The sequence below is a fragment of the Pezoporus wallicus genome, unplaced genomic scaffold (genome assembly GCF_028554395.1).
Source record: "Pezoporus wallicus isolate ANWC-B61680 ecotype Strahan unplaced genomic scaffold, APGP_CSIRO_Pwel_v1 scaffold_2584, whole genome shotgun sequence".
Lineage (NCBI taxonomy): Eukaryota > Metazoa > Chordata > Aves > Psittaciformes > Psittacidae > Pezoporus > Pezoporus wallicus.
The window spans coordinates 2,155,940-2,444,297 of NW_026642851.1; the positions used below are offsets into that span (position 1 = coordinate 2,155,940).

General features: G+C 40.0%; 4 protein-coding genes and 1 long non-coding RNA gene across 7 annotated transcripts; 2 read left to right on the top strand and 3 right to left on the bottom strand.

The window, feature by feature from the left end:
• Window positions 1–72,439: 72,439 nt before the first annotated feature.
• Window positions 72,440–74,895, bottom strand: LOC130611682 (uncharacterized). The gene is made up of 3 exons (XR_008975284.1): window positions 74,528–74,895; window positions 73,991–74,368; window positions 72,440–73,662 (listed from the first exon to the last, which is right to left on the bottom strand). It is a non-coding gene; the product is annotated as an uncharacterized LOC130611682 (long non-coding RNA).
• A 31,800-nt stretch (window positions 74,896–106,695) lies between these two features.
• Window positions 106,696–113,026, top strand: BET1 (Bet1 golgi vesicular membrane trafficking protein). The gene is made up of 4 exons (XM_057432749.1): window positions 106,696–106,799; window positions 109,783–109,898; window positions 112,242–112,298; window positions 112,805–113,026. Exons 1-4 carry the CDS (start codon window positions 106,781–106,783, stop codon window positions 112,958–112,960), a joined length of 348 nt encoding a protein of 115 aa, XP_057288732.1. The 5' UTR covers window positions 106,696–106,780; the 3' UTR covers window positions 112,961–113,026.
• A 3,539-nt stretch (window positions 113,027–116,565) lies between these two features.
• Window positions 116,566–196,179, bottom strand: LOC130611663 (probable acyl-CoA dehydrogenase 6). Its single transcript, XM_057432635.1, is given in 13 exon segments — window positions 116,566–116,742; window positions 122,978–123,118; window positions 123,286–123,421; window positions 123,423–123,463; window positions 129,336–129,422; window positions 129,425–129,508; window positions 133,885–133,906; window positions 133,908–134,053; window positions 139,245–139,316; window positions 139,319–139,344; window positions 147,514–147,643; window positions 191,100–191,220; window positions 196,087–196,179. Coding segments are annotated over 13 exon segments (1,206 nt in total). The 3' UTR covers window positions 116,566–116,635.
• Window positions 196,180–205,146: 8,967 nt separating this feature from the next.
• On the bottom strand, window positions 205,147–209,113 carry LOC130611610 (guanine nucleotide-binding protein G(I)/G(S)/G(O) subunit gamma-11). Of its 2 annotated transcripts, none has more exons than XM_057432498.1 (3): window positions 208,991–209,113; window positions 208,362–208,465; window positions 205,147–205,293 (listed from the first exon to the last, which is right to left on the bottom strand). In XM_057432498.1, exons 2-3 carry the CDS (start codon window positions 208,455–208,457, stop codon window positions 205,168–205,170), a joined length of 222 nt encoding a protein of 73 aa, XP_057288481.1. In that variant the 5' UTR covers window positions 208,458–208,465; window positions 208,991–209,113; the 3' UTR covers window positions 205,147–205,167. The 2 variants fall into 2 exon arrangements, with proteins under 2 accessions (XP_057288481.1, XP_057288480.1); XM_057432497.1 differs by lacking the exon at window positions 208,991–209,113 and adding an exon at window positions 208,601–208,839.
• Window positions 209,114–212,179: 3,066 nt separating this feature from the next.
• TFPI2 (tissue factor pathway inhibitor 2) lies at window positions 212,180–218,058 on the top strand. Of its 2 annotated transcripts, none has more exons than XM_057432494.1 (5): window positions 212,180–212,301; window positions 212,404–212,583; window positions 212,983–213,162; window positions 214,378–214,551; window positions 217,010–218,058. In XM_057432494.1, exons 1-5 carry the CDS (start codon window positions 212,220–212,222, stop codon window positions 217,111–217,113), a joined length of 720 nt encoding a protein of 239 aa, XP_057288477.1. In that variant the 5' UTR covers window positions 212,180–212,219; the 3' UTR covers window positions 217,114–218,058. The 2 variants fall into 2 exon arrangements, with proteins under 2 accessions (XP_057288477.1, XP_057288478.1); XM_057432495.1 differs by having other exon boundaries at window positions 217,013–218,058.
• Window positions 218,059–288,358: the final 70,300 nt, after the last annotated feature.

Below are 288,358 nucleotides of genomic sequence, written 5' to 3' on the forward strand. Positions count from 1 at the left end.
CTATTCACGTCACTTTTTGCTGATTTTACGTGCTAAACCCAAAATAGATGTAATTAGTCAGGCCTTACTTTTTGGCACATTTCCTGGTAGACTAGGTTAAAAGCATCCACTTAGTACAGCCTAATTCAGAAAACTTGAAGTGTTGCAGGCAGTGATCTCATGGTATCTTCCGTTTCCATATCTCAATCTATATAACTAATGCCTATTGAACAGATTAGAAAAGAGAAAGAATTTGTATGAGATGACTCTTGTTTGCTTTAATTTATAGAATTCTATTTTTATTTTTTGTCATAGTACATTAGATCCATTTGGTTGTCAGAGAGATTATTTAAAGACAAACCTTTATTAAGAACAATAATAATGTTAAAAAGATTTGATTTGCTATAGTTGCCAACTATGAAGTAACTCACAAGCCATTTTGTCTCTTGAGATCAAAAGGTAATTAAATAAAAAGGGTGTTCCAGAATGAGATCTTTCCTATACTCAGCCTATGAGTGAAGCAAGTAGAAATACATAAACTGACAAGAACTCAGTTAACCCACTGAATTTTTAAATATGTCCTAGGGGAAGAATTGATTCAGTCAGGAGCTCTACATTCGAAGGAGCTCTGCAGTCAAAGTCTGTTTTAGAGCTATTCGCTTAACTTACCACTTAGTATGAGTAGCTACATTTGCTGAAGTCTGAGGCTGCAAGCTGTGGACCTTCACCTAGATATATTACTTTTGGCTGGAAAAGAGTTTTCTTAGTGATTTTCCTAGAAGATGGTACAGTGCTGTGTTTTGTCTTTAGCGTGAGAAGGATATTGATAACACACTGATGTTTTAGCTGTTGCTAAGTAATGTTTATCTTAGATCCAGGACATTTTTAGTGTCCTATGCTCTGCTGATAAGCTACTGTACAAAAAGCACAAACCAGAAGATGAGGAGACTACTACCATCAGCAGAAGCTGCAACTCCACAAGGTAAGAACAGTTAAATGCCTCCCTGCATGGAGATGGAGAAAGAATTCAATGAGCTGTTAGAAGACCCCAGACCAAAAAATCACCATTGGACCAAAAAGACACGTGAGGGGCAGGTGCATAAATCATAAGGATATAATGGCTCAGAGATTTCTTTCTTTGGGGTCCCTCTGTGGAGTCACCCAGCTTGAGCTGTCCCTTTTGCTGTACCACTCAATTTTTTTTTTTTTTTTTTTTCCTCCTGGAATCAAAGGCCTGAGACTTGGAGGAAGCACACCTGGGAGTGTGTGTTTGAGTGAGGATTTGAAAGGGGCACCCATCAGCTCATTGGAGCTGCCTACTGCAAAGGGACTTTGGTCCTAGCAGTTCAAGTTTTGGGTCGTGTGCATGTGACTCCAGAATGGTGTGTGAAAAAATAAATGCAAGACCTTAAGAAGGAATGAACATAACGAACCAGTGTACTCATGCTGACATAGAATCCTAGAATAGTTAAGGTTGGAAAGGACCTTAAGATCATCAAGTTCCAACCCCCCCTGCCATGGGCAGGGACACCTCACACTAAACCATATCACCCAAGGCTTCGTCCAACATGGTCTTGAACACTGCCAGGGATGGAGCATTCAGTAGAGGACGAATTAACCCAGAATGGAACAGTATAGATAGCAACAGTAAGTGCACAACAATCCTCAGAAAATGTGGGGTTTTTTTGACAGGATTGTGATAGCAATGGCTGGAAAACTGGTAACAAGAAGAGGACATCTTCTAGATGGGAGGTCTTGGAAAGTAGTATAGGAGCCTTTACACAGTATCACTTTAAAACATCAGTGAGTGTGAGACTGCAACATAGAGACAGCCCCCATGAGTATGAAAATAGGTAAAGCAAGCAGGCTGCCACTAAGAAGCTAATTCTAAGCATGAGCTTTATCAAGGGGTACTGATCTTTGCAAACCTCTGTAATATTTAGCAGATTTGTCCACCTGAAGTTGTTAATCAATGAATACTGAGCTACAGTTTAGCTGGAAAGCTGAAACAGAAATGTTAATTGTAAGATATGTAAATTTAGTTCTCCTTTGTCTGTCTCCTTTCTCCCAAAGTGATAGTTTTATGCAAAATTTTCAGTAAACCTATCCATTTCCGTCTGTAGGGGAGAGCTCAGCTGAATTCTTCTGTTCAGTCCCTCCTATTTTATCTTTATTACTATGTTGATTCAACCATGTTGTTCTGCTTAGTTTTTCCCTTTTCTGTCCTAAAAGTTTTGTTCTCCTCCTCCTTAGGCCCACTAGCCATTTTCTTCTTAGCTTAGTGTTGCTGTGCCCAAGACCATTTAAACCTCACTCCATTTCCCTGTTTTTTTCATGTCCTATAAAAATCTTTTCTATTTATACATCACTTGTATGAGACAAGATTTCTCCAAGCCTGCTCTGAGTCTGAAAATATCAAAAGGGCAATATAAAAAAAAAAAAGCAATTTTAAAAGGATAAATGAAATATTACCCACCTTTTTACTCTTGTAGTTTGGATGGCTGAAAGATCTGTCAGATTCACCCAAAGTCCTTTGGCAGGAATCCCAAAGAACAGCCTCCCAGTCTGAAGTCTTGTGGCTTTTGTGGGAAAGAATCAGTGAAACCAAAATAGGACTCTTGGTATCAGTGCCGTAAGTACACAGCAGTAATGTGCATGTACTGAACACTGGGCATGCCAACCCTTGATGTCTTAAATCTGAACTTGCTAGCAGTGCACTGTGGGGAAGTTATGGATAGTTCCTCTTACAAAGCAAAGGTAGGGTTGGGAGCATTCCTCTGAGAAAGTTGATCTGTGAGGCTTCTGCAGTATTTTTAAGCAGTGAATGGCTTATCTTCAGAAAGAACCAGGTTCTCTCAGGTGGCAGAGATTAAAAAAATAGTATTCTCCTAGGTAACAGAGGCTAGCATAAATCTTGCAGGCAGCAAAGATGTGTTTTCCCACCTGGAAAGGCCCAAATCTTCCCCCTCTAGAAGCCAGCACCGAGGGTCCTTAACATTTGTTCTCTAAATTGGCCAAATCGCTTCAAAGCCCAGTTTCTCTACAAACATTACAACTTTGCACAGACTTAAAGAGCATTTATGGCTTGGCCAGTAATGAGTTTGACTGAATGTATATATGCAGTGTTCATCTACAGATTTTCCTCCAAATGCTGATGCTATGAAATTCCAAATACTGGTAAGTCCTATTAGCAGAATTTATTACCTTCTAATAAAAAAAAAAAAATCTCAAAAGTGCTTGCTTGGCAATCTTGGGGCATTTTTTTTCTGGAGAAAATGAATGTCTTTGGACACAAGACTGAATTCTGATAAGTAGAGACAGAACAGTCTTGGGAAATAAGAATTATATCCATAAATGAAACATTAGAGCATTGTGAATGAGAATGATGCCTCACTTTGATGAGTGATCTTGTGGCTTTTATAGGTAGTCAGTTTTCCTACCTTTCCACCAATTCCATTTCTTTGAATTCAAACCAGGACTGAAGCTTTTTCTGTCTCAATTTCTCTGCTCAGCAAGCAGGAAAAATACAAGAAGCAGTGATCTGCTCTTCTGGAGTGTGAGCTCGCCAGCGTTCAGATTAGCTGAGGAATGAAACAGCCAACATGTGCAACACTAAAGGCCTTTAGCTGACTTTAATTGCCAGGTAAGTGTTAATTCTTTAAGAGAAAGCATACTCAGAATAATGAGTGACATAGCTTGGCTATGTGAATGGATCCTTTCCTCCCTCATCCTTTTCAGTTTCATAGGAATTGGCATACTTTATAAAAAGACAAGGCTGGGAACTGCATTACTAATATGTTAACGATAAAGAAGGCAGCCCTTTATCTGTTAACTTATGTCTTTCAGTTGTACCTGTGCTGATTTTGGCTAGTGGAGAGTTGATTTTCTTCCCTGTAGTTAGTATGGGGCTGTGTTTTGGATTTGTGCTGAAGATACTGTTGACGAATGAGGAATATTTTATTTATTGCTGAGCAGTCCTTACACAGAGTCAAGGCCTTTTATGCTCCTCATATCAGTGTGTATGCTGGGAGTGCACAAGAAGTTGGAGGGGACACAGCCAGGATAGCTGACACCAGCTGATGCAAAGGATATGCCACACAGCGTCATGCTCAGCATATAAAACTGGAGGAAGAAGGAGGAAGGGGGCATGTTCGGAATTACGGCACTTGCCTTCCCAGGTAACCATTACATGTGATGGAGCCCTGTTTTCCTAAAGATGGCTGAACACCTGCCTGCCTATAGGAGGTAATGAATGAATTCCTTGTTTTGCTTTGCTTGGATGTGCAGCTTTTGCTTTACCTTCAGCTTGTATGTGCAGCTTTTACTTCACAACTGTCTTTATCTCAACCCACAAGTTTTCTCACTTTTACCCTTCTTATTCTCTTCCCTATTCCAACGGGGACTGAGGAAGCAGCTGTGTGAGGCTTAGTTGCCAGCTGGGATTAAATCACTATAGTATCTCTACCGTTATGGAAGTGATGGCCTAGTTTTTCTTCATACTCAAGACGCTAATAATGAATAGAAGTCTCTTGATATGAGGAGTTCACAATCAAAATAGGTAAGAGAGACTGACAAAACAAATGCTATTATTTTCTCCATTTCATCAGAAGGATGTAAAGTGTCTCCTGAAAAATGGCACCCACATCATTTGCAGCCTGTGTTGGGATCAGCTAAATCTGCAGCTCTCCATCTTCCAGCGGATGCAAGCTACAGCCTCTCCCCAGTGTCAGGTGCCAGTTATGTCACCACAATATGGAAAAACAAAGAAGCTTTTTCAGACGAAATTACAAGAACTTATATTTTTCTAAATCAGGTATCTGAAACCAAGATGCCAATACCACAAATAGTTCAGAAATATGTCTGTAATGAGTATATTACATATTTGAAAAATAGATGAAGCTAAAATTTTTCTTGATACGTATCTCTGTTACATTATTACTTCCAGTTCTGAATGTTTTTAATGGACTTCTTTCCAATACACAAGCTGTCAAGAAGCCAAAACCATACTTATCAATAAGTGACAACATTCTGTGCCATGTTTCTTCCTAATTTAATGTCTCCTTGACTCCACAAGCTCTATCCAGTTTATATGAGCTCTTGCATAACTTCACAAAACACGCATTCCTTGCTTTGTTCTCTTGGTCTGCCAGTTTTCTTATTTTTCAGTAATTGAGGCTAAATTATGACAGCTTGTTTGGTTTATTTTAGGTTAGTGTTTTTTTCATTGTATTTGTTTGCTCGTTTTTCTCTTCAGTGGTCAGACCTTGCCACTTTATTGTAAAGGAAATAGGAAAATACACATATTTCTCCCTCCTTCCTAGAAACTTGATTACAGCTACTTTGTAATTATGAAGTCTTTTGTTAGGAAGATGCCAGAAATACTGTAAGTTATTAACAGTGGAAAGACATGACCTTCAGATAACAGATATGGATATATCACAGTATTCTTTGAAATGAAAATACTGAGTATTGAATGGGAAACTGCAATGCTCAGATTCCTACCGAAAACTAATGTGACCATTTCCAGATTGATTTTCAGTCCACTACCAAACAACTGTCATATCATGTACTGCATCCTGTTAAATTTATATTTAAGACCATAAACAGCAATTTCACATTTGGAATACCTTGGGTATTAGATGAACTTTAGATTAAATGGCAGCAGCAGCAATATTTAAGGTAAGATTGGAGACATAGTGCAAGCTTATTGGACTGGCGCGCTGGGAATTCTTTCCCCAGGATGCTCCCATCAGCCCAGTGCAATCATATCTCAGAGGTCAGTTAATAAAAGCCTTCAGTCTTAATTAAAGGGGGGCAGGTTTTGTTTCCTTCAGTCTTATAAATGTAGACTTTGATGAACTCTCTTGGAGGAATGAATACGCTTCTGAGAACACTTTGCCTTCAGTGTGTAAGGAAGGATATTCTGAGGCACTACATGACAGGTGAGAAAGTTACAATAATTGCACTGATGAGAGCTACACGGCATAATAATTACCCATCTGAAAATAAGCAGCACATTCTCAGTAGCTGAGAAGAGATCCACTAAATGTGCCCTACTCTAATTTTTATTAGCATACTCTGAGAAAGGTTTATTTTGAATCTTGCTTCAAGAGGCTTATAGGTGAAAATGAGTGCCTGGAATCACACGGGGAATATAATGTAACACAGAATCAAGTTAGATACCAAGTTTAGTACTACTCAAAGCTCCCAAGCTACATTTTTGAGTGTAACATAAGACTGATGAAGCTTGACTACTGGTGTTCTGTGATATGCAGCCTATCCTTCAATCTGCCAGATATAGGCAAATTAGTCCTGCAAACCCCTGTTTTTATTTGTATCTAAGATGAAAACAGTCAGAAGGAGGAAGTTCTGTCCCTCTTACACAGCTGCCTTTGTTTAGCCATTTCTTGGTTTAGCGATTAACACTGCTGTTCTTTTATCTCCCATGTTCCCTGCTATTGATCAGTTCTTGTGAAGCTTTGGGGTTGAAAATTAGGCACTGGCAGTGAAACAGCTCCTCAACTAATTCAGATTTTCCTGTTTATTCTCAGAAGCTATGAGTGATGTCTGATGGTGGGTAACATTGACTAATCTGAGCCTATACAGGCTCAGCCTTAGACCATCGCCAACCATCACGTCTGTATTACAGTATTTGCTGTGCACAAGGAAAGATTAGAGACTGGAATTCCTCATCACTGTTAAGAGACACTTAGGATGACACGATACATATCTACAAGCCATACATAGTGTATATGAATATGACTAGGGAACACTTGTGTTTTGTCCATCATAATATATGAGCTAAGTAGCCTCAAATGAAAATACCAGGTGTCAGGCACAAAACAGTTTTTCACAAAAGATATAACTGGATCACTTTGTGAATTCCACACATTGACTGAATTAAAATCAAGACATATTCATGGAGGACCAACCTGCCAATGACAGTTAAATTCAATGATATAATTTCTTCTTTGGAAATCACAGTTGCTGGGAGGCTATATCAGTGAAGTATCACTGCAGGGTTGCTTTGTTTTTACTGTCTTCCTTGGATATCAAATTCGATTACATTCCAAGTTTTTATTACATTCATTTGTTTTCATTTCTACATGGAAATATTTTGAGGAGTAAGTTTTAAAAAAGTCATTATCAATGACTTTATCATAACTATTAAGAAGAACTAAAGTTGCAGAACACCCTTCAAGTAAGCTCTTCAGTCACCTTTCCTTTCATTATAGGATTTAGACAAGGAATTTGTGAAAAAATGGGTATTTTAGTTTGAAAAGATGGTCAATTATCATGTCAATGGCTATGTTGTAATATGATGTTCAGGGAATATCAAAATTATTTAACTGTAATTCTTATTATGTATTTGAATAAAAAAGAAAATTAGTTTATTCTAAGTGTGCAGTTATCTATTAATGGTAATGTCTTTGATTCTTTAGTGGATGTAACAATAAACAAGGCAGATTTTTCTGTAGTTTTTGATTCTGATCTGTTATTCATGGTTTACATTCAGGCAGCAGAAGTCAGAAATTACCCTCTATTTTATTATTTTGCTCATATTATTAAGCACAATGCAAAGATCAACAGCCAGCTTTTTTTGATTGAATGATTCAGGAGTCTAAATATTATAAGCAGATGTTACCTTTTGTTCAAGACAAAAGGTAAAGGCCTCTTTTAACATATTGAGATAATGTAGAGTGACTTAATGTCTTTCTGAAGTGTGGGGATTTTATTCTTGAGTTATCCTTATAAGCTAATTTAATTGAACTTTACATCTCTTCACCTCTAGGAGAAACTTACTCTTTAAGCATTTCCAGTAATGGCTGGAATTGCTTGCTCCAAAACCGCCATCTAAAATGGGTACAGGTAAAAGGACCGAAACTTTAAAAGAAAGATTTGAATTCTCTTAAGATGGCTCTGTTTCAGATTTTCTGTCTTTCACAGAATCCCAAGGGTTGGAAGGGGCCTCAAAAGATCATCTAGTCCAACCCCCCTGCAAGAGCAGGGTAACCTAGAGTACATCACATAGGAACTTGTCCAGGCGAGCCTTGAATATCTCCAATGTAGGAGACTCCACAACCCCCCTGGGCAACCTGTTCCAGTGCTCTGTCACTCTCACAGTAAAGAAATTTTTCCTGATGTTCACATGGAACCTCCTATGCTCCAGTTTACACCCATTGCCCCTTGTCCTACCACTGGACATCACTGAAAAAACCTAGCTCCATCATCCTGACACTCACCCTTTACATATTTGTAAACATTGATGAGGTCACCCCTCAGTCTCCTCTTCTCCAAGCTGAAGAGTCCCAGCTCCCTCAGCCTCTCCTCATAAGGGAGATGTTCCACTCCCTTAATCATCTTTGTGTCTCTGTGCTGGACTCTTTCAAGCAATTCCTTGTCCTTCTTGAACTGAGGGGCCCAGAACTGGACACAATAATCCAGATGCGGCCTCATCAAGGCAGAGTAGATGGGGAGAAGAACCTCTCTTGACCTACTAACCACACCCTTTCTAATGCACCCTAGGATGCCATTGGCCTTCTTGGCCACAAGGGCACATTGCTGGCTCATGGTCATCCTCCTATCCACCAGGACCCCCAGGTCCCTTTCCCCTTCACTACTGTCCAGCAGGTCAGCCCCCAACCTGTACTGGTACATGGGGTTGTTCTTCCCCAGATGCAAAACTCTACACTTGCCCTTGTTGAATTTCATCAAGTTTCTCCCCGCCCAACTCTCCAGCCTGTCCAGGTCTCACTGAATGGCAACACAGCCCTCTGGTGTGTCAGCCGCTCCTCCCAGTTTAGTATCATCAGCGAACTTGTGGGGGGTACACTCAGTTCCCTCATCCAGGGCGTTGATGAAAATATTAAACAGCACTGGTCCCAGCACCGACCCCTGAGGGACTCCACTAGTCACAGACCTCCAGCTAGATTCTGCCCCATTGACCACAACTCTCTGCCTTCTTCCTTTCAACCAGTTCTTGATCCACCTCACTACCTGATCATCAAGCCCACTTCCTTAGCTTATCTATGAGGATGCTGTGGGAGGCAGTATCAAATGCCTTACTGAAATCAAGAAAAACCACATCTACTGCTCTACCATCATCCAGCCACCTAGTTACTTCCTCATAGAAGGCTATAAGGTTGGTCAAACATGACTTCCCCTTGGTAAAGCCATGTTGGCTGCCCTTAATGACCCCCTCATCCTTGATATGTCTAGAGGTGATGTCGAGAATAAGTTGTTCCATCACCTTTCCAGGGATGGAGGTAAGGCTGACCGGTCTATAATTACCCGGGTCCTCCTTCTTGCCCTTCTTATAGACCGGCGTAACATTTGCCATCCTCCAATCCTCAGGCACCTCTCCTGTTTCCCACGACTTACCAAAGATGATGGAGAGTGGTCCAGCAATGACCTCCACCAGCTCCCTCAGCACCCGCGGGTGTATTCCATCAGGACCCATTGATTTATAGATGTCCAGATTGCTTAACTGATCCCTAACTCAATCCTCATCCACCAAAACAAACTCCTCCTTTATCCTGACTCCTTCTGGGGCTATAGGAATCTGGGTCCCCCGGGGAGAGTCTGCAGGAGTAAAGACAGAGGCAATGAAGACATTCAACACCTCTGCCTTCTTTATATCTCCGTCTCCAGGGCACCCACCTCATCCAGCAGCGGGCCTATATTGCCTCTTGTGTTAGTTTTATTCGCTATGTATTTGAAGAAGCCCTTTCCATTGTCCTTGACCCAACTTGCAAGATTAAGTTCCAAGGAGGCCTTAGCTGTCCTAATTGCCTCCCTACATTCTCTAACAACTGTCCTATATTCATCCCAAGTGGCCAGCCCCTCCTTCCATAATCCATAGATTCTCTTTTTCCACATAAGTTTGCCCAGCAGCTCCTTGTTTAACCATGCTGGTCTCCTGGCTCCCCTACTTGACTTCCTACTCACTGGGACACTCTGATCCTGAGTTTTGAAGAGGTGGTCCTTGAATGCTGACCAACTATCTTGAGCCCCTTTACCACCTAGTACCCTTTGCCATGATGCTTCCCTTAGCAATTGATTGAAGAGGCCAAAGTTTGCCCTTCAGGAATCCAGAATTGTGGTCTTGCTAGGTATTCTATTCCTCCCACACAGCATCCTAAACTCCACCATCTCATGGTCACTGCAGCCAAGGCTGCCACTGATCATCACCGCTTCAACCAGACCCTCCTTGTTGGTGAGTACTAGATCCAGCAGCGCTCCTCTCCTAGTTGGTTTGTCCACCATTTGCATTAAGAAGTTATCATCAATGCACTGGAGGAACCCCCTAGACTGTGAATGACTGGCTGTGTAAGTCTTCCAGCAAATATCAGGGTAGTTAAAATCCCCCATGAAGACCAAAGCATGTAGTTGTGAGGCTGCTTTCAGTTGCCTGTAGAAAGCCTCATCAATTCCTTTGTCCTGATCAGGAGGTCTATAGTAGACCCCCACAACTGTATCACCCGTACCAGCCTGTCCCTTAATTCGTACCCACAGACTTTGCACTTGCTCCTCATCTGCCCCTGGACAGAACTCAATACATTCTAGTCTCTCTCTCACATAAAGAGCAACTCCACCACCTCGCTTTGCTGACCTGTCTTTCCTAAAAAGGACATAGCCATCCATGACCACATTCCAGTCATGTGAGCTGTCCCACCATGTCTCTGTAATTGCCACCAGATCATAACCTTTAGACCGCACACAGACTTCTAACTCCTCCTGTTTATTCCCCATGCTGCGTGCATTGGTGTACAGGCATTTCAGGGAGCAAGCAGAGCACGCTAGTGGCACCCTTGGGAGGTGGGAGGCCTTCTGGTCTTCATTAATACTAGAACAATGCCCCACTAGTTCAAACCCAGCTACAACCCCCTCGCACTTTGAATCTAACCTAAAGCTCTGTGAGTGAGCTCTATTAACTCTTGCCCAGGTACCCTTTTTCCCCTGCGGGACAGGGTCTAAACAACTACCCTTTCCCTCAAATGAAACAATAGATTGAGAGTCCTCCCTAGTCCACCATCATTCAAGCTCTAGCATGTTTCTCTTGGGCTTGTCCCTAACAGGCCCAGTTATCTCCCCTTCCCCCTTCCTCCCTAGTTTAAAGCCCTGTCAATGAGCCCTGCTAACTCCTGCCCCAAAAACCTTCTCCCCCTCTGGGACTGATGTATCCCACCTGCCACCAGCAAACCAGGTGTCTCATATAGCAGCCTATGATTGAAAAACCCAAAACTCTCCCTTTGGCACCAGTCCCGTAGCCATACATTAATCTGCAGACTCTTCCTATTTATCTCTTCACCCTTGCTTGTAACAGGTATGGAGGCAAACACCATCTGCGCTCCAGACCCTCTAACCAGCCGTCCCAGGGCCCTGAAGTCTCTCTTCATTGCCCTTGACCTCCTTGTAATAATTTCATCACTGCCAACCTGAAAAACCAGCAGCGGATAGTAGTCAGAGGGCTGCACCAGATCAGAGAGTTTCCTTTTAACATCTCTAATCTGAGCCCCAGGTAGGCAGCAGACTTCCCTGTAGGATGGTTTTTAATAATGTTTTAGTGGCACTAGGTTGTCTAGCTGTGTTAGACTTTATACAAGAGTCATGTCAATAAAGTAAAAATTGCAAGCTATTTTTCATTAATAGTATTTCCTCAAATTCTATTTCTGTAGTACAGGAATATGCACAATATAAACAAAATATGATCTGCTATTTTGTTTGCTGAATGACAGTTAATTATACTAACATATTTTTGCAGATGCTACACATTTCTGTAGATTGCCTTTCACATTAATGTTCAGAAAACCCTTTTTGAGGCTCAGCAACATGGGGCTGTCCATGTGCTCTAAAAGCCTTATCTGAACTCTATCACAATCTCCAGGTGCATCTCCACCTGCTGGTAGACGTCTCTTCTCTATCCAAATCACTTCCATCAGATTTTACTCACAGGTGATGCCTTGTACACCTGCAGCATCCAATTGTCTTCAGTGTCTCCAGTTTTGGTCTACTTTCCTGTTGCTTTAGGCACAATCACTGTCCAATTCTTCTTGCTTCTAGGAACTCTTTTCTCAAAATTCTCTACAAATGGATGTTTTACTTATCTCTGTTGCCTCCGCTGTCAAGAGATGAATTTTTACTCACCACCTGGGTATTGGATCTGTTTGTCTTAGGTACGCTAAGATGGAGGACTATGTATTGTCTGCTCACCAATTCCTATCTGAATCTCCCTTATGACCCTTAAATATGATGGATTAAATCTGATGGTTTTCGTACACTGGCTGTTTTTTTTTCAGTGGTGTCAGCAGATGCTTGATTTATAGTTGATGTTATTCACAGAAAGAGCATTTCATTCGCATTTAGTAGAGCAGAAACTGATGTTCTTTTTCCCTTAGCTGCATTAAGACAGCTATGAAAATAGCTTTGTTGTATCTCTATCAAGGCATAAGTGTAAAAAGACAAAATTTAGGCATTAATGATACCATTATGTAAAACAGAAACATGGAAACGGCATTAACCAATTTTCATCATGAAAGTCTACCTTCTGAGAGGAAAGCTTTTTAATGTTGAATAAGCAAAGCTGTGATTGGCAGACTACGGGATCTTGTGGTCAACTATAAAAATATTCTTCCTGTTATTTTACCAATAGAAAGAGCTCTTGAAAAAGGAGTGAGTATGTATGGTCTTTCTTGCTCATTTTCACTGTGGACTCTCCACATTAATCACGCATGAATTTTATGCCTTCAGCACCAACTGGCAGAGTAATTTCAAAAGTGTTGTTGCTGTTATACTTCAGAGACACTGTCCTTTCCAAACAGCTGGTCATATTTATATAGATGATTAATGGTGACCAACGTACCCTGTATGCTACATAACACTGTGTATATCTGTGCCCTGATACCCTCCACATGGGGTGATGAGCTAGCACTTGGTTTCTCAGAGCCAAATCAAAATCAGAAGTCCAATGTACTTGAAGAACTCAAAGTAAGGATCTTCTAGTGTGGCCTACAACATACAAGCTGACCAATGACTGAAAGTCAGTCTTTTTGTCATAAGTTTTGAGGACATATGCCTACTTTCCAACAAAATATTTGTTGTCTTTCTACTACTTCTTTTGAAGAAAAAGCAACCAGAAGGAACTGGTAGACTAGGGGATCTTGTGGTCAACTATAAAAGTATTCTTCCTGTTATTTTACCAATAGAAAAAGCTATTGGTAAATATCAGAACATAAAAGGAAAACATTGTTGCTCCAGGCAATGGGCAATATTCCCATTGCTTTCTGTATGATTCAAAGAGAAGGGTGCATGACAAAGACTGCAAGCCATATTCATATCTCCAGCTGTTAATGGATTTTGGGGGCACATTGGTCTCTGGGATAATTTAGGGTACTTTAAGAAGAGAGTTTCAAAAAGAAACCTTACCTGCTGCATTAAGCCATTTCTTCTATATGGTTGTACGTGAAACTTGACTGACTATTCCATACCTCAGGTGAAACAACACACCTTTAGTAAGGAAATTAAATTTAGATAGAAAGGACTGGCTTCTGCTATCATGGAAAGCATATAATTCCCACAAAGCCAGAGGGGTAGCCCTGGGAAAAAAACTCACAAAAAGAAATGAGACACTAAAGAAGAAAAGAATTTGTCAAAATACTACTGGGTATATTTGAAACAGTTGCTGGAAAGCACTTATCATGTATATATTATTGAAGTAAGTAGATAGATAGGTTTGATTCAGAGTAATAATACTTTTGAACATGATACCTAACTTTCCTGAAAAAAACAGAGAGAGGTTTCAATTTTCACATTGCAGTACAATTTTATTTTTTGCTCTTGAAGATTTATGATTCGTGTCTGAATTTTATCTAACTTCCTTGAATGCATGACTTACCCTAAGAATGAGCTTGAAATTAAATGACTAAAAAAAGAAAAGAGAGAAAGAGAATATTTTAGCTATCAAGTATTCACTTACTTGTATTTAGAGCTCCTATTTTACAGCTATTTTTTTTCCAGAGGGTGTGTGACTCTCCAGCGTAATTACAACTTTTGGTCACTTGTGAACTTAACAAAAACCCCTTGACCTCAAAGGGTATTGGAATTTCTTGATTTTCTGAAGAAAAAAACTCCACTTACATTTTATGTCAGTATAAGACCAGCCCACTGTTTGCTATTTTATATAAAGTTTTTATAAGATACAGCTGGATTTAAACTGAAGGAATATTGCTGTGGTCTTCCTAGTATCTCCAAGAAACTGCGATGTCTTTTTATGTTGATACCTTAAGTACTGCGACCTCTTTTCCGTTCTTCATTGTAATATATTGCTTAATGACTTGAGTGAAAGTGGAAAAACAAATCTTTGAAAATCATTTTATACACCTAGCGAAACATGCATTGAGCATAATTTGACTTTAATTGTAGACAGTCTTTGCTCAAGAAAGCAAGATACATATATCACAAGAGTTCTCTGAAGAAATAATGTACAATGGTATGCCAATACAGATATCTGATAAGATCTCATAGTCCAGAAAACATAGGTGTTTATATAATGGTATCTGTAATTAACATAGTGCCTATCTTAAATTTGTGACCAGGTTACAAAGGCACTTGCTTTTCAATGTCATGATCCAAGATGTTCTCCAAAATCATTAGGCTTCACAGTACATGTAGTAAAAAATTTATTAAATCGCTGCTGTAATGATAAAGAACCATTCCTGCTGCCTTTGTTAACTACCCTTACATAAACCATGTATGACTTTCCCAAAATGGCCATTAATACTGAATATTGTATGTGGGAGCTGTTTACTGATGCCATGCATGTCACATACTATGAGATACCAGCCGAAGACATTTCAACAGGGCATGCACTTCCAAATCACAGTTTTCCCCCTTATTCTACACACATAAAAAAAGTACCTTGTTCATTTTTGGTGCTTCCAATGCAAGTGAATTAATATTCCATTAATGAAGAGAGGTACACATGGGACCAAGTCAGATAGTCAGAAATCAGTGATAAGAAACTTTTACAATAATATCTAATCTGTGTTAAGTTTAATTCAGAAATTGTATGTGAACAGGTAGAAACCTGCAGATTCATAGAGATCATCCTAAATGGGCCACAGAACACTAGAGATAAAAGAGAATGATTCATTCCCCATCACAGAGAAGGCTCTTCCTGAACCTTATTTTGACATTCATCTTCTATAACAATCTCTTACCTTTTCAGAGATCAGAAGCCTCAAGTCCTGCCTGAAACTTTTAACGCTGTTTTGTTATATAATACATAACAATAAATTCGTGTTTGAATTGTTTACCAAGGAAAAAAACAGATGCATTTAGCAATTCTATAGTTTACAGATAAGACTAACTGCAAATTCTATTACATTTAGTTATTTTGAGCAAAAGACACCAGTATTTCCCTGAGTATATATAAAATCATATGGAGCACGAATGTTTAAGAGATTTACCTATCCGCTCATTTGTAGAATCTCCACAGTATGTATCTCAGCTAATTCTTAGGTGTTCCTGCATTGTTTTACAACGTTCTGCATAAGGAGTATGTGGAGCAGTGGAAATGGTTGCCTAGAGACACATATGGGCCTTCTGCAGTAACTGGAGGTGAAGAGAAGCCTCTTCTTTTGGGTGACAACAGCACATGCCACCTTTAATAGTATTAATATGTGGGAGGGTGATGTTGCTGTAGCTTCTCTTCCCAGCATGGGTTTCTTTCTGACATTTTTACAAGGACAGTTTGTGGCTGGATCATTGCTGGCTGAGCTGCCCTGGCCCTGCTGTGTCGACTCTGGTCGATTATGTACCCCTGCAGAGAGACTTCCCTGCCTCAGCAGAGGGCACAATGCTATCTCATAGCCTTCAAACATCCAAAGCTGCCAGGTTTTAGAATTGGCATTTCCATTCCTCTAACAGACAGAGAACTAACAGACTGGAAAATAACCATGTTTCCTTTAAAGGCCTGATAATATTATAGTCATAGATTTGCATTTTAAAATTGCCTTCAAAGCCTAAAGCCTACATCTATTTTTTGTGCCTAAGAGGCACTTTTGCAGAGGTATTGAGCACAAAGTCCCAGTGAATGACCGAGTACAATGATAGGAATCCTGCCAGTATGTATGTGCCAGCACTATTCTTTTATCTGCGTTAATAAGCAGAATAAAGTAGCCTAATCTTTTTCAGACTTAAACACAAATGTCTCTTTTTAAACAAACTTCTTAACAATCGGAAGAGACTGACTATAATGATACTAAATATTTCAGAACCTACTTTAAAATAAATAGAAAAAAAACCTCACACTGAGGTTGTACTTTTGTTGAGGCAGCAAAATTAAGCATTTTTAAAGTAAATTGTGAATGTGTTAAGTCATCCTCCTTCCCTGGGCATAAAAAGAGTAACACAATCACGGTGTCAATGTTAGTGCATTGAGTTTTGGCCTGCTTTTGGTGAACAAACATCAGATTAGATTTAAAAGCACAAACGGCATTATATTCTTCAGTGCTCAGACATGTGCTGCACATTATCAGTCTCTAATAAATTTTTTCAAATTAACTTTTATATTAAAGTATGACAAGATATTTCATGTATTTAACACATGTTCTGCTCAGTACAACTAAATATTGCAGATGGGAAACATTTTCCAAAGAAAATTCTAAACTATAAAGGTTCAAAACGTCAAATCAAATTACTCATAATAATTGGTATTGTCATTTCTCAGTTTACATACCTGTTAATCTGTTGCATATTCCCCCTAATTTTCTTGGTGAGTAGCTAGTCAGACTTATCTGTGATGAATTTGAGACATTAATTATTTTGCAGGGTAATTGTAATTTGATTCTTACAGTATTTGTTAAGGCTACATTGATATAAGGTGGCAAAGGTGCAAATAAAATTGCAAATTAGTGTATAAATTATTCTCTGATACCAAAGCCTGCAGAAAAGTTGACTGCAAATAGTTAGCTGCAGACTAGCCATACTAATCTTTATAACTTTTCTGAAGCAAATCACTGCTATTAGCAAGGTACTAAGATGTAATTTGTTAGATAGTTTGTATTCTGAAATCACCGTACATTAACAGCTACAATAATCCTTTCAGTTAGTCATTCAGAATTTGCTAATAAGCCTGTAGTAGTCTGTTGGTTCAGTTCAATAGTACTCTACTGATCTAATTCAGACATCCTGGGAGCTGTTCCCTGCTCTAGAAATGTCAAGAAATATTTGCTAATTTGATATTTAATCAGATACTTGCTAAATGTCTCCATAATGTAACTCTTTCATTGTTTCTATTTAGAAAAATGAAAGGGACTGATAATGAGAAGACCTAGTCAATTATAATAATGAAGTGAAATGGTCTTTTGCCTTCTGTCTTTCCTTTGCAATGGAATGGAAGAACAGCAGTTTGGCGTTCAGAAAAGCAGTAGGATATCACTTATGAACCTCTGGTAAATTAAAAGCAACTTGTTAAATATCTTGCTCAGACATTATAACTCACTGCGGTTTTCACAAGAAGCTAGCTTTACAGTCATATTTTCTGTTTTATACCATGCTATTCTTTTTCCTTTTCACTTTAAGTTTGCACCTTAAAGCTCCTTTAAAATGTCATAAACATGCACAGACTGTAACTACCACAGACTGCTATTAAGCTTCATCATTTTGCTGAAAAAGTGTTTAGAGCAGAGTTTATAAGATGTACAGTGACAAGTGTGAGCCATGTCTAGACCGATCTGGCATGCTAATTGCCATGCAGGTCTGCATTACCACATCTTCATCATTACACCAGTGGTGGACAATAACTGGTATATATTCTGTTGTAAATATACTAATGTCTATCATTTCTTTTTATTGTTCTCACTTCACAACTTATTTGTAGGTATCCTCAATATGATACCTTCCAGTGGCATCATTTTATCCTCTTTGTCCATAAATCTACAGACATGTGTGTCTAACCTTTTTCTTGAGGCCCTAATGTTTAACTATATGCAGCACCAACAAATTGTTGCAAGGGATGCCCAGGTTCTTGTATTTCGTGACTTTGGATTTAAACAACTTGATGGTGTTTATTTTCTAATAACAAAATAAGTTGTATGTGAAGAAAACAAAAAAATATGAGGGAAAATTAACTTTATTTAAAGCATATTTTGGTAGGAGGAGCTGCAAGAAAACTGTAGGAAGCAGCTAATCTAAGAAAACCACTTCTCCAGTGGTGTTGGAGGGTCATTGAGAACTTGGGTCTCTGCCTATAAACTCGCCTCTTAATGTGCCTAATTTTTAAAAAAATTTCCTCCTGTTTGCGCTATTCTCTCTGTTTTTCTGCTGTTTCTTGTAGAAAGGTTCACTAGGAGGCATTGTTTAAACACTGGATTTAGAAAGTGTTTTCTGCTGTTAGCATCTTCTGAAATTCAGATATGCTTCACAATTTGCCTGCACAACTTTTATCCAACTCCACAGCTAAGGAAAAGCTCATAAAGATCACTTGAATATATGAAGAAAATATAAGTTCTTTAAAGCAATCATTAATAAAGTCTTTGTTGGATAGAACAGGATGAGAAATTAATGAGTTTGTAATCACTCTGTCACTCCTCCATTTACATATTAACTGCCAGAACTGGAAATTTTGGATTTCTCTTGTCTGGGTTCATCCTTTCTTCCCATAAGGCAAGTGGCAAGAGGGCACTGTGTCCCTCTCACCACTCTCCATACCTCATCTTCTCAGATATCTCATAGCTCTAGAGCATGGTGCTATGAAGACAACACCAAATAGCCTGTGGGATTTGTGACCATGGTGGGGACTAAATTTATCATTAAATCTTAATAATATTTTGAAAGTTAGACTGTGCCCATGAAATGAATGGTTTCATGATTTTTTTTCATCTCTCTTCCTAATACGTTTGCAATTTTAGTGTGCTCCTGTGCACTGACTAAAAAATGAAAGAGTTGAATGAGCCCTGGCCTTAACAAGCTATCTGGGGATGTTCCTACACAGCAAGACCTCAGCTCGTTATTTACTCTGGAGTTTCCCTCAGCCCCCATCACCTCCCACATCAGTGAGTGGAGTGGGCTGGGACACTGACTTTTGGCAGTTCCCCCAGGAGGTCTCAAAATTTTGGTGGAGGCTTTCTCTTTGTGCTTATCCTCCTGAGCATCAAGGACTGAGCACAGCTGTCAGGGGAGCTCCTCACCAGCCCAGTCTGCACTCACTGGGGATGCAGCAACGTTCGCATGAGTGCAACATTTGCTTACACTGCTCCTCCCTGAATTTCTTTATCTCTGTTTTCTCATTGTTTCAATAGTGGCAGGCTTTGAGGCATGGTTCTCTCAGTATACTGTCCAATAAATGCTACAAAGCATATGAACTGTTTGAAGTTATTATGTATGAAAGAGTACATCAGACTTTCTGAAAAGGGGAGAATTAAATCACCTTATTCTGAATTGCAACAAGATTTTACAGTAGTATAATCACTTGATTTTTGTGTTCTTTATGGACCCTTTCTGTTTACTATATTCAATGCATTATAAAATGTAAAAGCTGTTTACACATAAACTATGCTACTGACACTATTCAAACCAAGCACAATATCATTATTGTTACTAAGGGACCAAATACATCTTTGATCATTTCAGATGGCTCTCCTGGAAATTAATATTATAAAGCTACTTGGTAATGGCATGAAAAGAAGGATAATTATTCTTTATGCAAATATATGCAAAATTGTGGTTTGAACTGGAAATGTTATAGTAGATTTAAAGTAGAATGTCTGGGTGCTGCTGAGAGTATTCCTGGCTAATGAGAAGAATTACAAGTGCCAAAACAGGTGATGTTTTAAATATTGATAGCAAATGTAGGGAGGGAAAATGATGTCTATTTTTGTTTTGTGGATCTGAAGGACTGATATTTTTAGAGGGAAATGGCTGTGTACATCTTTGTGGTAGGGTGTATGCCCATCTATCCTTTCACCAGTGGGAAGGCTTGGCTTGCTCAAGTGTTTTGGTGGACCTCTGTGCTGAGTGCACAGGGAGACCTTTTCTGTTTTGATTAGATAGCTTTTTTTACACCTCATCTGAAAGATGCACTAAGCTAATATACACCTACAATAAAAATCTTGGGACAAAATCAAGTATCAACTAAGCGATAAAATATTTGTGAATTTTCATAATATGTGGACAGAATTGAGAGGACACAGAAAGTCTCTCAATTCACTTTTTAGAGGGATTGACTTACCCAAAGCATAGACATGTCCAGTAGCAACCTACAGCAACAGGTGCTGTCTTTCAACAGTAAGGAGCAAGTCTTTCTACATAGTCTAGATAAAGTTGGGCATGCCCAACCCTATTTCATAGAATCATAGAATAGTTAGGGTTGGAAAGGACCTTAAGATCATCCAGTTCCAACCCCCCTGCCATGGACAAGGAGGAACACCTCACACTTCATCATGTCACCCAAGGCTCTGTCCAACCTGGCCTTGAACACTACCAGGGATGGAGCATTCACAACTTCCCTGGGAAGCCCTTTCCAGTGCCTCACCACCCTCACGGTAAAGAACTTCCTTATATCCAATCTAAATTTCACCTGTTTAAGTTTTAACCCATTACCCCTTGTCCTGTCACTACAGTCTCTAATGAAAAGTCCCTCCCCAGCATCCTTATAGGCCCCTGTCCTGGGTTCAGCAGTAGCAGTCACTTTTCTCCTTCTTACTAGCAGGTGCAGCGCTGTGTTTTGACTTTCGGCCTGGGAACAGAGCTGATAACAATGATGTTTTGGTTTGGCCAAGGACTTTGTGAGCCTCATGCTCTGCCAGGGAGGAGGGGAAGCCGGGAGGAAGCAGAGACAGGACACCTGACCCAAACTGACCAAAAGAAGTATTCCATACCACGGCACATCATGCCCAGGATGTAACAGAGTTACCCAGAAGGGCTACTTCGCTGGTGGTTTGGACTAGGTATCAGAGGTATCGGTTGGTGCTTGGTCAGGCTGGGGTGGGGGGGGAGTTATTGGTCAGCTGATCGTGAGGTGTTGTGTTCTCTTCCCTTGTTATTTCCTTTATCATTATTATCATTGGTGGTAGCAGTAGTGATTTGTGTTATACCTGAGTTACTAAACTGTTCTGATCTCAACCAGTGGGAGTTGCATTCTTTTCAATTCTCCTCTCCATCCCTCCGGGAGTAGGGGGAGGGCAAGAAGCGGGGGAGCGAGTGAACAAGCTGTCTGGCTGGGTTTAAACCACAACAGCCCCCTTCAGACACTGGAAGGCTGCTATGAGGTCTCCACGCAGCCTTCTCTTCTGCAGGCTGAACAGCTCCATCTTTCTCAGCCCATCTTCATACAGGAGGTGCTCCAGTCCCCTGACTGTCCTCGTGGCCCTCCTCTGGACTTGTTCCAACAGTCCCATGTCCTTTTTGTGTTGAGGACACCAGAACTGCACACAATACTCCAAGTGAGGTCTCAGGAGAGCAGAGTAGAGGGGCAGGATCACCTCCTTCGATCACGCTCCTTTTGATGCAGCCCAGGATTTCCTACTCTGTTCTATTCAGTTCTTATATTATTCTATGTTTCCAGTTTTGCCCCCAGGAAGACCACACAATATAAAAAATGAAGAAGAATTGTAGAAATCCTGACTCAGGTGTGAAGCTTTAGAATCTGGTCAGGGAATACTTAAGCAAACTGCACATACAGAAGTCCAGTCTTTCCATTTAAATTAGCAGATAATGAGAGGGTTATTTCCCTCCCCAAGAATTTACAATCAGTACCCTAACAGGCTGCTACAGCAGCTTCAGAAGCTTCCTTTGCTTCTAGGATGTTCATCTCCAGCTTTTGTGCTGAGGTTAGAATCATTATGAAACTCTGGCATAAGACAAACTAGTTACATCACTGCGTGGTGCAAACACTTGATATTTGCTTCTTTTAATGGTGGGAAAACATACTGCTTATAATCCAACTTTAGGCATATGTTCTGTGATTTGAGCCTCGCTGCTTTCAGGTGAAGTGGAAATAAAGGTAAACTTTGTTCTATCTCCCTGTACACCTCCTGATACTGCTGCAAAATGTAGCTGATTAAGCTGGGAATAAAAATAATTGCAGAAAACATGAGAAAATAACATTACTATAATTTGTGTTATCTCTGTTTCAATTTCTCTGTTGGTAATGGTTGTCACTCTGCTGTGTGAAAGCTTCAGGCCGTTTTTTCAAAATGAGCTGAAATTCTATTCCAGGCACTGGAATGCATTTTAAGGTAATTCTTCTGACTGAATGAAGCTACATTTTAGAATGGATAGGTAATAAAGTGCCCTTTGGCAGTACCTGAAATCAATATCTTTATCTAGTGTCCTTACAGTATTTTTACTGTAGGTTTCTCATCTGTTGCCATTTACTTGTTAAGGTTTTAGCTATCAGTTTTCCATCTATTCAAGAAATTTTAACAATAATTGGCACTGTTTGATTCTGCAGTCTCTCAGCACTTAGAAACAGTTTTTTCCATCAGAGACTCCATCTTTCATGAGATGGCTATTTGGCCTTGCCAGAACAGAGGTAAATATCTCAACTGCCTTCCTACTAAAACCAGTCCGCTTATCCCATGAATCTCTTAAGTTATGACTGCAAAGGTTTATTACTGATTTCACTGCTAACTGGCTTTAAGGTTTGTACTGCAAACTTTAATGAAATACAGTAATTAAGAGTTAGAAAATTCTTTACCTCCATGCTTGCTTGTACTCTGGAAGTCTTACGGTCACCAGGCCTTCTGGATCACAAAGGAACAGAAATCTTTCCTTGAGTTGCTATTCTGAGGTTAAACATAAATCCAAAATGCGACAATATGTCTTAGTACTGCTTTCTTTTATCAGCCTTAGTAAAGGAAATTTACAGAACTGTGCCAAAATACTTGAAGGTAAGACCATGACAGTCAGATTCTCGCAGTAAAAGAAAAAAGCTACAAGGTCTTTGTTATGCCCTAGCTCATTAAAATGCGCCTTTGTCCATCTTCAACAGACTTTGGCTCTTATTTGCCAGCTGTGGTCACAAAAAGTCTCTGGCAAAACCAAGTCTCAAAAAAAAACCCATCTAGTGTTTCAGGTGCAAAACCTCTCTTTAAAGTAGTTTACAAGAAGCCTGTGTGCAGTGATGTTAAATGCTAAAAGGACAACAATAAAACAGGAAGAACCACTTTTCTAAAAGGTAAAGCTTTGTTTTTCATGTGTTCTGATGAAACAGTCAGTTCAAACTGTATTTGACTACAGGAAAAGAGGTAATTCACTGAGTCACAGAATCACAGAATTGTTAGGGTTGGAAGGGATTCCTGGAGATGATCTAGTCCAACCCCTGTAACAAATTGTTTTATACAATATGGTTATCTTTTATCAAGGATTTGTATATCTTTGCCTTCTGTAGCAGAGACCAGACAGCCCTATCACTGAAATGAGCCAGATGGTTTCTGCTTGATTAGTGATTATATCTCCATGGCAAAATGCCAAGAAGCAAATACATGGGTTTTATTTCAAGAAAGCTCTCACCAATGCCAGTAGGAGTTTTGCCAGATGAAGTATCATATTTTGGCTACACACACACATACATGCATGTAGACACACACTACATAATCTGACTGAAAGCCCACTCAGATGAGAAAAGCTTTTACTGGTGTCACTGGCCTGTGTTCCCGCCTCTCCCAGAACAGTCTTGTGTTTCGTAATTAAATGCTACGAACTGAAAGACTTCAATTAAGCATTTGATTTCATCCATCACCAAGCAGAAATAGTCAATAAACTTCTTGTCGCTTACAGAGACTGCACTTGATACCTTCTATGAAATTCTGTAGAAAATCTAACTTACATAATAAGGCATTTTGTAAGTAATCGATATTGCTTCTGAGGCTAAAATTCTATGAACAGAGTAGTTTTCAATTAATTTCAATCTCTGCCCCAGTTTTCAATTTTATATATTAATTTAGTTTAGAATTGCTGAAACAAGACGCTTCAGCAGCTTCTGAAAGTCAGTCCAAACAGTCCTTAGTCTCCCTGTTCAAACTGGCAACACATCAGGCGGCAAAAAGTTCGTTTTTAAAATTAAATAAAGCCACAAATTCATTTTATGGATGACTATTACCTCCTAACTGTAACAGACTTAACCACCATTTTAGCTGTGACCTGAAGGGTATTAGTCTCTTTGGTGCTGTATATATTTCTGAACTGCTACTGTGTGTGCCTTAAAAAGGCTGAACATTTATCCAGTGCTGCTGCATAATGACCTTCACTCCTCTGCTATCAAAAGAGCAAGATCTTCTGCAATCTCCAGCTGCTGGAGAACAGGTTTCTACATCAAACCTTCTTGGTGGTTGCTGATAATAATAGTGCCCTGGATATGCTATGTTTCACAGAGATGGCACTTTTCAGACCTTTGTCAGAAGTACTACTTCTAAGAATTCAATAGTTTGTGTGTCCTGGTGACTCCTAGCTCTCCTGGTCACACTGTTAAGCAAACTGCTTACACTGAACGCGTTTGAAGACCATGACCACAATGCCCTTTTCACAGCCAACTGTGATCTACATTATTTCGTTGTAGTGGTGTGACTTTGGCTATAATTAAACACATTTGACAGTGCTCTGTTTACTAAATGATCCACAGCATTATTTACCACTCTATCCATCTGTATCATCTGTAAACTCTTCCAGCAACAATTTCATAGTGTTTTCATGGTCACTGAGAAAATCTGATTAGCATTTGGCTGGGAAGAAGGTCACAGTAGTATGCTCATAGCAATAGGTCATCTGAAAGCTGCCCACAGGCAGGAGAACTTTGATACAGGCAAGAAAAGAGAATAGGACACAAAAAGGCTTCCCAAAACATACCTGGTTGTGTTTGTTAAGAAATGATAGTATGTAGTGTCTGAAGAAACAAACGTTCATGGTCAGAGCTCTAAGTGAAAAGCGGCATGACTAACATAACATAATTGCAGAAAATAACAATATTTGACGAAAATCACCCTTGCCAAAGCTCTCTCAGAAACCACTCGACAATCTGCCAAAGTATTTCCTGACTACTGTGCCTTTCTGGGTGTAGTAATCAACACTGTGAAACTCAAACTTCGTGACATTTCCTCGTGCCTACGTGCTGATTCCATCCTGTTGGTGTTGTTAGATTACATTAGGTGGTTGCCCTCATAACCAGGTGATAGAGATCCTGCCTTAGGAAACAAGATGCTCTGCCATGGTGTATCAATATACAAAATCATGGATGTGTTATTTATTTTTAGTGCTTCATAAATCAGCCAGGACCTGTCAGCTCAGATATTTCTGCTTTCCATGTTTTATTGTAGCCATACCTTTTGAGCGTTGAAAGACTTGCACTGCACAGATGTGGTAACAGAACATAGCCCGAGCTTAGCACATAAAAACCTATTTTTGCCATCACCCAATTACATTTTATACACAGATTTTTTTTTTTAATTAAAATCACATCTAATTCTGTTTTTTCTCTTCAGCTGTTGTCTTTGGCCTCTTTATTTGTCATTCACCATGGAAACAACTTGCTTCAAAGAGTAGTGATAGCTTTGCAAGAGATACTGACATTTTAAGTTCATGACATTGCAACCCTTTACTTACAAAATATGACGAACATGCAAGGAAACAACAAAAGATATACGATGACAAAAAAAAACCCCAAATCTACAGAAACATTTTCCGGTAAATAATTATATATTGGAGCTTTCTTTGAAAAGAAGATTTGAAGTCAAGGTTTGTTACTGCACTCTTTAATAGAGCCATTTTATCATGGCAATATTCTGATGTTATGATTCTAATATTGAGATAATCCATCTGTAACAGGACAAAGCCAATAATTGCCTTTTTCAGCCCATAGCAGCTCAAATCAAAAGAATTTTTGCTTAGCCAGAACTAGGTTTGAATATTTTGGTCTCTCACCATATTAAAATTTGCCAAGAATTATATCTATGTTGTGAAATAAATCTTTCTTTTCTACTCAAAACAAATATTACACTTCAAAGGACAGGAATGAAATGCAACTGGATTTGAAGTCTAGGCTGACAAAGTCTGAATACATGGGATGGCAAGATGCAGTTATTTCTTACCCTTTTTAGAACAATTCAGCAGAAAATGTATTTACTTACAGTGTAAAATGTGAGAAGGATGTCACAAGATACACAAAATACAGCACTCCTAAGGCACTGTAGCCACATTTCTAAATGGAAATATTTGGGGGTTTTGACAAATAAAGATTTTATTTTTTTTTTAGTAATTTCTTTGTTGAAACAATTGTTAGGACTGCAGAGCTCAAGTACTATTCTTGAGAATATACTAATACCAAGGTGCCCTCCTGTCCCTTCTCTAGAGGTAATAAAGCCAGAGCCTGTTTCAGACTTGCTTAGTTTGAAGACAGGCATAATGTCATATCCACCACCATCCTGTGTTCAGCTGTTGTGACAACCTTTGAGTATGCCTTCTGCTTCCCATGGTGTAAAGCCATTGTCTGCCCATGTGTCTCCATGACAGCCGACTAACCTTTCTTCTACTCGGGGACTGCTAGGTCTTACATAGGAAGGTGGTTTGCATTCCAGTGCATCCACATCTCCTAGGTATTTCACACACATATATTTAAGCAGGATTTCTCATAGTTATAACTTTAATAAATGTTAGAATATTCTCTCTTAGTTTTTTTATGCTTTTTTCATCATCCAACTGCAAGAGCTTGGTTTCCCACTCATGGTATCATGGGAAAAATTATGTCGCTCTATTCCTCAGCATACTGCCTATTGGTTTGTCGCAGCGTTACAACATTAGTGCAGGATGTGAACTTATTCTTGAATACATGACCATGGAAGCAAGAACACCAGAAGTAGTAATGCTTCTGTGTCCTTTTGGCAATTATTTCTGTTGTCAATATTTGAAATTCAAATGCTTCTTTTTATTGCAACTGATGATGCATCTGCTGAAAAGACACTTATAAACTGTGAGTAGCTGGATTAGCTTTTATCCTGTGCTTCCTCTATACAAATGTCCAAAGCTGTAGCAACCAAGGTGGAACAAGTTAGCTTTAGAAAAACAGTTGGATTCTCCCCTGCAGTATTTTATGAAACTGTGATAAGACTGAAACAGGGGTAAAAGAGAACCATTCTGAAGTAGTCGCAGTTTGTAAATGAAAGTGTTGCCTCTCAAAATGGCATCCACAACGGAGAGAGCTGAGAATGAACATCCTGTCACGAACCCCCCAGAAAACTCTCAGGTTTGTATCTTAAAAGATAATTAGGTCAGGAGTTTCCATTGATTTCTCATTTATACACTCTAAAACCCTCTGTGCTTAATTTGCTACAAGGAAACATCAGCATGCTGAGGAGTCTGCAAGAAATGACTCTAATTAGAGTTTTGAAGAAATGTCAGAACAGTGCTGAGATCCTGGGTTTGTGCAGTAACCACAACAGTACATTCAAAATAACCATATTTGCTTTGGCAAATATTTCTAAGCAATTAAAATATATCAATGCTAATACCTACTAGAAGTATATCAGTTCAATCTAAATGTAAACATTGCAGTAACAGACAAGTACCGAATATGACAAATTGTATAACAGATATAATGGGTAATTTTTTTTGAAGTTTCTTTGAAGATTATTGACCTAATTTTTATGATGTAGGGGTAGTTTGTTTATGATTTCTAGATAAGTTGTATTCCTTACAGAGTTCCACAACCTTAGATTTAAAAATCCTTTTCTCTATTTGGAAAAAAGAAATGAAGAAAGCATAATGGATCATAGCAATGCTCATACGTGCCCTGAATCAGTTGTATGGCATCAAAAAAGATATTCTTCATGGTAGAAGATGTTTCTTTTGTGACACTTTTGGTACTGTTTTCTAACATGTTACTATCCAAGTCTAAGATTTTAAGTTTAAAAAATCCTTCCAGTGCCTTTTGGTTTAAACAAATATTTATATTGTTCATTCATAATTTTCTAATTAAAGAAATAATAGATAATTTTTTAAAATCTACTAAATTATCCAGAGTGCCTAATGTTGCCATGAGAAAAGAACGACTGTTTTATGAAAAATACACTTATTTACACTACCGTTTATCAATTTGTAATGGCACACTCTATACCTTACACACTTTTGCTGCCATAAACCAATTAATTTTCCAACACTTATTTTCGTATCTTAATGATAAAAATTAAAAAGAGCCCCCAAAATGTGAAATAGCTTTACCAGAATTAGCACCTTTAGAATACTTATACCTCAGAACAGTCAAGACTTGCAATGCTGCTGAACTCATATGCCCATGTACATCTACACATCTGCGTTTGCATCCCAATTTCGTTTTTAAAACAAAAACTTCTGGAATTGGATCCTCGGTCTTACTGACTGAAACTATGTTAAACTATCAGGAAATAGAGTCATGAACATTGTTCCTTCCACGGTATCCTTTCTAAAAGATCTTTCCAGCCATCTGTTTGGCCACATGAACAATTCAAACCATCTGGAAGGCACCAGTTTGCAAGCCTTTGAGATGGCTTCTAGATCATATTAGCTTGACATGATTCATGAAAGCATCTTTTCAGTCACTCATACCCTGACATAAAATTAACTTAATTTCTGAAGATGAGACTGAGCTTATGGGTAGCAAAATGCATTCACAACCCATGTGAACAGCAAGGATTAGGGAAGGGCATGGTAGTGGTGCAAACAAAGCACATGGGTGTGATGGATACCCAAGTGCACAGAGTCAAACCTGAAAGGACATGGATCACTCCCCTTCTAGCCTGCAAACTTTCTCTGAGCACAGTTGCTACAGCAGATGCACCATTGACTTTTGTATATTTTACTGAACTTCTACTGAATTCACTGACAACTTTTCCATCTAAACAATCTCACTCAGATGTTGTATTCCAAATCCAAACCCCTATCTGAAACAATTTTTCCTCCTAGCGTTTTTCATGCCGTGAGGGCATCTTTGTCAGCTATACTCTCCTCTACCAGTACACAGATCTCTGTGGCCTCAGACTCCTCCATCCACATGACATATGCCTCCAAATGCTCTTTCCCTGGATCAGCCTCCACCACCTGAACTCTCAGCTGACAGTTTTGAATGTGGCATCTCAGCATACCCATGGGAAAAGTGTTCCCAGGAGGTTGCTCTCTGGCTCTAATCAACATGAAAGCTTTGGAAGATAAATCCTCTGACAAAATTCTGAGGCAGAAAGGTTGTAGCACTTGCCTCATTTCCTAGAAGGCTGGATACCTGGAGATGCTGAAACACCGAATAAATCTAACATTTAGTTATTTAGTTTAAATAATAAAAAATGCCAAGTAGCTGATGATTTTTTTATTTTTTTTTCTTTCCCAAGGTAGCTATAGTGGGTTCTTTTTGAACTCTTCACAGCTGCAAGTACAATGCTAACTTAAGACGTTCAGGCGTTTCCCTTATGTTCAGATTGGACGTACGAAATATCTGGGACTGATACACCACAGCCTGTATATGCAGTACGTAACACACTGCATTTTTAAGAACTTTATTAAGATTATATATTTATGAACTTTTGAAATGTGTAAACTTCCTTAAGTTTGGTGTTAATCATTTTTCTATTTTTTATTTAAATGCAGATTTCCCAAATTGATACTTGCACCCTTGACTGTAAACAGGTCATGGTGAATGCCTTTGAGAAAGACTTCAGTTTCACTCAAGACTTTGCAAGGAAGAACTGCACAGAGTATAACAGTAAGAAGCATTCAACAGATAATCTAAAAGGAAGTAAATCTTCTTGAATTTGTCAAGCTCTCTTATCAAAAGAGGAAAGAATAACAACAGAGAGATCAGTCTAGTTCTAATCAATCTCTCATTGCATCCAAAGAATATGTGACTGGGAAACCCATTGCACTGAACAGAAAACCACTCCACATTTTTATTTTTGGAGCATGCTAAGTAATGTGTTTTTGCAAAATATCTATAAAATTCCTCTAAGAAATGTGCCTGAAGGAAATGCTCTTGAGTTTTAAGCGCACTTAAAATCTGTCCTACAATGAAAAAAAAAGTTAAATCCATGGAGGGAAGTGCAACGTGGGAAGACTGAAACATGGAAAGTGTGGGAGGAAAGGTCAGAGATCAGGCTGTGCACGTTGTAAAGCAGCAGCAGAAAATCTCTTCATAAATGGTCAGACTACCTCAAAATATGTGTGATTATTTTATGTTCATTCCAACCCAGGAAGAAGTTTTGCTCTGTATTTTGTATTAGAACACTAGATTTTTACCTGCAGGTCCTGGTTCATAAATGCTGAGAAGCAGAAATTTGAAAAGAGCTTTTTATTTCTATTCAAAGAAAGGGTATTACATGGAGCACAAAAGACGTGTTTACACTGCAGATGTGTGTCTTGGCAGAGACCCACACGTCAGAAGCAGCTAACTGGCCTCACATGATATCCTTACCCAGAGAAGCTCTTTGGAATGGGACATGTCTCTGCTGCAGCCCTTCACCATCTGCACAGCTCCAGTCAGATATGTAAACAGATGATTTGATGTGAAGTAGTTTTAAAAGTCTTCATTGAACTTTAGCTTCAAGGAGGAAGTTTAGGCTACATAGCTCTAAGATTAGATAATTACTAAGTTTTGAGAGCCAAGCTGCTTTGTTTTCTTCCAATTTAGGATGCAGTTGATATTGATGAACTTGAAATGTATAATTAAATAGGTGGTGACATTTTTAGAATATATCAGCTGATTGTTCTAATGATTACTGAATGATTCAGCTACAGTTGATACTTAAATTGCAGGACCAAGACTACTTGGTTAATCTGATGGTCTCAAATGGATATTAAATCAATGATCTAAAGCCTTCAGCAAAGCCTAATACTGTTATATGGATCTGCAGTCCTTTTCACATATTACTTATGAGAAGTAATATGTGAAAGAAGATAAATTCTCTGTGGAATAGCCAAATGTTCTCAACCCACACAGTGGGCATTAATGTACAGAGATAGTTGTTATTTACAGGGCACTGAGCAAAAAATTCTGGCAATAAGGATTTTCTGTTGTTTTCAGTACCGGTTCTGCTATTGATTCCTCCTGTGTCTACCTCATGAATACCACTATCACTTTTCTGTCAGAAGGCTTAGAGGGGCTCATTTAAACTGGGAATGACAGTTGTAATTAGCCTGCATTTATATGAATAGACACTTGACCAAACCAGGAGTAGCTCCATACTAAGCTCTTCCCTTTGCTCATCTTCTTTCTGTTCTCCTACAGCCAAAACTTCCAGCAGTATTTCCACAGTTGTCCTGCCAGTGGATTCTTTCTGCCTTTACAAATACCTGCTGAAACAATGTTTTTGCCCTTTTTAGCTTTGTTTTAAATTAGTGCACCATATGTCCTGTTTGGCTTTCCTTGAAGTCTTATTTCTTTCTTTTGGGATGTTCTGCTTTTGCTGTTCAGCTGGGAGATTGAGTTTCTGTGCCTTTTTTCCTCCCTCTAATCTTTACCCAATATACACACAACAGTGTTTTTCATGACCACAGTAACATTCTTACCAAAAGCATTAGCATCTTCACTGATGTATCCATAAATTTTTATAATGGAAACCACTCCCTGTATTACTTACATTTTAAATTAATTCTTTTGTATAGAAATTCTAATCTTTTTCAAAGTGTTCCGCCTGGACTACTTTGTCACCTTGCATTATTTTCTAGCTACCAACCTATCACCCCCAAAACCAGAACAAACTGTTTTTTCACTGCAATGGTTTAAAGACGCTTTTGATAGAACAACAATATTATTGAGTCGTGATGGCTGAAGGCAAGCCTAGCATCGCATAAAAATTTCAGAATAAATTAATTTTTTGCTAAATGACATTCCTGTGATGAGATACACATTTTCCCAGCACTTATAAAATTGAAAATCATTATCCAAGATGGCAAAAAGTATCTGTGGAAGAGACTCAAAATCTTTTCCTCTCACGCTCATATACCCATAAGGCATCACCAGCTCCCACAGTTGATTAATTATATTTTAAAAGCAGTGGTTTATACTCGAGCAGCCTGCAAAGACAAGAAGAAAAATATTCAACTGAGCTGAGTTCTGAAATATTTCTGAGAGCAAGAAGTGGCTATTTTACATGTATGGCAATGAATGCATGTCTACACTTTTTACTCAGAAAAGGAGCAGAATTTACTGAGAGCACACCCAATGGACTACTTCCTTTTTCTTATTTATGCAGTTTACTCAGGGACTGCAGTCTTTATAACAATTAACTAAGCACTGTAATATTCCCTGGATATTATCAGTGAGCTGCCTTCGAAAGGCAAAATAGCCCTTGTGAACTACTGGTTGTACAACCTTGTAGAACTTGAACACCCACTGATTTTAGCTTTACAAGTCTTTGGAGAAAATTCAAAACTTTTGTGAAAGCAGAGATGAAATCTAAGCATCTCCATTCTTACTTAGTGCTCTAACTAGAGTTAAGGTACTTTTGTTCTGGCTTCCTGTTCTTTGCCAACCATAAAGCATATCTCCAATAAAGGTCTCATCTTCAGCTTCTGTTAACTTTTAAAGTGCACCTGCACTGCAAAAGTTAGATAAGGAAGAAATCACATAACTAAGTCAATTCTGGCAGCAGGTCTTTACTGAAGACAGGCTGTCAGGAAACAGAAGGAGACGGCAGGGTACATCAGAGCCAAAGCAAGGAACTACAGACACCTAGTGATTCTGTCCTCACCCCCACCTAGATAACCAAAAAGCTGTTATTTTTAAGATGCCGTCTGCATTTCAGCAACATACTGACCTCTCATAATCTGGCTTACCAGAAACTCAGGATAAAAGTCTGCTGTATTGTATACCAGTTCAAGAGATTTGACATGAATTAACAAATAACAGTACTTTCTTCATGTGCTATAACCCTTCAGTCCAAAATTGTGTAAAATTCTCCATTGGCTGTAATTTATGTGGCTTCAGGTGTGATCATTCTTTCTGTGGAACAACAATATAAAGAGACCAGCTCTGAGTATTTTTTCAGGAGCTCTTTAAATAATAGAAAGCAGGAACAGACACTGAAGAGTGATCAATTTGCAAAGGCATTTCTGTATATAGAAAATAGGTAAAAGAATTTCAGGTTCTCATTGCTACCGTTTATAGAAACGAACAGGTTGCACCTGTATCACATGCAGAAATAATGTAAATGTTATTTTTAATAAGGAAGCTAACCAGAATGCCAACATTCAGCTGAATTAACGTCAGCTAATTACAGTTATATAGTTTTTCAGTCAGTAATATTTGAGCACTCAGGCGATCCCATTAAAACTCAGCTCATTCAATGATAGATTAATACTTCCTTCAATTTGGAGCATGAGTAGAGGTTCCAAGAAGTCATAAAGGGAAAATAATTACAATTACAATACAGGGGTGATGATATTTATTAGATGACGCTAACCACTAGATTCTCACTTGAGCAGACCAAGGGTAATGATGCATTTTGGCACAAATATGTACACTGAGCTCATGAATTAGTGCTGCAAGACATCTATGAATATTTGCACATGTGGAGGCATTCTCAAGAAGAGCTCGATGGGTTGACTCCACCTGATTAGGAAGAATATTTTTCTGACCTCATGACTGACATAACTCACCTAATGCATTTTGTCTTTGAGGACAAGAGGAACGCAAAAGTCAGATGATATCTGAGACCATTTTTACAGTACAGAAAATATCTCCAATGAAAGTGGATAAAGGAAAAATAAAGGAATTCTTACAAGATGAAAAAAATGAGAAAGAAACCAATAGCAGAAAAAACAGTCAAATATACTATACTTACAGAGATGGGACTGTACCACAATACGGACAGGGAGCTGTATGAGATCAGTAAGAATCAGCTGAGAAATTCATACATAAATTTGAAGAACATAGATAAAGCTAGAGGACTGAAGAACATGAAAATGGATATTGTAAAGGCTAAAAGACATGGAAGAATAATAATAATGATAGGAATAGTTATTACAGAAGGCAAACTTCAGAAACTAAAGACGGATTAACGTTGTATATTATTGCTATGACAGACTATATTTAGAAAAAAGTGTTACATAGATAAAACAAGTTTTTAATATGCAAAAATACATTTAGGGAAGGGTTATTAAAAAAGGGTCTCTTCGAGACATACGAGGTATATGGTTTTGAACACAGATAGACCCATCTATGATGCGAATAAAAAGATAATTGGCACTGCAAAGTGTTTCATTATAGGAATCTCTAAACTTTCAGACACAAATTGGAGAAAAAAGTAGAACAGCAACAGTAAGTTCCAGATATAACCTGAACACTATAACCAATGGATTTAATTTTCTGTTACTGAGTCAATGTTCAGTGGTATTATTTTAAGCTATGTTTTATTAAGTGAGGAAAATAATAAACAGTCATAGAAGTATATGGATACAGGGAAAGCTGCCAAATATCAAGTTATACTAGATTTGTGAATGGAATTAGAACAAGCAGCAAGAGGTTCTTTAGCAAGTTAGATTTAAAAAAAAGTGAAAGAAAAGATGAATTCTCTGTATGTAGGATGGTATAGGATAAACAGTAGTCTAAATATGAACCTAGAATGAGTGAATGCTTTGCGTCAGTTTCAGTGGACAGAAGGGCAAAGGATGGGATGTAGGCTTGGAGTAAGAAAGGGAACAAGCACTTACAGGATGCAAGAACAAGTCTAGGAATTTACTATGCCTATGCCGGTGTGACTGGATGAACTCCAGCCTACAGTTTGGAAGATGAGTAAAAAACATAGCTTTGACAGCAAAGATTTTAAAGAAAACTACCAAGTCAGAGCTGTAGCACTAATCTGGTGAAGAACAAATGCAATAGCTGTTTCCAAAGAGAAAAGGATAAAGTGATTGAGGCACCTTTATCTAGCTCCAATATCATACAATTCTTTAAAACACAGTTTGGAACAAGTTTAATTGAAGACATGGAGTTAGAGTGAAAAAGCATTAAAATCCAAGATAATGACATCACTGATATGGCAACTTACATTATAGATACATATTGGCATCTTGTCTGAGGGAATTTTTTGTTAAGGTGTTCAGATATAACACGTCGGGTAAACTGAAGAAGATAGGTGTTGACACAAGAAAATGGGAAACAGGAAGGAACTGGGTGTTAGATGCCAAACTGGTTGCAAGTACTTTTCCCATGGAGAATTTTCTCCATTAAGGAATTTCATTCAGCTCTTCACTTAATGTCGGATTTTCTGCAAACTTAATGGCGGTAGAACTGAATGCTCCAGGCATAATTTTATCTAGGATGGTGAACTGAAAAAGTCCAGACTTAGGGAGCAGTGGCAGCAATAAACAGCAACAAGACATTTCCTCACTGTATTTTTCATATATTTCTCTTAAGTATATACGTTCTTGTACTCCTTTGTTCAGCCTGACAAACTGCAGCAGAATGCCATAATCTCATTAACAAGTTAACCTCTATTATAAAAATGGTTGCATTACATATAGATGAGGTCAGGACTATCTGTTCCAGATAGTCATGTCCTAATTCTGCCTATATGCCCAGATAGATGCTCAAGAATCAGTTAGACCCAGATCCAAAGTGAGCTGGACAGGTTTTTGCATGCTTACGGTCATCTACTAAGTTGTGTCTTTCAGATCGACTTGATCACACAGATGCAGTCTGAAATGTATATAGGCACACGGTTTCCAAGCCAAAGCTTGCTCATGCCGCATGTCTGTCCATGCCTGAGCATGTGAATAGGCCCAAGGCTGTTGACTGATCACAGGGATCTTTGGCTTCCAGAGCAGCTATGCTGAAAATCACAGGTGAGGAAGGCCAGCTTTAAATCTGCTGTGGGTATTCAGCACTTCTCCTTACAATTAATAAAGAAAGAAGCAAGCAAATTGCTGCAAGTGGGATGTTACTGCTTTAACTTAGCTGTTACCTTTGTTTATGGTTACAAAAGACTTTCACTTTTCTGAAGCTGATAAACAATGTGTAGGAGAAGTTTCAGCATCCCAAACAAGGTTCCAACACCATTTTGGCTGTTTGTAATCAGCACATTTATGACTCATTACCTCAGCCACACAATTTCATTTTGTCTCAGGCTGAATAATTTTTCTTCCACCCCCAAACTCCCAAGAACTTTCAAGATAGACACATATACACATATGAATATTCATAAACCCTTTGAGAAACATTTATGCAAATAGATATCCACTGGTATGAATGTTTTTGAAAGCAAGAACAGAGAGTTCACAGTGTGAAAGAAAATCTGCATTTTGGTTTCAGTAAATAGGGGTGGATTTCTTTTTCTGAATATTCAACCCATTTGGAAAACTGGGACTAAGTAAAGCCCTATTGCCTAAATACTGTATAGGTAGAGATTTGCATATTTTAGTTCATGGCTTGCTGGTAGACTGTAGTGAAGGTAAATGGTGAATTGCAAAATCATCATTACATTGAAGTGACTTCAGTCAAAAGGGCTAAAAAGGGTTCATAGAGGTTAGTGAGGAAATTTGGAGGGTTAACAGCCATCCACTAAGGAGCAATGGTTAGAATCCCCCGGCATGATAGAAACTGGGAAAGGGAAACCTGGAGTGTTTAAAAATGAAAAAACCTTCTAGTACCCGCTTTGTGATTCCTGAGGCCTGAAGAGACTGATTAAGGTTAGACAATGCAGATTTCATACCTGGCCCTCACAGGTTAACTCAGCTTTTTGTACAGCTGCCTTTATGAAAAGTCATTAGACTTTCTCCTCTAAGGCTGTTCAGATTCAAGGCCAGTGACATTGACACGCATATCCCTGGTGCCTGTTGCCCTTTATCCCCCTTCTGGCTAGGTAATTCTGACTTCAGCTTCTATCTTCTATCATCTCTCAGTAGGCAGCTGAGAACATCAATAAGATCCTCTTGTAGCCTTTTCCTTTTAATGCTTAAGGAAACTAGTTCTCTCAGCCTCTTCTCATACATCATATGAACCAGCTAATACAGTGATGTCCCTCCCTTGAACTTGCTAAAATAGATTCATGTCTCTCTTTTACTGGGGAGCCCAAAACTGGACACAGCAAACTGGTCTCATCTGTGCTGAATAGATGGAAAAATCAACTCCTTCAACTTGTTTGTTACAGCCTTGCTTATTGTGATTTAACCACATCTGTGAACTAAGCCCCACACAGCTGCTTGCTGAATCGCTGTGGTGGGATGGGGAAGAAGACTGAAAGAGTAAAAGTGAGAAAACTCATAGGCTGAGATAGAGACAGTTTAAAAAGTAAAGCAAAAGCTATGCACAAAAACAAAACAAAACAAGGAATTCATTCACCACCTCCCATAGGCAGGCAGGTGTTCAGACATCTCTAGGAAAGCAGGGCTCCATCACATGCAACAGTTACTTGGAAGGACAAGCACCATCACCCTGAACGTCCCCACCTTCCTATGTCCTCCAGCTTTATATGCTGAGCATGACATCATATGTGATGGAATACCCCTTGTGTCAGTTGAGGTCAGATGTTCTGGCTGTGTCCTCTGCCAACTTCTTGTTCACCCCCAGCCTCCTTACTGGTGGGATATGAGGAGCAGAAAAGACCTTGATTCTGTGCAAGCACTGCTCAGCAATAGCTAAGACATCCCTGTATTATCAGCACTGTTTTCAGCACAAATCCAAAACATAGCCCCCTACTAGCTACTGTGAAGAAAATTAACTCTATCCCAGCCAAAATCAGCAGACCTATGCAGTCATGCAGTATGCAGTCATTTTTCAGTGCCTCCTCTAATCTACACTTTAAAACACCTTTTGTATCACTGGGTATAAAAAGTAAACTCAAATTTATGCCTCCTAAATAACTCTGAGGTAACTCTTTAATATAAGACCTATGAAGCGTTTGCACAGCAATGGACGTATAACGTCTTTATTTAGAGAGAAAAATCCATGGATTTGAGAGAAATGTTATCTCACCTAATCAAAGCTTAACCATTACCTGATTGAAACCATTCCACTTTCCAAAGAAAACATCAAATAAACAAATAAACGAACAGAAACCCTTTTAATTAACTGCATTTCCATTAAAAATTAATTTTCAGGGAAAAATAAAGAATCTTTATATCCCCTTCATAGTTTTTTTTTAATTATGTTCTGCTTTTTCACACTTTGAACCATTGAAAAAAAAACAAGAAGAATGGTATTCAAAAACTCCAAGCACAACAAAATACAATCACTCACTTCCTAACTGGAAGAGAATTTAGTTAAAGGATTTTTTAACAACTGCTTTACAATTCATACAATCAATTTTGTTTGCTACTGTGTCATGAGAACACTGATTACAATTTTACTTTTCCTTTTTACTCTGTTTTAATTAGAGCTTATTCACTGCTTACACACTTCTTCATTAGCTCCTCCATCATAACCATATTCAGGCATAGTCAGTCTTCAGAAGTGCAACCTCAAAGGTACCCCTGGAAATAGCATTGCTATCTAGTTGATGGATTTCCTTGACATTAGTAAAAATACTCAAGTTTTTTGGGTGGGAAGCAGGCACATGCATTATTCTGAACTTCCTTTTTCTGCCTCTAGGCAGCTGCAGAACACAGGAAAGATATATGCCAGTTGACTACGGTTTTATTATGTGGGGAAAAAAAAGGGAAAGAGTTAAATTGTGGCCTTCAATTGGTAAAATGTCTTCCATCCATGTACCTTAATGAATTCAATTATTAAAAATTGCTTTAAAAGCACTTATATTAAATATTCATGATTAAGAGCTCATGCTAACTTTTGACTCTTTTGCTGTAAATACCACTCTAGAGCCCAGACTTTCCTGGAAATCTCATTAATTTGACAGAGGAGGATAAAATTATTGTGAAGATGTCAGATCTTCTAAAATGTGACTGAATTTAAGCCATACTTGGCACTTAATAAAAGTCAGCAGAAATACAAACTATTGTGGGAGGGGTTTAGCGCCATGCTAATGTGAGAATTACCTTTCTTTATGATGATGAAGGGGACTATATGATTTCCCTCTGATTCACTTACATGAAAAGGTTTACTTCAGTCTAGAACTGATTTCATACCAGCAAGCTGCAGTTCCCTATTAACATCATCTCATGCAGCAAAAGCAGAATTCAGTATGATTCAGTCAGTATATTGACTTCACACCCTTCATGTAAATTGACACTGAACCAAATCTTTCTTTTACATACAGACTAAGCCACAGGGATGCAGCAGAGGTGCTAAGGTGTTCTATTTTGGAAGATATATGTCTTTGCATGTGAATTTTCAAAGAGAAGTGGAGAAGGCAAGAGCTCTTGTCTTGACATAAGATGCCAGGATGTGAAGACACACATCTATGTTGCAGAATAAGCCATAGGTGTATAGTACCAAATTTGGACCTGTTCATGGCAGAAACAGAAACCTCTTTCAGGAAAAAGTAACTCAGGCATGATTCCATAAAAACAAGGCTAAACTGCTTTGAATACTGAAGCCACTATTTTTAGCTTCACTAAGCCATAACTATATTGGAGATTGGATATCATTTAGTCAGCAAAAGCTAATATTCTCCATCTCAGACCTCAAAAGTTTGGCCAGAAGAACTTCTACCTTGGAATATGTGATCTTCAAAAAAAGAATACTACTAGATATATTCTGAATAATTCTACATTTAATGATACAGATTTTATAATATGGTTAATCTTGGTCTACATCAGTGAAAGACAGAAGATAATTAATGATGGTGCACTAAAAATTAACCACTCTATTAATACCTTTTAAATTGGAATAGGAACAGTTTTGCTTCTTTGATAAGAGCTGTACATGTGTTTGAAGGCCTTTACCAAACAGACAAATCCACTTGCAAGTAGTTGATGCCAGTTGTGTCCTGCAGAGCTTTACTTCACCTGATCTTTGCCATGATATTTTCTGCTGGGTTGTTGTAAAAAATCTAAGGAGACAAAATAAAGCTTATTATTAGCTTTAGTATAGAAAGCCACAGCTGACTTGATCTATTTTACAGCAGTCTTTCTCTAAGTAGAAGGTTGGATTATAGACCTCCAGAGGTCATTTCTATGATTCACACTGCTTTTTCACTTTGAATAAAAAATGCAATGATTCTTCTTGAATATTTGCGTTATTAAAGCCTTTACTATCTACTCATTAAAATTAACTTGAATGCATCTGAAGCATTGGTGCATAGGAAGAAAGTATTTCAGGGACCTGTGTTTTCAAGAATATAACAACTACAGACAGTTTCCCTTCTGATGTTATTTCCTTAGATTCAGGACATTTTTAAAAGAATCTATTTATCCCTTTTTCCATTTCAGTATCAGCTGGGAAAAACTGGGCTGTTCCGATACTGCTAATCCTTCCCAGATAAAGTCATAAAGTATGTGTCATAAAATAGATTTAAGCAAGATATTATTTTCCAATTATTGCAGTTTTAAGATCAGTAAATGTTAACTGATGTAGTTTGACTGGATGGAATAAATTGGGTAGTATTCCAGTTTGCCACTAAGACATAAAAAGAAAGGGGTGGTCAAACTGCATCATATTAATATCTTTTAGTGATCAGTTAGAAACAGGCAAGTAGGATCACCAAAATGAAGCCTTAAACATTCACCATAAACAGCCATCCACATGCTAAAGCAGTGTATTCAAGCAGGTATTGATAAATACAGGTAAAGAAATAGAACTCTTTCCTGTTGTTATTACTGGTCTGCTCCATAGTTTTTGCAGCATTCTTCAAAACCAGAGTGGTGTGGTGACCATTTGTGCTTTCAGCGTAGTGTCTGTTATTTTGCACACAACCTGTCACATTGCCAGTTCAGAAGGACAATATTTCTTTCTGTGTTTACACACTGAACAGCAGTCCTTTATTTCTTATTAATATGGCTCCTGGCCTTGCTCTTATTTACAGTTCTTCCATGGCAGCTGACAGTTTCTTCAGCTTCTTCATTTGAAATGCTACTGTAGTGAATGTGGATGATACACGTCAGTAGAAACTGCCTATGCTTTAAATAAACCTGTCTAGAGATCAACTGCCTCGCCTTGTAGAGGGTTTGTGCAAATAATCCCTTTGGATTTATTTTGGAAGGGTTAGGCCCTTCCCCTGAGTCCTGCCATCAGGAGTGTTGGAAAGTCCATAAGTCCTAAATCAAAATGGTGAGTTGAACTTGAAAAAATCACTCTGAGGCACCAGCATCTTCTGTGACTACAGGAAACTGCTTGTACACCTTTTGTGGAAGTTGCCCTTAGCTTGACTTCAAGGCTTATATAGACTTAAGAAGTTGCTGTCTTTATTGCTGTACTTGGTCCTCACTTGGAAACCACTGCTGCTTTTATCCTGGGGTAGAGATAATAATGACTTAACTGCATAAAAGATTACAATTGAGACCTGTCAGGTTGTTTAGATCCTGTCTAGCTGTCTATGTGGAAAGCTTCTTGCAGATAATTTTTTGCTTCTTTTTCTATGTAAAAACCATTTAGGGATCCTTCAGAACTGCAGTCCTATCCAAAAAATCTTTTTTGCCCAAACAGCTATATCTTGAATTTTTTTAGTCCCACAGACTTATTTTTGGCTTTGGCATAAAATAACTCTTTCTCATGTGAAAACTTTCAAACTGTTGTTGTAAAAATCAAACTTGCATTACATGGCTACCTCTGACTTCCTGAAGTGGTCTTCTGTTTTCCATTCCTCCCTTGGAGACTTTTCTTCTCTGGCCTGTCATCTTGGAGTAAATAATCTCTTCCCCAGACCACTTCATTTTGCAAAGATTCAGAACTTAATTGCCTTGTATTCAAATTTTACCACAAAGCAACTTTGAGCTTTTTTCCTGCAAAGTCTTTTATGACCAGGAGGGCTCTTCCACAAAAGTGTATGCTTCCCCTTCAACTCATAACAAAATGCTTGAGGGAAAAAAGTAGAACAAAACAAAACAAAACTCAAACACCACCACCACCAAAAATCAACCAACCAACCAACCAACCAAACTCGAGAGGTTTTGGCCACAGTTCATCCTGCTTGCCTTTGGATAACTATTATTTAAATTAGGTGACTAGTACACTGGGTTGTCTTTATCTGTCAATGTGATCACCATAGAGGGGTATTTGCTTTAATATCACCATAGGCAATAACAGCATGAGCCTTGGGCAATGAAAATGGGTATCTCACTTCGATTCCTTGATAATTCCACACCTTGGTAAGCAGCTGGTGTGTGGTGGCTACTGCATATTCATTACCGTGACCATTCCACTTCATCTTGTCCTAACTCCATCTCTCTGAATCACATTCGGTGACTGTCCTTATTGGGTCTTGTCTGGGCTTGCCTTTGGGACTCCTTTGCAGAAGTGGCTGGGAGCTGCTCTTGAAGTAGTCTACGTGCCTGACATCTTTAGTAAAGTTTTGGCTCAGGATGTACATTTTAAATGGCCTTTATTTTCTCATTTCCAATCTTAATGCCTTTAAACATGTTAAAACACAACATTTAAGTCCTTCCCATGTTCCATGAAAAGATAGCAAAAGCCTAATAAATGCATGTTTTGTATTCTTGCATAACTCAGAAGTGACTGACCCTATGAAAGACAACATGGGCTGTTGAAGGAATTATTTTTCATCTTGTGGAAATATCAAACTTTTGCTCAATTGTGGAAAGAAAAAGGATATGAAGATGGATCCAAGTCTCCAATATGTTTTCAAGTTTCTATTAGTTCCAGATCTTTTATGCCTTGGATATTTGTATGAGATCTTTCCCTGGAATTTATACTGACTAGACAGAACTAAATTAGTATTCCTTTTTATTTGAGCTTTATATGGAAATGTAGTTAAATCTTTCATACTATTTTGCTGAGATACAGAATAAAAGAATGTGGTTCTCAGACAGGGACATTAAATATGTGTTTCTGTGAGAATTTTATCATGCCTGGAATTTGGGAAGGAGTGGATAGTTATGGGAGAAATGCCATGGTAACACTTGGGGTTACAACTATGTAAATGTGTAGCTACATCACCACACTACTGGAAAAAGCCTTTCTGATCAGTTTTTAAATCCTCATCCTCTATATTGTCACGGTTTAAACCCAGCTGGCAACTGAGTACCATATGGCCACTTGCTCACTCTCCCCCTGATGGGATGGGGAGAGAATTAAAAAAAAATGGGTTGAGGAAAGAACAGACTAATCATTGACATAAAGTAAAATATACTACCACTACCGAAAAGGGAGATAACAGAAAGATGAATAAAACTCAAGAAAAAAAACAAGTGGTGCACAATACAATTGCTCACCACCCACTGGCTGATGCCCAGTCTGTCCCCACCCCTGTTGCCACCTGCCCCAGTTTATATACTAATCATGACGTCATGGTATGGAATATCCCTTTGGCCACTTCTGGTCAGCTGTCCTGACTGTTTCCCCTCCCAACTTCTTCTCCCCTCCAGCCTTCTGACGGGCATGAGAAGGTGAAAAGTGGATGACTTAGTATAAACACTACTTATCAACAACTAAAACATCCCTGTGTTATCGACATTATTCTTATACTAAATCCAAGCCATACCACTATACCAGTAACTAGGAAGACAAATAACTCTATCCCAGCCAAAATCAGGCCAACATTTATTTGCTGTCCTTAATTTTCAATTTGTTACTAACAGATTAATTTGAGGCACAATTATAATCTATAGAAAAGCCAGGGCTGCTGGCTTTTTATTATTATTTTGATAATTTATTATTTTATATTTTATTTTTCTTCTTGTCTTAAATTTTCTCCCCTTTTCAGTCTTTTTAGGGGAAATTTGCTTGACTACTAAATATCACAATAACTTGAAGATCAAACTTCAAAATTCAGAAATCATTCCACAGTGGGAGATTTAACACAAGATAGATGGGGTTCTGAAGAACAAAGATGAATTTTCCACCAAGTCAAGGACTGTTTTTTTCTTTTTATTTGTTTTTTTTCTTTGTCATGGACAGGTGAATCAAGATTTCTCATCAAGTTTATGGTAAAATATGACAGCAGACTGGGGTTTCCCCCATTAACCAGACATTAAAGTATTTAGCTAGACTGTAGTGGCATGAGAGGAATATCTGCTGTCAGTAAGTTTTTGAGATGTGATGCACACGGTGCATTGGAAATGCCTATGCTTGTGCATACTTTTATGATCCTGATTATGCACTTGGCTCTCCAGCAAATGAAATGGTTTTGATGTCAGTCAGCTCTTCCACTAGATGGCAATAGTCACCGCAGGCCTTCAGTCAGTATTGTTCCACAGTACAGAAGTCACTTGATTTCTGACATACCTACTTGCTGCAGTTTTATAACCACTTGTGTTTTTTTGGCCATTGGTCTCATTTGGCTCAGTCAGCCAAAAGGAAAGTCCCACACTGTAAAAACAACCTATTAGTTTTAAACCTACTTGTTTTTTCTAGATAGCAAATAAATTATGTGCAGACAGGACTAATGCAGACATCAACTGCTCTTATGCTCACAGAATTTTCATTTTTGGCACTAAGTTTTAAAGCTAAATGAGTTGAGCAACAGCTTCAACTTCTACCCCTGTCTTATTCCTATGTTTTTACTTTGTGATCTGTTGTCTGAGCAAGGTCTCTTTCTGTGAGGCTTTTGCCTGTTTTCTTCTGTGTGCTCTTGTGAGGTTGTTACTAGTGAGATGCATTACTTCAGGGGGTTTCTCCATTTTGATGACCACAGTCTCCTTTTCTGAGGCTGAGAACAAGATAAACAGTGTCTGAATGTCTGAATCATGTCATCCCTGTAAGCACAGCAGCCACTATACATCACAAGATAGATGCCAACTTCTCCTGGTCCATGATAAGCAAGCTAGGTAACTGGCTGTAAATGTTTTAATTTAAACTGTGTAATGCAAGTGGCTTTCATGATAGACCTGGAACAGCCATGACCACATGTTGCTGTGGTAAAGTACCATTTTATGTGTGTGTGCTCAACGCACATGACTATGTGAATAATGAACTTAAAACATGCAAATCAACATCCTGTTCACCAATCTGAAACTGGAAAGGAAGTAGGATATGAAACAGACTTATGAAGTTGGGCTAAAAAAGCCTTACAACTTACAGTCCAAAAATAATTGATTTATGAGACCGCATTCTTTCCTCTACGCTGAGGAAAAATCTCCAGGAAATATACTTCTTGAGAGATCTTCCCTGATTCTGTCTGTGTCAGAAAAGCAACAGAAATAACCTTCCTGGTGCCTTTGTCCCAGCCTCAAACTCTGCAGACAAAATAATTTAATGATGTCTACACTCACTGTCCCTTTTGTAGCTGGAGAAATTCTAGTGCTGTTTTTTTTACTTCTTCTGAACGTTACAAGGAGTTCAGTGTCCTGAGCCGTCTATTACAGGTGAAGATGTGCACAACTTTTTTTTTTTTAATCTGATCTGTTTCCTGTATTTCTGAACATGCAATGAACTTTTTATAAATTCTGGGTGAAGGTGAAAATACTGCAAAAACATTGGAGCCTTGATGTTGCATCCTGTCTTTACCCAAAGGAAGCACAAATGAGGAATTCAGGAAAGATCATTTTAATTATTTTTGCTACATGGAGCCTGGTTAAGTATGTAACAGTGGTGATCTTATTGCTATTATTTTAGACCTCTTGCTTTCCCATGAAAAATATCACTTTGCAATTTGCTTCAACGCATTTATTTCATAATGCAGGTAATAATGTTGATCAGGCCCTAGAAGGGAGCGGGAGAATAGCTGGTCCTGCATCAAATGGTAATATACAAGAATACTGCTTCTCTCTACTGAGAAATCCACCCCACTTCCAAAACAAAGGTATCTTCATCTTATCCATTTTTCTGAGGCTACTGTAATTAGAATGAACATTTCCATTGTTTTAAGAACATGGAAAAGGCAATAACAAAAATTTGAGCTCAATGAGCTTTGAATAACCAAAGTTCATAAAGCGAACTGGCATAAATCTCAAAGGATTCAGCACACACTTTGAATGTTTACAAAATTAAATCCATTAATTAATTTAACTTGAATTAGGAAGTTGTGCTGCAGCAATACAATTTCCAAAATGAACACAATTTAGTGGGATTGCTTAGTTTAATTAGATGCTACTCTATAGCATTGCATTTATAGTAATGATGTTGGATAGCTTGGTTGCAACAACAGTTTGTTTATATGGAAGATAAGACTTCTGTTCCTTTCAGGATGATCTTTTCCCAGAAAAGTTCTTAAAAGAAATTCCCCTTGTCCCTAAAATGGGCATTAAAAATAGATATGAAATGACACAGCCCCACTAGACTTTTCTCTCCTTGAGTTTAGGCCCTTTAGTGAGACAAAAAGAACCAACAAAAACAGTTGAAAAAAGCTTTTATTGCACTTTATTGATATAACATCAAATTTTTAAAATGGTAATTACAGATGAATGAAAAAGCATGAACTATTTTAAATGGTGATTAGCAGCATTTATATGCTAGTGAAAAAAACACAATATGCCAAAAAAAAAATTAAGCTTATCCAGCCTTTCCACTTGTCTTACAAATCAGCTACAAATTAATAACTACTGACAACTTCATGAAACAGTGCCAATCTTCATGATGACTGGCTGCTGTTAAAAGAAAAATGAGGAATGAGGAGATAAAATGTTTTATAGGAATTATCTTTTCAAAAGCAAGCACAGAGGGAGGGGAAGGTGAGACAAAACAATGGAAAACACACCAGCTTTTAGTTAATCGACAAAACTGTTATTTAGCTTATACCACCAAAGGAATTTGGCCACATCAAAATGAAAATCAGTGTAATAGGAAGCACTTTACCATATGAAATGGGAACTGGTTAATGTAAAATATGGTGGGTTTCCTTAACAGTATCACCGAATCCCAGCAGTCAGAAATAACTGCTATGGTTTAAAAGTTTCTGTGAAATCAAATTAGATATTTCCTTCCCATCACTTTCCGTCCAAAGAACATTGAAACTTTGGGAGCTATCATCTCCTCTAAGTCTTAAAATTTACTCATACTAAGAGCTTTTTAAAGTATCAGTGTTTATAAATTGAGGTGATGATATCTCAAGATATTTTGGCTAGAATAAACATTGGAAAGATTCCTCCTTTTTCATCAATGCATCAACAAGTCAATTACAATGGGGAGGCAACTTCTGGCACTTGATACAGATTTTAGGAGAGGGCTACTTATATGGACAACACAGTAATTATCTCAGTGCTTTCCACCATGTTGACTTCTGTACCTTTATCTTCATAATCCCAGCTATTTATTCTTTTCCCTAAATTGCATTCTAACAGGTCTTCAGTACATTTAACCTGAGACTATTGGGAACCATTTCCAGTACAGTCACCATTATCTTAATGAGGACCTAGAAAAAAACACTCATTGTTGAAAAGGGAATGTTTGACAACAAATCTTTCTTGCATAATGATTTGTTATGCTAAACTTAACCACTCCCTCAGAGCATTCCTGTTTCAAATAGCTCTGTGACAGAACTGCAGAAAGTGTTCAGATTTTGAAATTGCACTATTGTAATATATTGCATGTTACTGCAATAAAGACTGGAATTTCCCAGCAATTCTAGCCATCCAGCATGTATGAAAATGTCGATTTAGATGTTGTTTACCAAAATGATGTAGTGCCCTCCTTGATAGTGGCTTTATAATGATGTGTTTGTGTTGGCTTGAAAGCCTATGTTTAGAAACCATGTTTAATGATTCTAAACTATTTTCATTTAAACACTTGCTCCAGTTATGACAAAATATTCTACTGGCTAATCCTGAAAATTCCAGTTGAGTTCTGATCCTCTCATAGCTAAACAGGTCTGCCTGGCTAGGATTTATGCAACCTAACCTCAAGTATCTACATCTGAACAAATTACCTTGGAATTCTTTTCGAGGCAGCGCAGACTAAACTGATCTCATCGGAGTCAAGTGTAGAGTGCTCCTCACCCTAGAGGGCATATCAAATCAGGTCAGATTAATCAAGTCTTTAACCATTTTCTAATTCAGCCAGAAACACCCACATGGTGAGCCCCTAAAGAAGGTGAAATTAATTCAGGCTCTGAACTTTCAATTCTACTTATACATGGTCAAGCTTGTATAATCCTAATGCTCCTATATTGTGCCTATGGAAATGCTTGGCACTTGCGAAACTGCTGTTGGCATATAGGAAGTGACAACTTCTGCTCATTCACCATTGCAAGAAGTGACTAAGAAGGAAGTAACTTTGAACTTATTAATGATCAAATCTGTTGAGTAACAAATTTGGCATTTACATAATCACTTTACATGAGACTTTGAACCGAAAGAAGAGCAAAAGAAAAAAATTACTGGAAAGAGACAGTGAATACTTTTTTTTATTATTCTTTTCCTTCATTTTTTTTCTTTGCAGCAATTATCAGGCTGACACAGTGAATAAGTGAATAAGAATTGCCATTCCAACAACTATAGCAAAAAGAAATTAGCACCAGATAAGATGTTTGACTTAGATTTTCACACAGTGTCTGCCAAGACTGAGCAAACTAAATATTGGAAGGATATCTGAACACAGGCTATAACCTCATTCTTCACAGAGAACAAGCATTTCACAGAATCACAGAATCACAGAATGCCAAGGGTTGGAAGGGACCTCAAAAAATCATCTAGTCCAACCCCCCTGCAAGAGCAGGGTAACCTAGAGTACATCACACAGAAACTTGTCCAGGCGGGCCTTGAATATCTCCAATGTAGGAGACTCCACAACCCCCCTGGGCAACCTGTTCTAGTGTTCTGTCACTCTCACAGTAAAGAATTTTTTCCTGATGTTCACATGGAACCTCCTGCGTTCCAGTTTACACCCATTGCCCCTTATCCTATCACTGGACATCACTGAAAAACATTTCATTGTTTCTTCCTTCATCTGGAGGTGTACCAAATGCTGTACACACATGTGCATCCACAATTTAAGCATCAGCCTCTTTTAACACTGGCCAGCACTTAGCCAGTCTGAGTAGCCAGCTGAGCAGGTTGCTTGGGCAGAATTTTCCTGATTTCAGAGGATCAGCAAAGACCCATGCATCTGGTTCTGACATTTGCTGATTTTCATTAGTGTTTTGTTTCTCAGTACAGTACTTCACATATATCTGTGTTGAATTTCATCTAGCTTTTGAGCCATGTCTTGTCATGTGGATTTTGAGCCTGTTCTCCGAGCCCTTCTCAGGGCTCAGTGTCAACTAAAACCTTAATAAATCATACTCTATATTCCATTATTCAAGTTGCTGATGAAATTATCAACCACTTGAGACTCCAGCTTGGACCTTTGTGGAGCTTCACATGACACAGTCTTCCAGCTTGACATCAAACTCTGCTAGGAAGTCCTCTCTCTCTTCATCTGTTTTTATGACTGTTCAATTCAGATCCCTTTACTGCAATACCAGCACTTCTTCTTGGGTCCAAATGTATAATGTCTGTTATTGCCACCCTTTCTGCTAAGATATTCACCCTGTAAAGAAAGAACCTGGTTTGACAGTGTTTGTTTTCAACAAACACATTTAACCTCTAGATCTACCACCTTATTATCCTCTAGTGCTAGTAATTTGAGTTTCTAATAACTCCATTTAATCAGATGACTAGGTGGCACAGAATAATTTGCTCTCTAAGGTTGTCAAGGTGGCAGTTAATTACACCCACAAAACAGTATTGTAATTACACCACTGTCTGCATGGATTGAAACACTGGGGTCCCCTGGGTCATGCTGGAACTAGACCAACTACTACTAAGCTGCTCTAGAAGTGGTCCCAGTACAGTGCTACACAATAACATGGCAATTCTGACCTCAGGGCAGCTGCTGGTAGCTCTGATGGATGCCTAACAAGGCATCATCATACAGATATACCTGATTTCTGGTAACTAGTTAAGGGATCTCTGGCATGGTTGTTGCACACTGGAGAATCTGTCCCCCTGAGTCCAGCAAGAGCACTGGTCCACAGTCCTGACCGTGCAAGGAGGCCGCATCAAGAAGCACACATGTACAAGTAAGAAAATGAAAGATGGAATAGTGTAGAGAGGAGCTGGGCAATGCAAGAGCAGCCACAGCAGCTGCTCCTTAGGTGTGGTCTTTGTGAGCAGAAATAGTTTCAAACAGCTGAATGCCACAGAAAGCTTGAATCCACACCTAGACTATTTTTCTAAAGGATGTACTCACAGCTCAGCATAGATTCCAGAACACCATACACCATGCAGCAAGACCAATTTAGTGACAAAAATACTCTCTTGTGGTCAAGAAATCTATAGAAACCAGAGGAACCAAGAAAAATAACCAAATTAACCCTGAAAGCTTTTCAAGTCATTCAGTTTATTTAGTTGATGGTGGTACTGATAGCTGATGATGTACCACACCAAACAAAGAAACATACATCTGAAATTTAGCCTTGTTATTTGCTAAGGCCTGAAAGTATTTTCTCAGGCACGGTGACACACTTCCTAGCGAGGTTAACAAGGGAAATCCCAGGGCTGACAGATTTTTAGTGGAAAACATCTGGCTCTGAATACAGCTAATTTCAGCATCACAGAGAAATGATACAAAACATCTGCCTGTTTTCCCTTGCAGACAGAGTATTCTTACTAGTATCTTATTGCAAGCCTTTATGATGTATGTCTTATAGAGCATTTTCTGGTTTTCTTGCTGCCAAGGAACTGATATAGCTTCGCAGGTACGCAACGGGGAGGTTGATCAGCACGGACATAGTAGACACCTAAATTTTCCTTTTGCACATACGTTTTGCTTGTATTTCTGAATGCTATTTAAATAAAAAGGATATGGTTTTATATGTTTTAGAGGATCAACAAATTTTAGTGATAGCTGTAGAATTCCTAAAGTATTGTTTGCTGTGTATTGCAGATCCTTGTGCTCCTGTGACAGTCTTGAGACTGGATCTCATGTGAACCTCTCAGTGTCATTAGGTGGCACTGTAAAGTTCTGACAGTTTTACTACTCCCTACAGCTCAAAAGGGACCTTGCTGATTATTTAAGCTGACTTCCTACATACAGTAGGCTATAGGAATCCAACAAGGAGTGCATGCCTTACTCCAAAACTGTGCTTCAGCAAAAGCATATTTTTAGCATAAGGTTTTGACCTCCAGGAAAATTAAAACAAACATATAGTACTGCAAGTCCCTAAATTCCTTTTCTGATTGCACAGTTTGTGCCCTAGATCTTAATCTCTCTGTTAAATAATTTGGACCATTCAAACATAACTAAGATGAAACAACAGTTTAAATTTGGAGTAAGCAAAAGGATGCATGTTCCTAGCATTGCAGTAAAGCAGACTAGCACTGAATTCAGCATGATGGTGAATTTTCATGAAATATCTCCCTATGACACCACCAGTCTCAGAAAGAAGCGTTTGCCTTCTATTTGTGCTGTTACTATGGTACCACTACACCGCAATGCCATTTAAACCATTTTTACTTTTGACTGACTTTATCATCTCCAGCCTGTCCTTTCTGCTAACAGCCTATTTTCTACTGGCTGAGTAGAAGGTTGCGGCATGTCAAGTTTTTAATTTAACTCCTCCAAGTTTGACTGTACACAGCTTCCACTGTTCACAGTGGCATCAGGCAGTGACTGTGCTTTCCATCAAGAGCTCTGAAGCTTCATACTAAAGAGCAGGTGAAGTTGTGTATATGCTTTTATCTATTGCTGTTTAGTAGCAGGACCTGGACTGCATTACAAGAGGGAAGGGTGCAGGCTAACCCCTCTTCAGTTTTGTGATAAATTCAGACCTTTCTGTCTTTACTGTCACTCTCCAACAAACACTTCTTGCAGAAGCAGGTTAGGAGTGCTTATGGATACAGTTATAGTAGGAGATCAAAAGAGTTGGTTCCTTGGGTAGCAGATGACAAGCCAGTGGGAGACCACAGCCTCAGAAACTCAGTAGCAGTTGAAACTGCCTCCAGCACCAGCCTCAGGTGACTGCCGCAGCCAGCCTTGGTGTCCAGACCTCAGAAAAGCGTCAGAAAACGGCTTTTGGGTGGAATGATGACCAAAAGGTATTTGGTGGTGTGAGCAGAAAAGACCCTACTTCAACAGTTCCTTCTGTACACATTTGGTATGTATCTATAGATAAACATCTGACAGTGAAATCTGATTCCATCATGTCAGTTCTACCTAAATTGGGATGAGCTGTGAACCCACTAAAATGATATTTTAAAACATACGTGTTTTTTTTTCTTAAAAAATCCCCCAAATAAATAAATTAAAAAAAACCCCACAGAAACAACTAACAGAATTAAAAAAAAAAAAAAAAAAAAAAAAAGAAAAAAAGAATCATGCTGTTTCAAAGTGGAAAGATCAGGGTTCTGGAATGGTAAACCCCAGAATATTTCAAGAGCATTATTTCTTTTTTTAAAACCAGAAATTAATTTTGTCGAAACTGACATGTTTCAAAATATAATTAGGATTTCCATTTTGAAGTGCTTCATTATGTCTCCCGCCCGGTCTGTTTGGTTTTTTTTCCCTAAATATTTCAGAGCTTTCAGGCTGGGTTAATCAGCACTTATGACCTTCTCACATACAAAGTGAAGAATTGTCTTTGACTGTCTATCCAGAAGAGATGAGAGGAGTTCCTCCCCCTGGGGATTAGCAAGTGAATTCAAAGGACCTTGAGTTAGAATTTTAATTTCTTCCTGAGCAATTTCCAGAGCCACGGTCTATTTTTGCATGAAATCCACGCGGGTATCTGTGAGCTAAGCAAATACACATTCAGAGCTTGCTTATCATCAGTAATGAAGTAAAGGTCAATCTTTACATGAAGTCAATGCTTGTGACTGTCAGAAAGGAAGAAGGCTTGTATCATTTAGCATCAAAAGTAAGGGATGGTAAAAAAAAGGGATGCTAGGAACGAACACTTTCTTTCACTTGAGTTAAAAATATAGAACTTCACAGAACCAAAACTCTCTGGTTTGTCTTCATGATATCTAGTTCTGGTAAAGCGCCAACCAAGACTCTGGTACCTTCTGGCCAGTTCAACTCACAAAAAGAAAATGCACCTGGTAGACTAGAGGAAGTAGCTGTCAGTATTCCTCAAGGAATTAAGGCTGACAGTATAGCAGGAAAAAAAAATCAAGACTGGCAAATAAGGGCTCATCTAGAGCATCCTTGTGATACAGAATCCTACAGAGACACAGTATATTTACTGTTTTCATTAATGACCCTGGACCCATAAGAGACAAGGGCATAAAACTGGCTACTGACACAAGGTGGAAGATACTGGGAATATAAATGAGCGTCATAGTATCCTGATGCAGGACCTAGATGACCCAGGGGGGCAAAAGTAATAGCAATGTAACAATGCTACATGCTATGCCATGAATATAAGAAAAAGAGCTTTTGCTGTAAGTGGGAGAAGCTCATTACCTAAAAACAACAAACCAAGAAAGATAAAGATACATGAGTTTATCACAAGATAGTCAACAGTACTAAATGTGATGTAGTATGAAAAAAAGAAGACATGATATTAGGATTCATCAAGAGAGAGCTTTCTAGTAGAGTCAGAGAAGTGATGGCACATACAATTTCAAAAGCAGAAGGATGGATGGGAAAAATGAAAGGGCAGCAAAAATGTGAATATTGAAAATTATAAGCTCAAAATAATGAAATCAAGTCTTCAAGGAACATAGAGTCAAAACCCACTGATGTAGATGGGAGTCATCCTATTGAACTCAGTGGATGATGGGTGGATCTACAGACCTGGATGTGGCCTGGAAAGAAAAATCTCCATCTCATGTGTTTTAATGAAAACCATCTCTTTCTGTTATTTTAATCCAAAGGCCACCTAAGTCAATAGGACTTAGGACATACAGGCTGTTTCACTTAGACTTTCTGTTAATCTGACCCCAAAAGTATGAAAATTATGTCCTGGAATGCACCATAATATTTATAATGGCTCCTGTTCTTTGTTTTAGCACAAGTCAAGCAATAGAAAATTGTAGAACAAAAGATCACTGATACTTTCCCAACATATTGCTTGACCTTTATGCCTACTTTTGCCATTTATACTGGTAGTGAAGTATGCAGAACAAAAGTAGGTAGGAAAACTTCCGATTTTTAGGAAAACCCTTTTAAAAACTGACTCTTACCTTAGCTTTTAAAATTTACCTAGCAATTTTCCATTTGTAAAGGTAGAAGTTCTTTGGTTGTTGTGTGGCTGTTGCTTTGTTACATATTGCTGTATTGGTCAGCTAAACAGTTGCCAGGATGAAATAGAAAATCATTGGCAGTCTTCCTTTCCTGGTCCAGAACAGAGGACAGCGCATTCTTTTCAAGCAAAGAGTAATCCATGAAAGTGCAAAGAAATTCAAAACTGTTATTCCATGTTGCTATGCTCTACTTGCCCTCTACAAAGATATAAAGCAGAAGGTAAAAAATCAGAAAAATCAGAAAGTCAGAAAGTTCATTACTCCGCTCATACTAATTATTAGCTACCAGTATCACTAAACATTTTAATTAATTTCTAGGTGACAAAGGCCATCATGACTGTTATCTAAATATCATGTGTTTAAGTGTAAGTTTCAGCCAGTGATGCTAAGTAGCGACCATGGTTTCATTAAAGAGAAATATCAGAGTGAACATCACCACAAATTTCATTTCCCCTTTTTGCTATTTTAATAAGTATCCCATCATTTAAGCTGTTGGTATTTGCCTTTGAAAAGTGAGTTAGGTGGTACATATCTTTTTTCACTTCCAACTTCTTCCCCATCAGATCAGGCTTTCCATTGCAGAAAGCAATCTGAGCACTGCAGTTATGAAGCTGAGCCCTCTTAACTGCTCCTGCACTTTCTGACTTTGGCTATGAGGTGAGTGTTGACGGCAGGCTTGAAAGCAGGTAAGCAAGGAAGAGGCTCACCAAAAACCAGAGCAAAGGATGACTGAAATACTTTGAGAAACATCCAGAGCAATAGGGAGTAATCCAATAGGCTATAGGGATGGATGAGGAGGAAAGGAAGAGCAAAGGGAAATTTTATCGCTTTATCTAGCCTTATGTCAAACTACTGTAGATTTTACAGGGCTGGATAGAGAAAAGGCCCCTACGCAGTCACACAGGAGAGTATGTTACACACAGAACAATCAGCTTTATGCTGTAGCCTATGTGATGAGAAACTCTGAAGCAAAACTTGTTGCACTCTCAGCAAGACAGTCTGTTCTTACTCCTACAGGGTGTTAATATTTAGCCTTGAAGTGTGTCTGAGTGGCTTATACTTTAATTGCTCTAATTTGCACATTTAATTCTGAAAGAATTATTCCTACCAAATCTCTCTCTAGGGCTATCAGTCCTGCCCTTCCATTTGATGAATATACTATATTAATATAGCTGTAACTTTCCCTGCTCTCACAAGATTTCAACAGATTATGTAAGTATTTTGGTGTGAATTTTGTTTTATAAGCCGTTCTAAACCACTCTTTAGATCTAATTGAATAATATGCAGTAAGTCATTTACAGTGGAATTTTATCCCCTTCTATACAAAGTGGTAGTAGGCTGCAATTTTCTCAAGCATTCACTATCAAAAATAGTCATGCAGTAGTTGAATGTGTATATTCTGGCCACTATCAGATGATAGCCAAAATGCTGGCTTATGTTTAAGCTACAAGCCATTCAAGTTTCTATTTCGTTTTGTATGTATGTCAAGTTGCCAGTATGAATGTTTATAGGTTTGAAGCTGATTTCCATTGTATGTGCTTGAGCCAGACCTTGTCAGTCGAATCCCTAAGCAATATTGCAGACAGGAGGTTATATCGGTGTTTTCAGAAAGAGTGCATGAAAGTAGTCAGAACACAACAGAAAGCACAGTCCTTAACCCACCCACAGTCATTCTCGCAGCTCCTGCTTTTACCCCTTTTGCTTTGATCAACAGCCAGACCATACACTGTGCAAAAGTTTAGAAGCTTAAGGCTTTTGATTTTTCTTTCCTGAATTCTTCTCTAATTTACAGCTCTGGAAGACCAAAAAGAATTTCAAAAGTTGCAGCACAGTTTTTTCATACCCACATCTGTGTAATACCTAGAAGCCAGAGATTCTTGTCTCTACGTGAGAAATGTCATGAGCTTGCATGTAACGAAGGGAACCCCAAAAACTATTGTAGCCATTAATAAATATGACCTTGCCTAAAAATAACTTATTCTTCAAATTGTCAATGCATGCTGTCACTAAAGCTGAATATTTAGAAAGGATTTTAAAACAAATAAACAAACAAGAACAAAAACAGCAACCCAGCATTCACTACATAATGAATATATTATTCAAGTTATTTTTCTCCACATTGATATGTCTGTCATAATAAGATATTTTCATTGCATTCATATGCTCACACCATCATCTCTCAGAAATTTACAGTATACAGATTTTATATGAGACAGCCTACAAAGAACTTGAAAAGCCTCGTTCAGATGCTGAGTATCTGACTTCAGGACTAGATTCTGCCTGTGTTTTAGCAGTCTTTTAAACATACTTTGTCACTTTGAAACAGGTTCTTTCCATTTTGTATCTATAGATAGAATAGATTTGGCAGCTAGTGAAAAACTCAATGTGTCTTAAAAAGAAGCAACTAGAATAAGCCAGATTTAAAACTATTCGCATTGTACTGTTGGGATGTTTAGTGTGTCCCCAGCTTCTCTAGTGGAAGGTGTCCCTGCCCTTGGTAGGAGGGTTGGAACTAGATGAACTTTAAGGTCCCTTCCAACCCTAACTGTTTCTATTATTCTGTGATGCTATGAATATGTACAATCAGGCAATTTTGTTGAAATGAAAAAAAAAACCAAAACAAAATAAACACCAACAAGCCAGAGCTGAAGTCTCTTTTCAGCTGTTCGTAAGATGAAACACATAAAATTTAACCAACATTGTTGCCATTCTGTGGAATGTTTCCATTCTTACTCCAAGATCCCAGATGGGAATGTAGAAAACACAGCCTGCCTGCCCTGTATCTAATTCCTTGTATCTCGTCGTGTCATTGCTTAAGGGCCTGGACATTTCCCAGCTGTGTTAGCATGGTGTTTACAAGGCTGCATATAACAACATCGTGCTCTTGGGGCTACATCTAAGCTGCCACAGAGATCCCTTTTCATTATACTGTTAAAGTAGTATAATACTTTGATAACAAGAAATTTCACAAGCTATCTCCTTCGTAATACACTTGTCCAAATTTTTGTACTGCTGTTCTGAAACTTAATGTCATTCATACCAGGCATCATGAAGAATCTATCTCATTCTTTGTTGTTTATTTTTTTAGGAAAAAGAAAAAGAATCTTCTTCTGGGACTGGTGTCAAAATAGAGCAGTATAGCTAAAAATCAGCACTTTAACGCAGAGGGAATGTAGAGATGTTTTCAGGTTAAGTGACTACAGTGATTTCTTATACTGAGTCCTCAGTCATCTTGTATCAACAAAGATATACCACAGAAATGCTTTATAATTTGAGTCTTTTGCATTCTTCCAAACAAATAATTTTGCTACAGCAGACCAAATAATATCTGCCAAAGGACATGGTGTGATTCATGTTGGCTCAACTGAATACTGAGGGGGTGGATTTTTAGTGATGAGAATGAAATAGAGGCAGCATATAAACCCATCCACGGGTGATGTTGAAAGGACTGAATGATATAGATTGGATTAGCAGAGAGAGTAAAGTACAACAAATTCCTCAAACTGTGAAAGGTGGCATAAAACATTGTTCTCTAATAAATCTGTTCTACAGCATCCAACTACAGTACCAGAGAAATGCTTCACCAGCAGGCTCGTCTGACCCTCTGGGTTTGGCCCCAGCTCCCGTATTTCCTTCCAGCTCACCTTGTGGGGTCCCTGGGTTTCAGGCCTCTGCCAAAAAAACTTCTCACCTCTTTAGCCTCCTCCATGCTGCAACCTAGAGACTGGAACATGGCCTTGCTCTTGGGATACTTTGGCTCATGTTTGCTGCCTTTTCTATTCTCTTTCACTCCTAATATTGAGAAGCTACCTGTGAGGCTGTTAACATTTAGCCAGCACCAAAATTTTTCCAGCCCACTTCATTTTCTGCCCACCTAAACCTCCTGGAGCTAGCACTGGTTATCTCATTGTGCTGAGGCATGGTCATGCAGTGCAGGAGCAGGGGAGGTGTACACAAAGCTGTGGTCTGAACTAAAGCCTGCTAAGGGAGTTGATGGAAATAGGGATAAAACCAGCAGAGCAAATGGAGTATCTTGTGCACAAAGCTACACAGGACAGCTAAGAAAGCAGCCTCTAGTGTTCCTGTAGTGGGGCAGGGCATTAGGATGGGGCAGATGAGTGTAAGAGAGAGGATTTCTGGTTCAGATTGTACAGGTGCAGGCAGGCAGTTAATGCCATTTCATGTCCTCACCTCCTTGCAAGCTCCACCCAAAATCTGGACCATGAGTGGAAGACTTATGTGAACAAGAATGAGTTGCGTTTTCAAACTTGAACTGATGACTAAGGAAAAGAAGAAGGAGACAGTCAGGACTATATTTTAGCAAAGAGACGTACATGCCTTGGAAAACACCGTGCTTTGCAGCTGTGCATTGAAGGGCACTGAGGAAGGGTGCATATATTTGCATTCTGGCATTTCCCCAGAAGTTTCTCCAAAAAATCCTGTAGCTGAACGTCGCCATCACCTGGGTGGTGATGTTCAGCATCTTGACAGCACGCTCTTGGCACTATTGTGCAAGTAGCACCTTTTACTGTGAGAATGCTCAGTTTCCCTGAAGCCTCACTTGCTGAGGGTCTTACAACTGTCCCCCCTCTCCTACTGGCTGCTGGGACTTCAATAACAAACATGGTGGTCAAGTTCCTGGAAGGAGCTACATCCCCATCCAGCTCATTGCCAAGCATTACAGCCAAACTGATCCCTGCAAGTCCTTTTTGGTTGTTTGAAGGTGCACTGAACCCTAAAGCCTTCCTTTATTTATTTATTTTAAACAAGCTAAACAAGAGATCCCTCCTATGCTGGCTGGCTGTGACAAGTGGATTAATACTGTCAACTCTGCCACAGGCCATTGGTCAGAAATGAAACTGAACTACAACAAATGTCACTTGGTGACCTGGTTATGACAGGAAGACATGGAATGGAAAGTTGGGTTTTATTTTTCACACAAACTATAATATGCTTTTCCTTTCTATGAGCTGTTCTTCTGTTGGAATTAGATCCTAAAGGGCTGCATCCCAACAAGGGGGCTGTGAGGAAAGGAACATGTGAGAAGAAAATACTGTCTAAGGCTCACTCACTTCAGCTTTAGATTTACAGCCTAAGGGGACTAGAAAAAAATAAGAGCAATTGAATAGGGAGAAAGCTATGGAATACGAAGTAATCGTAATTTGACAAATGAAAAATTAACGTCTCCATTTCTACTCCAAATTGAATTCAAATGGTGACAAATTTGCCTTTAATAATAAAAATAAACTGGCATGACAAGAAGTGAAATCTTCCACTGCTGAATAAAGCATCCTGTTTATCAGTTGTCATCACAGACTCTTGAACACTAAGGCACTAAGAAAACACTTATGTTTGAGACCTAATGTTTAAAAGCTACATTAGTGCGTTATTGGAATCAATGAAGAAAAATAAGGGTATGTTTATTATTTCTGTTGCTGTGTCCTCCCCAGTCATCCTGTCCACAGCCGAAGTGCACCCTTCCAAAATTCAGGTTTCTCTGAAGCAACTGGGGGTTGTGTTCCCCTCTTCTTGTTCCATTGCTGTTGATGAGTATCATTCGCAAACTGTTGGCAAAGCGTATATGAATAGAGAATATGAAACTTTAGCCAGATGCTGCACTTCCAGATCAGCTGAGTATTCCAACATTTCACTAAGGCCAACTAGCTTGCACAGCACCATGCATACAAAAGGAAGTCTGAACACATTCCCTGAGACATCTCTGCAATGTGCTGGAGGCTTGGAAAGTTAAGTTGTAAAAGGCAAAACCAGTAAGCATCATGGTGCAAGTTCTGGACAGAGAAAGCAAGGACCAAGCTGTACACACAGCAGCGCACCAAGAGGCTGTTCCTGCACTGTGCTGCAAGGATGCAGCTGAGTAGTGGCAGAGGCAGCAGCAGCTTTGCCATCTCTCGAGTTTGCTCCTATGCCACGGTGGCAGGATCCACATGGGGAGAGAGCTGGGGAGCTCTGGGACAGTAGTTCCCTGTGGGATCAATATGGCATATTGCATGCATCAAATGCCCTTGGCTCCAGGTCTGCCTTAAGCAAAGTCTGTAGCAGGCAGAGCAGCACCACCACTGCTTGATTCACTAGATTTATACTACAGGTGCTATCTTGGGCACTTTTTAACTGTTGGAGATCATACCAGAGTTTTTAAAACAGTTTTCCTAAAGAGTTTTCCAGTTCTTTATACAATGCCTGTTAAAAAGAACTGTGGGTACAACATCTTCTGCATTGCTGATTTTTGTTGGATGTTCATTTTCTGTTTGCAGTAAAGGTATGCCCACCTGTTGTGCTGAACTGAACATCCCCTAAATGTACTGTCAGATTGAGCATTACAAGCATTGAAGTCATCTTAGCTATGTATATTAACCAAGTATTAGGCAAAGCACTATACTCCTTGTAGCACTTAAAGGTGTCCCACTTAAAAGCAGATTAGGCACTTCTATGCTGTTATGCCACATAGACAATATGTCAGTGCTAATGAAAGTCTTGAAGAATTTTATCTATGAAACACAGGCACTTCTTATGTTTGTCTCTCTTTAGGGGTGACAAGGGCCCACAGCTAACTGTGTCATTAAATACAGAGATAGGAAAGTAGTTATTTTGTCATTCATAATAATAATTACGTTATTCACTGTGGCTCCACAGAAGCCAGGCTGGCTGGGCAATCACTGTACTGTGATGATAGCTGGTTGCATGTGGTAGGCTGGAACAATGAAAGCTGTAAGGCAGAAATGCTAATTGATAACGTAAATGGGAACTGCACTCAGCTCTTCCGAAAGTGAAATTAATTAGGAGCTATGAGACTTTTGGCAGAAGATGAAGATTCTTTGCAACTGAATTTTCACAAAAATCGATTCAGTTCACTGACATTCCATGGAATCACAGAATCACAGAATGGTTTGGGTTGGAAGGAACCTTTAAAGGTCATCTATTTCAATCCCCCTGCAATAAGCAGGGACATTTTCAAGTAGTTCAGGTTGCTCAGAGCCATGTCCAGCCTGACCTTCAATGTTTCCAGAGATGGGGCATCCACAACCTCTCTGGACAATCTGTTCCAGTGCTTCACCACACACATCAGAAAAACTGTCTTCCTCATATCTAGTCTAAACCTACCCTCTTTCAGACTGCCCTATCACTATAGGCCCTACTGTTGGTCCCCACCTTTCTCCTATGCCCTCTTTAAGTAACGAAAGGCTGCAGTAAGGTCTCCCCTGAGCCTTCTCTTCCCCAGCTCAAACAAGCCCATCTGTCTCAGCCTGTTTTCAATGAGAAGTGTTCCAGTCCTCAGAGCATCTTCCTAGCCTTCTTCTGGACCCTCTTCAACAGCTCCACATCCCTCCTGTGTTGGGGGCCCCAGAGCTGACCACAGTACTGCAGCTGAGGTCTCATGAGAGCAGAGTAGAGGGGCAGGATCATCTCCCTCAGTCTGCTGGTCACACTTTTTTTGATGCAGCCCAGGATATGATTGGCTTCCTGGGCTGCAAGTGCACATTGACAGGTCATGTCCAGCTTTAATTTACCTTTTAATATAGATTTGAATACTATCATTTAATTCACCATAAAAGGGTTTCTCAGTTCTAGGATAAGGTTTGTAGGATAAGACAGATACATATGGCTAAAAATAGGCAGGATATTGAGGCTCCTCTGCCCATAGCACACACCGATCCAAAGCAGCAATTTGAAATGGGGCCCCTTGCAAATGAGTGCACCAACCACTCCTGACTTGAGTAGGCTTGCTCCAATTCTTGCAGTTCCTGAAAGATCTGACTTGAGATCTAATGCAAAGGGAATTTGATCTTGTGTGCTTTAGATCCTGACTTTTTCATTAGAGGAATTTCTTGACCAGACAATATATAAGAAATGCGATATGGAAAATTTGAAAAGATTCTCTAAGGTTTTCCTGCCATCAAAGGTTCAGAATTGTGCATGATTGTGTAATATCATGAGAACGTCATTTCAGGATCACAGGTTCATTTCAGAAGACTAGATCAGGTCCTTAGGTCTTAACTATGTCTTATGAGACAGTGTTTATTTTTAACAAAAGCATTTCCAAGAACTGTTTCTTCACAACAGCTTTTTTTTCCTGCACTTTCATTCCTTCCAGTATCTGCAGTCTATCTCCAGAAAAAAACACAAAAAAAAACAGAAGTAAACCCCTCAGATTGATTGTTAAGCTCTGGTAATCAGAGATGGCAGATGACAAATTTAATTGTGTTGCAGTATTACTAGCATAGTTTTCTGTGTGCGACACCGTGTACATAGTGAAGCACACAAAGAAAGAAGGTCACTAAGCAAAATGAGACAAGAGCTAATCTTGCCCCATTGAAATTAATAGAATTGCTGCTACAGGCTAGCAGAGGTGAAGAGTCTGTCCTGATCTAAGTAAAAGGAAGTAAAAACATTTTCCCTAAGAGCACACGAGACTTCATGGAACATTTACCACCTATGTGGTGATCATACAGACCCTCTCTCAATACACTGACATGCTGTGATTTTTTTTAAGAGATGCATAAACATTTTCATTAGGGGTTAAAAAGCAAAACTAGGTGGTAGCAGAATAACATGAGTCAGAAGACAGCTAGCTTTGCAGGCATATCAGTGTGTTGATAGAGCCTGGTCATCATGACAAGTGACCTTTCTGGCAAAAGCTTTACTTGTACTTTCTGCTGCATCTTGTCTCTTGCCCTCCTTATGCATCAAAGAAACCCCAGCATTTTTATCACTGTTTGCTGATGTTATTTAAACCTGAAGTCTTTGCCCTTCCCAGTCTTTGTATGGAAGGACTGGTGTTCCCTTTCTGCCCTTGCAGTACAGCCACACACTGACTCAGCAGCGGAGCTCCCAGCCTAGTCTCTCACTGCTGGAGATCTAGCCAGTCCCACTGATGCCTGCAAGACTGGCCACTTTGCTGTGCTTGTAACTGGCCTATAACTGTACAGCCTGCTGTCCCCAACAGACAGGGCAAGACATATGTGCAAATGGTATTCATTTTCACCTGAGATCTGAACATACGTCACCTCCAAGAGCAAAGCTGTGATGCAGAAAGAAAAAGAAATCAGGTTTTTCATTCAAGGTGTTGCGCAAAATGAATTTTAAGGGAGCACTAAATCCTAGTTCCCGGAGACATACTTACCTGCATTGGTTAGTGTATAGCTACCTTTCTGTCCAAAAGCCAGCATTTATCTCATCATTCAGCAAAGAACTCATCCTATCACAGGAAGCTATTACCCTTGGTAACTCTCAGGACCATATCAGCACTCCTATAATTACATTTGCACTCATTGTTATGGAAGAAAGGAGCTATTTATTCTCAAAAAGGAGAAATACGTTTGGGCACGTCCAGTGAAAATTGAAGTTACATAATTTGTTACAATGCAGAAGTGAGACTGCCTTCAGGCACCAGTAAAACATGACCAGTAAATGTACAGTGAACATGCTGATAAGACTATCTGTCATGGTCAGGTACGCAGAAGCTGAAAAGGGAATACATACCACATTTACTTCTGTTTTATTTTACTGTAGCCAGCTAATCTTAATATTCTGTAGCATCTTTCACAAAAGCATAAATATTTCATTGAGCTTGTTAGCCAGTTTTAAACGGAAGGGTAGAGGTCTCAGTGATAACTAAGTGCCCACAAAATTTATAAAAGGGAGCAGAGGAAAGAACGCTGTGCAAATATCTGAAAATTCACTCCACCACTTCTTTAGGTTTTAACACTGTTATTCTGCTGGCCTGTCTCTTGTAACTGCAGCAGCCTGTACTCTAGAGGAAGATGCTACAGGAATACAGGGTACAACCAAGAGCCTCTGGTCAATGCTCCCACCAGATTTTACATTAAGGGACAAGCAACAGGGAGGCTTATCCAGGCTTCTGGTGCTTGGGGAGCTTGTTGTTTCCAGACACATTTCTTCTTACTTCAGAGCCCTAGAAGAAGGAAAGGGCTGAAAATGAACTTCGACAAAAAGGGTCCAGCTACTGGATGAAGAGTTCCCATAGCTGCTGGCTGTTGCCTTGCTTTCACTGTCTCACAAAGGTCCTTTGGACCACTTCAAAATGTATTTAATCAGAGATAACTATCCTATTTACCCCAAAGTACCCTTTCCTAATGACTACTTTTCATGTCCTTACAGATAATTTCCTATTTTGGTAGGATGGTCCTCTTATTAACCAGGTTTTAGTACTTTGAATATACTTGAAACATTTGGTAAACAAAACTTGCAAATAATCGGTCACTGTACAGTTACTAAAGGTCTTCTATTAAAAATATTTAAACAACTAGGAAGAGCAAAAAAGATATTTGTAAGTGTTTGCCATCTTCAGGTGAAAATAAAATGTATTTATTATTATTATTGCATCTATGAAAAGGCAGCCCTTACTAGAAACAGAAAAAAGCAAACTCCTTTAATAGTTTACAATGACAGAAAACTGTGTCATTTTTTAATTTAAATACGTATTTTGTATTATTATCCTTGCCCATTCCCTACTCTGGGCTTATTTTTCACCCTTTTCCCACCACTGTTGCACAAAATGAGCATTTTTATAATTTCTTAGGTATTTGGATATTTCTACCATTAAATGAGTAAGGAAGTGCAGCTTGCTAAGATAAACTGTCACTTGCTTGGAATCACAGATGCAAAACAAATTACATCTTTTGCAATTCATAGAACTTGAATATTTCCAGAACGCCTGAGGTTTTAGTGTTCTCCTCAAAGTTCACTGAATTTATGGAGACAGTTCTGTTCTCTTCAGACAATATCTGCAACAAATATGAAAGCTTGATGATGTTCACAAAACTGCATAAAGAACAAGGAAGAAAAATCTGATGACTGCAAAAAAAAAAGAAAAATCTGATGACTACAAAACAGCAGGTCCTAAGATAACCCTGTCATACTTTTTCTTTGTTTTCTTTAAAGGGGGGAAATATTAATTTCTGAAAGAATGAAGTGTTTCCATGGAAAGGCAGATATCATTTTTGACTATTTAAATATTGTTAGTTTGTTTTGCAAAACTAACAAACTCAGTGGGGAGAAAATCTACCTCTCCCTTACACTCTACTTTTAAGAGGAGTGATAAAAGCTTTTCTAGGGACACTGATTTAGCTTAGTGCTACAGTGAAATACTATTCCTTTATAGGAAAAAATGAAAACAACATCATAGCAGGATCAAGAGATTTTATGATGTATGGTTATGAATTATGACGGGTGAGCAAAATAAACCCCACAGAAAATAAGAGCTTGATGAAACACTTAAAAATCTAAATATTAACAAATTTGCCATAACAGATTTTGATTAGAAATCTCTTGTATTTTAAAGTGACCAATGCACCAGATTGCACTTGCACCATGACTAATACTGTTTGTTATCAACTCACAAGAATAAATGATTGATGGGCTTCTTTGACATCCCTCTGTGCAGTTACAGCTTAATTGCACTGTCAACCTACTGAAACATTTTTGGGTCCTTTTACTTCTGTCCATCTGAGCACCTCAGACGAAGCTGAGGAAAAATGGGTCACTGGGAAGAGAAGCAGAATCCTCAGTAACAAGAATTCCCTACAAAGATCTTGGGGCAGAGTCTGCAGTCCTGTCACTTGCCTCACAGACTGCTTGATATACATTAAAGCAATAAAACTCGTTTGAAGGATGGCTGTAACCAGCCACCCACAGATGAAAGAGCACAAAACCTAGGCAAAAACTGTGTATATATGTAGGTCCTTGGCATGGCATTTGTGATGCGTCTGTATGAAAAATAGACTTGCTCCTTGCATTTTAATTAAGAACCAAGGAAAGCATCATTTTTTTCTCAAGGTACTAAGAGTAGAGTCTCATTAACTATTAGGTATGGATATTGTATTCAGGCATTTTTGGTCCTTTTCCCGTTCCTGAATAGATCCGTATTTTCCCCAACCTGTAACAGGTCTCTGAACGGTATTTGCACAGAGTTCAAACCACTAGGTGGCTCTTGAACCTCAGGCACCTAGTATTCCTATGAGCATGGCACAGTTTTTCCTCAGTTTATATAAACTTTAATGAGCTGGAGGACAGCTATTGCCTAAATGAGAATACAAAGGATTTCCTACAATCCGTTTATGACTTATCAGATGAAAATCCAAAGATCATTCTTTTTTTAAAATCAGACTGTTCATGCACATTTATGCATAAATCATCTGCTTTTATGAATACTACAGAAGCACACTGAGTTTAGGGCAAGATTGTCGTAAAATTTATCTTTCTTCTGTCTAATCTGTTCTAGAGAACAACAATAAAAAAATCAGTGTGCTCAAGGAAAACCAGAAAGTAATGTTTCTTCATGCTAAGCAACCCAAATATTCTATCTAGGTGATGTGAAGGACTTTCCTAAGGATAGAATTCTTTACAATATAATTGCAAATAATAACAGTGTATAATCTGACAATTCTGTAAGGTAATTTAGGTACACTTATAAGTGGAGCTTGATCTTTACCACTGATTTTTTCATCCATTACTAAAATATAGTTAGTGAAAAAAGACCAAAAAGGAAGCTAGACAATGAATCATCACACAGAGGCAAAGATTAGAGACGGCAACCTGTGGAAATAGCACTTCTGTAATGACAGGCTGCTGAACGATAACATCATAGAAAAAAGAAACTGGTTTATTTATACTTTAGATTAAGGTAACAACTATGAGCTGTAAAATCATGGCCCCACTGCGTTTAGCAAGTAGTAAAGACTACCATCACTGTCCCAGAGTGCTTTGTAAGTGCTTAGTAAGGTCTTATGAGGTCTATGATGCTGCCAACAAATCTGGCTTGTGTGATCCTAGTTGCGTTACTTCTAAGGAGGCTTTTTCCTCATTCCCAGGCTAGTACCACTGTAAGCAATACTCTCCCTGAGCCGGAACAGCACTGCACCTTCCCATGGATTCATCCACAGAGAAGGAAGCAATATAATGTATACACAGTGAGCAGCTGCGCACCGTATGTTGCTGAACAGAGACTAGTCAGATGCAGTGAAGAGAGGATGCCCAGTTGTACCTCGGACTTGACCCACTGCGGTGAGCACATACCATGTGGTGCTCTGTGCAACTGCACCATGGGCCGGGGAAGCTTGTGAGCAGGGAAAGGGAAGGAGTCTAGTCCCAGCACCCATTCCCTTCCACCGGCCCCACAGAGTCCTGCTCAGAGGCACAGCACAGCCATCCTGGGATTTTGTGCCCAGCAGCCAGGGTACATGGAGAGATACTGTCCTGAAGGTGCTTCCCTCCCTCATCTCTCCACTACTGTTCTCTCATTATTTACTTTAGCAATTATACTGAAAGGGTTCAGTACCAATAATGGCCTAGGTATTACCTATATTTATATTACCTGTATGTAGATTACATATAATAGGTATTACAGTATGAATAACACTCTAAAGAAAATGCATGTGACACATATCCTCACTCCACAAGTAATTTGCCATTAAAAAGTTAACATAATGCAATGCATACCCTCATGCATGTAATGTCCCTGCTGGATTCTGCCACTTGCAGGGAACTATAGAGTTCTGGACTAAGATGGATATTTAGTATTGAGCTCTGAAGAGACCGCAAAAGCCCATCAGCTCTGACCCTATGACATTCCACAAGAAGAAAAATAAAAAGAAAAAGGAAAAAAAATCAGAACACTGCTAACGAAGAGCAGCTCTCAAATTAAAAGATAAATACTGATTCTCAAAATCTCACCTAAGAGGCTGTTTTAGCTTGCTCTGAACAGAGGCCTTGGTGCAAATGGAGACAAACAGGAAGGGTACTGGGAAACACCAAATTAATTGGTCTGGAGCAGGCACTAGTGAACAGATGTTATTTATTCTTTGAGGAATAATCTGACATTCAGGATTCTTGCAGTGAGAAGTAAAGTTACTGACCTGCAAGATTCAACTACTGTCCCTGAAGCTGTCCATGGAGAAGTGAGGGAATGAGCAGCAGACAGCTTGAGAGCTGCAGTCACAGCCAGAGCAAAAAGAGGCATTCGGCTTAAAATCAGATGTCATAAAAAATACAGCAAGGAGTACAACTTCAGGATAGAAAGACTTCCAAGAAAAGCCAGAAGAGAAAATCCAGTCTGGCATTAAAAGCGTTACTGCAAAATTGCTAAGGCTGAGCTGTCCGCAAGAGACACTTCATGCATTCAAGTGACGCAGTCAGTGTGAGATGTAATGTGCTATGTCACCATTTCTCACCTCTTGGGCTCTATAAGAAAGCTAGCAGGCTGATGGAGAAATAGCATCGTTTTCCACATAATGCTTAATTATTTAAGAAAGTGAAAGAAATTACCTACAGAAACACCAAGTTGGGTTTTTTTTCCCCACATGATAAAAAATGAACAAGTGGAGAAGCAGTCAGGAAAACACAGTTCTGCTACTGCTAGGAAAACCCTGTTTAGAGTTCTTATTAGTATCAATTCCAGAAGATAAGGCTATTTTCAAGTCCCTCAAGACAGAAATCCAAATCTCAGGCAATCAGGAGAATAATAGTGATAAGCTCTTTAAAAATTCCTAGCAAGAAGAGAGAAACAAGAATGCAAGGGAAAAGACTCCTTAACACATTGGCAAGGGGAGAATTGCAAAGGCTAGCAGTGAATGTGTGTTTATTTCAGAAAAACTACTGAAGGTGGAATACATGAGACTTTTTTCTCTAGAGAAACAGAATAGCAAGCAGGAGACCAATGTCAGGGCTAACAGATACGGAAAAAAAATGGAATAAATGGAAGAGAAAACCATCAGCTCTTCCCAAGGCAACCCCAGTTACCAGAACTATTCATGAGGTGAAGAATTAGATTTCCAGGACGGAGAATATACTTGTCTTGGGCTGCAATATCATCAGCACAAGCACTGACAGTGACAAATGTATACAAAAAAATGTGCTATGGGAATTTCTAAAGAGAAATCAAGGTACATTCAATTGTATGAATATGACACAATAGGAACCAAAAGGTATTTGTCACTGCAATCAAACAAACCTGATTCCAGGCTGCCAAGGCCCTTTGTGACTTCCAACTCTTTGATTAAACTAAAAAGTTATCAACTAAGACATCTGCCCTCAAAGTAATGTTTACAGAACTAAAGGTGTGGTTCTCTCCAGCAATCAGATAGTGAATGGTTGATGATCTGAGGACACATAGAACTTGATTCCTTATTTACTTTTTTTTTTAATTAAAATCTTTGCAATAAATCTGCCCACAGTTTTCCTGAACAGTTTTTCTGCCTAGCAAGCACTGACACATACAATAGAAAGTCTGAAAATATGACCTGCTTTTTGACTGAAGCATACCTTAAACCCACTGTTATCAATAACCCTCTGAAGACAAGAAGTGAGTTAGGCTAATAATCTGATGAAGCATGGCAGGTACTTCTCTTAGCTTATTCTTAAATGAATACTAAAAAAGTCTATTGCCACCATTTTTTTCAAGAGCAATCATCTGCTCATCCTTTAAGTTCTTCTGTAAGGTAACCAGAGTGGCATTGTCTTCCCATCTGTCCTCAGTGCTTAGTGGGGTTTTCTCTTTCAAAATTTAGCCCCTGATAAACAAAAATATTACTTCTTTTACATTCCATATAGGTTCTTATGCACTCATATCAATACGCCTTGACATCCTGCAGCACTTAATTCAGCCTGTATCAGGTCTTTGCCCTTTCACTCTCTTCTCAGGGGGACAATCATTCTTTTTTCTTTTTTCTTCTCAACTTATTTTTCATGTGTTTATTTTAACAGAGAAGGGAATGAATAGTCTGTAATGGTCCCAAGTTGCCTGGGAACATCATTCAATCTTAAATCAGATCAATTCTGTCAGACATTTTTCCAGCAGATGTCCTAGTACAAGCAGTTAGTGCTGATTAGTCCTATGACTGACATTACACAGAAGGTTGTGGTGTTCTGGTGTGATCTTATAATAAAACAAAGCTTTAATGTGACATACCAAGACTGACAGACAAAATAAAGACCATCATGCACCTCATCAAGTTCTATTCCAAGTTTTCTTTCTTGTCTTATCAAATGCCCAATGCTTGCATGTTTAAAACAAGCAAAACCTGTCCTCCTCATGAAAAGGAGGTGAAGTAGAAGTTCTTATCAAATACAGGTGATGAAAAACGAGCCATAGTAATACACCAAGAACAGCTGTGTAATAAACCAAGGCCTTAATAGGCAGCAAAGCAAAATAAAACTGAATTAAATAATAATAAACATATGTCAAAGCTGCCACAGATGTCACAGAGAAGGTGGAAGAGAGCATTTCATAGCTTAAACATTTCAGTCAAGAGCACAGAAGTACACTTTATAGTATGCATTTGACTATTGTCAGAGCCTTCATTCATCCTTGGTCCAAGGAACCTCCTGACATCCTACTGACGTGCTCAGACTACGACCTGCACAGACGTCTTGGAAAGCTGGCAGTGTTGCTTGCGTATAGCTCGTCGTGGCAAGCATCAGGGGGATCCAGACTGTCCCTCTCCCTCACCATCCCTCTTGCCGCAGGGCAGGTTCCCTGCTGATATCCTGTCCTTAAGACATCAGGTTTTTCAGGCATGATATAGGCTGGAAGGCACCAGCCTGAGACAGGAAGGTCAGCTGTTTCAATGACTCATTAATTAGAGCTTTAACTTCAACATAAGGACAGGCCTAACTGTACTTGGCAGCACGAATGAGGCAGTGATTCGTGGGAGTATGTGCATCTGAGCCAAAGAGCCAACAGACATCAGGGAACGGAGTACAGAGTGCAACCTCCTCACTAAATGGAAAGCTCAGCTTCACTCATCTCACAGTAGGTGCCAAAAGAGTTCAGTTGAAACACAGCCCAGTTGTGCCTAATTGTCTTACTTGGCTATAAACTGAGTTTAGCATGACTAGCTTAGATGGCAAGTGCTGTCTCTGAAGTTAAGCAAGACAAAAGCCATTGCTAGTTGCAGAGCTCAAGGATCTTGATGGCTGATCTTATGCTTAAGACAATACTCCTTGATTCAAGCCTGTGTGCCTTCCTCTTCTCTACAGCTGTGCACAGTTACATTATTTACTTGGAGGAGATCCTTATATCTACCTGAGTTCTCATAAACCTGTAAACTAACTTCCTGGGATGTATCCAAACTACTCTAGTTACCTTTCATAATAAAAATCAACCAAAGACAAAACAGGGTGGATATTCTGATCTCAGAGACTCAAGGTGAATGCTTTAACAGCTATTAGAAATGTTAAAAGCAAAACAGACAAGGAGGATCTTTCAGTTGTAAGAACAAACCCATGACTTTGCAGTTCTTCACATTGTACAAATAAAAACCCAAAAGTATCAAAGACCCTACAGGCTGATATAGTGATGACTTCCAAATATCTAAGCTGAATAAAGTATTATTCAAAAAAATTCACTCATAAATGCTTACCAGTGAATAAACTGCAATTTACCTTGCTACATTGTATAAGTGTTTCTTTGCATAAGCTTCCATTTAAGATGACCGAGAATGACATTCTGGCTATTTATTACTCCTTCCTTTTATGTATCTTGCTCTTTAACAGCCAGTGATATTTTAAGTTCACTTCACCTTTAAAGCATCGGTCTAACGCTAATATATTCCTGTCGCACTGCTGCAGTCAATACTGCAATGTATATTTTAATAAGAAAACCCATTCATTAAATACCCCACCACCCTTTAAATTATTTCTACTACTAAGCATGCTTTGCCCTTATGATTTTTATTTATAATGCTCTGCTTCCACTGCAACTTCTTGAGCAGCTTCCAGAGCCTTGTGGAAACCTGAAACAAATGTGTATTCCATATCCCTGCTGGTGGAGGACCTCTAACATTTTGTGCCATGTAATGCTCAAAGCAGAAAGTCCTGCCAGTGTTTCCTTTTCCACGTCTGGTTTCTGGAGAATTGGACAATAGTACAAACAGTATGATGGGGTAGAAATTCTTTTGCTCATTCCAAACTCAATCCATGCACCACTTTTCACCGTGATCCAATTAATTCAACTGCTTAAAATTCAGCATATATTTAAACATGATCACTGCAATGGGATGACTTTGACTATTGCCTCTATACTGCTGTATCATTCTTCACACACTTGTAAAGTCTTTTATTTTTGCAAATCTTTTCTAAGATACAAGACAATAACAGGTTTCTTATGATGGCATAAAAATCTTTAAAGAAAAGACAGTGAAAAAGAGGATTCAGTCACAAACATTTTGGTTCCTAAGTTATAAAGGAATTAAAGAAAATATGTTGCTTGTTTTAAAGATTATTCAGGAAACTCTTCTTTCCCAAAGTAACATTTTTTAACAAAATGACTTCCAAGTACTGACTTTAGCTGAGCCATAAAGCATGCAATATATTCATGAATATACCTTATCATTTCAGCAGTAGGTTATGCTTCCATAGCTAGTTTTAAAAGCAGCAGTTCCCAAAGTCATAATTCTTTTTTATTCTGCATTTATTTTGAATTGATGTCTATAAATAGGACTTGCTGCTCTGGTTCTTTATAATTATTGGAGCTGCTCCCAGACACCTGAAAACGGTAATCTATAACTCTGACTTGCTGTAGGTCTTAAAAGTATGACGATTAGTATATTTAAACTGACATATTAGTGAGATGCTGATGCTGAAAAATATTAATGTAGGCCATAATTAAAATACGTTCAAGCACAGTGGCTTTCAAATGCATAAATTTTCTTTGGTTCTAGTAGAAACGTGTGGGTTTATGGGTCATAATTACCACTAATGCTATTAGTTACAGCAGAGTAGAACAACATACTGAGAGTTGATGCAAGGTCATAAGTGACTCTATTTAAGCTGAAGAAAGCAAGGATTAAATAGCATCTCTTTGGAGAAGGAGCACAGTATGATCCCATACACTCAGACTCTGGAGTTCTACAAAAACTGCATTTTTAGTCACTTATTAGCAAATTAAAAGTCCCTATTCATACAGTAAAGCCCAGTAGAAAAGAGTAAGTGGTTTGCTATTAAAGACAATTCAGTTCAACAATCAATACTGACTAATCTTATCCATTTATTAAAAGAAGCTTTCTAAGCACATCACAGAAAGGGTGCAGCCTTTTAAAAATGAGAATGTCACGGGTTGTACTCTTATCATAACAGAAAGCAATGGTAACATCTGCTAGTCTTTATTGCTGGCTATATCCCGTTTCCCAGGAGATTTTGGAAAAGTTAAAGACATTGGCAACACCTCTACTTCTCTGTGTATGAGGAGAGGAGGAGAGCCTGGAATAAACAAGTCTGAAGTTTCAGAAGAGATAAAAAATAAGAGTTGTTCTTCATCTAAAAGGCTATTGCAATCTGTCATCACAGAATGAGACTTCCAAAAGATATATTTCAGCCTTTCAAAATGTCAGTGACCTCTCTTTCCTGGAGACTCTGCTTAAGGTTTCCCTCCATGCAGCCAAGAACACTTGCAGCCTTGGCAGTCTTGTTCAAGTCCTCTTGGGCTGCCATTTAAGACTTTCTGCTTTGGAGAAGGGTTATGTCTTGAATGCTCAGGGTTGGCTCTACACCATGTGGCAGCCTTCTTCATCAAGGCTCCCTGGGCTCCTGGGGTGAAATAAGAGGAAACATTTTAATGCTGCAAAGTATACATAATCCAATAGAAAATAATTAAATTGGAACATTTTTAACCAGCTTTAATTGCAATAAATCCCTAGCACACATCCCAGCAAGACCACCGAGCTAATTTTATTAAACCCTTTGGTATTTCTGGGTGAAATGTGCTGTGACAGAGTTATACTAATTGAACCTTGGACAAAAGGTCCTGGTACCACTACAGAAACATCCAGAAGAACATGTAATTCTTTTGTACTAGAGATGTTTTAACCAGACTATTACCTGATCTCGTCTGCTTTTATTGCTGAACCCAACCCACCTTTGAAAATAGAGAATAGTGACACATGAGACCTATTAGGAAGCCAGGTTGTCCCAAAACAAAGGGAATTCAGCCCTCCTTCTGAGCATCAGGGCCAGCATGATCAGAGGATCTGTTTGTTTCTTCACTTTCAGTCACATCCCCAGTTAGTCTTCACACCTCTCACACTTGTAGAGGCTCCATGATTTTGAGGAAATGCTAACTTGTTCACTCTTGATAATTGCTTTGATCCTGAGGAGCTTCTTTCACAGCAATCCCCTTCTCCTACAAAATGTTCAACAGTGAAACCTGAAAACATACTTTGTCATTCAGGACTCTTTTGTTGGAGGATGCATGTGTGGAGGCAGTAGAAATAGGCAAGTAGGAGCTGCTGCTGCTCTAAAAGAATAGATACGGAAAGACGAGAGAAAATTTTTACAGCATCAGATTCTGTCAGTATTGCTCCTCGCACTGTTTTCCCTTCCCTTCAGCTCAAACCAGTTGCTCTCTGCCCTTTTCACCCTACCTGAATCAGAAATACCAGGCAATCAGAAATACTTTGCTGTAAAAGGCATCTCAGGACTTCTTTGAAAGTGTCCTAGGAAACAGCAGGATAGCCCACAGGGCATGAAAACTTCCTTTTCTTGTATGGGAAACAAAGTCTCAGCAATGGTAGAAAACAGAGGAACTCATTGGCTATGGCAGAATTCCACTTGTGTTGGAGAATGGAAAGAAAACTGATAAAATAGACAGTTCAAGTAATTATTTTTAGGAAACTAAGAATCACAGCACATAAATGTGGAAATGAGACAACTGCACACCCACATGCTCTGCAGAGGTGCTCAGTACCATGGATGTCTCCTGCAGATGTTTCAAATAACGCTTCAATTAAAATAATAATTTGAATGTAGAAAGATCAGGCAAGAAGAAATGCTGCATCAAAAGGAGCGTGACCAGCAGGTTGAAGGAGGTGATCCTGCCCCTCTACTCTGCTCTTGTGAGACCTCACCTGGAGTACTGTGTGCAGTTCTGGTGTCCTCAACATAAAAAGGACATGGAACTGTTGGAACAAGTCCAGAGGAGGGCCACGAGGATGACCAGGGGACTGGAGCACCTCCCGTATGAAGATAGGCTGAGAAAGTTGGGGCTGTTCGGCCTGGAGAAGAGAAGGCTGCGTGGAGACCTCATAGCAGCCTTCCAGTATCTGAAGGGGGCCTATAGGGATGCTGGAGAGGGACTCTTCATTAGGGACTGTAGTGACAGGACAAGGGGTAACGGGTTAAAACTTAAACAGGGGAAGTTTAGATTGGATATAAGGAGGAAATTCTTTCTTGTTAGGGTGGTGAGGCACTGGAATGGGTTGCCCAGGGAGGTTGTGAATGCTCCATCCCTGGCAGTGTTCAAGGCCAGGTTGGATGAAGCCTTGGGTGATATGATTTAGCATAAGGTGTCCCTGCCCACAGCAGGGGGGTTGGAACTAGATGATCTTAAGGTCCTTTCCAACCCTAATGATTCTATGATTCTAAGGTAAATCAGCAAAACCAGGTATCAGACTAGGTTATTAGCTGTACAGAGAGAAAGAACCATTTCTTCATATTAAATTGGGTTGGTGTCCTGCTGCCAGCTTAGGGGGTCATGCAGCACTATGGAGAGATAGAAAATTAAACAGCAGATGCAATGATTGTTTTAAGCCTGGTTCTTCCAGACCTATCTGAAAACATAGAGTCTAAGAATAGCCCTCTATTGATTTTGAGTCTTTGGCTGCAGGCTTATTTAGCCTCTGGGGAAACAAAAAGATTGCATTAAATATAATTAAACAAAGTACAGCAGAGAAAATACTGCAGCAAGGTCCTGATCCAGAGCTAATGATAAACTAATTAAATTAAACCAATTAAAGTTGGAAACAATACTCATAATCTGATTATTGCATTTTAAACCTGAAAGAGGAGACTGCATTGTGCGGAAGAGACTATAGCACCAGTACTAAATGCAAGAAGATTCAAGGCAAACTCACCATCTCACCACATTACATCCAAACCAACCTACCACTTGAGAGACCACGGTACCTGCTAAACCATTTTATCTTAGATAACTTCATACACAACACCCGTATTTTCAATACTGCCACAACGCAAAATATGACAAAATAGGCCAAGATCCAATGGGAGCCTGAACACATGCAGAAAGTATACACACATAGCCATTTTACCAGTAAGAGAAGAGCTGGGTGATCTTGCACCATGTATTAGCATGGGCTACTTCTTCTCCGGACTTAACGGCATGTCAGCCTACAGCCTCGAGAATGACAAAGCTGGGATTTTCCTCATCCCCAGTGAGATGAAATTCTCTATTTAGCCACTTTCAGCTGGGACAGGCATACACTGCTGGTCAGCTGTGCACAGAACTCAGTCCACATTATTGATCTTGACTTCAAATTGCAGCTGATTTACTTGTGTTTTGTTTCAGTGCTGGTGTTTGTGAGAGGAGCAGTTGTGCTGGTTTTGGCTGGGATAGAGTTAATTTTCTCCATAGTAGCTGGCATAGAGCTATGTTTTGGACTTGTGCTGAAAACAGTGTTGATAACAGCATTGATAACACAGAGATGTTTTCGTTATTGCCGAGCAGTGCTTACACGGGGTCAAGGCCTTTTCTGCTTCTCATCCCACTCCACCACCAAGTAGGCTAGGGATTCACAAGGAGTTGGGAGGGGACACAGGCAGGACAGCTGACCCCCACTGACCCAAGGAATATTCCATATCATGAGATATCATGCTCAGTAATAAAAGCTGGGGGAAGAAGGAAGGGGAGACATTTGGAGTGATGGCATTGGTCTCCCTGAGTCACAACTACACGCGATGGAGCCCTGCTTTCCTGGGGATGCCTGAACACCTGCCTGCAATGGGAAGTGGTGGATGAATCATTTGTTTTGCTTTGCTTGTGTGCGCAGCTTTTGCTTTACCTATTCAACTGTCTTTATCTCACCCCATGAGTTTTCTCATTTTTACCTTTCCAATTCTCTTCCCCATCCTAGCAGGGGGATTGAGCAAGCAGCTGTGTGGGCCTTGCTGGGAAAACAGCAGCAAAAGTTATATTCCCAGCTGGGCCTCAGCCGAGGAAAAAGTGAGCGAAGAGCTGGTACTTGCTCTGTACAATATTGCATTCACATCTAACAAGGCGTCACCGCAGCATGTTGGCATTTGATAACAAATTTGCTGTTTAATAACAAATAAATTGCTACCGTAGCAGCTGGTATTTCAAATTTAGCCACAGAAGGATTTTTGTGATGTCATTTGCCTAGATTAATGAGGCTGTGAGATCAAACAGATGACTTGAACATGAAAACATCATCAGCCAGCTAGTGAAAAAGTCAAAATTTTACTATATAAAGGCTAGACTAACAGTCTGTCATGCTATTAACAGGAAGAAAAAATTAGAGCTACCTTCAGTTTTAACTGTGAAGTAATTGCTCTTCTCAGTTAGACTTTAAATAAAAGCTGATGTCACTAGTCATACTTTGCAAATGTCTAAGTGGGAGGTTTTGCTTGCAAGCAAGTTATCAGTAGTAGAATCCTATGTCAAGTGAAACCGAGTACTCACACCAAACCAAGTACCGGAGGAAAAAGTTTAAAAAGAAATAATCAGGAAACCAACACAGTTACTTATTGTACATTTTATCACAGTGCAAGTTTCGATATTGAACAAAACTAAACTGCAATGTGAGCAAATTCCTAAATTCAACTGTGTTCAAATTATATCAGTAGCAGATGTATCCCTGGCCAAAAAACTGGAAGACAGATTTCAGTCTGCTCCTCCTATTCTCCAGCTAATTCTTTCTTTAACAAAATGAAACAAGGACTGTTGCAAGGTAGAAGGAAGTTACACAGAGGTGGAGAAGTTTGCTTGGGATGGTTCAACTCAGTGGTCACCCAAGGAAATTAAGTAAGACTAATATTGAATATATATTTTACTATTGCTACAAAAACCATATTTTAATGCAGTATTTGTAAATATTTCTTAAAGTACTAAACTGATTTTTTTTAAATGTGCTGATGTGACATCACAAAATGGTTTTTGTTTTCTATTGAAACAGTGGCAACAGTAGCTCATTCCAAGGCTTTCCCTGCCCACACAAACCTCTTTTTTCCCCCTATGTGGTAAGCACCATCAACCTTTTCTTCTGCTGCTTAGAGGTAAGGAGTCAAGAAAATGAAACCAAGGACAGAAACAATTAATACTACAAGGCTGCAAAAAATGAAGTGCCAGTCTCCAGTATTTAAATAGTATTGGTGTGGTGCATTAAAGCTCAGTGTTTGAGAGAAAGAGGGACTCTAGTCTCCCATTAACTACTTTGTCTCACGCACTCATACATTGACAAGCAGAAAATTCAGAGAGCAGCCCTGTGGTTTCTGGTACGCCGAGATCATACTGCCTGCAAAGTGGGCTGCTGAGAAGCCAGGAACAGCCTCCCGACTTGCTCTTCCATCTCTGTACATCTCAGCGTATGGCGGTGATGCTCACATCCCAGTTGTGCACTGATTTGAGGCCTGCTCTCATGACTGAGGATTTGGTCTTGGATTGTTATAAGCAAGTGTTTTCCACTGCATGATGGCTTTTATCTGCCAGCAATGAAATAGTAACATTAAGGTTAAAAATTATCCTTAGAACATTTTGTGCTGTTAACTTCATTTAAGGCTGAATAAATTTCACTGGCAAATGAAAACATCACTTAGGAAACATTTTTAAAATAAGCCACAGTAACAAATCAAGGGCAGCATCTAAAATATGGACAAGTTCAACTCAGATATTTTTCTCCACTAAATCCATGTTATTTCTTCTTCCCAGTTTGTCACTTGTATATCTTGGCATCATAGGAAGGCAAACATTTTTGTATTGCCTAGAGTTGCACAGAATCTGGCTGAGTAAAGCAGAAGCTATACAGTTCAAAATGACAAACTCCTGCTTTCTAAGATGAATAGTATGAGACCTCTGCAGGAACATAAGCATTCATTTCTCTGAGATTTATAGTAAGCTGTCAGAAATGGTATCTCACACGCAAAGAAAACTTTCACTTACTCCAGAGTGTAATTCTGCTCCCATGTGCAAAATGACATCAAATATTCTTCAGCCTCAGGACCCCAAAACAACCTTTCCATGTACCTCCTAGAAACTGGTCATTTACCTAGGCTGATTCAAGTCACCAAGACCATTCAGATACAGAATGAAATCTGGATCAGCCTACATGCCTATGAATCCCAAGATTTTGGCTGTTTTAGCAAGTAGTTTTTCAGTCAAGCCTGTTAGAGGCTAGGCAGCATTTTCTATAAAGGGGAAAAAAAATGTAATTTAATGATTACTCAACTCATTTTGAAACATGAAGAGATGCCTAATTAGATTGTAGCTGGCAATTATATCTGTAGGCATTACATAATTAATCACTTGATGTAGCTGTTCTTTCAGATAAATACTCCTAAAAACATTCCTGAGAACATACAGATATAACTGCTTCAGTTAAACACGTACAATATGCACACCACCATGAAGTTTCTCCAGATAGCTAAAATTACAGACATTGCAAAGCATTCTTTATTCTAAGGCAGTTCACTCTGCTGGCTACACTATGAAGCACCTGGGAAGACAAAACATTGCAACAGAACCAGGTGTATGGGCCTCCCTCTCCCTGCAAATATCTGCTGGAAAGAAGCAGTTCCTGGAGTGGGAGCAGCTGTCCCCTGCTTGGAGAAGCCCATCTCTAAACACTCTGACAGACCACAGAAGCCAGTGTCCAACATTCCTTTGTACTAATTAGTTTCCCTCCACATTCAGTTTTTTAGGACAATGCAGTGGGAGGAAGAGGGCAGAGCAATTTCATACAGCTAAGGTCCTATTTTACACTTCATTGCATTGCAACACAGCTTAATGGACTGGCAACAAGCTGCAGCCAATGTTCAAATTAAAGCAGTTTTCTCTGCAAGACAGAAGAATCCCTTTTATGCAGACTCATTTCCTTCAGTTCAACTTGTACAGAAACATTGCGACTCAGGATGGATGTGGAAACATTAATACTCCAGTATAAATTCTGAATAGAAGATCTTGGATAGGTGTTTTCTAATGCTGTCTTGCTAGAAGTTATGCTGAACCATGGGAAGTGTTCTAAGAACACCAATACATGACCAGAAGGCACACTGGGTTCAGAGCTTTCTTAGAAAGCCTACGAAGAACAGATTTTATGAAGACTTACAAAAAATAACACATCAAGAAAGGTGCTAGTATCACTAAGACAAGAGAGAGTTCTACAAAGGTAAAAACCCAAGGTAGACTACTGAAGAGCCTCAGGACAGGATCTACTTGCCTTGGAGATCCTGTCCTGAACTTAATAAAAGGTCTAAGGTTAGACCCTTTATTAATTTGTAACGGTTCAAAGTGAAATGCAGTTTTCAAACTAAAGCAGACTTTCCCCTAAGGATGGAAGAGTCCATTACTCATTATAGGACAACTACGTAAGAACTCAGTTAATTCCAGTCTTTGAATGAGAGTTATGGATTTAGCCCATTATGAATGAGGAGGTTTAAAATGGTGGAAATTAGTACTGCTTATCATTAGATGCTCCTTTATTGAAGAGCAATCACCACCTCACCTGCACACTCAGCACTTTTCCCCTGTTCTGTATGTGTTATTACATATTTGAAGGCTTGTAACTCAACTTTGACGTTTGAACCTACATGTGTTGAAACGCATTAGAATTAGCAGTTTTCTTTAAATGGTTTGTTGGTTTGGGTTGTTTTTTTTTTCCACCTGAGAAAACTGCAGTATAGATCAACTTCTGATCTGTTTCATGACTAACAGCTTGCATTTTATTGTGTGCAAGAGATACACTGCATGAACCAGTATTGTCCAAAGCAACTAGGCAGTCCACAGGTAATGACAGAGCAAGATCTGTTCAAGCAAAAGATATACTGAAGTTCTCACTGCCCAGAAACATAGGTAGGCTGGAGAAGGGTATTTAATAAAGCACTAATACAATGTAGATGCAGACCTTGGAGAGCAATGCTGTTCTTAGTGAAAACAGTAGGTCCTTACAGAGTGCCTGGACTCAGCGCTTTGTAGGACGTTCACCTCTGATTCTTCCTTTTCTGTTTTCTGTAGTTCCTAACAAAACTGGAAATTAACCTCTTCAAAAAACTGCTACAGAAAACATTAAAAATGGGAACTTCATTATCTAGTTTATAAAATGCTGCTGAAAATGTAATCCTTCAAGAATCCTTCAAGGCAACTTGAATCAAATGGGCAAAAGCTGCAGGGGGCACTTAGCACCCAATGATCTGAATTAACCCTCTCCCATCAGCTGAGAGACACAGAAAAAGGCCCTAGGCAGAGGTTACACAAATATGTTCCTACACAAAAAAAGCACTTATGCATGCAAGATCCGTGATTTGGTAGATAAGAACAAGATATTACCATATATAATTATCACTTGCATGGTGAAGTGCCTATTTGTTTAGGCAGTCATCACATGCATGGAAATAATTTGCTTACATGCAGCTGAAATACTGTAATTTCTGCTTTTATTTGTGGAACATTTCAGTTATTTATTTGCTTAAATATCCATAAGGATTCTTTAAATAAACATTCATTATTTCATAAGAAGTGGAAGATTAAAATACCAATTTTCTTTTGAATGATGATTTCCCTTAAGACACTGAATTTTCTTTTTTTTGGCTTATAATTTCTAACATGCCTTAGTTGGTATATGTCAGAAAGCATCAAACAAGGTCACAAAAATCCACTATCCTGACACCTGCAGTGCATAACTGAAGAGCTGAATGAGCGAGACTTTATCATTAACTTACCAGTCAGAAACAACTTCTCTAGGATGTGACTGAAACACTTTATCGGATCTTGGACTACAGCTATTTAATGTATTCTGTGGAGTTTACAAATTCGATAGTGCTTCAGCATAAACAAACCACTTCAGTTAGTCTTTAAAGTTGCCATCTCACCTCTTTCGTTGTTTCACAGTGCAGCTAAGAAGAAAGCAGCTGTTCAAAATAAAGGGTTGAACCAGTAAAGCAAGGTGGGACTTAGCCACTAGCAGAGTGACACTGGATATCCTTCTAGTTCCTGATGAGGACAAAGCTCCCACCCACAAGAGAACCCACTGCATTTCTATAAGGCCCACAGCTCATTCTGCTCTTGGTTTCATGAGTATGTGAATTGGTGTGTATTTATGTCCATAGCAGCTACAGAAAAAGACTGCTCTTTTTAAATGGCCTCTCTTAGCCTCGCTTACCTTGCTAAAATCCACACAAACCAACTGTGGAATTAGAAAGAGACACCTTAATGACTTTCATGGGCAGTGAACACATACAGTTACAGAATTTGGTGAACAAACCGAGCACTGCTTTTGTACACATAGGTCTGCAGTATAAATCCTCTTTATGAGCTATTTCTTTTGCTGCATGACTGCACTGATGTTCCCTATTGCTCATCACCTTTTCCTCTTTTGATTGATTTACTAGACTTGGAGGTTTTTTAAACCTTTTTTAAAGGATTAATCAAGTTTTGTGACTACCAAGACCTCTTCAAGTCCCCATACTTGTCAGCCACAATAAAACACATTTACATATAGTTAATGTTTACAAAAAAAAAAAAAGTAATTTCACTATAAAATGGTGTTTGGTGACTCAAAATTAATGATCCTGTACACTTTCACGGGGTCTAGCTTGCCAAAATGCTGAGCACCTTCCTCTTCTAGTTATGCTACTTTGCATTAAAAGAAATCAACAAACCAAGCCACAAAACCAGCCCAGGTGTTTGTACTCTAAATAGACACCAACAGGTTTGTCAGCCAGCAGAGAAGCTCAAGGGTGCTTTAACTTGATGTTATTGGGTTTTCCTCAATTGGCAGTAAAGCTGACGACTTTCTGGCATCTGAAATAAAGACTTGGTCAATTGTTTTCAAAGCTCATTAAAACAGACAGCCACAAAGGACTGCTTCCCAGAGACACTCAAATTGCACATCGGTAGTTTTTTTACACTGCTGGCCACAGTGTGATCAGGAACTCTGCAAATAATCAGTTTTAATTGACTTTCAAAAATACATTTTGACATTTGAACTACTCCATTGCTTGAGTGTCTCTCTTTTTTTACCTCACAGCTGCCAGCATCAACCTGAGAGTTATCTCTGGGAAAGTGCAGCTCAGATGAAACAGCTGCTGAGAGCTCAATCAATCCAATGCTTTTGGCAGAGGATTACATGTATTACAGAATAGTAAGCACAATGAAAAGTATTTCCTTCATGTAGGGTTTTGAACAAAGCACCTTCAGAAAGCTAGAAAACCCAGATGATGACTTACAGCAATCCATGCTTTGGAATAGAAGGGTAGGAAAAAACACATTACATCACAACCTGTATGGGTAACCAAGCAAAACGTTATTTGCCCAGGTAGAGGGTTATCTCCACTCGGGGTAATATATAAAGGCTAGGTAAGTACAAACCGATGAAGCTCTGCTCTCACATGAGCCTGTGAGAAGTCTTGAATTTGGTTTTGTAGCTTGTTTTTGATCTGTCCACACTACCTTCCAAGCCTGAAAAGCATGCCTCCTAGCAGCAAACTGTTACTTCCCCATTCTTTTGAGCTGGTACTGCCTCTGAAAGAAGCCCTCCTGTCTGTTGCTGAGCAATCATTTCTGGGCCAGCATGAGTTCTCAGTGTGAGACACATTTAAGCACATTTGCTAAAAGACAATAGCTAAAATCAAAAGGAAGACGTCTTAGAGGCATTTGCCTGCCAGGTTCATTGCACAGCCAACTTGAAGGAATGTGTTATCATTAAGGAAGCAATGACAGGCTGAGGAAAACATTTCTTTATACCGAGCAGTTTATATCTGCATTAATATAGCATTGAAATTGATATCTAAATATGTTATTATCTATCTGATACTGGCTGGACCGAATTGTAAATTACAGATATAGCTCTCTTAATTGTAAAATCTTCATGGGAAGACTTTTCAATTTTTGCCAGAACACTAAATATTATGAAAATCAGTGCCCTTTGCAGTAGGAAGTCTGAAATCATAATTTCAGTTCATGCTTGCTGAGAAGAAATTACAACAGAGGAAACAGCAGAATCTTCCGCATTTACACTTGAGATAAGTATTAATAAAGACTGACTATAGAGATGGAAAAAACCTCCTTCCTTTGAATGAGCACAGTAGGTTAGTACATACATTTTTCAGTCAAATAAAAACAATCCAGTTACCATCTCTGCGAGGCCACTGTCAGGCCATATTGTCCAATGCTGTACATAAACCAGCTTTGTACCTACAAAAAATTATAGTGAGGATGTTAAAACACAGTTAATTTTCAGCAAAATACACAAGTCAGCTGATTCAAATGCATGCTGATTTCAAGTAGCGTGATTTGAATGCTAGCATCAGTATACTTCCTCTTGATTTAAAAATATCATCTCTGTGTTTTGCTATAATCTCTATAGCAAAAAAAGGCACATCATCCCTCACATGTGGAACATGCTCTGAAACCTGAAAAAAAAAAAATCTTAATTTATTCCTAATTTAAAGTATTTTTATTTTGCAGAAAATACTTTATTCCAGTAAAATAACAAAAACATTGAAGAAAAGGTTTTGAGGCCATCAAACATATCATTTTTGACATTTCCAAACCCTCAAATTCAGCTCTTTGCTGTTTCAAACAGTTCTTTGTTTATAAGTCAGACTATAATTACAATTTACTTAGAAACAAGGCAGAAAGGTCAAGCATTGCATAAGGTAACAGTTGTTCGATCCCAACTCATTTTTTTTTCCTGCCTCTTAGTTCTGGAAAGCCTTATGGATCTCTGCCCCCTAAATGAGAAAAGGGAGGAAAAAAATGTCCCTCTTAATGACAACCTCTGTTCTGCTTCCTTCAATGTCACTGTGGGAACACTTACCCTACACTAGGCTGTACTCAAGCCCAGGCTAGATGGCGTTTTCAGCAACCTCATTTAGCAGAAGGTGTCCAACCCTGGCAGTGGGGCTGGAACTAGATGTTCTTTAAGGTCCTTTCCAACCCAAACCATTCTGTGATTCTATGATTCAAAGACAGTTTAAGAACTATATTATGCCAAGAGCAGCGGGTCTGCTTCCCTAATCCATTCCCTTCTCCACCCAGGCTCCTAGTCAAAACGAGCTTCTACCACAACCACTCGACTTCCCCTAGACTCAAGTTACCTTTGATTTGGCTCCTTTTGCCTTGCCACATTAGCCAACACATTACAATTGCTCCCTAAGCCTTTTATAGCCCATGGTTGCCTAGCAGTGTAAGCACACAGTAGGTGTTGAAGAAGACAGTAGAGGTCAGTAATAAACCTGCAGTTTACCGAATCAAAGACCCCATTTATTGCTCTGTCTTGAGTAATGATAGAGGAAATCACTTTCCCTTCGAGTTCTTTCCAGAGTAATTTATCAGCTTCTTGCTCTGCTAATGGGCTTAGAGCTGAATCAGCCACGGTCCCCCTGCTGATCTTGAAGATTACTCATACATTTTGAGATCAGAAACAGAAGCTTCTTATGCATCACTAACTTTCCTTAACACATGAAGCAATTAACAATCACCTAATTGGGCTCCAAACCACCGTGGATTCACAGCTATTGTTAGTCAGAACAAATGAAACTAGATCCCTTCAAGGGTAACTTGTTGCTTACTGAAAGAATGCCTGCAGTCAAATATGCCTCTGTGCACTTCAGATTTCATGGGTGTATATGTCTAAGCTGCTTTATTTTTTAATAATACCTACTCAAGGATATTAAAGGGGGATTCTCAGATAATTGATAAAAAAGGCCCACAACCAAAACAGAGGAAGTCTTTGGAAAAGCCGGGTAACAGAATACCCTGCATTAAGCCTTATTAGCAAGCTTTCAGTTGAACTCCTCACCCTACATTCAGTATTCACCATTACTGTTTTTACTGAAAGCTTAAGATATGAAGGCACACACAATTAATATCTACCAGTTTAATTAAAAAGACAGCACACATGATGCTCAAGCAATCCAGGAAAAAAAAAGGGTCTGTCTTGAGGGTCCTCTTTCTTCCCTAATCAGAGATAAATTAGCTTATTTGATAAAAGATAGGACCTAGTGTTTCTGGATTTCATTCTGTTTTTCCCTGTGGTATTTTAAATGGGCCTGAACAAATAATTTGAACATTATATGCCTTAGCTTACTGTATCCATAGAACACATATTAGGCACTGCCAATAATATTCCTCCAATGCACTGCTTGGACATACACTGTAGATACTAATCATTAAGCCATATCATACAAAGCCATAAACCAACCCTTTGGTTCAAGCTGTAACAGAACTTCATGAGCACTAAAAATAAGGGTCCAGATTTTGTATGCTTTTTGTTTGCAACGATCTCTAGAGCCAAGCCTGACAACAGCTAGTATTCAGCTGAATCAAGCCCAAACTGCAAGTTACGAATTTTGTCAAGAACTCATTGTCCTATACTATGTTCTGCTAGGACAGAATGAAGCAGTACTCCCAGGGGCTGGGGTGAGAGAAAGGGAAGAAAAGAAGGAAAAAAAAAAAAGAAGGAAAAAAAAAAGAAGGAAAAAAAAAAAGGCTGTGTATGGATTTCCCCTCATCCCTGAAAACCCCCACCTACAACCAAATGCATCAGTCCCAGACACTAGGAAATGGTCTGGAGACTAACCACTTAGCTTAACACATATTCCTGTTGCAAAAGAAATGCAGTCATAGCACAGTCACTAGGTAATCACAACGTAGCTACCTATGATGCACAGCTGTTCAGAGCTGTTGAGGAAGCCAAAACAGAAGTTTGGCAACACGGCAAACTTTGTACTCCTAGCATTACACAAAATTGCTTCTTGTCAGTGCTTCCTCGAGCCTGCACCTTTATCCTGCAGAGCTACTATTCTAAGTAAATGAAGAACCCTGTGGCTCTTTATATCTATTTAATTTACTTGCTGTTAGCTCATAATGACTTGCTAACAGACCCCACCTTGGAAGTGATTAGCACATTGATTAGAAAGTAAATTAGCTCAGTAATCATAAACATGGACCATAATGCTCCAAGGAAAAGCTCAGGCTATTTTATACATTCATAAAGCATGCATACAGAGAAAAATTCCAGACTCCCAAAGCTAGAACATATTTTAATATTTTCTCATTTGAACTACATGAAAAAACATTTTTTCCTTTAAAGACAAAAATAAACTCCTATTCCTATCTGGCATTTCTACAACATTTTTGATCTACAGGAGGATGTTTCTATAATGGTATCATCCATTTAGAATCAGTCATCTGACAGAAAACAAAAGCACTACCTCTAAAAGGTTCTCCAGTACCTTTTCTTCTCTGTTACTGAAACTTACAGACATCTGTTCTCAAAAATGAAGATTACCTCTATGGTAACCTAAACAGCAGACATACAGCTACTGTAAATAGCCACGAAGAATGATTCTTAGTACCTATTTTCCCCTATTTTTTCTTCACAAATGTCGTACCTTCGGAATTTCTCTTATCCAGAGATACAAACGTTTATCAGAGAAAAAAACTGAGTAAAACTTGACTTAAAATTTATTATCTGCCAACAAATTTTTGCGGAGTGTTCAAGATTATAATATAGAAAGCTGTCATATCTGAAATAAATCACTTGGTTAGAAGAAAGAGGAAAGAACTAGGAAAAGGGCAGATTCAGCTGAATAAGTGAAATATTACTCTCCTTCAGTGTCTGACAGAAATACGTATTAATTTTGTGAAGTATAATATTTCTGACTTTGTGAGAAGATCTATTCTCCTTGATTCTAATTAGATTATATTTTTTTTTGTCATTAAAACTTTGGGGTAGCATTATGTATACACTTCATAGCTTCTATTTACAAAAAAATGATCTCTCATTTGATTCCTCATTCAAGACAGGAAGCTCAATTTTTTTATTGGAGTGAGTTATTGGTATATGCCCCAGACTGGAATGACGTCTGTATATGAGTATGTCTGTATATGAGGTCGGTATATGTATATGAGGGGACTTCTACATCCAGGGGACTTCTTCAGTGGGGCTATGATTTCACCCTTCTAGCAATTCAGTTATTCATCGCTGAAATCCACTACCTCCAGAACGATTGCTCCAGATGTTTTATTTAGCTTACTGGAAGTCAGAATACCAAAAATGATGCCTGCAGTCCATGAGCAAAAACTTTGTACATCTTAGCATGAATTGCTTAGAACAAACTGGGAGGGGGGAATCTTTTTCCAAGCTCATACATCAGCTTGGAAACATCAGCTAAAATTTTCAAACTACTGAAGAAGCAGTGATATTTTAGTAAAGAAATCAGAGTTACTGGTAAACATCTCCAAATATCACTCCAAGGCAAAATACACCAGAATGAATAGGAAAGCCAAGTATGAAACATTAAAAAAACAACAAAATTCTTCTGTGCAACATCAGAAACAAGAGACAACCAAACAACTGAGATCACTCTGCTGCTTCACTAAAGGAAGAAAGAAAACCAGATTCATAATTCAGTGTCTGTTACGTCTTTCAGAAGCCAGGATTTTGCAGGCCTTAGTATCTACCAGTCATCAAAGCACAGACACACATGGTATCTCACATACAGGTCCTGCATACAAATCTCACAGACTGTAACTGGACGTGCTTTTTTTCTTCCATGTTTTTCATGGCCATTGACAAATGGGGAATAAATTATGATGAAGCACAAGAAGTTCAGTTGCATTTGAGTTAACTTCCTGAAGCTTGAAAAAGTATCAAAGTATTGATGCTGGACATAGCATGATACTGATTTATCCAAAGTGGGTTTGGACAGAAGGGTCGAGAACTGCAAAGCCAGGCCAGAGAAATTTATACCAGACATATTATCCTAGCCACATTTTTCTCTACATTTATTTGTTCTCACTTGTTGGAATTTATTAAAACCAAAACCAAACTCACTTATCTGTAAGAAAGAAGCACTATTGCATTGGTCTACAGCCTTTGTGCACAGCCCGGGTGGGGCTGTGTATCTACATGCACCAAAAGTCTTCTGTATCTGATCGCTAAACTGAAAGATGCTGAGCTGATCAGCCTTGTCCAAGCAGAAATGCTTCTCGATATATGTAGGATGACTTAGGAGTCTGGTGGACTGAGGGCTTATGAATTTAGGTGCGTGATTTATGAGACAGCACCTGTGGAGAGGTTCCTAGGATTGCAGTTTGGGATTTGAAGGCTAAATGTTGCCTAAAGCCCTTTTTCAGAGGTACACATAGGGTTTTTATTTTAAAATGACCCTAATTAAATTTTATGGTTTTTATTTTCCACCCACAAAGCAGAGATAGCGGTATTCCTTGTATAATGCAATGGTTCTGTAAACTATAGGAGAAAGATTTGCAGCCTGAGCCTTAATCAGAAACAAGTAATAAACCAGTTGCAATTCCTGAATCTGGTGAACAGACACTGAATGGATATTTAAAAGCCAGGCAATGGAAATGAACACAGAAAACTAACATTTAGCTGACTCTAATAACACATTTATTCACATCTCTAATATGTGTAACAGTAAGATATTAAATATTAACAGAGAAAACGACATCTTTGTTTTTTGATCAAATAGCAGTTAAAAGATCTTTATTCAGCATAAATGGTGAGATTAACTTTTTCTTTCCTTTGTCTAGGCTACTCCTTCCACTAGGTTTCTAATTATTTCTGACTGTACATTTTTAGCACTCTCTAATACTTTTATAGTTCCATATCCTTTCAACTGTCCAGTTTGGATTTGTCTCCATTGGCAAATGTATCTTCTTTGAGGTGCTCATTTTCATAAACACAATTACTATTGCCTTGTTCTTATGGGATACTGACCTCAAAGAGACTTTTTATAGTTGTTTTTTTTTTTATTCTCTCTCAATCATTTATAAAACTACAGCACAGGATATTAGTAATAGAATCTAATCACTACTTACGCAACTACCAGTTTGGATTTTTTTTTTTCCTGTTTTTAAATATAATTGCAAAACTAAATTATATTGGTTAGTTTCTTGTGAGTGACCTGACAATAGCCTCAGAAATTCTTTCAAACTGCTGGACATAAAGCTATGCATATGCTGGCTGGCATACTGCTGAATGTATAGGGCTCAGATGTTAGAATATAAGCAGCCCTATTATTCTGTGCAGAGAAATTGCTCCCAGAGCCTCCTCTGTGGTAACTGTGAAGTTGTTGTTGCCCTCTCAGTGCTGATGGTGGATCCAGTATTGCTATCTTCTACCTTCTGTGAGTCAGAGCGCAGCACTTGGCTATTAATTTCTAATTGCGTGTGATCGTACAAGGGAACAGAGCATTATACTTGTGCAAATTCAAAGACCTGCATACTCATAACTTACTGAGAATGTAGCCCTTCCTGAATGTGATTAGGTGGTCAGTGCTAACATAACAACTCCACCTCATCCCTCAATCTTTGGTCTGGGGTAGTGCATCAGTTTTGCCACTTTATTTAATAAGAGGCACACAAGAAAATCTGGTTGTTAGTTTTCAGCACGTTCTTTGCTCTGAACACTTCCACTGGCCACATGGATCTTTGTAGTTTGCAAGTGGCAATTAAACAATTTTTTATGCGAGGTATAAAAAGACACATCCCTGCCAGGATACTATACACACTGTAAAAAAGGTCCAAATCTGTCAGCTGAAAGAAATTTGTGCTATGTAACAAATGAACAGCTAACAGCCTGATTTTCCCAATGAATGTGCCATTATTCAAAGATAATCCCAACTGATACAGTTTAATAAAAGCATAAAATAGAATTAACTATGTATGATAAAATTGTATACTAAGGGTTATTTATCTATTCACTTTAAAAAAATCCTCTGCCCTAAAATCAGTGGTGTTATTTCCTGATGCAATAAGAAATGGCTTCTAAATAAGTTTTTCATTTGCTGATTTGTCTCACGTAATAGCTGTGTGCAAGCTTTTTATTTGTCACCATATTGACTAATATACACTCAGTACAAGCTGCTTGGTATCTCAGATTAAGCTTTTGTAAAAGACAGGGAAAGCATCCAGAAGAAACCAGGTGATAAGTGGAGTGATTGAAATGAAGCAGTGAATGCTGTCAGCAAACTGTTGTGCTTGATAAAGAGGCTGAATTGGAAATATGATTTGAAAACTCAAAAAAAGCCTATAACTGCTCATGAAATCAGCAGATTTCTCCCAGCAACAAAAATGAAACACAGTAGAAAGCAAATATTAAACTTAAGACATAACTGGACTATTCCAGTGTTCTCAGGAGAACACAAATCTCAACCCAGACTCTCAGGTAACCCCTCTGTATAGTGAGTGGTGTAATCATTGCCTATTTCACAGCTCTGAAGTAGTCAAAATTGCATGGGGTCTTTCTCAAAAACACTAATCCTGCTTCAGGATATTTTAAAGAAACAATGAGAGACAGGAGGTAAGTGTGGAGCCTGCCATATGAAGAAAGGCTGAGAGAACTGAGTTTGTTCAGCTTTGAGAAAGGATGGCTCAAGGGAGCCCTTATCACCATGTTCCAGTATTTAAAGGGTGGCTACAAAGAAGACAGATTCTTTTTTTACAAGGACTCATATGGAAAAGATGAGGAGTAATGGGTGCCAGTAGTTCCTGGGGAGAGTTGGTTGGACCTAGAGGAAAATTTTTCACAGTGAGAACAATCAGACGTTGGAATAATCTCCCCAGGGACATGGTGGATTCCCCAACACTGAACACTTTTAAGGTTCAGCTGGACAAGATGATGGGCCATCTTGTCTAGGTCATGATCTGCCAAGATAGGTTGGACCAGATGATCCCTGAGGTCCCTTTCAAGCTGATATTCTATGATTTTATGATTCACAATCTTCACCCTTGGAGATACTCAAAAGCCATCTGGACATTGCCCTGAGCAGCCTTCTGGTGGACTCAGCTTGAGCAGGGGATTGGACCAGTTGACTTCCACAGGTCTTTTTCCAACCTCAATCATCCTGTAATTCTATGAATAATCTTTATAAGGAACTTAAAGAACTGAAGCTGAATGGATGCATTTTCAGCAGCTCTAAAAAACAGTCTATTTTTTCACATTCAGAAAGGCATTAAATTGTCATCACACTGAAGCTATCATAGCTATTTCATTAAGGCCCCAACTTTTATATAAACTGTAAAGTCATCTGATTTTGACTTTCAAGTCTCAACTGACCTAATCCATGCTGCTAAGTTGTATTATTGAATGTCCTTTCCACCAATGGTTGTCTACTTTAGATGGGTATAGCTTTAGTTTTCAATCTGCTGTTTGCTACATCTGCTAAATGCCTACTAATCTCTAAAATCTTTTTCCAGAAAGTAAATGTAGACTACTGTCTAAAACACAACTGGCACATCCCTTACTACAGTGGGATGATTTCACCGTAGTTGAAATCGGTGGTTGTTTCTGGTCTCTAGGAATGTAGAACAGCATAGCCATTGCTAAAGCATGAAACAGACATAAATTACTTTTCTGTTATCTCAAGTCTCCTCAGGGTCGTAGATGGTGTATCAACTGGACTTTTTAAACCTTATGTCATTAACTTTGAGTCTTAGACCATTCAGAAAGGCTTTCCAATTTTGTGGTATCAGTAAAAAGCAAAATATGAGAATCTCATCTTCAGAAATTTAACAGATGGTTTTGTATATTAAAACAAAAATCAGAAATACGTCAGTACAACGTGGAGACTGAAATTTTCCAGGCTGTTAGAACTGAAAGTCAGTAGTTCAGAAATGGCCTGATTTCCAGGGGAAGAAAAAAATTATTCTGGGCAGGCAAAGTAGGTTTGAACAGGAACTTAGATATCTCATAAAGCAAGATTTCAAATGATAAAACAAAAAACGGACTGTTCCTTTCTCTTCTGTTTCCTAAATGCTACCTCCCCAAGTAGCTGTACGCCACATATCGTGTTAGCGCTTCGCCTCCACTCATTAATCCACTCTAAACAGCACACTCATTTCAAGAAGCACAGCCTCTCATGTGGGCTGCCTCTGTATGGCACCTGAGAGGACATGGAACTTGGTAGGCACCATCAGAAACACTACCTTTAATTATGATCAGCTCTGTATATGGAAAACATCTATCTCAGAAGCTTCTAGTGATTATTATATTGTGATATATTCTGCCACACCCAGAAGTATATATATTATCCACTGTCTTTATTTCCAGTCTTCTACTTTAACTGCTTTGCTGGTCCTTCCTGCTGTTTTACCCTTGCTGTTTATTTTTTAAACTGAAAGACAAGGCAACAAGATGAAGATTAAAGAAAATAAAATCCCCATGCTTATCAGAGTATATGTGGTCCTATTACAGACTATAAATAGCAACTCTGCTACACACAGCTGTTAGAAGCCAAGGTTCACATCACAGAATGGAGCACATCTCACTATATCACCTCCACAAGCCTTAATCTACAAACCTACTCACAGTAGATTAACTGAGAAGTCAATTTCTTCTGTGATGCTATTAGTCTTTATTTTTCTTTATCATTAAGTAGTTGTATTTTAGTTGCACAGATTAGCTTTCAAGACCTTTCACCTGGAGAATTTTTAATCAATTCTTCATATAGATTTTTGACGTTTGGGGGAATTTTAACATTACAAATAAACTGTAGTACTTGGGGCAATATCTCAGTTTATCTGAGAGCTTTACAGGTTGAAGACAAAGAATGCATCAACATGACGTATTTGTAACAGTGAACTGGCAATGTAATTAAAATGCAAAGAATAAATTTAGATAAGAAACATATTTGTACAAATAATAATAACTTCTTAAGTGTCAGTGGCTCACATTTTTTGTGGGAAACCACCGTAATTGCCAACTTCTAAAATCACCATAGTTTGCTAGTTTTGTTTATCTTGACAGAAACTGCAATACATTTAACAAAATGTTATCAGCATTTTTGAATCAATAATTTAAAAGAACTAGAGCAGGGTCACTGTTTTTTTTACAGAAGAAAAAATATGGCTGTTAGAATTGAGGAAGGTGTATTTTTTAATCTATATGATTACACTTGTACAAGCTAACACCAAACACCTGAATCTGTTTCACATCAGACAGCTTTCTGGTCCTCTGTCAGCTATTCATTTTGATTTCAGGATTTAAATTCTGCCTACTTTAAGGTCAATCCTAACTCTGCCTTTATTATCTCTTGGGTCAGACACTTTACCAAAATTGCATGAACTTGGGCAAAATAATGACTCTCCGCGGAGCAGGAATTGCAGATTTTATGGAGTTAAACCTGCTGAAGACATTAAGTAATACTGTCCCACATGACAATATGTGAGACATTAATAACCAATGACTAAAGCAAATTCAGAGCAGGAGCTCATGATGGGTCTTTAATGTAATGGATAAAATACCAAATATTAGCAAATATTTTGGGACTTGCGAAGGAAGGAAAAAGATTTATTTTTCTTGTCAGGTTGCCAGCTCTCAAATAATACAAAGTGAATGGTTTCAAGGATTCTTGTATTTCTTTCAAAGCCTTTTTAAGATCCAGATACCAGTAAGGTGTGAAATATTAATCTCTTAATTTAAATCTATTTCCACTTGTAGTAGGGTTTTTCTGGGTGGTCAGGATATATTTTAAATCATGCTTCTTTGTACATGAGAGGAAATTCTCTGAGAATGAAAAAATACTTTTACAAGGCAATGGAGTGAGCAGGAGAGATGTCTTCCACCTATCCTAGCCCTTCTGGAAGTGTTAGCTAGGTCTCCTTTTCCCCATCTGGTGGAACTCAGCTGATTCTCCAAGTGATGCTTTTCCATTCAGGTGGAGTCCAAAGATGTTCCCCAACACCACTGAGTTAATTCCATAATTTCTTATACGTCTCTTCTGGCATACTGTGGTTCAGGTTAATTTGCATAAACCATTTCCATTTTCAGGACACATTTATAAAGTCATTTACATAGCTGACAACTGCATTTCAGTGAAAGATTCATAGCGTGGCTTCTGGTCTCCTGCTAATTGAGGTTAGAAAGGAGTTACTGATGTAAAAATAATAATGATATCCTGCAACTCAGTACAAACCTGCTAGCAATTCAGCTCCGGAAAGAAAATAATCTTGTCATATTCATTAAATGTCATTTAAAATCCTCATTAGTATTCCATGAAAGAAAATCTTAACCACCAGTGTGTTATGGTCTCCCAGTAAGAGTTTCAAATGTTTTGCTGATTGCTCACAGTATATGTAAACAATTTAATTTTACCTGAAGTTTATATTCTCCAGAGTCTTAGGAAAAATAAGCTCTTAAAAGACTGAAGATGAACAGTTGGTCTATTTTTCAAATCTTGGCTAGAATTTATTGCTATCAAAGTTCACACGGGTTATTGCTGAAAATCAGTTTTATACAATACAGTTCACTGAATAACCTCAAAGTTAAGCTGTAACAACTCCTCTAATTAACCTCTTAGCTAATAGGTAGCAAAAGTAGGCCGCAAAAGATCATATTCTCATTTTCAGGAGAGCATTAAATTCATACCCCTTATATCCAGCAAGGATTCAATGTCTTTTGAGATTTTTGCCAGGTATGGACAGTTGAATATATCAGCTCCCTTACGACATCTCCTGCACAACATAACCTCCTTGCTTTTGCAATTGTACTGACCATAGACAAGGTTTTAAGTCATTTCTGTTCCCCACGTATCATCTTCTACCCTAACAAGGTCTCTCTCCCTTTTTTATCCTCACTTCCCTCGTAGAGGACTCTCCCCCAGCTATTGGGAGGATATCTGTCTTCCAGTCAGACCGCTTTCAGTCCCTTGAATCCATTAGAACACAAGCAGTAGCTAACTGCTATTGGATTTGAGAAGACTTATGGCCTTAAGATATTAAATTCCTGAAAATACCTAACCATTTTAAAAAAAACCAAACAAACCCCTAACAACACACTGATGGAGGGAAAGCTCTTATGAAAGTTCTTAAGCTTTTTAGGCAACAGAGATACCAGAAGAGAAAGTTTTCATTAGCTTAATTGCTCACAGTAAAGTTTGGAGCTGACTACATACCAGGCAGCTCTCAACGTCTCTCCCTTATCCCTTCCTTTCCCCTCTGCTCCTGGTTTCTCCCTGGACAAGCATCAAGACTGTCTAATTTGGCCAACAGCAGGGGTGGTGGGTGCATGCACCAGGGTCACCCTTACGATGAATCAGACAAAGGGTGATAGGCATTGGGTATTTCTTGACAATTCTTCAAACTGACTTTTTCTCCATAAATTGTATGATACCTAGAATAGATTCTCATTGCCAGAAGTATGAGTGCATACACAGAACTTGTATTTAGTCCATACTAAATCATGACCTTGTGCAGCTTCATATGACAGCTCTTTATATATAGCTGTTTGGTGATGTGGGTGAACATGATTCCACAAACTTGTCTGCACATGCTGTACCTTAAAATAAAACTTGAAGATCCAGTGCAGCACCATCAAAACATATAGTTTCATTTACCAAGATGTACATTCTTTCTTACAAAAAGTTTTTCAATTTATTCTAAAAACTTATTAATATATTTTATTTATTGTATTAATATATTTTTATTAAGTTTGTGCTCCTATTTATTTTTCATTTAAATGGCTTCTTCATTGTTAAAATGTATTAGAAAATGTAATACAATAATATAATAGATACTAAGGAGTCATAAGGATTATAAGGTACCTGGGAGAGATGTCATGTCTTTTTTATAAAACTTACAAGATGGACAATTATCATCTGCCTCTATTGTAATGCAAAACATGATCATTCCTCTCCCACTGACTCTGAGGGAGGAATGATGCCTTCCTATACAATCTACATGATGAATCAGGTCATTTGATTCTACTCTAATGAAAATAATGTACATTTTTCTTCCACTGACTTTGAATAATACTTTTCTTTCCCAAGACATATTTCAAGGTGTTAGAGCATATTAGTAAAAATGATTAAATATGTCTTTTAACATCCCTGCCTGTTTTAGAAACAGGGGAACAGAGATGGTAAAGATTTGGCTCCATCCCAAAATTTATTGTGCAAGTTTAGAATCCAATTATCTTTACTCTCTATCCTGCATATCACTTTCTAGCCACACTTTCTGAGATGGCATCTACATTGTGTGCTGCAGGAGATACGAGGAAATATTGCCCTTTCTCCAGGCAGTAGCACGCAAGCCTACACTGCACCTCACCTCTCAAGCATCATTGTGCTAGGAGGCAGAAACCTAAAATTAGAGCTAGACTTGCTCTCCTGGCAGGTCACCAAGATTTTTCTCTGGCACTTGGCACAGGATCTTTTGTGTTTCCTACAGTTCATAAAGTTCATGAGTCAGATCTGAGAATGGTAGATCCAGCGTCATGTGCACAAGCATACTGAACTTGCACACACATGGCACATGCTGCATACAACAGACTTAGACCAACTGCACAGCAACAGTGGCTCCAGTGCCCCACCAGTCTGAGCTTTGGCACAGGATGAGCCAATCTGTGTGCCAAGCAACTGCCAGGCACAAGAGCCAGGTGCCTCAGACCTACCTTGTTTGCTCCTCAGTTTTGCTGTCGTTCCCATGCTGCTTTCCATTATTAATTTCTTAAGAACTGTAATCTCAGGAAAAAGCCTGAAGCAATATACAGTCAGTCACTTGTATTTGGTTGTGATTTGTAATCTCATTTAAAGAAAAAATATAAATGAAGATTCATGAATATGCAATTCAGGTATGCTAACTATGTTTTCTTTTAGATAACTGGGGTATATGGACACTCAGCATCACTGTGGCAATCAAACATCTGCATTTTAGCTCCTATTTTCAAGAAGGGGAAAATGGATGACGCAGGGAGCTACAGACCAGTCAGTCTCACCTCTGTGCCTGGCAAAATCTTGGAGAAGATTCTCCTAGAAAGCATGCTAAGACACATAAAAAACTATGAGGTGGTCGGTGACAGCCAGCATGGCTTCACTAAGGGGAAATACTGCCTGACCAATTTGGTAGCCTTCTATGATGAGGCACAGGGGCAAAGCAGTCGATGTCATCTACCTGGACTTGTGCAAAGTGTTTGACACTGTCCTGCAAGACACCCTTGTCTCTAAATTGGAGAGGCATCAATTTGATGGATGGACCACTCGGTGGATAAAGAAGTGGCTGGGTGGCCGCACACAAAGAGTTGTGGTCAGTGACTCAATGTCCAGCTGGAGACCAGTAATGAGTGGTGTTCCTCAGGGATCTGTGTTGGGACCGGTCTTGTTCAACATCTTTGTCACTGATGGGATTGAGTGCACCCTCAGCAAGTTTGCCAATGACACCAAGCTGTGTGGTTTGGTTGATACGCTGGAGGGAAGGAATGCCATCCAGAGGGACCTTGACATGCTTGTGAGGTGGGTTGATGCCAGCCTCATGAAGTTTAACCATGACAAGTGCAAGGTCCTACACCTGGGTGGCAGCAATCCCAGGCACAGCTACAGGTTGGGCAGAGAGGAGATTCAGAGCAGCCCTGCGGAGAAGGACTTGGGGGTGCTGGTCGATGAGAAAATGAACATGAGCCGGCTTCAGTGTGCACTCACAGGACAGAAAGCCAACCGTATCCTGGGCTGCATCAAAAGGAGCGTGACCAGCGGGTCGAAGGAGGTGATCCTGCCCCTCTACTCTGCTCTTGTGAGACCTCACTTGGAGTATTGTGTAGAGTTCTGGTGTCCTCAACATAAAAAGGACATGGAACTGTTGGAACAAGTCCAGAGGAGGGCCACAAGGATGATCAGGGGACTGGAGCACCTCCCATATGAAGACAGGCTGAGAAAGTTGGGGCTGTTCAGCCTGGAGAAGAGAAGGCTGCGTGGAGACCTCATAGCAGCTTTCCAGTGTCTGAAGGGGGCTTATAAGGATGCTGGGGAGGGACTATTCATTAGGGACTGTAGTGGTAGGACAAGGGGTGATGGGTTAGGGGAAGCTTAGACTGGATATATGGAAGAAGTTTCGGCTGGATATAAGGAAGAAGTTCTTTAAGGGTGGTGAGGCACTGGAATGGGTTGCCCAGGGAAGCTGTGAATGCTCCATCCCTGGCAGTGTTCAAGGCCAGGCTGGACAGAGCCTCGGGTGACATGGTTTAGTGTGAGGTGTCCCTGCCCATGGCAGGGTGGTTGGAACTTGATGATCTTAAGGTTCTTTCCAACCATAACTATTCTATGATTCTATGATACTGTGGTGGACTTGGCAGTGCTATGGTAACAGTTGGACTTGTTTATTTTAAAGGTCTTTTCCAACTTAAACAATTCTGATTCTGCGAATCTATGAATAAGGCCTTAGCAAAGCACAAAATGGAAGGAAAAGGTGTTAGATGAGACAGCTGCTTAATTTGTCACAATTCAGACAGTAGGGTATAGAGTTCCAGCATGCCAAAGCCAGCATTCAGAGACAAAAGAGCAGTCTGGCAGACTTTGAGCTGTAAGCCAGGATCCAATCCCCAACAAAGCACTGGCTGGTGGACCACAAGACATCCATAACAGGATGCAGGTTTGGTGGACTGGAACCAGGTTAAATGGGATTCAAACTCTTTTATCCTGTAAGCACTTCTCCATAACTTTGCCTTTAATTGTAACTCATGTATCATGTGCTTTTTGACCATACAAGTGACAATGAGTTTTCATGTTATTTCAAGCAAAGATTACTTCTGTTGGGGAATAGGCTGTTGAAGATTAAATCTTTCTTCATGGTATAGCATAAAACATAATCTAAGTTTGCTTTTATCTACACTCTCAGAAAACCATGAACAGAATCTACAACTTTTGATTCTTAAGTATAATGATTGTTTCCAAATTATAATTACTTCAGCCTTTGATGCCATGCCATAAAAATTGATGAAATTTTGTTACTTCACTAAAAGCTAGATAAGGTGCTCAGATTTTCAGTAAGTTAGTAGATGTCTTTGATGCATTGATGCATCTCCATGGAGAACGTTACACTTTCTTCCCAGTTGCTACACTGCATCAGGCAAATAATATGAATACAGAAATTAAATATATGTGACATAATATAGTGCTATGCAGAAACACAAGTAAATTCTGAATGAACCACCACAGTAGAGGAAACTGTATCTTCCCAGTAGCATCATGCTGCATCCAGTGCAGGTAATTAGCCCTGCTGCTGCAGTCCATGTAAGAGCCTAAGAAAATGATATTCATAAGAGTGCTTTGAATGGGTAATTTATTTGTAATGGTCTTTCTGGAAAACAAGCAATAGCTTTTGCAGATTTACGTTCAGGCATTAGCTTCTCTAATTAGTCATCAAACAAATTGTTACGTGCACGATTTGTTGACCTATGAGAAAACTAAAGAGAAGTGAAGAAGTACATGATGGTTTTATCTTTCTTTTTCTTTTTAAAAGTAACTCTCTAGTGGCCAAGCACAAAGCTAACACAAAAGGTAGCTCCAGCATGCAGGAATCTTGATGCACATTCTCAGTTGTGCCTTGCTGGACAAGGAAACAAGGGTTATGTCTGCCCCATTTGTCTTGAAGAATGTGCTGAAGGAAAATGCTCTGTCTAGATAAAGGTCTTTAAAATAGCTGCCCCCTCACTGAAATTCAGTGCTTAAAGTTGCTGTTTTTATTGAATTCTCTATTTTTGAGAATCCTCTATTATTTGACTGGTGAAAGCCTCTCCCACATGTCTGAAAGGTCAAAATAAACAGAACGCAAAACATCAAATAATTATTTAATAGCATCTCACAAAGCATTGGAGCTGTATGCTCCATTCATCCCATACATTTGTTTTACCAAAATGAAAAATTACTTTGACTTCCACCTTTTATTTTAAATGTCTTAGTCCTCCCCTTTAGACATTACAGTTATTAATGCTCAGGCTGCTGCAATGGCTCTGAATTCTTATCACTCATTCAGCTGATATTACCCAGTCAAAGCTGACATCAGAAATGGTACCTTAATATCAGAGAAAAAAGTCAAGACTGGAATTATTCATAGATTACACATCATACACTACTTGGAGGACAAAGAATCAGCAGAGCTGGTTTTTAATAAAAGTTTATAGCCTGATCAAGTCAATACAAAATTCTTCATGGCTTCAGTAAATTTTCATTCTAGTCCTACGTAATGAAATTTGGGAGGGAGACCAGCAGTTGTGTCCATAGCCTTCCTTCTCTATTTTGATGTAATTTAACAGCACTGACAAGAAATCTATAAAAATACAGCAGACATTTCTGGGTGCGTTCCCTGCAGAATCAAACAAGAGATAGAGCAGATTATGATACTAAGAAGTAAACTGAGTATTCCTTACTAAAGGAAGGAATAAGCAAAATCACAGCACTGAGCAATAACAATTAAATAAATAATAATAATATTTCAATTATATTACCCTTGAGCTAATATAAAGCTCAATACTTCCCAAACATAGCTGATGTCAAAGTGTGGAGAAAGATGCCTTCACTGTTAACAAATTTAAAAAGTGTTGTAAAGATGAAAATTCTTATTAGATGTGGAGACAGCGTTCTCACGGGAGAATGCATAATTGGTACATAAACTCTGAATAATCCTGAAAGATCTCCTCATGAGAGGCCCGAAGAAGTTTAAGCAAGCAAGATAAGAGGCTGGAATTCACTGAGTTAATGAGAACTGTGGACTGCTGGCAAGCTTTCGAGGTCGAGTTCTCACACCTGTGTTTAACCAATTACATGTTAGTCACCAAGGGTCTTCAGGACATGTATCCAATCCTAATATGCCAAATCACTGTAAGTGCATGTAAGAAATAGTATATAAAGGGTTAAGGATTTGTAGAAAATGAACAAGAAGCATAACTCATATTGAGTCGTTCTCTTGATTCCGGTCGCTCTCTCCGACAATTAGATACTTTCTATTGATGCAACCAACCATCTACTAATCTTCTCCTTCCCTCAACTTGCCCTTTGCTGCTGACATATGTCTGACCAATCAAGCTTCCCAAGGCTTACCTTAGATCTTACCATGACTGGAAAAACTAAAATGAAACTCAAATCAGAAACAAGAAAATAAAGTGGAATGCATTACAGCCACAGCTTTCTATAAATACACACTGTAAAATTTGTTCTATTTACTGAGTTCTAAAACATTATGAGTTTACATGATTTTTCAACCTGTAATCATATACAGATACAAAGCTACAAGAAGGAAGTCCTTGTAGGTACAAAATATCAATGATCCTTTGAACATGTGTATGGAAAGACCCTGAATGACTAGGCATGGATGACTACAACTGCCTATGGTCATGGAAGCTCCCGTGATTCCCAGCAACACAGTTCTATCAAGGGCAGTAGAAGTTCCCAGAATCTTGTCCAAGTTTCTTGGTTGTCTTCAAGTATTTTGGCAGATACTTGGTAAGGGTTTTATTAAAAGAACATAATAAAAAAATGAACATAGTTTGAATACACAGTAAGACAACATGACACCAAACCTCATCCCAGAAAGAAGTTACCACCTATGATGAAAGTGCATTAAGACCAGAAACAGCCATAGCTCCCTCTGACAGAGTTCTGAATCGCTGTGATGGGTAAAAATGAGAGATTTGACAGTACTTGCAGTGATTTACATATGTCCTTGCCATTCAAGGACTTGAATAATGACTGCACACAACATTCCACTTGTGATGTGCATGATTAATTCTTTGCTTGCCAGTCTAGGCAGCAACAAGCAGCAGTGGTGATCAGGCACCTTCAGCCATTTTAAAGCCTTATGGAAAGTGTGGCTTTACATGGCCTCTTCTGTTTTTCTTGACAACTGTTTGTAGAATAGAACCTGGAAGAAGGGGACTGATCACATCCTAAACTCGGTGTCAGTTTTGTCAGCTTTCAGAATATGGGAGGAAACAACTGAGTGATCTGAGTTTGTTGGAACAGAAGCATTTTGAGGGCTCTCATTTGTGAAATAACATTAGAATAAACCAGGATAATAAGTGACAAGGATATTGATGAAAGATGCTGACACTATTCCTTTTTGAAGACACCAAATCCTAATTAAAAATATTCTGTGATCCTGTTCTGCTTCTATGTGGTTGGTGTATTAGTTTTATTTAGAAATGTCTCATCAGCTGTTACTTGATTGCACAACAGATCAAGTTATAACTAGAATTCATTATATTTTTTTATAATTGAAGCTTACAGGTTAACAAACCAGTGATTGCAATATTTGATATTAACATAATATCATGCAATATCAGCTTTTCAACTCCCTAATGAGGCTGTGACTAGTTAGGCTGTTTTCACAGCCTACAATTGTTGAAAGTTAATCATGACAACTGTGAAAACCTGTTTATCAAACATGTAAGAACACTGACATTCTGATTACTTATTTAATAATTCAATGATAATAATGTCATTATTATTATCATGTTAACAGGAATAGGCTTTCAGCTGTGTATTGGAAGTTTGATTATACAGGACCTTTTCAGACAGCTTCCCTATTTTGATTTTGTTTTCTTTTTTATTACTTCTGTGATGGAGTCATGCAATAATATACTAATAAAATAAATGGAGTATTCATCTTGTTCAATATGCTACATAAATGTATTCATCTTGTTCAATATGAGACAGTAAAGAGAATGAAAAATGGTAGGAGAGGTAGGACTCTGGAACACCCCTTTTATAAAAGATAAAGATGACACCCACTTTATGAAAGATGTTTTTATTTAAAGAAGGAGTATTGCTCATTAATATATTTGGAAAAGGAGACTGACATACACATTGCCTAAGCAGGGTGTCTGACAATGACACACCTGTGTAGGCTACTATTAGAAGATTATATGAACACAGTCAAGACAGATAAGCTCGCAGACTGAGTGCATCTTTATTCTATTTATGTGCCTTTTCTCCCCATATGCTGTCACTGATAAACAGAACGTTGACGAGTCAGTCATCTTAAAACCACTTGCTGACGACTCACTCATGCTTCCTGGCAGGAAGAACTGCTAAGGAAGAGCTGCAGCCACACCTGCTAACCACACACAGCTGGTTCCCAAAGCCGGGAGTCCAGGGCATGGCCTCTATGAGGGAGACCTTGCAGGGAATGGGCTACAAAGCCAGCAAGAGTACAATTCATCATGGCCACAGAAAAATGGTATTTATTTTGCAGACTCATTCTGTGGAATTATTAATATGAATAGAACTGATCAATGGAAAAGATAACATAAACATAGTGAATATTAATGATACCCAGCCAACCTCTACTTCCAGTCTCTGTTGTGAGATGGAATCACGATTTCATCACTGTAATGTCAAGAGAAATATAGAATTAACTTTTTCTACAAGGCACTTTCAGTGTATGAAAAAAGCATAAATTCAGTATGATAAAAATGGATTTAAAACATTAATCATGTCAGTATCATTTCCACACTTTGCTATAAGAAACTCTGAAAAATTAAATGTGCTATTTATAAATTGCATATACACTCAATATGTTATTTCAAAGCATAAGCAGTTTGTAGATATAAACACTATGAGTTTTAAACACCTTACGTGAGGCTAACTGGGATTTTATTTTACAGAAAATTGAAGTAAAAATGAAAAATGAACCCCTTAACAATGAATTACAACTATAGTCCTAGTGGGGAGATGCACTTTTTTTACCTAATTATGTATAGATACACATTTATTGAAAAATGTAAGAGTAGTCATGGGGGGTTAAGAAAGGTGACATAGAATGTGCAAATACTGTAAAGAAAAACCTTTTCACATATCAAAACCACCAAATAAAATCACTTTTTGGATTATGTATGGACAAAAATATGTAAATAAAATAATACATAACAATGAGAGACTCAGATTAGTGGTTTTCCTACTGCCCCTGGAGCCTCAATTTTACTCTCTGGTTATTTAGTTACTGCACAGTCTCACACTAACCCTCCTTCAAAAATTGTGTTTGATGAGGATATCGCTCATAACAGAGCAATATTGAAACAGAGCAAAACTGAAGTGCTAGTGAAGAAGGTTTTCCCCTGTAGATTTTACAACATCTACATTTTGTTGGTTTAAGCATGTAATCCTTTAAGAGACCTCTTTGTCCTGGCAAGGTATGAAATGGGCTCATCTGTGAACTTTGGATGGCCCTAGCATGAACAGCACTTTTAACCTGGTAATAGTACTTTCCCCTTCTTTGAAACAACTGATGCATTTCCCTGAACCGATGTAAATCAAGTTTCAAGTCACGATTGGTGGCAGCTTGCAAACTCCTCAGAATTGCTGAGTTCCTGACAAAATCCCTCAGACACTGCACAGTTTGGGTGGCAGTTCTGCAGTTCATTTCTTCTCCTTAGCCTTCTCTCCTGTTTTGTATGTGCAGCTGATGCCTTAGTTGAAATTTTGTTTAAACTGCAGAAAGATACATGGGGTGTCTTACAGGAATTACAGAGGAATTACAGGAATTCTTACTGAGAAAGAATTATTTCATCCTTCTTTCTACAACTTTACCTGCCTAGCTGAAGATGCCTGTTATACTGCACACTCATTGATGTAGGAGCTTTGGTCTGTGTTTATATAGCTCATACTATGTAAGTGGGTCTTGGTCCAGCACTGGGTGTGTTATTTTCTACCAGAACACAAACACCAACGCAATTAATGATATAGCAGAATGTTGTAATCGGAAAAGCTAATGCAGCTTCTTTAGTCCAATCTACGACTCACCTGAAATAGCAAACTAAATGGACTCCATCATGTTGTTTGCTTTATGCTGGAGTACTGATAAATCACTTTGGTATCATCCTGGGAGATAAATTCAATCCACTGGTATACAGAGTGAGTCACAACTTTAATAAAAGCAAGTAAAACCCATTTCTGATAAAGACTGAAGGTGAAATTACCTTCACAAATGAAATTTAAATAATTCAGAGAACAGAATGAATGAATTGCAGGCTTCCAATTCAAGATGCTGTATGCTGCTCTAGCATGCCTGTTACTTATAAATAAAATGTGATGCAGAAAAAAAAAGAAGGAAAAGGTGGTAAAGCTCCACTCAGCACCGAATTTTAATTTCTTGACTGCGTATTACAAGACAACCACTGAGAAATCTTCCTTTTTCAAGCAGTAAACCAGTAACGTACTGATGCCTCCTGAAATGAAGGCCTTTCAGGATCAATTCTTATGATTTTAATGTAAGCTGAAGTAGTCAAGGTATTGAGTAAATTCATGACTGGTTCTATTGGATAGAATTTGCTCTTCTGTAGCTGCAGAGGTGACTGTACGAGGAGGAAGCTGCTCTGCAGCACCTGCTCGCCGGCAGCCAGGCTCCCCCGCGACACCACCGCGACACCTTCCTCTGCCCCCAAACTATCTCCTCACACTCCAGCCCCTGAACTGTAGTACCAAGTCACGCCATTTTCAGGTCCTGTGGCTCACACACGGACAGAGCCGTACGGGCTGCCCCATTGAGCCCTGACAAACGTCAAGCTGGGTCAATGGCTCGGGGCAGGGAGGCCCCACAGATACCGTGCTAGAGCACGGCACTAGTGAACCGTGAATCGTGCCCCTTCGGGCTGCTGAGTGGGACCCTCTCTGTCAAGAACCCGTCCGGGTGGCAGCCAGCCCACCCCGCCTATCCCCAACGTGCCTTGAGCACTACAGCACCCATAAGCCCCCGCGCGGCCCGCGCTCTACCCAGCGGCCCGCGCGGCCCGGCGCTGTCGTGGCGCTCGCCGGTGAATGAGTGGGGTGGTTGAGCAGGGTTGGGGTTGCCGCTGCTCCGTCGAGCCTCGCTTCCCTCAGACGAGGGCACGGGGGTCGCGCCTATCCTCTGCCTCCTCCTGATCCTCCTCCTTCGGCAGCTCGGGCCGCAGCCATGAGGCGCGCAGGGCTCGGTAAGCGCGGCAGCCTCCGCGGCGGGGCCTGCAGCCGCCAGCTGGGCCGGGCCGCACCGCGACCCCTGCCCGGGCTGGCGGGGCAGCGGCTGCCTGGCGCACCTTCGCCTAGTGCTGGAGGGGTAAACGGAGAGGGGGTGAAAAGCTCGCCGGGTGGGCCGCGCTGTGCCCAGGGGAGCTGAGGCCGGCAGGGCCTAACCTGTCCCCCGATAGGGTGTGTGTGAGGGGTCTGTGTGAAGGCCGCATAATGTGTCTCTGAGTGACAGGGTTTGTGCTGATGGCTGTAGGCTTGCAGCAGAGCTTGGGAGCTTTGGGTGGGAAGAGCAGGCACCCCTGCTCGTGTCTTTTCTTTCTAGCTCAGCTGGATTCATGGAGCAGCGCTGGGATGCTTAGTTGTTTTCAGGGATGGTTCTAGTGCAGTATTTGAGCTGTGTTTCCACGGATGGTCAGATTTCTCACTCTTCAGTCAAGTCCTTTCCGAGTTTTGATTTGGTTTTATTTTAGTACTTATGTATGTTTTCCTGCTATGTTTGTGGGGAAAACTCTCCAGCTATTTTCAGTTTGTTACAAATATAGTCTGGTATAAATACAGAAATATGCAGAGTTCCTGCTGAGTGTTTTGAGAAGCGTAGGCCTTATTTTCTGCCCAGCGGTCATGTTGATGACTATACAGAAACTTTGAACTCCCATGTAGGTGCTGTGACCTCACTGTAAGGCTTAGGCCTCAGAAGTTTATGACTGAGTTCTGGTCTTTCTTCCCAGAAAGTGAGCATTTGGGGGGGTTGTGTGTGTGCTAAATGCCTTATGGCTAAACCAGGTGTGTGTGTAATACCACTCTCAGTTTACTTCTACACCTTCGATTTGTGTTGTGTAATAGCATTTTACCAAGATAAAGCAAGTCTTGGGGACACTTCTTACTAGATCGAGAGGCACTGATGTTTATCATAAAAAGGTAGGCATTTGGTAATGCTTAGGTTTTCAATGCTCTTGTCAGACTAACAGCGCTCCCTTGGGTGTGAACTGAAGGGGATTAGACTGCAGGCCACCCAGCTCAGTATGCTGTTTCTGAAAAAGTGAAGTGATAGATGTTTATGGAAGGAGCTAAGGGGAAAGAGCGTGCCTTATTTTAGCATGTCTCTGGCAAACAATACCTTGAGGAACATCCAGAAACTGCGTCTTAAAAGATCTGCTGGAAGGTCAAGCAGGAGGCTTAAATATCTGTTATCAGCTGCAGTAAAATTTAATGCTTTGACTTGACATTTCAACTGTCAGTCCACAATTACTTTAGTAGGGTGGAAATAAAGGTGAGCACCAGTACTTCTGCTTTTGTCACCAGCGACCTGGTGCCTCTTTTTTAGCCTGCAATTACGTTATGGTCACGTCCATACTGTGTGTAAATGAGCAGTGTTGCAAGATAGCCTGTAGAATGGCCACGCTGAAGTTCCTGTCCTTCCTGTAAACAGCTGTAGCCAGGCTTCTTTGTTGCACTTGGTGTTGCATATTCAGAAGTAGCTGTGTGTGTTTAAAAGCTCTGGGGCAGTTGCTCATATCTGCTATGTCACAGACTATATAAGAATCATAGTTAAGGTATTTTGGCCTGAAGCTACATGGTATATTAACTACAAACATACTTAAAATTGTATGTTACTTCATAGGAAGTACTGTAGTTGCATATGTAAAAGAAGACACAGAGAGAACAATCCTGAAAACCTTCTTGACTTTCACTGCAATGAAATGGAACCACACATTTTACCCAGTCTTGTTGAGAATTAGCTTAACTGACAGAGTAACGTATGAACAACGTACAAGTGCAAACTAAAATATTGTCATTACTTTGATTTAAAGAATGGGTTAATCTAAAACGGTATTTATTGTCAAAGTAGCCTCTTAATTTTCTCTTTTAAAATCTTAGTATTATGTATGGCAAGCACAATGAAACTGTTTGAGATGAAGCTTTATCTGTGAATATGGTTGGTGTCTCTCCTCTCCCATTTTCCTCAAAAATCCCCCAAAGGTACCCAAACACAATTTTTTTTTCAAATGCATTGATGGGAAATTGACCAAAGGCATTCAGGCAATTTTAGTGTGGCATTCTGAATAGCCATATAAATATTGGTTAATGTTGTAACTGGATTGTTAGTTGAATTAATCTGGTAGGATCTTGTTCATAAAGCTTGTAATGGTTCTTTTCTGTTTGCCCATATGTCTTCCTCTTTCTTCTCTGGTTTCAGGTCTTAGATTTTTGTCTAGACTGGACATCGCTTTAATTGTCCTGTGTCCAGCTGCTGTCCTTAGGAGACCTTTATCAGTGTTTGGAGGAAGCCAGTATGTGGAGCTGAGGAGCTTTCATTCCCTTCTGTCCCAAGTACTCTGCCAAGTCAGTTGTCTGGATAACAGTCCTGAAGCTCTGTCACCCAAAAAACAATGGCAGGATTGGGAATAGAACTGCAGAATGGTGACAGAAATGGCAGTGTTCTGCTTAGTGGCCTGGCTTCCATCTGAGGTGTTGTTTGTAGAGAAACACATGTAAGGATCAGGGTATGCTCTCTCCTTTAAAAGCATGTGACGTCTTTTATATGCGTGATCAAGTGGTATTTGTCATTATTAGAGATCTTAACTTCCCTGTTTTCAGTTCGGTTTACTGCTCTGTGTAGTACCCTCAAAGCTTCCTCTACATCTCCATGTAATGCTTACGTTGATTTCCATAGAAGTCATCTGAAAGCACTACCTATCTGGGGAAAAAATTGGTAGCATTACATCACATCCTGTCCTTAGTTTTTCTTCTTTGATTGGCATATTGCAAAATAACTTACACATTTGGAAAAAGGTTGATTCTCTGTGTCAGGAACATGTAGTGCCTCTTCCCAGTTGCCAGGGGTGACATTAAGGAAATGCATTTTTAAATGGAAAGAGTGCTTTCCCACATGTGAAGAGCACTCCAGTGGTGTTTTGTCTGTAACTACTGACTATTGTGTGTTTATAGGTGATGGAGCACCGGGTGGTAACTATGGCTATACCAATAGCGGATATAGTGTTTATGAAGAAGAAAATGAAAGGTTAACAGAAAGTCTGCGTACAAAAGTCAGTGCCATTAAATCAGTAAGTATTTAATTATAGTGGTATCATCACATGTATTGAATTAAATTCTATGGGTTAGTTTAAAAACATAAATTTAATGATGTGGTGGGTTGACCCTGGCTGGACACCAGGTGCCCACCACACCCTCTCTGTCACGCCCCTCCTCAGCTGGACAGGGGAGAGAAAATACAACAAAAGGCTCATGGGTCAGGGTAAGGGCAGGGAGAGATCACTCACCAGTTACCATCGGGGGGCAAAACAGGCTTGACTTGGGCAAATAAATTTAATTTATTGTCATTTAAATTAGGGGTAATGAGAAATAAAATCAAACCTTGAAACACCTTCCCCACATGCCTCCTTTCCTGGGCTTCACTCCTGATTTTCTCTTATCTTCTCCCTGCCCAGCCGTGCAGGGGGATGGGAATGGGGGCTGTGATCAGTTCATGAGGTGATGTTTCTGCTGCTCCTTCCCACAGGCTGCAGTTCTTCCTGAACTGCTCCAGCATGGGTCCCTTCCATGGGTTCAGTCCTTCAGGCACAGACTGCTCCAGCATGGGTCCCTTCCATGAATGCAGTCCTTCAGGAGCAGACTGCTCCAGCCTGGGTCCCCTTCAGGGTTGCCGCTCCTGCCAGCAGACCTGCTCCAGGGTGGGCTCCTCTCCCCACAGGGCCACAGGTCCTGCCAGGAGCCTGCTCCAGCATGGGCTTCCCATGGGGTCATAGGAGCGTATGCCCCTGCTCCAGCATGGGGTCCTCCACAGGCTGCAGGTGGAGATCTGTTCCACTGTTAACTTCCATGGACTGCAGGAGAATCTGCTTTGTTGCCTGGAGCATCTCCTCCCCCTCCTTCTTCCCTGACCTGGGTGTCTGCAGAGCTGTTTTTCTAACATATTCTCACTCCTTCAGCTGCCGCTTCACAGCAGTTATTTTCCACCCTTCTTAAATACATTATCTCAGAAGCGCTACCACTGTCACTGATGGGCTCAGTTTTGGCCAGCAGTGTGTCCTGCGGCCGGCTGGCATTGGCTCTACTGGACACAGGGGAAGCTTCTATCAGCTCCTCACAGAAGCCACTCCTGTAGCCTCCTTGCTATCAAAACCTTGGGTTTAGAATAATCATCTAGAATAAGCTAAGGGGGTAACAAGAAAATCTCTGACCTTTGTTACAGAATTTCACCTCTTGTCTCGTTCTCTGGTATGTTACATTTCAAAATCAGTGTATGTTGACAGCGCAGTTGATAGCCCCCCATGGAGTAGCACGTGTGCTCTTTTTGCAGTTACATCTTTTAGCACAACCTAATAATCTGGGCATATGGAATAGTCTTCAGATCATCTTCCTAGAAGCCTGATGTAGATCAGTTTCACTCTTGATTTTAGATTGCAGTCAAATGCAGCAGTAAGAAATAATGGGATTTAGGTTGTGTCACAAAAAGCATACAGGTTTTGACTAAATCAAAGCATAGGGGCCTTGAGCATGTTTTCCTCCCTTCCAGGGGCTGAGCTGGTTGTTCAAGGCCAGCATGCTGATAAGCACTGTTATGGAGGAAGAGCTGCTAAGAAGCCTCTGTGGGTTCTGTTTCAGCTGGGAGCTGCTTTTATGCCAAGACTGTCTTGGGTGGCCCCTGCTTTTGTTGTGTTGCAAATTGTCTTGCAGCTGTGTGTGTGTCTAGTCTGACTCTGATTCCAGCCCTGAGAGAACTTGATTTTCTGGCTTCACCTTGGACCCATCTACTAGCTGTGGATGTGCTGTGTGATCTATCACCAGGCTGTTGCTGACCCTGGGTATTATCTCTGCACTGACTCACTTGCTGCTCACCTCCTTGTCCTGCTGTGCCCTTGCTGTTTCAAGACACAAAGCAGAGAAGGAACAGACAAGTTCACAAAAGAAAATCCCATTTATAGCATAGCAGCAACCTGTCAAGAGAGACTTATTAGCAGCTTACTGGAGCCAACTCCAGTAACATTGATTCAAAGAGGTGGTCCTCAGTGCCATGTGCCAGTAGTTTTGACAGTTGTTCCAGGAAATGGATAATTGCTGCTTAGACTTGACTATATCTTGAATTTTTGAGTCCATGTAATAATTCTTAAGAAGGAATTCTCTGGAGAAGGGGAGAAGGACCATTGAGTACCATTGAGTACCTTCTGTGAGTCTTTAGACTTTTCTGATCAGACAACAAATGTTTACTTTCCGAAGGGCTATTGATAGAATACTTTCCCTGTTATTTTGATTTTTGAAAATACCAGGTACTGTTTTCACCTTTTACCTGGGGAAATACTAGTTGTGTCATGTATTTTCAACTGGTTTTGCTAATTTATGTGTAACTGATTACTCATATCTAATACTTTTCAAATTTTTTTTAATAGCTTTCAATTGAAATTGGAACAGAAGTTAAAAACCAAAATAAAATGTTATCAGAAATGGTAAGTCACTTTCTTTAAATATGGGGCAGGATTAAGAAGTTAATAATATAAAGAATTCCTTCCCGTAGTATGAACATTTGTAATAAAAGGTTGACAACTTATTGTTGACTGTAAAATGTGACTAATACAGCACCAATATTTCTGTTCCAGAAGGTAATGCAAGGCACAACCAAGATCTTTATACTTAAGATATGACTTTGTTTACAAGTAGTGAATTGTATTACTAAAAAGGCAGTTCTGTTCTTAAATACAGATAAATATAGAAGAGGGAAGCAAAAAATAAGGACTCAGAAATGCCTATTTTGCTTACACTTGCCTCAGCTTGGGGAAAAATATCTGGATAAATGGCTGAAAGGTTTTTTCAGAAACTGCCCCTAATCCAGTTTTAGCTTTGTCAAATTTGAAAAAATAAATCCAGGAGAAACTACAGTTAGCAAGCTTTATGGGGAATCTTTTTTTCTGAGTAACATATTTTGTTTTCTTGTTTGTTTTGTTTTAATGGATAGGATAATGACTTTGACTCTGCGGGTGGACTTCTGGGTGCAACTATGGGCAGACTGAGAACACTCTCCAGAGGAAGCCAGACAAAGCTATTATGCTACATGATGCTCTTCTCATTGTTTGTCTTTTTTGTAATATACTGGATTATTAAACTGAGGTGATGTGATACATGTTACCTCCAGTTTAAATGGTGTAATTTCAACTATAAAGTAGTCTTAATTAATGAAGACATTGATCTAAAGTGGAATATTCTGTTGATAAAACACAGTGAAATTGTTGGAAATTGCATTAACAATTAATGCTATGTTATATATATATTATTCTTAATGTATCAGAATTTTTCCCATCATCCCCTGTTTTGGGGGGATTATTTGTAAATACACAGAAACTGCTAGCATAGTAGATTGCTTTTTTAGGGGAAAAGAGTTTTTAGAATTGATTTTTAAAATACAGAAAACAGCAGTTGTTCAGATATGAAGTAACTGCGGAACTACAAGATTTTCTCTTTCTTTCTGCTTTTCATTCTTGGCCATGCTCTAAATTAGAGCTCCAGTTTCAGGCATGTAGTAATTTCTAGGTTGCAGAAGCACAAAGAATAGTTGGATCTTTCTAAATTGGTTTTATCTGTGGATTTTTGAAAGGCTGGCCTGAAGCTAACGAATGTCATTGTGGGAACCCCAAAAAATTTTTGTCGTAAGTCTGATAGTTTAAGTATTTAAGTAGCTTAAACTGTGTTTTTGGGGGAGAAGTTACTTAAAACTGTTTTTGTTTTTTTATTTCAGTGTTTCAAATCATGCCTACACATCTGCTCTTTTAGGCAAATGCCTTAGATCATTGGGATCAGCCAATATGGACACAGTATGAATGTTTTCTTTATATTTAAAGTACCTAAATCTTAATGATTCCATTGAATCATTACAGCTTTTACCATTAGTATGTTTACATTTGAATCTGTGATGATCCCTAACTCTATACTGCACGATGTCTGAAACAAAGTCAGATATTTTGAATTTTATATTATATTATGATGCACCTGTTGGAGGTGCTGTCATATTTAGGTATTTTATTTTGAAGACTTAGCTTTGGCTCACCTAATAGTTTCTTATAGTTGGAGCTATTACATTGCTGAGTTCAACATTAAAGAATAAGTTTCCAACATACTGAAACTGTATCTACAGTTTTTGAAAAACTTTTCTAGAAATACTGTATAATATGTTGCCATTAGTAACTACTTATGAACTGACAAATAAAGTGTCCTGTAGTATTCCAGCCAGTATTGTTTATTGTTTCTGCTGTAGCCAGTTATTGATTCTACTGTTTCTACTGTAGCCAGTTATTGTTTCTACTGTAGAATACTAGTGTAATTTTTGGAAATGATGCTGCATTTAAGGAGCTATCCTGTGTGGGGTGCACTATTAAGAGTAAGAAATGAGGGTGTATGCTAATTCTCTTTCATGTTAGATTTCATACATAATGGAAGTATTCCATGTAAGTCACTAATATGAACATACAGAATGTGTAAAAATAATTCACAGAACTCAGTATTTGTAGCTGATTTAATCTTTGACTGTCAGAAGGTTTACAGTACTTCTACAAGTAATAGAACATTTAAGTATTAACACCAGGGTAATGCATTGTCTGTATATGAGAATTGCTGGGCTTGCTAAACAAGTATGGCATTCCCAAGGCTAGTCAATAGTCTTGCCTTCCAAAATTGATGCACTTGTCTAATTTTAACGAGACAGTGGAGTGCAAAGTACCAAACAACTGAGAGATAATTACTGACATGTTTGACAACCACACTCCCCTGATAGTTGTCATCTTCTAGAAATACATTTCTGGCTGTTAAACATGGTGTCTGAATAATTTCTAGATTTACTTCTTTTTCAGCAATCAATCTGCCATCCTAATAAATGGAAGAAGTTTTTAACTACCTAATCCAGAGTAGAAAAATGGGTGGATACAGACAGTTACACAGCTGATGTACTTCCTGTTGATGATATGCTGATGCATATCTTCCTGTTCTGGAGAATATGCCAGCGTGTCCCTTAAGTTCTGATAGAACACGTTGGTAAAATGTTTCACCAGTCCTTCAGATCATGTATAAAACCAACAGGATTTCAGTTTTAAATGTCAAACCAGATTAAAAGGCAATTCATTCAGAACAGGAACTATGCTGTTTTCCCTCTCCACTTCCCAGTTCTTCAGTGGTGCAGAGGAGTGAGGGGAAATGAACTGCTGGTAGAATCTGCCTTTCTCTGTTTCTTCATTTAAGGAGAATTGTCAATTTCCTGTCTAGATAGGGTGGGGAAAGGGAGAAAGCTTAAGCACAAGGAATACATGAAGCCTGAAAGCAACTTTCTGCGTGTTCATTAGAAAACACAAGGGCTTTTTTAAAGTACTGAAACAGTACTTTAGGTTCTTTTAACAGGAGCATTCTGAACTGAAATGTAAACTGAAAGTCAAAATGTGACCGGCTTCTCTATGTTTCTATGTTATTTTACAGAATGTAGCACATTTCCCTTCAATTCCAGTAAAAGTTAATTTTCAGTTTAAAATCTGAACTGGGATCCTGCAAATTTGCTTAGAATGGTTAAGGTGACTTTATTGAGAATATTTCACAGGGAAGGAGAGTAACTATTAGTGAGAACCATATACCACAGCTTTAGAATTTTCCTTAGCATCTGCACTTGTTTTACTGGTCATTTTCTGACAGAAAAATTCTAGTAGCGTTAATTGTAGTTTTACAAAGTTGCAGTTAATAGCAGCTGCATAAGAATACTGCTGTTGTGGTTATTCTTAGTTTTAAAATCTATTTTACATAATTTTTACACAATATATATTGCATTTCTCAGTGTAATGTAACTTAGACTCTATCTAGCAACTATACAGCTTATTTCTAGATGGAAGGAAATACCGTCTTTTTACTATAAAACTGTTAACCTTATGTATCATGGAGATTCCTTAGGAAATGCTTAATACATCCATTTCATAACAAGGATAATTCAACTGAAGGTTTGTGGCTTTTTTTTACAATAATACAGGCTGTCTCTTCTGGCTTAAATGGCTGGGTTATGAAGAGCTTAAGTAATTACACATAATTTTCATATTAATATGTTTATTTTTAATGTTTAATGATTACACACAAAAGATACTGCTGAAGTTCAGGCCTCCAAGAGCTTGAGGTACAATTAAACAGTTTGTTGTAGAATTCTACAAATAAAAATCCACCACTACTCCCATCACCAAACACCCACGGCAGTGTAGTACAAGTCCATGGGAGCTTGGCCAAGATGAGAGAGCACATTTTGATGATTACTTGCTAAAAGATTAAAAGGCAAGGTACTTGTAATAGAGAGCAAAATCACCATGCCAGTACTTGAATATGGCAGGGAATAATTTGTGCCTTAATCACTGGTCTTGAAAGCTACACAGAAATTAGGATCAGCTACTAGTGAAATCATAGCTGTATAACTATGGAAGCTCTCTTTCTTAATTGGCAATTTAGCTGCTTTAAAATGTAAATACATCTTGATTAAAGATGACATTCTTTCTGGGTGCTTAGTGTGGGTCATTAGACTCCCCAGAGCAATAACCCACGGAAAAAAATGGAAGAGAAGTCTAGCAGGAGGCCACATGTTTTCAGACTGCTTCATATCATATGATTATATCAGCAATTTGACACTGGAGAACACACAGAATGATACTGGTCGAACACCCTGACAAACATTTCAGTGGCAAAATTACTGTTATGGTTTGTACTTCTTTTATGCTTGAAACATGCTGGCTGTTACCTTCAGTGTGCAGTACAAGCCATGCTCTTGCTGTCTTAATTTTCAAGGAAGAGATGTGTCACTTGTTTGGAAGTATGTCCATATGATGGAAAGCATAATTTCGTCTGTACCGCCTCCTGTTGACATAAACCTCAAGTCTCTGTAGAAATACAAAGAGTAGATTTAAACACAGATGGAACAAATGCGGAACTTCACATGCCCATTTATTCTATGAATTTATTATGGACCTGCTTTTATTATATTGAAAACCCTTGTTTACAGAAGTACATATACACGGTATGGACAAGCGTCACCACTGTAAATACCTGTTTGCGTACAGGGGTGTTGCTAATTCAAAATCAAAAGGCCCAGGATATAATTTGGCACATCCAATTTTCAGATTCTTTCAAAAATAACCTTAACTTTACATAACACTCTATTTTCGTCTTTTAAGTTAAAAACCTCTCCTTAGTATGCAGCTGCCCCTTAAGGCCAGCCAAAGAAACTGCAGCTGAACTCCACACAGACTTCTCTTTAGGTCTCACCACTTCGGACTGACATATAAAGTATCCCAAGGTTTTCTGCTGGGCTGCCTGCTCAAATTACCTACACATCACACACCGCTAGCAGTTGTACGCAGAACATCTGATCCCCTGCCTCCTCCTGGTGAGATGGTCTGCAGTACTGCAGTACTAACCACAACATCCCCTTGTCAAAGCTAAAGGGGCCTAAGCCTACAGCTGAATTTTAGGAGGGGCAGGAGCTTTTGGAGGGCCAGCACCAAAAACTTGTAGCACTTCGCTTTGCTTAACTGTGTGGTGAAAATAGTATTAGTCAGTTAGTGCATGAGCCATTGGAGAATTGTATGGAGAAGGTACAATTTTCACTCGAGTTTTTTAACCAGCAAGCATCCTGGTCTCCCTACTAGCTATGTGAGATCTGGCATAACATGTATTCGTATTATATAGTAGTATAGTAAATATATAGTATATAGTAAATATATAGTAACTATATAGAAAATAAAGCCGCTCTGCTTTAAAAATTAATGGTTGCTCCAAGCTTATTTACTTTTCATTTGATATTTCTAATCATCACACTCATTTAGACACTGCCACTAGTATCAATAAGTCATCCCTAACGCTATTGCCTAAGTTCCCTGTGCTAGCCAGACTGCAAACTACTGTGAGCTTAAGCAGTTCTTTTGTTGGGCCTTGCTGGAGACAGCTGACCTGGAGCAATGGTAGGTTACTTGGTCTTTGTGTTGTGGGGCTGTCTGATTTTTCAAGCTGCAGAAAGCCACTGCCAGTGCTTAGAATCTTGCATCTTCACAGCACTGTAGCAACAGTAAGTAATTAATCCTCAGAACTCCTCTGTGATGCCAGTAAAAAGCCTCCATTTGCAGCAGGAATCCTGGACAAATGTGGCTTCTTCATATGGAGTTATAAACAGGCAGTGGTAAAGTCTGGCTTTAGTGGTATGTGACAGACGTGAGGTTATCACATACAAATACATGTTTCAAAAGACCAAAATACCTTTCACATATGTTTCTGTTTGTGTGCATATTTATGTCTATAAAACTGCTGGTGATTGTACTTTTGTCTCCACGGGTTAGATAAGGAATATTTTCTCCGGAATCTACAGGCAGGTGACTAATGTTCTCTCCGCTGGAGAGACAGGACAGAAGGTTTCATCTAGTCTAAGAGGATTGAGTTGACAGTGATTTTAATCTAGCATCCCTCTTGTGGGAAAGAGACTTGCCTTAAGCGTTAAGAAAACCAAACCACAGGACTAACTATCCTGCCAGGAGCTCTGAAGTAGCTGGGAAGATGACATAGTAACGTAAGCTTGTTGTGACCTACTTATTGCAAGTTTATGGTTTGATAGTTTATACTGTATCAATAATACATTCTTAATACAGCACATAAACAGTTTAATATATTTAAATATTAGAATTTTATTGCTTTAGTTAGGCTAGCCATGGAATGCTTCTGATCTGGCACAGCAACACTTTGCTTTCTGATTTCTCCATCGCCTCATTGCTGCCCCCATGACAGAGCAGCACATCCTGCACCACCTGCAGCCCTGCTGAGGTGAAAACTGACCTGTGGTGCCTTCACCCTGGCCAAGGACAGCAAGGAACCAGCCTGCAATGCACCATACAGTTATGTAAAGGTGTCATTTTAAGGGACCAAACTAGCTGCTTACTGAATGCTGTTTTCCTCAGAGAGTGGGAGTCTGCCTGAGGAAGAGATAAATCCTGACTGTTGTGCTCTGCCCCCCTAAAGCACTCCCTTGCAAAGAGCTTCCCCTCCTTCAGGAAATCCCGTGCACCTGAAACATCCACTGTAGATTGTGAGACTTGCTCTACTCAACCAAATCAAGAGACATAAATGTTAAAAAGCAATATATTTTTTGACAGATTAAAAAAAAAATTCTTCAATGCTAAGTTAAAAACTGCTCGAGGGAGGATGAGGAGCCCTTCTCATCTACCAAACTCAATCCAGGTTATCTCTAGAAAGGCAGCAAAAGGAACAAAAAGTACCCTCTATGTCGTCAAAACAAGTTTCCCATCTCCATTGGTACCGTGTCATATAACCTCCGTCAGAAATGTATTAAACACTGCTTAAAGAGAACGACAAGCTCCCTTTAATCTTAGACTATCCTAATTTGAAGGCTGTCACATAACAAGGTTAATTAGAAAACATTTACCCTTTCTTCTCACAGTTATTAAAGTTGTACCGCTGGCAAGATTTTTCTCCACAAAATACACTGATGTACCCTCAACTTTAATATTTGTGACTTCTTCCATCTTCAGACTCAGCTAGATTGCTTATGGCCTGTCCAAATTAAGCAACATCTAAAAGAGACTTGGGTCCAGAGGGAGAAGTGTGAGCTGACACCCCCCAGTGTGCCAGGTCCAAGGCTGGCACTGCCTGCCAGTTCGCATGGACCTGCTCATTTCCACTAAAGGGCATTCTGAAAGCCCAGCTGAGCAGGAGCGGACATCATCCTGGATGGCTCTGGAGCATAGCTCTGCCTTAAAGTCATCATTGTACAGTTACCTATTTTGATTTGCCATATTAGAGCTAGATGTCATGGGCTTCATCTCCTAAATTCCCCCTCAAGGTATTCATAAAAGTTAACCAAAGTGGTAGACAGGAATCTGTCCCAAAACCTCTGCAGAAAAAGTTTGAACCTACGGCTCTGTTTTCACAGATGACTGAGGAATCGCTATTAAGTCTTGTCCCAACAGTTAGCTGCTGATTTAAAAGAAAATTGGTTTTGTCATCAGAAACAGATAGGTTTCATTTCACTTGGTACAACCATTCATTGTGATGACAAAGACTGATTAAAAAGAACCCAATTGTCTAGACTCATTCTAGTTTAGACATGCTTTGTAAAAAATGAAAGAATATAAAAAAATAAAATAATGAAACAATAAAATATTTCAATGGACATTTTAAACTGTGAGGAATACAATAAATAATTTAGAAGTAAATGCATTACTTACTCAAAAAAGTCCACTTAAAAATACACAGAAGTTTGATTTTTAACTACCCTGAAATACAAATAAAACTTCATATTGCAATACCTACGTGACAGTTGAGGGGGAAAAAAAAAATCCATTTTTCTTCTGCAGCTATGAGATTTGCAATGCTATTTATGCTTCATCTATTTCACACAAGCAGTCAATCAATAGTTTTCACTACTGCTTTCTCAAGTCTTTCATAACACAGCAAGTAAAGAAATGATTGCATTCTCTCCATTACACACCACAAGAGTAAAACTCGTCAGAACTGGCAGCAGTTAGGAATAGTGTTTAGTACTTAGAAACAATCTTAATTTCAAAACAGAAAATCTTTAAGAAGGCCAAACAAGTTCTTCCTATAACAACTGAAGTGTAGATAGTCACTATTAAAATATATAGATCACCACGTGAAATCTTTTAAAATTCACGTTAAATCTGGAAAATTTCAATATACTCCCCACAAAAAGTTTTCAACCCTCTGATCTCTCACAACCTGGGGTTTTCACAGATTGTGGGTTTGTTCAATAACTGATTTTTCCCTAGTCATGATGCCTTTGAGGCATTTTGTGCAGGGGAGAGAAAAATAAACGCAAGTCCAGTCTGACACTCTCCTTCTCCAGAATCCTTTGAGTAGGGTAAACTCTGGAGAATCAACTCAATGTTTTTCATATTGGCCTGTATTTCTCTATTAAATCCTTTGATATTTGGACTCAAAACTTCTTTCAAACTCATTCTCCAGAATCCCAACAACTGAAAGTGAGACATACATATATATAAAACCAGCCCTGTATAGGGTCCTACACGGTGAAACAGCTATCTTTATGTCTTCCACAGAATACCGCACTTTAGGAAAGTCAGTTGTTCTACAAAGATTAAAAGACAAATTATTAAAACGACAGGCGTGACTGAAGTCATTTGGCAGACAGTTTTGTGCTGGGCCTGTTTATTATCTCCCCACCAACACTAACAACTAGAATTCAAAGACTTCATGCACTAACCATGCATTATGTTGTGTGCTTTTTGATGAGTAACAGCCCAACACGTGTCAAAGACCACCATTTCCTTAGAAACTTGGTAAGGATTATGCTACAAAAATCTTTGTACATTATGACTAGGTGTCGTGCTGTGCAGTTACACTGCTTGCTACTTGACAAGTACCACAGTGATGTGAATGGTTACTCAGACTGCTGCAGAAAAAAGAATGGCTTTAGGAAAGTTGCTGCTTTGCTTATCGTTGCAGATTAACAGGATTCTAACTTGAACCTGCAATTGTTTATTTAGTTAATACTCCTCTCTTCCTGGAGCTTATTGTTACTCAACAATGGACTTTTACTGATTCACATAAAATTGTAGAGTACGGATACCACATCACCTTTAGCCTTATAAAACTGTTTGATTTAGAGACAGAAAAATACGTTTTTTTTAGCCAAGTGACAGAGTTTATACCGATTGGAAATACTCTGGATTTTCTTCTCAGGAAAAAAGTGACTGTGCTGGTGAACTTAGAAACCACTCTGGAATTCACACAGAAAAGCCCTGCCCAAACTTAGCAATAAAAAACCAGGCTAGGAAATCTAAAGGCAAATCAAAGCAAGATAGAAGCAGATGCACATTAGTGTGTACACATTACTACATTGACAGTAAGTGCTGCAAGAGAAGGACTCATTTTATTCAAAGTGCCTCCTGCAGTAGCTTTTAACATCAGGACCATTAGCTGCTAATAAAGAGGCTGTGAAAAAATTACCAAGGAAAAACATCATACTGACAGCTGGCTTAAAACCACCATCATACAGCAGTCTGCACCTTCACCAGAGAACTTCAGGGATTCACAACTAAAAAAAGGCTGAGAATCTCTCTGGCTTACCACAAAGGCATTCTTGTTCATAAAATACTATTAAAATAGAGAGAGTAACAGCCTGCTAAAAAGAAACCAACTTTTGACAGATCTTTTTAAGTGTTCTCCTCTCACTTTACACAGATACATTTACCAAAACTTACAACTAACTGAACCACTAACCAATTTTGCTAACCTTTGATTAGGTATCATATATATAAGGGCTGAACTGAAATCTGTTACTGCAAGAAAAAGCAAGCTCCTTTTTGGTCCTTCTACAGAGTATAAGACGCTGTGACCAGACAGCTGCCAGAAAACTGTTTGCTCTGAGAGAATTTTGCTCTAAGTAGATATATGGTAAAATTTGAAGGGACTTCTAACTAGTTCACAAAAAGGCATCTGTACCATTTTAACTGCTGGAAAAAGCTATGACTTTCACATGCCCCACACGGTATCTGATGTGACTAATCAGTTGGAGACTGCTATCAGAAAAGCCCGATAGTAGGCTGAAGGAGCCTGATGGTGAACTCCAGTTTCATGCACGTATCTGGGGGAAAAGATAAAGCTGATTTTCATTGGAAGAAAGCTTCTGTTGTGTTTTAGTTCTGTTCTTGTAATCAAGGACAGGGGGAAAATTACTATCTGTTTGTAGGCTCCCCTCTTCTTCCCCTTGTCCTATTGTTTGGTAGATATCAGAGGAACATCAGGGAAAATGTGGAGTTTACTTCTTTCTCCAGACATTCCAGCTAACCAGTGGGTAGTTCAAACTACACAGTTATAATGCAAGGCCAAGATTTGGCAAAGGAGTAGTCAGCCTACGTCCTGACACTCACACATGATACCCCAAAGTCAATGGGCTATGGGTGCCCTTGGATTCACTGGGTACATCAGTGACACACCATTCAGTGGAACACCACCATTCACACTGCCTAGGAGCTGGTGCCCTTTTCAAGTGGGTGGTTTTTTAGCAGGACATTTAAGAGGCCAAATTTCAGTAAAGCCATTTCCTATTCTCTCCACTCACTCACCTGTATCACCTGTATGCTCACCAGTACCTCACTGGTGAATCCCATTCCTCCCCAAAACTGGAGACAGCTATCAGTCACTTCTTGGGCCAGACGACCTGCCTTTAGCTTAGCCATGGAAACAAATCTTGTCACATCACTGCCTTCCACATAGAGAGCTAAAGAAACAAAACATAAATAAATAAATCAGACTTATTCATATGGTCAATGATCACAGCCTGCCTCTCTGCAGTCACCTCCCCATGTTTCTTCAGCCTAGCAACATTCTTTGCATGAAGAGAAGCACACCTGGGAAGGCAGATGTGGGAGCTCACTAAAAGCTCACTAACAGTGCAGTATAGCAGTGAGTGCAGGAGCTCCACTTTGGTTGCCAGCTCGGCCAGGCAGAAATGCACGGCTTGGTTGTGCAGCGTGGGCCAGTCAAACACTTTCCGCTGGCGAGTGTAATCAATAGTCTCTTGTTATATGTTTTTATATAATTATAGTTGCCAGTGGTGTCAGGACTTGAAGAAGTGAAGCACAGAACAAGACATCATTTTAGCCAGATCTGTTGTTGCTCTTGTTGGAAAAGATGTTTTTTTCACATTGTACAAACAAGACATTAGGTTTTCCAAGGTAGATTATGCCATACAGTTTGGGGTGCAGTTTCAACCCTGAAAAAAGTCTGGTATTTCTTTGTACTTTGAAGGCCTCTTGATCACTATCTTACCTTAGCCCCAAACTGCCAAAACGTGGAGGAGAGCGAAGAAGTGGGGTGGAGGGAAGGAAAGTTATAGAGAGCAGCATGTGATGATGATGAGTATGTAAACTTTATCCTTAATGCCTCATTTGGGACCCTAGCAAAAGCTTGTGACAACTCCTTCTTTCCATGCTCCCTGTGTACTGAAGGTCTGTTACAATCCCAAAAGAAAATCTGAAGGCAGACAGCGTGCTCACTGAAGAATGCTGTAGAAATGTAAATTCATGGAAGCTTTCAGGGAGAAGGAAGAAACCTCTTCAGAGATCAAGGAACATGAATAGATTGCTTACTATGTCTGCATTCTGTGCTCAGATCCCAGTATAAAAACGAAGAGAAAATCATTAAGATTCACAGACACTTTTAGTGAATGCTGAACAGTGCATCTAATGGAAACAGAATCAAAATAGGATACTACAGGACAGACAAGCAAGATGGCAGACACTGCCTTAAAGAGAACTATTTCACTGCTACTTTTTGAGCAAACTTGGAGATACCCTGTTTTGAACAAGAAAAAAAGGAAAAGTTCTTTTCTAAGGCTAATCAGCCTTGAAGTGAAGGGCTAGACTATCAGGCTCTTGCAGCTTAGCTAGGATAACAGCAGGTACTGAATTTGTAGAGACTTTTGTTTGGCAAATGCAGATCCATGTCACTAAGGCAAGCAGTAGGGAGAGAGTTCACAAACCCATCTGTGTGATCATTTTCTTTCTTCAAAATATGCATATCCACGCCCTTTCACATTTAGAATCTAAACCACAAAACTCTGACTCTGAAACACAAAACACAAGCAAGCCCTGGACTACTACAAAATCCCTTTTCCCACATTGCCAGTTACTCACATGACAAGAGTTCATTACAGGAGCCTGGTGTGCCTCCATATTCCTTTTTGCATCACTTTCCAGGTCACCTCTGTTTAAATTTCATCCCTATACTGTTCTTGTATGCAGCCTCCACATCCCATCAATTGCCCCCTTCCAGGACCATTTCCCAGCTTTTCTGCAGAGCGCTATTTTTCATATGCTGTCCCCATATTCTGTAAGGTGATCAGATTTTCTCATGCCTTAAATATTTTCCCCTTCTTTCTCAAACAACTAAACTCAATGCTTATTTTTCAAAAGAGCATGTACTCTAATGTCCTCATTTCTATGCTATGCACTATGCTGCCACCCTAATGCTGGCTTTTGGACAAGAAAGTACATTGCTGTTTTCAGGGATATCTCTTGTACAACGGAAGATCACTGTTCTTCCAAAGGACCATTTAACACTGTAGCATGTGGAACACTAACACGTTTTTCAATTGTATGTCTATGGTGTCCAGATTGAGAGATGATAAAGAAAGAGCGAGAAGTGCCCAGGCACCTTTTGTCCCTTGCCCTCAAACTGATAACCTGTGAAGCATATAGCTGAACAGTAAATGCCGTGCTAGGAGAGCAGAAGAAAGGTGGGAGGATAAGGGGTTAGTCTCGTGTTTGTCAGAGCAAAGTGCTCCAGCATGGCTCCTATGGTTCTTAGCATCCAGCACCAGGGAAAGAAGAGGTGGGAAACAGCAAAGAGAAGGCAGGAGCAAGACAGGTGGGAAGGAACAGGCAGCACCTAGTTAGGTCCTGCATGTAAAAGGGCTTAAGATCATGGAGGGGTTTTGGCCCATCTCTGCTCAACATACATCAGGGCTTGGAGTGGGGGCCTGAGAAAGCTGCTCTCACAGTGCCCACCTCTCTCTTTCGCTGCCTCCTTCCCGACCCAGCTGATCCATCCTCCTGCTTCCTTAGCTGCCATCACCATCCTTCTCCTTATTCCTGGATCTGCCATTTGTACACAGACATAAACAGAAGAATTCTTTTAAGGACAGTCCTGGGCAGCATCAAAAGAAGCATGGCCCCCAGGTCAAGGGAGGCGATTCCCTCTACTCTGCTCTAGTGAGACGCCACCTGGAGTACTGTGGTCATCTCTGGAGCCCATAGTACAAAGACATGGACATGTTGAAAAGGGTCCAGAGAAGGGCACAAAAATGGTCAGAAGGCTGGAGCACCTCTCCCATGAAAACAGGCTGAGAGAGCTGTGGTTGTTGAGCCTAGAGAAGAGAAGGCTCCAGGGACACCTTGTTGCTGCCTTTCAATACATAAGGAAGCCTTTTAAAAAATATGGAAATAAATTTTTCACTAGAGCCAGCAGTGACAGGACAAGAGGCACCAGTTTTAAACCAAAAGAGGGTAAATTTAGACTGAACATAAGGAAGAATATTTTGGGCTTTGAACTGGATGAGCTTTAAGGTCCCTTCCAGCCCAAACCATTCTGTCATTCTATGAGTCTAAGAAATTCTTTATGATGAGGGTGGTGAGACCCTGGCACAGGTTGCCCAGAGAAGCTGTGGTTGCCCCTTCTCTGGCAGTGTTCAAGGATGGGGTTTTGAGCAACCCAATATAGTGGATGGTGTCTCTGCCCATGGCAGGGGAATTGAATGTCATGTCTTTAAAGATCCTTTCCAATGAAAACCATTCTGTGACGTCTACATTCTGTTACGTCTACAGGTATTTAAAGCTATGAGCATAGCTCTAACATGGCAAAGCAGTCATGTAAGTACAGAGAAATGTCATTCTTAACAGTGAAACTAACTTCCTGATTTCCCCCTCCCTGTGTGTTTCCTCTTCTGTCAGACAATGTTCTCCATAGGCTCAGATTAACTTGGCCCCATGGATTTCAACTGACAGCACATGAAGGAAATGTTGCTCTAGAGCAGCCTGAGGAACGCATGGTCTACCACACAGCTGAGAATTGTGAAAGCACTTGAAGCTGCCAGATGCAGAATAATCTTTTCCTCGTACTTCCATCCAGCTTACATTTTTTCCACTTGGAACTTCTGCTCACTGTAAACACATTTTGCCTTGTTATATCTCCTCTCAAAAGGAAATTCATATATTTTTCTTCAGTTGTGGCTGGTCATTTTCTAGTGAGATGTACAGTGAGCTCCAAGCTGAGCATCTGTCTCTTAAGGACGTGAATTGCCCATGTAAAAGGATCTGTCATCCTGCTTACTGGCCATGACTCAATGATGGTCATAAAACTGAGACTATGGCAGCAGATAGAAGTCATTACAAAAGTGCCATTCTGCTCTCTCACACACACTGAACTCCCTCTTTGCCTCCAAGTTAAGCAATTCACAAAAAAACCTGTTTGCTTTCTTGCCATAGCAACATTCTTTTCCTGTGATCAGTACAACAGGTCCACAAATGGATGGTCTTTACCAAGTGTCACAACACAGGAGAGACACGTGGCAGCTCTTTCACTGGAGCAAGAAATGACTTTTACCAGTGCCTTTGACATGTGTCACTTGGAAGAAAAGACCACACTGTGACCAAATTTTGCAATACCAGGAAATTAGTTTTCCATTTATATTTTAACTCAATTTGAATGAAAATTCATTCTGGGGGGGAGGGGGAGAAGTGAAGAAGGAAGGAAACTTTCCCACATGTTGCCCACAAAGAAGGTAATAATAAACAAAGAGAAAGCTGGAACACATAATCCATGGTACTAAAAATGCATAAACAAAACCAACAACAGAAAAAAGCCACCAAAAAAACCAACCCAAACACAACAAAGCAATGCCCAAAAAGGACAGAAAAAAAAGAAAGGAAAGGCAGTCAACTGCTTCTTCCAAGTTTTAGGAAGTAGTGAAAGTGAGGATGCCAGGACTGGTCCCTCAAGTGTTTAAAAGAAGGCTGATGATTTTCAATGTCACATGAATAGTCATGAACTGGAAGGAACAGAAATGTACTTCTGAGGGCCAGAAGTGAGGACTAGGAGTACATATGCAGACCTAATCACAAAGCTACTGAAGGCATATACATAGTTTTGCACACCTGAGCCTTCAGCAAAGCACTTGTTGAACGTATGTAAAACCATTTGCAGGATTGGAAGGTAACGGCTAGATGTCGTGGTGGTACAAACTGCATCCATCAAGCACCTGGCTCCCTTCTTAACATTGGTTACTCTTTTTTCCTTGTTTATCACTACTGGTTACCCCTAAAGTTTGCAACTTGACCCAAATTATGAGTCTTGCTCCTGCTCCTAGAATTTTCACGCACTTTATATCAGACAGTGGATCAAAGCAACACCAAGGGGCCTAGCAAAGTACAACATACTGTCCACTGTGCTGAAGAAGGCAGCTCCCTCTCCCTTGGTGAGCTCCAAGGCTTTTCCTCCCTGATGGCCCCTGCCTGGCCATGGTGTGGCCGTGGCCAGGCAAAGATGCCCTTCCCAGACTGCTCATCCAGGTTGAGGGTTTGCCTGCTCCCACTGTGTTATTCAGGGCAAAAAGAAGAATTGAAATCTGGTGTCCCAGTTCCTGGCAGAGCATGGTGACTGTCAGGCAGTTGTGCAAGGCTGGACAGCACCAAGCTGCCAGTGGTTTTAACAGGAGTGATCTCATCTGCCAGGCTTTGTGTCTTGATGCTGTCAGTGCATGTCACTTTTGCCTGGGGCATGACTAATACTGCTGGCTACTGTGCTGCCGGGGCAGTATCACTGCAGTCCAGAGTTTCTGACTGTTAGACTTCAAACTGCACGTAGAAATGGACAATGCGCATCCTTGCAGTCTGTGTATGCCTCAATTAAAACAGGAGCAGCAGCAGGACCATGTCTCCTCTTTGCCTGAGTCTGCAGTAGCTTCCCTTACAAGTCTGTTCTTCACTAAAACCACTCTCACAGTTACTATTTGTCCCAGGCTGAACTAAGAATTTTGGAGCAAACCAAAGATTTTTTTAAAGCATATGAACTCTAAAATATTTGGTCTGGGATCAACCCACAACAGGGAGTGATTTTTTTATTTGGTCACTGAATCAGAAAATCACTTCTTAGAATTCCCAATTCCCCAGCCACACACAGACAATAACAGACAGGGTATGCGCAGGAGCATGAATATGGTGAGATTATTTATACAACCCTGAAATTTAAAGAAGACCAATCTTCTTCAAGTGAACCACATTATATTTCAGATGAAGCAAACACTGTGGGGTGAGGGGAAGATTGGGAGGCTGAAATTGGACAATCCAGACTTGGATCTGTTTACCTGGAACATCCAGAATCCATATAATTCAAATACGTGGATTCGAGTACAGCCTGAGTTTACAGTAACAGGAACCCTGTGACAGCCTCAGGGAAAGGAATTTGGTGTTGTACCACTGGTGTCCAAAGTGCACAGAGGTAAAATGGATCCACAAAACAAAGCTCTCATATCCTGTAACAGCCAATTCTTTACACAGCCACTACATTAATTTTCTAAAATCCAGGATAAATATCACAGCTTACTGTACTACAAGAAAACTCCTATTTCATGCCAGTACTTTGATAGCCTTTATACTATTTGTAGCAGACAGAACATGATGCCATGTTTTCTTATCAGCAGAAAAACACCACGAAAAAAGAAACAAGGCAAAACCAGCCTCTGTGATGCCTCACAAAATATTTTCTATTTCCAGTTTTCCTACAGAAAGGGAAGGTTGTCTGTACCCAGGCTGTGACAGATTTCAGAACCAGACTGTAAGAGGCCATTGCAGTCGATGAGAAAAGGAAAGTCCTGTTACTCATGCAAAGGGTGACCCCTGTGTCCCTGCCCAGCCCCAGCAGCCCAAACAATGACTTACCAGTCGCTACTCCCCACAGCCACTTTTCTTGGAACTGCAACATCTGATACGTAAAACCTGTTCCTTCCTCACCGATGAGGTTTTTGCTGGGACCCTTACATCTTCAAAAAAGATCTGTGCTGTGTCCAATAACTTCATGCCCAGTTTCTCTATCTTTTTAGCAACATGAATGACTGAAGAAAGTATTAGAAAGGCCACAGAAAACAGACGTACTATATAAAAGCACAGCATTTTAAGAAAGCAAAGTTTGCAGATGTGAAGGTATGTGCCAAGACTACGGTGAAATCTGCCTTTAGGAAAAACATAACAGTATTCTGGAATTTAAAACAGCCCATGTCCTATTTGCAAGATTTTTTATATTTTATTTAACTAACAAAGCAGAAATTATAATTGTAAAGGTCGTATTTTTCATTATGTCTCCAAATAATAATTCTTTACTAGTAGTAATAATCTTACTTCATGCACGTCTTGAATCAATGCAATATTTATTTGCTTGTTTGATTTTTAGTGCACTGTCATGAAATGCTGGAATTCAATTTAGGAGTATTTGCAGACTGCCTACACTGCTGTGGAACAGCAGAGAAATATTTAGTAATGACAAAACCAGAGCTACGTTTTAAGCTGCAGCTAGAGAATTTATCCTCCTGGAAATCCTATTCCCTTCCCCTCTTTCATATTTATCCTTCTCTTTCTAGTCTATCCTGATATTTTCTGTAGAAGAGAGTTTATAATCACACCACACCAATCTGTCCTAATAAAAATTTAGACTCTAATTCCTAACTGCTGTGAATAGCCAACAATTCCATATCAACTCCAAATCTTGTTGAAACTATGTATTTTATGATGGCTTATAAAATACTGTTTAGTTCACCTAAGTAGTAATAGAAAGATTCATAATGGTCACAGTTCATACCTCTGAGTTTTATCATGGACATGCTTGTGAAGAGGGTTTGCTTCCCCACAGGCCTCCCTACACAGCGCTGACTCTGACCCCACGTGCTATGGCCTGCTGGAGATGAACCTGGTTCCTTCAGGTTCAGCCACGTATGACTTCAGCTACCTAGTCACATTTGTTTTTTCATAGCCACAAGTTCTTTCTTGCTCTTGTTCCGATGTAAGCATGGCTTCACCACTGTCCCATGAGAGCTTAACAGACACCCATTCATTTAATTATTTTCTTTTGGGTGGCAATTCCCTTGTCTTCAGTTTTCACCTCCTTGTTGCTCTGGGACTAATGAGAATATTCAGGATGGAAGTCAAGAATATTTCAGGTGTAAAATAAACTGAGACCAACAACAGGGTATGAGGGTTTGTGCAAAACATGCTGATTACATCTGCCAAGTTTATATATGTAGAAAAACAGTCCTCCAAATCAGCGTATATGTCTTTGCAGAAAACCAAACATTTTACTACCCACATACATGGTATTCTAACCAGCTCTGTGATGAGGAGGTATTCTGGTAATATTTTCCTCTTTATGCTATTACTTTTTCCAATCCTCTATTACTCTCTAACATAGCTTAGTAGGAGTTGGTCACTGCACAGCCCACGCCATCTTTCATGGAGTTTAGTGAACAACTCTTTCTGAACTAATAAAGACATCTCATCTTCTACTAAGAGGAGGCCTTCAGTCATGTGAAAATTACTTTGGTTTTGCAGCTAGAAGAAGCTGGCAATCGCTCCCTTCAAGTTCACTCTCTTTAGCTGCACTGAATAAGGCTATGGGAAGTTTCACCTCTCTGTGGAGATTAAATACTGACACTATTTCCAAGTGCCATGACTGCTCTCAGAAGAAGTCCATGCAGACTTCCACACCTTCCACTCAAGATTTTTCCCCACTGGCCAATCCATAAACAGACTATGTGTTAGGAATATTTGCTTTGATACATGTTCAACACAGGAAGAAAATCAGGACAGCTGTGTAAAAATTTTTTACTCTTATCCAGCAATTTGCATCCACTCATGCAAAAAATAAACATTTGTGGTTTGTTTCTGTATTAAAATCAGAGCTAAACAAACACACTGAACCATTTACAGACCCAGAGAATTTCTGGAACACCTTTTCCCATTGGATTACTGCTTGGTTTCTTTGAAAGTCTCAGAGATCATGTCTTTGGTCTACTTCTAGTTGGTTTTCTGCAATCACTGGTCTTCGCCCATATGAAGATGTGCTCACTATCTGCCCAGGTAACTCCTGGAGTTTGTCTTTATTAAATAAATAACAAGCAATAATACAGAAATCTCAATCTAGCAAGGCCAAGTGCCTGACAGCTGGCACTCTATTAGAGCCATTTGTGCTACTCACACCAGTATCACTGAGATGGATTGCTGTATCTCTTCCTGGGCAGTTCTTTCCAGGAGTCTTTGATTTTTCATTTTCTCCCACTCCTCCAGCTTTCTGAGAGTCTCTTTTGTTTTCCATGTTCCATCGTGAGAGAAAGGCAGTCACTCCCTCCTGATACCATTTAGTGTTATTACAAATGGAAACAGGCACATTTTAAATTGCAGCCTGAGAAACATGCTCTTTCCCCTGTCCTGGATGTTATTATCTCCCCCTTGCAACCTACCCTAGTGCCATTTGAGGACCCAGAGGACAAACCACTGCACAAGTAGTTGCCAGATTAGGGCTGCAAGTCATTTGTCTATATATATTACTTACAGACATTCTACAGCTTTTTAGATTCTCTTTCCTCATATGAGAAATTAAGGTTGGGGTTTTCTTTAAGACATTGTTATTATGAGGACTATTCACCTAATTTGGATATCTACCAAAACCACACTGCCATTCTCCAAATTCCTTTTATGAGAAATGTATTCAGCAGTGTCCGTCAAATCTAGGCCATAATTTACTTCACCCAGAATACACACTGTACACACATGAAGCAAATCCTGCTTCGTATCTCCAATAAACTACCAGCTGTTGAAGTTAGTAATTCACTTTCAGACCTGGAACTTTTTTTTCTATCATCACATGATAAAAGTATGAAACAATTAATGTGTTTGGGGGCAAATGCTGGACTAGTCTTCCATGTCCTTCCAGCTGCTAGCAAGGAATGAGTTAGCGCTGCGCCACGGATCCCTTTCTTACTGCACCATATAGGCTGGTGACTGCAGCAGTTAGTCAGGCATAACACACTCATTCTCCACTGCATGCATTCTTGAGCTTTGACACACATACATCTACAGACACTTGGTAGTGCATCATTCAGTGATGTCCTCCAGACACTTCCCGTACACTCCTGATCTGCTGCCCTCCAAGGAGCACCAATCTTTGGCAGACAGACATCCTTAGGATGTACTAGAACAGCCGGGACTTCCTCCTCACATCTGTGTCAAATGGCAGCCTTTTTCACCCTTTTCCTCTTTATCTTCCTGAAAAATCTCCTTTCTGATATGACCCACCCAAAATCAGCTATCTTATTATTTCATTTCGAAAGGTCATCAGGCTTGGTACAGCGACCCTTTTGGAAGGCAGTATCTGTATCACACAGAAAAATGAGAGTTTATATACTTTAAGGAGTGCAATTTTTGTTTCTGGGAAGACTTCTGCAGTCCTGCAGATCAGCTCTGGGGGACTCAGGCAATTTTTCGACTCAAAATCTATTTACTCCAGTAAAGAAGATCTATGTGGCTGTGTGACCTAACAACACCCCCCCCCCCCCCCCAAAACCCCCAAGCTATAATGACTCACATGTCTTTTTGCAATAAGCAAAATAGCTGAAAGCCTCCAAGTCAATTTCTATATATTAGATCTGCCTCTAACAATGGGTTGGCTGCTTCATTTTTGGAAAACTAAACTCTTTATCCTTTTGTTTTTACATACTTCAGAATCACTTTCAGTATTTTCTGAACAAGACAGCAAGCTTAAAAATACTTCTCTATTCACTGACAAAAGCAGCATGCAGTCTGTTCATCAGTCCTCACACAAACCAGGAAAAAGTTTAACATTATTGTTAAAAAGTAGTTTAAAAACATTTTACAAAGAGTTCGTGTGCAAAGGTCTATGTAAATAATGTTATTTAGATTTGCAGACTGTTTGCATCTTCTTTCTGCTTTTTAGGACAGAAAACAAAGATACAAATTTTTGTGGAACTTCTCCAAAACTGAACAACAGCGAGTGTTATGACTTTAAAAAAAAAAAAAAAGTTGGCTTTTTAATGATTTCTTTGAGGCACAATTTTGTCTTTGGCATTGATTTGTATGTTCATTCTCACAGAAGGTTATTAAGTCTTCCCAAGCAAATGTATCTGAACAACTTTCATAAACTTATTTCTGGCAAAAAGGACTCTCCTTATAAAATTATTTGGGAGTCACAGGTTGAAGTCTGCAAAATACTTAACTTCCTTCTCATTTTCTCATGTCCCCTACTCTGTTCTGAATTGAGCAAATGCATTTCAGGACCAACTTTGCAGGACAGTGAAGCACCCAATTTAGAAGAGCATTTATGGGTGCAGTCCTTCCTGTTAAACACCTTTCCTTCTTATGCTGGTGCATATCTAAAAAACACCAATGAAATCAAATTAGGAGAGAAAAGGTTTTGTGTTATTACCAGGTAGATTCATTGGCAGACATAATGAGAGATTAATTTTGATGGGCAGGCCCTTCATTGGTGTTTGCTAGCAGGCACATCCAGTCCGCTTGGCATCCGGACATAGTCCACATCTTACTACCATTTATGATGTATTCATCCCCTTGTTTTACAGCTGTTGTCTTGATGTCTATTTCAAAACACATGAAATGAAGCGTTATTCTTGTGAAGGAGGGGTAAGCTGGTCCCGGTACAGCTGGCAGAGTCACTCCTTTTCTCTCAGAAAGATAACTAATATTTAGTTCTCCCTTCTTACCCCCAGGTCCTCTAACCCTACCAGGCTACACAAGGCTTGGGCAATTCTTGGGAGGCACATGAGGGAAACGAGACCACTTCTCACACCCTCCTTTAGGTGAAGTCTTCATCCCTGCTGAAGAAAGCAAAAAATCTTCCCTAAGTAAATTTGGTAGTCAGAAAATTGGGCCAGAAATATTTGAATCTGAGGTGATGTATTATGCATTTCTGTAACTCTGCATGTTAGTCACTGAGCAGGTCATTAATTTCCGAGTCCTGACTTAAACAAACATATGCCTCACTATCGGTGTACGCACAAAGATATATGTACACGCATTTCCTGAATGTTCTTGGTCAGAATGGGGTAATAAATTCAAAGCTAGTAAACTTTCAAAAAGGCAAATGCTAAGAATGTCTTTATGTAAAGGAGTTCCAGACGCCTGCTATTTATACCCCCTCGCAAAAAACGATCTTTTTATCTGTGAGTGTTCACATCATGCTGTAAGCAGCCCTAGAGTGAATCACTGGTTATTATTTACACACTAGCAGAATCTCCAGAGGTCTGGATTTTTAACTCTGCAGTTGAACTTCTTCAACTAAAACCCCAACTGAGGAAGACTCTTCAACAGATATCTAGCTATAAGTAGGTGATGGTATAAGAGAATCCTATCAAACCCCTAGTAGCACCTGTAAATCTAGTCTGTGAAGTCCGTAAGAGTCCACCCACCTACTGAGGGAAGCAGTAAACTTGAGGGGTAAGAGTCAAGACACCGAGTGGGGAGGCACTTTTATGTGAGCTGGCTATACCTTTATTTGCACTCACCTCAATCTGCACATGAACCTTCTTCCCAAAGGCTCTAATTATAAACCAAAGCAAAACCAAGTATCTGATCTTCATTTATGCCAAAACCAGAATGATTTACAAGATAAACCAAGACTGAGGTCAGCATGGCTTAAGTCTTGTTAATGAAAGAACTGGGGGAAAATAATGGGAGAAAATTGCATAAAATATAAGCTAAGGGAATATCAGATATAGCTATGGCTAAAGGAATTTACAAGCAGATGAGGATGAATAGAAAGGGAAAGAGAGAGTACTAATGTGAATAAAACCAGTAGGCATATAGCTATTTTGTCAATGAATGACAAATCTGTCCAAGGAACTTGATACAAAATCTGTATAATTGGAGGCCAACAAACTGAAGGAACCTGAAGTACTGATGAAAGCTCATAATATATGGACACAGACACCAGACAATCATACACACAGGGACTAAATAATAAAAGAAGGACACACAAGAGCTGGGATAAGAAATACGACAACACTATATTGATGCAGCATAGAAAAGATGGAAGCATTCACAGTGATTTACATCATGCATCCCTTTGTTGTGGAACAGCTACTGAAGAGATTAGATAGAGGTTCCATGGAAGGTCTGCAGAGGAACAATGAGCACTGTGATGTTATCACAAATGTAAACAGTTCTTGCAAGCAATGGCGTCACAGGGGACTAACCACCCAAATACAGATTCAAGAACAAATGCCTTACTAATGGAAACATTCAAGTACTCCCAGATGTGATGGCTGACAGTTGGCTTCAAACACGTGAAAAATGACTATTTATAATCAACTTACGAAGACTTATTTCTCTTTAATTAGAAGAAAGATCAAGTTAATAAGTAAGTTTTATGTTTAAAATACAGCAGGCTCTGAAAACCTACTTAACAATTTACCAAAGCCAAGCGGACTGAGTCTCAGGGATTTGGCTCAGAATATAATTTGGAATATTTGACTGTAATTATTCTCCCAGCTAGAGCATAGCTCTGGGAAAAGGCTACTTCAGTGGGTGCTCCATAACTCATTCTTGGCAGCCCACATCACTGCCCCTGTAGGGACTATATAACTCAACAACTTACAGAGCATGCTGTGTGGGCTCCTTCCAAGAAAGGCCACCATCAAAAGGCTTTTGATACAGCTGGTGCCATCTGTAAGCAACCAGGGCTGGTCACTTCACCATTCAAGTCACAACATACTTGAATCTTAAGTTTTCTTCTGCACTGCGCTCTTGAGTCCAGCCATGCATCTAAATAGATTTGACAAAAGACAAGGTTGACTTCAACTTTTAAGGTCAACATTATAATCAAAGATAGGCAACACATATCCTTCAAGCAAACAGAAAAAAAAAAAAAACAACCAAAAACCAAAAGAAAAAAAAAGGAAGAACAGATATCTGGGATTTACATCATCAGTACAGGAAAAAAAAAACAAAATGTTCATAAAATAGCTTCAAGTCTAACTGGGTGAATAATCACTTTAAAAAACAGTAGATGGCCTACCGGAAAGGAAAGAGATTAATCGTCAAAGTAAGCTACAGTTTGGAGGTCAGAAGGTAAGAACTGCCAGAGGTCAAAATAAATTAAGTCTTGCAGATGAAAACCAACAAAATCAAGTAAGATTTAGGTGGCAAACAGGAACATTCCAGCCACAGAAATAAACAGACAATTAGAAAAAACATGAGGCATATAGAGAATGCCTCAAAACTAAAGAAATATTTCACATGAGATTACAAAGGGATTCACAATGCAGCTGACAAAGCAAGACATCTACAGGAAAGACTATACAGAAATTAAAATTAGTGAAAACAGAGGTTGTTGGTTTTGGCAGTCTGCACAGCCTCAGAATAGATTTGGAAAGAAAAGAGAATTCAATTTACCAGTGGTCTCTTATTTAAAACCAATATGATTTGTTTGTTATGAAAATGGATTTTCTAGAGAAAGGAGAATGGAAAAAAAATCCTATTGGACTCAAGCAAACTAAAATTAATGCTACTAGGTAATTATGAGTTAAAATTTTGTAAAAGATAAGAATTAGGACAAAAGTGGAAATGTGGGCAAGGAACTTGGCAAAGGGGGAATTGCATCAGGTTGCATTAAAAGAGGAAGTGCTGATATGCAGGGAGGTTATTATTGGAGATCTCCCTTTGATATCAGCCTTTGGACAAAACCTATTGAATATTTCCATTAATGATCTTTAAAAGAAGAAAAGGAATACACTAATGAAATTTGTTGGTGACACAAACTTGAGAGACATCACCAACACAGACAACTGAGGTATCTCCCAGCAAGAAAGGAATCATCTTGAGTTTTCAATTTCAAGATGGAAAGTACAAGTAACTAGGCACAAAGTAATAAGAATGATTGCTGTATCTTTCAATGTTTCAATAGCAAACCAATGATGAAGATGCTCTGCATAATTAATCACCAGATTCACAAGCCAGCAAACTTGTGTAATGTTACGTATTAGAAGGTAATATTTCTATCAGGTTTGGAGAAGTATTTGTGCCAGTATAGACAGTATGTGCAATTTTAGTTTTTCAAGCTTAAAAAGGATTACCTAAACCCAGAAAGACAGAAAGATTGGATTCCACAGAGACAAAAAGGGGCAAGGTGTCTATGCTGAAGAGGTGGACATAAGCAGGGTTACTTGGGGTAGTTGCCCAGAAGACGTAGCTTGAAGAGAAGGCGTCTTCCATGATGTGCTCTTGTATATTCTCCACAGACTAGCAAAACATTATATACATTGTGGAATAGTAGCAAGATGAGACAAAATCATTAAAACTGACACAAATGTGTATGCTTTGTGGTGCCAAGAATCCTGAAGTTAAAAAGAGGCATTTTCTATACTAACTGTTCTGCTTCTCAAATCATCCCTGTGCTAGTTTTGTTGTACCTGGTCAATACTATGAACAATATACAACAACTACATTTGAACCAGGCAGTTGCTCCTTCAAATTGACTTGAAATTTATATTTTATATATAGAGAGTCCATTTTGTTCTGCTAAAATTTTAATAAATTAATTCCAGGCACCTTTCACTTCTTATGTAATGAACACTTCTTTTTCTTCTGTGTTCTTATCACCTTCAATAATTTATGAACAAAATCAATCAACTAAAAGGAAAATGGCAATGGATCATGCAGGAAGATTTAGTTCCATTATTTCATTATCCCCATTAACTCTCTTGAAAACTACCTGCTGCACCCTTGCCTTAACACTGAATAACTGTCTGTCTTGAGAAAACAGCTTGAGTTTGGTCAAAGAGATGGACGTAGGACTCTGCCGATCAAAAACTTCAGCCAACTTGGTGACTTTGTCTGCAAGAACACATCTCAGCAGTTTGTAAGAGCAAAATGTGTTCAACTTAGCCATCGTGTGTCCAACCACAAAACCTCTAGAAGTGGTTTCTCATTGTTCCCTTTTCCTTGAAGTCCATGCTTCACAGTCAGATGAGACATCTTTCACTTTCTTCTACGATATCTCTTAATTTAATTGTTAAAATTATCTACTGCTTCAGGCACTTCAGAATTTTAGTTTCATTTATCAGTGTTTTTAAACATATTCTTCCACTAAACCAGAAAAATAGTTGCATGCAAAGTAACTAAATCACAAAGATAATAGATTTGACATGGCAAATTCTTCATTAGCCCTAAACAAAACAATCACCAGTTCAGAGACATTTTTGCTGCACAGGAATGACAGAAGGGGCTGACGTGAGGTAAGAATGAGCAAGAGGAACCCATTGTGAAAGTAATGCCATCATTTTCAGAATGGACTAGCTCTGTAAGGGAGAGATCTGTTTTAAGGAAGTGCAAGTTTCAGTACAGTTGAACAGGCTACACCCCTATTGTACATCTGCAAATTTGCACAACTGATGGTGGCTGTGCAACTACAGAAGTTGCTGGAGTGCTACCCGCCAGTGGTAAGCTTGGACAGAACAGAGAGGCAGCAGCAGCAGGGCAAACACTAGGATAAATCCAGGGCCAGCATGTCAGCTGCATATTAATCTGTTCTGCTCAGCCTATACAGTGTTATAGCTATCAATTCATTGATACATTCAATTTGACTGCTTTTGGATGCATCAGAGGCATGTGTTACTGCTCCTAGAATATTACTTTTTGCTCTCACCACACTGGTCTTTCCTTCCTTTGTATTTCTTACAGACAGTGAGAAATTGAAGAGTCAGGGAAACCAGATTCCTTCCATTAAAATAACAGGCTGTCTAAAAATGGCAATTTGCTAGGTTAACTTACTTGTGACATCTGACCCAGCTCTGGCTTCACTGATTCCCATGCAAACCACAAAATCTCCAGCTATAGATGGTCCTGTTTTTTCAACTCATCAGAACCAAACCTGCAACAACATAATGAAAAAGATAGGCTATTGAATGGTTTTGAAGGTAAACTTTATTTACAAGTTAGTTACAAATTTTGTTCTACCTATACAGTGACTGATTTTCCTATGACTAGGCAAAACCTGTCCCAGAGCCAAAGACAGAATAGATACCCCCCAAAGTTGTGATTCAGAGCCTTCACCATAAATCCAGCCACAATAATTTAAACAAAGTTTTTAAATTGGAGCGACACAATTTGATGGATGGACCACTCGGTGGATAAAGAACTGGCTGGGTGGCCACACACAAAAAGTTGTGGTCAATGGCTCAATGTCCAGCTGGAGACCAGTAACGAGTGGTGTCCCTCAGGGATCGGTGTTGGGACCGGTCTTGTTTAACATCTTCATCACTGACATGGACAGTGGGATTGAGTGCGCCCTCAGCAAGTTTGCCGATGACACCAAGCTGTGTGGTTCGGTTGATAAGCTGGAGGGAAGGAATGCCATCCAGAGGGACCTCGACACGCTTGTGAGGTGGGCTGATGCCAACCTCATGAAGTTTAACCATGCCAAGTGCAAGGTCCTACACCTGGGTCAGAGCAATCCCAGGCACAGCTACAGGTTGGGCAGAGAGGAGATTCAGAGCAGCCCTGCGGAGAAGGGCTTGGGGGTGCTGGTCGATGAGAAAATGAACATGAGTCGGCCTCAGTGTGCGCTCACAGCCCAGAAAGCCAACCGTATCCTGGGCTGCATCGAAAGGAGCGTGACCAGCAGGTCGAAGGAGGTGACGCTGCCCCTCTACTCTGCTCTCGTGAGACCTCACCTGGAGTATTGTGTGCAGTTCTGGTGTCCTCAACATAAAAAGGACATGGAACTGTTGGAACAAGTCCAGAGGAGGGCCACGAGGATGATTAGGAAACTGGAGCACCTCCCGTATGAAGATAGGCTGAGAAAGTTGGGGCTGTTGAGCCTGGAGAAGAGAAGGCTGCATGGAGACCTCATAGCAGCCTTCCAGTATCTGAAGGGGGCCTATAGGGATGCTGGAGAGGGACTCTTCATTAGGGACTGTAGTGACAGGAGAAGGGGTAACAGGTTAAAACTTAAACAGGGGAAGTTTAGGTTGGCTATAAGAAGGAAATTCTTTCCTGTTAGGGTGGTGAGGCACTGGAATGGGTTGCCCAGGGAGGTTGTGAATGCTCCATCCCTGGCAGTGTTCAAGACCAGGTTGGACGAAGCCTTGGGTGATATGATTTAGTGTGAGGTGTCCCTGCCCACAGCAGGGGGGTGGGAACTAGATGATCTTAAGGTCCTTTCCAACCCTAACTATTCTATGATTCAGGCATCTTACTCCCACAGAAATGTGTGGTCTAGATGCCCCAGATCTCATATTTGACTTGTCTTGAGCTGTCAGATCTAAATAAACATAGTCCCTGGGGTTTCCCCTCAATGCTGTTGCTCCAGTCTGCAGTCAGCCAGGATGGAGGACCTGCTCTCTGCCTGTCTTCTGATTTTTGCACCAGCTCTTTGCCACGTTTTAGTGGTGACTGAAAAGTTATTACATGTGATGGCCACCCCCTGCAAATAGCTGTATTTACAGTACTAATATTCCACATATGCACTTAAATCACACAATGAAAACCATCAATGCTTCTTCTTATTGGTTCTTTTAGTTCCCTGCAAAAATAAAAAGTGAAACAGCAAACTGCTGACTGCATTTTAACACACACAAGAAAACCCACTCGCCCATATTTCAATTCAGTTAAGAGGCATCCTATTTTTTTCAGCGTTTCACTGCTTTCACCCATTCAAAACAGAGTTTGTCTCATTTCACGTTTTATTTTGTCCTAATAAACATTCACTGATTTGGTCTTGCAGCATGAGGGGTGAGCTTATGATCTAGTTCTTGAACCTCTCTTGTGCTAGACTTAGGACATGAGATGTCTCTTCAGTGAGCAGAAATCCGTGAAAGTCAAGTTCTTCCTCAGCTTCCTCTTCAGCATGAGGCTTCTCACGACAACACCTTCACTCATCTCTTTAAGCACTTTGGCTACCTAAACAGGCTGCAGTTACCTGGGCCCTTCTAAAACGCTACTTCCAAAGAAGCAATGCCATTTTAGCTAAGACTTTGTCCTTTCTCCTCTGCTCCAACCCTGACACGAAACAGTCAAAGGTCACAGGATAGTCAGAGAACAGACCGGGAGCTGGCAGACACTTTCAGCTTGTGCACACACGGAGCTCAATTCCTAGTCCTGTCCCTGCTGATAGTCACTGCAGCAATCCCAAATACAAGCAGCAATCTTTGAGTGTTTACTCCTTCCTCCAGCATACTGGGACAAAGTCCCCTCATCTGTTATGCAGTGTTTTTCACTTGTTTTTTTCTTTCCCTTGGGACATGATGAAGTACAGCCAGCTGATCATTAATTAGACTAAAAACTCCAACCAACAACATATAAAATCAGATTATGCAAGGAGCTAGCAGGAATTTTTGGCAATGCTTTCTGATGCTTAAGACTTTGCCAACCTTTAGTTATTTCAGCAGAGGATTTCCATGACAAGAACTTTTCTCAGAATAATATTTTGGTTTGGTAACTGTCTTTGTTTGGTTTAAGTTCCAGAAAACAATTCAGCTCTTCCCAAAAATGAGGCTACAGAACATGACCTTTCGCAATTAAAGAGTTTGGCAACATTATCTTCAGAAGATCATGCATCTCTATGCCTTGCAGGAAGAACATACAGCTCAGCAAGCAGCTGGATATTGTGTTAGAAACATGTTGTTTCTGTAAAATTCTACCTATCTTAAATACATCCCAGAAAAATCTCAGGTTTGCACAAATACCCACTTCTTTCCAGTTTAACAGCCTCAGAATTAGAAAACTGTTTGCAATGAGATCATGCTCTGTCTCAAGACAGAACAGACTAGGTCTGCTTTCTGGGCAGGGGCTATGCCCTAAAGCAGTTTCCCATGTGATTAACTGTGCAGCTTTAGCATTGCTTTAAAAAATATTTTCATGCATGTGTGTATGTATGCACACACGTCTACAGTCTACAGCTCTTTTTTTGATGCTGAGTAACCCAGAAATCCCAACTGTGAGATTCTGACGCAGAACAAGTTGCATGGAAGTGGTCCACCCTTTCTTGCTCCACACCTTATAAGTGACATTGATGGAATGTCATGAATACAAACATAAAAATGACAGTGGTATACAATGATGTCAATGGTGGGTAAAAGGAAAATAAAACCATGGCAAAATACAGATGTAAGAACACTTCCTTGATCCACATAGTTCTGTTTATGTGCTCTGACAATCAGAAATTTGAACTTACCTTTCTATATCTCAGATAAACGTATACAAATCTGGTTTCTGACAGGTTAGATTGCTACATTGAATGAAAATGTCTATTCCACATCACTATTCTGACTCAATTGGACCGATAATCACCTTGGTAGAACCATAGATCTTACTTTGGTCTCTTCTGCTTCTGGGGAATGAAGCTGAGCCGAAGTGAAATAATCAAATTAATGATGAAAATTCTGAGTAAAACTGGCATATTTTCTGTAGTATGATACACCATTAAGTGCAAATCGAAATTCTGACTCTGAACAGCTGCAGGCAGTTCTAACATGGTTATCAGCATTTCATCAACTCAAGCTTTCTTGCACTGGAGCTCACACATTCAAGCACTACTCATCATCAACATAAGGGGCAGGGGGCAGAGAGAAGTTTTTAGATTATCTATGCACTATTCTACAGTATCTCAAAGATGACGCAATTGTTTACTCACAGACTTCATAGAGATTTCCTTTAAGCAAGGAGAAGTTAACTTTGACCTACAGACACTTCTTAAGTGCTAGCAACAGGTGAATTTCTCCCAGTTCTCTTTCTGTTCCACTCCTAGACTCAAACTATTAATAACGCAGTAGCCACATGCCACGCTTTTGCTGCAGTGCAGTCTGCACAGGCATCCTACCATCTGATGTCCAGGTCCAGCTTAGCAGTACTCCTTGGATCTTCAAGATACAGAAAAAAAGGAAAAGGAAAGACAAACAAACACTCCCCCCCCCCCCAAAAAAAAAAAAAAAAAAAAAAACCCCAAAACCAAAAAACCCAAACAATAGCAAAAAAAAAACCCAAAACAACAACAACAAAAAAAAAAACCACAAAAACAAAACAAAAGGGAAGAAATGCCCTTTAAAGGCACAGAAAGGGTTAGAAATGCATGGTGAATAGCAGTGAGCACACTTGGGCAGCATGGAAGCCTCATTAAGTTCAGTAATTTACATAACCTGGATTTAAAAGAACCCCCACTGCAGTCAGCTTTCTCTCCTCAAGTCCCTGTTTCAGTTAAGAAGATACACAAGCTTAAAAAAACGCTTTTAGAAAACTTATTTATTTTCTGTGAAAGACAGCATAAGAAAAACTCTCTGACTGCCAGTTTTTATCAAGCCTTTAAGCTTCAGTTATTTGAAGATTTTATGAAATAAATTGCTCAGTTTGAGCTATTGCTATGTTCTGCAAAGAATACAGATGAGAAGTCTGTATGAGACTACCTGATACGTATGGCTACCTCATGCAGATGCAGATGCCTGAACGGTTTTGGTTAAGAATGATTACGTCAATATTCTATATATTTAGAGATGCATTATGCACTAAAATGCAGGTATTATAGAAGAAGAGTCATAATAAAGATTACCCTCTTCAAATCCTGCAGTTTCTAAGAGCTACTCACGTGGCTCGTGTCCTGCTGCTACCACACCAGCTCTCAAGGCTGCCCACCAGAGAATCTGTCACCACCACATGGCCAGGCTGTCACCAGGAGCTGGAGAAACCTCAAACGTATAGGAACAGCAGGAACCTGTTTCAAGGAAAGCTAGTTCAGAAGCAGCTGCTTGACTTCATATTGTTCTGAAACCAGGTTAGAGCCTCACAGGTATTCAAAACCACAAAACAGCAAACTGGCCACGGCTGCAACATAAGTAGCCATCATGGCAGTAACGCTTAATGGTATGTTGAAAGCGGCACCTGCACCAGGTCTCTGCTCTGTCCTACCTTATCTGCACTACATAAATTAAGTACTAAATGTAAGAATGAGACAGGTCAGTGTACCTGTTATTGAAGAAGCAGAAAACCAAGCCTCCCTTACACTATCCTAGTGGGAAAGCTGCTTGGCTCTGGAATGGCGTCCCATTTTCACCCTTTTCCCAGCTGATCAAGTGGATGATCCCCTTTTTCAAACCTGCCGTTCTGACTGTCAGCTGCAGCTCCTCTCCTTTACAGCAAACAGAAAAAGAGACAGTAAAACTAAATTTACTCTCTTACTCTCAGTTATGCTGCTGTTAGAGAGGAGAAAGAACCAGTGATGAGTCTGCTGATGAAATAGAAAAGCACTCTCTTACCACTAAAGAATCATCATTATTATTTATTTCCTATAAATAATAGGAGAAAAAAAAAAAAGTTTACTGCCTACTGCCGAGATAAAGGAGCACTACACTGATCTGGTGTCACTATGTGTCATGTCACCTTGTAGGTTTATTTACAAGCCCAGTGAAATGTATCTCATTCACTGCCTTAGCTGAGAGCTGCTTTCTCCACTCCACTTGCAAGCATGAAAGCAAGTGTTATATCTGAATGCATTTGAAAGATCTGAAAAAGAGTTATTTTCAGAACCAGGTACATCAAAGGTCAGATCACTGCTGACAAAACATTTTTCATTTAGTTTAGAAAGTGCTACTGCTTTACTTAGAGGAATCAGGGAGGGGAAGAGGGAAGGGGAAATGGAGCAGTCTGAGCATCTTCAAGTGAAACAAAGCTATTTTCTCCTCTATTCGTCTGCACAAGAGAAATGTTTCTAAATCAAAATCTGCAGGGTTTCTTCTCAATATGGTCGGGGATATAACTTTCTGAAGATTGTAAAAAAAATCATAACAAATGAATTAAAAAGGGGCAGGTTCAGTGAAGAGGCAAACAGACACAGGTAATATTTTCAAAATGTATTATTTATATAATTAAAACTGTTATTATAATCTACTTCCCATTTAAGTGAGTATCTCCAAGACCTTCACAAACTAAGCCTTGCAATAGCTTGTCACTGAAGTGAGAAGGAAGTTGCAGAAACAGCATCACCCTGACTCTTGATCTCTTAAGACTTTATTTCTCCAAAGTATTAAAATTTTAAAAGCTGTGTACACCTGCATATATGTATCCATCTGTTCAAACTACTGTGCTGTCTATATATCTAACTAAGGGAATATCTCTAACTTACAGTGGCATGTGATACTTCATGACGTATCACATTCATTGAGTTGGTTTGCGGGTACACTGATCATGCTTGATGAATGCAAAATAAAGCCCAAAGTTAGAAAAGCCAACAACAGGCTCCAGACTTCCCTTTTGAAGTTGTTTTAGGGGATGATGGTTGATTCCCATATTACTGTTTACTTTGTGCACCGTGCACGATGCATCATGTGTAACAATGTATAATTAAATTGTGAAATTTGGATTATCTCTTTGAACGTGTTTAGGATCACCACAGCACACAGATGCATTTAAAAAAGCCATTCAGTTTGTGAATGCAATTTGAATCCATGACCCAGGACAAGCAGTTAGCCCTCTCACTATATGGCATGAAATGAAGCTGCACCCATGCAAAATTTCCTGCAGCAACCACCTTTTCTCTTTTCATTACCAAGTTTCAGTTTTTACATCTTAGGAGTGGCAAACTGCACTGTACAAGTAATCAGTGGAATTGACATAACAGTGAAGGAAAAGTTCATTAATACAGATGCAAATTCAACTACAGATGTCATCATGTTGAAAACATTTTCACATTTACTTTCCAAGAACATCCCCTTTAGGATTTTACTAGCACAGATGTATGTAGTTTCATTGCTTTACTACAGCAGAGTAGAGTAATAGAAGGCAAAAAAAATGTAATGGAAAAAAATCCTGTTTTCCTTTGCCCACAGATTTTTTTAAACTCCTGGGAATGAAAGGCTATCATAGGGACAAAGTACGGTTCTCTGAAGTCTTTTAAAATGCTGCTTTTATTCCCAGTTGACCTATAACTAAGCTACTGTTGAAACAGACATACCGAACTCCATGCTTTCAGCAAGTTTTTGGTGTATTACACAAAGGAGAAGAAACTTTTGGAAAGATTTCCCATGGTTGAGACCTCCAAAGACCTCAGCAGGATAAATGGATATCAAGGGAGCACAGCCTAAGTTCCAGACCATACAGTGGATAGAACCACCAACAAACAACCCAGCCCTAAAATGCTCTTCTGTGCAAAAATTTCCCTCGTGTCTATGTTTTGTGCAGAGAAATTCCTGGCTTCATCATCATTACTTGAATTTAATCCCCACCCCCACCTTCCAGAATTTTGGGTGTATCCATATACCAGGGGCAAACTGCTGCACCAGCCTGTGGCCTCCCTCTAGCTCTGCAAACTGCTGCTTTGATGCAGAATGTTTGTGAAACTACTACATGAAGAAGAAATTGGTAACTGCCACTTTTATTGAGGGAAGAAAAAACCCCAATAAAACAGATTCAGGAAGTGCAGGAGCCTGAATGAAAGCAAGTGATGAAAGGGGAACACTGACACTAGCAGATGAGAAAAAGCAAAATGAGTGATTGACTGGAATGGGCATATTTAAGAAGCACGATACATATGCTTTAGGACTCACACCAACATTGACATTACTTCTGAAAAGACAGTCAGCAAGGAGCACCTTGTAAAGCTGGAAAACAGCAAGTAAATTATAAAATAGAATTAGATGGAACCTAATCATTATAACTAAATGCATTCTTAGTATGACTGCAGTGGGATCTCTCTGGCTAAGAAAGAAAACAAACATGAATAGGGGATTCTGGAATTAAAATTTTTTATTGTCTCTGGCACCAAGGTTCTGTTTTGTAAACATACCATCTACTATTAAATAAGGTCTATGTTGTAATATGTAATATTCTAACATTAAAAAAATAAAAACAAAAAACAACCCGAAAGCATTATTTTCTCCCCTAAACCAAACAGAAGAAGTAGACAGTACGTTCTTTTCTCAAGCATTAGTGAAGAACAACTAGACAGTAAATCTTTACAGTAATGGTTTTTTTTCCTGCTTTTATATAGATAGGGTTTTAGGCCAAAACACATGACAGATTGGGTTTTAGGCTGAACCAAACTTCTGAAAATTACCTTGTAAGAGCAGGAGTAGCCATGCCAGCCCGCACTCCAATAGCCATAGGAATACCTTCACAATGGCTATGTCCCAGCTCTTCTGCTACTGCAATGCTACAGGAGAAGACAAAGCCCATACCTTCATATTCTGAGAAGAAAAAAAGCCAAACCTATGACACTCATGTTCTAGACTGGCATAAGAAACAAGGAGAAAATAAAATATTGAAAATATTGCTACTGCAAGGACTTGCCAACTGCAATTTCATTGCTAGATTTTAAATATTTGACAATTATCAGCTTTCTTTTCAGAAAACCAGTGCAATGCTGTTCTCTACAAAACCTGAATTTAAAATTACACCCAAACTAATTACCTGTGTGCACATCAGGTCACCTTTGAATATCCTAAGTAGCATCATTATTTTGACTGGAAACAGCAGGAAAAAGTGATGTGCTGCTGAAAATTACAATAGAAGGCAAAATTATTCTAACAGCAAGGTCACATGAAGAAATCACCACAAGCTAAGAAGTGGTTTTATTTCCCCATGATAATGCCTGACACCTACTCTCACCCCCAGTGCACTCAAGAAGAGCTCATCTTCCTCACACACTGCATTCTAGTCAGCACAGAGCAAGACCATGTGCAGGTCACATCCCTACATTAATTTACTGCCATAGCTCAAAATTCACGATAGACACAAGTACAATAGTGAACACGTGTATTCTGTATCCTGGCACCTGGTCTGTGCAGTCACTAAAGCATTTTTTGTTAGCAGGAGGCTGACAACCTGGGATGCTGGCTGGGCACCAGAACAGGCCATTTCTCCTCCCCGCATTCCAATCTGCAAACTCAATTAAAGAGGATATTATTCTTCACCTCCTTCCCATGCCCAGCCCTGTTAAACCCACTTTGTAGTGAAAAAGGACTGCATTACTATGATGGATGAGGTAATTTCTATCTGTATTAAATAGTTTATAGTCTAAAGGAAATATGGTGAGAAAGAGAAGGTTACTGCTTGACGTCATTAGTTGACTCGGAAGCCGTGGTTAGATAACATTTTCCTTCTTTTTTGTTTTGGAATTTTTTTTTCCTCTCCCATTTGGAGACCAACTAAGAAAATTTCAAATAAATATATATCTATTCAAATAAATAGATATCTATTTCAAATAAATAGGTACCATTCCCCACCCCCCACACACAATAAAGGGCAGACAGACGACCCTCTCCATTTTCAATTGCTGCCAACACCGTCTGAGCTCAGCCCTCTAATGACCTGCTTTGAAGTTTTCAAAAACTACCATTAATTAAAAATCAAACCACCACAGTGCACTTAAATACAGGGCTTTGTGTGTTATCATCTGCTTCCTAAACCCCCAGAAACTATCTTTGTGCATCCTTTTTCTGCAGACAGAAAGAAAAACTCAAACGGAAAAGGGCAAGTGTGAAGTTCAATTTTCAAATAAGAGTTCTAAAGTCATCCTGAATAGTCTGGATCTTCAGAATTTAAAAAAGAAAAAAGCTACTTTTCCAAACTTTCATCTGAAAATAAAGAATGTTTCTTAAAAATATACACAAATTAAAATTCTTTCTGGGAGCTTAAGAAGTACAGTGAAACAACAATAATATGGGAATGTGTTTAGCATAATATCTAATCCAATTCTCTTGCCTTTACAGAGTCCTTATCAATAAATAAGCGCTCTGAGGAGCACTAAGAATTGTATGTGCGTGCAAAAGCAAGTCTATTTAAAGATGCATGGTCTGAAAGATTTTTTGCTCATTTTATATGAATCTACAGCAGAGTTATAATAGATAACCTCAGTTCTGGTGTAACACAAAATGCTTTCCACTTTGCTTTTAATTTTGTTTTTAAACAGTCAATCATTTTATTGGCAAACTACAGTTATTAATAATTTTGCCTTTGGTTTTGTCTACCAAGCAGTTATACTCCTGTGTTTCACTTAATTACACAAATCAAAACCTTTGTTTCTTGATTTACTCAGAGCAATTTCACAGGAGGAATGCTATGCACAAACTGACCATTTTATGCAAGTGTATGGCTTACATACATTCTTTGTTCATATCACAATTCATTATATATTACCACGTAGCAGGTTTGTCTGGCTTTCATTTGAGGTTAGGCACTAAGCAGTACATTTTGAGAACAAAGTGCTTCAAAAGGCCAGCTCTCAAAGTGATGACACTGAAGGAATTTCCTGCCAAAGAGAGGATATGACCAGAAAGAAGCCTCAGGAGCTAAGAATGTGTAGAGGGGGGAAGCCCTGCCAGGCAAAGAGATGATGCATTCTCCAAAGATTTTTATAATCTGGGGATAGATAATGCAAGAGACAATCACAGATACAGACTAGCAGGGAGGGCAGAAGCAAGTGGTAAAAAACATTAATCAGACAACACATGACCTTTCATCAGTTCTCTTCCAGGAGCCAAGGAGAAGATGTTTCATGGAGAAGTGTGAGTGCTTTGGCACAAGATTATTGGGAACACCTCTTCTGAACCCAAAGAACTTGACTGAGACAGGGATTCACTTGTCAGTGCAGTCTGTGCAGCTATATCCCCAAGTAATTTGGATAATCGATAACCATGGCTAGAGACGGTTGTGTCTGCTATCTTTAGAGAACTGGATCTCTGTGCTGAGATATGTTGCCAGCAGTCACACAAAGCAGTAGCAGGGAGCGCTGGCTCTGAACACCAGGGCAACTTTCTTTTTTTCCCCAGCACATGGTGGCAGCCTGGCTTTCATAGCCCTGCTGCTGGCACTCCAGACAGCTATTCTGGGGCTGGTCCAAGCACATTGCCCTGTGTGCTACTGGACTCAGCTCTTAAACTGAGACAAGCCCCCCCCACCATTCTTATTTCCACGTGCTGCAGCGATGATGACGGTGAATGTTTTACCGATTGAATGTTTAATTTTTATTTGGAATAAGACTTCCTTTTTTTCATATAACTCATTTGCAAGAAGGGAATAAGCTGGTGGTAGGAGGCTCATGTTTGCCAGTCTCATCAACAAACACCACCTCCTGGGAGCATCAGTACAATGATGTACTGCTAATAGGTCAATTTAATTTTCATTCAGAAAAGCAAACACCATGCGAAATATAATTTTTGGTGAAATACCCATAATGAAAGGAACCAAATCAATTTTCAGATTTGATTGCCTGGTTGTTTTCTTTTTCTAAGAACTGCAAGCTATATGTAAGAACTTCACTGGGAGGTGTCACTGTAAGAGCTTTAGTGTGAGGTGTCACTGCCCCTGGCAGGGGGGTTGGAACTAGATGATCATAAGGTCCTTTTCAACCCTAACTATTGTATGATTCTAAGTATTCATGCGAAAAACATTTCTAGGGTAAATATTTCATTTAACTTTAAAACAAGATGAGTGACCTTTAGAGACTTGTTTGGCTACATCTTCATTTTTAATTTGCAAGACATATTAACATTTCTTATTAAAGAGAATGAAGCAAATCAAAACTAGACAGAAAGTCTAATGCACTAATGATTTTATAATTCAAATCAGATAGAAAAAGGCAACTCTGCTATATTCAAATTGTTACTGTTTTGATGACAGTAGCATAATTTTCATCTGTTAAATGGCTTAGTACAATATCTCATCCTTTGTAAGATTTCAGGTTCTTCTACAAAGAAATTAAATTATAAAACCCAAAGCAATGAACATGTAAATAAATAAAAGATTTTGCAGTGCAGACCATGGACAGGATCCGCGGTGGATTAGGGGAAAAGTGTGAGGGATAAGGAGCAGCAGAGAGGAGGTACTGTGGACTGACTGCAATGCCTTATCCCCATCTTCCTGAGCTTCTCAGGATGGGGAAGAGGATAGATGACTCAAGAATGAAGGACTGAAGCTGAGCCTAAGAAGGGGGAGAGGATGGGGGGAACATGTTTTAATTTGTGAATGGTTCTCACTACACAAAACTATTTTAATTGGCAGCAAATTGAATTAATTTTCCCCAAGCCAAGTCTACTTTGCCCATGACAGTAACTGGTGAGCAGTCTCCTTGAATTATGTCAAGGGCTGAGCCTTGCCATGGTATTTTCTCCCTTGTTCTGTTGAGGAGGGTGAGTGAGCAGCTGAATGGGTGTCTGACCGCTGGCCACGGCAACCCACCACACCACATATTAACCTATATTAACCTATTTTTCTTTTAAATTGGCTCTGTGCTTTTCTACTAATCACCACCAACACAATTTTACACACACACTCAAAAAAGCTTCTTATTTTATACAGACCAGCTTATTTCTACATGTTAAGTTTGTGATGCTGCCAGTGGAGTGTGAATCCAAGAGAAAACAGCAAGTTAAAAAATCACCATTTTTAAAAGATGCAGACGTACGTTCTACAAAATCTGATAATTTAAGGTATGAGGACTTTTACATTTGAATACAGGCAGGCGGCAAACGTGACGCACAAAAAAAAACAAATAAAAGATCATGACTGTCTGATCTGCAACACGTCTAAACAGAAACACTACTGAGAAGAACAGTTGGGAAAACAAAGGCAAAGAATGTCTATGAAGAAGGACTTTAAAAGCTAAAGGAGAAGCTGAGGTCTTTCATATAATAATTTCATTTTTGCAAAGAACAACACATTTCATGTCACTTGTTCAGCTACAGCTTCCCTGTTCAATTATGAGACAGGCTTGAAGTCTCTGGTCCAAGCTTTGTAAGAGTTTAGAAATTTCTCTGTTTGGAATTTGTCTCTGAGACTCATCTAGTAGCTGTCAGTGGGAATGACAACATCTGTGGTGAAAACTGTCTAAGTGAATTGAAGCAAGGTCAAACAGGGTGTCTTCAGAGTGTTTTCAGAGTGTGAGTGAGCCTGGAAAAAAGAATGGTGAAAACACCATACACCTGTATCAGTAACTTATTCATAGAATCACAAAATGGTCATGGTTGGAAAGGATCTTAAGATCATCAAATTCCAACCCCCCTGCCATGGGCAGGGACACCTCACAGTAAACCATCTCTCCCAAGGCTCTGTCCAAACTGGCCTTGAACACTGCCAGGGATGGAGCATTCACAACCTCCCTGGGAAACCCATTCCCGTGCCTCACCACCCTTACAGTAATGAATTTCTTCCTTATATCCAACCTGAACTTCCCTTGTTTAAGTTTTAACCCATTATCCCTTGTCCTATCACTACAGTCTCTAATGAAGAGTCCCTCCCCAGCATCCCTATAGGCCCCCTTCAGACACTGGAAGGCTGCTATGAGGTCTCCAAGCAGCCTCCTCTTCTCCAGGCTGAACAGCCCCAACTTTCTCAGCCTGTCTTCATACAGGAGGTGCTCCAGTCCCCTGATCATCCTCGTGGCCCTCCTCTGCACTTGCTCCAACAGCTCCATGTCCTTTTTATGTTAAGGACACCAGAACTGCATGAAGTACTCCAGAGCTGGGGTCTCACAAGAGCAGCATCACCTCCTTTGACCTGCCGGTCACGCTCCTTTTGATGCAGCCCAGGACATGGTTGGTTTCTGGGCTGCGAGCACACACGGAACCTGGATCATATTCAATTTCTTGTCAACCAACACCCCCACATCCTCCTCTGCAGCGATGCTCTGAATCACTTCTCCACCCAACCTGCAGCTGTGCCATTCTTAAATACTTTTATAATTTATCTTGTTTGTTTACATGGCATCCAAATGTCACATAAAGTGTGTCTAACCAAAGGAAATCACGCAGTATTATTTCTACTATTGGCACCTAACTCAGTGCAAGAAAAAAAACAAACTTGTGCTCTTATTTCTAGTGATTAGAAAGACAAATAAAACATGAATCAGCTCCCATTTTGAAGATAGGTCTGAGAGATTCCTACATCTGACCCTAGGATGACACTAGGATGACAGTGCTAATTGCCAGTTTTCATCACAGCCTACAATTTTAAAATCAACAGAAGCAAAATTTAAGTGCTCAGACTTTACTCACCTGCCATAAATATAGCTCAAGAATTTCAACTCCAGAGGACTACAAAGAGCCCCAAGGTTACATAACTGCAAATGTCATCAGGTAGGACAATACAGAAATCCTACTGTCATTCCTTTCCTCTTCTTTACATAAAAGGAATTTAAAGTATTACCAAAGATGTACTCTCCACAGTGTGCAATTTCTCACAAACCCATTCTGAAAAGTTGAGGCTGATCAAGCTCAGAATACACTTCCTGCTTTCTTAGTCATTTACTTCTTGCCAGGTACAGTGGGGGAAAAACACCTAACAAAACAAAACAAGAAAACAACCAACCAAAACCCCCACAGACCTAAACAAATAATCCTTTTGTACCAGATGCAAAGTTCGCTTTAACAGATTACCTTAGTCAAATCAAACTCCCTCAGTCTGACTGCAGGGAGCTGTTGTCCCAAACTAGGAAAAGTAGTTGTCCCAAACTAGGAAAAAATAGCGCTTTATAAATTTGTTTTGTTGATCCTAGAAAGACTGTAACCACAAGCAGTACTTGATCTCTCACAGATACTCACTAGTTCAGCAAAAATTTCAAGGCAGATAAGGACTTCCTCTGCTAACCAAAGTTTTGCTTGTAGTATCACTCTTGTGATCCAGTATTCTTTGGAAAAGGAAAAATGTGGATTGGCTGCTCATTCCTTTTCAAACATACATAATTAGCAGCACAAAAAAAATCCCCAAGCAAATAGTGTGCAAATTGTGCGTTTCTGCCATACTCATCACTACGAAAGTCATCATGGTTGCCACTTCAGAAATGAAATTTAATGAGATGAGCAAGGTGATTGGATTTGTATAGCATCATTTTAGATTAAGACAGAGGAAAATACAGGAGAAACTTCCCCCATAGTGTAAGGGCAAAAAAAACCCCATATAAAACTATCTCAAAATACTAAGCAGGCATTCATTAGTGCCTGCTACTGAGAAGATAAATGCACCACACAGACCTGGCTGCAGCTGGGGGCAGCATGGACACATTTAAAGAGGTTTCAAAGCTGTACAGGACACCATTTAGAAAGCCAGAGCAGTATATTCTAAATCCCTAATTGATAAGAGCTGCACTTGTTACTCTGATTTCCAAAAAAACTCCCTGACAAATGTAGAAGTTTTCCTTTATTTTCTAAATGGTTATGCAGTGTCACCAAGTGCCATCTGAGTCAGCAATTACATCTGCACAAATCTTCAAACTCAGAAGGATATCAGAACCTCGTCAGAAAAAATAACACAACCCCCCAAAATTGTATGCAAACAATGTTACAGGGAAGGAAAAGCTAAGATGCACAGTACAATAGAATAAAATATCTATATGGCAACACAAGAAACATTAACAATGTTAAAAGATGCAGTTGCCAAAAAAAGGAAAAAGAAAAACAAAGACTGCACACATTTCCAAGCACCAGCTATTCCACTAGCTCCAACTCAGAGAAAAACTTCATGCAATTCCTCAGCCATCTACTTGCTTTTAAACTGAGATTATTTCTACCCCTCAGCTCTAACCCAACATCAATTCCACAGAAGCCTAGTTAAACCATCCTACAATATTTTTTTAAGGTTAAAAAGTACAGAGCTCAATAACTGTATATTTGAAAATGCCAGTCCATCTAAATGTCACAGCATAAAGAAAACAAGAAAAAAAAAGAAAAACCACATGGAAAATGAAGTCAGCAAGTGTATGAACTGCTTATAAGCTGAATATTACACCTCCTGAGCTTCAGCAGCAACGCCAAGCTTCTTCTCATGGGATTTCTCTTTGGGCAAGCTCATAAACAAACTAGATAGTCTAGGTTTGAAGAATATCACTTCCACAACTGCTCCACTCCTTGAGGTCAGTCAATCAGCAACAACTGCCACCCTCTTTCCATACATTGAACACATTCATTTCTACAACCTGTTGCATGTTCGCCTGGTTTAAGCTTTGCTTGTCAATGCTCAGTTTTATTTCTCTGAGTCAAGCTTATCCAGCAAGGAATACTGCTTCTCTCCAGCTAGAAGGTTGCCACCCTTCTGAGGAACAGGCCAACACTGAATCAATGTTCTTCAACACACTGCGCGTCCACTGCAGTCCTACTAACAACACCGTGAATCACCCTCAGAGGCACTGAAATCTGCCTTCAGGCTCAATGAGGCATCATCTGTCATGTGCTCTTGTAAAATGTGTTCTTCCTTCCAAGAAAACAAATCCACAACTGCTCAGCTAGCTTCTTTTAAATGTGTTCATTCATTTGAATAGGTAACAAAACAATTAATCTCACACCTGTACATAGATGAAGCAGGTACATCATCTTTATGTGCTGCCAATGCTCCTATTCAGGATTCTTCCTTTCACGTGAACTACTACAAACTACTAAAAAAAATTCACATTACTCTGCATCACATCAAATTTTACTCCAACAGCATCTGAATTGTGAATATACATATAGACATTATAAGGAATCTACAATAACATACAGACATTCATAGGTGAACATGGAAAGAAAAAGGAAGTAGACTATCGATAAGTAACAGAGAGAGCCCGAAGAACTTTCTCCAGTTTAAACACAACAGAGAGATAAGATGAATAACAGGACTGAATAAAAGAAAATACATTTGCAAGGAATTTTTTAAAGCTGGATGAAAAGGGGTCAAGATCTGAAATCAGAGAAAATTGTACTTGGTTTTGTAGCAAATGCTAGGAGCAAAATGCAGACTGATTACTTCCATTTCTTACAGGCATCAGGACAGAGTTAATATTCAAAAAGATCTAGAGCTCATTCTGGCTCATCTGAATTCCACATAGATAAATAAACTGAAAAGCAATGCTATGTGATTCAGGGATTAAACAGATTTATTACATTTGCTACTTATTAAAATTTCTATGGTAAAACTTAATACAAAGGCCAAGTATTTATCAGCTGAAAGCTGTGTTTAACTTTCTTCCCTTTTATTGCAGTCCAAGCGTTAAATAGCTTGTTGGAAACCCAAATTTGCCTGGCATGGAAAACTTCAGGCACTTAGCTAAGACTTCACACCCTAAGACATAAATTTTACTAGATCATAAGTTCCAAAACTTGCAGTCTCCAAATGGAGTTATAAACTGAGAGCTGAAATTGCAACCATGGAGGGGAGAAACTTGTCAAATGCTGGTTTTGAATAAATTCCAGAAAAAGAGGATTTCAGAATGCATGCAGTGAGTAATTAAATGAACTTTGGACATGCTCTGGAGTTAGCTTGCCTAGCACAGGGGGTTTGGTTCAGTAGCACCAAACTCAGAACACAAGCACACCGTAGGAGGCTTCCACAGGAATTTCTGATCAGCACAGGCTTACAGGACCCAATGATTTTCCAGTGGCTGACTCCTTAATTCCTTGAGAAGCTGGGCCAGATACTGAAAACAACAGGCCATGCCACATTGCAGACCAACATATTCTTACTACAGTCACAGTGAACAAATTATTAAAGAGACATCAACTAATGCTGCAGCCAGAAGCACACCCTTCTGTCATTAGTAACTTCCTTGTTTATAAATATTAACAGGCAAAATCCTCCTCAGTTGGCAAGGTTGATGCAGTCATCAGTTTGGGCAGGGCTGGGACGGCCAGTTCCACAGCTCCTCCTCCCCAGTGACTCCCAAGCCCTCACCCCATGGGACAGCCTGTTGAGCTGCTGAAGCATCTCCATGTTTCAGTTGCGGAGTACAGCAGAGACCAAAGGAGAGCATCTTCTGTATTTTGTGACTGTTTGTGAAATCTGATTGTTTTTGAAACTGCTGCTGAGTTAGCAAAACAAAACAATAAAAGAGCATCCCTATTTCTGAGCAGTAGAGCGTGGTTAGCTGTTTAACAGAAAACCCAAATTTTCAGTTTTTGAGGAAAGGTCATGAGTCTGATCACAGACTGGGAACAGAAGTCATATGAAAAGGCAGAAATTGAAGTATTTTTATAATACGAAATTGTATTATTTTGTTAGCTTGGTTTTGTTTTTTTCCAAAAGACAAAGGAAATTTCACTATAAAAAAAAAAAATTCTTCCAAAATGAAAACTGAAGATTTTTCAGTGTCAAACTAATGTATTTCCCCTTTTTCTCCAACAAAATAGATATTTCATTAGAACTGACAAGTTCCTATGTTTGCTCTATTCTTGATAATTTTAATGGAAAAAAAAACATTTCATTGACAATTTCTATTTGGTTTAATAAGTGTGAACAAGGTTTTAAGCACTATTCGAGAGCTGAAAATACCTGGTGTAATTCTCATTTTTGCCTATGATTCTGTCTGCATCCTTGCTTTTAAGATTTGTCAGCCAATGTATCATAAAACACATTATCCCTCTCTATTTGTAAAAGAGCTAACACAAGAGCAGGATTCTCATCTGAATCTCTGACCTGAAATATGCTGCATCACTGTTTTTATTTACATTGAAATTGGAGGATGTGCTATCCATATGGTATTAGCCACAAAGAAATGAATTTTCAGTTTAGAGCGTAGCATATCAGAAATCAAATGCCCCATTCAAGAGTGGTTTTTTTCAAAAGAACCTTCTATCAAAATATTATACTATTTCTATGGCCATTCCATCATCCTTACGATATGCTCCAAGAAATTATCATTGATCAGGATCATATGTTCCTTTGTATTCGTATCTGTTTTCTGAAGTCAGTAACAAATCAGCACTCAAAACCATGAATAGCAAGTCATTCCAAAGGGCAACGACAGCACAGAGCAGATAAAATTTTAATACAGTTTACTCTTAAAAAACACATCAAACTGCCTAATTTACTGCCTAATCTGACAGACACAGTGTGGTCTGTAACATACACAGAGAATAACCGGGAGCAAAAGGGAAAAATTACGTGGTTAAAGGTATCTGTAGAAGCCTGAGATGAGTTAAGAAACCAAAAAAAAAAAAACATAAACCCCTCCAGAAAATCCTTTCACCTTCCCTGACTCCCAATCCTACCCAAATTATATGACCCTATGTTTTTATGCACCCAGTAATACAATTACCCTTTTACTGTGCAGTTTAACTGTAATGTTTTACAGCAGAAATAGAAAATAGTTTTAGTCAGAGCAAATTAAAGTCTACAGTAAAAGTGCATTTGCTTTACTGACTGTATAAACACTTGCAGCTAAAGCCAGACCTCTTCCAATCGTGAATACTATCCCTCCTGCTCATAGACCATTCAGGAACCCACACAGGGACATTTGTGCATTCAGCTACCACTCAGGAGTTCCAAGAATACCAGACAGAGACAGGCTATGCAGCTCAATCATTTGCTTTTTTTATAAGTAGCTATACAACAAATTATATCTCAAATTCTTGTTCTTCCAATATCACAATAGATTTACATAGCAATAAATGTATTCTTCAGGACAAGAATACCTCAAATATGCGGTCACATGAAATTTAATTCCTTTGCAAATTTGCTATTTCATATGCTGAGTGATTCTGAAAGGGAAGGCATATCAAATCAGCATATGTATTGTATTATATGTATTCATACTTATGGGATGGCTCTGAAACTGAGATGTAAATATTCATAATTGAAAATAAAAGCAGCAAAACAATGTGGGGGGGGGGGGGGGGAGGGGAATTCATCTTTCCAGAAATTAATAAATTATTCCTGGAGATATTGAAAAATAATCATAGAAGTATTGCCAAATACCTGAGTTGTTATCTTCATGGCTCAATAATCTAGCCAATAACATACCTTCCCTTAAAATCAAAAGGAAAATGCCAGGGATGCTGGAGTCCTCTCCACCTTCCACCTCCTTCACGTTTCCCCCGTCTCTCCCACGCATCTACAAATAAAGGGAAGATGGGGGGATGGGGGAGGGAAAGGTTGCTTTTGATGAAGAAAAAAGCACTTGCCAGAGCTTTACTACTTTTTTTAAGTTGGTCTTGTACCATGCACATTCCATTGCACCATGCATCAGGTCCATCTAATTGCAAACAATTTTAAAAACATGATAGGCTTGGCAAACATCCATCAGATACCAGGGGCTTATTACAGCGTTTTGCGTACTGCTTCTAAATGACTGAAACATCTGCAATCCCAGTCAGTTTGTTGGTACTTAGGTATAAGAATCTCCAGAAACAGAACACACAATTATAAAATCATGTTATTATATTAAGTGTTTTTGGCATGTGTTTTCAGAGTTCTTCATTCTGTAAAACATTTTGACCATTTTACATTCCTTTCCACCTCATGCAAAGTACTATTTTAGAAACACATCCGATCGTCACAAAAATATCTGCCTGATTTTCATGTGCCCCCATCCACCCAGCTGTAACGTAACAGGCTTCCACAGCCATGAGACACTGCTGAGTGGCATAGGGCTCCAAGAAAGGTAAATTACGAGGATTTTATGACCACTGGCAGCTTTTACCATGGTTAGACGGCTTACTATGTAGCTATTGTTTTCCCATGGTCTCCTGGACACTATTTCGGTTCAGAGAGAGAGATTTTCCACCACCTCCTCATTACTCTTAAGCCACATCTCTAAGGAGCTGGCTGATAAATTTTCCAGAATTTCAGAGACACCCTGAAGAGGTGCTGAGATGAACTTGTTTGCCTATTTATGAGCAGTACATAACACGGCAGGTAGCTAGGCATGCAGGATCATCCTGACAAAACACTCTAGGAACCCACTGCTGGTGGACCTTTGGAGTTCACCTGCAGCCAAGATGCTGCAAGCTTTCCACATTGCTCAGCAGACGTGCAGATGTCTGACCTGGAATGGCTCTGGTGAAGACATGAATCCCACACCAGCTCCAGACTGTCTTTATAAACTGCCCGAGAGCCAGATCAGTTCAAGTTTGTGAAGCAGCTTTTTCAGCAATGCTGGGATGATCCAAGTCCAGAGGTAGATGCAGAAAAGCAATATATAAACAGTCACAGATTTTAATCAGTGACCCATTCTAAAGCTTCTGCAATGCCTCACATGAAATTACATAAACATATTAAAACTCACAATCCTCATGATGTTGAGAATACTGCATATCCTTTCAGCACTGCATTATTATAACAGTTTCTCTCCTTTTAAGGACTACAACTATTTGATAACTCATTATGCTTACTGAAAATCCAGTTTATAGCATCTCTCAGTATTAGATAGCCCCAAATTGAGTGATTCTGGCAACTCTAAATTAAGAGTGAGCAAAGCAGCAGTGATTGTGCCTCCTTCCTCCCAACTACATCATTACATTGAGCCATGAAGAATGAGGAAGCCCACACCAAAGGCATCCATTTATGCTCCACTCTCACTCCATATTTAAAATAGTTTAGGAAAGAACAAAAATATTGTTCATTGAACACTGAATGACCTCAAAATTTGCAATAAGTTTGAAGACCGTGCAGTACTTTAAGGCCATGCAATACTGAAGCAATGAAAAGTTACATTAGCTATTCCTCAAACATAAAGCTGAAATTCTCTTCCCATTAAAAGAAAAAAAAAAAGGAGGGGCGGGGGGAGGGTTAAGATAAGCTTTTGTATCAGGAAAAGATCACAGCATCTCCTAGGCTACAGCCTCACCTTTTCAAGACAGGGACCATAAACCAAGAGAATTGTGAATTAATGCATATCTTCTTCCTAAAAAAAAAAAAAAAAAACAAACCAAAAAAGCACAAATCCAAACCCAGAAGCAAAGGAAAAAAATGGCTCATTTGTGTTGCTCATGTTTATGCAAACACAGTAACTGTAATGACTGAGCTACGCATTTTCTATTTTTTATTACAACACCAAGTGTTGGTGTTGAAGGTTAGAAATCCTTCTCACATTGTGACTGTGGCTAATGCCGTTTTCTAAATTTTAGAGTAGTGCTGATAAAGTATGGACTAAACTGAGTCATTAATTAAAGCAAGACATGAAAAATTAACCAAACACAAACTCACCAAAACAGCACGCTAAAACACAAACCTTAGTAATTATGCTTTCAAACCAAACGGAGTAACTATTCTCTGCATTTTAAGGAGGTTTACACAAAATAACCAGATACATTTCCTATTGCACAGATCTTTCTTATGTGTAAGAAATATTGCTGTGAAGAGATAAAAAAAAAACACAAAAGACACCCCAACCTACTTCTACTTTAGAAAAATTACTGTACTTAGGAGCAATGCTGATGCAGACTGAGGTTACCCTGGCTAATGTTTTACCACTAGAAAATGTCTCCCACTTGCAATGTAATTGCAACTCACTCTACAAGATTTGACTTCCTTCTGATTTTGCACTGGAGTGGTTAGTGCTGCTGGAGTCCTGTTTAAACCAGCCCTGCAAGTTGAAAAGATGTGCACAGCATTTTTTTTAACTGAAAGCTGACAGAACAGTGTTAATGCTAAATAACTTTGAGCAAAACAGAAAACAAACTACCAAACTTTACTATACTGGAATAAAGAACTTTAAGAACTGGTTACTCTTATTTGAAGATGAGTACGGATAAATCAAACAGCACATCCTGATATGATTTTTATTTTTCTTCCAGTTGTTTTCCATCTCTCAGTGTGTCTCTTCCGTGTTGACTTTCCAGAGCTTGGATGGATCTTCAGACAAACCCTGTCTCAGAATCATAGAATCACAGAATAGTTAGGGTTGGAAAGGACCTTTAGACCATAAAGTTCCAACCACCCTGCCATGGGCAGGGACACCCCACACTAAACCACCTCACCCAAGGCTTTGTCCAACCTGGTCTTGAACACTGCCAGGGACAGAGCATTCACAGCCTCCCTGGGAAACCCATTCCAGTGCCTCACCACCCTAACAGGAAAGAAATTCCTCCTTATATCCAATCTAAACTTCCCCCATTTAAGTTTTAACCCATTACCCCTTGTCCTGTCACTACAGTCCCTAATGAAGAGTCCATCTCCAGCATCCCTATAGGCCCCCTTCAGACACTGGAAGGCTGCTATGAGGTCTCCATGCAGCCTTCTCTTCTCCAGGCTGAACAGCCCCAACTTTCTCAGCCTGTCTTCATGCGGGAGGTGCTCCAGTCCCCTGATCATCCTCTTGGCCCTCCTCTGCACTTGTTCCAACAGTTCCATGTCCTTTTTATGTTGAGGACACCAGAACTGCACACAATACTCCAGGTGAGGTCTCACGAGAGCAGAGTAGAGGGGCAGGATCACCTCCTTCGACCTGCTGGTCACGCTCCTTTTGATGCAGCCCAGGATACGGTTGGCTTTCTGGGCTGCAAGTGCACACTGAAGCCAGCTCATGTTCACTTTCTCACTGACCAGCACCCCCAAGTCCTCCTCTGCAGGGCTGCTCTGAATCTCTTCTCTGCCCAACCTGTAGCTGTGCCTGGGATTGCTCCCACCCAGGTGTAGGACCTTGCACTTGGCATGGTTAAACTTCATGAGGTTAGCATCAGCCCACCTCACAAGGGTGTCAAGGTCCCTCTGGATGGCATTCCTTCCCTCCAGCGTATCAACCAAACCACACAGCTTGGTGTCATCGGCAAACTTGCTGAGGGCACACTCAATCCCACTGTCCATGTCAGCGACAAAGATGTTGAACAAGACCGGTCCCAACACCGATCCCTGGGGGACACCACTCATTACTTGTCTCCAGCTGAACATTGAGCCACTGACCACAACTCTTTGTGTGCAGCCATCCAGCCAGTTCTTTATCCACCGAGTGGTCCATCCATCAAATTGATGTGTCTCCAATTTAGAGACAAGGATGTCGTGTGGGACAGTGTCGAACGCTTTGCACAAGTCCAGGTAGATGACATCAACTGCTCTACCCCTGTCCACCAGTTCTGTAGCCCCGTCATTGAAGGCCACCAAGTTGGTCAGGCAGGATTTCCCCTTAGTGAAGCCATGCTGGCTGTCACCAAGCACCTTGTTATTTTCATGTGCCTTAGCATGCCTTCCAGGAGAATCTGCTCCAGGATTTTTTCAGGCGCAGAGGTGAGACTGACTGGTCTGTAATTCCCTGGGTCATCCATTTTCCCCTTCTTGAAAATGGGGGTTATATTTCCCTTTTTCCAGTCATCTGGAACTTCACCTGACTGATTTTTCAAATATGATGGCCAGCGGCTTCACAACTTCATTCACCAGCTCCTTCAGGACCCGCGGATGGATTTCATCAGGTCCCATGGACTTGTGCATGTTCAGATTTTTAAGATGGTCTCAAACCAAATCCTCTCCTACAGTGGGCGCAAGGTCTTCATTCTCACAGTCCCTGCATCTGCCTTCCAAGACTTGGGTGGTGCAGTTAGAGCTTTTGCCAGTGAAGACTGAGGCAAAGAAGTCATTCAGAACCTCAGCCTTCTCCAAATCCTGTGTAGCCAGCTCTCCCAAGAGCTTCCTGAGGGGGCCTACGTTGTCCCTAGTCTGTTTTTTATTTGACTATGTACTTGTAGAATCCCTTCCTGTTATCCTTAACATCCCTAGCCAAGTTTAATTCTAACTGGGCCTTAGCTTTCCTAACCTGGTCCCTAGGTTCCCGGACAACACCCCTGTACTCTTCCCAGGCTGCCTGTCCTTGCTTCCACTTTTTATAAGCCTCTTTTTCATTTGAATTTTCCTCAGGAGCTCCTTATCCATCAAAGGAGGTCTCCTGGCCCTCCTACTGCACTTCCTTCTAGCTGGGATGCAACACTCCTGAGCTTGCAGCAGGTGATCCTTGAATATCAACCAAGAGTCTTGGCCCCCCCTGCCCTCTAGGACTATATCCCATGGAACCTTACTAAGCAGGTTCCTGAAGAGGCCAAAGTCTGCTCTCTTGAAGTCCAGGTCAGTGAGCTTGGTGCACGTTCTCACTGTCCTGAGGATCTCGAATTCAACCATCTCATGATCGCTGCATCCAAGGCTGCCCTGGAGAGTCACATTTCAGCCTATCCCTAACATAAAGGGCAACTCCCCCTCCAGCCTACCAGGCCTGCCTTTTCTAAAGAGCCTGTAACCTTCCATTCCAACACTCCAGTCATAGGAGCCATCCCACCATGTTTCTGTGACGCCTATTATATCATACCCCCGTAGACATGCACACATCTCTAATTCCTTCTGTTTGTTCCCCATGCTATGGGCATTTGTATAGAGGCATCTGAGCCAAGCTCCAAATGAAGCCAGCTCATTGGCTGGAGCGGCTGGAATATCTCTACATTGCACCGAGCATTTATTATAGGTTCTGGCAACTGACTGGGTGTGTTGGGATGGAATGATGCCCCCCTCCCTCAACACATCTAGTTTAAAGTCTCCTTGACCAGTCTGGCAAGCCTCCTACCAAAACTGCTCTTTCCCTTTGACCAGCTCCATCAGCCCCCACTAGACCTGGCCTACAAACCTTGGGTCCTGGGTTCAAGACACCCAAACCCCTGACTATGACACCACCCTTTTAACCAGTTATTAACCTGGCCAATACTCGTAGCTTTTTTTAGGTCCTCCCCTGTACCCTGGAGAATTGATGAAAAGACCACCTGAGCTCCAGAGCCCCTAACCACCTCCCCCAGGGCTCTGTACTCCTTCTTTATGTTCCCCAGGCTACTACTATCTATATCCCTAGCACCCACATATATCACCAGGAGTGGGTAATAGTCCGTGGGACTTACTAGAGCAGGCAGCCTCTCTGCCACATCCCTGATCTGTGCCCCCGGTAGGCAACACAGCTCCCTTGATACAGTGCCTGGACGGCAGACAAGTGCTTCTGTCCCTTTCAGCGTAGAGTCCCCTACTACTAAGACCCGCCGCTTTTTTCTGGCAGCACCGGTAGAGATCTTCTTTAGCTGGGCATCAGCCGGCTGTTTCTTGTGCGAGTGCGTTTCCTCATGAGCCCTCTGCAGGACAGCAAAGCAGTTCTGGGTGGGGACAGGGGATTTAGGGGGAAGCCACTTGCTTTTAATTGTCCTTTACCTCCTTTTTTTTTGTTGTTTTTTTTTTGTCACTAATTCCCAGCTTCCCAGGTTAACGGCCTCCTTCTTTCCTTCATGAGCTAGAGGGGAAGCTGGAGGCCCCTGCACAGTTTGGGCCTGGAGCAAGCATTCCTGCTTCCTCTCAGCTTCCCTGACATCTCGCAGCCTGTTAATTGCATCCCGGAGCTCAGGCCCTGCTGCAGGAGGACCTCCACCAGAGAGCACCGAGTGCAGCCCTGCCCATTGTGCACCTGTCCTGTAGTTTGCATTTCCCATGCTGGCATGGGGTGAAACTGCTTCCTAATTTCTCCGTTGTTGAAAGGTCTTCATCAGTGTAAGCTGAGCATCCCCCAGTGCTGTTCCTTATGCTCATGAAGATTCTTTTGCCACATTCAGGAAGCTTTTGGAATATCCTAGTGAGATGAATGGGCATTGTTGATCTGATTGTTTTGTTGATTACAGACACAGAAAATGTGAAAAAACAAACCAAACTCATACAGATTTTACAGCTGGATCAGGAGACCTCTCTGCTTAGCCCTGCCAGCAATGGAGAACGTGTGACAAGAAGGTTATATAAAAATTAATCATATTGGAATTTAATTATTCCCAATGTTTCCCTATTGAGTCACTATTTTTTTTCTAATCTGACCTTTAGCCAAGTTTCTCAAGTGTAGTCAACAACAGCCACAGTGCTGTGCTCTGCCCATCGCTGAGCAAAAAATCCTCGCCTCCCTACACTGCCTTGCTGCTGTCCCCGAGTCTTGACAGGCAGGTCTCACTTTGGATATACAAGATACGTGCTATCAGGTCTTTTCTGCTAAGAAAACATCATACCAAAGAAAGGGGCTGAACACCTATACCTCTTATCCCTCATTTACCCACCCATCTACTTCATTTTCAAATCCTCTTGTATAAGCACAGAAGGATTTTGTGTGCCTTTAAAATAAATGGCCAGTAAGGCAATAAAGTCATGGTATTATACCACAGACTTTCTTTTAAAATGCCTTAATACTTAGTAAAAAGACAAAAAATTCTTTCCCCTTAATGATGACAGCAGGATCCATAAACTGGTAAAAGGCATGGAAGAGGATGGTGTGGAAGGACAAAGTAACTTGGCAGAAGATGCGCTGCCTGCCATTTAACATTGTGTTGTTTATGGTCTCTATGGAAAAGTAGATGCTGCAAGATACCAAAGAGAGGTATAATGAGCAAGTCCCTTGACACACGAATTACGGGATTTTGCCACAGACTTGAAGAAGTCTAAGGAGGAGAAAAAAAACCTACCTGAAGCTGGGAAAAGTGTAATTAATTAAGGAACAACAATAGAGGAGTAATTTCAGGGAAGCGCATGGGGAAGGAAGGCAGACAGAAGGGAGGAGTGATGCTCTCCATCGCACAAAACAAAGGAGAAGGAAGTTTAAGAATAAAAGTATTTTATTTTTAAACCTAATTCAATGAAGCAAGGGATGGAAGGAAATATGAATCCTCACAACCATCTTGGTATGCGCTCTAACTGAAGATTCCTCTTGGTAAAAGCAAACAGTAAGAGAAAGCTTCTTGAGAGGCAGGTGGAGACCCTGGAGAAATACAGTCCAGGTTCACCATGGGGTAAAGAAGCTCAGAAGCTCTCCTCAAATACCAGCAGGGCAAAATGCAAGCTGGAGGCCTCCAGAGCAAACTAGCCCTCAGGTGGACAGAAGTTGCCGATGTGCAATATCCAGAGCAGCCAAAGGGACACACTGTGATGTTCTTGCAAAGTTAAATCAAGAATTTAAAAAAAAATAAAAAATTATAATCTGCATTTCCAATTTTGCAGCCAGGCATCTAGTTGCATGTTTTAATAGATTAAGTTTTTTACTGACATCCCATAACCTCCTCCAGTATAAGAGTAGCCTCCATGGAAATGGGCAGACACAGGACAAACCTAACCGCAAGGTGAGGGCATACAGCCCTGCAGAGACTGCCCCCCCAAACACATATTTGTGATTTTTACCAGCTGGCACTGTCATTTTCTTCATCCCACTGTGAAGATTGGTTTCAAGATAATAGATTATCCCGACATAAGTATGAACCACTGCACCCTCAGCAAGCAGAGGTCAGCAGGAGGAGAATTTTAGACTCCTGGTGCAGTGGTGACTGTCACACCACTGCTGTCAGCAGCGCTGCTGTTATTTCAGCCCAAGCATAATTTGCCTCCACCTGTTCCCCGTCCCTCAGCCATACAATCGCACTGCCTTAATGCAAGAGAGTTAGGAAATAACTGGTACTAAGACTAGTTTACAACGCACTTCAGTAGTTACTCTATCGCCCTGCACAACAAATTGGGTCCCTACTGTTAATTCTTAGAAGGATACTTCTTTTTTAAGCATGAACTTATAATATTTTAATTAGCTTTAAAAGCACATTTGTGACAAGAAAATATGCTTTCACATAAAAACACCCTTTTTCTAATGCTAACAGCCGTGCTACACATTCATTAATGTGTCACTAGCCACAAGAAGAAGACTGTCTGAATAATGTAAAATGAAACTAGATGCATATGAAAAAACTCCTGTCCTGTATCCAAGCTCTATATAGGACGTTTCAGATTTGTCTATTTAATACCTTACTTGGGTCTTTTAGATGATGGAATAGCAAGAGGTACAAACAAAATCACACCAATTTTGTTTTGTTCCACAAAATTTACTTTGAAAGTCCTTCCATCACATATGCTCTCTAACTTCAAAGCGACTTAACAAGCTGTCTAGAGGGAGTAACAAAAAAACAGGAAAAGCATCAGTCTAGTTATCTTTTTCTGAGATTATTTTCTATTAGTTTCATGATAAATGATTTCACATTTTTCACTATTTTCAGTGATGCCAGGTTTCTTTTACACAGAAGCAGAGCAAAACTTAAAAAAAGGAAGAAAAAAAATACTAAAAATTCACAAGAGAATTCACTACTGAGAATTTACATAGGTTATACATGCAACTGAAGCGTTCAATTGCATATAGAGAACTTATAAACATATTTGAAATTGTTTAATAAACACTTTCTCCAAAAAAAATCTAGGAAGATGCTGAAGACAAACTGCCTATTGACAACACCAAACTGATTCCCTCTTCATTATTCATACTGTGACACTGTTCACTGAGAACATATTTTTATCTGTTTCTTATCTATAAAGGTAGATGCTCTTACTGATGGTTAAACAAGAAAGACTTGAGGACATGAGAAATAAGTAACTCTACATATATATTACATGTACAAGTAGTCTGTATATAAATTAAAGAATATTAATTTCTTGAATTCCTACTTATATACTTCATATGTAAATATTAATATTGACCACAGGACCCCCTCTGTTTTTATTTTGACTTACTAAGTTACAAAAGCTAATCTAAAATTCTTCATTGCACTGTCATTTCATTGTTATTTCAAAGGTAAAACCTTTAAGGCATTTCCTGAGTTTAATGGAAAAAAAAAATATTTAAAAAATTAATTTAAGTTGGTGTTTCATAAATAAATCTGGAAAAAGAAAAATCAACCCACCAAGTAAAAACTTGGATAGCATCATAACACAGAAATTATCATAGATAGCTGCACCACTGAAGATTCATAGGAGCCAGGACTCCCCAGTCACTGACATTAGGCCAGTCCTCAAGCAACTCCATCACAGTAAAAATTCGGTCTGGATCAGGCACAAACACGCTTTTGTGCCAGAGCACACAGCATGAGGTTACCCACTCTACACCGACTCCAAACTGAAAGATGCTACCTGCTCTGGCCTGAAATCTGATAGAGATGTTACCCCTTCAAATATTTGTTAATTAACTTATATTGGTATGCTACTTTTTGATACATTTACAGTAGCTTTTGGTCTCCCTGCTGTCACCAAAACAATGATAACCGAGAAGGTAGGTAATACATGAGCCAACAGTCAGAAGCTGAAAATAGCAAAACTGAGTCTTGAAACAAGACATAGATTTTAAACCGGGAGTATAACAAATTGTTATAAAACTCCTGCCAAGTAGCGTGCTGCCCGTTCCTCTATAAAAATTAAAATCTGATGTCTTTTAAAGCACATACAGATGTACGCAATATCTTAATTATTTCTTTTGTTTTGTTGGCCTTTTTCCCACCTTCAGGGACATAATTTTTTACAGCAAATATCTGAGCCTACTGGCAAGAAGTTTGCTGTCCTCCTTAACTTTTTGTATTCATCTTGAAAATATCCTTCAGAGAGCCATAGGCCACAGGCTGAAACCTACTTACCTAATTTATCCACATGTATTGGATTTGAACAGTTGATTACCGCATGGAACTTAATTACTCATATTAAACCTGGAGTCAGATGACATGCTCAAGCAGTCCCCTACTTGACACTAAATCTGAAACTAAAGAATCTCATGAGTTCCAGAAGAGTGAGTCCCAGCTGCATGCCTTCTCCTGCCCATTAAATACAACTGGTAGGCCTCCAGCAGTAAGTTTTCCAGTTTTTGGTGATAACTCTCACCATTTTATCTGCTGGTAGTTTTTCAGGCTGTATTTCCCCTTTTCATTCATTGTCCTAAACAGCTCCTCCTTCCTTGTTTATGCCTGACGCATACATTGTAATCACATGCCTTTAACCACTCCCCAGCTCAACTACTGAACTCTTTAATTGCTCCTACAAATCAATCCTTTGAGCATTCTTTGTTTCTTCCTTGAACTGATTAGCTTGCCAAAACTTTCAGGTCAAGACATGCCTAGCTAAGAGCTCCCACTCCAAATCCATCCTTCAGTGTTAGTAAAATACGCAGATAATTTCAGGTTTGGGCAAAGAGTTGTAGATGAATACTCCCTGAAACACAGGAAAAGTCAATTCCCTCATTTTTGAGCTCTCTCTAGTAATTACAATGATGACTCTTGCAACATTTGTGGTAAACAGATGCAGAAAGCAGCCTTGTAGCAAAGAAAAGAAAGAAAACATCTTAAAATAAAGAAGGGATCAAATTTTGCTTACATTTACATAAAGGATAACTGCAAGCTTCTGACAGCAGAACACAGTTCAGTGCTACTTACTGAACTTAGGTCTTCCACTAGCAGCAGCAGTCCAGCACCACAGCAAAGTTATTCCAAGAGTCAAACAAACAGCTTTCAAAGATGCGTCTCTTGCTGACAGAAAGATGGTTTATTAAAATACTGTATTAACTATAGACAGTCAAACAAAAGACACCTCATTTAAGAATATCCTCAATCGGTATTCTGGATTTGGAGCAGCTGATGTATGCAATGCCAATTTTACCACAAGAAAGAAATCTTACTGTTCCTTTTTCTAAATATGAAGGGTGACAGAAACTGCAGTCACCCTCCTTACTACAGACTCAAGTCACTCAGTCTCCAGCTGCTGCAAGGAGGTTGAGAGACGAGTGTGAAAGCAGCCACAGTTTTGATGTCAGTGTGAAGAGCAAACCCTCACACTGCATTATTGCAATTTACAGCAGGAGAGGGTCTCTGAAAAGCAGGGCACTCCTCCAAATAGTAATTTGTTTGGAAATATGTGTTGCCACCACATCAGGGGAAATTGTAGACTCACAGAAAAAGAGCCTTGCTAATATTTTCCTATGCAGTTACCAATGTACTGGTTTTAATAAGGCAGAAGTTGGGTTCATGCTGCCATTGGAACAAAATGACAGAAAAGCCTAATCCCCGTATCACTGCATGACCAGCCCCCACAGGGGCAGAGCAGTTCCTCAGGCAGCAGGCTCTCTGCTCTGCCATCCATACCTTTTGTTACCCTGCAGAGCTGCAGACACATGGGAGAACAGCTAGCCAGGAAAGATTTGTGCAGCATGCAGCAGCAGTGCTGCTCTGCCTGCAAATCCACTGCTAACAAGTCATGTCTAGCCACTCAGCAAGATGAAGACCTTGGACTGAAGTCACAGTGAAAACCAAGCTATCAGCAAAAAAACAATGGACAGCATTGTTTTAGAAAATGTAATAAATAAATAAATAAAATCCCAAAACTAAACACAAACCATAAAACCACAAACCCCACCACAATTTTGACTTTTTATGCTTCTAAGAGTGAGCTCTGAACCTCCACATCTTTTCTGAATTGACAGGGAGACTCAGGTGTATGTTGTTCATGATAATTTGAGATTGCTTAAGAAATCCTTACGCAAAACTGCAGGAGTTATGAAGCATGAGCAGGCTTCCTCACTTCAATCACACTGGCAAATTTTCAAATTTCAGTATGGCACATTTATTGCAAATTTACACTAACGTCCATCTGTTCAGTAGCAAGAATGCAAAACTTAAGAGTTCTTTATGCTTCACTGAAATTTACCTTGCTGATTAACAAATAAGCATCTCCAACTAGCCAAAGAAAAAGCACACTGATCCTCTAAGAAATAAGGCCTCCCCCAGAGACCACCTATACCCATAAACCCAATTAGGAAAGGGCCTCCGAGAAAACATTGTATTCCACAAGCAATGCAATTGTTTTGCCCTTTAAAACTCATTGCAAAATAGAAATAGTTTATTAATACTTCTTTAGAGCCTGGAAAATATATGTACATCATGTACATCTTAATGATGCTCTTAGTCACATGGTTTCATTTCAGGTAGTCCTGCGAAGGGCAGGGAGTTCGATTCAGTGATCTTTATGAGACCTTCCCAATCTGAGACATTCTATGATGTGTCTTCACATACACATACACACACATATATGTATAATAAAACGCACACATGTGTATACAAAGGGTATGCACGTATGCACATCAGCAACATGTCTTGCCACTATTAACTTACATTACAGCCCCTGCTTAGGGCTTACTGCCACTCACCTCCTCCCTCTCTGCAGATGGCAAAAAGAGGTACAGAGAAAGCTGAGGACATTTCATAGAATAGCTTGGGTTGAAAGGGACCTTCAAAGGTCGTTAGTCCAACTATCCTGCAATGAGCAGGGGCATCTTCAACTAGATCAGGTTGCCCAGGACCACATCCTTGAATGTCTCCAGGGACAGTGCATTGACCACCTCTCTGGGCAACCTGTTCCAGTATTTTACCACCCTCATTGCAAAAAATTTCTTCCTCATGTCCAGCCTGAATCTCCCCTTTTAGTTTAAGTCTACTCAGCCACACCTGAGCTTCAGTCTTGACCTAGAACCACACCTAGTGTCTTCATAGGCACCTACTTCCTACTGTTTCTACATCTGCAGGTCCAAGTAATTAACAGTCAGTATATTAGTCCAATTAGTTTCAAATTAAATCTTTAAAAAACTTAGAGAATTACTAAGCCATACTAATTAAATATTGAGGTAATAAGTGGAAATATGCATCAAGAGAGGTTTTTCTGTGCCCCACTCCCAATGCACAAAGGATTTAAGGCCATTTACTAGAACACATTAATTGGATGTATGAGCTTCTGCTTGACCCCCAATTTTTTTTTTTTTAGCATATTAAGGCTCTGTAAAATATGCATAAGAGCATGAATATGTAAAGCACAGCTACTGAAAATGCCTTTATAAAGTTATCCTTAGAAAAAATATACCAGTGAAACATTTTTAAAATATCAAAAAAAGCTCCACTGATGTGTAACTAATGTAGGAAAAAAACCAGTTTTGACAACAGTTAACATACCATCTCAAAGCAATACAGAAACATTGCTAGTGTGCACAATACACAGTAAAAAAGCACTCCTCCAAAACTAGCACAATAATTCTCACAATAACCTGAATATATGCAATATTACAGTAGCCCACAAGCATAGAGTAAGGAGTACATATGACAAAAAATGAATCATTTGACAATAAGCAGAGAAACAGTGAGGATGAAAAAAAGCCATCAGTGAAAGTGGAAGACAGGATGGAATTTTGTTTCTATAAATATTTATGGCATCAGTGATGATCACTACTCTGCATGGCAATCCAACAAGGGAAGAAGAATAAAATTGTGGTATCTTTTGCCATCATGTCAAGGAAAATCCTGTCCAAAAAGCAGAGCTTCAGATGCTCTGCTCCCACTGTCCTGTGCTCCCCAGGGCTTTGCACCACCAGCTCCCCCCTCTATGCCCCCATGCAGCAGACGGGCAAGAGGCAGCACACAGGGCAAGTAGCTTGAAAAATGGCTGCCTTAGCTGGTATCAAGGCAGCCAATAAGCCAAGGGAGCAGATGATTTCAGCTCACACCTCCATGTGGTGGCACTTGTTCTTGTCTCACTCCTCTTACCCATTAATGGCTTTCTCAGACACACAGGAGCTGATTATCTTCGGGACCTTGAGTTATCTGGCTAGCTTGGTAACATCCAAAAGTATGGACAGTTTAAAGAAAACAAAGCACTCAATAATGTAATAGCCTTTTATATATATTTATATATAAAGCCAACTGAAAACACATCATAGGTTCATAACAACAGCTTTCAGTGCCTTGCTTGCTTCCAAAGACCACCACTGCAGCACAGGCAGCATAATTATTTCATCATGGTTAAACCTCTGCCCAAACTTTAAAAGCTGTTCTGGACAAGACAGGGGTATTGCAACATGTGCCCATTCCCATAGTTGTCACATTTACAGGTGGCTCAGGGAGCTTCCCTTGGTTACATGGAAGTTGCAGGAGATATTTCCTGCCCTTTAATCCAGGGCTTATTAAAGTTAGTGAGAATGCTGCCTTTAAAATCCCTGCAAGCAGGACTCGTCATCTATCTCTTCTTCTCCTTGCTCTGCATTGCTCCAGTTGAATTGGACAGGAGGCAGGAGTGATCTGCTGTAGTTGAACACTTAGGGCAGACTGACTGACCTGGTTACAGGCTTCAATGCAGCTTGAAAGTTTCGTTAGGAACCAACAAAGAAAGATGCTTGAAGAAAGTAAACAGAGGAAGCATATTTATCACACTGATTCCCTTTTCTCATTACAATCTCAATCTTTAAAAAAACTGAAATTGCAAACACATGCCCAACTCTCATTGATGTTTGATAGGAAAAGAGACAATACCTAACATTCAAACCTTATCTTGCACAGCAGTTGAAGACAGGCAATATTTGCCCCTAAGCAGTAAAAAAAATCACAGGTAAGCAACAGGGACACTTTATTCCATTGACACACAAGTTTTAGCCAGTTGCCTGAGTGTGTAAAGCACTGTTGCAAGAATAAGACACAAAAGATGACATATGGTCTCCACAGAGTATCATCCTGAAAACAAGCTTACCTATAATCCCTTGAGTTTGTTCCTTTGCAGAGCAGGTTGCAACACACATCTCACAAAAAATAATAAAGGAGTGTTTTGATTCATAAATATGAAGTTCAAAGCCTATGTTGAACATGGATGTTTTCATCTGGCCCTGCACTTTAAAATGATTCCATAGCACTGAGCTATTTTTTCCCCTAACTAATGCTCTGATTGGTTGCAATTTATTACTTAGAAGTAAAATTGCAGCTGACAACACATTAAAAACACATTTGTGGTATCCTTCAGATTCTCCAGGTTCAGCTGCAATAAAAACACCCTAGCCAATTGATTTCACAGCCTGATGTGTGAGCAGCAAGAACATTTCCTAATATGCTTTTAAAACATTCCCTGTATTTCTAAAATTAACACTTTCACTTGGCTGGAAAACATCACAGACAAAAATGGAGAGGGGAAGGGGAAGCAGAGTAGTAAGCACTCTCTGCAAAGTTAATCTGCTTGGGTCTTTCAAGCCTTGGACTACAGTAATTCCCTCAAGATTTTCTGAGAGCAAACACAAACCATCCTGGTCAGGAATCTCCCACATTCATCTCATCTATTCACACCATTAAAATTAGGGTCCAGTTCCTGGCTTTGCTCCAGACTATCTTTGCCTGCTCTGCATCTCAGGTCTCAGATGTGAAGCCTCCTCCTGGCAGGTGTCTCAGACCAGCGTTGAGCTCCCACCAACCACCCACCATCACAGGCCCTGTTTATAGTGGTGGTCACCAGACACAAGCAAAAGTAATTATGACCATGTGGGAATTTCCATCCCACTTTTATAACCCTGTAAGTGTAGCTCTTGTGTTGGTTTTGGTTTGTTTTTCCTTTTAAAATAGGCCAGCATTCCTCTGGCATAAACAGAGATAAAAAGGAATCATGTAAGAGCTTGTGCAGCTCTGAAGCCTAGGATAATTGCAAAACATGAGCCTTACCTCACCACTCTCTGCTTTACTGAACATTTTGTAACTGTGGTCACAGACAAATTGGTGCCTGCTAGCTACACTGTTTTGATTTCTCCTCTTATTTGCTGTATTAATTTTCCTCTAATACATCAACTAAATGTTAATCTGTCTTTTTTTTGCAGACTTTCATGTTTGCCCTTGCGCACTCATGATGTTAACAATGTAGAATCACAGAATGGTTTGGGTTGGAAGGGACCTTTAAAGGTCATTTAGTTCATTTAGTTCCAACCCCTGCAATAAGCAGGGACATCTTCCACTAGACCAGGTTACCCAAAGCTCCATCCAACCCGGCCTTGAACACTTCCAGTGATGGGGCATCCACAACTTCTCTGGGAACCTGTGACAGTGTCTCACCACCCTGATCGCAAAACATTTCTACCTTACATCTAATCTAAATTTACCCTCCTGTAATTTACACCATCACCTATTGTCCCATCACTACAGGCCCTACTAAAGGGTTCACCTTTCTTATAAGCCCCCTTTAAATATTGAAAGGCTGCAAAAAGTTCTCCCCTGAGCCTTGTCTTCTCTGGGCTTAACAATGCAAATGCTCTCAGCCTGTCTTCATAGGAGAGGTGCTCCAACCCTCTGATAATCTTCTTGGCCCTCCTCTGGATTTGCTTGAACAGGTCCATGTCGTCCTTATGCTGGGGACCCCAGAGATGGATGCAGTACTGCCGTACTCTGCCTCACAAGAGCAGAGTAGAGGGGCAGGACCTTCAACCTGCTGGTCACGCTTCTTTTGATGCAGCCCAGGATACAGTTTGCTTTCTGGGCTGTGAGTGCACATTGTCAGCTTATTTCCAGTTTTTCATCCACCAGTATCCCCAAGTTGTTTTCTTCAGGGGTGCTCTCATGCTTTATAGGTAGTAGATATCTGGGACTCAGAGAACAACTTGGGTATTGTTCCATTTTGTTATTTCTCACTGAGCTCTGTTATGGCCAAAAATCACTGATTTCAATAAACATTTTATTATTATTCAGTAGAACTTATATTTAAATTCCTTCCCCCCCCAAAAAAAAAAACTTGTTAACATGCTTCAATAACTACCTTTAAGGATATTCCCTTGCCAGAAATTAAACTGCAGAGCTTTGTGGTTATTTCTGAGTGTTGTCAGGTTAAACTTAATATTAAATTAAGAGCTGTTTCACAATGTCAAAAAGAATGTTCTGTATAATAATCTGCCTTCTGATAGTAATTTTGTATAATTAAAGCCACCTTTTCATGCAATCTTTTGTGTTTCTGAATGTTATTCTGCACTCCCACGTGGAAAATGAGATCATTCAGCATGTGGAGTCATTTACAGAACACAGCTCACTACTACCCCTTGAATCAATAAAATACTGAAAGGAAAATTATTTTAAAATATCAACTAATTTTTTCCATTAAGCACTATCACTGTCTTCATTCAAGAGACAGCAAATGGGATATGGCAGCCTAGAGATCACCACCCTTCACATGTGCTGCTTCATCTCCACATCAGGACACCAAAAGTTTCTGCTGGGAAAGACCAGCTTTCACTACAGTTGAGCTTGCTACAGCTCTCATTGGACTGGCAGGCAAGGGGGCAGTTTCATCCCCCAAAACTACCAGCCATGTCAACATACCCACTCTCTACCCAGTTTCTCCTCACTAAATCCATCAGTGGAAGACGATCCACAGCACACCAAGGGACAAACACAAATCTACCCAAACCCAGGCAAAAGATTTTAAATTCATTCAAGACAGCTGCATCCATAGTACACAGCATGAGCCACAAGCAGCTTGGACATATGACAGAAACCTGATGCTGCTTCCTGATTCCACATCATGCAGACACAAGGTACAACATTGCACGTCCCCCCTTCTCCACACTTCCCACTTTGCTCCATGCTATGCAGAAACCACACTATGCTACAGATCTAGATAACAGTCACTACGATGGTAAAAATCTCCAACATCCATAATCATGTATTTTTAGTTTTGGAATCTCAGACTGTTTTAAAGTCACTTGTCCTAAACCTGGAAGCAATTAAAACCTGTTAAAGCTTTAGCAGACCAGAGTTGGAAGGTGTTATAAAACATGCAAGTATAGAGAATTACATTTCAGATAGCTAAACTGCTTGAACAATATCCTCAGGGAAAGTCCAATTCTTTTCATTCCACTTTGTTTCTCTTGTCTCCAAACAGAAAACTGACATTTTCCCTCCTTTCCCTAACTTAGTGGGCAGCACCATAGAAACCATGTAGTGGCCAGACTTTGATCTATTGCAGACATATGCAACTTTGAAATCTTTGGAGTCACTTGGGGGTTACCCAGTGCAGTGAGCCTATGGCCCAGGTCAGTTCTTCTGCGCACCAGTTTGCATAAGCATGTTCAGTGGGCATCTCCAAAACTAAGGGTTCCTTCAGTTTTAAAAGTACCACCCAGCAGAACTCATAACACCTCTTTTGTATATTGGAGATCTGCTGGTGACTCAAAGTTGATGGTAAGCAATACCAGACAGTTTTCAAAGACCAAAATACATACCTCTCTTCTTGGAGAGAAGAAACTGGATTCTCGGTTCCAAAAAATAAATACAAACCTGAAATTAAATTAGCATCTTGAAAACAGTTACAAAGAAAGTCTACCGGAAGAAGCAAAATGTTTCCTGTTAAAATGATTCTTACTCGAAGAATGTTCCCCCTTTGTTTCCTTGTTATTCTCCTCTCTCCATGTCCTCCTCTGGGACTATCGGACTTTATGACATGGAGCTACGACTTGGGCAGAGACAGAGGATGAGATTCCCACCACTGTGTTTGAAAGAAGGTAAGGAGAAAACATAGGAAACTGCTTTTACTCTTGAGAGAATCTAGTTTATCCAGATGTCTCATTAGCATGGTGACTGGAAGTTCAGGAGAGACCTGTCCAAAGGCAGCAAATTCATGATCATTTCTCTTACAGATTCACCAGCCTACAGGTTTTACAAGCACAACCAGGACATACAGTTTACACAACTTTTCCCATGCAGAGGCATGTAAAGAGAATAATACAATCTACAAAGGGGTCAGAGAATGTAACGTGGTCAGCTCATGTTCCCCACAGAATACAAAGAAGCCAACATCATCTCTTTTGAAATGCAGCACTAAATGCTACAAACATCAGCTGCCATAACTATTTTTTAGTAGTGCAGAACATGACATGTGCAGCATATGAATTAGTCTGTTACTGCAAGGAAGACAGCATACAGGTGTCATGGAGAAGAAAGCCAAGGGAGGCTTTCAACAGCTAAAAACCCCCAAATGATTACATTTTGCACAGTTCCTTTTTGTTCTTCCAAACAACCCCAAGCACAGTCTCAATGTCCAGCCACCATGGCTGTCCTCCCTCCGTGGTGCCAAAGGACCCAGATAAAAGCAAAATCAAAAGCAGTCTGAGCGTGATGATTTTTTATTTTTTTTAATAATGTGCCAAGTATGACACCAGCCTTGTGCACAGGAAGCATCTGGACACACTGGAAAGAATTTCCTGACTCGCTGCAAGTGACAAGCTCAGCTAACAGCGTCTTCCCATCAGCTACAGAAGAGCAAATTGCTCCTGTGCTGCTTCCTTCAGAAGAAAAGGGGTGAAAATCCTCAGTATTCTACCTAAAACAAAGCCCAAAAAGCTAGTAAAATGGACTCAGAAACTTTCATTTTGGTTAGTTTTCCATGATAGCAGGATTTAGGCTGAACTGCACAGCTATGAGAAGAAAGACTTGGAAAGCAAATGCCTATTAGAATGCCCAAAGAGTAAGATGTTCTATTTCTCTTCCAAATTAAAACTCCTGGAAAGGTTATTGAGCAAGAACAAACTAAAGACCAGGTAAAGGAAACATAGCATGTTACCAGCTCAAGATAAAAATATTCAATTTAATCTTTAATAAATTTCCCTACAAAGAAAAGTCCCTCTGTCTAAATTTCTCTTAAATGGCACTGGCTTTGAAGAATAAATCCGCTGCAAGTAGATAATAAAAAAAGCCTCAATTTTCTCAGCCTTCAGGACCTTAAGGTCTTTAGTAATGCCAAGAATATCTGGCCATAAAAGATTTCCCTCCTCTTACACCCAGAATTTCATTAGTTTATCACAAAATAATTTTATCCTCAGTCCTTCCAAAGTAAGTTAAAAAAGAAGAAATGGCAAATAGGATTTGTTAGAGAAGTAACTCAAGGATCCACCTGAATCCTCTTAAGAGAGGAAGAAGGAGTTAAGAGGCTCAGTGGGAAAACATGAGCAGACAGAGGTGCCTGAAAACAACTGTTAAGATTTAGAAAACATGGATGGTAATGACCCATAAAAAATGGGATCACAACCATCCCAATACATGGAGGGAAGTGGAAAAATTAAAAGCTTCCTCTCTTGGGCTGTGGAAGTATCCTAAAAAAGCCAAATTGTCCACTGTGGGGGGTTTTATTGTTGATTTTTTGTGTTTGTTGTTTTGGGTGGGTTTTGGGTTTTGTTTTGTTTTTTTTTGGGGGGGGGGGGGGGGGGGGGGGGGGGGGGGTTTGGGGGGGGGGGGTGGGGGTGGGTTTTGGGGGGGGGGGGGGGGGTTGTTTTTTTTATTACTTGAGCTTTTTATTCCTGGCAAAACTGAGCCTGGAGTGAATCTTCTCCTGCTAAAAGTAGTTTCCCAGCAAATTATCTTCTTCCCACATAAGCCCTAGCTCTGCCATGCTCCACCTGAATCTCTAGCAATTCTGGACCAGCTGGCTGCAGTCTGATATAATCTTCCCTCTAGTGCTCAATCAGCATGTGAAGAGTGCTCTGACAGGGTGTCCGCATGAGCTCAGCTTCAGACAGGACTCACCATAGAGCTCTCAAGCGGGTAAGAGCACTCAGCCCTTTCTATCATAGTTCTACAGCTGCAAAGCCCCTCCACGGGTCAATAGGTAGAGAGAAATGTTTCAATCAAAATAAACTGAACTTTCTTCCAGAGCTCTTCAGACCCTATGCCAGCCTCCCCAACTACACAGTGGTACTCCTGCTGTCCAACCAAAGCACCAGGCCTGAACATTGCCCTCAGTGAAGCACTGAACTCCATCCAGAGGAGCACAAACCACCCTTGAGCAGCATCTGCCATAACCAAAGGCTGAACTCCGCTCTCAAGCAGGTTGACATGACCAACACCCTCAACCACATCTCAGCCCAGAGGGCTACTAAAGTCATGAGGTACAGTTTAGATTTCTGGCATAAAACTACAACCTCTTCCTGGAACTAAAGCTCTGATCCACCTACTTGCTACTATCCACAAACATGCTATGTTATCCACGCCAGACTTAAAAAGCAGTGCTAGGTGTGCTATTCGGAGGGGGTATCAGTGGTGGCCATAAAGTATAAGAAAGCGTGAAATGGTGTATCCACCAGCTGACTCAGTAGTTAAATGATCAGAAACACAACTCCTCTCCCTGAAGTAACTGTGGATGGTCCAGCATCTATAAAGGTATGTAACAGCTTATGGATTCTTATTAAACTTTGCTCCTTGTGTTTTCTGTAGGCTGAGTTTCATAGGTTATACATAATGTAAAAAGAAAAGGGAAAAAAGATAATTCCTTATAGCAGGCTTATAACTCACTGATCCACTCCTCTGAGAGACCCCAGTTTTTGAATAATAAAGCAAGGGTGAGCATAACAGTCTCGTCCATTTCCTGTGACATATAGAAAAGGAAGCAAAAGAAACGCTGACTAAAGTCGCCTTCAGAGAGTTTTAAACCATTTAACGATGCCAGGGGGAAAAAAAAAACAAAACAAAACAAAAAATCACTTGCCCCTGTGACATTCATTCAAGGAAATTTTCCATTAATTCCACCCTTTGCTTCCCCATTCATCTGTACAAGTAAAGCTAATTTGTAAATGCTTGAGGTTTTGGGCAAGTGCACATTTTCCGACAACCTCACAGGCTCAAGGAGAGTGCACAAACACAGGCCACGGTGTTTCAAAGGTCCTGTGCAAAAAAAGTCCCTGCCCTCCTCCAGAACCATGCTGTGCTCCTGGCTCCCACTTCCCTGATGACACTTCCACTGATGACATTTCCCAGAGCAGACAAGACCACAGAGCTGGTTTGTGCTCTCATAGGAAACAACAACTATTGCACTAGAGATGACTGAGAAACCAGCTTGTCCAGACTGCCCCAGAAAAGGCAGAAAGGTAACAAACAGGCATGTTCTTCAGCAAATGCCATAGTCCTGCCGGAAATACTTCGGGACAAACAAATGGTCTCCTGCATCTACTTGAAAAACAAAGAAAAGCAAAATAAAGAGGAAAAAAAAAAACAAAACAACAACAACAACAAAAAAAAAAACAGCCAAACCTGACATGGAATTTTGGTTTCAAAATGGATTCTCTAAAACAGAAAAGTGGTATTCAACTTCAGTGTATTAACAATTCTGGTGTTTGGAAGAACACTTCCCTTATCATACTGTCCTTCACAGTTAGCCAAAACTTCAAATACTTAAACAGATATTTTTTAACAATTCTATGCAGTTAAAAAAGCAATCCCCTCCCAAAAAAAATCCCCACCACACACACACACAAAAAAAAAACAAACAAAAAACAACCCACCAGAACAAAAAACCTCAAAAAACACCTAAAAATTTAATTTAAAGGGTTTCTTGAGTGGACAAAGGGAAGATAATTTTTAAAAGTTTTAATTCAGCCTTCCTTTTCATAATACCTTTTTTCCCAATGACATGCGTTTTTCCTAGTTTTTGTTCTCTTCAAACAGGGTGAAGCTGTACTGCCTGCAGATGATCATGACTTCAAAGTGACAGCACAAAACCAAACATGCCTGGAATACAGGTGCTAAACTAATCTTCACACCATTTTATGGCTTCTTCCTCATTTCCTCCTGAAACCCGTTATCCCATGCCCACTCCTCAACCTCTGCCCCAATAAACACCTGCTGCACCTTCTCCCAGCGTCTCCACCAACAAAGTCAGCTGCAAAATCTCTCAGACAGCTGAGATTCACTGGCACCATACTGCAGAGGCAAGACTGCCACAGACTCTGCCCAGCACACCTAATCCACCACCAGTCCTGATCAGTGCTCCTTCCCCACTAACTGGTACTGTTTCACAGAGCCTTGGGGTTTTGCTATTTTCCCATCCTTCATTTTTACATTGCATTGTGCAACCATTCCCCCTGGAGATTACACTGACACCTGATCTAGTTTGCCCTGAATGTTAACTGTATGTGTTTCCACTTAAGATGACGTTTTCATCATTTACACATAGGAGACCAAATAAACAAAACCCATTAAGACTACAACATTAAACTTCCAGCATGTTGATGCTAGTCTGCAGAGAGAGCATTTTACCAGGATTTAAAGAAAAAAAGCCATCACACAAAAAAAACCAACAAATAAACAAACTAATCCCTCAGCAGCTTCAAAAAGACAGATTTGCCTATATTCCTTTTTGTTCACAAGGCAACATGCACAAAAAAGGGAAATCTGAAAAATTTGAGCACAAATCAAATAATTTCTTTTGTTTTTATCCACAATTCTAAGAAAAATAGCTATCAATTCATCACATCTTATCAGTGTCCTTTCTATGCTATGTTTGCAGAAACAACATTTGCGTTGTTCTCCTCAGACATTACAGATTACATAAGAAAAAAAACCTGAAGAGTACCCAACACCAAGTGACAATCAGTTCAAAGCCACAACTACTCCACTTACTAGAGGACATCACACAGTCTCTGATGTGCATATCAGTATTACATGAGGGTAAAAAATTAAATTAAAGTAGACCTAAAAGCAGTATAAATGTAAGCTCCATGTTACAATAACTAGATGCGGTTAACTTCCAGGTTTGTTGTGAAATGATGATACGTATTCCACACAACACAGCATGATTAAAAACATTGCAATTTCTGTTCTAAATGAAAATTCCTTATATTGCTACCCTTCCCAGACATCTTATTGCCATGTAGCATATGAAGTTATTATGTGTTGTGTGCATTACTTTACTTGTAAGCAAGTTGCCTGTCATACACAGATTCACGAAGGTCCATGCCTTTGTCCGCCACCCTTTCTGGGATAAATCACAGAATGATCTGGGTTGGAAGGGACCTTAGAGATCATCTAGTTGCAACACCCTGCTATGGGCAAGGGCACAACGTGTTTTTTTACTTCTATGAAAAGGCACTTCACTGGTATGGGGACCTCTGAACTTCCTTACAGATGCCAGAGTGACTAAGGGCTTATGCAAGACCTGAAGGGATTAGCTTCTTAATGATGCTTATGATTTTGCATGAACTGGGTCACTAGGGATTAGAAATGTTAGATCAGAACCTAAATACATTTTTCCCCCCTTTCATTTCTTCTTATTCAGCTTCGCATGTTAAGGTTTGCACAGCCTAGACATCAGCTTCTTATCTTGCTCATATGTTGAGGATAGAAACACCTAGGAACACCACAGTTTAACTGCAATCTTGTTAATCCTCTCTTGAAGCCAGACATCATTCAGTGTATGTGAATTGGTTATTGACCTATGGGATCTGCAAGCATTCACAAGCCGACAGCTCTTCAGAGGCTTTTTCCCATGTCAACCTCAGAATTACTGTTTCACAGTATTTTTCCCCATTTCAGCCTCAGAAAATAAATCAGCCTTCACTCCTACCAGTTAATAATGCAAATGTGAGTGGGTGAAAGCGAATCAAGCCTATGTGCATAAATACAATGTTTCTACACTCTCCACACTTGGCGTACTGACACATCTCAAAGCATAAAGGCAGCATTTATACCTTTAAGAAAGCTTTCCTATCATTCCTTCTGGGTATGTGACAGATGTCAAAAATCTAGCATCAAACTTTTGAGACTTGAGAAACAATTGTGTATAATTACAGAGACCCATAATACCAAAGTTATTTTAGTATAAGCTCATTCCTTGGCCCATGGTTTGTCAAGAGTCTTGATGTTCAATAGGCAGAAATAAAAGATTAACTCATCTTCTCTAGAAGAAACTTCTCAAACAGTACGTCTTACTTGATAAAGTCTCAAGCCCTATTAAAACCACCACTTTTTTCGCAACACAGCAGTTTTTCTGCAAAACTGAAGGAAATTCAAACCAAAGTTATATACAGAGACCTTCAGAAGCACAGGAACAGGTGGAAACAAAAACAAGAACACTCCACAAAAGGAAAAGACAAGTCACAAAACTTAATTGAAGTATTCAATTCAGTCTAACAGCATTTAGTACACAGCTTCTGAAACAAGCTGACCTCCAAATAAACGATCACAAGATACTACTACCACTTTCGAATGCTTCTTGTGTTTTATCATGATGCTAAGCTTTGGGTCCAGTTCAGTGCCAACTAGTCAAATTATTTGTCTTCTACGGGTTAGATCTGGCTCCTGGACCTCTCAGCAGTATGCAGGTCCTCCTCTCATATTTTTATAGCAGTAACAAAACTATTATTGTTGCAACTTCAGCATTAGGGAGAAGACAAAACTCTAACCAATGGTGAGATTTGTCTGTCCTGAAGCTTCAAGCATTAGTATATAAAAAAAATATGTCAGAACTAGTTAGGCACTAGATAGAACCACAGTTTGGATACTGGAAACTGACACTCTGTTTCAGTGTGACCTTCCAACATCACAGCTGTACCTTTGCTTTCCCACCCTGGCTTTTCCATTTGCATTTCTGGACTGCAGTCCCCTGAAGATACATACCTGGTATATGAATCCACATTGTTTTGTTCAACCTTGAAGCCTCATTAAGAAGCCTCATACAAAGCACTCAAATTGGTGCATTCTTAAACTCAAGTCAAGAGAAAAGGATGGGCTCTCCTGCACCACCTGGTGCGCAACCCCGTGCGTTGTGAAGAACAGGGACAGAACGGTGACAACTGCTTGTAGCTGTCTCTTACATACAGACTAGGTGCTCCTAGTCAGCTTCAAGACAACATGTGGATATGGCAGTTTGTGCAAAGCCTGTGATATGCAGAAGCAAATTTGGCATGGCAGGTATGAGAACTGTGAGAACTGTGTGTCAAGAGTTCAAGCACGTAACTGCACATACGTAGCTGAGCTACATATATAACGTATATAACTCCACTGAGCTGAGTATATAACGTTCCCAGTTGTATACTAACTTCTTCCAGGAAAAAGGCACTTTAAATTTCTCTCTCAATGCCATTTTGACATTAGCTGTAATTACCTGTACCAGATTTCAGAAATTCTTCATCTGCCCCTAAGGTATTAGTATATGCATACCTGAACTGTATGATTTACTGCTGTGTCCTGTATTACAAGTCCCAAGTGTGAGAATTTGCTTTATCTCAAGTACAAAAGCAGAATTCCAGTAACTAATCCGATCCCTCTATCAACAAAACATTTAAAGGAAGATTATCTCTTCCACAAAGACTCACTGTCCTTCAGTAAATCTGTCCTCTGTTGGGTGTTTGTACAAAACTGCTGTTGATAGCTGAGCGAGCTATTCCCAGAGGTACTGCTGTAATTCCTAACTGGCCATGAAGAATGAAGCATGCCCATTTCCAAATCACGTACAGAGTCAAGAAAAAACTAAAGAGGAACTCAAGCATCTATTTCCTTGTTTGATCAGAAATAATCTGATGACCTGTGAAATGCCGCAAATTGACTCCCCCTTACTATTTTCAATTGCATTTCATCCTGAGTTTGCAAGATGCTAAATGAGATTCGAATTGTCAGCATTTCACAAAAGGAAAGGCAAAAAACAAGTCTCAGCCACACAGAACCTACATATACACACACAAAAGCCTGTTTTCCTGAGATTTTAATCCAATACACCAAATTATGAAAGTCAGATTTCTTATACTTACATGATCAAGGTCTCCAAACCCCTGCCATCCATTACTAATCCTGTCATCAACTTGATTCAAATGAAGCAGGGACTTACTTTGAGCTATTGTTTTTCAGAGGCTTATCAAAAGGATTTGATTGTGGAACAGCTATACCTCATAGTTGGTAAATATTTCAGAGTGCTGATTTACCAGTTCATTGGTATCTGAAAACATGACACAATGGCTTCTCTTACAAACTTTAGAGCAAAACTATTATTTTATTTCTTTATATTTTAGCTTCTATTTATCCCCTTTAGCTTCTATTTAACTTCAGATACACCTGAAAAAGTTTATTTCAATTACAATCCTAAGGCCATAAACCTGTTTCACCTAAACTACCAAATGCATTTCTAGTAACAGAATTCACTGCTCCTCCCAGTTCTTTCACTCATTTCATATAACAACAATGCTTCGTATTACAGAAAGGGAAAAAGAAAAAAAAAAAAAACAACAATGAACCCCACACACTCTTTCTAAGTGACTCTCCACTACCAAACTCTCACAAGGTCTCATCTGACCAGAGAAATGTATACTTGTGAAGAAACAACAAAATTAACCTTAAACAATAGTCTATATATATATTCCCACATTGAACACAGACAGTTGCAACAAACAGGCTTTCCTTAAGGAAAAATATTGCATTGTTTTCCAGTTGCAGTGTGATCAGTCATCTGAAACTTTTGTTTTGTGTCATCAGATGCTTATCTGTCTCAAGTGACAAGAACGCACCGATTATTACTCCCTCCAGTCCTGTAACCAGCATATATCCCAGCAGTAGGTAAAGGAGATAGTACAAAACTGTACTCTCCTATCCATGTACAAGTTCTACCATGGAGTTTATGGATTTTCCTGATATATTAAAGAACATATTTCTGCAAGTGCACTGTTTAGTGTTTGACAGAAATAAATGAACAGTACTATTTGGACATAGCCGTCATAATTATTTCTACATGCTAACACATTCTGCTAAATATTCCTACAGGAGTGTCTGTGTAGTGTTTAGAAAACACTAAAGAAATAGCCAGAGTGGGCATCATCATCACTCATGCCTCATGGTGATGCCATGTGAATATGCAGGACAGCCTACACTGCCGTCTTACAAACCTTTCCCTTCCCTCGTCTTTGCTTTCCTTGAGCCTTTACTGAAAGATTCCTGTACTTTTGCATCAGCTGATAAAAACAACTTTTAATCACCTGCATCAGCCCAAGCAGGTACGTAATGGTACATTTTGAGCCTGCATCTTTGGCAATGCCCTAAAATTTAGCAATAGCCAAGGCTTTGAGTCATAAGCCATAAGATCACAAATGATGGCATAGATCTTTTTAGCTTTTACTCTACTATATCATCTAATCTGCACATAAAATACTCCAAAGAATATGTCTTGCCCACTTCCCTTAGCAAAACAGACAATCTCCAGCTACTATGACTGCTTAAAATATTTTTGCTGCCTTCCATGGTATTTTTGCCCTTAGTTTTGGGACTGTCAATAAATACCTCAATAGCTGAGAAACTTTAGAATTTAAGGAGAAACACACAGCAAACATAAATGAACAATAAGTATATAAAGATGTTGGGTTTCCCCCCTAAAACTAAACACTTGAGGCTGAAGTGAGTGATTCTGTAAAACAAATTTTGCAGAAAGCAAAAAGACACTTTTTATGCATAAATTATAGTCATTTTTTCAGCATATATTTTACTAGTGGGAAGAATTTCCTAACATAATAGAACTTTTTCCCCAAAGAAAAAACAGTGTATGTACTATTTTCAAGTTGTGTAAAAAATACCAGAGCAGAGTAATGGTTCGATCAGAATAATCTTTCTTTGGCAGAGGACTGATCAGACAATATCATATGGCAAATCCATTGATCATCTTAAGGATTCTCCAATTATGGTTACACGGCTGGGCTTTGCCCGTCGTGTTTACATGACCCCTCCAACTAACATCCTGAACTACTGTACTACAGCAAATAGTCACTACAAGTGTAAACAACTGTGAAAAAATATACAGGAAAAACCTTGACAACATTGTAGCCCATAACTGCATATGGTGGGAACTGATGGAGCCTTTGCAATACAAATAGTGCTCCAAATCAGTTCTCCACACAGAGAAAGTTTCCAGTGATAAGGGACACATGTAAGGCATGTTCTTTTAAAAAACTTAACTCCCATTAAGCAGCTCATTGTTCATAAAGGGAATGCTGTTTACACAGGAAAGAGTCCAGTTTCAACAAATCTGAAATTCAACAGATGTTTCCTTCTATCTAAGCAAAACAAGTTTGTGACCCATTTCTGCTCAGCCAGAAAGCTTCAAAATTAATTCTACGGGGTGGGGCAGAAACCAAAACAAACTAAAACTGTACTCGACAGAATGATCTTAGAAGACAAATTCAGAAAAGCTCACATTTCAAAATAACAGGTGCTCCTAAAGTGAATTAACTTGAAAAATTCAGTCTTCTATATAGAGAATGCTTTAGGATCTGGGTTTGAAGGGATACAACATGATAATTATAATTTTGGTTTGAGCTGGAAAGAGAAAGTACAGGAGGTTATTACTCACATGGTTCTGTGTCGCAATTGCTCTCTCCAAAACAATTTAACCTTTCTCCTCCAGGCCTCCCCCAACATCCCTCCAAAACTCCCCGCTGCTCCTGACTTCCTTAAGTCTCTTAAGACCTCCCTTCCTCTGCACACAGTAGTTAAATAACAGAAGTGGCTGGGCAGGGTATAAAAGGTATATCTCAATTTCATTTGTAATTATTACTACATATGCACACTATACAGCAAGTATAAGCATTTTGTATTAATTTAGAAGATGCCGAATTTCAGGCTTTACTGAATTCCAGCTGCTGAGATTATGCTGTTACACATCCCACTATTTCACTTACCATCACAATAAAGTTTCAGGTCTTTCAGGATGTACCTGATGGTATTACACTATTACCAGAGCAACACTGGATCTGGTGACATTCTGTTACACAGCTGAACGCTGCAAAGGCAGCATCTTCCAGGGAGTTAATGCATTTTTTGTAAGCAATGGTACTTTGCTCTAGAAGATGAACTGAGATGGACTATTTGTTGCTGAGAATTTTATCCAGCAAGTTGGGATTTTTTAGCTTTTATAAAATGCAGCTGCAGAGGCCCAACAATTCAGATTAACAGCTAGATAAAAGTGCCAAAGCTAAAATATTCTTAATCATGAGTGTGACAAGTGTACTCAGTGCATGCAACTTCTGTGCCCATCCTTGCCTTTGCAAGTCCTTTCAAGTCCTTTCTTGACTAGATTTCACTTGTTATTTCTTGTCCTAGCTATTTTGTAAGCACTATACAAAGTTCCCATCTCCACAACACTTTATGCACAGCATAATCAGCACTGAGGTACCTTACCCCAGGCAAGGCCTCTGCATGTCCTGAGAAGAATATACCAAGAAGACAGGGCTGTAATATGGCAGCAATGCGACACACCATTATTATAACCAAAACAAATATCAGCAGAGTGAAGCAGACCCCACTGAGACACTTTCAAATCTGCCTATCAAACAATTATAGCAGAGGTAGAGGTGGCTTTCTTCCCCCCTCCACTAATCCTATTTGTCCTTTAAATAGATCTTAAGTATAATCTCAAACTGTCAGCATTTTTGTTAAGAAATACCAGCTCAGACTTAATTGGATTTTGTCAGAGAATCAAAGCTAAACAGTTCTGTGAGCTCCAACAACTGAACAGCTATAGGAAAAAACCTTCCAAGCTGGAATGTACAAGAATACAAAAGTTCGTTTCAATAGGAAACATTTCCTCTGAAAGTAAGTGGTAAAAATACGCAATTTGTTCCACAGTTCAAACCCTGTCCCTTGGCAACATAACAACGTGGTGTGGTTGTGTGAGCTGCTCCATATAGGCAATTATCTGCAGTTCATTTCAAATATTGTCACTTGGGAATGCTCTGAATTCACCACAGTTGCTAAAGGTTTGCCTATGCAAACTTGATTTTAGACTTTTTAGACTAAAAAAAGTGTTGGGGGAGTGGGGGGGGCGGGGGGGGGATGGAGAGAGAACCCAGTGAATTCCATCAGGAACATGTAACAGTAGCATTTGAAAATATATATATTACATTACATACAAACAAATAAAATAAACCAAACAAACAAAAACCCCAAACCTATGGAAATAAATACTTCAGCTGAAGAGCAGAAACACCTCCTATTCCTCTGGGCTTCTTGACATTTGTCACCAATGTATGTATGTATACATGAGACTTTCTCTGAATTTGCTGGTTGTATCATCAGCTTTTTGTTCTTTATTGCTTGTGTGGGCTAGAATAGTGTATTTTAAAGACAGTCTAGGATATAATGGCCTAAAACCTACACAAGCCTCATCCTCTGAATGGTGACACAATACATGACAATGATGCAGAGGTTACAAGATAAGGAAGTATAACAGGCCAAATCTTACAGCACTTTCAATGCCTTCAAACTGGGGGTTCTTTAATGAAGATTGAGATTATGCCATATGTGTATGGATGCAGAAGAAAAGTCATTATACAGATGCTACGCTGAAAATTGAAGTGACATTCACTTTGCTGACTTTAAATTAACAGGCACACAGGTTTTTAATGCTTATATTTAGGAGAGTATTGATTTGAGCACTCAGCAACTTTATTTTCTGCATTTGTGCAGCTGGTAACCAGTACACCTGTGACTGAGGAATAAAAGAAAACTTTGCATTGAATTCCAAACCATGTTTTGATCAGGGGCAAAAGTGATTTGAGATAATGTAAGGAGTCTATCACGGTCAATATCAATACTCAGGAGTTACATATTCTCTTACCTGTTGTCTTATCCACACCAAAGAATTCAGCCTGTCCCAGGGTTTTAAATACTTGCTGTGCTGGGAAATGTCCTTCTTCCTCCCAGTTGTTCACAAAGGGATTAATCTCCTTGTTGATGATCTAGATTTGAAAAATGGATTTTAGAAGTTATTAACACAGACATTCCTACATAAACAACTTTGACAATTTTTGTCTAAAAACTTTAATTTAAAAAGAAAAAAAACAACTACAGAGAAGATTTTGAAAGCACATTAATTTTCTTACTTCCCATTGGATGTCCTTTTCCTGTGCCCACCCACAACTACAATGGGCGTAATGAGGCAAATTTAAATATCTCTTTTAGCAGTAACAGCTACTATAACAGGAGGTCATCAGGGCTGGTTTAGACCTCTCCAAGACCTATGAAAATGGCAGCTCCCCCTCACTATTTGGTAGCTTTTTTGGGTACAGTTTCTAGAAAGTGACAGGAGAGGAAGCCAGGATTATCCTCAGAGGGACCCCGCCAAAAAAAATAATGATGATCCGTTCACAATGACCACACGGTACGCAAGACAGGCGAGTGGGAGAGAACTCATTTCCTCTCCCTTTGCCTGAAACACTCTTAAGGACATCAGTGTTGTTCAGGGTACTTACGTCCAGTCTGAATTTAGATTTCCCTAGAATCTGACAAAACATGTACTGGAAAAATCTGGTCTCCTTCCAGATTTTGTAGCATTTTCCTGGGCAACTCTCAACTGGGCTATTGATGCTCACATTCCAAAAGTCAGGGTCCTAAGCTGCCTGACTAGTGCCCTTGTTCTATTCAGGCAGCTGTCTTTCCTTCCAGCTGTTGTAAGCAAAACACATCTGGAGCACAGCCACTATGTTCAATAACATTTTCAGATTTCAGAGCTCAAAGGTTGGACATGTCAGCCCACACACAGTTCCAGATTTCCATGGGCACAGAATGAGAGCAAAATGGGCAAGCTGCAGTTTTGCAGCTGACCTCTGGGCCTGGCAGTAACTCCCAAACATCACTGGCTCTGTGTCAAGCAGCCCCATGCCACTGGGTGCATGGGGCGTTTGTTCTTCTGTCACCTTGCTCTTGCTGCCTACCAACCTGGCATAAGACAGACATTATCTCAACAGCTCTCAAAAGCCATCAGTTGTGTAGTGCCCACCTCTGCCTGCTGCTGCAAGCCAAACCGGAAGCTGGCACAGGCTGCTTTTGACATGCCATCAAGTGCACCCCACACCCAGAATAGCAGGCACAAGGGGGTCCAAATGTGTAACAAAAAACCACCATCCTGCCCCTAAACCAAACTTTACCAAAACAAACACCAGTTCCCAATAGAAAGGTAATGCCTTTGTGACCACAGTTTTACTGCTAAACTGTTTCACAAAGGGAGAATTTACTATTTTAAGAACTTATTTCTCTTAGTCTTCTCTCCACACTAAGTAAACAAGTTCTGTGGCACTATTTCTTGAGCTGGAAAGACTCTTCTCCCTCCCAGACTGCTGTGCTCATGAGACCCTGCAGAGCCTTCTTCTGAACTATCTATTTATTGCACATTCTTTGCAGAATTTCATCCCATATATGGCTGCTTTCTGCTTCCCAGTCAGCCACAGAAATAAGGGTACTTCACTGCTGGTAACAGAAAAAAAAAACCAAACACTTTTTCACTTCTCTTACCAAATTCTGAGAAATTGATATAGAGAACATTCAATTCATTCAGTAATTATCCTCTCCCTCTCTTATACTGAATAATGAAGGCCTCATGATCAATAGTAACAAAATACTCACCAGGACACTATCTACAAGCTTAACTTCTATATTGCCATATCTTAGATGCTCAGATTCTGGGACACTGACCCTCAATGTTGAGTTACAGGTGGTGAAATACTTTTTTAATTGTTTTGTAATAACATCTGGCAATTCTCATCTCATAACATCCAGGGAAATGCCTGGAAGAGGTTATGAAGTACGTGCACAAAGTTATTTCAGTGTTTTGATGGATCTTGGCAAAAGCATGAAGTGGATGTACTAACAGAGTTTTGTGCTTGTTATGGCTGGTACTGGGCCAAATGTTTCACAGCCTACATACAAGGCTACCTTTGAAGTTAAACAGAGCCAGAGGAATTGCTGAGGTGTGAGAGAAGTTATTTTACATGATTTCTGCAGATTATAACCTACTTGCTCCTGTGCCTCTCAGTAAAATTCTAATTAACAGAGCTGAAGTTTAATTATTACCAGTTGAAGTTTACCATGTCGAGTAAAACAAGCTCTCCCTTGCATGACAGCAGCAAAAAAAAACATCCCAAAGACAACCTCACTGGACACACCACAAACAGTGCATACCTCTAAGCTAAAGAAAGAAATTACTGTCACAGCCTGGATACCGGTATCCACAGTTTTTTTCTTAGTCATTGGACCATCAACTTCAAACTGCATTTTTGCAAAGAAATCAAACAGGTCTTGTCAAAAACTTTTATACTTTAGACCCAAACGGTTTGCAAAAAAATCACACATGCTATTTAGTTGGGGGAACACCTCCCCTTGTACTACCACATACAAATGTAAGCCACATTGCTGGAGAACTGCAGCACTGGTCAACTGGCTGATGCTTCAGTAGTGACTATTGGGTATTATCATCCCTTCATATACAAGCAAACTGAGAGAGAGAGAGGGCTTCAAAGTTTCAAACAGCAATGACTGAAGGAACACAAGCAATCATACAGCGTGCTTAAAACACTGCTAAAGACAGGTTTATTTCAATACAGGTCAAATAATGCTTCACACCTAACCATCTGATTTGCCCCTCCCCTTGGCTTTGGTGACTTCCTCACATCCATGCCCCCAGACAAATATTTCATACCTGAATTACTTTAGATCTTGACTAATTAACTTTGGATTTATGTATTTTTTTTGAATGCTCACAGCTTTTAGAAGCCAACACTAACAGCTGCAGGCACAAATTATGCAGGCACCTTAACCTAAATCATAAGGTATACATGCAGTATTTGGCAAATACACAGAAGTGAGCTTTTGGCAGTACATGAGCAGCTGGCCTGCTTATTTTTATATGCTTTATCATAAGAAATCTGGAAATCATGGGTGATGGCATCTATACTTGTATCACTAGGATACCAACTATAACAACACCTAAAGCTCCCCTCACTAGAAATATTTTAACACTGCATACTAGAGATGCTATCTGACAGATATTCCCAGACACAAATGAAATCTTTTCACCAGATCTAGCTGGCCAAATGTCAGTGCATTTGGGATGTAAACTTAATTCAGGAGCCATATATATTCTCCACTTGCTGATAAAACCAGTAAACAGAATGTCTGTACTGCACACTCTGCCAGTACAGACACTATTATTTTCCTGATAGTGAGGACACAGTAAGCCTCATTATGGGACTGGTGGGGTTTTTTTCAGGCTGCTTCATATGAACCATGATGCAAAACGAGAGGACTGAGCTCTGGAGACAGCCTTGGTTTAGCCTGCATCCCTGCATCCCAGCAAGAGCTCGGGCTGCTCTCTGGGGAGCCTCTGAAAGAACGGCTTCAGGGCTGATGTCAGCCGTGAATTATTTCAAAAAACACTGTGGATATTCGCCCAGTCGGAAACTGATCGAGCCAACAAACTTACTGCGTGTTGAATAACGGTAAGAAAAATAAATGTGCTTTCATTTAAAACAGTCTTGACATCAAGTTCTGTGAAAACAGCACCTGTAGCTTCCTGCCCAGGAGCAGGGAAATGCAGTGGCAGGGCTGGGGAGGGGATAGAGAAATTCAGATTTTAATTATCTTTTTTTTTTTTGTTATAGATTATTTTAATGTCTCTCTAAAGCAAAGCAATGAAAATACCTGCCAAAAACACTGCCAGATAGTTGCACACTTTTATTATTTTCCACTGGAAGTTAATACAATACTTAAAAGATAAGCATCTAGGGATTTCTCTTGACATGATGATCAATATTTTGTGCTGATATTATATCAGCACCTACCCAGAAACATTAAGGATTGCCACTTAATTCTCACCATATTCTAAAATAAACACACTATTTCTACAACAGTAGAAACTAATTGAATTGTTTTGGCTATGAGAGCACATACAGATGTCTTTTACAGCAATTAGAGATTTCTTTCCATTATTCACTAGCAGGTTTACCTCCAATCAGAAATTAAAGGCCATACTACTTCTACACACTGTACCTCTTATATCTATCCTTTATAATACTGTATAGTAGTAGTATATTTCAGCACACAATTAGCAAGACGATGAGTCTTGAAAACAGTAAACTGAATTCTTACAAAGTAATAGAAATTTTGACTAAAATTTTCTGCAACTTATACCTGAGATTAGACTTACTAGAAAAGCAGAAGAGAATGTCTGAGAAAATGGTATTTTGTATTAAAAAGATTAAATGGATTTACTGGTGCCACATAACTGTACCATATTTTTACAAGGAAGATTTTTTTCCTTTAAATCAAGTTACAGGAATTAAACTTAGCTCTATTAATATAATAAAAGATGACACAATTAATGGGATCTTATATTAAAAAAAGCAAATAAATAAGTAACAAACCACTAATGACAGTTCTTCAGTGGCTATATCTAGGCATTAGCAACACACTGACTTGAAAAGAAGGAGGTAACAGACCAGAGAGCCCCATCTTCAACACCAGTAATAACTAAAGAAAATAATTAACAGCCTGCAAAACATTTCTCCTTTCAGGTGTCTTTTTTTTTCACAACCATCAGCAGAAACAACTACACCACAAGACAACTCAGCATTGTAGGAACACCAGTGCTGAGAATGAGGCAGTGCTGCAGCAAGATATAAGGCAAAGCTGAGGTGGTTAAACCTATGGGCAATCCATCGGGTGCTACCAAATCTAGCCACCAAAACCACATCATGGCTGCAAGGCAGACAGGACCCCACCAGTGAGCTCCTTGCTAGCCACCACACCACAGCCTGTGAGGGTCCTCTCACCTGCTCCTCAGAGAGCCTCATGCATCCAAACAGCAGCTGTTCATTTCCCACTTGTTGGTCTCTGTCTGGGTCCCCCTGAGACATGCATCCCATTGTCCTGAGGAGGGCCACAAGGATGATCAGGGGCTGGAGCACCTTCTGTAGAAAGACAGGCTGAGAAAGTTGGGGCTGTTCGGCCTGCAGACCAGAAGGCTGCGTGGAGACCTCATAGCAGCCTTCCAGCATCTGAAGGGGGTCTTTAAGGATGCTGGGGAGGGATTCTTCATTAGGGACTGTAGTGACAGGACAAGGGATAATGGGTTTAAACTTAAACAGGGGAAGTTCAGGTTAGACATAAGGAATAAGTTCTTTACTGTTAGGGTGGCAAGGCACTGGAATGGGTTGCCCAAGGATGTTGTGAATGCTCCATCCCTGGCAGTGTTCAAGACCAGGTTGGACAGAGCCTTGAGTGACATGGTTTAGTGTGAGGTGTCCCTGCCCACAGTAGAGAGGGTGGATGATCTTAAGATCCTTTCCAACCCTAAGCATTCTGTGATTCTATCCCAAGCACACCAGAATGACTCTTCTAATATATTCCCTTCTTCTTCTGGCTTCTGAGCTTATAGGCCACTGTCCTCCTCAACTCCCTCACAACACCTCCAAAGCCCTAACCAAACTTTGGCAGCCAATCCATTCCCAGTAATAGTCTTTACAAAGTTAGGGAAAGGGTGCAGAGAAGGAGACTGGGTTGGGGAAACATACTGAGGACAGAACAAGGACAAATCCAGGTAAGTGAAAGAAGCTCAGCTCCTCGTAGCTGATGCCTGCTAGAGAGACTGTGGAGAGTGATGCTTCTGCCATGGCATCTCACTGATGAGAGTACCTACTGGTACATGGTGGGCAAAGCAGGGTCCTATTGTTCCTCCCATAGTCATGAGGTCCCTCCAGCACTGGCAGGACAGCAGCTGCTCCTGTGCTTCCAGTCCCCATGACATATGCTAAGAGGCCGTAGCTGAGCCAGGAACTTCCTGAGTGCCTATATCACCCAGCCTGGTGGTGGCAAGCCTGGACCAGCAGCAATCAGCTGAAGAGGCATTCATACAGTCTCCAATGGTGTCATATGCAGAATCAGAGGCAGTATGTAACCTGGAGGACCACAACAGGTTAAAAATATCCCCATCATACAAAGACGATTTAACCACACAGCAGGCTGGAAGTGTTCCCTGTAGTGCTAACCTGGCCTGATCGTACATTGTTATTTAGTGCACTTTCTTCTGGTTATGACTTAGGTATTTACCCTATTTGAGTACAGGATTCAGGACTGGGCCTCAATGATGATAAGGAAACCTCTGTACTCTGAGCAGTCACCAGACTACTGCTCAGAACAAGCCAAGAAAATGTTTTCCACAGTGATACAGGGTTGAACTGAAGAAGTTCAGGTGAAGTGTAGATATTCATTTCATGATGCTGTGAAAAACACCCAGCAGGGAAAAAAAAGTCCTAAAGGCAAAATATCCATTTAATTAAAATAAAGAACAAAAATGAAGTAATTTGGACTTAAGGTTTTTAAGCTTTTTGGTTTCCCCAGCTTTTCATGCATTTTGCATGCAGAACCCAACCACTCCATGCAGCACCTGCAGGGCAAGATGTGACCCACTCAGTGGAAAAAACAAAACAAAACAAAACAAACCTGCTGAATGGAAAGGTCACCTCAAGCCATCAGAAAGTTTAATTAAAAAGAAATAAGGAAAGCTAAATCAAATACAACTATATTTTCTCTGTTTTTTAATTCCATACCTGAAAACCTTAAACAGATGTTGAAAAGCAAAATAATTATTCCACCTACTCTATTTAAACACATTGCTAGTCTCCCTGCCTTGGTGGGATTACACAAAGATAAGGTTAGGACCACACTGAAGTACCTGGCTGAGCATGGGCTCTGTAGCAGGCACTTAATGCTCACCAGCTTCTTTTTCGATGGAATACACCACTGCTGATCTTTTATTTTGCTTCTACGTGTACTAAGCACTTGACAGAATAAAGGAGACACATCAACTATGTCAGCTACGTTACATATAACCCCTGAAATTCTCTGTGCATGTGTGCGCACTTAGATATAAATACACACAGATTTCATATTGGTTTAACTTTCCCCTTTTCCCAGTGGGCAGTGTGTAAACTTGAGACATTAAGAATTAGGGCAAAAAAGGTAATCCCAGCTTTGCACTACAAAGACAGTTCAAAGGGGCAGATAACATGTTGGCTCATGTCTGGGTTTCTCCACTGCCATTTGCACATAGCTGTGGCCAGAACTGAGCCTCCAGAGAAGCTTCCAGTGGATTTAAAAACAATATTCAGTGTGCTTATATAAAAGAAAACCAGAAAAATTTCCTATGTGCTGGAAAACATATGGCTGAAATGGGAAGACGTATTTAAAATTCATTAATTAGAGCACTACAATTCCTTTTTGTACCTTCAATTAAGCCATGCCACAGGCAACAAAGGAATTGTGCAATCTGCTACAGCGCTGGATACCAAAGACCGCAGAGTTCAGCAAATACAGGAACAAACTGTTACTGAATTAAATTTTCTCTTTCTCAAAGGGGAAAAAAAATAGCAGAGGGAAAACCTCTAACATAAGAGTTGGCAGCATCTTTTATCTAATAAAAAATACCTGTCCTCATTTATTTTTATAAAATCTGATTTTTCAGGGGGGAAAAAGAAAAGGCATGTACTTTATGAGTGTTCTGCCATTTTGCCTGGTCTGTTCATTTGGAAGTAACTAGACATGATTCTGCTTAAATCATTGTGCTTCTTCCCTTTCACTGCAACACAGGTCCTCACAGCATATCTAATACATAAAGCAAAGCTGATAACTGATTCAGAAATATGAACACTGCAGATTGCTTTGTCCCATACATCTGGCTACAGTTTTTACTCCAGGAAACAAACAAACAAAAAAACCCAACAAAACCTCAAACCCCAAATCAACCACAAATTTTTTGCCAAAGCTTGCCAAAAACTTAAAAACCTACAAGACCACCAGGGAATGCAGAAGTATGTGCTGCCTCCCCACCCTGTGCACATCTGGAAGCCCCCCACCCTGCTGACACATCTGGAAGTCCCACTGCTGGAGCAGAGGACACACATCATCATCATGCTAACAAAATAAAAGGTCTAGTCCAGAACCTAAGCACTGAACCTAGCCTAACCTTTCCCTGAGTAATGAGATACTTTTTGCCCTCAGCTGATAATTAGGAAAAGTGCAAAGAAGAGTAGAAGGAAGACAAAGAATGACAAATTGAAAGTTGAAATTGAAGCTGTTGCTAGAGTGGAAATCCATGATGACTCATTTCCTATTCTGCCTTCAAAAATGCAATCACAACATACTGTGCTTATTCCACTGCACACTTGTAATATCAATGCTTGTGCCAACAGGTCTGAGAGGACTTATTCCCGAGAAACCCTCCAAAATGTGCCTGAAGAGCAGCTTTGCTCTCAAACACTGCAGAGCATCTCCAACCCAGCCTCTTGCCCACAGCACAATTGGGCAGTGCTGACAGAGGAGAAACAAGGCTCCGCAGGACAGACAAAATCTTGCCAGTTCTGCAGCCCTGCCAGAGACCACACCCCAGCAGGCATGACCAGGAGTACATCAGAGCATACATCAGAGCATACACCATACTCCAGCCTTTCTGTCCTTTTAGCTTTCAAAGAGGACATTCTCCCCAAGTGGCCTGGGACATGGCATGGGCAGGAAACAGACATCCACCACCAAAGTACAGCTTCACATGCAACAGTTTGGCTTTCACACTACTCCCTTCTCCTTAGGATCTCTGCATCTCACCATTTCAGACACTTATGGCACTTTCAGAAGTGCAGTGTGCCACCCATACCATTTTCCTCTATCTTAAGTTTTCATGGTATACTTTGAAGGCTGCCATATATAAAACAACAGATTGCAGATATAATGGCATTTCTGGAATTACTTAGCATTACTAAGCTTGTCCTGGCTAACTCCTATAGACAAACTAATGCTCTAAGTTTTCAATGAGAAGTTAAAGACTTGTCATTGAAACCTATCTTAAGGTACACACATCAGTCGGTACCACCAAGGGCTAGTGACCAGGGATCTCTGGCTGTTAAAGGACATTGAAAATGTAACAACCACTGTCTAAATGCACAAGTCTGGCCACGTAACAGCAAATAATTTTAAGCAGCATACGAAGCATCCTGGAAGTCTCCTTGTATAACCTATCAGGATTCACCTATCAAATTTCATCTTCAAGGACTGCAGCTGGATGTAGGCTTTACTCTTCTCCTGAGCCCAAACAGAGAGGAAAAAGCAACAGCAAAAAAATCCCAACTCCCAGAAATTTAAAGTCCAGAGCAAGGCAAGCTGAAATACAGCTGAGCTTTCAGAACACCCTGACGCCTGGCTGAGATGTCACATTCATTAGTAGGGGCACACAGGAAGGGGAAGAGAGTTAATTGTGCATTTCAAGCAAATGTGACATAAAAAAGCAAAGTTACATTTTCTGATCAGTCATGGCAAAACCTATATAAACCCCAGTTTTTTACTCAGTCATAAACTGCTTATTAAAACACAATTTTAGTTGGCTATAAGAAGTGTGCAACCATTGCCTAATCCAATCAGATGTGACAATGATAAAGCAATATAATAGCTAGACCCAAGCCACAGAAATACCCCTTAGGCCCAGTTCTACTAAATGATGCTCACTGAAAAGTTTAGCTAGATGCAGCGGAAATGTGTTCTAACATGAATATAGAACAGGAAAAAAATCCAATGTCTGGACACAGCAACTGCAATCTAGTAGTATGCACTACTCTGACACTGAGTAACAAATAAGAGCATTGCTTATATAATTGCCTTTACTGCATTTTTGTTACACAATGAAACATTTGTACATTAAGTGATATTAATCTGATTATCAGAAAAAGCTTTTTATAGAGCTTGCTTGACTACTGAAGCTCTTTTTTTTTTCCTCTTCTACTCTCCTGAACTGATTTAAAAGAAGCTCTTGGTAGGGAACTAGTGCATGTATGAGATGGTTCCACTTATTGCTGTGGTATATCCCAGCTGCGCCTTCCAATAACAACAAAATTCTATTATGAAAATTTTCTCTCTGTTAAATTATCACCAAAAATTCTTGGCAGGGATATTGATGTGTATCTATACCAGCAAGGAAACTAGTCCCCAAATGTTTATATTGTATTTCAGTCAGACACAAAGGCTATTGCAAATTCCTCATAATCTGCAAATACATTTTGCTTCCCTCAGAAGGGCACTCAGTGCAAAATCTGTGAGCCTTACTAAAGTCACAATTAACTGCCACCTTCCTGCAACTTTTACCTGGCGCGTCTAATAAATAAGGGTTTAAAATTACAGATGCAAGTCATGTATTTTGCAGATTCAGCTGTGTCTTTTCTCTCCTAATTTACTGAGAGACCAACTTCTACCTGATTTATTCGTAACACCATCAACCTACCACTTTGCTGTTCAGTGACTGGTTTTTATGATTTGCTAGAAACACAATAAACCAACTCAATCCAAGGTGCTCCAGTGGCTGTGATGGTCACCCTTCAGTGTTTTGCAGAATGTCAAAAAGAGCCGTATTCTTTTGACAGAGAATTTACAGTAATTTTACTGGAAAGTTACAATGAATGTCAATATTCAGTTCAGATCCTGCATGCTGTCATATGAAGGGGCTTTAAATCTTGCAAAAATACATGCATTAGTGAACAGAAACTCGTGACATACAAGCTAAGAGTGGCAAATTAGGCAGCGGTGTCCTTTGGGAGAATCTCACTGTCAGGGGAAAATCCCCTCATCCTGCAGACTTGTAATACAATGTAACTACACCAAGTCATTACTAGGTATGAAATTAAATCTCATTTATATTACATGCAACTCCAGCAAAATATATGTCAATCCTTCTCAAACCTATTTCCCAAAGCCTCTTGCTACTAATGCCAGAGGAAACAAAAAATGGACAGCATGTATATATTCCATATGTATATGCATACTATTATGCATACACAAACAAAGCAGGTTAAATCTTTTTCTTTCAAGCCAGTTATACTGTAATCTAAATACTCCAGCAAGCTGTAGGATACCAGTGCACTGCAAGCATTGTTCAACAAGTTAAGGAAAAGTTACATTTTCAATTTCCAAGAGGAAGGGTGGTGACCTATAAAGTTGTAAAGGAAATCACTCACAGGGTTATTTCAATAACCTTGCTAAAAACAGCCCCCTGGAATTATAAGAGTCTCTTCCTCATCCTGCTCAGAACAATTGGAAAATTACGGAACATTTAAAATACATTAATTTAATAGACTAAAAAATACAACCAATGGAGGCAAATAACAGTTCTTACTCATGAAATTGCCCTGCTCATTTCTCCGATTACTTTGGTAGCTGCATCTGAATTTAGCTAGTGGAAAGAATGTCCCAGATTACATAACAGGTACACTTAAAATGTGTTACAGATCTGGAGTGGTCATTCCCTCCTGAAGACTTTTCAGTTTACCCTAAAGACGCTGTGGACAGGCTTAACTTAAGCAAAAATTGATTGCTAGAACCTTTGGGGTGAGCAACATCAGACTGGATTTGCCATAAACTGGCGGGCTATTTTTTTTCCTATATGATCAGATAAAATGTAAAATAAGTGATAGACAAGCATTTTGCAAAATAAAGGACAAGAATAAAACTGGGCTTATGTTGCTTGCTGTAATACCTTCTACAATAAATTCATCACAGGAATTTGCGTGGTAAATGTAGCATCATATTCCTTTTTAGCCCACAGTGCAATTATCTGCATTAAACCCAGAAAGGTAGGGCATACTGTTAGCTACACTTTAAGGGGCACAGGGGGAATAAAAACAAGGGGAGAAATATTTGTATTTGTAAAGAAAAGCATTGTGTCACACAGCACACCAGCAGATACTAATACAGACCCTTCCCCCCACCCTTTTACATCTGATCCCTCAGTAAACACACAGTTGCAAACACCTGAGATACAAAACAACACCTGCCTTAACCTATCTATGACAAAGCAGGACTTTAAAATCTTCCAGATCTGGGTTACTGCCTTCATAAAGTCTACCCTTATCCTCTGCATTTCAGAAGGCCATTGATTATTCACTAATGCAGCTGCAGTGCTTGGGCAGGTAACAGGGAACAGTGTGCCCAGGAACAAGTTCATCAGGCAGATGACTCCACGGACATATGAAGTAAAGGCTTACTCCAGATGAGATCAGCACAAATTTGACAGTGTGGTATTAACCACAAAATTCTGCATTATTAATCCAGGTGAGAGAGAGGATTCCTTTCAGACTCGTCCTACTGATTCTTTCTCTGGCAGCTTATTTCTGCTTTGCAGAAGGGCACAAGAAATTAAACTAATGAAACTGAATTTTTAGGAAACACACTGGTCATACATCTTTTTCCTTGGTGCTCAGGTTTCTTCTTTATAACACAGAAGATGAGCCTAGAACTGCTAAAGCTCAATGATAACATGTTTTATTTTAGGGATAGAAAACTTGATTAATAAATGGCCTTTGTGCTGTCTTGTTTCAACACTGGAATGTATGAAAGTTAATTTCTAGGGGAAAAAAAACACCAACATTCACATAACTCAGGAACAGTCACATAGGACACCTGGCAACTCAGTGCATATTGGTTTTAAAAGGCTACAGGAGAGCCCTGCACCACCAACTAGAACTTACAAACTTACCCATCAGTAAATCAGGGCCATTATGTAATAACACCTATCTCTGAAGTCACATCCTGCTTGCTCCAATGGGAAGCAATGTTCGAACTGCTGCCATTAACTTTTTACTCCTTGTAGTAAATACTAAACTCCAGCGCTTCTCATCAGCTCATAGTTTAAAGGCAGACACAGCCCCACAGCATGGGCCACACCAGCGCTTTCTACCTCCCAATCCGTTCTCCAGCTGACAGGTGTGCTTAATTATACTACAGACTTCTACAGGTGACACTGACCTCACTGCTGGAAGCATACAGAGCTCACCATCACCACCGTTCCTTGCAGGTCATCACTTGGCATTCAGTGCACATGGTGCCTTACCAAAGTGCCTCCGTTCCTCTTGATTTATGGCTCGGTTTTACTGGAACCTGCCGTTACACCCCTTCCGGCAAGGGCGCAGTGACAAATTGCCCCTGTTCTGCCTTTTCGCGTGCTCTGCAGCCACAAACAGCCCTTCGCCTTGCAGTTGGCAAGGACAGCAGACGGTGCCCCCACCCGCGGGACGAGGACCACCCGTGGCAGCACGCAGCGGGGAAGTTGTCCGCTACCGCAGTGTCACACGGGGGGAGCACATGGCTTGTTTACGACACTGGCAGGGGGAAGTTTTACTTCTTTGAACACATCCCGAGCCGCGCTGGGCTGCTCGCTGGGTGTCCAGAGGCACTCCCGGGCCTGTCCGCCGCCTCCCCCCGCTCCGGTACCTTCCTAAGGTCCGCCCGCAAGCTGTGGTGCTGCGGCCTGTCACTGCCGCACCCCACGTCCCGCCGCCCCGAGCTGCCGCCGCGCAGCCCCGAGGTCAAGTGCCTCCGTCGCCCGCTGCCGTGCAGCGCCGTGGTCGCCAGCGCCCGCGAAGTCCCCTCCGCTCCGCGGGGAGAGGGCCGCTGCCCGGTCCGGCGAGCTTTAACGGCGGCCCTGCACCGCCCTGTCCCTTCCCGCCTCCAGCTCCTCTCTCCCCCTGCAAGCCACGGCACGCTCTCGGGTTACCGACAGGTTTTCTTTAATGACAACGAACAGCCATGAAGCGACCGATAAATGGGTGGCGAAAGTGGCGCCGCGAACCAGAGGAGCCGGCCCCGCCGGGCGAAGAGCAGCGGCCAGGCTGGGGTCGGAGGCAGCCGGCCCTGCCAAGCGAGCGACGCGGGGCTCGGCTGCTTTCGGGGGAACGGGTTCTTTATTTTTGTGAGGAAAAGAGAAAAGAATTTAAAAAAAAATTAGAAATCCGCTTCTGTGCCCGTTCAACACGGACCGGCGGCAGTGGGGACACGCTAATGACTCCCTACGGGTACAAGTGACAAGCGCCGGGCTGGGTTTCCTAAGCGATGACACAACCTCCCTTCTCCTTGAAGGGATTCTTGTCCTCGGGAACCCCCTTTACGAGCGGGTCCTCGCCCGAGCGCTCCTCTATGTAGTTCTTGATCTCTTCGGAGCACTTGGACACCTCGAGAGAAAAAACAGAGAAGCAGCTGCGTTACGGTGCACATCCCAAACAGATACACAAGGTCTGAGCACAAAGCCAGCACTTAGCATGTGCAGACTCAGCTTCTTTCCACTTTTTCACAGCCCAGTGTTCACAGAACATGTGAGTACCACTGCGAATGCGTATACCACTCAGAACAGCACTTGTTGCATAGTTAAACTGTTGGGTTTTTTTTTTTTTTTTAATAAAGTAATACAGGTTTTTAAGATGTAGATCACACCCTCCGTTGGCATCAGCGTGACTTACGGTCAATGGGTTCGGGATCTATAACTTTCAATTCAGTTTCCAAGTCTTGATGATTTCAAGTGTCTTTCCCAGACAAAGCATTCAATAATTACTTTTTTCAGTGGTAATACAAATTCTCACCTTGTGGTTCTATAATAGCTGCTGTAGGTCATGAATGGGAGTAAAGACCTAGCTGGGAAAGACAATTTACTTACAGGTTACCTGGGGTTATTTTGACCAACGGTTAATAAAACAGCCTGTTGTGTTATGAGAGAGCATAACATGCATGACACTCTGCTTTGACATTCACGGAAGACTAGCACTGGTGTAGGTAAGCCCACAGAGAACCGCCTGGGAAGAAGAAATGGCTTTAGTTTCGTTCACTGAGACAGGAGGAAGCACATGCAGTACACATAGTAACAGTGCCAGTGGAGCCTGAGGGCACACAAGCAAATCCCACCAGCTCCAGAGGATCCTTGTGCACACATACCTCTCAGTTTCCCTTCTCTGTCAGCAGAAACTGCCTTTAGGTGCTCGAATGCGTGACATGTCTGAGGACGGGCTCCTGGCTCTGTCCCCACCTCCTCCCTTCCCACTTGTGATCCCTGCAGAGGCACAGTTGTGCAGAGTCAGCAGCAGGAACCAGCTGCTGGCCAGACCACCAGATGACTAGTATTTCTAATTTAAGGCCTTCTTTGTTAGTTATATTTTACTCCATAGGTAAAGTCGTAACAAGAGAACCCATGAATTTACCTTGTACCACAGACCAACAGTGTGGCCTGTGCAAAATTAAGCTTTAAGCCACCAGAAAGAATTCAGAGTTAGTTTCCAATTAAGTGATGTATAAAATAAGGTCTAACTACCTCTAGCTGCCTTACAGCAAAGAATTTGGGCATACAAATCCCGTTACTTGTGCCTTGCTCTTGTGTACCTTACAAATCCTGTTCATTCCAACTGGGGCACCTTATACCATAGTAAAGTTGTGCTCCAATGCACATGCAGAACCAGGGTTTGTTTTACTTCAGTCAGCACTATCAGGATCATTTTCACATATAAGAAAAAAATGTCTGCTTAGATACACAGACATTTTTATTAATTTGAAAAATTATTCCAAAGAACATTTCCTCATAGTGCTATAAATGTATAAGAAAGGGTGAAGAAAACTTTCGCTAAATGTTTTTACTTCTGGTGACAACAGAAGTGTGGCTTCTGCATTTCCCTGTCCTTGTATCAGCCATACAGGTACCACAGGACTGCGGCAACCACCACACATCTTACATTCTCACAGAGAGACTTCCTCTGTAACTCACTACTAAAATTGAAGATGTTGTCTGTGCTTTACTACAGGTGATGTGAAAATACCCATTTCCCTGAAGTGAACAGGCTTCTGGTTTATTAAAAAACAAAACAAAGACAATAATTTTAAATTATTATTATTAAAATAAAAATCTGTACATCCTACAGAGTTTATTTCAGTTGTTTGAGAGCTCTCTGAGGGATGACACAGACATCTACAGTACTTGGTTCTGGAGCCCTCAGTACTGGTGGAGCTTTAGACTGTACTGTAACGCCCACAGTCACTGATAACTGACACCTAAAACTGAATGTGGCTTTCTTATTTTATGGGCTAAATACCTACACATGCAATTTTATTAGAGTGACTAATGCCACTGATTCCCTCATATAAATGTATTTTTAGTCCTAACTAGAATCATTTGTTCAGATGTAGTTTGCTCATATTGGCATGCAGAATTAAAAAAAAAAAAAAAAAAAAGAAAGAAAGAAATAATAAGAAGAATATTAAAGAAAATTAGTATTAGTTGTATCATGGAGCAAGATCAGTCCTGCATGTCTTTCATCTATAGAAAATGTGCAAAAATACAAAATTTTCACTGGACACCATTTCACCTGCGGAAAGGAACAATCAGTGTGAATGACTCAAAAGACCAGTGTTTCTATCAGATGAGGTGGTATGGATGAATGAATGGATGGATGGATGGTGGCCCAGCACCAGCACTCCCTGGATCCTACCTTCTGCCCGGGCACCGCACAGCCTGCCCTGAGAGGGGAGAGGGCTGCCGCAGCCCCACAGCTCGGAGACGCGATGCGGTCCCGGATGGGACGGCACGGGTCCAGTAACAGGACAGGGAGCGGTGCCGTAGGAAGACTTCCCGCCGCACAGCACCCCCTCACCTGGCACTGCCAAGTCCCAATGCGTTTTACAGAGGAGGAAAACAGCTTGACGCGCTCCTCCCTCGTCAGGGAAGGCTGCTTTTTGCTGGCACTGGGCTCCTGGGACTCACAAGGGAGGGGAAGCCAAAGGTGCCAAATGCAATGGGAGCAGCCGCACCCGGCGGGCCCGTGTCGGCCCCTCGGGCGCCTTGTCCCCGGGATGGCGCGCCCCTTTCCCCCCGCTCCACGGCAACCCCCATGAAGGACTGGCGCTGCGACACGGCACTAGCTGTGGTATGTCGCCAGCACCGTCCCCGGTCCTGGCCCCAAAGAGGCTGACAGGACGTGTCGATCCAAAGCCTGCCCGTCCCAGGGCTGTCCTGAGAAGCGGCTCCCCAAATCCCTTTGCCCTCGCCTCCTCCGGGACCGCCGCGGCGGGACGGGACACTCCGGCTCCGCGCTTGAGCCGCTGCACCCGGCCACGCCGCCTGCCCGACGTGCTCTTTCTTCCTGCCCCGGGCTTCGTATAAGGCCCTGTAGCTTCCCCGGGGAGTAACGGGCTTCAACCCGCTTCGGCCTCGGCTCTGCCGTCCACCCCGGCAGCAGGGCAGCCTTTCTCTGCGGCCACTCACCGGCTGCCTCTCCAGCTTCACTTCTTTCCGGAGCTGCTCCACTTCCATTTTCAGTTTGTCTTTCTCGCTCAGATCCTCGATGTTGATGGCTGGCATCGTCTACACTGCCAAAGCGCAGAGGGAGGGAGGACACAGGGTTACCTCTGGGCAGCGAGGGCGCCGGGGCCGGAGCCCCCGGGCGGGCGCTGGACGGCGGGACGGTGGGACTGCCGCCCTGGCCCGCCCCCGGGCTCACTCACACTGTGCCGTCCGGGCTGCACCGCTGCTCCGCGGTCGCCGCTTCCTCCCCGACGCGCTTGGCGCCCCTTTCCCGGCCTTTAAACAGCCACACTAATCCCCCCTAACCGGATTAGAGCCCGCCGCCGGCCCCGGCCCTGCTGTCGGGCCGCCGGGGCGTTGACATGGGCCCTGCCGGCACAGGGAGGGTCCGGCCGCTCCGGCGCTGCCCCAGGCAGGGCGCTCGGCCCCGCCGCCCGGCCCCCCGAGGGGCAGCCGGCGGCAGGAGTGCGGAGCTGCAGCGACCCTCCGGTGCCGGCATCTCCCCTCTCGCTTCACCACCACCGTGGGGCAAAAGCAGAAAGGTCGGACTAGTGGTTTGGCCCAGGGGTGAGGTCTTGGTCCCCTGCCACCTCCTTCTGCTCCTCCTGGCCCTCGCGGTGATTCTTATTTGCCTCTGACACCAGGATCCCTGGGCTCCGTGCTCCTCTTCCCAGCAGCTAACGTAGCAGCAGGTGGTTTCTATGGGCACGTTCCTGCATACTTGTGTATTAAAACTATACATGGAATGGATTAAAAGGTAGAGAGGGGAAGGAACTGCTCTCAGGTCAAGTGCCTTGGGCGAGTGGCCAGCCTCAGTGGCAGACAGCAACTTTTGTTGGTAACTATGTCTTCAAAACACAATTGCAGCTCTGCATGAGAGGGCTGTTGTGCCCGACCTGCAACAAGTGTCTCTGGAATCGTGGTATTCTGACTGGTGTTGAGGATGAAGCACTCCCCACAAGAGAAGTGATGGGTTCAGAAAGGAACAAGAAGGAGCTAGGAAATTCTTCTCCTGTGGTTATATATACACTATCGAGGTCTAGATGCCAAATTGGGCACTATGATTTTTTGAAACAGGGTGGTCTCCTGTGCTTCTTCTGATCCTAGCAGCTGCTCTCCTGCAGTACCAGTGGAGGCAAAATTCACAACCTTTTAAACTGAACAAAGCTCAGGCCATTAAAATGGGCCTGCATGAGTCCTGTTATCTGGCACTTCAAAGATTCCTATAGGCACTCACACCTCCCTATTTCTACCTCTGGCTTTTAATCTTACAGAGATTCCTTTCTGCTCTCCCCACTCACCAGATGTAAGCAGCTGTCAGCAGTATGCAAGATTTACATCCTTCTTCTCCAGTGCTTCTCCTATAGTGCTCTTTGCATTTATTTTATTTAGACAGCTAACTAAAATCAGTTCCTCTTCCCCTCCCTCTGGCTGTTTTCTCTCCCCTCCCAGTCGTTGGTATGCAGCTTCTACACCCCCATCATCTAGACTGGCAGCTGCAACCCCAAACCCCACCAGCTGCTGGTCCTGGTGCCAGATGAAAGGGGTGGAAGGAGCCAGCGGGCCAGAGGCTCCAGGGAGCCAGGGCTGTTGGTGGGAGCACAAACGTTGCGGTGAAGGGAGACAGAGAGTGTGTGGAGTGGTGGTGGCAGGTATAGGGAGCAGGAGTGAGCTGAGGGTGGGCTCTGGCACACGGTTAATGTGGTTAGGGTGAGAGGGACAGCTGCAGCTTGGTATTGATGACCCTGAAATGGTGAGCTGTCTGCTGACATGACTAGCTCCACTTATGGCAGTGAGTAAAGGACTTTGTACCACTTGCTGTGCTAGTTCTTTTACTCACGTTTATCCATTTTTACAGATATTCATCTAATCTAAGTGAACTTTGCTGTTCCAGTGAAGAAGCTGCTGAATAAATACTGCACTGTGTTGCAGCACTGACGGATAGGTGGGTTTAGCTCAAACTTTGGTGTGTATGCGCACAGAGGAAATGGGAAATAGGGAAAATGGTATTTGCATGTCAGCATTCATTTTGCTGCTGTTGTTTAAAGTGGCATTTCAATGACTTTCTTTGCAATTCCAACAAAATCCAATGAAAGCTAAAGGACATCAGTCATGTTAAAATCACTTGAGAGTTTCCTAATATTAGTAGGATGGCCTTTTGATGTTTTTTTTGTTGTTTTTTTTTTTTTTTTTCCTGGAAATGTAAAGTGTATGTTGTTTGTGTGTTCTTTCCTACCAGAGGGACATATGCTTTATTACAGTTGCTGTGCTTAATAAGCTGAACAAACCCCTAAAAATGAGGACACCTGTTGCTAACAGTTGTAGCTGTAAGTTTCTAAAACATTGCGGATGTGTCCTTCGGTGATGCCTCAAACTGTACCTTTTTATTTTTTTTTAATTATTATTTATTTATTTTTTTGGCATTAAAGCACCCACTTATCTTTCGGCAACTGGGGATTCTAAAAAAGGAACAGTACTGAAGAAGGAGGGAGAGGTGATACTCATAGCCTTTCAGAAGCCACATAGGTGGGGTAGGGATTAAATTTGCTCTTTTTCTTGTCTTTACGAAAAACAAAATTATGTCAGAAAACTAGGTTGTAATCCTCCACAATATAAGAAAATCAGAGAAGCCATGGACAGAAAATCATTTCCTGAAATAATGAGGTTGCTATGAAGTTCCTTCTCCTTTTAGCCTGTACATATTGTGGCTTCTTTCCTGCAGGCCACAGATTTCAAGGGCCCTGTATCACCATCCAATCGAGGGCAGAGCCTGCCTGAAGGACTGGGGCCTGGCACAGTTGCTGTAAAGGGAGCGGAGAAGAACAATAGGAGATCAGATTAATTTATTGTTATCTATAGAGTGCACGCCTAATTTGCAGCCACTCTTATCTCCCTTACTGTAGTATATCTGGAGTAAACACTAATTAATGTAATGTCTCTAACAGATTAGACAGGGAAAGTATGCTGTTCTCTGCTTACCCCCTCCTCTCCCAGATCACACTGGATTGCCTGGTGGGGCTAAAATCTACAGAGTAAAACAGGTCATGATATTTTCTGAAATCCAGCTCTCTTTGAACCGGCTAGAGGTTTCAACCATTCAGCCCTTGGGTTTCCCGGGAGTCCAAACCCGCTGACGGTGCTCCGGTTTTCTCAAGTTCATTGGCGTTATACACAACGGTACTAAATTAGTGACGTTGGTTTGTTGCCGTTTTCTCTAGCGGCACTGCCTGTGCTTGACCCGGCTGAGTCAGGATCTGCCGAAGGGTCCCAAGGTTGGATTTCAGGGTCCAGCCGCCCGGAGCCTCCAAACAGGGAGCGACCACCGTGGGGGCGACGGCAAGGTGGGAGAGAACTCTCGCTAAGTGGCCAGTCTCGGATTTCCCCGTGATTAACAGGAAATGCGCTTTGAGCATCATCCCGTAATGTGAGGGGGTCGGGGGAGACAGGAAGACACAGACAGGGACGGGACAGCCTTGGACCCCGGCCAGCTCCCCGCAGCGGAGAATCCTCCGCCCGGCCCCTGCTGCTCCCCCGACAGTGGGACCCCAGACGGCCGTGGCTGAGCGGGGGCTTCCTGCGCCCCCCGACGCTCGGGCTCACGCAGGCGCGCAGCCTGCCGCGCCCCAGTGATGGCCGGGTCAGCGGGGAGCTGCTGCCCCGCTGAATCAGACCTTCCCCTCCCACTACGTGCGCAAGGACGGAGGCGGCCCGGGGAAGCCGCCTCGGCGCATATAAAGCTCTGCCGTCGGGCCGGGCAGCACCATCGCTCCCGAGACCCCACTGCCACCCACCCACTCTCCCGCCCTCCACCGCCGCGACATGGCCGCCCGCTGCCGCCTCCCGTTGCCCGCGCTGCTGCTGCCGCTGGCCTGCGCAGCCCTGGCCCCGCGCACCCTCACAGGTAGGAGCGGGCGCTCGGTGGGGCCCCGAGGGCGGCTACCGGGGCCGGGGCCTCCGCCGCCGCCGAGGTGGCTTCAGCCCCGTTCGCTGGTGTCTCCCGCAGAGAAGCAGCGCTCCTGCCTGCTGCCCCCCGATGAGGGGCCCTGCCGCGCCCTGGTGCCGCGCTGGTACTACGACAGGTACACGCAGAGTTGCCAGGAGTTCACCTACGGGGGCTGCCACGGCAACGCCAACAACTTCCTCACTCTCGATGACTGCGAGAAGAGCTGCTGGACCATCAAGAGTGAGTCCGGGGATCGGCCCGCCAGCCTCCCCGCTCCCGGGGGCTGACCCGCCGGGGTTCCTTGAAGTGCCTCCGGGGCGGCAGGGGCTGGCGGCGCTTCTGTGACCCCTGGGGGGTAGTGGAGGGTGGTGGTGTGTGTACTGCTGGTGGGATGCTTTGCACCCACCCCATTGCTCACTCCTGCCTGTGGCAGCTTCTCCCTGATGCAGAGAAACCTAACTGCTAATTAATGCTTTGGATTCCTCCCTTAAGTCTTATCCCACTTTATTAAAGAATAGGTAGTGGGACAAGCAGGGACTTGCCTGCAGCCGGAGTAATAGAGTAGTCTCCACTACCACGTTGCTCAGTAATACGGGGAGCACAAAGGGTTTACAGAGGGTAAAACTGTATTTCTTGCAGAAGTACCCAAATTATGCCGGATGGAGGCTGATGGAGGACCTTGCAGGAGTCATCTAAGAAGATATGCCTTTAACTTGAGCTCAATGAGGTGTGAGGAGTTCATCTACGGTGGCTGTTATGGAAATGGCAACAACTTCAGAGATTTGCAGGCTTGTGTGGACCACTGCCTGCCAGAGAAAAGTAATGGTTGTTCCAAATTTTTAATAAAATAGATGGTCTGAAAGCGACATGAAGAGGATATTTTATTTGATATTTTCTTCTGGATACCCATACAGTGGTATTTTTGAAGACTTCTGTGAAGCAGATGTGTATCTTGCCGGCAGATTTTTGTGTCACTTGTCTCATCTGTTACTGAGCTGTGTTGGTTTACTGTGACCTTATGCCCACAGCTGCACCCAGCTGACCTCTTGATTCTAGAGAGCTGTACACATGTAATCTGAAGGGAAATAAGGTTGGAGATCTGTGTTGTTGAGGCAGATGTGTGAGGTGTTGTGGCAATTATAATCAGGGCAGTGATACTGTAATATAAAGCAAAAGTGCCTTTCTAAAATTCAGGTCTGAGAGATGGTGTTGGGTGACTTGGGCCTTTGGCACTTGGCAACTGAATTTATGATAGAAGTCTTCTGCCTGTCATGACTCTTCGCTGTCTTTCCTTATGAGCTTTAAAGAAGAGAGGTGGTAATTATGGCAGGTGACTATAGCTGTGCTGTCATAAATAACCAGATTAATAGCCAGTGTGAGATAGGATCTCTGAAGAAGAAAGATCTACCAAAATGTATAAAAACTGTCACTGCCTAAGCTTTATTAGTGTTTGATGAGACAGTTATGTTTGGCTGATGACAGATTGCCATCATCCTCTTGGGTGAATGCTGAATTATTTTTGTCTATTGCACATCCAATAAATTGATAAAAGGGCTGCAGCAAGGAAGGTAAACTTCTGCTGAGGCAAAATGAAATACAATTTTTGAGAGGAAAGTGATGGGGTTTGTACTTTTTGCTGCAAGTGGGCAGGATTTGCTGACAAAATCATAGCAAGGATAAAGGAAATAATGCCTTTTTCCTCTACAGAGGTCATTCCACTGGAATTATTATTATATATTGTTGGATACTATATAAATATCTCAGTTGTTGTAGGTATGGCATCACAAATGGGGAAGGCTGATATATTTCACTTGTGGGATGGTAATCCTATTTTCTGGGTCTGTTCATTGCTTTCTCAGTTCCGTAACTCACAGGAACAAGATGTAGAAAGTCTCTGAAGTCACTGGTGACAGTCATGTCCCTTCAGTGGGAAGAATGCTTAGCCACAAAATTTATTGCAGGGTTAATGTAAAGAAGCTTGGCATAGAGGTTACATTTATGTAATTTATTTTTCTTTTTCTTTTATTTTTCAAGTTGGTCCCTCGCTATGCTATAGCCCAAAGGATGAAGGACTGTGCTCTTCTTCTGTGCCTCGCTATTACTATGACACCAAGACTAAATCATGTAAGCAGTTTAGATACACCGGCTGTGGTGGAAATGCCAATAACTTCGTTACTGAGATGGATTGTTACAACGTCTGCAGAAAAGGTAAGATTGTTTGCATTTTGTCAGTCACACACAGATAAAGCAGTCCAAATGCCAGTAAGAGATACTCGGTGTTTTTTTACTCACCTTGGCTTGCTACACGTGTATGCTTTTTGCATTTTAGACTCTGTATTTTCAAAGGCAGGGAAAATTGAGATGCAACAATAAATCCTTCTGACAAGAACGATGTGATCTGAGATGGTTACACCATTTTTAAACAAAGTGTAGAGAAGTGCACACTAATTAATTGACTAGAGCTTGCAAGGAAAAAGCTGTTTAAACTGTTTACTACCAGCATGAGCACTGATTAAGGTATCATTTTCTTCTAGATATTTTTAAGTAGGATTAAAGTGAGTTGTCAAATCAATTTTTTATTCTCCTTTGCATTTTCAGCAGTTACCACCTTCCCCTGATTTCCTGCTGCTTGTTCCCATGTCCCATTCCCATTACTGAAGATTTCTGCCTCATCAGTTGTGCTGAGTCAACTGTTTCTGTGGCTGTGGGGGGAAGGGTTGTGAATGATAATTGATTTTTCTTAATTGTTTTATTCAAATTTGGCTGTGCTTGGAAGCCAAAGCAGTTGTGCTTTTACCTGCAGTCGTATGTTCATACCAGCTATCGCAAGTTTTAATGCTCTAGTTTAATTCATTTGATATGTAAATCAATGAGAGAGAGAGAAACACATAATTATATGTTGATTCCCAGAGCACTCGGGAAGTGAAGCCAGCACAGCATTTAAACAATTGATACTAACAGGTAAAAAAAAAAAAAAAAAAAAAATGCTCTCTCTAGCATGTACATGCCTTTGGAAAACAAAAGAAAAAAAGCCAAAAAGTATCTCCAAGATACGCACAGGGTTCAAGTACTTCAGTATTTAAGGTGTGTAGTCAGAAGGCTTAAATCAGGATATGATTCTTTAGTTCTGGGCTGTAAATCCAGGGCTGTGGCAAGGATTGCATGCTGAGCACAGTGCTCAGGAGTAAAAATAATTGTTTGCCAGTTAGTCATGACAGTACTATTTCTGAGAGTGACAAGCCTGAGTGTGTCTCTGCCATTCTAGTATTACAAGAAAGTCTTTAATAGCTAAGTCTATATGAGATGCTTGTGATTATCTAATTTGCATCTATTACTACCTGGAAAATGGTAGCGCCAGGCTTCAGCCCAAATGTGCAGAAAGAGAGGGAGGAGGAAGGAAACTGCCTCTTCAGCATCTTGCCTTTGGGCTCTGCCCCTGCCAGATCCACCTGGGGTTTCTTCCTTCCTTCCTCACTCTTTTATGGAAAACGGAAGGAAACAATGTCTGTTTCAACTAGAACACCAGATAGTCAAACATAAATGATCTCTTACAAGCTTTTTCACCAACTTGTGGATTTCACAATTCAGTAAGGCTTGATATAACCAAAGCCCATAGTTAAGGGCATAATTGGTGCTAATTAATGTTGAGCTATACATATTCATTTCTACAGCTTGGGAGTGTACAGCAGCATTAAGCAAATCTTTCAGGCAACTTAAGCCACTCCTCTTCCTCTCCCACAATTCCCTCCCCGGCATCTTTCCTGCTCCTTTTGTAGTCTAAAGTTGAAACCAGTTGACCTTCACTGGGCAAATATACAACTGCTGTTTAAACTGACCCATAACTTTTGGAATGAAAACTTTTCTGATTGATTTCGTTTTAAAAAAGTTGATTTTTGGAAAAGAAAAATATGTTGGGTTGACAGTGAAATGATTCGGAACTGGCCTCAGTGGCTTTGTATGCTAATAATTGGTAGCATAAAGACAAAGATTTTCAGTCAAATTTGCAAAGTATTTGTATTCTTAACTGCCACTCGCACATTTCATGTAGCCCTTGTCAACATTTCTAGAGTTAACCCCAAATGTCTTTGCAGCTTCTCTGTGAAACCCAGTTCTGTGCAGAAAACCCCAATAACTTCACCTTTCTGTCTCCCACAAGCACTGGTTATGTTTTAGATTTAAACCCACTGTTAGAATCATAGAATAGTTAGGGTTGGAAAGGACCTTAAGATCATCTAGTTCCAACGCCCCTGCCATGGGCAGGGACACCAGGACACCTCACGCTAAACCATACCACATACTAAAGCATACCACTGTTCTGAGAGATGCAGTAACAGTCATTTTCCCCCACCATACACACACAATAGAGCACTGTGTTTCCTTCCATACTGCTGTCACTGCAAAACAGCTGGAAAAGACTTGGATGCTTGCCGAGGAAAAGAGCAGCAAAATTCCAAAGTGCCAAAGGTTGACACACTGGAAACCTTACAGTGTGTGAGAATAGGGTGTCCAGAACACATTTTGCAGTTTCTGATACAATTTGTTATTATTGGATCAACTGCTTCAACAGCATAATGTAACACCCTCCCACCCCCAAAATAACCAAACAATAAAGAGTAGTAACAGTTTTGTCATACTGTTTTCCTAACTGCTTCCTTTACTTTCTTAGCAGGGACTCGGAAACCAGGAATCAACAAACCAACGAATGCATTCCGCAGGAAAATGATGAGAAAACTGATTAAAAAACCTCAGACATACAACCCTAAGTCTTAAAGCTGATGTGCACTTGGATGTTTGAAACACCTTCTTTTGATTCCACTTTCTTCTTTTGTAAGATAGTTTCCACACAGTTTTATACACTGACATAGTTCTGTCTTTCAGAACTACTTTTTATTTCCAAATTACACTTTATAAAGAACTGCATTTAATAGAAATAGAATGAACTGAAGTTTGGTTCTTCTGCTCTGTTGTTTTTGCAGTAATACTTTGGCAAAGCCAGGTGTTTAGATTTCCATGTTTTTATGGGGGAATGTTACTACTGCTTTGGGAGAATATTTTAGTTTTTACAAATAAGAGTTGACAAATCAACTGTCCCTTAGTATAACTGGGGAGGGTACAGAGAGAAATCTCTACCATGGATTTTTTTATTTTTGTTTTTTGGCATTCTCTGGTTACTAAAGAAGAGAAACCTTTCAAAAGTGTACTCAGAGGTTTATTACCCTGCCATTTTACATACTTCAGCTCTATTATTAAAGTAGGCTGTCCTTTACGGTTACATTCATAGTCAAGGTGTTAAGAAAACACACTTGAACAAGGCAGTGAGTAAGCTACTTGAGTACTAAAATGAAAATGTTACCATTACTTTTTCATGACATTTAACATTTCTGCCAAGTTACACTCCAGATCCTTGTATGGCAGAAATCTGCATATTTTTGATTTTAACAGAGCTATGCTGATTGTATCTGCTGAGGATCATGGTGTTTGTGTTTATGCAGTGGCTGTTAAAGCAGAAAACCAGAAGCTTCTGCAAATCTTGTGTAATCCCTCTTTTGAGGCATTGTTGTATTTCTTGTGGTAGATTATACTTATGTTGATACTATTGCACCTTCTTTTATGTTTTGTATTTGAGCCATGTCTGAATTTCAATTAAATTCACCTACAATATTTTCTAAATACAAATTCGTAAGTAATGTTAATAAAATGTTTTTGGGAAAAAAAGGAGAGCTTGTTGTGTCATTATCCTGAATTAGTTGTATACACCAATATGTGTAATGGAACCTGTTATTTACTAATTATGACTCTAGCAGACTTTAGTTGTCTCTTAAATCATTTCCTTACGCTGAGGTCTTTATGTGAAGAAAGCCGGTAAATTGCATTGATGTCATTCATCCCCAGCAGTTTTTTATGCCTCAGCTGGCTCTCCTGAGAGAGCTGCTCTCAAAGGGCTACTTAGTTAAGCTGATTGTCTGCTGCTGGATCTCCTCTTTGATGTTGCACTATCTGAAGAGCTTTTCTGTGGATAGCAGGCTATTTGCTTGAAATGACATTGGCTTTCAGTCAGAAAATTTCAGGTGTGTGCTTTATCCCCATTTTAGAGAGGGAACTTGGTGGAGAAACCAGTTAGGGTTTGTTTTTCTCGCTGTTTTTTTTTCTCTTGCCATTGGATTTTCAGTTGAAGCAGTTGTCTGTGCTTTCTATTGTCTTTCTACCACTCAGTTGCTGCATCTTGATCTTAAAAAATCTTATTTCAATTAATCTAATGGTTAGTGCAGAATCTGACAATTTTGCATGTTTGTCTCATATCAAACCTCTTCTCTGGTAACCAGCCTTCTAATGGAAATGGGGCCAATCTAACCTCCCTGTGGGAGACAGGGCATAGATGCTACCCATGTCCCTTCCCTCAGGCTGTGAATTTTGGCCATGCTGCTTAGAGCAGCAGAGAGTGTCCCTCTGAATATTTTTTCACACATAGCACTATCATTTGGGTTACCCCAGCTGCATTTGTTGCAGATTTCTCACAATGGCTTAAAACCGCACAAGCCTGTTTTGGATGTCAAAGTTCAATTTAAACACAAATGGTGGCTATCTTTCAACAGCATCACTGTGGGTAACATGTTTGAGAAATGGACTATTACTGCTTACCTCTATGAGCCTTTGGCTTTTCAGGAGCACCTTGGGGTGGAATACAAAATACCTGGGATTTAAATAGAGCCCGGAGTCTGATAGTAGCTCCATCTCAGTATGACTCTTTCAATGTCAGATTTGTGTGCCTGGTCACACATCACTGCATGTCCTGACCAATGTGGTATCCAGCTAGTGTCCTGGAAGGGATTCAAGTGTTTGATAATCTGCTTATGCCCCTTAGGGGCTCAGCAAGAGCTGTCTTGATGGACTGGGCTCCATCCAGTGTTCCGCAGCAGGCACTGTGGCCTTTTGTAATGCGGCTGTTCCACATGCTCTTTTTTTTCTTGCATATAAATATAAGTCCAAATGCAAGGGCTTACATCTAGGGTACTGAGTGAAATATCAGAGGCTTGGGGTTTAACCCTTTTTCTACCTGATGCCAATCAGAAATATAACCTAAACCACGCATAATTCTTTCAGGGCTTCCTAGTGAGAAGGCTGCAGAATATTCTGGAGGACTGGGGGGGGGGGGGGGGTGTGAGAGAAGACGAAGGAGGGGAGCTGTGGAATGTTCTTTCAGTCCCTTAGTGAACCTATTCCACTTTGTATAAATTGTATCCTCTTTCTAGGTAAATGCTTTAATCTTTATTTAGCTGCAGAGAATTTCAACTGCCTCTCTGCTGCTTTTGTTTCATGTTCTCACTTTATTATCTCTCCAGACTTCTGTGACTTTGACTAATCTAAATAATTATCATCTATAGCTTTTTATATGACTCATGACTTACTTCCTTTTTCAGTTTGCTGATGAAACAGCACTGGCTCTAGGTTGGGTCAACTGTTAGCATTTTGCCATGTTGAAAATTAATGCAGCCCATACCATCCTGCAAATTAACTTTTATTATAGTAGCCAGTGTCCAGCAGCTGGTATCGTGTGTCACAGTGCAAACTTCTACTGCAGAGGAGGGAAGCAGTGATTATAATCAGTTGGGTTCATCTTGTCTTGCATAGGCTAACTGCCACTGAAACTCATGACTAGTGATTTGCATGGGACAGTCATACATGTCTCTGAGAGGTGGTTGCTGAACTAAGCAGATTTGAATTAACTCCATTCATTGCATGTAACATCACAGCTCTTTAACTTTCCATTGCGACCCATAATTCCAGTTCTTTTCTTCATGATATCTTGTGAAGAACCATATGGAAGGCTATAAAGATGAAAATTTGTTCTGACTCATCATCCTTAATCTGTGACAATGCTCAAGGAATTGCTTGGTAAAATATTTCCAGGGTGGAGGAGTGGCTTCATCTTCTAGTGGAATTTGAAGTGTCAAAAAATAAAAGAAAAAAAGGTCCATGTGGAAACACATGTTTTTTTTTTAATTGATAAGATTAAATGATGACAAGCAAAATGTCACCATATCTCATTTTAATAGTGATTTAACCAAATGGCATTCTCACAATTCCATACTTTAGGAGCAAAACAGTGATAAGTTTGGTTTGTATCCATGGAGTCAGATTTCTGAGTGCCAGAATTGTCCCAGTTCTTCTGTTGCTTCTTGTCAGCTAAGAGGGTGGAAAACACAAACATTTATTAAAAAAAGAAAATAAAAAGATACAACGGGCCACATTAATAATAACAGTAACAATAATAATATCACTCTACTCGTGTCTCAGGTAAGAGGTGAAAGATCTTGTCCCTAAACTTGAAGTCAGCTGTACTGCTGAGGGCAGCTGCTCTGGATCCAGTCAGGGTTCAGTTTCCTACTGTATAAGTGCAGTCCAGCTGCGGTTATGTGACTGTGGAAGAACCACATTGCAGATATGTCAGAATTATTATGCATTTACATTAGTGTTACTGAAAGCACAATCTGCCTCATTATCTTTCTAGAAAGAAATGCTATCACTGGTGATAATTAGTGCAGAGATACTTGCTTCTGTTGAAGTGAGCCTAATTTTTTCAGTGTATGGTGGTCCTGTACAGAAATGTCTATCATCTGGTAAATTACTTGCTGAGGAGAAGGGGGTGTTGATTATAGTGCATAAAGCCTAATGAACAGCAGTGGTATTAAAAACATTCTATGTAAACAAGATAAATAAAAGCATGCTCTTTGAGGTGTTAGCAACTGATCATGAGCTGCGATTTCCAAATAAATGCCGGAGGAATGAGCCTTCCCAGCTCATGTCTGAACTATGCATAAAAGACTAAGAGTTCAGGCAAGTTAAAGACTAACTTATGAAATATAAAACATTGTACTGATTCAGAGAAAACTCCGGGAACAAACTTGCCAACAAAGTTTTCAAGCTGACAAGCAGGTATTCTTTATTGTGGCACCGGGAGACACGGGGGATAGCTCCTCCTAACGTGTGTCCCCCTATTGCTACACAAGCCGCCCTTATATAGTCCCTGGGCATACATACATATTCATGAGGCTACATATGGATTACATCATTTTCCAGAAAGTTCCCTGCATGCGTACAGAATTGTGGTGGTGCTCTCTGAGGGTCGTTTACTTCTTCCAACAATCTTCATCACTTCTGGCAGCCTTTGGAGCACATGCAGTAGATGCTTCTACCAGCTTAATTGCTTAATTGGTTCGTTAGCACCAGAGGCATAATAATCCTCCTGTCTTCCTACTTATCAGTTAGTTTAACTGCAGCCCATCCTGGACACCTGCCATTCCCAGATACTCCTTATCCCTGTGTCCTGTTCTTCTAGACTGTTTTTCTTAAAACTATGTCAACTATAACGATTTATCTTGTGCAAGAATTCTCAGTATGTTCTCTAGCTGTAGTCTACTTTCTTTTCTGTGTATCATGCACCTCAGTAATTTTCCATTGCTACTGTTACAAAGCCATCAAACTTAACACTACTTAAAACTTATTCTAAAGGTTTGTATATTCCGTTTTGTAATTTTGTGCTCCCCCTTGTCTCAGTACCTATTATGTGGGAAATAAAACACCCTAAAGAAGGCTCCCTTTGTACTGACCATAATTTCAAATGAACGTGGACAAAATGGTTGCTCTTTCAGACACATCTGATTAGGTGCCTTACTGCTTTTGTGTGACAGGTTTTAAATGCAATTTGAACTCAAAGTACACCACATTGTCTCACTTGGTGGGGCCAAACTTCGAGCTGGTGAGCATATAGTGATATTAAGCCTTATTTTTTTCTCATAATAGGTCCTCATTAAAGGCCATATTATATTAATTACAGATTGAATTCCTTCATATACCTGGCAGCTGAATTACAATTGTTTTGCCCAGTGAGGTTTCATGGAGCTAAGGTATTGCTTGCTTAGCAAGTATGCAGTGTCTTTTCTAAGATGGCAATGCATGTTTGAATTTTTTTAAAGCATAGCACAACATGCGGCAATAAAACTCATGGTAACTAATAAATGCATATGAACAGTATTCTCCGTGGGGTGCTTTTCTCTCTCTGGGTGGGAAGCAAGATAAAGAGGATAGATTATACTCGTAAAAGCTATTTAAAAGAGTCAAGAGATTAAAGGGTGAAAAACTTACCCTATCAAACCAGAAAAAAGCTTTCCATCCTCACACTAGTTTTCAACAGGGAGAAATCTAGAGTTTTATTAATTTTAAAAAAAGGTGCTTTGTAAAAATGCCTCCAGTGAAGTGGAAAGTAGTGAGACTAGCAAGACCTTTCCCCCAACCCCCTTTTTTTCTCTCTTAAAGTGGGAGGGAAGTCTGATGAGAAAAACAGTAATTACAAATGGTGTTTACTGCTCTCGTGGATCCAGGATGCTGCATTGGAGCACAAGGAGCCTGTACATTTCCTGTTGTGCCAGCCAGAGGGACTCTACCATGATTTCAGTAAGTCATGGAGTGAGTTCAGAGGCTCCAATAACCTCGAAGTGCAGAAACATGTTCTTGCACAGAGAAGCATCCTCCTGCACAAGCATGTGTCTGATTTGCCTGAGCTCTTTGTCAATGTTTTTCAGTGGGTGCAAGCAAATAATCAAAGGCTAAGCAAAAAAATCCCGTCCTTTATTTCAGAGCCCACACGTTTGCTGGATGTATGATGTGAATTATTGTGTGCTCTGGTGGGGCTATAGGCTCCTTTCAGGTGGGAAAGGAAACTAACTCATTTCTTTGCTCCAGTATGTCTTCAAAGGGGATTAGGACCAAAACTGCTATGAAGCCTATCATATAAAAATGCTGGAAAATTCTGTTCTAATATTAAAGGCATTTACTTGATTGGGTTTCATCAGGGTTTGTTCCTTCCAAGACTTTTCTTTTAAAACCTAAAGCAATATTCAGATAATTATATCACTGTATGAAAGTGACACTTAGAATAGGTGTTTACTATCATATAGCATATCAGAAGGAATAGAATTATTCTATGATTCTATGGTAATTAGAAATGGGTTTATCTCAAAGGAAGCATTTTTAAATCCCCTTAGTTTCGATTAAAGTCATCAAATAGCTTGGATATTCTTCCTTCCAATGTATTATATGTTCATAGATATCTATTTTAAGTGTCGCTTTTGTACTGGCAATTATTTTGCATTCCTTAACTGATCTCATAATAGCAAATTTGCATCCTTCTAGTGGGAATTAACCTAAGCAGTACTAAAGCAAAACTGTGCAGTATGAATCACAATAATTTGTAATTCTCATAAAACTATTTAAAGCTACAAGCACTTGGGAAAAAAAAGTGTCACTGAAGTAGAGCTCGCTTCACTTTGGTTTTCAGTTTTGTATTTTCTATTTCCAAACTGAGACTGAAAAAAGATTGCAAGCTGTACTCTGCAGTTATGCTGATAGAAAGTTGATCTTGATCTCCAGATATACAATAAAGAAGCATTTTCCAAGCCTATTGCAATGAAGCTGACACAGAATCATCAACTCTTTATTGCCTCATTTTTGAACAGACACCTATAGTTTATATTTCTATCCCCAACAGACAGAATTATGCCTTTGAATGTGATAGTGAGCACTCAGTAGCATTTTGGATTTAGTTTTCTTCTTTAAAAATCTGATTCTATTTTTTTCTCAGTTTATCACTTTCTCATTTCATCCCAAAAGGCGTTAGGGAGGAGAGAGCTTGCTGAGTGTCAGCTGCAGAGGGTGAGGCTTCAGACTTCAGAGCCACAAAACACCCTTGAACTATTTATTGCTGAAAATCTTGGCCCTATGAAGAAACCACTGAGAAATACTCAGATGACTCTGTGGAAAGCAAAAGAGTAGGACATATCTTGAGCAGTTGAGAAAGGCAAAGCAGAATAAAATAAAGAATAGAATAGAATAGAATAGAATAGATCACAGCTCTTGTAGATTCCCTCCTCTTCATGAGAGACACTTTTGCAAGTTGTGCAGCGATGCTCATTCCCTGGCCCTTTCCAGCAAAACCGTCCCACTGCCTTTTCTATACAGTACGCTCTGCACAGGGCTGAAAGCAGCATGTTTTACCCAAAGGAACAATATTGATTTACATCCTCTGAGTACTGCATGGTAAACTTGGCCACATGGTCATATTGCAGCACTACTGTATACCAGCTAATATGCAAAAAGCAAAAGAAATAAATTCAGCTATCTGGCCATGGAGGTGGGAGCATACAGTATTAATAGAGCTTTGAAATACATTATTGTACTCAGCAACTGCCTAAAAACAATGTTTTTCTCCTTCAGACATCCAAACCCATAAAATAATGATTATTTTGTTTTCCAGCTGATGCAGTAAATCTCAACAGCACTGGAGGGAATGCTCCATAAACCACACCAAAGCATGACCTCAATATTTTTGCTATTGCTGAATGACTATGACAGCTCTTTCTCTATTTTATTGCATTCAAACTAAGCAGATATGAAAAGAAATTGCAATACATAACAAAAAAACTTACCTAGCAGTGGTATGGATTACTGGTAGCATTCATTCACTGTTGTCAAACTTACTCTCTTTCAGACACTGGTACAGTCATGCTCTGAAACATCATTAGGACCGTCTTTCTGTGTGTTTTTTTTTCTGCTAAGTTTCCATTTAACAGTCAGTCAATGTTCAAGAAAAATGCTTAATTTCCAAATCAACAGGTATGGGATTCTGCGTTGTCTCAGAGAGACCTTATTTGGTATATTTGGTCTGTACTACGTCCCCTTTACTAGCAATGCAGATTTTGCAGTCTGTACTTTGGCTTCTGAATTTCCTCAGTTTTAGTAACAAAGGACAATCAAAAGGAGACTGTTAAGGGAGAAACTGCACATCCTGTATCTGTACAGCGTGTACAGCTGAAGAATCAAGAAGAAAGGATCAGAAAACAGACCACATTTTCAAAGGTGTTCAATGTATGGGATTTTAATAAGCGTCTAGTTGCCTAGCTTTTATTGATAGAGTGGGAATTTCACAGGCAGTTTTTAAAAGTGTGTAGGTCACATTATCTCTGTCCTTGGACATTTATCTCCATCTTTATGTATTAAGGTAATTATCTTTGAAAATCTAGCTCCACCTCTCATTTTCAAAATGGTTGAAGACCAAATGGTTCATAGTTCATGCAAATCGTCCCGCTCAGAATCACACAATTTGGCATTGCCTAGTGTTGAGACCCTTTCCCTTGTGTGCCAGGTGCCAGGATCCCACCAGGCAGTGCTCGGCAAGAATCTGGCTCACTAGGTGGGCAGCTGTCTAGAACAGAATAGCTGAAAAACAGGAAAACAAATGAAAAGTGCACATGTAAGTGCCTGGCTTAGTAAATTGGTCAGAAATGGTGTCTTCTATGCAGAATCTAGGGCCAGATCCCAGTCTGCTACCTTCTGCCTTTGAATCAATAAACTGAGGTCAGTGCATTTTGTAAAATTTGGGGTGCCCAAATGGTATTATTTGGATAAAGACAAAAAAAAAAGTAGAATTTCTGTAAATGCTGCAGTATGATGCAGAAGATATCAAGGTGTGAACCACCCCTGGTTTCAGTTTTGCAAACCAGAAACCTGTCTGGCATTTTGCACAATCAAAACCACACCCTTTTCCATTCAGCTCTGATTTATTAACTAGAAAGCTCTCATATCATTCCCTCTTTCCACAGTTGCTGGTACTATCTACAGTTTCAGATAACATAAAAGAAAGCTTGCTGTGCCAAAGATGGCACTGATTATCATTTTCATTTTTTAAAGCGGTTATCCTTTGCGCATTTCTATTTTCTGTGCTTTCCAGTTCTGAAATGAATCATACATGGAAAAAAAAATAAACCCTTTCATATTAAACTGGTCTCAGAACATTAAGAAACAACATCTACCGCACCCTGTGATTAATTCATTAATCCGTATTTCAAAACAAGTAATCTGATTAGCTTGCAAACAAGAACATGACGAACACCTGGCTCTTCAAATAGTGTTGACATACTGAATAGTTCAGATTCCTGTGATACACAGCCTTTCACTTGCCACTTCCAGTTCCAGTAAGACCCAAGATCAGAACATTTTTGCTCTCAAGGGTTACTGCACACTATGGAATGAGCTCATAGTCCAAGGCTGGCATGCAAAGAACAGATCTCTTTCTTTGAAGGAAGTTGAAATTTGAAGTACCTCTAACTAGCAACCCTAAACACAGTTGACTAAAAGATATGCAGATGTTAAAAGATCCAAGTGCTGTCATTTGGCATCCTCATGAGCACTAAAACTCAATCAAAAGTGCAGCAGCTTATGCCATATGTATCTATTTGTATAATGGAAGAGAAGGAGAACTTAGGGAAGTAGACTGCCTGGTGAATAATGTAAGGAGAGGTAAGTCGGTCAGATCAGTTAAGGGAGTTGCACTGCATGAAAAGGCCACAAAGCAGTGTAAAGTAAGGGTAATAGTTTTGCAGGGGAGGGAACTGAAACTGAATTTCATGTATGCCTATCATCCAATTGAAAGGTAATCCAGAAAAAGTATTCATAAAACCACTGCCATTCTATTCATAATACTACAATTAGGAAAATTAATGAGGATAAACAGGCTGGTTTTATTATCTTATTTTAGTAATTTTTGTCCTGAGGTGGTGGTTTTATTTTTGTCCTTGTTTATGTCTGACACTGTTGTCACATCACAAAATCTCAGTAATGGGACTGAGGTGAGCGTCTAGTTACTGTCAAGTTCTGTCATGGCACCCATATGTCCTTTCAGTTAATGGAAGTGCTGCTGCACCGAATTCATCCAGCAGGGATTTTGACTTTTTGCTAATATTTTTGGCAGAGATTGTGATATAAATGGAAATTATTTCTCTTATTTTTTTTTAATTTCCACCTGCCCTCCCCAAGATTCAACCCAAAAGAGATTTCAGATGCTGGCTCTTTTGTTCATTACCTTGTTTATTTTGGAAATCTGTAGAAAACACAGTCAGTTTCTGAGAACTAAATTCTCCCACTGACTGCTGAATAAAAGAGGAAATACAAATGCAACAGCGAAGACAAGGGAGATGGACGATCTACCACACTTACCCATCTCTGACAAGCTGTTCTTTTGTCACATACAATACTTGGTTTGTGGCTGAATGGGTGGAGAGTAGAATGGAAAAAATCATATGCACCTTATGTGTTGTGTAATGGTTTTTGCTTTGGTTCCCTGGACATGATTTGAATCAGAACGTTCTTACGGAGTGGCCTTACAGCAGACTGTGGGAAAGGCCAGAGATTTGGGTTCATGTGGATCCAGTCATGCTGATAAAATGGCAGGGAATCTCAGGAGTGCATTGATGGCTGAGAACGACCAACATAAGAGTAAATCATGAACTGATGAATTTGTCCTGACAGTAAGGAACTTCTTGAACTTCCAAGAATGTGGCCTGGAAGCAACGGGAGCACTCAGTACACATGAAATGCAGGCCTAGTAAGCAGTGCTGCTTGTCAAAAAACAAAATTCCCTTTCTTTGGGTAATTCTGAAACTCTAAGTATTTTCTGCTGCTGCTGAGCTGGTACGAAAATAAAAGTAGAAATATCAGGGATTTATTGAAAGATGAGTTTTGTAAGATTGAATTACATTTCAAATGTATTATTTTTACTAAAAGAAGTACATGAGTAATCAAGTCCGACCAAAAAGTACTGAGTATAAAGAACCAAAATGTTTTGTTATTTTCTCCCTTATGAAGTGTGGGGAGAAGTATGCTCTCACTAAACAGTCAGTCTCACTCAGACTGGTATTTCTCAATAAAATGTTTGTTCCTTTTGTAATGCTGTCACAGTCAGGGATTTAATGTATGCACTGTTCATATGAACCTTTCATATCCATGAGAATTATTGGAAGCCTGGCAGATGACAAAATTGGTACGATCATTTGGCTGAGGAGTTCACAAACAAATGCAGCCAAAAAGCCAGTGTTACATCATTTGAATATCTACAAGGCCTAGGAGTCCTCTCAGGGTCCTTAAATGTTCACCATTAGTGCCGTTATTAGGCATGTTTGGTCTACCACGAGTGTCCTTTATCTGAGGCATTGGGGTTGTGGGTGAGCAGATAAAGAAAGTGTTACAGCTTCTGCAGGCGCACGGATTCCTACAGAGCCATATAATCAGTTTCTGCGCTGTGCCCACAGGCTTTCAGCTTGGAGTCAGCAGTTACCAGCCCCATCTCAGCTCTGCATGAAAGCACCAATGCTGCTGCTGACCTGAAGTGACTCTGAAAACATAATGAGCTGTATTTTCTTGACACTGTACATGAGCTAAGAAATCCTATCAACAGGAAAACTGGAGACAATTCCACACCCAACACATGGCTAGGCCTCAGGGCACAGTCTCCCAGGTGATGTGTTGTCAGTTGTACTTACGTGAACAAGTGAGGTCCTTTAATGTTCATTGTGCAGAGCAAGAAAGAGGAGCCATGTCCTGAAGGACAGTTAGACACCTATTTCTTACAAAGTTAATGAAAGTTACTTATAAGTTAACTCATAGAGGACCTAACTGATTTGCCTAAAACAGAACAGAAAGTCTGTGATACAAGACAAACTTCAGTTTGGGTAATTCTGGTACTTAATCCTAAGAAAATCAGCCTCTCAAATAGGTTATTTGTCTTAGAACTAAGACAGTTGCGTCCAGACAGATCGCAGTACAAGCAAGGCAAAGTTGGTCTGTCTGCAGAAAGAAGAATGGATGTACTCTTAATTTGCTCAGCCAAGTGTTTTCTATTTCAAGCTTCTATGTCAATACAATTTTATTTTGTATTTATTTTTCTTACATACTTTTTTTTTTTCTTCTCTACTTTAAATATTTGGATTCTTTTCCTTTAAACACATAAGTTGGAAACCTGGTATAATGGAAAGAGCCCATACTGCAGCAATATTTGACATAGGTAGACACAGGTGGGAGTCTTCTCATGTGTCTTTGACCCATTCCTATACCATGTTTCAAAAAGTAAAATTCCATTGATTCTTAGAAGCTACATAAATAGTCATACTATTTTTCCAAAGTTAGATCTACTCAGCAGTTCCTGTTGTTGTACAAGACTACCCTTTTCTGCTTCTTAGATAAATAACTTATTTGATGTTTTGCAAAAGACCTTGTCCCTAAAAGTTTGTCATCTAAGACAGATATATAGAACACAAATTGTACTGAGAAACGTATAAGCATAGCGAGATCACTTGGAATGCTTTTTCTAATCAAATAAAATGGGCCCAGAAAACTAACTGTAATAGGCTCTTGCCATAAAATCATAATCTTAGGAGCAAGCATTTATTTTTTCAAATGAAGGGTTACTAATATACTGTAGTGTAAAAGAAACTATTGTCTCCTACTTAGTTTTCTACATAAAATATTGGCTAGTTAGGGGTGTTTGGAAGAAACATAGATGGTTCCTTCACTTCCTAAGTCATTTTTTTCCCCCAAAGTTAAAATGGAAAGATTGGTTTCTAGAGTATTTGCAGTTTGCTTTGATTATGCACCTCTGTTTTTATAGTCCACTGGTTTTATAGCCCACTGTTTTATGATGTTCCATAAAACTAACCCAGAAGCATCCTACCATATTCTTCTTGCTATCCAGAAGTCTAACCTCCAGTCTTTTTCCATGCAATACTCTTACTAAAATTCTTGGGAATTGAGTTAAGACTAACTTTATACTATAGGATTTGGCTTTAAAACCTTCTTAGGTTTTTCCATTTGCTTCAGCAATTTTAATTTCAGGCATGCCCTACCGCAACCAGATATGATGACAACATCTTTCAGAAAATCATACTAGCTTTTCTTCAATAGTTTTCTTCCCTGAAATTTTTGCTTTGCGCTGTTGTATTCTGTGTAACTCAGCTCATTCTTTACCGCCTTTTACTATTGATAGACATTACTTAACAATTCTTCCCACACGTTTGCTAAAAAATGAAAAGCTGTTAGCAACGCCAATTAAACCAGGAAATGTTCTTAAAAATGTAAGAACCATGAAAAATGCTAAAATAACTCTTTTGGTATTGTAATGAGATTTTCTTCCCATGTTCAAAAAGTCCTCTGAACTGACCTGAGGACTGTCCATTTTCTTTATTTTTTTAATGTCTCAAAAATATGTAATGTATGGTCTCCAAAAGACAACTTTTCCTTCTGTAAAGTAATGCTTTTTCATTAAGGTGTTTGAGAAACTATTTAATGGCTCAGAAGGGGATAAATTCACTTTTAGAAACAAATGCCGGTCAGATTTCCCAGGTCATGCTGTCACAGTGCCATGAAGCTCAGCCCTTGTGGTACTGTTTCCAGTGTTTCCATTCCACTGGGGCTTGGCAGCAAACTGGGCTGAGGAAGTGATCACCTTACGTGTTATTAGAAACAAGGTTTGGATCATGCTGGGCTGGGTTTGGACAGGCCAGTCACATGGCACTGTGGGACAACTGTTCAATCTGAATTTCCACTATGGAGCAGAACCTACCCTGTCCCTGGTATAATTCCTTCTTTTACTCTATTCTGGTTCCAATGCCACAAAGAGCTGGCATATTCCGCAATGAAATGAGATACCATTTGACTAAGTACTGGGGAACAGAATGAGAAATTATATTCAGTAAGCTCGAGTGAGAAGTTTTAGAATACAAAATTGAACCCAATCTCAATATCATTAAAAAAATGTATTATTTGTCTCATTCCTTATTACAATAAGAGATTATTCTTGATAAATGCTGAACTACTGCAAAATACAAATTCTCTAATCTTCCAGGAAATCCAGTGTTCTGTGAGACCCATCCTGCACATTATAGAATATCAAGAACCTCAGAAGTATTCAGCTGTCCAGTACTCCATGATATACACACAGCTTCTCATGTTGTGCTTCTCTATCAGCACGCAGAGAACTTGGAAACCTTCCAGAAGCACTGTGCTGGGTTTCATTCTCTCTTTCCAGAGCAGGAACAACATGAGACATGCTGTTTCCAAAGCAAGCCTTCCCTGGCCCCAGCTGCTACAGTGTCTCCCTATCCTGATCCTGCTTTGCATTCTCCAAAACCTGTTGAGAAGATGCATTCCCTGCATTCTCCACAGGCTTCCTCCTTGCACACCACATGACTGAAGCCCACAGTTGCTGGGTCCTGGGGCCCAGCAGCTGAAAAGGGTGTTCAAAAAGGCAATATTCTCATTATACCATGGCAGGATTTTTTTCCTCCTCTCCTTTCAGCCTATTAGAAATACCAAGGAGCTTGTTTTCAGAGCACCCAGAGCCTTTGAGGTTAGTTTTCTACAGAAAAATGGAATCCCTCTTTTCACGTGAGGGATGTTTGGCTCATATGCAGGTAATTTTAAGAAATTAATATTTCATACCCATGAAAACTTATGATAAGCCTTGATCATGACCTGTTAATGACTAATTTTGCCTATCATTTAGCAGGGTAGAGCACTGTTAGGTTGCAAAGAATGCACCCAACAAGGCTTAATTACTTAACAATCAGAGCTAAGTGTTCATGGCATCTTGCATTGACAACTCTCATGTTACTGCTCTGAAGATCCTTACCTGCTGCAAGTTGTCACTGGTCAGCCAGGTAGGTCACCTGAAGATCTGTGCTATATCCTTTATGGAATAGCAGTACTGATCCATCTTTAAGCAATTTTTCTGAATTCGTTTCCATCTTTATATAGAAGCTGCTTTCCTGCTGATGAGGAAATTAGTGAGTTGGTGGCTTAAAAATGCAAGCAACTGTTTTAAGCCAATTTGATATCTTCTGGAGGGCTTAAATACTTGGAATAATATTTGAGCCTCTGCCCAGTCTTTTCCTAGACGTAAGCTGCATTTTCTGTATTTCATGAACAGTTGATTTTCTGAGTAACTGCATCTGGTATCTCAAGAAGCACTTCAAAAATGGACAGGTAACAGGATGTTTCCTTGTTCCCCCTTCACTTCAACATCTTGCATGTTTGTTTCAGATGTATTGCAAGGAAAGGGAAGGGAAATACTTCAGTAAGACAAGTTAAAATTGTTATTGTTTCTGATTTTATCTGTAAATAGCTCATCTGAAGAAATTCTGCTGGGGGTGCTCCTGTACAATGTAAAGTCTCTGCCGAGCTACAGAGTCACTAAGACCAAGAATGAGAAGATAGGGAGTTTATCAGTTTAGAAAGGAAGAGTGAATGATTGGGAAGACATGAGAGAAATTACACTCCTCTGGTTAATGCCATTTCACTCAGAGTACTATGAACATGGCATTTACTTAGAGGTATTAGCTGCATCTCTGTGCATGTTAGTTCAATCTCCTTTTTATCTGTAGCATTTAACCCCAGATCTCATTGTGGTACTGAACAGATAAATAAACATTTAGAAGGATGTTCTACCTGAACTGGTAGAAAACATTATTTCAAGCTGCAAAAAGCCAACATAAAGCCTTAAGACAAACAAGGAAGAAGTATTTCTGGCTGAAGGGCCCTGTGGCAGGCTTGTGTACAGCATCTCTTGGGAGGATTGCCTTTCAAAGCCACTGTCAGATTTCTGCTCCTCAGGCAGAAGAATTTGGCAACATTTAGAAGCTGATTTAGATAGTTTCTAGAGAGACAACACAAACATACTACAACTGCTGGCCAAGCATGTGATGGAGCACTCTGAATGTTGCTGTTGGGGGAGTCTGCATATCCCAGCCTCCTGAGTGGAGAGGCAGATACTTCAATATGTGCCTGCCTGAGTGCCAGCAGAAGCTTTGAAGTGTACAGGAAAGATTCAGCTATGCTAAAAAATCCTCATTATTAGTTAAAAGATGATTCATCAAACAAAAGAAAGAAATAAATTCAAGCATACTTATTCAGCTTTGTCACAGTACAAATGTAGAAATCCACGACCTGTGATGGCATTCTTAAGGTCCCTATATTGCACATAAGGAACGTTAACTGCCAGCAAATAGAATCATAGAATAGTTAGGGTTGGAAAGGACCTTAAGAGCATCTAGTTCCAACCTCCCTGCCGTGGGCAGGGACACCTCACACTAAACCATCTCACCCAAGGCCTTGTCCAACCTGGTCTTGAACACTGCCAGGGATGGAGCATTCACAACCTCCCTCGGCAACCCATTCCAGTGCCTCACCAGCCTAACAGGAAAGAATTTCCTCCTTATATCCAATCTAAACTTCCCCTGTTTAAGTTTTAACCCATTACCCCTTGTCCTATCACTACAGACCCTAATGAAGAGTCCCTCTCCAGCATCCCTATAGGCCCCCTTCAGATATTGGAAGGCTGCTATGAGGTCTCCACGCAACCTTCTCTTCTCCAGGCTGAACAGCCCCAACTTTCTCAGCCTATCTTCATACGGGAGGTGCTCCAGTCCCCTGGTCATCCTTGTGGCCCTCCTCTGGACTTGTTCCAACAGCTCCATGTCCTTTTTATGTTGAGGACCCTAGAACTGCACACAATACTCCAGGTGAGGATAGGATCCATTAAAGCTAATATTTAAGGCAGTAGTAAAAAGTGGGTTGCAACTGGGACTTGATTCAGTCTCATCAGAGTACTGGCCTATCATTCCAGTTAGGAGTCCATACCTGAACCTTTCCTTGGAGGGAAGTCAGTACTAAATAATATTACTCCTACTGTTTCATCCATCAGCTCAGTGCTGATGAGAGAAACTACATCTGGTAGTATTATTAAGGTATTCATAAATACTCTAGCCTCACAGTGTAGCCTATTTGTAGCTGAGTTTCTCCCAATCACTCTTCTTGAAATTACTCCATCAGTCAGTAGTTCATTGAAAGAGAAAGATCTTATTAAGTGTAACTGTATTCCAATGAAATACACAAAAAAGAGAGACCTGGATTCCAGCAATCTGCTTCAGAGAACATTTTGTATGAAAAACGTAAGAATCTGTCATCTGAATCTGCCTCTCCAGAAAAAAAAAACACAACAGAAAACCAAACCAATCAACCAACCAAAACAAAATCCCTAAAACAAACCAACCAACAACAAAAGCATAACTTTCCTCTCTTCTTCCCTCAAGCACCGTCAAAAAACCCAACAGCTTTACAGTCATATTCTAGCTTCTGGCTCATCTTCCATCTCCCATGGGCCCTGTGTGTGCAAGACTTTCCTCATGTATGTGCTCTAAGAATGCCAACATCTAGAAGATTATGAGTCATGAAAGAATGACAACTTGGTAAGCCTCACCAGAGTGGTTACAAGTGAGATGCTGGTTTACCATGGCTGAAGGATTTTTATTCACTTGAAGTCTTTGAAGAAAAAATGTGGGTATCTACAGAATTTAACATCTTCAAAATTATCTGGGAGTCTGAGGACCTGGATTTTGAATGCAGACAGCTGTAGAGCAGCCACTGACAAGTTTTCTTGTATGTGTCTTTTCATCTTGCTCTTAATAACAATTTCCTGGGCTGGCTCTCCACTTTACTACTTCTCTGGAGCCAGTGCTGTTATACCAGCATACTCTGCTTGTAGGGTCTGTCACATCTATTTCAGTTGTGATTCTGCAGTGAATGCCTTCAGCATCGTTTTAACATTTACAGGTTTTTATTCTATATTGCTAAGCAGATAAAACAACCCCTAAAATTGCCTGTGAAACAAAGTACAGTTACAGATCAAGGGCTAAATTACAGAGATGAAATGTTCACCATGCCAGATGAATTACTTCACCCTAAATATTTCACATGAATTTCTAAGTAACTGCATGTTCCCTCCAGAGAGTACCATCTAACTCACTTCAGTTTTCAAACGCAATAAATCCAGTAGATTAAATAATTGCAGCTGCTAAGCAATCCTGTTTTAACTGCTGTAACTAAGCATTGCACAATGCAGAGAAATAGCCAAGGAAGTTTTTCAGCAAATCAGCTCCCTGTGGTAAGAAAACCTATGCTAATGTGAGGACAACTCATTGTGCTTTAAGAGTTTTTTTGCTGCAGTATGTCCAGACCAATTGCTAGACCAGTTCCCTTTGGAAAGCAAAGTTTCACGTTGTGTTGTGATTTCAGTTACCTTGCACTGTTAGATCAAGCTCCCCCTTAGGCTGCATCTCTGTCTGCTATGAGAAGTGTGTGTGTGTGGTTTCAAATGAATCAGTTTAGAAGACAGTGAAGTTAGATAAGTGCAGATCCCTTTACGGAGATACTTATTTTAACCACTGAAAACAGTATCATTGTAAAAAAAGGTTCTTGGGTTTGGGGGGTGAAATAATTTGATTGCATGCAAAATGCTGCTTTCTCAGTGATTTCTTAAATGATACTTAAGCCCCAGCTGTATTCCCTGGACAAATCATCTTTGAGCTAGGCAAAGAAATTACTAAATACCTAAGAAAAGAATTCTGGCAAATGAAATACTGCCATGATGAACTCATTCCTGTGTACCTCCATAAAAATTGTACAAATATTGTCCCAGTTTTTTTCTCAAATTACTTTTAAAATAAAGCTTAATAAAGTAATGAATGCATTTATTGCTGCAGAAATAAAGTCAGGGGTGAAATGGTGTTCCTACTGGAATCGGTGAAGGGATATAATCTACTCAGTCTGGGTAGTCTCACCTGCTGAAGGAGGCTCCAGATATCTTCTAAACTAAATCAATTTACATGTTAAAATTATTAACCGAACAAATATGAATAAAATCCTCAGTGCTGATTGATCTGCTTTAAAATACTGATTGTCTCCTACATTTAGTTTGAAAAGCAGATGTTCGTGAATGTATGTGAAAGGTTTGCAAATTTGATAAACAAAAGCTGTCTAAGAGCTTATCCCAGAAGCTGAGGAGTGTCAGAAATTGAATTATCACAGGCATAGTGACTTTTCTGCACCTCCAAATCCTGCTCTGTTTTGCTTCTTATCTTAAGCAGCACAAGTTGCCTGAAAAAGAGAGTGTGCAGGACTCTACCATTGCTGTGTACCATATTATGGACCATCCTAGAGAAGTGAAGGCTATCATCTTCTCTACTCTTTCCCTCTTCTTTTATACATATTCATGCTATGATGTTTTTATCCAGCTGGGACATCTGTCAAAGACTGAAAAGATAGAAATGAAAGAGGAAGTTACTTGCTAACTCTAGATCAGTGTTTGCCAACTGAACAGGCTTAAACATCTAATGAGAGTTAACATGAGGATGCAAACCTTCTGTAATGTTTGTTTTTTTCAAGAAAACCTGCACTCAGACACTAATAGACTTGTGCATATAGAAAACCTTTTCCAGAGGAAAAAGCTAAGTAAAGAATCCTCACTCATACAAACAGAAAAACAAACAAACAAGCAAAAGGCAAAAAAAAAAAAAAAGGCTAAGAAAGATGTTGTTTCTCTTGAAAACTTCCACTAACTCTAAATAAAGAATTTCTCTGTTGCTGGACAAAGCCACATCTGGTTTTGGGTCTCAAGGAAATAAGCAGCAATTCTCAGACAAAGCTGTTTACATACATTGCACTGTAACTCACCTGGAACCCCTAATATCGTTTGCCAAATATAAGAGGTATTTATTTCCTACTGTTACTACTGCTGGGTAGATAGGAAACCACAGCCTCCAACAGTTGTAGCTTCTAACCAGGGTATCACATTTGTCCTGTAAGGGGTCTGGTCTCACTGTGGAAATGTCCGCATTTAAGCAGAGCTATTTTTCATTGTCACTCTCAAGTTTGTTTCCACAGCAGTGCTCCCACTTCTGTCCTTGCAGGTTTGTTTTGTAATGTCATCTTGATAGCAATTGCAAAAATGAAGATGCAGACTGTTGGATTTCACAGGTCAGGCTGGACTGACTATGAGGAGCCAGATATTTTGTCTAACGAGTTCATGCCCAGTACTATGGGAGACTGTGCATCCCTAGTGTGGGGCTGCTGTATCAGCTTGCCTTTTATTTTGACAAAATGAGACAAAACAATGAGTAATGTTCCTCCTGCAATTATATCTATGCAGACTGCAAGTGGTTTATTGTGTGACTTGGGGTACTGGTTTTTAATTTGCCCTTTGCTTGTGCAATGCCTCCCACAGCAGCTTCTTGCCTTGGTGAGAGCTCCCAGGCACTCCAGAGTCTTGGCAAACAAATCCAGTCAGAGAAATGTTGAATATCATATTAATTCCCATTTGGTAGCAAACGGTGATGCATCCTTAGGCAGTTTTTTCTTATACTTACTAGATCTGGGATCATTGTAGGTCTCCTGAAAAAATGTTTCCAGCAAATGCAGAGGATGTTCAATGTGCTCTTTCATGATGTCCTAACAATTTAAGGAATGAACAAGGGAAAAATAATACAAAATTGAAGCACTTTCCAAAAAAAGGAAAAAGAAATTAAAAAAAATAATATCTACAGAGCGGGTGCAAGACGTTTATTTCCTCCTGTTTTATAAAATCAAATAAATTTCATGGCCACTATTGAAATAGTAGGGAATGACCTAACATTTTGCAGACTGATTGGATATTGCAGTAATACAGAGCATATGAAGGAGAGTACCAAAAGGAACTTTGGAACAAACCCAGTTATTTCATACCAAAACTTCTGCTCTTTAGAGCATGCAAAAAAAGCAAGAAGAGCAAGAGGGTTTGCTAAGGTCAGCAAGAATTACTATTTGGAGAGTATCCTGGTAGCAAGTGGTCAGGGGAATTAGGAGGGGGTATTACATATTTAGATGTGGGGAAAGGCTAATAGAGATAAGAGAAATACCAGCTCTGTTGAGGAACCCAAGAGGGGGAGCAAAACAGTTGGCAAAGGCAGAAGAGGAGGGAGTGTGGGAGCCACTACTGCAAAACTGACCCAGATGATACTGACATTAATCACAGCAAGGTTAAGAGTAAAGATGATAATATTTTAATGTATTTGCTCAGAGGAAATTTCAGAAGTTTGTGTTTATTTTTTCCCTTTTCTTCTGCAAATATCAAAATGTTTTCTGGCATGCAAACTTTAACTTTATTGCAGTTTCATTTTAACTTTCGTTCTATGCTTTTGCAGTATTACATTTATATCATATGTCTGAATAGTTAATACTCAGTTATGTAAGATGCTTGAAAGATGAAAAAAAGGGAAGCTTGTCTTTCCAAAATGGCATTTTATCTTTCACAAAAGCATTTTAGTTAGAATTCCCTTCAGGTTCCTTAAAAAGGAGTAAAATAAAACCTGAACTGGGAATTTTATGCAAAGATTAGCCAGTTGAATCTCTATTACCACTGTCAGATTATAGAGACTGTGAATTATGTTAAATAGACATAAATTATTTTCAGCATTAAATGAGATTAAATGAGGCAGAAGTAAACCTTCAGGCAATCCCTGAAAATAAGCAGGAGAAGAAGAAAAAGGAGACCTGCAAATTTCAGAAAGGAAGCTGTTGGTGTACCTGCAGCTGCCAACAAAACCTTGGCAGTGAATTCTCCTCTGGTCACCAGTTACCTTCCAAATCCATAACCATTTCTATAACTCAAGAGCAGGGAAGCCTAATCCCCTGCTTTAACCCCAGAAAACTGAGGAGAATTTCACCAAGCGATCCAGGAGACAGGTTATGGAAGTCCATGCTCAGCTTTCTCTTTAAAATTAAAAAAGAGAAGAAACAGAAAGCTCTAAACCTTTGAACTTTCAGGTTTAGCAACTTAAGCTCAACATGAGCTGGCAGCGTGCACTTGCAACCCAGAAACCCAACCGTATCCTGGGCTGCATCAAAATGAACATGACCAGCAGTTCATAGGAGGTGATCCTGCCCCTCTACTCTGCTCTCCTGGAGCACTGCATTCAGCTCTGGGGTCTCCAGCATAAGGAGGACATGGACCTGTTGGAGCAAGTCCAGAGGAGGGCCACAAAGATGATCAGAGGGCTGAAGTACTTCTCGTATGGAGACAGGCTGAGAAAGTTGGACTTGTTCAGCCTGGAGAGTAGAAGGCTGCTTGGAGACCTTAGAGCAGCCTTCCAATACCTAAAGAAGCCTACAGGAAATCCTAAGAGAGACTTTTACAAGGGCATGTGGTGATAGAACAAGGGGTCATGGCTTTAAACTGAAAGAGGGAAGATTTAGATTAGATATTATGAAGTTCTTTACTGTGAGAGTGGTGAGACGCTGGAAGATGCTGCCCAAAGAAGTTATGGATACCCCATCCCTGGAAGTGTTCAAGGCCAGGTTGGATAGGACTTTGAGCAACCTGATATAATGAAAGGTGTTCCTGCCTATGGCAGGGGGGTTGGAAGTAGATGATATTTAAGGTCCCTTCCAAACACTGATCATTCTCCTGATTCTATGGTTCTATGATACTATGATGTTGTCACTAGTCCTGATTTCACCTCTGTGGGACACTGACACACTCTCTGTGCTGTATGATGTCTGCATGTAAAGGAAGCTACATTGACCTACTGAGTGTGTTACCGGCAATCTGCTGGAAAGATTGGCTTGTCGGTTTGAACATCACTCTTCTCTCTTTCTGGAGCAGAGGTTGCTGCACTATGGACTTTGGAAGAGAGCAAGCTCCAATCTGTGTGAGCAGGACCTGTGGCATTGCCCCTGGAGTCATTTACAAGGGTTTGTTGGAGGGCAGGATCAATGCTGTTTCCTTAGATTTGCAAGCCAAAAGTTGTGAGCAAGCACCAGTGATGCAGACAAGCAGGTCCGACAGGGTGAAAACCACCACAGAGCAACTTCAGATGCTATGCCTGTTATAGTAAAGAGATTGTATCTCAGAAGGCAGATGCACAGGAAACCCGAGAAAAATACAACAAATGAAACAATAACCCATGTAAGGAAAATCTGTGAAGAAGCACTTCAAAACTTTTGAGTAAGAAAAAGTAGGACATTTTGAAAGCACTCAATTTCTAGAAAGTTCTGAATTCCAGCTTTTTTTTTAGAAATCAAGACTTTTTTTTTGCGCAGCACATTTTAAAAATCAGACAAAATGTGTTTTTTTTTTTTCTAGCCTCAGCTTGTTTCCATGCTGCAGCAAACTGAGCAAAAGCATTAAGCAACTTCCTTTTTTCTGCATAGTTATGAGGGAAATGCATATCTGCCCAGCATCCTAAATGTTTCATCAAGATAAGAGGGGGCTTATCAGGGATAATTTCAATTTGTTCGTGAAATGACAGACTAAATATTAAAAGATTGCTTCCCATTGCATAAATGTTACACTTAACAACCTCCTGCTGGGAAAACATAGGTCAATGACAGGTTAAGAATTCTTAGTAGTTTTGAATTTAAAAATAAAGTTCATTAAGAGAGGGATATGATGCCTTTGGCTGGAACAGCCAGGGTCCAGAACATGGCCTATATCTTTAACTTGAGCTCTGACTGTCAGATGGTATTACCACTGCTCCTCTCATAGCAACATTTTAGGTTTTAAGAAAGGATCTGAGTTAGAAGAGACTCATAATTTAAACCAGTCATGTGGCAATAAGTGGGGTGCCACCTCCAGGAATAAAAAGTCCAATGTTGGGGGAAAATGCTGCTGCTATAAAATACAGCTGTCCTGGGAGCTGCAAGTTCTGAACTCACTTCTGTGTGCGAAAGCAGGCAAGGAGAGAAAGAAATTGTAGCACTGTTATGATGACTCATTATTTCTCCAGCTCTGATCCCCTTCAGGGCATCTCCTGGTGATTCTTCTCCCTCCCATTATTCTTCCCACACAAGACCTTCTGAAATATCATGTCAGACAGTTTATAGCACTGATACCAACACAGCTTTAATGTTTGGCAGATGCTAGGAGCCTTCTCCATTAACTGGGACCTATAAGGAACCACTGGTCTATGTTAAGTTAGAAGGGAGAGAGCTGGACTGCATGAATATTTTACACCAGCAACATGAACTACATCATCAGTCCCACAAGTTACTTAGGAAAGGTTCTTCCAATGAGCTAAGCTGTCTGGGTTTGTTTTGGTTGTTGGGATTCTCTCATAGGAACAGAGCAAAAGATGCGTGAGCAGAGAGTGACAGGTTCCCTGGCAAAAGCCCTCTGAAAGAAAAATAACCTTTTGATCCTAAGGAAAATGTATGGCTGAAGCAATTATGCTGTCTAACAAAAAAGCCATGACAAGGCTCAAGTGGTGATTTGGAAAAGTTATTCACATCCTTAGATGCAGTTAAACTTGCTAATGGTATAGTAGCTGTGTTGAAGGACAAGCCTGGATGGTAGATAGAAGGCAATGTAACATAATGTAATTCTTTTACATTATGTGTAAGTGAATAAAAAACAATTAAAAAAAAACCCCAACACCCAAAAAACCCCCCTCCCCCCCCGCAAAAAAAAAAGACACCGAAACAAAACCCCAAACAAAACCAAAACCATAACAACAACAAAAAAAACTCAAAAAAAAAAAACCCCAAAAAACCCCACAAAAAACCTTTTGTGTATTAAAAATATTGAACCAAACCAGTGACATATCCTGGTATTTACCAGCTGTACCAGTGAGGGCTCCTGCTGGCCAGGTGGACCATGCTTTAGCAGAGCTTCTGCACATCATCGTCAGTCACTGTCAGGTGCTGTAGCTGACTGGAACGATTTGGAAGAATGGAAGAGTTGACTCACACAGCACGGGCAATCATGAGTTCGATGGTTTGGGGAAAACACAGAGCCAGCAATCTCACAGGAATGTTTTAGACTCTTCCCTGTGCCTATGAAGTTTATGTACTTAAGCTTAGCAGTTATCAGTCAGCACCTGAGAATGCATAAATAAAATATAACCGATTCCTCATCCCCACCTCAAAACTTAATTTTTAATTCTGCATATAGTATTGCACATGCTTATGGGTCTGTTGGACTTTTTTTGCTAAGCAGACAACTGACAGCACAGGCTTTTTTCCCCGCGCATATATTTTTCACTCCATTTCAGCTGCAAAAGTCACTTTCTGCTGCAAACATAAAGGATTTATACTGTTAAGTTGAAAAATTGTCTTAGGTAGTTTTTCATCTGTACAACAGTGGAATAAAATGTTTTCAAGAATCCAATCAAACCATAGCAGAAAACCAGGTCCAAATGTTGTCTAAAAGGGGATCAAACATTTTATTTTAATTATAGCAGGAGCAGAAAGGAAATGAGAAATTCAGAGCTGTTCCACTGGGCACATGATATTCATCTAAGCAAGTTTTTATTATATTACTGATTTCAGCAGAAAACAGGGAAGGTATATAAATGACTTTTCAGTTTGATATCAAAGAAAAGTAATTTTACCAGGCCAGGCATATATTATGCTATTTAAAAACAGGGTGAAGGACTCTAAGAAAGATCTTATTCCCCCACTGCAACATGTTTAAACTGAGTCCACACAGCCAGTGAAGCAGCTGCATGGTGGAGTGCCCCTGACTAGTATGGCTGGATGCTGCCTGGGGTGCACCATGCTTCCCACTTATGCAGTAAAGTTTGTGTTTCATGAAAACAGGGAGTGGAGAAGGAAAGAGGGTGAAGGTCAAGGTGCAGTGAGCTTCTGTACTCAGACGGAGGAGATGAGAAGTTGTTTGAGAAAACCCATGACTTGCATGTAGTATAAGCCTAGAGTGTTAGTCATGTCCTGACCAATGCTGGGACCAGTATAAAGCCAGAGTCTTGGTTTCCGATGTTCCATATAGTGCTACAGGTCTCAAAAAAGATGTTTTTGTTTTTTTTTTTTTCTGTCCTGTTCCAATGGCAGTGAGAGGTCTGGCCTCAATTTCTTCATCCTTCAGGAAATCCTCAGTGCAGACAAATTCATTACAGAAAAGAGTTTTCATCCCCACTGGAGTTCGTTGCTTGGGATGTGCTCTTTTATTATTAGATGCACGAGAATACAGGAAAGACATCCCATCACATCCCAAATAAAGTCTAGAGAAATAGTCTCTGGTTCTTGCTAGAGACTGAACCTCTACATTTTTAGTTAAATCCTACTGCTGAGAACCTTTCGTGTATGAGGAAGATCACACTAAGAAGATATTTAACTTGCTCTACCCTTCAGGTGAGAGAAGATCTCACTTCTATGGCCTTCTTTCTAGGCCCATTTATTAGCACACAATCTTAGAATAGTTTGGGTTGGAAGGGACCTTTAAAAATCATCTAGTCCAACCCCACTGCACTGAGTAGGGGGACATCTTCAACTAGATCCAGTTGATAAAGCCTAATCCAATCTGACCTTCAACACATCCAGGGACGAGCCACCCACAATCTCTCTGGGCAACCTGTTCCAGTATTTCACCATCCTAATTGAAAAAAAATTTCTTCCTTGTATCTAGTGTAAATCTACCCTCTTTCAGTTTAAAACTGTTATCCCTTGTCCTATCACTACAGGCCCTACTAAAAAGTTTGTGCCCATCTTCTTATAAGTACTTTAAGTACACTTTAAATACTGAAAGATCACAATAAGGTCTCCCTTGCACCTCCTCAAGGCTGAACAATCTCAACTGTGTCAGCCTTTCCTCATAGGACAGGCATTTCATCCCTGTGATCCTTTCTCTAGACCTGCTCCAGCAGCTCCCTGCTGAGGACTCCAGAGCTGAATGCAGTACTCCAGGTAGGGTCTCACAAGAGCAGAGTAGAGGCATAGAAGGACCTCCCTTGACCTCCTGGCCTTACTTTCTTGAAATGAATCATTTTGTTTTACTTTTCTGAGGCATTTGGGTGACACTGTTTACAGCTAACACTAATTGCATGTTAGAAATGTAGTGTCACCACCTACTTGGTGGTGCTGAACGGTGCTGGGACAAAGCCTGAAAATACTGTCACTCTTGGGGAACAGTCCTTGACCACCATGCTAGACATGCAAATACGGATCAAACAGTTAATGCAGTCTGCATTTGCATTTCACATTGCAACTGCCTTAAAGGAGCAGAATCTGAAAATAATTAAACCACTCAATCTGTTACCTGTGCTGGCACCACTGTAAAAGTCTTTAGAAATAATCGACACACAAACATGTTAAACATGTTTATTCTGTGTAAAACATTGAGAATCAGTGCAGGATTAAGCCACTGTTGGCTGTGCTTACAGTGCTTTGAGAGTCTGTTAATGACTAAAGCATGTAACACACAAGAAAATGCACTTTAACAGCCCATTGCCTACAAAATACACAGTTCCTGGCAGGAGGTGATGCCAGACACATCATTGAGGAGGAAACTTGACTTAGTTACATACAGAGCTTTTGCCTGAACATCTTTATTTATAAAAGGATGGAATGATTTTAACTTTTACTTCCAGTCAGGATCAAGTGCTTGGCCAACATTCAACCCTGTGGGCTAGAGTCCAGCTCAGACTGCTTGCACCGAAGCATGGCAGGCCTACGACTGAAATACAGATAAGTTTTTTTGCATTGACTCAGCATGTAGTTATCCTAATATCTAAGTACTTCTTTGGAATATTATGGCACTTGACTGTGGCTACTCATTCTCCAGCTGCCAGTCTAGAAACTGCATTTCACAAGAATTGTTTTGCTGATATTTTATCTTGGAGGTATTAGATTTTACAATTAGTGGTGGACTTGGCAGTGTTAGGTTAATGGCTGGACTCGTAAAGGTCTTTTCTAACCTATACAATTCTATGATTCTGTGATTATGGTAGGTCAAAACAGTTCACTCTGCCTTTTCAGATTTACAAATGGTTATATTAAAAAAACTTGCTGCAAACCTTCACTTAAAGATATATTCATGATGGAATAAGTTTGGTACCAATGGGCATGTATTATTTTATTAAAGCACAACAAACGAAGAAAAAAATTGCTGTATTTTGTGCTTTCTCACAACAGGTTAGAATATGGCTCTGCAATTTAACTCTGTTTAATGCACAATTTGCTTAAGAATTACTGCATTCTCCTCTCATGCGCAAGGAACTGAAGCGCATTGAAAGGGTAAGAACGAACAGTAAGGAAATGGAATCTGAGCTTCCTGACTTGCCATCCTGGACCTGGGTGACTTGGAGTCCTGGTCAGCCCCTGGAGATGGTCTGGCTGCAACCTGCTGGTCGCCAGAGTCAGGCAGGTTCAGTGTGTGACAGTCCTTGAATAATGGTTTGAGAAATAAGCCAAAGCTGATTGCACAAACCTCATCATATTTCATGCTAACAGCTGCCAGTCTCTGCACTGTTTGCTGTTGTTTGTCATTTGTGTCTTCTGTCACCTAGATAAGGCATCACAAAAAATAAATATCTGTACCCACAGAACAGAAAAAATGTGATGGCTTTGCAAAGCTTGCCGTGTTTTTTTTTCTCTCCATGTGTTATTCTTTTCCTAAGTTCTAAAGGAAAAGAATAAAAACACAGATGTACTCTCCCTTTAAACAGTCTAGAAGAAAAACATTGTTAGGTACTGTTAGTCCAAATACACATAATCACTTTCTAAGTTAAAGGTTACATTTCAGTTCGGAGTCAGCTTCTTCCTGGTTTTAAAAATCCAGGATCTGTAACATTTATTCTGTGACTTTTGAATTATACTTCCACTGCATTAGCAATGGTCTTGTATCTATATGGCAATGTGTTCAGAGAAATCAGGCTGCTCTATGCACGGTTCACGGCTAGGTAAAAGTGGCCTGTTTTTCCCAGACATCAATCAACTACAGACCTCTCTGAAGAATCTAGAGCTCTGTGTCTGAGCCATTTGTTTGCATATCTATATCTAGATTTAGGAAAGTAAAATTTTTATTTTCAGCAGCCAAATGTGAATATTTCAGAAATGTAAAAATTGCTTCTGCCAAGAGGTAGAGATAAGGAGAAAATCTGAGTATCATCACAGCCATCAGTGAGATGCGATTGACAGAATGACCTTATTATTTCATGGAAAACCATGTCACAATGGACTGATTCTGCCTAGATCTTGTAGCAATGCAGATATTGTGGACAGAAAAGCCCTATCCATAGGATAAGGCCAAGGGTCACAAGAACACGGCATTTCTCCCTGGGTGTTACTTGTCCACAAGGGAATATGAAGCAGAGTTAGAGGATGGGCAGAACTGCATTTTTTTCTCTCTTCTAATTTGCCTTTGTCAACAATGATGGCCAGTCACTGACAGGGAGCCATGCTACATCTTCCCCAAGAATTACAGAGCTACCACTCTGGATGGGCACATTGGATCAAATTCCTGCCAACAAAACCTCTACCTGATTTCAGGCAGCAGCACAAGGACCACTGCTGGCTCCACTTCTCTCAGTGTCTCAGTGAATCCCTGGACAACGACAGCCCAAATTCAATCTTAATTTGTTATTTACCTTATCCTCCATGAAGAACTGAATGACCTCCAAAGTACTGTCATCACTCTACTGCTCAGCAGAGCTCTTAAGCTTAGTGACATGGCTGCATCAGTCCTATTTTGTCAAGCCAGCTCCTTCAAGCATTAGCATGGGGATCATTACACTGTGCATAACTCTAGAAGTATGACAGATGCTTGCCTTTCTTGACAAAGAGCAAAACAAAGCCTGAGACGGGATGTGGCTCCTCCCTGGCCATGATAATTGAATGACAATGTTGGCACAAGTACAAATAGAATAAACAAATAGTGGCCAGCTTAGGATAGAAATTTAAAAGTGGATCATGAGAGCAGTGAGATTTTGAAACAGCTGCCCAGAAAAAAAAGGAGCAAAAAGTACTCATTAGTTTTAAGAGGGACCTTAGCCCTCTTTTTCTAGAGAAGATACTTTAAGACGTGGTTTTCCGAGCAGGTAAAGACTCAGTTTCTTCCAGCTGTATGTGATGTGCTGGGAGACACATCTTCCTTCCCAATCCCCACATTTATGTGGCCATCTTCCAGATGCAGGTTTGCCTGGTGCTCCGATAAAACCTGTGCTTACATGCATAAATGACACATTCTCCAGAGAGCCAAGACTGTCACGGGCCTCATCGCTCTATGTATGTGTCATGCTGCTGCTCACCTCTTTGCACAATTTCAGCATCTGTGGAGGAGCTCTACTGCTTAGCTAAATGTAAATCTGCAGGCAAGGCTCAGCTATTATTTTGTGTTTGTATCTCTCTTGCCTTTTTTATCTGGGTCTGTATACAGTAGGAGTATTTACTTAACAGAAAACGTAAATCTTAATGTTTTTTCAATGATGTATTGATTTGCCTAACCTTGGGGTCAGTCTCATATCTAGCCGTGTAGATGAACACTTCTTGTATATTTTGATAGCAATGTTTCAGGATCAAAAAAGAGATGCTCTGTTGTGCAAAAACCATCCTTGGGACTTTCTCTAAATTCAAGACTTGCACAGCAGTGCTATGTGTGTGCCAGGTTGTACTACCCTTCCGATATAGGACAGGCAAGGATTATATGGATGTGGTTCTCAGCAAACTGATCTAGTTGAAGATGTCCCTGCTCATTGTAGGGAGGTTGGACTAGATGACCTTTGAAGGTCCCTTTCAACCCAAACTGTTCTATGATGCTACGATTCTGTATCTCTGAGCAGATTCAGGAGCCCTCACAGGCTTACCCCTGTGCAGATGTTTCCCAATGCACATTTGTACAACTCAGCCTTACCAACACAAATCCAAGAGAGGTTCTCTATGCAACACTTAATCCCATTTCAAAGTTGAATGACCACAGGTAATGATCGCAGTTGAGAGACCCATTGAAGGTGGCCTTGCACAGGAAGTCTATGGGGACTCACTTGTACAGCAAAGTTCACACCTGCTGGGAGGTGTGAAATTAAGTTTCACATAGGAAAATGCATCAGGTTGTCTTCCTCAGGGACTTGGCAGCTGCAGATTCTATAGCCTATTTCACAAATGATACTACTTAGACATATTTATCATTTGCAAGTTTGTCCTAAAATCTAAAATGTGTCTTCTCTGCTTCTATTTAAACTTGCCTTGCTGTACCGCCTTTTGCTGCCTCGAAAATCACCCTTTTCATATTGTTCAATTACATCCTCAGATGCCCGATTTTTATATCAAATTAATATAATTTTCTTTTTTTTTTTAGCTTTACATTTTCTAAATTAAAGTAATTTCTACTGTGCTTTGAATGCAATTTCTTCTAGTATCTTTCTGTGCACCAAAACTAAGTTGCCTAAGCTGTAATTCTCTAGATCACACAATTTCTTCCACTTTTAATACAATTAATTGTCTTTATGATATTAGTCCTCCTCTAGTCTTCTGGGACTTCAGTATTTTTGTAAATGTACTTTCTTTTGTTAAAAATCATCATTACTCAAGCACATACAGCTTGACCAGTTCCATAAGGAATCAAGGGCATGTTCATGTTGTGCTTTCACTCTGAATATGTTCCACTTGCTTTAAGAGTCTTTAATCTACTCTTCACCTCTCCTGAAGTGGACTTGCCTTCTCATTTTCATTATCTGTTTAAACAACAGTCACTATTAATATTTTTGAGACATCTATACCAAATAGGTGTACCCTAAACAGTTTAATCCTCTTCCTTACGATTATTTTTTCTCCATTTTTAATAAGAGATATATGTGGGTGAAAATGTAGTGTATTACTTAACTTCTCATGCATTTAGACCAGTTTTGGTTTATTTGCAATTTTCTCTCTTTCTCTTTGAAATTAATTTTACCCCTCTGCTTGTGGCAATCAACTACAGGTACCTATAGTTACTAGTACTGATTTCCCTTGTTATCTCTCTCTGGTTTTGTGTTTTTCTAGGTATGTCTCATCCAGCCTGATCAGCCACTATGACATTTTCCTATTTTTATTCCATAGGAATGGTAGTGTGTCCCTGATACTGCTTCATATAGGAATTACCATCTCTCCTGAACTGCTCTCCTGAACTGCTTTATTCCCTTGTGAGTCTTCACTTTTCCTCCCAGTCTGGAGGCTATTACACTGGCACTTTTGAAGCACATAGCTACTGGTTATCATCTAGTCTTCTGTCTGAATTATGACTGTTTGCAGAAATTCCAGATGTGTCTTCTCTAACACTGGCAACAGTGCCAATTACAGCTGATCAGAAAGTTTAATGAAAACCGCTGATAAAAATAAACACAGCTACAGAACTCTATGCTTTTAGCTCTTCTGAAGCTTTTCTGGAAAGAAAACAGTTAGGCAGAGGTCTGCCATGCCTTGCCAAGGCAGAGAGGTGCCCACACATGCCCTCTCAGCTTTTATTCTTATACCCGTGTAAAATAAGCAGATTGTCCCAGTGAAACCTGCTATCGCCATGTTGTTTCTCAACATAAAACAGCCCACATATTTTCATTTGGTCGAATAAATAATTGTTATAAGCATTATGTGTGTTGCCTATGATGTATTTACTGAAGTGGTTGCTGCTGGTGTTTTTCAGCTAAATACTATTAATGCTTTTGGCACGAGAAATTGTTTTATGCCCATTACAGTCTCCAGCTCCAAACCTATTAGAATAAGTATCCTGAGATTTAGAAGAAGAATAAGCATATCTGTGAATACAATATTGTCATAGATCTTAGAGAAAGCTAGAAGTATTTAAAGGGAAGATGAACAGCTGTTTAAACTGGAGAGGTGGAAATTAGTTCTTTTTTACATGATGGTTTTTTACACCATAATTTCTGACTTTGTGTCTGCATTGTGCCTGCACTAAGCTGGAGATCTTAAACCTCAGTGTTAGATTCCAACTGGATCCCTAGCACTGCTTATAATTATTATATAAAAAATAGTTTCACAACTTGAAATTAATATTTTTGCATCTGTAAACTTCTTTTCTTAGATGTGTGTCACTCTCTTAATGTCTTTTTCTTCCTAATGTATGAAAACAGCAGTAGAAGCACAAACATGCTGCCCTGAGAGCTCTAGTAAAAACTGCTCCAAACTATGTCAACTCACACCCTGAAATAAAACCTACAATGGCCCAGCCAGTGCTAACTCAGCACTCATAACTGCTTTAGCCCTGTGAACACCAGATATATTTGATAAAAATCTGCAGCACTCCAAGTGCAGTGACCCACAGTAAGGACTCAGCCCCAATTCCTTTCTGTTCCCCAGGTCTCCCTCAAAGTAAAAACACAATAGAACTGTAAATACTGGAAACCAACAAGGTATTGCAACAAATATGCCACAGAAGGTTCCTTTTTTAGGAGGGGGAAAGCTTAACAAAATTTTCATACCACAGATATAGCTATTTGCATAAAGTAAGTTTCAACCAGCATAACATGTACCACTTACCTCGCTATTGTAGCTGTATAAACTCTAGTTGATGCCCAGATGACAAAAGGAAAAGTTTAGTATTCCAGATGGATACAAATTGATCTCAATGGCAAAAATCATAAACTTTGTCAAGTTTCAAAAACAAAATAGTGAATTTTACAATCAGGTGTCTGTCTACATCTCACTAAACCTTGAAGAGATTTTGGCTCTTCAAGATCACCTTAGTGGTGTTTACTGCCGGCTCCTTTATCTCAAAGGACATCTAAAGGTCGGCATTTTCACAAGTACCTTATAGAGAGGGGTCCATACAGATTCTTGAATTCTTTTACCTGCTTGCAGGCCATACTGTAATGGGTAAGCCTATTCTATTCTGGCGTCTGATGTTCCCATCACAAAGACATTGATGTTTCCAGTGTCAGCATTTGCAGAGGCCCTCTTGCATTTTACCAAATCCCCGGCTTCCCTCCTTCAGCAATGCCTTTCATGTACATACTTTTTTTCTCACCCTCTAGTGATTACTTTTGCTCCAGTCTGTTTTACAAATGCAAATCCTTGGCAATGATATTAGTTGACACCTGAAAGTATATTTTCCTTTGACTCTGTAACATCCATTGAAAGTTGGGGAAAAATAAGCAAATAATCTTATATATCTTTAGCTGTCCACAACAATTTGTGCAAAGCACAGACAACAAGGCTATTTATACACACATTTGGCAGGACAAAGGATTCCTATTTTTGAAGCATGGGAGAGATGAGAAAACACGCTACTTCCTTAATTTTATGAACTCTGTGCCGGTAACACGTTTGCCACTTCCTCCCCACAGCTATGCAAGGAGCCCAGCCCCACAAGGCCTAAAGAATTGACTCAGGATGCCTCAGGTTACATCTGAGCTTTTGGTCCCAGGAGATTGACTCAGTCATGCTGGGGGAGGGAAAAGCCAACCCAGAAAGCAACTACTATTGCTGTGTGTCAAAAAAATGAAAAGCCTGACATGTTACTGTACACAAAATAAATAGACTGTGAGACAAGACACCCAGTCTTCAGCACAGGTCCTTCACTCACTTTTTTGACAACTTGTGATAGGAGAAAGTTGATATTAGAGGTATAAATTCATCCCACATAACCAGCAGACTTGACACAAAGTTTAGAAAAAGCTTCTTTACCTGATATGCAGCAGAGTCTGATTCCACATTCCACCTTCAGGATTTATTTTGATCTTCTCATGCCTAGCTGATGATTGAAGTAACTTGCATGCTTTACCAGGTAAAGGATTTCTGAAAGCTGCATTTATTTATAAGTCATTAGCTTGAAAAGACATAATTCTTTTTATTGATTAGTCATTTTGTAAGCTGCTTGGAGTGAACCATAGAATAAGTGACTTCTTTTTTATTTCCCAAGATCATACACATGAGAAAGGAAGATTTTTCTTTCTTACAAACAGCAGAACAAACACTGACAAACTCATATGCCTAAGGTTTCATAACAAATCTGGCATTTTGTCCAATTGCACCATAAATTGTCCCCACCTCGCAGAATTCTTAAATACACTAACACTGAAGTTGAGAAGTTCAACTAGTCACCTACCCAACAACCTGCACCTTGGGCATCGACACTTTTTGTGCGTACTTCTACTTCGTGAGGAGGTAGTACAGGCAGTCCCAGGTTTGCCTGTTTTACACAGTAGTGTTTCAGTTGGGTTATTGGAGGTGCCTGGGGCTCTGTGATTACTCCCATAGTATTCTGCACAACGTTTACAGCTGTCAAAACAGTCCTCATATCTTTGAACAAGCCTCTTCTCCCTCTCTACCTAATCTTTTCTAATACCTATGGCCTGACCCAACCTCTGTGTTTTCACAGGGCTTTTAATTACTAGCCTGAGGCAAGCTGGGAGAAGCAGAGGAAGGAAGCCAGTAGATCAAGAAGCCACTAAGCCAACTTCTGATTAACCAAATGAGCAAAGTCCTGTAAATTTTCCACCTTCTCTGAAGCTTTTTGAGGTGAGGAAGTCTGAGATGTGAAAATCTCCTATAGCCTTCTGAAGGTCACTCAGCAGTTCATGGATTATTGCAGCTTCCAGACAGTATCCAACACCTATTTTTGCTATCAGGGCTCTATCTCAAGTTGCTAGTTTTCAGCCTTGGACTAATGTGCATAGCAGAATTGAGACACACAGTGTGGTCCTCGCCTGAGGTCAACTGCTCTCTGCTTTCTTCCCCTTATGCATCCAAGTGATCCATGTCTGGCTGAATGTCTGGATCCCTGTAACACCATCATGTGTCCTTTTAATAGCTTGGTGTGTACCACAGCACATATCCATTCGCGAGAGGCATCATGAAATTAATTGAGTTGTGATCCCTGAATTGACTTAAATGTCCATTCCTCTTTCCACATTATCTTGTATGATTGAGCAGAGGAGGTTGCCTCTACTAGCAGTATCAGATGACTTCTTCCTTTATGTAATTCAAAGTTTTCCTTCCTAACTGCATTAACTTGTATTTACTTTAGCTCTCTTATTTTTGAACTCATGTGATTCCTTTTTCTTCTTTAATTATTCTTGGTTCGTAAGTAGGCCATATACATACTAGACTATCATCTGGTAAAATGAACAAATTGCTTCTTTAAAAGGAAGATGATCCCCAGGGTAAAGGAAACAAAGACCTAATTAAAGCAAGCTACAAATATGATAAAGGCAGTTGACATATACTGCCTTGTTCCAGTAATATCATGACAGACAGGCTTATAAAAGATTAATTCTCATATGTAAAGTCAGCTGTCAGGCTCCAGCAATGTTGCTCTAAACAATCCAGTATTGGTTGTTTTTTTTTTTTAGGAAAAGGAAGCTAAAAGGAACATATATTTAAAATGCATCAATCTTGGTTTGGAATTCATGCAGAATTTGAGCTGAACCTATTGCATAGGGATTGAATTTATTTTAAAAAGCAATTTTTTTTTTTTTCAGGATGTAAGCATAGATTTGCGCTTTTTTCTCTTTCTTTTTTCTTTTTCTTTTTTTTTTTTTTTTTAAAGACCAAGAAAATAACACCAAAGGCATCACTTCTCAAGTGAATTTTTGCCATGTTTTGAATTTTGCACTTCACAGGTGAAACCAGCAAGATTTTTGTGGGAAATCAGTGCTGACTGTCAAAATGTAAACAGGCTTTAGTGTTCAAGATGGACACAAAGGAGCAATGTGGAACTCCTAGGCAGCCAAATAGGTGCTCAGCTGTTTGATGTCACATAATGTATGTGTATTTATATACACATATGTATGATTCATCCCCACTTCCTAGGAAGATGAAATGACATAGTAAATCCACATTGCTGGATGAAAGGTTATACTTTTCATTAACATGTAGAACAATCTCATAGACAACTATCACCATCAAAAGAAAGACTTTCTATGCAAATCTATATAAACCACTGTTTTTCTTGGACAAATAGAAACTATTCCTCACTACAAGCTCTGGAAATCTTCTTGGGAAAAAAAAAAAAAAAGGTCACCTTATTCCCTTACCCTGAGCAAGACTTGCTAAAAATTAATTTAAAATGTCTTTCTTAATTTCTCCTCCATGTCAGGAATATTTGACTGTGGCTTATGCATCCTCTGGAATATAGGAGTCTTTTACAATACAGACAACAACTCCAGGTTCTTGCATTTCTGAAAGCAAAACCTAATTGCTCTCTGTCAATCTATACACAAACCCGATTTTCCACTTCAACTCTTTATAGGAAGCATGATGCCATTTGTAACCCAGGCTGCAAATTATGGCTGAATTTCTATGATGATCTTTGCAGTCAAACTTATAATATTCAGATTTTGAGTAAAAGGGACAATTATTCTTCCCATCCCCTGGATACAAGGATGATCATCCACTGTATAACAAGTTTCAGAGCTTTATGACAATTTCAGTGTGTACATTGACTTTACTTGCTAATCTGCTCATCTGTATCTGTTTGAAAAGGCATTGGGAGATGTCTTGAATTTGATTCGGGACGCATAGTCAAAATTGTTAGCTGAACAGACTGATTCACTTTAGGGAGGTGAAAGAGATCATGCAGGGAGGGGGGTAAATTAGACCTCACATGTATTACAGTAAATGTTCAACACATGCAATGGACTAATGGGAGAAATATTCCAAGTACAGCTTTAGGTGAGATATTTTACTAGGTGACTGATCAGCACATCCCCAAGACTATTCTGTGCCTTCCATCTGTGCTACCTGTGATTAGACATAGTGTCTTCAAATAGAGAATAATTGTGTTCTTCTTTTCTTTCACCTTATATCAACACACGCCAGGAGCCAATGGAGTTAGAGGGGAGTGAGGATACTATCTCTAATTCCCAGTCTTTGATATCAATAGCCTGCTATTGAGCCTTTACAGCAAAATAGAGTATTTTCAAGTTTAACCCCTATGATTATTTCCTCAGGTGCCTTACTATGTCTCAAATAAAGAACAGTACCCAGCATAGATACAAGCAGGAAAGGGTATGCTTAAGCAGCCACCTGATGCTCTCTGAAGAGGTCACTGGATGGATGGATAGATATGGATATGGATGGATACAGAAAATCCATTGTTTGGGTTTTTTTTGACAGTTAATAAGTTTTTGGCAGTCAATAGTTTTCACATTGAAGATGAACTTCTAAGAGCCACTGATGGGCATAATAAAACTTGAGGTGTTAGCCTGCTTATGTGCAGGGGCCAAAGGCTAATAGCTTCATGGTAGGAAGGACTTTGCTGTAGGAATAGACTGAATTCTGCCTGAAGACCATGTTTTGTTTCAAAACCTGCAAGAGCTCCTGTTCCACTTCATGTCTGTTGGGTGAGTCAAGTCACACAGCTGCCACAATGAATAAGTTAGAGAAGTACTTGCAGTGATCTGTGAGGGAGAAAATGATTGCAAGACACACTGAGATGCACAGGAGGATCTATGTGTTTCTGGTCCTTCTGCAGAGTAGAGACTTTCATCCCCCTCTAAATGGGCTCCAGGAGTCTGCACTGAGCACCTGGGTGACCCTATGCTGAGGAGGCAAAGTTATCTCACCAAAGAAGTACTCACATTTCTCTGAGACCCCAGGCCTCAGCATTCACTGCCATGGGCAGCAGTCTTGTCTGACATCCTGCTCTGCCTGAGTGGGATGAATTCACCTCTAGAGCATTTGGCTCTTGCTGGGTTTCAGCTGACCTGCTGGTCAGTTGGCTAAGAAAAGTACACCCACGCACCAGGGCATGCGACCCATCACCCTTTGTGGGGAATGCTGGCTGAGCTGTGAGAACTTTTCTACAGAGAGAGAGCCCACATCCCAGCCCTGCTCCTGCACAAAGGGAACTTAAACTGAGGAACTATGAGAAAACATCTCAAACCCCAGGAAAGAGTGACATGCCAGGTTCAACTCTTCTGCCTGAGCTTTCTTTGTGGACAACTTTAGGTCCCATCCTCAGGAACATCAACCTCATTGAGCATCCCAGTGCTCTTGTGTAGCACTCCAGGGGCTACTGGCCATACATCGCTTTCAGCTGAGCAGCCTGCTTGCTGCTGTTCAAGAGGTTGCTCAAGCGACAAGCCAAATATGACAGGCCAAATAATCTTCTACTTAGATTTACTCAACAGATTTAAAATCTGCACATTCAGAGTCCATCTCATCTGTTTCAGTGATCCACATGGCTGTAAAGGGAATTAGAAAGCCATCTTTTTTGGCCTAGGATTACCTGACTCATCCACAGCTGGGGTATGTCAAAACATGGATTCTTTGAGGAAAGAAAGATGTTTGCGGCTGGTTCAACAGGAATTTTCCATCAGCAGCATTTCCCTGTCAGAGTGAGCCCTGAGGTCACATTTCAGATGCATTCTTGACACTGAGAATCTCCTAAACTTCTGGGGACACCAGGTTTATCCTCCAGCTGTACTCATTGTTTCACTGCTGGTGTCAGAGAAACAGGTAGCAGCCAAGATGTACCTTTTTTCTCCCAGCTCATGAAACGCAGATATGGAGATGTGAAGTACAAGCCCACAAAAAGGGCCAACCATGATTTGGAGGGTGATGGATCTGATAAAAATGTTGCCTGTGCCAACAGAAGCATCCCTGAAGCACCCTTCATTCTCAGTTTTAATAAGTATAGTGATATTAATATTGCTTTCTTATAAAAAGCACTGAGGCCATAATCTAGAGTATAAAATATTAGCAAATTCTCTTTATAAGAAAAATATCTATGCTAGTTCTCTGAATAATATCTTGGGAGTTATTTTTTTAAATGACCTTTGGATTTTTCTATCAGCTTTAGTTACATTGTACTCAGAATTATTTCTAGAATTCAAAAAGGCAGTGAAAATCCCTCATTTTCTAACACCAGTAAAAGAAACATTAATTTTGTGTACTAACAGTCACAAAGAATGTATGTATGGATATTCAAATGTGTAGATAAGTATATATATGTACAGATCATATATGTTTTAGAGCATAAAATTCTTTGCAATACACAGCCAAGATTGTTGCTAACTGTGAATAAAAGCTTAGAGGATAAGATTTGCTCTCCTGCAGCAGCAGATTTATGAAGGGCAGGGTGGTGCAGCTCTGTAGAAGAGTCTTCTCACAAGTGGATAGTGCTGAAAGATGCAGAGCCCAGGAAAGAAAGATTTAAATGCACAGAGTCTGTGTTTAAAGCCTTCTGTTGTAATCATGAAAGATGATAATCAAAGAACTACTATTATAAACTTCCTGCTGAACGAGTAAATGTATCCTTAGTAAAGGATCAATACAAAACATACAAGAATGTTTGCCATATCAAGTGAATAAATAGTCAGAAGTCTCCAGCCTTCACTCTAATAAAAATTTTTAATTTGATGCTGCACACAACACTCTCAATGGGTTAAAAGCCTGGGCTTCATAGATGCCCTACCCCCCTGAGATTTGTCTAGACAAACCAACCACTTCCTTTCCTAAAGGATGTTCGTACCATGACAGGAAAAGCCATAAGGCCTTGGTCATCTCCTCTTGTGTAAAATCACACAGCAGGAGAGGGGTTGGGGGTTGGGAAACAGCCCCTGCACTTTTCCCCACCACCAGGTAAATACTGATGCTGGAGCTAGCCTCTGTAGAACCAGCTATAGAGTCCTACTCCATGTACGGCAACTAGCTAAACCCATCATTACAAGTCTTCATCAGCAGTGGTCCTTTCAAGATACCAAGTCAAAAAACTCCACAAGCTGCATTAAACCAATATTTCCCATAGCATAGGTCCCAGGTAAATCTTAACAAAGCTCCAGTTTTTGTAATGTTTTCTCCATAGAAGGCAATAATGGGTTTAAGGCTCCTTTCACATTTTTCACTTTCCAGCTTCTCTTTTGTGTGTTGTGCACCGTTTTTATAGAATATAAGAAATTAATATCCCTTGTTCTGAGTGTTGCTACTACCCTCAATTAGCTATATCATCTTATAGTCAATGGGGACCAATATATGAGCTGAAGAAGTAGGTAAATTAAAAAAGATACAAAGTACATCCTGTAACAAGGGTTGAGTATGACAGTGAATAAGTAGTTATTGCTGTGAAAGGCAATGTCATGAAACAGCATCATTGTTATGAGTGCTGTTACGAGTGGTTTTGCACTTATTGCCTCTCATAGAAAAAACCTTTTCCTCTTTGGGACTCAAGAAAATCCCATTTCACACTCAGTGCCTCTGTAGAGGCTCTCAGCACTGCAGGCACTGAGGGGAACCCTCTCTACTACTGCAGCACCACCTCCAAGGATGCAGAGGCTGCAGAGCCTGTTACTGCTTCATCTGCTCATCTGCCTTTCCTCAGCTGCAGCATCCCTCATACCCACAAAAATCACTGATGAAGGAAAGGCACTGGTCTTTATAAATAGGAGTGAAAGAATTAGCTGGAAATCACTTGGAAGCACAGATTCAAAACTGAGATTACAAATGAGTTTAGTGATTCCTAATGACCAGGAAACATATAGCTGAATGAAGAAAAGACAGAACACCAAAGCCTCAGGTAATCTGCTAAAATCAAACAGGAAACAAAAGGCAGCACCCTTATCAACATAGCCCAAATAGAACAAGTCCGCCTTCAGGCAAGACTTCTACTTACACATTCTTCTCCTCTAAAAAGTATTCTGACTTCTCCTCTAATAAGTACTTCTGACTGATTAGAAGTAACTATGGCCTCAGCAGATCTAAGGTATCAGCTCTTATTCTGCTTGATGCTTCCTCAACACTTTTAGAGCAAAGGCTTTGCTTCCTTGTTCCCTTCCTCTGCCACACTGACCCTCAGTAGACTGCAGAACAATTCACATTTCTTTAAAATTAAATCAACAAGGGATTAAAAGTCCATGAGTGAGCAGTTCAGCTTCCTGGTGCCACTTTAGATGTTGCAGTACAAAATTCTGTTATCACTTAACTTCATTGATAAGCAATTTAACATGGCAGGAAAATCATTTGGTAACAAACCCAAAGAAATGGGCTTCCCTACCATGAATAAGTGAGCGGCTGAAGGTATCTGTCTCACCAAACCGGTGGCTTCGCTGTTCATTCTGATTAACTTTTGTGCCTGTGCCAAGGCTGAGTTGCTGGTTATGCTGTATGCTTGTTCTGTGAACAGATTTAAGAGCCAAAGAGAGAGAGTTCAAAGACAGCCCAGCTGTTGCATGAATACACAACTCTGAGCATGGCAAAGACCTAAGGACAACACATCCTATGAGTCTCCTTCCAAAATATTAGCTGCTCACAGAGCTGATTCTGCTTTCAGAAGTGTAGATATGAATGCAAAACCACATGAGTATGCCAGGTCCTGCTGGTCACCAAGCAAGAGAGGGAAACTTTTTGCAGCAACCCTGAGTTCTCTCAATGGTTATAAAGGGGTTTCTTGCTGATGCAGTACTGGTTGCGTTCAAGCTTGTCCCTTATCTGAGTGATAATCTGTAATTATTCGAGAGTTTGGGGGCTGACTGAATCTTTTGGGGTCAGTGAAGGAAGGGTTTTCTGCAGCTTCTTCAGCATTAGTGAGCTGTGTAAACATCAGCACTTGATGTCTACCTAGGAGTGAAAGGTGGGAGGAAAGACCTTTTGCAGAGTCTAGATGGACATCCTTTTCAGACTCACAGGCAGGGATGAACGGGTCTGATTTGTTGCCCTTTCTTCTGTGTAGCTGCTTATAACCAAAACTACTCATGGAGAGAATAAATATTATGATTATATTTTCTTCTATTAATTAAAAATGAGAAACAGCAGTGAGTCATCCTCAGTCGTGGGGACTAAAAAATGAATTGTTATTAAACCCAAAACCACTGTTTGTCACACAAACACCATTTGCATTTATCTCCTGCCTTCTCTCCAAAATACTTTGCAGGTTTTGTTGAAGACTTCTTTGCAACTAATAAGGATTTCACTCTTGCAGGATTATAACTTCATTGGAAGCCAAGGAAGCAGCAAGAAGTGAGGAACCTCTAAACAGAAAAGATTATGTTTTCATGAAAGAGAGACAAAGCAATTTCCAAGCTGGGAGATGCTGGTGAGCCAAGTATGGGCTGAGCACACAAATACTGCCAGCTTTCCAAGCTGGAGTTGCTCTTCATGGGTGAGAGCTAGGTCTTTGTTGAACACAAAAGTGTGTTGGGAAAGGCTGCATGGGCTCACCCTGTCCTTTGCCTGGGTACCAGGTTGCCACTCTGCACCCTATTGGTGCTTCTGGTGATAGTATGTGGTCAATGTCAAGCAAAGAACATCACCTACCAATTGACAACCAACACTTCAAGGCAGCCAGAGCTTGGGCTGAACAGACAGAGCTACAGAAGTCCTATCATCCTGCAACTCCATGTCCGGCAGCAGCTCAGAGAGGGCAAAGAACTGGTTGTCTCCTGCCTTACTCAACACTGGAGCAAGGGACCTTTCAAGCAAGGCATAATTCACATGGATGGAAATGTGCTTAACGCTTTTAAACGACCAGCATTCACTGTTCCAAGGTATTAGTCTATACAAAATTAAACAATTCAAACTGAAACTGAAAACCTAGAAGCCATTGGATTGTTTTGTTTTTTTTGGGTTGCATTCAACTTTGGAGTTTTTGGTTGCATTAAACTTTGAAAACTTTGGAAATGAGCATGTGATTGTAGGGGACGGTGAAGGAGCTGGGTAAATGTTTGTGGGCAGATGATGTGGTCATTATGGACATGAATGTTTTTGTGCTTCCCCTCAGAAAGTAGCTAGTCCTCTACAAGAACAAGATATGAACATACACTGAATACTAAATTGTTCCAGTAGGTCAATTTTCTTGCTCTTAAGCATCCCAAATACTATGAAGGAAAGGATAATACCAAAATTGAAATCTAGCAACAAATTCTCCCTCAAATCATCTCAGTTTTCCACTTGGGTTTTTAACGCCTTTTTGATGCCTAAAATTACCCTGGAAAGTGGATTGTAAAAATAGTTTTCTGGATGCTGTATCTCCACCAGTTTTTCATATTAGGACAAAGTAGTTCAAAAGCAAAATGCTTACTTGCCTACCTGTCACTTGGGGTTTTAGGTGTTTCTTTTCCTTTTTCCCCATTTGTTTATTCTTTTTTTTTGTTTGTTTTTTGTTTCGTTTTGTTTTCTTAAGCATGCTGGTGTCTTCATGTTCTGTACTCCATCCAGGGTAATAAAAATTCTTATGGTGAGTTTTTACCTCAGAGCTATTTCTATAAATTGATTGCTCTCATGATCATTTGAACACCTCTACAGTCTCCTCAGCAGGCAATCAGAAGCTGCTGTCCTAAACATCAAGAAGTCATAAGCACCTCTAGTTATCATTGATTTTCACTGACCACTTCTTGCATGACAGTGATAATATTTTCTCTCTGAGCTGACTATGTCCAAAATCAGATTTAGTTTTAGTTACATGAACTTCAACATCTGCATTATAAGAGTGGAATTCAGACTGGCTTTATTATGTGTATGTGTCAGACATGATCACTTTGAGGTATTGTGGTTATTTTTTTCCATATCTCTCCCTAAAGTAACAGTATAAAACACCAACTACCATTCCAAATCATTTTGCACAATGGCATGTGGGTGGGCTTGAAGGCTAGTCATCAAAGCAGAATGGGCTCAGGAGGCTCCATTTTAACAGTACCATATTAAGTCTATCAGAGGACACCATCAGCACATGGTGGGATAAGAAAATAAAATGTTGGGGGGTTACTGTATAAAAATAATAATAACAGCAACAACAGCAGTAATAATTAGTTATATATGATATAAAATTGCTATTATTTATTATTATTATTAATAATATATAATGTAAAAATAGCAATAGTTGTTGCTGTTATAGAAATGGTGGTATAAGCTATTTTTCCTCATCAGTCTCAAAGTACTTCTACAAGAGCAGGTGAGATGCTTCAACTCCAGGAAAATGTAAAGAGAAGGAAATGCATAATTGACAATAGAGTATCTGCTTTCCCAGCCTAGTATCTCTCTCATTGTGTCCACAACATGTGTAGCATTAAAAAATAAAAAGGAGGTAGAGATACTATATAGAACTTGCAGCTGCTTAAACCACAAAGTCATGGGAGGGAACGCCTTGCAGCAGAGCTGAACTGTATTAACAATTTAGCAATTATAATGTTGAGAGTGCACTAGAGGTAAGAGGTGCTAGGTGTGCGTATCATAACTGAAGGCAGTACTGGAGACATTTGGCCTACAGCATCTCATTAGGATTTAATGGCTGGTTTATGTATCACACTCTGCTCTAATGAGGTTACCATTAAGCGCTCTGACTGACACTGCTGAGAAGACAAACTTACAGCAAGCTGATGGAAATAACTTTTTCTTTTCTGTCAGATAGTAAGTTCAATGGAACCCAGCAGTTTTAGAGAAATAGGAATAGGTCCAAAGAGAAGCCGTATTTTGGGCAAAATTCCAGATACACTCGTCTAAAAGGGACATGTATGTGCCAGGTGTCTGGTCAAGACATTAATGACCTGAAACATAGGTTGCAAGTCCTGGGAAAGGCAGACCCTCCTGTTGCCCCAGTACAGATAGGTGGAGCTGGTCATGCTGGGGTGGGGTACGGCACTGGTTAGACATGAGCCTTGTATTGTCAGAGCCACAAACAGTCTAAACTGTGGCATTTCTGTCCATCTTTTTCAGAGGAACCATGGACATCAGGGAGTCTTGATACCGATTTAATATCCGGAAAAATAGCTGTAGCAGCTTTTGTTATTATTGGTGTTACAGCAGCACCTAGAGACCCATACTGGGACTGGGAATACTTTGCCCTGACAATGGGCAAAGAGGAACTGAATGAAGATCCCTGCAGCAAAGAGTTAGATAAAAACTGGGGGGGGGGGGGGGGGGGGAGAAGGAGTTGAGGAGCAAACTAGAGAGCTTGTACCATAAGAAGTTTTTAATTTCTACGCACCAAAACAACAAGTTTCTTGTTCTTTGAGAGAATTCCATCATTAAAAGAGCTACAGATGAGGCTTTATGGAAAATAAATGTTATGATATACTAGTGTCTGTCAAAATCAGCTGGATTTTTGGAGTGTTGTTGCAAGGAGCTGGTAGCATGTTGTTCTGGATTATATCCAAGCTACTGTAAGAATAAATCACTTTTTTTGCCCATTACCTGAAATAAACAAACATTCACCAGAATATTTCACTTTTGCATAATTCAGGAAATGGATAGGAAACCCAAACAATGCTCATTTTCTAATACTGAGGTGTTTTTATTCATTATAAAGGCACATACCATGTTTTGTTTAATGGATTTTCAATGTTGGGACCGTAAAGTCTCATGTCCATAAAAGTAAACACAAAATTAGAAGATTATTTACAGACATCCATGAAAATATTTGTCTTATTTCTTGAAAATTAATCTGTGTATCCCACCTCTAGCAATAAAGCTTTCTGAGTGTTTATAGAAAAGAGAGAAAGAGCATTTTGCAGAGTGTTGATCAATTTTCATTAGAAAGAATATTTTTCCAATTGTCACAGTATGGCTTTATATGAGTCAGGAACCTAGCAGGACTTACTCAAAAGTGAATATATCTGCCTTTTGGTTTTTCTTTGCTGAAGAGTTTTCAAATGTAAGCCTTTATGTTTTTATTGGCTATTTGCTGTGATACTTTACACATTTAGAGAGCTGCTCAGATGAGCTCTCAAAGACGTCACACAGCATCTCTTCCCATGCCATCCCACTGTCAAGACACAAAATGAGACAGGTGAGAGAGCATGCCTGTCTTTCTGCATGCTGGTGGGAGCTGTGGAGGAATCAGCAGGACCACTCAGCAGTGGTCAAAGACCACATGCTCATAGGTACAGATAAATGACTCCCCTCTGCCATGGTCCACTGAACTTCCTTTGGAGGCTTCTACTGAAGCCCCACTCTGTGCAAATGTGCAGGATACTTTCTCAGATCATCGCTCTGTTAGTACTAAACATAATTTTTTATAAACTCAGTGTAGAAACTTCCACTAACTTCAAGATATTTAAGATCTAGGTTCAGCTTCCTAGGTGGGCATAGTTTTTTCAGTTAGTGTGAGTTAGTCATGGAGGTACCTTGTACTCTTTACAATGCCTGACTTTGAACATGGTCCCAAATGCTAAAGTTTCAATTAAATTTTGTTTTTGTATATATAATAAGTGTGAGTTTTTCTTATTATTCGCTTTAAATTTGCTTGCCCTTTGTCTTTCAGCTTAGTTTTTTCCCTATTTACATTTTGCTGACTTATGTTTAGAATTTTAGCACATTACACTGCAGACTGAATGAGCTCTTCAGTTAGTAAATAGCACAAAGTATTGTGCAGAAGCATGTGCTAGCCTGTGTTTGAAATAGTCCTTAGAATTTTGGTTACCAATACCTCCTCCCTATTCTTTGTATTGCAGCAGGTATGCCAGACATGTAGAAGAATAATTATTAGCCTAAGGAAATCACTCCTGCAAACTGGCTGTTGTGCACATTGTTGGTCCCCTCACCGGTAAAAGCTGAAACTGGAAAAAAAATGAAAGCTTCAGATGTCCACATTATCTTTTGTACTGAATAACCTGAGCCGTGGAAATAATACTGGGGAATGGGGACTTCTAGAATTTTGACTTCACACAAACCAGGAACCTCTTAATTGATTATCACAGTCATGGAATGACTAGGAGGACTAGGAAACAAATCCAGAATATTGCTTGGAGTCTTCAAAAGAATTTTGTGTTGTTTATGAGAAAACTGATACCAGGTGGGACAGCTGGAGAGAGATGGTAAAAAAAGCGTTAAAACAGATTATAGGAACAAATCTGAAAACAGCAGAAAAAGAATGGTTTGATAAAGACTGCATAAAAGCAACTGAGACTGACGTATAGCAAGGCTGTAGCCTTCAGAATCAGAAGTGAACTCTGTATGAGAAACAGTCTAAAGCCACAGGGACAGTCATGAGGCCAGCAGTATAAGGAGAAAGGCAATACTTTTTTGGATTAGGGAAAGAGATGCAACAGGATAGCAAGATTAGTAAAATAAACACATTTTATAAGGTTATCTATGCATGGAAGGGAGGATGTTAACCACATCTATGTCTGATAAAAAAGAAATAAGGAAACCTTTTCATTGTAAAAAACTCAATTATGGAAGAGTAAGGAGGAGTACTTTTATGTGTCCACTACAGGGAGATGGTTAACAGCGAATAAAAAGCTGTCCCCCAGACACATGGGCTATTTGCAGAAGGATTAAATTCTGAAGTGATTTAAGAGGCAATCAGGAGCTCAGGAACAACAAAACACCAGGTGCTGATAATGTTGCCACTGAATTATTAGGAATGGGAAAGAATATGACAATTCTTTTTCATGATTTGGAGGTTCAGTAAAGGATTTCAAGAGAATGAAAGCAGGCAGTCAGATTGCTATTTGCAAAACAGGAAACAAATCGGAAATAGCATCATCCTCATTTTCTCACTCACTACAGCAAATGGTACTTTGCCGCTGGTGTTTTTTCATCATTACATTGCTTTTACTGAGGATATGTATGAAACACATGTTCTGGGAAAGTATATCATCTATGAATCATCTGGTTTTATTTTGTTATTTCTGGAGATGAAAGTATGTTAAGATTATTAGAATGCCTGTATCATTTTCTTGTATTTTTAAGATCTTGTGTGAGCTGAAAAGGAAGCGTGTAGAAAACATGGTACAGTTAGCAGAATGGTGTAACTATGTGTTTGGAGTGCCAAATGTAGCATTGGCACATTTGGCAAAACACGGAATTACAACTGTCCATTTTGGAGACTTAGTGCAATACGCTGACATTGCTGCTAGTTTATGTCTTTCTGGAAGGGGTAGCACAGTTACAGCAGAACTCCCAAAATATCCAGTTTTTGCAAACGTAAGTGCTGCTTTCGTATTCCTGTGATGGGGAATTTAAGACTTGAAGAACATTATAAGAATATTGAGACCAAAGTGAAATGAAGTTGAAATCAAATGCACAGTTGCATTTGGGTCAAATAAACAGGACAGGGAGAAATATGCCCTCAACAGAAAAGAAAGTACAAAATCTGTGTGAGATGCAAAGCAGCCCTACAGCCTTTAATACTATGATTTTACAGTAAGAGTTTTTTAAAACTTACATCATGATACAACTTTAAATCATGCCATTCACTGGACAGGATTATATATCACCTGTGTAAACCAAAAGAGGTTTTCTTCAGACATAATTTCATTTAAATATATTAAAATGCTACAAACCATCTATTTGTATGGAATTACACTGTATTTTCAACTATGTTTTATACCATGAATAAACAACGTTTTGAACCATTACTCCTTGGTCTTGCATTCAGTTTTAAGTCAATGCAGAGATATCCTTGTATAATGTTCAAGTAGCATTTGAAAGCATCAGTTACTTAAAACTCACCCTGCAACCAGCCTTACAGCTAACTTTAAGGATTTGATATTTCTCTTTTCTGCTCATATTCCTGGTAGTAATCCAGAGTCCAAGTGCAATGGTGCAGTACAAGGTTGGCAGCTCTGGCTTAATGGAATAACCAGATCAGTATTATAAGGAGTGCAAATACATTTATTTTTTTCAGACTATAGGACTGATACCACAAACTGCACTGAAGATTGTTATCCTGCCTTTCTCAAGTGATTACAGCACATCCAGCATAAAACTATTAGCAAACACTGTGTACTGGAGCACTGAGCTCCCACCTGCCCCTACATTTGGATGGACTTAATATTCTCAGCTTGGCTGAGAGTTCAGAGAAGCTTTCCATTAGCGGAAACAAGGTAAGACAACAACAGACACAAAAGAGACTCTTTGATGAGTAACTGCCTAGAAAAAAAGCCCAGAAAGATGGAAAATATAATGAGTACCTACTTTTTCTAAAAGACAAAAACAAAAGCAAAAACTAACTCAATTTCTCAAAAATATTGTGAAATTGGTTATCACATGCCTTATTCCATCCTGAGGAAGCAGCTGCTTTATTCTCACAATATGTACCCAGTTCTATGGGGAGGCAGTCTGGTTTCTGAGTCCACTCCCACACCCCTGCAAGACCTGGCTCTACCTGATGCTGACCAGCCAAAGAAGGGAGAAGCAACTACCAGCCCCAGCCATTGCCTGTTATGCCATCTCCTGCTCTCCAGAAGCCTTAAGGCACTACAGAGATATCCCACTGTGTCCTTTCTAATACCTGCCCTGGTGGGGAGTAGCTTTGTGGGCAGGAGATGAAAATGGGAAGGGACCCTAACTACCAGTGAAAGTTACCCAGCACAAGTTGCAGAACATAGTTTTGATTACATGGGAGTCCTCGAGGCTGGAGTGAATTTACATCATTGCCTCCAGAGAAAGTGTTCCCGTGGAAGGACGAGACCAAGATTTCTCCCAGGGCTGGTGCTGGCACAAATTGCACCTAAAGGAAAGCCTGGACAAAGCATATAATCTGCCTTTGCTGAACCAGAAAGTTAATTTCTAGGGTCTCACTTGGTGCTCACGCTGGGCAGTTCCTGCAGGACCATTCTTTCCATCAAAGGGATGTTTGTCAGTGTATTTTTCTTGTGCAACATTTGTGGCATTTTTCATTAATACAGTGGATTTTAATTTCTTTTTAATCCTCTCCAGAATGCTGTATCAGAGGCAGCATGGGGTTTGCCGACTCCTGCTTTCACTGCTGCATTTCTGTTTTCTCAGGTGCTATAATAAACAAAATTCAGAACACACAGAGAACGGTATCACACTGCTCTACAGCCCCCAGACAGGAATCCAGAGAAGATAAGTCTCTTCAGTTAGAAAGGCCTGTTTCTGCTTACTATTTTCCCAAAGGCAATTCCAGGTTGGGATCAGAGAGGCATCTTTTGTAAACTGAGGCTGCTAGACAGTAGGATTTTAAGATTCTTTTGGGCAGCAAGCTGGGGAACATTTAGCTGTGGTGTGCTAGAGGAGGATCCTAGGATTTCATTTAAGACTGGAAGGATTAATCTGGTTTGTCCTTTCCTCTGAATCAGGTTTGCACATGCATTTCACAGGCTGGCTGTGCAGGAACAACATTTCTGCCCTGTTGTTGTAGATGTTACATTTCAGTCTGATTTCCTATGTGGAAAAATGGGAGCTTTTATTGTGTTTTTCCTTTGGTGACATTAGGAGTTTGCTGCTGCCCAGAGCCCTCTGTGGTGAGGGAAGGGAGAGAAAAATTTACGCAGGCATTAGGAGGTAAGTGTGGGTGGGAAAACAGCTATCGAAGAATGCATCATGGGGCAGTGATGAAGTGATGAAAATGTAGCAAGTATGGAAAAAGTGGGTGAAATGCTTCTAAGGTATGGAAGATACGATCTCAGCCGGTGTCCCCATAGCTGTATTGGTGAAGATCAAAACTGCTGCGGCACTCCCAGAGTGCACTAAGCCTTGACAACCCAAAGGCAAGGGCCTGGCCAGCAACATCTGTACACTTTGCTGTACATGGAAATTCACTCCTGCTTTGTGGATAAAGAACTTCAAGGCTCCTGGGTCTCCTGATAGCAAAAAAGTCACATACTTTAAAATAATGTATATGGTGAGAGAAAGCGGACCAGACCCTGACGGATTCATTTTCTATATATGGAAAAGCCTACTGGCAGAAAACTGCAGCTAAGTAATTTTGTGAAGAAAATACATAATACAGTTGCCTAAAGGTTAAGAGAAAACACCAAGTGTATTATGGAGAAAAGAGGTCCAAGCATTTAGTGGTAACATGCTGGCTGGCAGTGTCATTTCATTTAATAGAATCTAAGAATGAGCTTTTTCTTGCAGAATTATTGTCTTATTTTTAAGTAAGGTAAATTATTTCTCCTGTTTCACATTGGTTTTCAGTCTGCTTATATGCAGCCTGAAACGCAAAAAACAAAGTAAAAATAAAAAGTTAGCAGATGTGTCTTTTTTGGTCATTTTTTGGAGGGTGTGTTTTTTTGGTTTTTTTTTGGTCCCTAGTGGAAAATTCATTTTTTCAGTGAAAAAAAAACAAAAAAACAACAAACAAAAAACACACAACAAAACAGAAAGTTAGATTCTAGGCATATTTTTGGCTGAAAGCAGAAATATCTAAGTGTTTCTTTTGGGGAATAAAGAAATCAAAGCTGCAGGCAGTATTAAAAAAAAACCCAAAATACCCAAGCAAACAGAAAAACCCCAAACAAAACTAGAACCTGTCCTGCTGAAAGCTTGTTTTCACATCAAAATCAGTTTCAGAAGAAAGCTTTTGATCATCCTAAGTGCCGTTTGATAGCCCAGTCAGATGCTGCAGTGTCCCCATTACTGCTCCTGCTTGAGAGTAATTTGCCAGTGCTGGGGCTGCCCCATTGCCCTCCAAAACTTGTCAAATGCTCCACAGATCTGCAGATCCATGGCCAAGCTGTGGAGATCAGCTCTGCCTTTTTTACCATCTTGGGAAAGATGTTCCTAGATGTTAAGTCTTCTGAAGGCAGCTGTGGATCCACAGGATAAATCATACCCTCAGTCCTCCCCTGTACGAGGATTGCAGTTGGTTGAGCATCTCACATTCCTCAATAGGTCTCCACCATTTTTTCAGCTGAACAGTTTTGTTTAAGCATCAACTGAAAACCCAGTGAGTCTCAGCTGTTCAGCACTTCTTTCATCACGGGACGTTATGAGGAACCAGTCCTGGAACTTTTTTTCTCCATCCTTCAGTCATTTCACTCTATTTTGGTCTTTGGGCTTCTGTATGCTCTAGACAAAGGTCAATATAATGGTTTAAAAGATGCTTTATAAATGTGAAAAATGATTAGGCAATATATCTTAGACTGGATAAGTGATGGAGTTTGACATGGGATAGTCATGCTGTACAACCATAATAGCGATGGAAAGGTTTGCTGGCAGGTAAGGTGGCTCACGTTGCTCTGACAGTAGAGGAGACAGTTGAGTAAAGTCAGGTCTATTCCTCTGTCCACATCTGACTTCACCTTTCTCATCTCCTTGTTGACACAGAGATTTTTACTACAGGATTATCAGCAGGCATTTGTCACCCTCGTGAGAAAATAGAAGAGAAACCAAAAGAACCCCCCCAAAACACAAACAAAAGGCCAGGTCCATTTTTTCCTCTCAGGAAGAATGGATTCTCTATAGTAATTTACAGTACAGAACAAAGGTATCCCAAATTGATATCTATACATTGGCTTGAAAAATCCTTTGCAAGTTTATGGCAGTGTCTTTGGAAAATGTTACGTCACAGCTTTTCAGACATTACCTCTGAATGGCAGATCTGTCTACATTCCCCACCACTCGGTCAGGATATTCAGGGCTTCTGAGGAGGTTCTTTTATCTGACACTGTCTGCTTTCTTTCCAGGTCTCAGTGTTGGACAACAACCACCTTTGTGTGGTTTTACAGCTGAGAGAAAAGATTGCTTGGGTCATGATGCAATGACTTTTGAATAAACAATCACAAAACCAAATCAGACCACTGCAGTCTGTTCCTCAGGCTCAGCTCCATGAATAAGGAAGGTTTAATTCTGCTCTTTGGTGATGGTTTGTGGCTCAACAAGCGCGTTGCGGAATTACTTCATAAATGTGGGACTGCACCTTGACAGGAAAAAATGTTTTGGTAAAGGCCCAGTGATTCTCAAAAACTACCTCTGACACCATCTTTATCAAGAACCAATATAAAAATATTATTTTCAAGTTGGTTTTAATGTTAGAAATGACAGTGTACATGGAATATACAGAGTACAGACAAGTACACTGAAAGTAAGGCAAACCTTAAAAAAAATTATTATCAGATGGTTAATAGAATATGGAAAAACTTCTGTAATTCCCTTTTGCCTTGACTTGTCTCCCACTAGTGTACCATACAACTATGCATTTATCTCATCGAGTTATTGAAGAAGATCAGTCCTGAAAAGTCTTCTTACTGATGTCTGATTACCAGAAAATTCCTGCAGCTTTTGCAACAAGAAGAAAACCTTTTGGGGCTCAGCTGTAATAAGGGGAAGGAATGTAGCGCTGAAAAAGTTCAAGCAAAACACAGTCAAATTCACCTGCAGCTTAGCCAACAGTTTAAGAGTATATTCTTGGGAGTATGTTGGAAAGTCAGTTGTCAGCAAACTTCAGAAAAAAGAAGAAAGAAATAACTTCATCAGAAATAAGAAAGAAATAAAGTTGCCAGGCAATGCTGAGTATTTAAAGGTTGTCAAAAGAAGTGGTAAATGCTCCATCCTCATCAGCGTTCAAGGCCAGGTTAGACAGCCTTGGGAGACATTGGTCTAGGGTGAGGTGTCCCTGCCAATGGCAGGGGGGGTGGAACTAGGTGATTTTAAAGTCCTTTTCAACCCTAGCTATTCTACGATTCTATGAATCAGCGACTTCTCCAAGTCCTCTGCTTTGCTACTTTGCTGTTATACCGTATACCTTAATTAAAAAAAAATGATGGCTGAGCTGCTTTGGAAAGCGGAGCTGGAGTCTCCTTCCAGCTTCAGTTATTTCTCAGAGCAATTGGTGCTTTATTAGACCATAGGCTATTTGTGCTAGATGGTTTCTCTACCTACTGTAAAGTTTGAAATTAAAGGAAAAAAAACGAAGGTGTGATCAACAAAATCTGCAGTCCTGTTGGCAGCACAGATAAGCAATGCTGAAGAAGGGACACATTGAATTCTGAGATTCAGATCTGAGGTTCCCCCAGAAAATTATACCCAGGGTGGTAAAAAATTTCAGAATGCCGATGACTGAAAAGCAGAGCCCAATACTATAATGAAAAGCCCATGATCTCACCTGAGGGACAGTATACTCATGTGGTTCCCTCTTGATCAACACACACACACCTGCCGCTTCGACATCACCCATGCACTGGGCAGGCTAAGTACTGCCTATGTACCTCAAACTGCAGGACCAGGACATGAAGGACTTATTTTGTGCAGTGTAACACTACTACTGAGCTCAAAAAATACATTCACACTGAGGTAAATTTATCTTTTTGCTTCATAAAAAGTACTGAATTAGCTTCTCTTCTCATAGTTATTCAGAGCAGCTCCTCAGGCTTTGCATAGCATTACAGCAATTTCAGAATAGGCTCATCTGCCTGCGGGAAACGTGATTTAATTGCCATGCTGAGTGCCATAGAAAGGGATATGAATTAGAAAGACTGCCTTCAGAGAACACGTGCTGCTTGGCCACCCTTGTTAGACCAGTTATGGCAATGGATTAAAAATGTAGTCCTCAAAATAATTAAAAAAAAAAAGTAAAAGCCACCCATAAACCTGTGGCATACCAAGAGGCTGATTTACTGGCTCTGGTACCTGTTTCTGAACAAAAGCTAGATTTAACAAGAAGACTCTCAGTTTCCATGCATTTATTCAAGTTTGTGAAGCCTTCAGGCAGTAATCTTTCTGATGTTGTGTACGTAGAAACATGGAAGAAGCCTCTGCTCCTGGATGGTTTGAATTTGTAAGCTTTTCCTAAATGAAGAACAAAGAAGACATGTTACCAGTGATGTGGCTGTATGGGCTTTTTTATTCATAAATCTGCATATATAATTCAAAGTAAGTTCCCATGGCAGATCTTTGTAACCTACTTATCATGAGGCCTGGAGGGAGCATCATGCTGTGTGTGAGGTTTGAGAGCAGTGAGGGGCTACACAGCACCTATTACTGGCTTGAAAGTGGTGTTTTAAGAGGTTAGAGGCTCCAAGAAAAGACTTTTGCATGTTTCTAAAACAGATGGGAAAAGTTAGAGGAATGGAGTTTGAAAACTCCTCCTTGTGATCATGCTCTGCAAATACCACACATAGCTGTGAGCTGAGCTAAGGAGTTAAGGTCACTAGACAATGTAAGGCATTTTTCAACTAATTTAGTCATTCCCTTTGCTTCAAATTAACCTGAATTTTTAGAGGGAAGTACAGAGAAAGTAAAGAGAAATGTTTCTTATAGTGCTCACCATAAGGAATTCAAATATTTGCCTTCATTCTGGGTGGGTAAATGTGCCTTGGCAATAGATGTTATTATTGATCTTCGCTGCATAAATATAGCTAAACAGGAACCATGGGATCTGTGTGTAACAATCAGAACAAGCAAACAGACAAGAAATATAACAGGGTTTGCTTTTTTATAATTGATTTCTTAATAATCTATTTGGGCTGGGGAAGGAGGGAGTAGGTCTATATTTAAAAGTACCCAGATGTTGTAATTTGACTCATTTAAAAAAATAATAATAAGATTTTAAGAAGAAATAACAAGTTATGACCAAAAACTGTGTCTGTAAATTTATCCCCACCTCTGAGTTTCACCCCTTCTTCTGGTACAGCACTGTTGTGGGCTCTTCACTTATTTTTTGGGCAGGTCAGTCAAGATGAATGAGGAAGCCAGTGGGATAAGCTACTGCTCAGCCCAAGTAAGGATAGCCACACGTGGTCAATAGTCTTTTCCTCATACAGGCAATTTCTGATGGAAGGTGAAATGAGGCTGCATAAATAAATCAAAACTGCTTTCAGTCCATACAAAAAGTTAACGTTTGTATTTAAAAAATACAAGACCTCTGTTGGATATAGCTGAACTTTTCAAGCCTGTTGAGCAGTTCTTTGTGCTGGTTTTGGCTGGGGTAGATTTAATTTTCTTCATAGTGGCTAAGTTGAGGCTATGTTTTGGATTTGTGCTGGAAACAGTGTTGATAATTAAGGGATGTTTTTGTTATTGCTGAGCAGTGCTTTCACATAGCAAAGGCCTTTTCTGCTCCTCATACTGCCCTGGCAGTAAGTAGCCTATGGATGCACAAGACGCTGGAAGGAGACAGCCAGGACAGCTGATCCCAACTGACCAAAGGGTTATTCCATACCATATGACATCATGCTCAACAATAAAACTAGAGGGAATCTTGGTTGGGGGGCTGCTTCTCAGGGATTGGCTGGGCATCTGTTGCTTGGTGGTGAGCAATTGCATCACTTGTCTTTCATGGGGTTTATTTCTCTTTCTTTGTTATTTTTCTTTTAATTTGCATCACTTATCTTTCTTGGGTTTTATTTCTCTGTCTTTTTTATTTTTCTTTTAATTATACATTTTTATTCCTCTCCTCCTTCTTGGTGTTATTATTTTTATTATTGTTATTATTATTATGTTATTATCTTAGCCCATTAGTTTTCTGCTTTTTTCCGTTCCAGTTTTCTTTCCCTATCCTGCTGCGGGGATCAGGGAGGGGTGTGAGTGAGCAGCTGTGTAGTTGCTTAGTTGCCATCTGGGGTAAAATCACAACATTCTTTCATGCTAAATACATTGCTGAATGGTTATTACTGCTGTCTTCAACTGGTTCTGAAGCTTGCGTAATTCTTGCCAGACTGCTGGCTCTATAGGATATTCTGGTAATGTGTCTTGTTACAGGTGTAGTATGACAATGAAGTTAGGACAGAGGATGAAGATACATATCTCAATTACTAAAAGTAGTTGTATTTTCTGAGTCCCCTGTGCCAGAAATCTGTCCCAGATTAGATTTTGTGGAATACTAAGAAAAATGAGATGTGAGATGTAAGTACATTCTTCTGTATTATCTTGGCTACGCTTAAGCCTAATGGGCAACTATCAAGTTTACTATCTTGGAACACATACAACACATCTTTAAGTTTTCTGGTTTATATTTATGGATATTCTTATTCTGTTAATGACTCTTTTTTTCTAAATAAACTCATATTTCATTTGAGTGAAGCTCATACCTGTGTAGCAGATGCTTGGCTGTCTGAAACACTATATGAAGAAGTAATAACACAAATTCAGCTCCCTATTCAGAGACATTAACCTTTCATTATAAGCTGTAAATCCTGCCGAGAAGTCAGTGCATACTTAAAAGGAACTTCTTATATGAAACTGTCAATTTAGCTGGCCTCATAGGTGAAGATCTTTGTGCAAAACCAGCAGAAGTTATGACTGAAGTAATCACCAGCTTAAGTACCCTCATTTATTAAAGGATAGTGGAAAAGGTCCAAGAACTGCTCCAGCTGAAGTACCAAATTCCCTTGCTAACCACAGCATATGACTGAAATTGCACCTGTTAAACAGCCTTGCCTTTATGTTATAGAAAAATAGGCTGTGGTTTTACATTCAGGAGCCTCTAACAGTATGCAAAAAGCAACTGTGGCATGCCAGAACAGGATGGGGAGAAGAGTGAGATGACTTGGAGATTCCATATCCATCACAGGTGACCACTGCTCGGGGGGCCTGAAGCATGTGGATGACATGTTTGCCTTTGGAGAGGATGCCCTGGGGATGATGGGGATCCCTTGGTTCTGGGATTGTGTGTCATAACTAAATAGAGTAACACATGTAAGTATGACCTTTCCAGAAGTTGTAATTATGGACTACTTTTCAACCACAAGTACACCTGTCCACCTCCTCTCTTTTGAAGATATGGTGCTCAAGAAATGACAGCTCCAGCAGTATCATTACTTCTCTGGGAGTGGGGGATTGTATATTCGAAAAGCCTCAGAAAGGTAAGGGCTGCTTCCTCAAACATGATGTGTAAACTGAGCTGTTTCCACTGAGATCTTCCTTCAGAGTGTTCAGAGAAGCATAAGACATCCTTAATCTGCAAGAGAGGGCTGAGGAAAATAGAATTCTTGTAGGCAGCCAGGATGACTGTGCATAGCTCTTACTGTAGCCTGCAAAACCATCACCAACAGTTACCAGTTTTGAGAACCAGCATGCAAGTGAAGATAATAAGCAAAAATAAAATCAATGGCATTTCACTTATTCATTAGTAAAAGTTATGCACATAAGGTGACTAGCATGGCACACAGTTCATTTGCAGCTTAGTAGTGTCAGGATTTTTAAGACAAGATTTCTGAATCCTGATTTTCTAAAGGATTCAAATGGATTTGAATGAAAGCAGAAAGAGTGAAGCAAGCTGAAAACTATGCATTGACTTCACTTAGCACTATGATATATGTCTGTGATAATTAGTGATAAGTTCTGTGCCTACCCATATGGAAAATGAGAAAAAAAATAGCATTAATCATAATATAGTGGTGACTGTTTTCTGGAGAGTTTAAACTTAGGTATGCAATAAGTTTTCAAATTTTACAGTCTAATGCAAATATTTTTTTTTGCTAAGTGTATATTAAATCGGTATTAATATTTTGTGAAAAGATATTAGAGTAGGTCTGAAGGTAACATCAGCATTATTTCGTCTCCTTGCACACAAGAAAAAGAAAAAAATATATAAACTGATACCATGAAATAAATAGACGTCAAAATAAGAATACAAGAGCTTTGCCACCAGTGTCACACTGAAGGTGGTTTTGCACAACTTTTAGGTCACCATTAGCGAGCAGCAATGGCAGCTTACAGACAAGATGTATAGATGCATGTTCAGCCAGCAGATTATAAGTTTTTAAGTTGGACGTAGAATGTGAGCTATTGTGTTTAGTAAGTGTCAAAGGACCCATATATTAGCAATTTCAGCCACTGAAATATCATGCAAAAATAAGTCCCATAACTTAATTGTATGTTTTACACGAAAGCAATTCCTTCTGGTTGGCTTTAAATCTGATGTTACATCACTGAATACTGAACTGTTGTATTGAAATAAATCATGGGCAAGCATTGCTTAATGATCTTCCCTTTACTACTCATGATCTTGCAGCTTGGTATTGTATCTTTCACTACCTTCTGTTCTCTAAACTGAAGAACTGCAACCTATTTAATCTTTATAGAAAAAGCAAAAGGAAAAGAAAAATACAAAGTGAGTACTTCATGAAGCCTCTGAATTTATCTCTGGTAAAACCACTTTAGAAGATTATGTCAGTTGAAGTGAGAAATTTAACAACCCAACCCAATGAATAATTCCAAATTTTCATTTGTAGCATTTTTAATTGCAAACAGAACTTATGAATACTGGCAGGACAGGAAAAATATTTCAAGCATCCACACGTTTTTCAAGATTGCCTTTCCTTCTGACTTTGAGGAACTTGAAGAATTTATTCACAATCATGCTGTCGTCAAGGTCATGAGATCTCAAACAACATTACGCATTAGAGACAGAGGCCAAATAAGACCCTTGCCCCCTCAGCATTTATGCAACAACTGAGATCAGTTGTGTAATGCTTCCTTATGAACGTCAATAGATATTAAAAATGAAAGTGATTGTCTGAACCAGCAAACTAACCCATCACTAAACTTTGTTAATAAAACTGACATGACTTTAAAATGCAGCAATGGATGAAAAAGGAAAAGGAGAAAAAAAAATACTCTAAGGTATTTGTTTCGATTTTATGCCAGGTATGTCTTTCTGGAGGAAGAACAGGCTTTAGAGCTTAATGGCTGTAACCCTCTCAAGTGCAAGAATCCAAGAGAAAGGGTCTTTACAAGGCAGTGAGTTGTCAGAGAGGGATAATGTTGCTCAGATACTGGAGGGTACCATAGGTTTTCCCTCAGACGCCTTTTAGGCTATGGATTGCATTAGGAGACAATTAGAGTCTTTTAAACAGAAAGATGAAATAAAGTTTCTTGTTTCAAGAAAAAAACGTTACCTAAAATTCTTCAAAGTTTAAATTAATCGTAGAAAGCTGAATGGCATTTGCTATTCCTAATACAAATCCTTTATTTCAAATAGATGTATTTAATTTTAAGCTGAATTGAAAAGTTATTTTGATGACAAGTTATCTCATTTTGCAGAAAAAAATGAAAGCATTTGCTTGTTATTTTTCCTCCATTAGAAAGTCCTATTCAAATATAAAGACAAATATGAAGCTACAAGCTTTGCTCTTAAAAGTGCTGCTCTGTCACTACCTTTTTGATGCATGAACATGATAAAAGTCTTTGATGTAGCCTTGATGAGCTACAAATGTTCTTGGACTCATGCATGCAAAATGGATATATCTTCAAAGCAGAAACTCTTCCAGCTCCTTTTGTCTATAACAGATGAGAATCACTTAAAAAGAAAGAAAACAGCAGAATTTTTACTTGGGGGAAAGGAAAAATGTATAGGGTTGGAAAATTTATTTCATTATGTTTACTAGTCTGAGAAGCAGGTTCTACAATGATCTATTTGTAAGAAGCAAACCTCTTCTATTCCAGTGGTATTTGATTTCAAAGATATTTTTGTATGAAACTTACATACATTTTAAAAATGAAATATATTTTTTTATTGTTTCATGGAAGTCCCCAGTTGGGGAGCATGCTTCTATCTTTGCAGGAGGAGAAACATCCAGTAATTTGTACATGAAAGTGTAAATCAGGATCTGCAGTTATATTATTTGCTACTGATTTACTCTTGAACTATTTTGTAAATGAGTTCACACTTGTAAACACAAACATCAGGAAAATGTGTGGCTGGACTTCCATCTGCATTAACACCCAGCAAGGCTATTGACATCTACAGTGGACAACCTCAGCTAATGTATTATTAATAAAATACATCTCTCAATTGAAACAGCTGTAATTTTAGATTGTTTCTATAGCTGAAGCACTCAATCAACCATATAACTTCTGAAAACCTAACAGACCAGGGATTCTGGCATCACAGCTTCTGTGGAAAAAGGGTACAACAAGGAGATACAATTTTTCTTGATAAATTGCTTGAACACATTTGATGGAAATTTGACAACTGTCAAGACAGAGCAGATTTTGAGTCAACAGCTAAGATGAAACAATCTGCATTATGCAATGAGATGCTTAATAATGGGCATCCTTCAGTTAGGACAATCTAATCAGTGGAAGGAGACTGGGGTATAGAAGAAAGTCTTCTCAACCTCCCATGACTTAACTATTCACTAGAAATAAAACAACCCAAACGTGCTATGTAACACACCAAGAGATGCCAAAGGAACTGAGGGCAATGGACAACATTTTCAATAGATGAATGTCTAAGAATATCCTCACAGCAAGGCAACACAGACCTCCTTGTCAACAACCATTGAGATGATCTCTGGAGCCCAGCAGTGCGCTAAATCCATTACTCCCACTAAAGGGCATGCAATCATAATCAGTCCTGCAAGAACTTTCTCAAAATTTAAATGATCCACACGTTTCAGTTTCTGCTAAGCACTGCTGGCATCATGCTCCATGCTGAACAAATAACACTGTAAAGAGGACCTGCCAGTGTCCTTCTAAGACTAAGATAATTCAGTATTTGTTCTGAGGTTTATAGAGAGGTTCTAACTTTTTCTCAGTAGGGCACATGGGGCCAATTTCAGATGATGGAAATGAATATGGCAATTAAATAGTTAAAAAAATATTGTGTAAGCCATTACAAAGTGAGCTGTGCTGTTTTTACAGCTGTCACTAGCTGGAGACAAATGCTTCACTTCCTTAAATGTGAGAGTAATTCCAGGATGCTGGAAGCTGATTTGCAATTCACCTGTCATTGCCACAGTGTGATTCAGATGAGGAAGCTGGGGTTCACTCTCAGAGCTGTACACAGTGTTCCAGAGCTGCTGATCTTGCAAATTTTCTGCCTGTCTGTGGATGCTTGTAAAGCTACTCTCAGCCTGCAAGAGCTCAGCCTGGAGCCATAAAAGAGTAATGTTTTGCTCCTGCACGAGTAAAGAGATATTCTAGGCACTTGAAAAGGTGCTGGTGGGCTACAACCTGGAGAAAAATGGAGCCCTTTTCTACCCTATTTTTTAGGAAAAAATATTTGGTGTCCTCTTAAAACGTGTAATTTTTTTTCAGCCTTTCTCTTTTTTTTTTTTCTTCTCTCCACTGCTTAGATGACATTCTCAGCCTTGCTGGTGAGCTTTCTCTTCTGGGCTGATCTAGAAAGCCATAGGAAAGATGCCAGTTGCCTGGTTTGAAACAGAGGCAGGTTGTTCTGGCTAGTCTTGCCAGAAGCGTCAGTGTACATATAATTAACTGTTTTTTTCATAGCTGGCAAAGAAAGCTGGAGGCTGATAAATGATTACTCTCTCACCTGCTGGCTGCATTTGAATGAGCAGAGTTGCAAGCACATGTTGCAACAGCCTTAACAAAAGAAGTGCTCTTACTCACCACTAAAGACTTTTCCAAATAACACAGTAAAAATGTGTGAATGTCTTTTCACTCAGCATCATGCTGGAGAACTGCTACATTTCCCCATATTCCACCAATGATGGTAATTCTTGCAGCTTAGTGGAGAACAGACACTAGCTGAAGTCTTTCAGCTACATTGGTTTCTGGTTACTGTTCCCATGTTTGTACAGGGTTTCTCTGTGCCTTTCTGGGCTGGGAGCACAGGAGCTCAACAGTCTGCCACTGCTTTCCTAGGAAAATGAGGTTTTTTAGTACTTCCCACCTGCAGAACCTTGCCTCCTGGACTCTGCATCCACAGGCAGTGGCCAAAGGCTATTACTATTATTTCCTGTATTGTTACAATGCCTAAAAATTCAAGGCAAGAATCAGGCCTGATTGTGGTGGGAGTTGAATAAGCACAGCTGGAAAGTCCTGCTCTGGAGGATTTATGGGCTCTTGTAGCAGTAATCCTGATTATAATAATTTACAGACTTACAGTATCAGAGCCTGTGGCAATTTAGCCTGTGGAAAATATAAGCATGGTGTGGAGCAATGCAAGAAAATGGCACAAAGGGATATTCAGATGGATCACTTGATTTATGTGCCAGAGTTTAGGAGACTAGTCTCACTTTATAGGCACCGGATAGTGGGGAAGATCCAAGAAGCAATTCATTGTACTTAAATTAGGCTCATGCACTGAATCACAACATGAAAAACTGTTGCCCTATCTCACGTGAAAAAAGAGCACTTCCAAGTTGGGTACAAATGGTTGGTGCCAAGTTTAGGCAGTTTTAACACCTCCACAAACACAATTCCACAAAAGGTGAACCGTGATGATAAGTTTGATCCCAAGCACATCAACGCTGCGTCATTCTGATGAAATGTGCAGTTTTATCAAAATTTAAATGTGTCGTGCAAGTAAGTCAGTTGTAATGAAAGGGCTTAAAAAGACTTACAAGTTTTAATTTCCGTTTTGTTATGTTGATCTTTTTCTTTACCTTATTGCTATATTAAATTCTCATTTTAAATTCATACTTAATGTTAAGGGCATACAATCAATTGCATTTGAATACGAGTAAGTTAAATTCATGAAAGTTCCTTAAAACTAACATGATAAAATGCTTCTGTGTTACTACAGCATTTTTAGAAATTATTATTCAACTATATAGATGCTGTTTGCCTACAAAAGATAGCCTAACCTATATACGATATACAGAGACCTTTATATAAAAAAAGATTTCTCTGTATGAGATATGATATATTACTTTAGCTTACTGTAAATTTTGCAGTGTCAGCATTTTCACCACGATTTAGAATTATTAAAAGGACAAGAAGAAAGAAAGGCCACAGCAAATCAGACTGAAGGTCTGGTCTGAACAGCTCAGTATCCTCTCTCTGACTGTCCCAGAGCAAGCGACTGAAGGAAAATACAGACATAGGTGAGCATGTGAGTATGCTGAATATGTTGACCACATTCAGGGGTCTCAGGACTTACAAACCCAATGTGATGCCTCTGTATTCAGTAGACCCTTAATTAGCTGCATTTTTCCTAGGCTTGTCCGGTCTCCCATGAGTCCATGCAAACTTTTAGCATCAAAACACTCTGCAGCCAGACCATCCACATCCCAAGCTCTGAGAAGTGTGTTTGGAATCTGCATCCTTTTGATTTTCTTTGATGCTCTTTGTTCTTTTACTGGGAGAAACAGCAAATAAACAGTCCCTGATTCACTTTCTCCTATGCTTTCGTGATTTTATGGATTTTGCAATTTTTGGGACACTGGAATTTTATCCTACAGAAATTTCTGTGAAGCAGACATCAACTTCTCAGTCATTTAGAGAGAAGATTGTAATTAGCAATAATGTCAGCCCCTTCAATAGATCATTCTTTAGTGGCTTTGGACACAGTCATACGGGTAGCCTATGAAGAAATATTTTTTCCTAGGTTCTCGGATTTTAAGATCAAGTGTTGCTTAGTGAACAACAGTAAAGCACAAAATAAGCAAATAAATAAATAAATTAGTAAAGGAGACTGTTATTTGATTTTCTTTTAAAATCAGCAGAGGAAAATCCCATGCTTGCCAGTTTCGTATTGTTCACATAGTTCCTAAACATGATGGAGGGCTATGAAAATTCCCACTTTCTGCAGACAGAAGAAGTCTTACATTTGACTTGTGTTTATCAAGACTACGTTGTACCATGAAAGACAGAAGACTTGCAGCTTCTGAGGGTATTTTGGAGTCCAGACACTCCTTATTATAAAAAACAGAATAAGGGCTTTCCAGTGTAAAAAAAAAATGAATACTTTCAGCTGGAGAAAGTGATGCATGTTCTAATAACACACAGACCATCTTCCATCAAAACACCTTTCTGTCATCTCTGATGGTTACTATTATGAATCCCACAATGTCTGAATATACTTTGAAAATATTTTCAAATGTTGTTCTCCAAATCCCACAAAATGATGGCAACTCCAAAGGTTTGCTGGTATTTTTGAAGCTGCACTGAGTAACACTCTGGTATTCCTCGTAAAGCAGGTGGGGAGACTGAAGACAAAAATGTTTTATTGGACTGTTGCTCCTCAGAAATACGATGCAGAAACGGAAAGAATTATGATCATGAACAGGGCAAGACAATTGGGGAAAATTTTGTGATTTATAATGAACAGAATCACTACCGAAAATTCAGTCTTCCATACTTCTTAGGAATATCATCTGTTATTGGCAAGGCTTCAAACAGGTATTGCATCACTATTTTCTGTTGACCAGTTTTATGTGTATCATCTACCATGATTTTGCATTTCCTTTTTGTTAATCAGCAAATCTGAAATTCTATGGATAATCAGCAAATGTCAGCTGAGGAGTGCTGGAAGAGCTTCACTGGTTAAAGATGCTCAGGTTTTGAGATAGGTAACCTACCAGGTAACAACAGCTGGGTTGCTGCAGGCTGTGATTGGATGTGGAAGGCAGTGGATGAACCTAGAGCTGAAGTGTTTGTATGAGAGGGGCTGCTGACTTTCTTCAGCTCCCAAGAAGCCTCACACTGCTCTGTGAGAGCCTCAAGGGAGCAAAAAATATGTGATGTGTTAGCTGGAGTAGCTTTGTCTCATTCTTTCAGAAGCCTGTGATGTACTATGTTGTTATTATAAATAGCAATGTGTGCTCCATCCAGCACGCTTATTATGCTTATTATTAATAACGGATGCTGCAGGATGATAATTCTAATGTGAAAGGAGAAATAAAGCAACAAGTTAAACAGCTGTGGAAATGTTCAGTACTTCTTCAGTGCTCCATTAATCCCAAAGCTCACTGCTGGATACTGGCTGTGAACCAGTGTGGCAGACGGTGAACAAAAGTGTCATTTAAAACCCACACACAGCAATATATTTCGCATCTACATTTTAAGCCTGCAATGTATCTCTGTGAATAACTACAACGAAAGGAGGTCACAATGATATTTAAAATAAAATGTGTGGACAGGGACTATAGTGATAGGACAAGGGGTAACGGGTTAAAACTTAAACAGGGGAAGTTTAGATTGGATACAAGAAGGAAATTCTTTCCTGTGAGGGTGGTGAGGCGCTGGAATGGGTTGCCCAGGGAGGCTGTGAATGCTCAGTCCCTGGCAGTGTTCAAGACCAGGTTGGACGAGGCCTTGGGGGATATGATTTAGTGTGAGGTGTCCCTGCCCCTGGCAGGGGGGTTGGAACTGGATGATCTTAAGGTCCTTTCCAACTATAACTATTCTATGACTCTATGACATTGTTTAGAAATAAGTAAACTCTTTTTGGAATTTATTTTCCAAGCATTATGGAATTTATGTTACCTGATAGGACTAATATGAAATTTAACTGATCGTGTACTGAAAGTTCAAATGGAAATAAAGTATTGTCATTTGAGACTGATCTTGATGTGACCCAAAAAATCATACTTGTCTTACAGAAGGTGTAGTGCAAGGGAATGTTGTTCTAATGATTGTATAAAGGAAGAAAAAGGCACCAAAGACTAATTCTCCTACTCTGCACCCACTCTTTGCTACCATACTTGTTCTGCAGTCCTTGTGTTACTGATGCTTTCACTGTCAATCCCACTGCAGACATAGCAGTAAACTGGATTATTCTTCTCTTCCAGTAATTTTTAACATTTTCTAATTTTGTAGCATTATAAAATGTTCCATAGTAGAGGTGTGGATAACATTAGAATTTTCATGTACTTAGGTGAGTTTGTTTTCAAAATAGTAGAATTAAAATAATTGTTCTAGCTTCAACTAAAACTATACAGGAATCCAAAAAGAATGCAGTTGAATATTTTTGTATAAAAAGTAAACTAATGTCGAAACTTCAAATATTCTGTTTACACACATTTCTTAAAACAGGTTCTGATTTCATATTTCTAGGCTACACAAAGAAGCTGTCCCATGCCGTGTTGTCAGGTGTAGGCAGCAGCAAAGAAGTGCCAATGGAAAAATTCCCACTCTCTGACGAAACAGCCACCTGCTGATTTACACATAGTTTGCTCCTTTCAATTTTTTTATTTAACTCTGTGATATCTGAGACCTTTGCTTTTAACTGCTAAACTCCTTAAGCATGTCCCTTATCTACTTCTCAGAGCATTTGTCTCTTTTGAAAGATATACTTATCTAATATGCCATTTGTGACACCTGTTTATGTATCTTTAGGTTAAATATGGAATGCGAGTGCAGTGATTTATAACAAAGAAAAACCTTTTGCTGGAAAAATTATGGCCCTGGATTCCACCAGGATGAAAAATGATGAATGCAGGATTCCATGTCTCTCCTTTTACAACCATCTGGGCAGAAAACGAATAACCACTGTCAGCTCTTCAGATGGCTTACATGGAATACATGTGCTGGCTGAAGCAGAAGGTATGCAGATGGCCAGAAAACATGGCATTATAGCCTGAATGATGAAGCAACAGACCAAGAGGCAGGAGGAAGCTCATTCAAGATGCTTGTCCCAGCTGCATAGCTTTAGTTGCCCTTGGAGATGACTCCCCCAAGCACGGTATAGGGTCGGGGCAGGCAGGTCTGTGCTGCTCTCACACATGCCATGTGCTGGGTGGATGAAGAACAGCACAGCATCAGAACAGTGATGGCAGCCCTGAACAGTTTAAAAGCGCCAGCATCATGTGGAGAACTACAAAAGGTCAAATCAAGATGTTTGGTCTTTTATTTTTTCTTTAACGGCTAGATATATTAACAAGACAAAACCCTGATGTCAGGTTTGATTGGCTGAGTGTACTTAAGGGCACATAGCCCACTCTGCTCTGCCAATCTAAGTTTTAGGTCCAGCTTTGTCCGTTGCTTCTGGCACTACTGCAGGATTTTCTTTTTGCCAGATACTTTACAGCTAATGGGTTATTTTAGATTTCATTGTTGCTGTGGTGTTGTTGTTTTTTTTTCCTACACAACTTAGCAGTATTCCTAAAAGAATAAGTTAGTATTAATAATAGCAGCACTGATGAATCTTCTAGTATGCAAAGCATCCACAATTAAAGCTCATTATTCCAGAGTGCTTTACAAGATAATACATTTTAAAAAAATCCTATTACAAGTTAAGCACCAAAATGCTAATTAAAAACAAATTAAACATCTTTACATGTTTAAAAGCTGTAAGAACTTTATATTTTGACTGAACTGTCAACAATAACCTTTTATTAGCAGCTCTGTGCACTGCAACACTGCCACTCACATAGGAAAGGGAGCAGACGCAGTACATCTCAAGCATATGGAAAACAATGTCACGAGTTGTAAAAGCAGAAAATCTGAATATGTTTTCATCAAATGTTTTGATAGCCATGAATTGATTGTAAACAAAGCATCAAACATCAGGATAAAATCTATACCCCAAGCACAATTAAATATCCCAAGCACAGTTTGTTCCAAATAGGACTATGAAACAAGGACCCACATCACGGTGTTGAAGACTGTACTTTAAAAATATTGCAGCATAAACCAGGTGTTGTACTAACAGAAAACACAGGTGGCCCCAGTGCAAAAGAGTGGATCCAAGCATATCTGGTCCAAAAGCTAACATCAACAGTGTGATTATTTACAGTGGGTAGCATGAGCACAGCCAAGTGAAACTTCTGCATTTTGCAAATCCTCAGATGTTGCAAATCTGAGCTTTTTGTAGTTGAGTTTTTAAATGCATCCAACTACTTTGATCAAAGTGATCAAACCTGAGGATGAATGGCTCTAAACTTGCATCACTGCAATTATTTCTTGGGAAAACAAGATGCCATAGAAGAATGACCTGCTACAGCTGAAGCCTTCTACTTCTCTATGTCTATTTATGCCAGAAAAGAACTTTGTGTAAGTAAGTCACCACCTGGAAGATACAAGGCAGCATCCCGCTCTCCGTCTCTCTTCCTGTCCTCTGAAGTCCTGCTCCTGCAGACCTGCATTTAGTCATACCAGGAGGTTTACACCAGCATGTTCTCCCACCGCAGCAGGGGCAGTCCCTGGAGAAGACACTGAAGCACTGCCAGCGGGGCTCTGTGCAAGAAAGGCCATAATGGAGTGAGCAGAGATACCAGGACCCCACCAGAGACCTGAAGAACAAGGAGTAAGCAACTAAAACAACACCATCCATACTGCATGCAAAGACAACACTGTAGTGTGTATTTTTTTTGTGCTCAAGTACCCTTAGCAAAGGAAGCTCTCGATGTCAAAACAGACATAAAATGAAGACGGAAGTACAAAATCAGAGACATGTGAATATAGGTGTACAGATACACCTGCATGTCTCTTATTTGTACACCTAAATGTCTCTTATTTGTCAAACACCACTTATTCAATGTGCCAGAGCATTATGATTCCCTTATCACAAATAGACACATAGTAGAGGGATGGTAAACCTAAGGTATATGTATGAATCCTTTCTGGATTATGTAGTTCAGGTAAAAACTGAACCAAGTAAATCTGATCTTACAAAACTTTTTGTTTATTAGAGTTAAGACAAAAATGTAGTGTTTTGAGCAGACAGAATTATACAAACTTTTATAACAAAGCTAAAGTGATCCATTATTATTTGTGTTATGCAAAAAACCTACAAGGCTTTGCAAAATCTTTTTGGAGTTAAACCTAATACAGAGAGTCAACCATTCTGCTTCAGAGGAAGAGAAAGGTCTCTTTTCTATTCCTGATGCAGGAGCCTGTAATGAAACAGAGCACATGTTTTTCTCCCTTTTGCTTCCAGCTATATCTGTAGTTCTTTCTTCTCTTATTTTGGTGGTTGGCAACAAAAGAATTTCTTTTCCCTTCTGTGCTTACTGAAGGTTCCTTCCTTACTTGCCCTCAACAGTGCTTGAACACTACTGTATGTTAGCAGAGCATAAGACAAACCATTAGGTATTAACTTCACAGAGTAAATCAGTGGCTAATTTACAAAGTAGAAACATGGGACAAATGAAGATGAATAACAAGCTCCCTGACCTGAAAGTCATCTAAAGCAGGGAGTCATCATGAAATGAAGCAGGCAACTTCTGTAAAACTTAAATCCTCTTTACTAGCTTCAACTTTCTGAAGACACATGTTGCTCATCATGTGGCTGTTACTCAAAAGCCTGTTCTATAGATTACCCAGTGATTTTGACCTCCAGTGTAGTTGATAAAGCATTTCAAACCCATGTGTATAAAGTACATTCATTAAACAAAACGGACACACAATAATTCTCTTCTGAACCATGCAAAGCATTGCTCTAGAGTCTTAGTTAGTGCCCTTTTTTATTCTGAAAATAATTAGATCTTCAGAGTGCAGTGCCACAAGACTTTGGTAAGGACAGCAGAATTACTCCTTTTCTGCTTTGTTACAGGACTACTGCGGCAGTACGTGGGTTCATAACAGAAGGCAATGAAATGAGGCATTACAGCAAGTGTTCTCCAGAGGCAGCTTAAAAAGCCTTCTCCTTGCATGAGCTAGACCATTCACAATCAATCGTTTGATTAAAAAAGTGTACCCAACATGAACCCATTGACCCATGTCAGTAAAAAAGAATTGAGAAGCCTTAGAAACTTCCCTTCTCTGAATCCAGGTCTATTGAAGTCAATAGGATTACACTGATTTCAACTGTCAGGTGCTCACATCCAGAACCTGCCAGGAGAATCCCATCCTACAGCCTGAAGAACTGAACTTTTCTTCAACTTCTCCAAATTTCTTATCTTGGATAACAATTGCAAACTTTTTAGACAGGGAGGACCAGGAGCTCCTTTGAACATTTTTATGAACATGAATATGTTTTACATTTTTCAGATGCAATTTGAGCCCTGTTCTCACAACAAGATAATTCCTTTCCTTTTGTGTGCATCTTGGCAGGGATGATAGGGACAGATGCTGTTATTCCTAATATAAAAAGGGGGGTTCAGGCACAGAGAGATTAAAGATAAATATTTATTAATTTGAATGTCCTGTTTGAAGCAGTAGGGTCTGAATTTCCAGAGAGCTTTGTGTTATTTAGAATTGTGTCCAAAATACTACAAATTGCAGGGGCTCCAGCTGCAGCTGTGATTTCTCTGTGCATTTATAAACTAGAGTTCCTAAGTCAAACAGCTGGAAAATGGGTAACAGAGAGACTGCCTGTGAAAACTGTGTTTTACCTGATCTGTTCAAGGACACACTAGACCTCAGTGGGCAAATCAGAAACAGGCTAGAGTTTCTGGGGCAGTGT

Excerpts from the sequence above, each read along its gene's own strand:
- BET1 (XM_057432749.1), top strand. Across the intron at positions 109,899-112,241 it reads AAGTCAGTGCCATTAAATCA|CTTTCAATTGAAATTGGAAC; the intron begins GTAAGTATTTAA and ends TTTTTTTAATAG. Across the intron at positions 112,299-112,804 it reads ATAAAATGTTATCAGAAATG|GATAATGACTTTGACTCTGC; the intron begins GTAAGTCACTTT and ends TTTAATGGATAG.
- LOC130611610 (XM_057432498.1), bottom strand. The coding sequence starts at position 208,457 with ATGCCAGCCATCAACATCGAGGATCTGAGCGAGAAAGACAAACTGAAA. Across the intron at positions 205,294-208,361 it reads TGAAGCTGGAGAGGCAGCCG|GTGTCCAAGTGCTCCGAAGA; the intron begins GTGAGTGGCCGC and ends TTTTCTCTCGAG.
- TFPI2 (XM_057432494.1), top strand. The coding sequence starts at position 212,220 with ATGGCCGCCCGCTGCCGCCTCCCGTTGCCCGCGCTGCTGCTGCCGCTG. Across the intron at positions 212,584-212,982 it reads GAGCTGCTGGACCATCAAGA|AAGTACCCAAATTATGCCGG; the intron begins GTGAGTCCGGGG and ends TATTTCTTGCAG. Across the intron at positions 213,163-214,377 it reads CCACTGCCTGCCAGAGAAAA|TTGGTCCCTCGCTATGCTAT; the intron begins GTAATGGTTGTT and ends TTATTTTTCAAG.